At 40.1% G+C, this 288,358-nt stretch overlaps 2 protein-coding genes across 2 annotated transcripts; one reads left to right on the top strand and one right to left on the bottom strand.

Annotated features, from left to right (window-relative positions):
* Window positions 1-41,415: 41,415 nt before the first annotated feature.
* Window positions 41,416-42,531, top strand: BHLHE22 (basic helix-loop-helix family member e22; the record flags this gene model as incomplete). The annotated part of the gene is made up of 1 exon (XM_079796372.1): window positions 41,416-42,531. One exon carries the CDS (start codon window positions 41,416-41,418, stop codon window positions 42,529-42,531), a length of 1,116 nt encoding a protein of 371 aa, XP_079652498.1.
* A 14,401-nt stretch (window positions 42,532-56,932) lies between these two features.
* CYP7B1 (cytochrome P450 family 7 subfamily B member 1) lies at window positions 56,933-217,276 on the bottom strand. The gene is made up of 6 exons (XM_079795993.1): window positions 216,950-217,276; window positions 83,736-83,872; window positions 75,102-75,689; window positions 74,421-74,627; window positions 62,856-63,031; window positions 56,933-57,255 (listed from the first exon to the last, which is right to left on the bottom strand). The coding sequence occupies exons 1-6, from the start codon at window positions 217,060-217,062 to the stop codon at window positions 56,959-56,961; spliced, it is 1,518 nt and encodes a 505-aa protein (XP_079652119.1). The 5' UTR covers window positions 217,063-217,276; the 3' UTR covers window positions 56,933-56,958.
* Between the last annotated feature and the right edge of the window lie 71,082 nt (window positions 217,277-288,358).

Genomic DNA, 288,358 nt, shown 5'->3' on the forward strand with positions numbered 1-288,358 from the left:
AAATGCTTTCATAGATAATAGAGTGAAGGAATAACATCACCTTTGACTGGCTTAGGAGATATCTTCTATTTCTAATTTTTTAACACTTAAGGGAAATGTATTTTAAGAGACACAAAGAAAAGGGACTTGGCTTAGTTCATACAGAGCCTAGATTTTACTAAACTCTCTCAATTTGTGCTCCACTTTTGAATGCTAAGACACTTAATGATTCTGACACTAATTGTGAATAGGGCAGGAAGTAAAATTTAGACACATAATAGAATAGAATAGAATAGAATCTATATATACAAAAGCCTAAGCGACTATTACAAACGGTCGACTGAATGACCAGTCACTATGACGCACACTGACCACCAGGGGGCAGCTGCTCAATGCAGGAGCTGCCCCCTGGTGTTCAGTGCACTCCCACAGCCAACCTCCCGTGGCTGGCCAACCTCCCATGGTCCTTCCCCACCAGGGAGGTTGGCTGGCCAGCCCAATCAGACTGGGCAAGACTGCCCCAATTGGCCCTGATCACCAGCCAGGCCAAGAGACCCCACCCGTGCACGAATTCATACACCGGGCCTCTAGTCTATATATATAAAAGCCTAAGCGACTGTTACGAATGGTCAACCGAATGACTGGTCGCTATGACGCGCACTAACCACCAGGGGGCAGCTGCTCAATGCAGGAGCTGCCCTCTGGTGTTTAGTGCACTCCCACAACAACCTCCCATGGCTTGCCAACCTTCCGTGGTCCCTCCTCTCTCACCCCCCTCCCCCAGGGAAGTTGGCTGGCCAGCCCAATCATACTGGGCAAGATGGCCCCAATTGGCCCTGATCGCCAGCCAGGCCAAGGGACCCCACCCGTGCACGAATTTATACACTGGGCCTCTAGTACAATATAATGCAATACAATACAATACAATACAAATCAACATCCTAAGAACACTGAGAAGATACACAGAATTAAATTCTTCCATGTTGCCCTGCTGCTTAACCAGGCACATGATAATGTTCCTTGATTCTTGTACTTGTTTCCATTCTGAACAAGAGTTTTGAAAACTCCATGGAGAATTGTGGTTCTACTTTGTGAATTTTGAGTATCTGTTCTAACTCTGCCTCACAGTTCACTAATTGTTGGTCTCTTATTTTAGGTGACACTGACCAGATACATTGCTGAATTTAACTTCTGCTCAGTTCACTTGGTTTCTGTTTTTGTTTTGTTTTGCCTGCAAAATACTTAAAGAATTTGTAACACGTAATAATAAATGGATAAATGAGTCACTTAGAAAGACTGCATTGCTAAAAACATTTATACAGATATAAGGAAAAATGAAATATAAACTTACATTATTTAATAAAATAAAAATAAGTGTAGGTCCTTTTTTACATCTTTAAGGATGGAGAAATAGATATATGATATTCATAAAATATTATCAATCAGCCATAGCACCTTAATTTAAACAGAATTTTAGAGGTCATATAGTCCAATCCCTTGCCAAATGCAAAAATATATTCTCTATAATCTCTCTGAAAATAAAATTTCAATAAATAGCAACTAACTCATTACCCCATAGTCAATGAATGCCATTTTCAGGATGTTATAATTATTTTAAAACATTCCTTTAAAACAAGAATCTACCGTATTTTTCCATGTATAAGACGCCCCCATGTATAAGATGCCCCCCACTTTCCAACCCAAAATTAAGAAATCAATATTTTAAACATAAAACAGAACACATTTTTATTTAGTAATTACCGCTGGCAATGTTTACATACCAGCCCTATGATATTATGCAGCATATCACTTTATTCAGCCTCTGTTGCATCACTGCTCTCTTCTTCATCACTATTAGTTCCAGACATATCAATTTCTTCAACTTCTATTGTATCACTGCTGTCTTCTGAGTCACTGTCTATATATATGAGATCATCTTCATAAACTGGTGGCATTTTCTGGGCTAACTTTGTTCGTATTCTCATGGCCAACCCTTCTCTCCTCATGAAATTGAAGCACCATTTTGCTTTTCCTGTAAAATCAACGATGTTCATTTCACTTGCAAACATTCTTGCCTGACACTGAATATGCCACCCTGGCTCTGCTCCATAATCCAAGTCTTAAACCTAAGGTCCAAGTTTGCCCATTTTGCTGGTTTTCCTCTTTAAGGCCTTCTTCTTTTTTGGCATCTTAAGGAGTTGTTCTTCCTGTTTTCTCCATTGTCTGATCATACACTCAGGAGGAGGAGGTCCAAATTGTCTCTCTGCAGCTCTATTTCCATGTTCTTTTGCATAGCTGATTACATTCAGTTTGAATTTTGCAGAGTAAGACAATCTCTTACTGGTATTTATCTTTTTATTTTTTGACATCTTTATGGGCTCAGAATGCTCCGGTCCCTGTTGCATCTGTGCACTCTCCACCTCCACTTACAGCATCAGCTGACATCAGTAACAATAAGGCTCGTGATTGGAGGAAGCCTGTTTGACAAGGTATGGACAGCTATGCACCCACAGGGCTCCCTCTTCGGCTGACTTCCATGTATAAGACATCCCTCTATTTTCAGTCTAACAATTTTAGAAAAAAAAAAATAGCATCTTATTCGTGGAAAAATATGGTATTTCCATCTAACTTCTAGCTAGGTTCTTTCCCCTGGAATAAACAAGAATGGTAACTCCTCAGGTATCTAAGACATTGCTGTCGTTTTATCTCCTCTCCTAGACAGTTTAGGATTATAATTGCTCTCCTAACTTCCTTTGGTTTGTCAACAGCTCCCTACGTTCATCTAGTTGTACATGGGACCTGGTGAGTGAGGTGGTGAACTTCCTAGTCAAAATCAGCAAACACCATGTCTATGACATTCCCCAGGACTACCCATCCAGTAGCTTTATTAGCAGACATAAATGGTAATAATTTGGCATCTCTTATTCTTAATACTTTAGTGATGACTTCTTCTGATCACTGTTTCTTTTGCAAAAAAATGCAAAACTCACCTGTTTAGGAATTCAGTTGTATTATTTTGCTGGTGATAGAATGCAACTTCATTACGATACAGTAGAAATAATATGTTTTTCCACTTTATTTAAAATTAAGAAAAATAATTTTCTCATTGCCCGTTTTCTAGCAATTTTCCATGATTTGCTTTTAAGATTATTCATAATTTTATCAGGATCGCCTTTTCAAACCTTCATAATTTCTGTGTGCCCTCAGCTTTCTCATCAATAAATGAAGCTAAGTAAGAATCACCCCCCAGAGTCGGAGGAAAGATGAAAGGAAACTGTGTATACAGCTCCTAGTTCCATGTCAAGGGCATGAAAGTGACTCAGCAAACCGTCCCTTCTCTGTGACCTGGACACCATTTCTGCAACTTCAGACAAAGTAGGAGGTGTCCTCAAACTCCCCTTCTGATAGGTACTCAGATCTGCCTGGAGACTGTGTTGTCATCTGCAGGAGGCCTGTAATAACTCGCAGCACTGGAGATACCACATCACTCATTAATAAAAGTGTCAGGTGCGCGTTAAAATTCCTGTTGCAGTGAAAACAGCTAGTGACAGCATTTGTAGAAGAGAATGATTGAAGGAATCAACTGGCCGTGGCACAGCCATATTAACATGCTACTTCTCTAGAAAAGTCCATCAGGAAATGGCCTGGTCAAGGCGGGCGGGGCTTCTTTCTTTCCTTCCACCTCATCACTCCCCTTACAAAGTAAACACAACCGAAGTGATTCAGGTGTGGCTTTTGTATTCTTTATGCTCAGACTTATGTTGCTGCCTGACCTGAAAGACAATTTGATCTAACTAAGTTATAGATCATTAAGCTGAAGGGAAAAAAAAAGTTTGCCTGTTACTGCTGTGTTACCATCTTGCCCCATCTTGTCTCATTAGCAGGAACTGATTGAGCATGAAGGTGTTCCCTGGCTGTCAGTAGATAAAGTAGGTGCTCTTGGCTTTCATCTGTTCTGAATTCTCCTTGTCTCATTATCTCCCCAAGGTCAGATTCTCTGACACAGCGGCTGCTTGCTTAGCACTCCATCCTGGCAATTACTGGCCAGGCAACCTTCACCGGAATAAGATTTCTAGTCTGTGGCATCAAGGCAGGCATGGGTGCCAGAATCTCTGTGCCTGGTCCAAGCCCGCCCTTCTTCCCTCAACACCCCTTCTCCAGCACTATGGTATCGAAGATCCATGTGGTTGGTTCAGGGTTGCATCCTCTCACCTCTAAGGTGCCATCCCATTGTGATGTTCTAATTAAGCTGCAGTCTCATTCCAATCAAAGAGTGATGGCCAGTCTTATTTTATATTGGGACAAGTTGTTACATCACAGACTTCACACGTTGGGCCCCATCCTTCAACTTCCTTGCTCTTCTTCAGGGAAAGACAGAATCGCAAAGCTATGAAAACTTGGTTCTTAAAGGCATCATCTTTTCTCCAACGATAATTCCTGCTGGATTACCTGCTCTTTTGAGAGGTTGATAAGAGCATGTGAGCAAGGAATGTTCCAGGCTCAAGCCCCAGAGGTTCCAGCCAAAGCAGTCTGTGAAGGTGAATTTGGTCACAGTGGCTTTGCCTAAATTATGTGTCTTCTTGCCCAAAGTTGGCAAAGTCCTTTTGGGTATCATTTTACTTTGTAAAGAATCCATGAAGGTAAAACAAGGAAAGAGATCTCTAATCTGATGAATTTAAGGGGAGGTATGGTTAACCATTTTCTTTTGAAAATTTGGAGAAGAATCTTGTCCATTTGGATTGCATGAAGAGGCACACACCTGCTGGGCAGCATTTTGCTCAAAGAATCAGGTTTTTCTCAGATTAGATGCAAATCCACTGGAAGTATCTGCATCCTTTACCAGATTGAAAAGACCGTGTACAAATGCACATCCATCTTTGTGGAATGGGAGTAACCAAGTCACCCGGGAGGCTTCCAGATAGCCAGGCAGCAGGGCAACCAGGTGCGAGCCTTTGCCGGCCGAGCAATCTGCCACTGGGAAAAATCCAGCCATCTGCCCTCTTTCTAACACAGACCCTTATTTCCCAGACTTAACATGTGCAAACAGAATGATCCTTGGCCCAAGAATGGATACCATTATACTTACTGCACTCTCTAAACTCACAAATTTCAGGCCACTCAGCTCAAAACGTAGCTGTATCCTACAATGGCATCTATTTTATACTCATCACAAAAATATCCAAAACAAGGAAATTTGAAATATTTTCCTGCTTCTTGCCCAGAAGTTATATTTCTCCACAAACTTTGGGCCAGAAAAACAACTCCCAAGAACTTTCACATGGTAAGCCCAATGAATGATCCCAACAGCTTGGTTATCTACACAGGAGTGGTGTGGGTCAGAGCCTTGTGGATTTCTAAAATTCTGCAAAGTTATGAAGACTCGGTTTTATTTCCTGGCCAGTGTCTTTTGGGTCTTCAACATTTAAGCCTGTAAAAATGCTCAAGGCTATTTGAGCCACTATCCAACAAGCCCAGCAATGTAACTTTAGGACTGAACTCTATAATAGCTACTCTCTTCCCTCAAATCAAAATTTTGTTTATTGAAATTATGCATTCTTTTCTGCATGGCTCCTATGGTCTTTGGCTTCTTAGGGAAATATGTGGGAAATGTGTAAAGTATAAGACAAGCTTCCATGCCTCTATATCTGGAAGGGACAGACTTCAGATACGGGTGGCATCATTCTTTGTACTAAGAAAGGACTATGTTCCTCTGACCAATATAAAATCTAAATGGGTTGGTTCTAGAAGGGTGGAGAATCTGGGATCCCCTCTTTTCTGGCACTATCTCCAAAGATGACTAGATTCCCAGGAGTCCAGTTTTGTCCATCAAGATACATGGCAATAATTATAGCTAATATTTAATGAATATTTCATTCTACCCCAGGCATTGTGCTAAGTACTTAAAAATACTTAATCCTCCACATAACCCAATGGGGTAGGTGCTCTTATTATTTCCATTTTTCAGATTAAATAACTGAGGTTTTGTAACTCATAACACATCACACAAATAGTAGGTGTGGAAGCCCAGTTTTAAGATGGTGCCTGGTATAAGGAGCAGGTTTAGAAAGACGGAAGCCTGGCAAGGTACCTACAGAATTCTATCAGGCCTCCAGCGCTGGAAGTTGCTAAGATAAGAGTGGAAATCTTTTCAAAGCTCACTATTGTAACACTCTATTTCTTCACATTGTTTGCGCCTTGATTTCCTTTTTTTTTTTCTCTTTGAAAATTTTATCTGTCTTAAATCAGTTAAAAGAAACCAAGGAAGGAATTTATTACAAATACTTTAGGGCCAAGGGGTTATAGAAATAAAGAGGTTTGTATAAATGTTACCATACTGACAACCCCATGGAAGGAAAAACTGGGGAGACTGGACTTCCTTATGATTCATTTTATAGGTTTCATCTTCTTCCAGAGAGATTCTTTTTCTAAAAAAAAATATTTTCTGTGTTTTAACAAAAAATCAAAGGCTGGGATATTGTTTGTTTGTTTTAACCAAACTGGAAAAGAAAACACAATGGAGACATACATACCACAGACTTCCTGCTGCTGTGGCTCCCACAGTTTCTCTTGGCCCTTTAAGGGGTGAGGCACCATCTCATGATCTTGGAAACGGGAGCCCAAAGATAATCTATTACCATAAAACATCACTCTGCAGTCTGATCATATCACTTGACAGTATCACTTTAGTTAATGTTGAGTTAGTGTTTCTATTATAAACCCAATTTACTGAAGGGGGCTGGGGGAGAAGACAAGAAGGAGAGAGGGGCTCATATGTCAACCATGTAAAATGACATGAGGCTGAAAGCAGGTTGCCAATGAGGATAGGACCTTTAAACCATGACAGCTAAGAGAGAAAGAATTCATTTATGCTCCATACATATATAGAGTAGCACACACATCATCCAAACAATTAGTACAACACAGAGTTTGCCTGTCCTGCTGGTGGGAGGTATGTGCACAGCCCTACATATGTGCATTAACTTCCAGATTTCCAAAAATATGTCACAACTTTTCCAAGCTCCTAATGAACATTCCTCAGTTTTCCATTTTAATCTTTTTGGTTAGCCTATTTGCCCCAATTGTTATGTGCCATCTCAGGCAGGCACAGTGTTAAACAATTGCCGCTGATCATTTTGACAAATGCCCTTGGGGAAAAGGCTATCTGTGCTGAGTGAGCTAGGATTAGAAGCTGTTCTTTTTCAAAGTTAGCACAGACCTGGGGAGGGAGAATGGGAACAGGGCAGCTTAAATTTCACAAAATTCACTGTTCTTGTTGATTTCAGCCATTTTTCTTTAATAAAACTCCCCAGATAGCTCCAAGCTCTTTGTTAATAAGCAGATTTCTGAAAAAGTTGATTTTGACTATTTTTGCCAGTGTTGTCATTGCTTTGGTAGAGAAGAAAATTTTTGGATTACTGCCTCATTTTTATTGAAGTCCCCTCACCATCCCCCAATACAATGCACATTCATTTTATTCCTCTGTCTGAGCAAAATTTTTGTTCAGTTTTGAAACCCTAAGTTTTCTTTGGCATATCATTCAGTACATATTACTAATAATATTTCCTTTTATGCCTATGCATAAATGCAGTTTTTCACAAATAGTCACAAAAGGAAGGATTCACAAAATCACCTAATCATTATGCACATACACAAATGCAAACCCCCTATACAATTCCTACTGTGCCCCCAGTGTTTACTAATTTCTCTTCCTACGTGCTTATCAGCTGGTTTTCCTGAATTATTCAGGAGAGAAACAAATAGGGGATAGAATTTTGTAGAAGCAGCAATTTCTGCAAGGATAATGACCCTACTATCTCGTGCCTCCACTCTTCAACCTTCATCAGAAACGATGACCTTCAATAGCTGACGAGAAACTGGAAATGCAGTAAGGCCCTCTTTACATCAACACCCCACCTCCCTTTAGTGAGAAATAGAACACAAAAATCTAGGACTTGAGGATACCAAGAGTAGCTTCTGACTTAGTTTATGTATTTTCAGGTCATCCAATTCTTGACCTGCCCAATGTTGATTTTTCAAATTCTAGACTTCACTGAAAACCCAGGAAAACTTCCCTTGCACAAAGTAGAGATTGCACTGCTAACAGGCCAATTTTAGTTGTGTGCATTACTAACAAGGAAAAGTGTTAAACCTTGAAATATGCAAGTGAAGAAAAAGTAATATCCATTTACATCAAACCTACCTTTCAAGTATTATTCCTCTTGAAACAGCATGATGTTATTCTACAAGGATTGGGAAGCTTTGATGCAGTGATCTCTGTTTGTAAAATGGGGCACATTTGGAGTTTTCCTTTTGAGCAATAACTCTAGAGGGCCTTGCATCAGAGCTTAAAAAACACACCAGTGAAGATCTCTGGCACTGGAAGCAGCCTGCCAGAAGCTAAGTCGTATTCATTTTAAACACAATAATAACTTCGTGGACCAGACAGTATTCATGCAACTGAAAACAACATATGGTATTCAACAAAATGAAAGGTAGAAAAGTCCAGCTCTAAAGATTATTTTTAAGAAGGAGGCATAAAAATTAAATTCAACATTCCCTTTCCTAATATAAAAACAATAACAACAACAACACATGTTTATCTGCCTTTTTTATTCTAAGAAATTCATGAGGGGGCCCTAGCCGGTTTGACTCAATGGATCGAGTGTTGGCCTGCAGACTGAAGGGTCCCAGGTTCGATTCCAGTCAAGGGCCCATACCGGGGCTGCAGGCTCGATCCCCCAGTAGGAGGCATGCAGGAGGCAGCTGATCAATGATTCTCTCTCATCAGTAATGTTTCTATCTTTTTCTCCCTCTCCCTTCCTCTCTGAAACAATAAAAATATATTTTTAAAAAGAGGTTTTAAAAAAGAAATTCATGAGGGGAAAGTTTATCTACTGGCCCTTCTCCCCCACCTCACTCCCCAAAATAGTGCTGAGATCATACCTTAAACCACAAACAAAAAAGAAAAGTAGAATATTTAAGGGCTGTTAGGAGTTATAAGAATCCAACTCATTACATACAAGTTTACTCTCACCAACCCATATCTGTCATTTGAAGTTTTGTATCTCCAATTTCTCTAGCCTGTCAGAGGATTCATCTTAAATTTTTGAGAAATCAGGTTTTAATGTATTTCTCATTTGTGTCCTACCCAATCCCATACAGAGTTGTGGAAGTCAGCACACAGTTTTTCTGTAAGAGTAAACATCTCTTTCTTCCTTCTGAAATTCTACAGAGTTTTTCAGTATAAACCATTTACATTTATGATGTAAAATGGACCTGTGAAATGTAGTCATGGAAACCATGACAGTAGGAAGAGAAAAAAGAGATTTGGGAATTTAGTGAGTGTTTTTGATTTTTCAAATACAATAGCTCCCTTAGAAAAATCAGTTGTGCCATATGGTGAACTGTGTGAGGTAATTTTCTAAGCCTGCAAATAGGATTCTGCAAAATGTGATCAACTGCTAAGTCATTGCACTCCAAGTGAGCCCCAATTCCACTCCTGCTCACTAGTCCCAGGGGTAGTGGATGCCAACACTTCACATACTGCAGGCAAACAAACAACACTTAGCATTTCATTTCAGGAAACCTCAAATAAAGATGCATGGGGCAGAAGTTCACTAAAATCACTCAACTTTAAAAGTAGAGAAAAATGTTGGTTTCAGAAGGCCACAGACATCTTTGAAAACTCATTGCCGTTCATCTTTCTGAAACCTAAACTGGCCTGGGATTCAGTTCTTGCCCTCTTACCACCGCTCACAATCAATAACATTGTCATTATCCTCTTCTGAAAAATGAGCATTTTCTGTCATTAAATGAAGCCATATTTTTCTACAAAGAAAATAATGATAAAATCTCAGCGGCATAACAAGAATTAATTACCGTCTCACACATCTGCACGTTGGCTAAGGCAGTTCTGCTTTAGACTGTAGTTCTGTAGGTTAGAGACAGCTCTGCTCCATGTATCTAACACTGGAGTCCAGGCCAGAGGGCCAGCAGCTACTGGTTATGTGCTACTCCATAGCAATAGCCAAAGTGCAAGAGAATAAGTCCAACCATGCAAACACATTTTAAAAAAATATTTGTTTTAGTCAATTCCTATATCATTTTTTATTTAGAGAGAGGGAAAGGGAAAGAAACATCAATGTGAGAGTGAAACATCCATCCATTGCCTCCCTCATGTGCCCAACCGGGATCAAATCCACAACCTGGGTATGTGCCCTGATGGGTAATCTGTTTATATGTCTTAAAAAAGGACGTTAAATTCTGAGCTAATTTGGCCTTTATAATTATCACATCTTTGCTTTGATTGTTTAAAAAAAAAATACTTTATTTTCCAAACTTGAGATTTCTGGGCTCTCGACAGACCCTTTCAATCATCCTTGCAAACCAACCAATTGTGTTTACTGAATTTATCTTTTCCTTATAGCATTTTATTAAGTGTGATGAGTAGCTATCAGCTCATGCTTTTGAACTTAAACAAATGCTACAAGTTTATTAAGTACATATTTTCTGTCTCCTGAGTTACTACAACCAACAGTATCATCAAATATTTTGTATGTTATAACACAGGTCATCATTTTTTCAACCTCCTTTACCTTTCTCATTACTCACTATGTGGTCCCAAAGCCAAAGTCAAGCCAAATATTTAAGTTTTTATATAACATCACCTCATTTCCTTTCCAATTTACGTATCATTCGGTTATTGCTACAACAATGCTACATAACAAACCATCCCAGCCATAACCATTTATTCTCATATTTATGCATTTTCATGCTGACTGCTGTTCAGATGACTCAGGATGAGTTTAGCTGTGGTAGCACTATGTCAGCCTGTAGCTTGACTGAGCTTGACCCACATGGCAATATATATCTCCTGCAAAGGCTGGTTTTGAGAGACAATGTTCCATGGACCACTCACATTTCTATACATATTTTAATCAGAGGCACCTTTATTGTAGATTATCTTTTCAAGGATATGTAGCAAACAGCCGTAGAAAATAAAACTAGGGCCTCCCTCCAGAATAAAAGGCAGATGTGCTGATTGCCCATTATAAAAGATTGGGGTTCCCTAAGCTCAGGGTTTCTGTCCTGTCATGCAGCTTACTGAGTGCAGGTGTCATATGGCCCTCTTCATACCACTCTGTGGGACTGGGACTTGGGGAATCAACACAAAAAAAAAAAATTCTGATCCTATAGCTACTGTTATTTGTCTCTGTCACAGGGGTCTCATGTTTCTTGCCAGTATCCATGAAATTGTGACAGAAGAATTTATTAGCTTGCAAATAGAGAAAAATATCAGACCTCTTTATAGTTCTTGACCATCAAAAGCAAAGCAAGTCACATAGCCACGCCCACCATTAATGGGGAGAGAAAGTTTGACTTGTTTGCTGAATAATAACCTAATGTATTATATCTGTCACTGTACCACCTATTTATCATTTCTTCTCATTTAGAACTTGGATTTTATTTGGAAAATAATAAAATATATAAGTGCTAATTCTTGGCATAATTGATAAACAAGTAAAAATTTCAATAATTTAAGCTTCTATAGTATTTATCCTTTTCTCTCTCTTATGGACACATAAGTTCTCCTTACCTATTCTGAAGATTTTCTTATTACTTTCCCAAAGACTTTTCTCATATCTTTAATACCAGGCTGAAGTTTTTAATATAGGCAGTATTTATAAAAGTCTTTAAGAACTCTAGAAATGGCATTTAGGATTGGAGTTGAGTGAAAAAAAGCCAGTGAGGCTTCCCGGGCTTCTCTAAAACCAAACCAGGGAGGTGGCAAATGTCATTCCTGCTAACACAGCTGCCACCATTTGGACTCTACTCCAGCAACAGTTATTACACTAAAGACAACATGGTGAAGGATGAATTCAGTTTCTTTTGTAGAATATGTTGTGATCTTATTTACTCAAACTATGATTGTTAAGTCAACAGCTTTTGTAACAAATTAAGACTATTTCCTTGAGGTCATATAATGACAGTGAATTCATAGGATACTAGAAGGAAACTCACCCTCATGGACAAGCTGTACTAGACAGGCACTTCCTACTAGGTTTTAGTATTACATGACAAAAGGCTTGCAAACATGTGACAGATTAGATTCTGGAGTTAAAGTTAGGTGACTATTTCTAATCACCTGGCAAGGTCATTGAAACTTTAAGAATTCAAGCATTATGAAAAATAAATTTCTTGCAAAATTAGGAGTAAAATAAAAATTTTCAGACCAGTGTTTTATCTCCTATATTTCCAATCTATGTGTTGATCACACACATCTATATGTAAGAAGTATAAAAAAACAAAACACACAAATCAAATCCTCAGCTCTTGCATAATGTTTGGTTTTTAAATTGTGTGTAGTTATTAATATAATCTCAATATTTGCCTTACATTCTCACTGAAGAGGTATCATATTGAAAGCCAACTACTGTAAGAGAGAATGGACTGTTTTAGACACTGTGGATACCAGAATACATCCAACACCTGCTTACCTGATATGTTTGCTTAATGTAACTCTTATTCTTATCTGAGGTTCTCAGATACCAATAGCTTCAGTTTATTCAAAGGCATCATCCCAAACTGAACAAAAAAATACAAAGTAATACAAAGTCATCTGGTTTTGCACTCGCCTTTACAAGTGTCATAGACAGAAATAAAGACTGGTGAAAGCATGGTAGGTGGGCTGAGGGGTAATTGGGCTACTGTAACTGGAACCCAATGTCCTACATTGGGGAGAAAAATCAGAGAGGTAAATAAGAGCTAAACTGTGGAATTCTTTGAATGCTAGCTTGGCAAGTTTAGACTAACCTGTTTTAAAGCAGAAAAATGACATGATGTACACTTTAGGAAGACCTTTCTGGGGCAGAGTCAGGGGTGGCTGGGAGAAGCCATGACAGTTAGACAATAGTCACTGAGTCCCTGGGAAGAGGTTACCAAAAGCCTGAATGGGTGGGTATTAGTGGAAGGGGCATTACTGAGGTTGACTTGACTAAACTTTATGACTAATTTTATAATTTCATAAATTTTAAATAAAATTATAAAAATTCTTAGAGGCAATGAAACATCATAATAAGCCTTTGATTTTTTAACAAAATATGAAAACTATGCCCTAACAAGTTTGGCTCAGTGGATATTATTCCATGGAATATCAGAATCTTGTCAATCTGACGTGCCATTTAAACATTTCCAGACTACAACCATTCCTGCACATTTACGAAGTAAAAGAATTAATAAAATATAATTACTAGTCAAGATGAGAGCCTTCTTGACAGTAGTCCAGTACTGACCACCCAATGTCCACTTCCCCCCAGAATGGCAGTGGACAGACAATGCCACCCTTTTGTCAACTCAGATCCCATCTTGACCAATCCTTAGAAGGCCTATCTATACACGGCCACTCCTGAGAGATTTTCCTGTCTTCCCACTCCCAATAGGAGACCTGCCTTAACTATGAAATGCACAGAGATTATTTCCTTGCCATAGTTATCCAATAATAAAAATAACCATAGCAAAACTAATATTACCTACCATATATTGAGCATTTATTATATAAGTGATAAGTATATATCACTTCACATGCAATATCTCATGTAATCCTTACAATTTCTCTTTTAAACATCAGGTCTTATTATTGCCCCCAAAACCTCCTGTAAAGTTTCCCAACTCGCTGTCAAGTATGTTAAGTAATCTGTCCAAGAACAGAGTCCTTTCTAAAGGACTGAAAGTTACCAGTCCTTTAGAAAAATGTTATGCTAATAAAAGGAAGTTTGGGTGCCATTAGCAACTAGTTACTGGCAAAATAGTAATAATTAAAATAATAGCATAATTTGTGAAAGTGGACAGCCTGGGCAGAAAGAGAAGTTATCCTTGGTGGAGGAGGCACCTCGTTAAAGGCAAGTGCAGGGACTAGATTGGTAGAATTGCTCATTTGTTTATACGACAACAAAGAATAACTAAGGATTCACCTTCTCTTCACTTGTCACACTGTGCAGTGGTTTCATATTGCCTGAGGCAGGTCCTTGGTTGTGGTTTGTGTTAGTAACGGAAGAGCCATTTCCATGGTTCCCTTATGGTTTCTAAAGACAATTATATATGTTTTTAAAGCTTGGCTGATTTTATTCATGGAATCCACCCAATAGTTAATACATTACAGGTGGCCTTCTTTTTCATGTATCAACATCTCACAGTTATGAAGTGTTGCATTCTGGAGTAGAAAGGTCTTTTTAAGATGATATACATCTATGACAAGCCTGTTCAGAATACCCAGCTGCAGGCTGCTGTTGCTAATGGGAACCAGGTATCCTCATGGTTCCTTGCTGGCCACGACCTCACGAAGGTCCCCCAGGCCAGCACAGATGTAGAATGGCAAATGGTCTCACCTCAGGTGCCATGGTCAGTGGATGGTAGAGACAAATGCACTGATGGAGAGGGACTTGTAAGTGAATTCCCAGTAAATGTGGTTTGTTCTTTTGTATTTTTTAGGACAGAATGATTAACTCCCCTTAGGCACTACCTTCCCAAGAAAGGTATCCACAGAAGGTATAATATGTGAGCTGGATTTTTTTAAGGAAAAATGAGAATAATTAACCAGCTGGAAAGTTGGTTAAGGCCTAGGAGATGCAAACACATAGTTTCGGATGTTTTCAGCCTACACCTGATGAGTCGGGAAGTTTACATGTATTTTTATGTGAGATCGTACTATTTTCTACAATGTTATATCAGGGTCATATTTCAAAATCTTGAAAATACCATATTTTCTTATATAGAAGAGTCCCAATTAATTTAAGCATTCATTTTTGTTGGACAGTTATGTATTTTTGCCAACTTTTCTGAATTATAAACAAGGTTCCAAAGAATATCATTGTGTATAAATTTCCATCTGATTTTCTGATAAGTTATGTAGTATCTATTCCCAGAAGTATAAATACTCAGCAAAGGGGGATGGAAATACAGGTACTTCTGGATGTATTCTGACAAATTGCTTTTCAAAAGGTTGAATCATCTGACTTTCCAGCCAGTTATGTAACAGCGCTGGTTTCACTAAACCATTTCCACTTTGAGGTATCAATTTTGTCAAAACTTGCTCATGTAATTGAGGGTTGTTTTTTTGTTTGTTTGTTTGTTTGTTTGTTTAAAAAGCATCATTGTTTGAATTTGTATGTCTTTGAGCGTTTTCTTCCCAATGTAAAACAGTCATTTGTTCATGGTGTGTAGTCACACCCCTTCTCAATTTCTATATTGCTTCCATCTACAGAATCTAGGGAGCAGGAAGCAGTACTGCCCAACATTTTGACCTAGTCAAAAGGTATGGGGAGAAGGAGTAGATGGGAGGGAAATTAATCCCCCAAATTCTGTCTGGTGTTATGATAACTAAAAGTTGCTGAGTCTGTTGCTTGGCACATCCCTGGTATGGAAGCAGAAGAATGAGAAAAGGAAAATTGATGTTGCTCTGCATTTAATGTAACACTCTGCATTGCCCCAAAACCTCCTGTAAAGTTTCCCAACTCACTGTCAAGTATGTTAAGTAATCTGTCCAAGAACACAGAGTCAGAAATGGCAGAGGTACATCTATCTGAAAGTTACCAGTCCTTTAGAAAAATGTTATGCTAATAAAAGGAAGTTTGGGTGCCATTAGCAACTGGTTACTGGCAAAATAGTAATAATTAAAATTAATAGTAATAATTAAAATAATAGCATAATTTGTGAAAGTGGACAGCCTGGGCAGAAAGAGAAGAAAATAAGGAAGTCTCCTCTTCCTTATTTTCTGAAAAGTACTGTCTCCCAAAACTGAAGAATACATGTTTTTCAATTGTACTTAGAACGTTACAAAACCAGACAATTACAGGCCAATATCCTTGATGAACACAGATGCAAAAATTCCCAGCAAAATATTAGGGAACTGCACTTACAGAACATTAAAAGGAATATATACCAGACCAGGTTGTTTCCTACAGGTGAGTACATTGGGAAGAGGGCCAGTGGCAACGTGGAGATGCATGTTCTAGTGCCCACTGGTCTTGCTGGTTGTGAAAAGTCAATGTCCTTTGTGTCTCCAGCCATGTTCAGAATGAGTGTCTATGCTGAATTCCCCTGCTAGGCCTGGCCCCACAGTTCTGGGATGACACCGCTGGGCATCCATGACTGATAGATGCTTTCTCAGCAGACTTTGCTCTTGTGCTCTCTATGTGCTAAGATGAACCAGTATTTTTTCATCTCATTCCTGTCGTCAGTGTTCCTCAATTATCACTGGTGCTTCATTTCTCTTCATGTGATGGGAGGTCTGAGAGCTGGAGACCACCCTTGTGCTGGCTTCATTCATGCTGTGATTTCTCACCTCCTGAAAACTATTCTATTTGGGTGTCTTTCCAGCAGCTGGCTTCCTCCTGCTCTTTTTATTTCTGTTGTTTGCTTTACAAATTAAGAGAGAAAAAGTCTCTCCCTGTTTTTTATTTCTGTCATGGGGCTGGGGGCTGGGAGGAAGCTAGTTTTCAAAAATACCTTTTTAGATGCCCAGAAATTAGGAACTCTAAGGGAACTGTTGAATTTGCTTTTAAGATTAAGTACACCAGAGATTGTACCTGCTGGGTTTCTGGGCTGTAAATAAATACTTAATGAGTGGTTATTTCACCAGGATTTTGCATACAGGCTCATTAGCTTCTGTGGAATTCTATGTGAGACTCAGTTTTGAAATGACGGGTGAAGAAAGACTATGAACCCTGTTTACTAAGCAAATGGTATAGACTCCCAAGGCCATCCACCATCTGCCAGCCAAGTGTCTAAATTGCTACAGCTCAAATCCCACTCCAGTAAACAACATTAACCAAAAGGTTCACTTTGCCGAATCATTTTCAAGTCCTGAAAAGTGGCCCACGCTGACATTCAGTGTGGCATAGGGGGGAAACATCATTTTTAGAGAACGGATGACCTGAGTTTCAATAATTTGCAGAAAAGTGTGAGGACTACAAATAATAAAATCATAGATTCTGCTTATTGGGAATTTGCTCCTTCCTGGCCCTGGGCTGAGCACTTCACCAATATCATCTTGTTGACTTCTCAACACGATTTTTGAAGTAAATATAACATAGCCTAGTTTGGCAGAAGTTGAGTATTTGAGAACTTCAATGACTTAGCTAAACTTACACAGATGGGAAATGCTAGAACCAGGATTCAAACCCTGTCCTCCCTAAAACCCCAAACTATGTTCTGAACCAGTGGTCTCTCCCAAGCCAAGACTGGACAACTGTCCTTCCGTAGCTGTGCACATATCCCCTGAGGAGCTTGTAAACACCAGAAACTCTTGGCTTCACCCTGAGTGATTCCGAGGGTGTCAGATGTGAGCCACGGATTCTGACAGGGACCACAATATAGCCTCTACTCTGTAATGACCCCTGGATTCTGGATTAGTATGAGAAGATTACAGAAATATTCTTTAGATTGTAGCTGCAGAAGAAAGACAGACCACTGGGATTGGAGTTAAAGACATAGGTTTTCATCATTTGAGTAAGCTGCTTGATAATATTCCTCAATCATCATACCCGTCTCCTAGTATCTTCTAGGATTGTAATGAAGATCAGAAAAGATAATGTGGCAGGGAGAACACTGAAAACGGTGGAATGCTATATACACACTTTTTATACATTTATTACTATTGTATTCTATTTCCTGTTCCCTGGGTAGAGCAAACTTTAGTGCTCTATCCAGAAAAAATTTGGATCCTATGTTTACTATTTTTTGTCCAAACTTCACCCTTCCATCTAAACCCACTGCCTTTGTTCCTAACAACCAGCACCTGTGGCCCTTCTGAGACAACCGAGGCTGTTTTGTCCTCAGAGGTTTACTTGTGCAGAGCGAGGGCCTGGCTGGCTTAGGCAGGGACAACTCTTGGGCATAATCTACTCTGCAGGATTAAGATTGTAGGATTCAACCAGAGATGGCACCCTTGCATAGTTTTCCCCCCTTTTCTAACCCACCTTCTCACTTCCCTACCGGTATCTCCTGGGAGCTCTTCCTCAGTAAAGCTACTTGCACAGGAATCTTCCACTTACGATGGGCCCCTGGAGAAGCTAATTTCCAGGGTTTTGCCTCAAAGTCTGCGGGCAGTGCTCTTCTACGTAGGGCCGATCAATATGGATCCTTTCATTGCTTCCCCTCTGTTTTTCCTTCTCCCCAAGCCCAGAGTCCCTTTCTAGTTTGAGGTTGTGATAAAGTTATAGACTCTCAACCTGCTCAAGGTTATTTTTCCTGCCGTTTAATTGATGAAAAGAGCCTAGGGCTAGGCCAATGGGGAAGTTGGTAATTGACCATCTCTTCAGCTTAAGTGGGAGGAAGGGGAAAATAGGAAAAAATTATGGGAGTGATAGTGATCAGTGTTTCCAAATTATTATTATACCTCACTACTCAGTATCACAGTTGCTTTTTCATTTTTATTCATTGTTAGTTTGCTTTTTACTCATTGGCTCTCACTGGCTGACATTTTGGAAATGAAAAGTCCCAAAAGCTACTTCTGACCCCTTTTTCTTTTGTCTGCTCCTATTCTCTTTTCAGTCGCAAGTTAAGAGGCCCTAGCAATATGGCTTATGCCATCTGATGCCTCTGACTCTCTTATCCTGCACTGGACAGAATTGGCAGGGTGTGAGGAAAGTCAAGACTGAAATTCCTAAATAAAATCTCTGAACACTGGGAAGATTAATCTTTTGAGGAACCAAGTATTTTTCACAACATGGCTATTTCAGTGTGGCTCATTTATTCGAGCAACAATAGGAAATTCTTGCTAAAAAATAAACACAAACCTGAACTCTTAGAGTCAGTGTATCCTTCTGCCTGGATAGTGAACATCTGTAGACCCCCAAATATCTGTAAGAAACTATTTTAGGAGAAGTATTGACACATTGATCCTAAACTGAATGTTACCAGCTGCTTCATATCATATATTTAGAAGGAATCTGTTTGTGTTGTTCTACAGTTCTGAGGAATAAAACCTGAATGGTTTCATCATCTTTCAAATATCAAAGTATCTTTATCTTGACAAATGTCCAAGATTTCAAACCCAAGTGCCTACAGGGAGACAACACAGTTATAGATCACAAAGGAAGTCACATTATTTTTCCACATCAGAACTCTCAGAAATAATTGGGGATTTAAAAAACATGATTGCAGAACTCAGGTGTGTAGAGTTTATTTCTGACAATAAAACACTTTGGGGCTTGTAACACTGAATTTTAAGATCTTTATATCTTTTTTAAAAAACCCTCTGCATGTTAATATTATCCCTTTAAGGTCCCTTCCACTTATTGTTATCATTTTTTCCTCCAAAGGAGGGATTGGGGAGTAAGGGAGGTGGGTACCAGACAAATGATGTGCCTGAAACCAGAAAATGGGGGAGAGGGGTCAACTGTGTTCATTCAAAATGGGCAGAGTATTCTGGTCCATTCTCACTGGGGTACACAGCACATATTCCTTAAGGTCAAGCAAGTACAGAATCTCAAGCATGAATAATTAATAAGGATGTTCAAGATGTCAGAACTCACATTCCCTGGATTTGCTAAGATACAGATAAATTGAAATGTGACAAAAACAAATTGTGTTTAATAACCCTTAAAGACGCGACCCCTGAAGCGTTCTGCATGGCTCTGGGTGCCCCTACTCCAACTTCTTCTATCTTAATTTATAGTTGACAAAGACTAGCAAGAAAAAAATGCTTGAACTTGAGTGATAAAATCAGTTACAAAACCACTGACTTTATCACACATTTATGAGCTTTCCTAGCACTTTTTTTGTAATAACGTTCTAATCTCTCTATTTAGGGAAGACACATAAAGTATCATTTAGTTTCAGCTGAGAAAGCATCTTCCAGAGTCAGCTCTGGGCCCCGCGTCATGGAATGAATCATCCTTCTGCACCTTCCCTGATTAAGTGAAAGAAATGGGTGGGTGGTCGAACCTCGCCTCACTGGTAGAGCAGGAAAAGAAAATACCCTCTGTGACCGCAAAAGCAGAACTTCCCAAGACTGGACACCGAGAACCTGGGGCGATATCATGAAGCCAGGGAGAAATTATATGGCTGCAAGATTCTGTCTTCCTCCAACTTTTTATTTATCATTTTCCCTTGGGGGATCTTCAAACTTCTCATTAATCATTGGCAAATATGACGCATTGAACTTTTTCAGATTGTCCAAATATTTTCTTATTTTTTTCCAAGCACAGGTGAGACTAGTTGGAAAACAACTGTGTCTCCCAACTAAAGGAGAGAAAACATCTACCTCCCTCCCCCAGAAAGGCAAGCATCACCAAAGCTCCAAGCAGCACCCGAGCTTAAGTCAGCCCCGGTGTTTCTAAACTCCTTAAATCTACCGAGTTAAACTGTGTATTCAATGCGTGCCTTTCCTGGTGCTGTGTGTGTGTGAAAATAGCACTAATGACACAACTCTTCTTCAGAGCCTTGACGCAGCATCCAAAACATAAAGCAATAATCCTTCTTAAACTCTCAAATAGTAATTTAGGTTGATGTTAAGAAAATTACGGGACTAAAAGTGGGGGTAGGAAGGCCATGTAATTAAGGGAAAGGGGGGGAAATACATGTTACAAATTGCCAACCACTGAGTACGAACGTTAAAAATAACGTTTTCTCGCAGTGCCCTGGGCGGTCCCGGCTCTGCCTCCTGCTTCAGCAGTGTTCGGCCGGAACAGACCCAGGGCCGCCCCTTCTTCCAGCCTCCGGCCACGCTCCTGCGTCTCATCCAGTCACCACCTCAGGGCCACCTCTGAGACCAGCCAACACGCCATTCTTTTCTACCTTACCTCCTTATTGCTGAACAACCACGAGCTCCCAAATTCGTCAGCATTATCCCACCGAGGTGGAGGGTGCTGTCAACCGCCTGGCCAGCCTGCATCTGCGGGCTCCCACACCTACCTCTCTCTGCGCTTCCATTTCCTCCCCGAAGATGTGGCTCCCGAGGGCGTGAGCCGCTTCTTCCGCGAGTTGGAAGCACGAGGGCTCCGAGCGTCTCTTAAAGATGCGAAGCCAGCGCTGCAGCTGCAGTCTCTCCAGGACGTGCTGAGGCCTCCCCAAGGTGACTGGGCAAAACTCAGGGGGCCATAGAAGCGGCCATGGCCTTGGAGAGGAACCCGAACCAGGCCCTTGTGGACCTGCCTGTCCTGGGTTCTACCTGCGCCGACCCTCAGCTCTGTGACTTCCTGGAGAACCACTTCCGGGGTGAGGAGGTGAAACTCATCAAGAAGATGGGCTACACCTGACTCACCTCCGCCGGCTGGCCGGCCCCCAGGCTGGGCTGGGCGAGTATCTCCTGGAAAGGCTCACCCTCAGCACGACTAGGAGCCTTTGGAGCCCTGCGGCCTTTGAGGGACCCCTTTGCACCCACTGGTGTCTGGCTTTTACCTGAGCCTCTCCCCGAAACTACTAGCCATTTTTTTAACCACCCTGAAGCTCTCTCCCATGCTTTGGACCAAATGAAACAATCAAGCTTTTTGCAGAAAAAAAATATAAATAAATAAATGAATAACTTTTTCTGACAAAGCTGGAACTTCCGATCATGGAGGAAACAATGTATTATTCACTAAATGGTATTGGAACACATTACCAATCATTTGTACGACAAATTACAGTAGCTCATATATTATACAGCATCAAAATAAGTTCCACTTAGATGACAGATTTAAATATAAAAATTAAATCATAAAATATTAACAGAAAGTAGCAGTGATGATTTACATAATTGTGGTGTGGAGGCCTTTTTGAGAATTGTGCCCAAAGCAAAAACCACTCAAAGAAGATACTATTAAATTTGATAACATAAAAACTAGAACTTGTGTATATCAAAGATCCACTATGGAAAAAAAAAATGAGACAATACAAAAAAAGTCAGTAAAAAATATTTGCAAAAGTCTCTCACAAATAAATTTTAAAAATGAAAACAATAGTAGAAAAAATTAAAAATGAAATGAAAAAGCACTTTACAAAAGATGAAATCAACCAGTCTATAAGCATATGGAAAAGTGTACAAAGCACTAGTAATCAAAGAAATGCACATTAAAACAATAATGAGATAGGTTTCATCCATCAAGTCATCAAAAGTGTTTTAAAGCTAAAATTCTAGGGATTGGGCAAGTGTTCAGGAAAATGGTCCTTCTGAGAAGCACAAATTAATATACTCTTCTGGAAGTCAGTTGAAAATACCTAAAATTGTTCTTGCCCCTTTTCTCAAGGATCTCACTCTGGAAGTCTTCCTTGTATAGTAAGCATAAGTAGCAATTTAATAATATATATCTGAGAATCACGGAGCAGACTGGCTCAGTCAAATCCATTTCTACTCCCTTGTAGAATATTTCTGCCGGTAAATATAGATCTACATAATCAATTCTGATGACTTCATAATATTGCATTGTGTGGTTGTAAGATAACTTATGCAGCCATTTCCATGCTGATTGACATCCAGGACATTTCTTATTTAAATAAGATTTCTTAGTTAAAAAGTGCTTCAGAGAATGTCCTACTCAATACAGCTTTGTACACTTCTCAGATTGCTTAGTATCAGTTCCCAGATGTAAGAATGATTGAGTCAAAGTGTGCCCATTTAAAATATAAATACGTAGATTTAAAAACTTGTAGCAATCTATTCCCATCAGTAACACACTGGTGCCATTTTCACAACCCTTGTATCAGAGCATGTTAACAATCTCTTTAAACATTCTCTCTTATAGATTTTTTTAAATGTATTTCATTGCTTTATTTGGTAATCCTTATTTTACATGCATAACATGAATTTGCCTAATTTTCTATTCCCATTTTTTCTAATTTTTTATTCTTTTAATTTTAAAAAAAGTTTTGTTATAATGAAATATTAACTTTGCATACTAGTATGTGCTGCAAATAGTTTCTCCAAATATAGTTATTTTTGCCGAAACCGGTTTGGCTCAGTGGATAGAGCGTTGGCCTGCAGACTCAAGGGTCCCAGGTTCGATTCCGGTCAAGGGCATGTACCTTGGTTGCGGGCACAACCCCAGTAGGGGGTGTGCAAGAGGCAGCTGATCGATGTTTCTAACTCTCTATCCCTCTCTCTTCCTCTCTGTAAAAAATCAATAAAATATATTTAAAAAAAATAAATAAATCCAAATATAGTTATTTTTTATCTTGTTTACGTTAACGTTTTAGTACCAAGTTTTTAAATCTCTAAATGGCTACGCCTTTAAACATTTCCTTTATGGTTTCTATACTTGGTGTCCGTTTCAGGAAGTCCTTCCCGCTCAGCACAACCAGGTAGGTCTCACTGGCCTCCGGCAGGGCTCCCATAGCGGCACCCTGGAAGTTTGGCGAATCAGAAGTTCGGTGGACTTCCGATAACGTCTGATTTCACCAAGTGCCGAAGTACCAGGCCTGTAACAGTGAGGTCTGCTTGCCCATCCAGATGAGGGTGCGCTCTTTCCAGTGGCTTTGGTAGCCAGTTGCTTTACCACCAGATTTGTCAGCAGTCTGCTCTGAAGGTACCATGGTATAGCAACCTCTTTACTTACGCCCCCCCCTCACCCCCCACCCCCCCACACACACCTCTTTTTAATAGTGTGAATGAGATGGGTGATGTCAGACATAATACCTCAAACTACATAATTGGGATACTGTGAAAATTAAAGACTTAACCTTTGTAAGGTGAAATCCTTTGTAAGGTATTTACCGTGATTTCTGATGCATTGTAGGACCTCAAGAAAGTATTGCTAGTATTTTTGTCATTATAAACTTCCACTGGTCTTAGACCCGTGGTCGGAAAACTGCGGCTCGCGAGCCACATGCGGCTCTTTGGCCCCTTGAGTGTGGCTCTTCCACAAAATACCACGGCCTGGGCGAGTCTATTTTGAAGAAGTGGCATTAGAAGAAGTTTACGTTTAAAACATTTGGCTCTCAAAAGAAATTTCAATCGTTGTACTGTTGATATTTGGCTCTGTTGACTAATGAGTTTGCCGACCACTGTCTTAGACCAAGGGGAAGGAGTTTAGCACAGATGCACCTATGAAGCAAAGTCTGTCCTTTTGTCTTTCACTGAGATGGGCTACTTCTCCAAAGAAAAGCATATAATTAATTTACCTCCCAGAAATGTAGTGACAATTTACTAATTAATACTATAAAGTGCTTTGGAAACATCAAGTGAAATAAAATGCTAAATATTGTATGACAGCTCTCCTTTGAATAACATCTTCAATACACAGTCATGTAACCTGACTTAATTAAACAATACAAAGGTAAATAATAAAGAGCAAAGGAAGAGGTAAATTAAGAGGCATAATCCAGGGAGCAGGGAATGTTTTCAGATGAGATTTAAAAATAGGGTGAGTCAATGAGGCAGAGAGACACTGAAAAGCTGTTTTACTTGAGAGAAGACAGAGACAGGTCTCTTCTTAGACAATCTGCTACATTCCCTGGGACTTCATTAGGACACTAAATGCATCAGCATCTCAAATAACAGTGAATGTTAATAGGGATCATTGGTGAGACACAGAAGGGCACTTAGTTACCATTTGGGAGAGTAAATGCAATCATTACCCAGAACTGTCAAAGTCAGATAAAAGTTGAAAATGTAGTAAATTGTGTCTGGCTAACAATGAAGATCTGTGCGTCTCTTCTAGACTTGAGAGTTGCTCCTGGGAAGCCCTTGTTCAACCAAGAACTCCATTTCCGGGCCACCTGGCATCTAAGGGAAGCCACGTGGCTATTCTGGCTGCTGGAGGGTTATTAGAAGTGATGCGTGTCCCTTCCAGACTGAGGCGGATCATTGGTAGTTGTGCTCTTGCCATAATCGTTTCCCTTCCCACGGCACCTTTGATACCTCCATGTTGAAGTTAGTGGCATCCAAACACGGAAGGAGCCTGCAATCCCAGAGTCCCTCCCTGGAGGGAAGCAACCCAGGAGAGTTGCCCACAACAAACACCCACCTGGGGCCAAGCATGGATGAGAAATAAAACTGTTAAACCAATGATACTTTAGAATTGTTTGTTACCATTCCTAGACACTTTTTACTGTTCCTAGTAATATATTCTTACTTCTAAAGTTTAATTTTTGACCAAAACACATATTTATTAGAATAATCTGTTGTCACAGGCTATGCAAAGGATAGAGCGAATGGGGCAGGGGAAAAACAAACGCTCTTGCTGGAAGAATACAGATGCAATGTGGGAAGTGAGAGATCACAGCAAATTGGTCAGTATGGCCGAAATGAAGAGTTGGGCAATGGTCTACTCTTAAATCCAGCACAGAGGTCAATTAGACAAGAAACATTCCTTCGAAGTGGTTGGATTTCAGAAACCAAATGTCATAAAAGCCTTTAGTGAAAGCAGTTTTCCTTGAGTGTTGGTTGAGTTAGTCAGACTAGAGTGGATGAGGACGAGTAAAACTGAGTAGAGAAAATAAATTTAAAATGCTTCTTCCAGAAACTTGCCATTAAAGGGAAGGAAAATGTACAAAGGTAGCTAGAGGAAGCTGCAAGAATGAGGGAAAGACTTTTGTGTTTTTTTTCTATAGGATTGGAGTGACTGATAGATATTCCTGGAAATGCTGCAGCAGAAAGGGATGATAGGAGAGACAGGAGAGCTCCTGAGAAAATGGGGGAGTGTGGTATAAAATCTACGTGGATAGACTTGCTTTGGATGAAAGGAAAATCACCTCTCTCTCTAACAAACAAGGGGCAAGCACAGGTGCAGATTGGAGGAGGGGTGGCTGCCTGCTCTCACTATGGGGGTTGTAAAGAATTTAAGGGATGTGGACAATAATGTTTCAGTCAATCATAAAAAAAGAAATGGGAATTATGTCAAGACAATGTACAATGAAAATATATAATACCAAGGAAAGAGGAAGACTGGCCCTAGCTGGTTTTGCTCAGTGGATAGAACATCAGCCTGTGGACCAAAGGGTTCCAGGTTCAATTATCTTCTAGGGCACGTACCTTGGTTGCAGGCTCCTCCCCGTCCTGGGCCCTGGTTGGGGCTTGTGCAAGAGGCAACCAATCAATGTGTTTCTCTCACATTGATGTTTTTCTTCTGTCTTTCCCCCTCCCTTCTACTCTTCCTAAAAATCAATGGAAAAATATCCTCAGGTGAGTATTGACAAAAAAAAAAAAAAAAAAGAAGAAGCATAAGACTGCAAAGATACAGATATAGAGATAGATTCACATAAAAGAGTACAGATGTTAAATATAGTAAAAACAATGCATAGAAGGAAAAGACAGTCTTTTTACAGATACTGCAATATAGTTGATAGTTATCCTGCAAATATTCTGAGTTAAATGAGGAAGAAGTAAACTAATTATTATCAAGGGTGTACCAAGTAATGGACAGACTAGTTTGACAAATATTTTCTCATTCATTCCACATCACAACAGCAGTGGTATTATTTTCATTTTTTTCTAATGAGTTAGATGGAATTCAGGTCACAGCTATCGAGTAACAGAGCTGCCATTTAAACTCCTGTCGTGTGACTTAAAAACTCACCATCCCTTTACACTTCCAAACTGCTATTGCTTTAGGCAATGAAAGAGCATTCACTTTGGAGACAAATAAACCAGAATTGAAATATATTGTTTCCACATCTCAGTTCCTATATTGTCAACTTTTTGAGAACAAGGTTTATGTCTTTTTCACCTTTGTATTACTTACGCATAACACAGTGCTTAAGTATATTAAAAGTGTCCAATAAGTGCCCTGGCCAGGTGGCTCGGTTGGTTGGAACATCGTCCCATACACCAGAAAAGTTGCAGGTTTAATTCCCAGTCAGGGCACATACTTAGGTTGCAGGTTCGATCCCTCATCATGATACTTATAAGAGGCAACTGATTAATGTTTCTCTCTCCTTTCTTCTCTCTAAAATCAATAAAAATATATTCTCAGGTGAGGATTAAAAAAAAAAAAGGTGTCCAATAAGTGATTGTAGTACTAAATTTCATTTCCTATGTCTATGTCCATATTCACAGCAGGATAAAATAAAAATATTACAAAGGAAGACAAATGAAAGTGAAAAATGTTTTTTAAAAAACTTATAATGAGATAACCAAGAAACAACTAAGATGGAAAAGTAATCTATGGTGTAGATTGCATAAAATAATACATGTAATTGCCAGGGTTATTTGAGTGATTTGCACATGTTGATGACAGCGGACCTATGTCACTGTCAATAGACAAGGATAGCACATTCCTGCTGTATGCCAGACCCTAATATTTTTAAGTGGGTATACTCAAAAAGTCTAACAGCGTGCTGTCAATTAAGTATTATCAAATATTACAAAAGTGCTTTCTGTGTTCCAAAACCTACATCGAATTTTAAAATTACATTTCTATGTTCACACAGCAAATAATTATTTTTTTATTAAGTTGATTTTAACCCTTTTTCGGATTCCATTTGAAGAAGCCCAAAGAGCCCTCATTTTAAAGACCAGATTTTAATTTACACAATTTTAACAACATGGAGTTAAGAGTTTGGAAGCAAAATAATGCATATTCTAACAAAAGTTCACAGTTTTAGGTATCAAAGGAAATCATAATATGCATAACGCACAATAAGCAACATTTGCAAACTATATGTATGAAGCGTGGGTACATCTGGCATAATATTTAATTTGAATATTATATTTGTGTTATGCACTCAGCATGTCAAATAGCACCACTCATTTCAGTCCCCTAAATTAACAACATATTTAAATGCTTCACTTCAAGTCTATAAAATATCAGATTTTATTTTTATTTTTAAAAATTAATTTTATAAATGATACATGATTTTTAAGTGAAATTCAAGCCAAAATACAAGGAAATAATGATTTTAGATCCAACAAGCCAGAAGTTTTCCTTACTAACCATAAGTGAACATCAGCCTAGACATCTCTAGGCATAAAATCAGATAAATAATAAATACGTAGAAAGAAGTATAAGTGACTATAAAATAGGGATTGTTTTTATTCATTTTTAAAATTATTTAATGATATTTTCACTTAACAAAACAAAATGAAATGTAAAACATTCTAATTTTGGATAATTTTTTAAACCAAATTGATAAAAGTGTTAATATTTCCTCTAGATTCTTTTGCTCTCCAGAAGATATGGAGGTTTGAGTAGAGGTGAAATACCCTGGGATGAGGTTGGGGGGGTTCTTGACACACACAATCCAGTAGTCACTCACTCACTCAGAGGTTCTAACAGACCCTTGGGAGGAGTAAATATGATAAGTAATGCTTCTCAAGCCCCTCAAGTTGATAGTACTCGTTTTACAGGTAGTAAAATACTATATCCTTCCTAAAGTTCATAATAGAAATGCAGGAAAATGCTAGGGTTAGCTAGCTATGCCTTTATTTTCTTATTTCCCAGGAACATCATGCTTGAATGGGTTTCCGAAGAGGACCATCTTCCTATTTGACCTGCTGCTCTGGAAGGTGAAGGGGCAAGTAATGGAGTAACATGCCTTCCTGTATATAGCTCATAGACTATGGCTGCAGCACTTTTTTTCTCTTTGAGATATAAAATAAACTGTGTAATTATTCACGTCCACAAATTAAAGTCACAATGAAAAGAAGATGAAACCTGAATATGAGGAACATAAAATATCAAATATGCGTTTACAGATGTGTTAAAAACAAAGAATCAGTGAAGGAGAGGAAGCTATGAAGATGTTCACTAGCCACCCTTAAAAATCTTCAATAATTACAAGGATGTGAAGTGTTGAAATTATGTTATGCATTTGAGCAAGTGGAAAATCCATAAAATCCATTTTTATATTATAAAATATTTTAAGAAGTATCTGTTTGTCTATCTAATGGCCCATTTGGCAATAAGTACCTTTGTAATCGCCAAATAAATTTACAAGCCCAGCAGATTATCATTACTTTCCATCTCTTTTCTAAAATAAACTCTCTATATGCAATTATAAGGGCAATGGAGTGTGTATAGACTTAAGAAGAATGGAAGGTTGTGAAGTGAGGGGGTATCCTTCCTTGAAGTAAATAAGGAGGTAAAATTTGCTACTTTCAGTCCCTGGTAAAAAAAATTCTTTTCTATTTTATGATATCTAGAAGAATGGTTGCTGCTGCTGAAATTATATTTAATTAATTAGATACTGATCTATGTACCTGAACCATGTCTACAAATTCATTTATGTACCACTAGGTGGCAGTAGTGCTATCTAGGGCAGCATTGACTAACACCTCTTTATAGCTTCTGGAGCTTCCCAACTATTACATGTCTCATTTAGAAAATTTTTGTTGTTGTTACAATACAACTGAGTTAACAAATAAGAATTAATTAGATATCTGTTTCCAAGAGAAATACTAGAATCCGGATTTAAAGAAAGATGGCCTCCAACATTGTTGAATATTACTGTATGGCTCTGCATCCCATTGAGTTGAGTTGTACTGCACAAACTGAACCAAGTTAGATAGATGCTGGAATGTTTAAATGGGTTTTGTCACCACTTACCTTAATTTAGGTTACAAAATTACTCTGACATGCTTCACAGAGACAGGAGCTTTCCTCATTCTGCTCCTTCAGGTGGGTTTTAAACTGGCTGCTTACTCTTATCAAGATGAAAATTACATTTTACCCTGCTAATGAGCTTTGAAGCATAGTTTCTCCTTGCAGGACTATTATTCCTCAAAAATAGACTGAAGAAATTATTGCTGGGTCCCTCTGCTTTTTCTTTTACCGCTTGCAAGCCTAGGCATGGTTCAAAACTGTCAACCCTGTTAAGAGTCACACTCAGGAAGAATCAGTACTTTCTTACTTATATCGTCATCTGTAAACCTCTCTCATATATTCCTCTTTTGAAGCTTCTTTTAATATGGGAGGACTTTTCCCCCACACGTTCACTTAAGGTATCTTATTAAGTTGGCAGTGTTCAGGATCTCCTCAGCTCTCACTAAAAAGAAGCTTTGCTGTCTTGTCTTTCATTGTCCTTCAATATATTTTAGAGTTGACAGATGAGACTGATATTAAAGCTTCTATAGACAACAATCATGTCCTCCTTCATACCTTAATCAGCATCAGGATCTATAAAAACAAAGAAACAAGAAAACAGATTCCCTCTTAACCGTAGTCTGAGATTGTTTTCAACATGTCTATTTCAGTGCCATAATATATTTTTAAAATTTAAAAAAAGTCCACGCATTTAAAAGAAAACCAGCTGTAACATTAGCATTAGTAATTAGAAAATATGGGGAGCTTGATGGTACAAAAAAAAAAAAACACACACACACACAAAAAACACAAAAAAACAGTGAAGAGCTGCTCTGACCAAACTCATATGCAAATTGCTTTTTAAAAATGGTAGCATGTATCAACAAAAATGACATTTCTGGGTCGTGGCACATCAAACTACCCACAAAAGAAGGATGACTTAATTGCTTTGACCACAAGTCAGAAGAGCTCAGTTGGCAAATATAAAAATATATTGGTGCTATTTGCATTTGCATTTGAGTAACCGGTGATTTCATTTTAATGCCCAAGTCTAGGTAACAAAGAAACCCACAGGTAGTGAAACACAGCTTGCAAAGCAATGGATACAATCCCTGACCAGGGTGTCTAAGGGTGCAGAGGACACATTGATCTTGTCAGCTACATCCGTGGGCATAGGAAATACCGTTGTCAGCTCAGCACCTTCAAATTCAGATCACAATATTTGAGAGTTTATGTCTTTATAGGTTAAGCAGTTAAGCATTTACAGAGATTTGCTGCCTGTACCATCACCTTTAAATGACCTCCTAAAAATCTTTTAATAATTAATTATTATTCTAAATTATTCTAAATATCTAATGTTACTGTTAATAGCTTAACTTGCTTCTCATAATTTCACCTAACAATTTATTTTCAATAAATAGTCACAGCAGAGTGAGGCTTGCTATATTTTAGAGTTTACTATGTAGCAGCCCAAATAAAGTAAAAATATACAGAAGAGGAAAAAAATATGACACAAAGAATAGGACATGTCTGTAGGCCTTGTATTAAATGTGATTCCAAAGCAAGTAATGATAAAATGTAGACTATAGACTCTCCATTTCTTCTAACCCATTATCTTTAAGATGATGTTACTTTCATATTTTCTAAACTTTGTCATCTAAACAGCAAACTTAATTCAGGAAAAATAAAAGCCTGCCATTGCTGATTACCATAGCCTGGATCATAGACATTTAAATCAAAAGTCACTTGAGTTGGAAAAGGTTTAAGTTTTTTCAATAAATTATTTTTTATAATGACTATAAAAGTTATATAGTACATAGAGGCTAGCTGGAGCTAGATACTTTACTGTACCTGAATTGTGGGGAATACTTTCTGAGACATAAAGCTGACAATCAGACATCCAAGTGTGACCGGGAAATAGCAGCGCCCTGAAAGATTAAAGTGTGAATTTAGTAACCTCAAAGGCAAAAGCCATTGTCCTTTCACTCCTGGACCAGGAGACAGAATGGGCAAATGACAATACAAACACATGTAAGGAGATCAGAAAGATAAAATCATACTCCAAAATCACTTGTCAAAGCTGAAAGTGAGAATTTTCACCCCACAAAAATCTTTATTTCTTCTGCTATTTAAAAAGTAGTTCTATGAGCATAGTAAAACATAAGCATGAAATGGCTTAATTTACAAAATTAAACTGAAAATTATTCATTATTGAAACTCAATAAAGTCACTAACATTGCAATATAATCATCAAGTATTTTAAATGGTATGAGTTTCCTTCAAAAATAGAATTACTAAAAGTTCAAATATCTGTGATTAAGCAAAAATATATATTGTGCATGAATATCATCATTATTTTTAAATGCATTCTTGATCCAAACAACATGAAAGAATATGGTTTGAGGTCATGAAATCTGAGGAGCAAATAATGGAGAGCAAAAGAACCTAGAGGAAATATTAATACTTTTATTCATGCAATCTTTTATTCTTGACTTTTTAATTGTAAAATAAAAATGCTATACACATAATAAACAGTAAATATCTATCTGTCACCTATAATATCTTCACTTTTATATAACTCTGCATATTGTTAACTTTTTAAAATGTGGACTATTTTAAAAATTTGTTTTAATTTCTATTTTCTTTTTCTTTTTAATTTTTCCAACACCATTTATGCCTTCTTCCACCTCCATTCTCTGAATATCGTTGTATGTCATTTTTTTGACACTTATATTTCCTTTGTTAATTGCCAGATTAAATTATTTTCCTATTGGATAGCTTCTTGTTGTTTTGCAGAAGCTCTTTGCATAGTTGATGTATTTATTTTCTTCTCCTAACCTATCATTAGTCTTTTAACATTGCTTATGGTCTCTTCCTTTGCAGAACAGGAATTTTAATTTTTTATGTAGTTAAATATGTCAACCTTATCCTGTGTGAGTCCTTCGATTTTTGCCCTGTTTAGGAAAACCTCTCCACCTCAGTCTCTAACATACCATCACTATAAATATAGTAATGCTATCATTGTGTTAGTTTAAGTGTATTTCTAAATCCACATAGAATTGATTTAACTCTGATTCTAATTAAATAATAAAATATAAGTAGAAATACTCTTCAAATACTTACAGAATAATGAAACCTGTGGGTGATAAATAGCTGAGGTTTAAGAAGAAAAAAAAAGTTTCGACAAACCTGATTATCTTTTTTGATTAAAAAAAAAAATGCCACAACTAAATGAATTGGTCAGTGAAGACAAGATGTGTAATACAGTTAGAACTTTGACATATGTTGGCTCTATAAACTTTCATTTAAAAATTTAATTCAAATTGGCTTTAAGGTGAAACTATCCATCAACTGAATTGACATAAATTGGACCATAAACAACAGAAAGAGTAATAATATTGATGTAACCAGCTATAGGAAGGAAGAAAACAGCATCGAACAAAGATCACTGACAGATCCAGATTCACAAAGCTTTTACATAAACAATCTAGAAGGAAGAAAAATATCATAATCATCAATTTAACAAATGTCACTGAACTGAAAAGTGCACCCCACACATTCAGAAGCGTTATAATACAAGAATTCTTCTGAAGGATGGAAACACAGTGGGATATCCAAATCAGAATTGACTTTGAGCCAAATCACAGCCATTCTGCTATCCGTATCCCAGTTAATCCATTCAAATCACACTGTGTAACTGGCTAGAGGCAAATCCATTCCGTTTGAGATAGCAGAGGGAGACTTCGCACTCCACAATTTGGCAGTCCTGGCATTCAGGGGAAGGGAGAGGCAAAGAAGGGTATGGGTGCTGACGGCTGGGGACATACAAAGTTCCGCAGTGACGGCCCCCACTCCCTGTGACATTCGAACATGGCCCAAGCAGCCAATTGCTGGCCCAATCTACCCGCACTTGAAAGTTATGACAGAGAAAGCAAATAAAATACAAACCAACAATGCTCATTAAAAGTGACTACACTGGTTTAGATGAAACAGTCACAGAAGCATAATAAAGTGTTAACATTAAATCCACATACCATTTTAGTGTTTGCAAAATGCTCCCACACAGTCTCCCTTGATTAATACCCTGAGGCAGTAAGAGAAGCCATGATTAATAGGTCCATTTTCCTCCTGGAGCTAAGTAGGATCAAGAAAATTGCCAAAGATTACACAGCTCCTCTGCTGAGAACCAGTGATTCCTACAACACCGGTTCATACCTTTAAAAGCAATTTGCAAAGAAGAGCAATCAGGTTTGGACATCTGTAAAAATCATAATTCATTTTAAAAGAAAAGCAAATAAATACACTAAATGTATTCTTTGTCCTCAAATCTGTGTACCTACTTTTCCTCGGCCTTCCTTCCATCCTTGTATTTCCCCAGGACCCTTGTTCTCAAAACAGTGGGAATATGGGAAGCAACTCCAGGGAGTAAGAGTACAGAGTGGGGCAAAAGTCGGTTTACACTCATGAGTACATGAAACAGTTTATTCTTGTGGTGTTATTTCTTAAGTATTGTATTATTTTCCATAAGAACAACTGTAAACTTACTTTTGCCTCATCTGTATTTAAGCATGTGGATTATAAAACAATCTTCTGGGAAAATCTCAACTTCTTATTCATGAAACAATGGGATTTTTTGTTTGTTTGTTTGTTTGTTTGTTTGTTTTCAGAAATACCTAAAGCCTAGGAGGTTCCCAAATCATGTTTGGGATTAACTTTTAAAGTCATGCCACGTGGTGATATCCATTTTCCACATGGGTATTACACTACAATAGACAGACAGCCTTGGGCTGTGACAACTGTATGCAAATGATGGCCCCCTCGGGTAGTCTGAATAAAATACTTCATTAGAGGAATATTATTATTATGTTAAGGAACTCTTCTCATGATGCCTTGTAGCTGTTGATTTCCTTTTTATAATACTTCCTTAACAACACGTAAATATAGCACCAATGTGAACAACTCAATCAGTATAGTTTTCAGCCAGATACAGTAATAAAATACAAGTTGAATGTTTCTCAAACATAAATTAAATATGATTATGTCCAACAATACTGCCTTGCTAGAATAGATCAAATGACCTCATCAAAATTGCTTGAGAAGGTGTCAAGCTTAGCCATGTTAAATTTCAAAATTTAACTGTGAAAAACTCTCTAGCTAACCATCTGTTGATCTAATTCCTCCTAAATATAATCAAATTTCTTTCAAACAGAACTCTTGCATTGACAGAGTAAATGAGTCCAAATATTTGGTTTAATAGATCTTCACTTTAATTAATCAAATAAAATTAATCTTTCAACTGAAGTGAAGTTTACATTTGTCTGTTTGATCTACAATGTTTTTGAAGGATTTCACAATATTTTGTACACTACAAAAAGCATAGCTACTTTTATTTCCATTTCAAACAGCTGGCCTGAGTATATAATCATAGATGAAAAATGTCCTTAATTGGGATGTCATCTCTAAATTTTACTGGATTTCAGTCCTATTTATAAAAGAGAGCAAAGTTTGCAAAAATGCTCATATTACAGAAACATTTTAATTCCAAAAAGTGTTAGGTAGTCATGATTCTAATATGTGCATTAAGTTTTTGGGAAATGATTTAGCTTCAGGTGGTATTTAAGGCTCAGAAAGCCTAAGGAAGACATGAGACTCAAAGACTATGAGATGAGAGACTGTTAATTAAGTGGAGGGCTGTTGATAAAAATGGGGCAGACTATTTACTAATGTTGACTAGTAAAATTCTATGAGGAACTAGCAGAATTTATGTTTCAACACACCATCATTTCACATTAGTCTCCTTTCTACCATATGTGGTAAGCATCATCCACAAAAAGTAAATAAAGAGAACTGCTTTTACTGAAAATACCCTTGAAAGAGAAATCTGTTGGTGATTAAAGAAAGTATCTGAATAGTAATTCAGCACTTGGTTTTCACTAGCTAAATTAATTCCTGAGCACACCGAGGTATTTATAAAGCTACAGTATCTTTTGCATAAAATGACTGGTTCAAATCCTGTTTTAGAAATTAACCTGTAGTTTAATTTCTTCTATCAAGTTAGGAATTTATGATAAATTAAAGAATCATATTTATCGTTAATCCCTAGAGTAATAACTATATTTGACTCTATAGAAACTATGTGTGTAGATATAACATACAAACTCCTATTTATAAATATTAGCTTCCATGATTGTGTCTGACAGCTTGTAATGAATTTTCAGCTCGTGTTTTGTAATGGTAACTGATTTATCACAAATAGTTTTTTAGGAGTGAGATAGAGTATTTTTGAATGCTTCATATTCAGCATTTCAGTATTGTTGTCATCCACCTCCACATTCTCCTCATTGCCAGGAGGTGGTGCTGTGGGTTTTAAATCGCAGAGCTGAAAATCCCAAAGCAGATCAAAGCCCTTTTCAGTGTGTTTCTCCCTTCATTCGTGGAAACCAGGCAAGCCCTAAAAATGTTCAACAATTTTTCCTCGGGGAAAAAAAAATCTAATGTTTTCCAACACCCGGTAAAGATAAGATTTGAAGGAGGAAACATGTATAACAGAAATAAGTACATCAGACCCTAGTGAGTGCAACTGAATGCAGAACATTCCAGTTAATTCTTCCAAACTCTGTTCACTAGCTTTCCTCTATCCCCATCCGCACATCCTGCATTGTTCTCCGGGGTCTCAGCAATGCAGGGCAGGGGACACGTTTTTCCACTTGCCTTAAAGGTCTCCACCACGTGAGAGACCCCGCGGGCCTCAGGGAAGCCCTTCGCTGGGGGACCTGCCCGCGAGCTTGCGTGGGGCGCACCTTCGCGCTGAAAAGGCTGCTTCTTGGGGTGCTGAGAGTCTCTCCTCAATCTGTTCAATCTGAAGCTAACTTGTCGCCAAACACTCGTGAGGATCAGCCTCTTCTATTTCAAGTAGATAAGGATAAAAGAAAAAAATCTTTCCGGAAAAAAAAAAAAAAACTTTTTATCAACAGGTTTTCTCTTTTCCACGGTCGAAGTCCTTGGAATTGCCAAGCACTTCAAAGCCCTGGTAAAGCTGGGGCCTTCGGAGCCGGGTCAGTTCCGTCGTCCCAGCTTCTTGGGCCTGCACCCTCGCAGCCCTCCTCCTCATTGGCCCCGCCGGTCCCCAAGACTCACGTGCACCCCTAGTATCTCTCCGCTGTGAGCTTGGTAGGACCTGGCGACGTGGGGGAGGAAATACGACAAAACGACCCCAAAAGGCTCGGGCTGGCATTTCTCCGCCACCGAGTTGACCCTGCCTTCCCAGACCCGGAGGGGGCGCAGGATGCTAAACCTCAGCTGTGCGGGCTTCCAGCTGACACAGGTGCCACCAGACAACGCGGACTGGGCGGGGGGAGGGGGGGAGGCAAATGCAAGTTCAAGGCCAGCAGGCCTCCTGTCGCGGCTGCAGGGCCGTCTAGAGTGCCCGGACCTGGGCCTGGAGAGCGGCGGGGCGCACCCTGGGTCTAGGCGGCCGGGGGAGCGGGGGCGCGGGGACTGCACCCCCGGGCGGTCCCCGGAGGAAGTCCCACCGGGGCCTCCGCGGTTCCAGCCGGACACGATCTTCCGGACCGGACTTCTCGGCCCCGGGAAGCGCCTCCCGGAGGGGGGTCCCACCGCTCTCGGGGAATTTGCTTCTCCAGAGCAGCTCCCAAGCGAAAGTTCATGTCATTTGTGCTAAACTTTGCTTTTACTTTTTAGAATGTTCTCAAATAGATTGAATCTCTCTCTCTCTCTCTCTCTCTCTCTCTCTCTCTCTCTCTCTCTCACACACACACACACACACACACACACGGACAATCCTACCTTTCAGAAAACACACAGACACCCAAATCCAAGTGTTCGGGGGTTCTCCCAACTTTTTAATCTAGATGAGCAATAAACTGTTTATCGGGGCTGTAGACATAACAAAGAGGCACCCAGGCTTTGCTCTTCCAAAGCAGATTAGATTGTGTTCCGTTCTGATTTGATTTAGGTCCCTATTTCAAATTTCAAGCGACGATGGATAAAGATGATCACTAAGAAATTTAAGTAGGACCTAAAAAAATTAGTTTGGTCTGAAGCTCCACGCTCTATAATAACTCCAGTGCGGTGCTGCTTGCTGAATGTTTTAGAATCCTTCCCCACGCCTTCGGTAGGTATGTTCCTTCCCGCGGTAGCTAAAACGGTGTTCATCTTGGTACAACCTGCTCTGGCGACTGGAAGTTTGGTCCCCAACCCTCGGCCCAGGATGCTCCCTGCGCCAGCGGGCCTCGCTGCGCCAAGCAACCCAGACCAGCACCGAGAGCGCTGTGCTGGGTGTTGCTGGACCGTCCCCTCCACGCCCTCCTCCCCCTCTGCACCCCCCACTCCTCTTCTCCCCCCCCCCCCCCCCTACACACACACTCCCAATCCCGCCAGTCGAGTGGACTGAGCTTCCCTCGCCGTGCTGCGGGCAAAGCAGACAGCCCGGCCTTTCCTGTGCCCCAACTGCTTAGGTGACTCGCAGTGACCTCTGACCAAGCACCACCAGAGAGAGGACTTCGCTTCCAATGCTTCATCCTCTGGGGTCACCAGTGAGTCGGGGGTTTTCCCCGCGGGCTCATTCCCCCCCTTTCTGGCCCACTCCTTCCTGCCGGGGAACCAGAATGTGTTTATTTGGGCTTTTCCTATGCTACTTCTCCAGCTTGCTAGTTCCCTCAGGAGCCGAGGCCCTGTCCCCCCCCCCCCCCCCCCTTTTTCTGGCAGAACCAAGTTCAAGTGCACCGAGTTCCCGAGCTCCTGCGGGCAGAGGGCACTAAATCAGCAGCGGACCCCATCCCTCCGCTGGCCCGAAACCAGGTGGCGGGATCCCACTCCGGTGAGGAGGGACAGCGAGCCTAGGCCGTGACTTAGGGCTGGCGACGATTAAACCAGGCAACGAGACACCGAGACACCGGGCAGATGTGTTTTCCTTGCCCCGTAAGATAAATGCGGTGCTAAGTGCCCGGCCACTTCCCAGAAGCCATCAGCACAAGTTTACGAGTGCGTCAACCTCGAAGACCATTCCCCCGACGGCGGTTACCAGGCCCACAGTTAGAGCTTCTATAAACTCTTGGGCAGTTCCCCAGAGCGAAATGCCCACTGTCTACTAAGCAGCCACCTCCTCCGGGAAGACCTGGGGGATTCTCTTGAGACTCTAAGGAAAGAGGTTTTGGGGCCCCTACCGAGTGAAATAAAGTTGCGCAAAAGTTTGTTCCAGATTTTTGGACGGCCACAAGTGGGGGCGGGGTGGAAGGATGGCGTGGAAGTGGGGGCGGGGAAGGGCTAGGACGCGCTTAGTTATCTGACAGCAGCGAAGGATCAGGACCCTGCGAGGGTCCCAGCTCTAAGCCAGGTCAGGAGGCGTCTTGGCTGCTTTCTGGGGTCACCCTTGCTGGGCTTCCCGGCCCTGCAGGACCCAGCTGCGCCCCAGCTCCCACCTGGCTTGGGAGTGGCAGATCCTTCGCCCTTCCAGTGCCCACCGGCTGGCCGGCAGGGGTCCAGGCGGCCCGCGGGAAGTGCCAGCCCGCTGGGAAGGCGGTCTCGCTGAAGAACCGAACCAGGCGTCCGGGACACGTCTCCACTCCTCCCAGGGCCACGGCGCACTCGACTTACCCACATGGTTATAGAGAACCTTTGTTTACAATCCCAGGAAAAGAAAGCTGCTAATTGAAAAAAACACAGTAACAGGAGCGTGCCTTGAACTTCCTAAAGGGAGAGGTTAACAGCTGCGAGCGCCCGGGAAGGGAAGGAGGGAGGGGAGCGGCGGGGGGGGGGGGGGGGGCTTTTGGGTCCCCAGCGAGACCCGTGGGCTGGCTCAAGCCTTCCAGAACCGCCGGCCTCGGTCCCAGGCGGGAAAGCCTCCCGCAGCCCGCGTGCTCTTTGTCAGTCTTTGGGTTCCAGTAAATTCTGTGGCGCGAAGGTAACGGAGGACCGGGGAGTATTCCGGTCCCGGAGAGACTGCATCTCGGGCAATTAGTTTGGAAAGACACCGCTGGGCCCCTATTCAGCCTTTCCAGGTGACCGTGCGGGCGCGTCTGCGTCGGCCTCGCCCTGCCTGGATGAAACCGGGCGCCCAACTGTTCCAAACATTGCCATTCAGACACAGGTTCTGCGGCGAGCCTCATTTGTGAATCTATTACAGAGATTAATAGATTATTTCTCCTTTTTCAACTAATTCTCTGTTGGGAAATTTAACCATATGGTAAGGAGAGAATTAGAATTTCATCACATTAGAGCAAAATGTAATGAAAAGAGTCCAACACCTGGGGCCAACTCAGAAAGCCACAATTAAAAGGTTTTTAATGAAACCGGAGAAACCAAAAATCTCACAGGCTTCGGCAATTCTGCCACATAAGCAAGATTTATTGGAGGTGTTGGGGAATATTGTTTTTACTTGTGTCATAAGGATGAACACCAGCCGCTAAGTGCCGTGTGCTCCCAGACACGCAACTGGGGAGCGAGAGGACGGCGTGTACCACTCCCCCCCCGCCCCCCCGGAACGGAGCCCTGTTCCCAGACCTCCCTTTATCAGCCCTCGAGAACCGCCAAGCAGGTCCAGAAGTCCCCACGGGGCTTCCTAGCCCTGGCGGTGACGTCTCCGGGCCAAAAAAAAAAAAAAAATGCAAATATGCACAAATGCCCCACTTGGGGTGGGAGAGGATTCGACTCCCCGTGAAGTCGGTTATTCCGAAACCACGGGATTTTAAATCTGGAGGAAACTTTGAGAAATTAGTTCCTTCCTGTTTAGGAAATCGTGTGCTTCAGTCACCGTCACTGCAGCCGTTACTTGGAAATCGGGCAAAGACACCCCCCTCCCCTTTTAATCGAATTTGCTCTTCATTTCTCTTTTTCTTTTTCTTCCCTGGTTGGAAATGGGCGGGGGTGGGGGGTGGGTGGAAATAAGTCCGTGTTTAAGGGGGACGACTGCTTTGCTCTCTTACTAGTTGAGAATCTAGGGCGAATTTGGGGCAAGTCCGCCCCCCAACCCCCAAAGTCCCATCTCCAAATCCAGACCAGTGCCATCCTAGGAACCTGGGTGGAGTAGGATTCTAGCCCGGAAGGGTAATTTAGCACAAGATGAGACAGCAGTGGCGAGGGAAGGGCAGTGGGGGGTGGGGGTGGGGGCGGGGGCGGGGGTGGGGGGTGGTGGCTTTCGACGGGACTCCCAGGCTTCGCTGCCGATCTACAATTTGCTGAAGGAGCGGAGAACATCCTCGGCTCTAAGTAGGGCTTTTAGTGTGCTCATTGATGAGTGAAAGTCGCCACACATGTCAAGCTAAAGGCAGTTGTTGGGTTACTAACAGGACCCAGCGCCTTGCAAACATATGCGCTAAGTTGTGTATACAGATGGCAGGCAGAATAACGGAGCAGGCGCCTTTTATAAAGCTCTAGCTGCTGCCTGTCTTCAGACCTGGGAAATGAAACTATTCAGACTCGCGGCCAGATAGCGCCTGCGATTGTTTGTTACCGTTTTAATCCTATTAATTAAAACGTTAACCTGATTGGGTAGAAAGCGCTGTCCCAACAGGCGAGTCTTCCTCATAATAACCTACTCAGAGATAATGATGTAAAAGACTCCCCCGTCTGTGGCGGCGGCTGGCTGATGGGTCCGGAAATCTCTTGAAGGTGAATCCAAGCAAGATAAACGGTGCGGAGAGGAGGCGCGGGGCTGGGCTCAGAGCGGCGGCGGCGGCGGCGGCGGCTCCACTCCCTCCGCGCCCACCCTCCCACCATGCGGGGCCGCGGCCCATGGTGAGCCCCAGCAGCCAGCACCATCGGCTGGAGACGAAGAAGAAGAAGAAGAGGAGGAGGCGGCGAGCGCGGGGGAAGGCGAAAAAGAAAAAGAAGGGGAGAGGGCTGCCAGCAGCACCGGGACCAACGAGCACATCAGCCCCGGAGCCCGGCTCGGGCGCATCTTCCGCGCCGCCTGACTCCCGAGCGGAGGCGGCGGCGGCGGCGGCCGGCGCGGCGGGCCGGGGCTGCGTGCCGGCGCCGGACCATGGACCGCGGGCTGCACCTCGGAGCGGCCGCCGCGGGCGAGGACGACCTCTTCCTGCACAAGAGCCTAACCGCCTCCACGGCCAAGCGCTTGGAGGCATCTTTCCGCTCCACGCCCCCGGGCATGGACCTGTCCCTGGCGCCGCCGCCTCGGGAGCGCCCGGCGTCCTCCTCCTCGTCGCCCCTGGGCTGCTTCGAGCCGGCTGATCCCGAGGGTGCAGGGCTGCTGCTGCCGCCGCCCGGGGGAGGTGGCGGCGGCGCGGGAGGTGGTGGCGGCGGCGGCGGCGGCGGGGGGGTGGGCGTCCCCGGGCTGCTGGTGGGCTCCGCCGGGGTTGGGGGCGACCCTAGACTGAGCAGCCTGCCGGCTGGGGCCGCCCTGTGCCTCAAATACGGCGAGAGCGCGAGCCGGGGCTCGGTGGCCGAGAGCAGCGGTGGCGAGCAGAGCCCCGACGACGACAGCGACGGCCGCTGCGAGCTGATGCTGCGGGCCGGAGGGGTCGACCCGCGGGCCTCCCCGGGCGCGGGAGGCGGCAGCACCAAGGCAGCGGAAGGCTGCTCCAACGCCCACCTCCACGGCGGCGCCAGCGGCCCCCCAGGGGGTCCTGGCGGCGGCAGCGGCGGGGGTAGCAGCGGCGCTGGCGGTGGTGGCAGCAGCAGCAGCAGCAGCAGCAGCAAGAAATCCAAAGAGCAAAAGGCGCTGCGGCTCAACATCAACGCCCGAGAGCGCCGGCGGATGCACGACCTGAACGACGCGCTGGATGAGCTGCGCGCGGTGATCCCCTACGCGCACAGCCCCTCGGTGCGCAAGCTCTCCAAGATCGCCACGCTGCTGCTCGCCAAGAACTACATCCTCATGCAGGCGCAGGCCCTGGAGGAGATGCGGCGCCTCGTCGCCTACCTCAACCAGGGCCAGGCCATCTCGGCCGCCTCGCTACCCAGCTCCGCGGCTGCAGCGGCGGCGGCCGCTGCCCTGCACCCGGCGCTGGGCGCCTACGAGCAAGCTGCCGGCTACCCGTTCAGCGCCGGACTGCCCCCGGCTGCCTCTTGCCCGGAGAAGTGCGCCCTGTTCAACAGCGTCTCCTCCAGCCTCTGCAAACAGTGCACGGAGAAGCCTTAAACACACCCCCCCGAGAAACATCAGACCGACCCAAAAGCTAGAGGAAAGGGAAAAGCTGCCCCCACCCCCTTTATTTTGGTCCTCTGGTAGTTGTGAAACATTTGCAGAGCAAACAAAGCAGAGGCGAGAACTGAGGAGACGTGTCAGAGACAAGCGGGACTTTAGCCTTGACATCCCCAGAATCTCGGTCTTCGGAGTGGGAGGGCGGGAGGAAGGAGGTGGAGTTGAGCTAAAGTATGGATGTCTTTTTTTTTTTTTTTTCCTCAGAAAAGTGGCAACTTTGGTGGCAGCCTAGGACGCCAGGAAGCAGTTTTCCTTTAAGGTTAAAAATAAGTTTGAAAAGTAGTCGCTTGGTTATAAAGTGTGGAGAGTATTAATACTAATCTTACTAATAATTGTGAATTTGGCTAGTGCTGAGGGGGAGAGGAGTCTGGGGTTGGGTGGCTTGTAGGACAGAATATTCATTCAGACAAATCAGAAAGGGCACCTGGAAATAAATTTTGATTCTGAGCCAGGAGAAAAAACATGAAAGGTAGATTTATTTAAGTGTAAAGAAGAACGCGAGAGACACGTTGCTATGAAAGACTTGTATTTTTTATTGTCTCTGAACTATGAAAACGCTCAAAAGTTTTTGGCAAGAGTGATATAAAAAAAACTGTGGCTGAAAGAATTGCATTTAAAAATATTTATGTGCACCTTGTTCCTTTCCACTCTGCAATGATGTATTAACCATTCATGGTATTTATTTGTTATTCTTCAGTGACCCACATCAACAGTATTTATCATGTGTTAAGGTCATGGGTCTTACTTATGTGCAGATTTTTTTTAATGCCTCTAAAATTCTGTTTTATAGATTAACTTATACTGTGTGCCAAGTGTTCAAAAGGTTTATTTGCCAACAAGTATGAAGAGACCTATTGATGTATCTGAGCTGCTTAGGTTTATCAAAGGTCACCTGGATTTTTTCAGTTGCATCATCCCTGTATTTAAATTGAGCTTTAATAAATTGCTTCAGTCCAAAAATTACAGGAAAGGTGTATTCTTAATTGATGAATGAATTGATCTCTTTTTTTGAAAGGGGACTCCTTTGCATTCTTAAAGGGAAAAACATCACAGCAATAGAACCTAGAAGTAAGACCATGCTAAGCAAATATTTTTTTCCAGGCTGTGCTGTGCATTTTTAAAAGCTCTAATTTAATTGCTCTTAATATATATGTACATATATAAGTTATTTTAATTGTGGAGAATTATTTAAGTTAAAAGACTGGTTTGATTTGCCTATGGTGTGAAATCCTTTGTTATTTTTCTAAAAAAAAATAAAATAAAATTTAAAAACAAAGCTAAGGAAGAGCAAGAAGCTATTTACCCAAAGTGAGCTTTCAGTTTTAGTTTGCATGGCTGTTTGCCTGACTTTCTATCCTACAAAAATCAAGAAATCCTTTTTAAAAAAAAATGGAGTCCTGCTATTTTCCACTCCTTGCAGATAATACAAGTTTGTCAGGTTGGATGGCGAGCTGGGAGCTGTGATTATTGGTGGGTTTTGGATGTATAAAGAATGATATATATTCAATAGGTCAATCAGACTATGACAGCTATGTACCACCATTTGTATGTGTATCTATGTCAGAAAGAATCTTTATTAAAATATTTTGATCAAACATTTTATTATGCTGTGCTTTGTGGGAGGAGCAGTCACCTCTCTTCTGTGTTACTTTTGGCTTGAAAGGTAACAAAAAAGAAAGGAGTTTCAGAGAAGTAGAGTTTTGTCAGGGATATACAAATAGGAGTGACTCTAGTTCTCTTGTTTACTAGGTCAAAGGACGATGGCTGGGCCTGGTGGTCATTGGGGAAGAGAGCAGTGGGGTCCATGGTAAGACCCAGGGACGGTGCAGAGTTTGTCTGCTGGCATAACTTTGAAGGCCTTGCTGTCCCTGGAATTCTTTTCCCACTTGGTGGCCTTGTTAACCATCTTAAAATCCATATCAAAGAGGGTGAAGTTTCTTAAAGAGTTCTGATCAAAATGTCCGTTTCCATCTTGCCCAAAAGCCAAGGAAAAGAGATGGATTTGAATTCACGGAGAGTGACTTTTATTGTGGCTGTCCACATTTTTTTCTGACAGAAGAATCAACCAGGTTGAGTTGTAAGTGTAAACAGTGCCCGTAGAGATTTTCAAAGCTTCACGGTGTTGCTTACTAATGAGATATTTAGGGACTCTGTTTGGATAAATTGGGCATTGATTCTATTAAAGATTGTCTGTATAAACTTGGATTTGGGCCTGAATAACACCCTCAAATGTAGAAGGTTTGATGTCTATGGTGGTGGAGGCTATAGGGACGGTGGTGGCAAAGTTACAGTGCTTCTTTTGTAGGCAGTTTGCTAAATGCCTATTTGTCTGCATAGCCTCAGCTCAGAGTGATGTTCCTAAAGGCCATCAAACTTAGTGGGGGGTGAGGGAGGATATGTTCTGCTCCGCTTGCCATCAAAAAGGATTAATCAGAACCTGTAACTTTTCAGAAAACATAACAGCAAAGGGCCTGGAAGCCGAAGCCCTCCCCGTCTGGGAGTGGGGGTAGAGACCAGGGCAGCCCCCAGGCTGGAGGAGACCCATCTCTTAGCATTTACCAGACAAAGCCTGGGTGCATCTAATTATGATTATTAAAACAATTTCCATGACGATGTCTAATATTATGTTAATTTGAAAACAACTGTGTATGAAAACTGTCGACTATAATACCTAAATTCATTTAATGAAACACATCGTTAAGGCAATTAAACCTCCTGGATGTGATTAAGAAACATAATTACGACACTGTTCTGCGCCATAATTGGGTGTCTTTAATCAAGGGGTAAAGTGATCAGCAACACAGCCATTAGTTTGTATTGTTCTGGCCCTGCTGTCCATCATTCTGATTAGGAATTAAACACAGCCACCATCAGTCGATTTTTTTTTTCCTTTTTGCATATTAACATTGTAGGGGACACATTTGCTGCAAGATTTACTGCTTAGCGTTTCTCATTATTAAATAGGCCTCCTTGAAATACTTCCTCTGCAACCTCTGTACTGTCCAACTATTTTTACAAATTGTACAAATAATAATTCTTGAACTTCAGAAGTTCACCCTTTAATAACTCAATCTCCACTTGTAGTCCTTAAATAGACTTGAAATGGATAGGGATGGGGGGAAAAAGAGGATGTTGGGAATAAGTCAAAATGTCAGAGGAATATGTGCAATTATTAAAAGTAGCAGTTTAATAACATTTCTTTTTATTTTGATAATTTCAAACCAATCATTTCTCTTTCCAAATCCAGAAGTTGACCAGCATGTTGTTCTAGGAATAAACGTGAGATTCTAAAAGGAACTGGGAAGGGTTTTTTGGTGATTTACTTAGGTGGCTTTTTCTGCCCTAATCCCAACCTTCCCAAAGTTTCTTCAGCAGCAGCTTTTAGAGAAGGTCACTGAGGGTTGGAGAGAGAATTCTTCCCCCACCGGTTGGGCAAAACCCAGGTGGCTTTTCTTCTGAGGGTTGAATCCTGAATTTGGCCCAATCTGGAAAGTTAGACCACACATTTCTGGCCCCAGAGGTCCTTCCAGTTTGGAGTATCCAGGTGGGAACTTGGTGACTGAGCACGGGGAGGGGGAACTGGGGAAGTGGGGGCGGGAGGAGGAAGCAGGGAGGTCTTGCCTAAGTGCCCTTGGAACAGGGCAGACAGGCTGGCCTGGCCCCTAAGACTGGCTTACTCCAGGGCCAATGTACCTTGGCCGCCCCGAGCCCCTCTGACACACAGGAGCCTTGGGGTGCTTCTCCAGGCACATCACCAGGTGGATCTCGCTGCTGCTCTGGTGTCTTAGGAATTGAGAGTGGGCACATGAGGCCAAACGAGGACCCAGAATCCCACTTGGCCTTTATTCCACCTGTTTCCTTTTCCAATTACTCTCTAATTTCAATTTCCTTCTCTAATTTCTAATTCCCTCTTAGGTTCCACCTCCAGTTTGACACTGGGCACAGACAGAAGCGCGGGGGCTTTTCTCTGATTCCTACAGGACCAGCAAACGATCATCTTTGAAGAACTCCCCCGGTGGCGTGTGTGTGTGTGTGTGTGTGTGTGTGTGTGTGTGTGTGTGTGCGCGCGCGCGCGCGCGCGCGCGCGCGCTCGCGCTCGTGGTGCGCACTCCACCGCGCAGCTGGGCATCCCCTCCAAGACCTTGTATTGAGCTAAATTCTTCTCCCTTCTACCCGACTCATCACCCATCTTTACTGCTAACAGCTCACTGGGGTGGAGGGAGGGCTAGTCTCACCGGCTTCCCTTCTCCAGACCCTCTTGGTCTCAGACGCCTGAACCGAACCTTTCTACGCGCCCCGGACCTTGAGATTGTTCCAGCATGAGTGGCATTGACTTCTCCAATGTAATGACTTATGAAAGATATAATCATGTGTTAAATTGAATCCTCCGTTTAACTGTTAATGGTGTGCTCTGGGCACATTTACGTATTAGATGCTATGGTAACTAATTACCACTAGGAAAAAAAGGATAATACACTTCCCCAGACTTTGAAAAATAATGATGAGAGTTCACTTCCCGGCTCGCAGCGCACTGTGGCGGCCGCAGCATGTGAGTGGAGACCCGAAAGTGTGCTCATGAAAGGCGGGAGGTAATGAATCCTTAGTAAAACTTTTAATGAAATGTGGGTTGGGGGTGGAGGCTTGTCAACTACACAACGGCGCCTCTAAACAAAATTAAATGGCAAAAGATGAACATCAGAAACATAATAAGTTTTCTTTTAATTAAAATGTGGGTCAGACTAAATTATCCACGTGCCAAGCAACTTTACATCAATTAACATTTTTGGTTGTGTGAGCAAAATAAATGAGCCCGTTTCCTGCGCGCTCTGTGTTGGCATTTATAACTCGGAGGCCCCTTGATTGCCAAGCCAATGAGCTGCAGGTTGATTTAAATTTGGCCTTTTTATATCAGACTTTGGGCACCGTAGATGGTAGGGGAACAGGAGGGAAAACGAGGAGACAGTAACTTAGTTTAAGAGTAAAAGCGACTCTCGAGTGAAGAGTCTTTCTCTCCCGCGGGATCTCCGGCTCTTCTGAGCGATTGGTAATGTGTTTACTAGAACCAGGGTTCTGTGCGGATGGCCAGGTGTCTGCATCGCCCCAGGGCCAGTGTTGGTGCTGGGGACCTGGGAGGGCAGGGAGAGGGATGCTATTCTTGCAGATCAGCCAGCCCAAGTTTGCAGACAGAACGACGTCCACCATCAGTGCGCCCACAGCGCTGCTCAGTTCGCGCTGCGCCTCGGGATCGACTCGGGATCCGCACCCGCAAAGCGCCCCTTCTCCCCGAGCTTCCCCTGGACTGGCCTTCCGGGTTCCTCCTGCGGGAGCAAAGCCATCCAACCTCCAAGTTCCTAGGGACAAAAAGCGAATTTAAGGGACTCTGCGTCAAACTCTTTGGAGAGGTGGCACTAGGATCGGGTTGTGTCCTGCACCCCCCGCGGCCTGGTGGGCTCACGTGCAAATGCCAGGCTTGTCAAGATCACCCCGCAGCCGCGCCACAGCCAGGAATAATGCAAAAGCGCCCCAGTTTTATCCCCCAGGGACCTCTTTGCTTTCAGGGAAACTCTTTGCTGGCTTTCTGATTTGGGTTAAATTCTACCACTTCTTCTAGATTACTGGTTTTAACACAATCAGGCGCCTTCTGGACTATTGCAAAATTAGTACCCCTGCGTGACTTTTCTCCCTTCCCTTCCTCTCTGTTCTCTAATTTGGGCAACACAGGAATTCAGATTAGAAAGCGCTGGAAGAGAAATGACTGTGCTGGGAAGGTTAGACTGCAAAGGAAAGGAGGATTTTGCAGGTAACTTCACCGAGCCTCTCCCTCCCCCTCCCCCCACCCCCCATATGATGGACAAACCTATCTTTCAAGTCCCCCAAGTCCCCAGGATGCTTTGATGAGGGATTGGCTTTAATTATGCACACTGTGCTATCATTCTCCTTCCCAGTTTGGGAAAGAGTTAATTCTTTCCCAAAGACCATAGTTGCCCTTGTCTTCTCAACCTGATTCAGAGATGCAATAAAATATGAAGCAAATTTATGATCTGTTTCAAGCATTTTATTGCTGTATTTTTAAATTCATATATGCACATATAAGAACTATGATCTGTGAATAATTTGAAATGCTATAGTAGAATGATACATTTTAGATAAAACATAACCATATCTTTATATAATTGTCTCAGATTAAAATAAAAAAGAAAAATAGATTTCTAATGTGGACCAAACTGAAAAACTAATGACTGCCATAAACTGCTAACCAACCATAAATTAACATCTTCATCAAATGCTAAAATGGTATCAGTGGTTATATAAAGCAATTATTATTTCTCCTTATAAGTTTTAGAATAAAGTTCAGGGATATTTAAAGGATCCATTATTTACAAGTGCTTGGCAATCTTAAAAGATTTCACATTTTATTAGGAGGATGGTTGCAACTCAAATCTGCTAGGTTAATAGAGATGTTTAGAGATGAGAATTTACATTTAAACATTAAAGTACTTCATGGCCTAACCTCATTTTATGTATTTATCCACTCTGGCAATTACTGAAGAACCTGGTATAAGGATTTCTTTGTTAATATATCCTTTATCTACTCTTTGAAAAGAGAAGACAAATAATCACTTATTATGGGAGAGCCTCAGATTATGTACTGTCTCTTTAAGTAAGTACAGCTACATCTGCCAGGTATAGTCTCTGCAGAGGTATGGTCAAAATTCAGGTGCCATACTGAGTCTGTGGCCTCCATCAGAGACTTCCATGAAAAGAAATGAATTTCCTAACCAGGCCTCCACAGAAACATGAAGAGCCATGGAGGAGAAAAGGAAGCAGGGTCAGGGAATAACCCTCCCCCCCCCCTTTTTTTTTTGAGAAGCATCAGACATACATATCTTTAAAGTGTAGATTTCTCAGGAGAGTGAAATTAAGTAAAATCTGGAATTACTCAACAAAGTAAGCTTTTTTTTAACATTTAGGAAAAATTTTAATGAAAACGAAACACTTCATTGACCTATGGAGGATCTGAGTGGCATACAAACTCAAATTATCTCTGCCATTCCACTGATCTGCACAGTATGTTTCCCTAGAGGGTAGTGGTTGTGGATGATCAACCACCAAAGGTCAAAGGTGAACTAAGATCTTCACTGGCAAAGTCCTAGAACCACTCTTTACTTTTTAGTTTACTTTTTGCAAGCATTGTTTAGTATGAGGACTTTCTTCTTTAAAAATAAGTATTATTTTACAGCTTTTCTGTAAGCTAGAATTGGTTCAAAAGAGGACATTTAAAAAAAATGAATACCTAATTTCAAAGCACAAAGGAAACATTACTTTTTGTAAACTTTTAGATTCATAGACAATTCAAAAGTAATTTCAAATACTTTTAAAAATTTCATTTAAAGTATAAAGCAAAGCCTTTACAAAACTTTAAGTATATTGGCCAGTTTTAGAAGTTATGGAATAAAAGTACATTTCATTTAAACATTAAACATACAAAGCATTTATGTGGGTTTTCATGTAATAATTACATATATTTCATATTAACAATAGCTATTTCTTAGAAACAAAAGTAATATGGAGTAAATGTTCTTTTGCAAACAAAAAAAAAATCTCCAACTAATACACACTTTATATTTTTAAGTATTTAAATTTGACTCAGTGATGAATCATTAGATATTAGTACCTTTATTTGTTACTCACATCTCCCTCTAGTTTCTCCTATAAGCACAAAAGGTTGTAAGGGAAATATGCTATCTAAACATTTGCTCTCTGTGTAGTCTGCAATATATCATGCTCTCTTTATAGAAATGAATATAGTTAGAAACTGAGAACATAAACTATGCCTCAAATAATTAACAAACTGTATCAAACTTAAAATTATCCAGCATAACCATGGTGTATTTTCTCTATCCAGCTGTACCTTAAGTAGAATATACACATTACTACTTACATGATCATGGTTAAATCCATAGAGAATTCTGCAAAAATTTTGTTTACTCAATAAATGCTTTTTAGAGTAAAACAAAACAAAGCTAATTATTTCATAGACTCTTCATTTAAGGACATAATTTACCCTGATCATTAAACAATACCGCACTGTCTAATTTAAAGGCACACAAACACTTTCTGCGTCTAAGGCGAATTTCCTTAAAACAATGACTCACAGGAGTGTTTATTGAAAAGCCAGGTATCCCAGTGAAATTCTGTATGGCCAGTAACTGAAGGAGCCACATTTCATTTCCATCAACAGCATTCTGTACGATATGCTTTTATACAGTTTGAATTTTAGCTTTATGAATAAATAGAATACTGCCCAAATATTATTGTTTTATTCATTATTTGTGGTAAAGTGATCTGCAGAAAACAAAGACCATGTCTAATGGAAATCTCTCTCCCTTTTCTTGTTCTTACATATCTCTCCACAGAATAATAACAATTATTAAGAATTGTAGCCCAGCAAGGTCAGCCAGGTTAAAAGAAACTTATTAAAAAGTTTACTACGGCCCTGGCTGGTAGCTCAGTTGGTTATAGCATCATCCCCATACGCCAATGCTACGGGTTCATCTCTAGCCAGGGTGCTTAGGGCACATGCAAAGCAACCAATGAATGCAAAAACAAGTGGAAGAACAAATTGATGTCTCTCTCTCTCTCTCTCTCTTTTTCTCCTTCTTTCTCTAAAATCAATCAATAAAATATTTAAAAATTTAAAAAAAGCTTATTAGTCACTGATATTTCTTGGATCTATGTTTATTTCCCACATAAATAAGCTAAAATATATTGACAAATAATCTGAATATAACAATTAATATTCTTTTAAGGAGAGTATCAGGAAGTAAAATCATATGTATATACTGTATGTATGTGCGGAGGGGATGCAGATGTAGGGCTATTCAGACAGCAAAATTATTTCCCAAATAATTTGTCACTTGTAATCAGGTCTAACATGTTCCTATTAGGGAAATAAGAAGACATGGTCATTCATCTGTGCTTTAAAAATCGATTTATTGAATTCCTGTTGTAAAGCATTTTTTCTTACCTACAATCTTAAGATAATATGCTTTCTCATAAATCCACATATGTACCATTTTAAAATCAAAAGATAGTATTAAACAAATGATTCAGGATAACAGTTTTTTTTTAATATACAGCATTCCTCTGCCTAAAAATATACTTTTAAGCATAAGTATTGCCAAATTATCTCCTATTTAAAATTATGTAGTAGAGCTTTTCATGAATTGAATTTATCTTACTCAAGAAGGTATTATAAATAAACACTTAAGCTAAAAAAGTTCAAACATCAATGATCATTGATTTAGATGAACACTATGAAGTAGAATAAGTAATAATTGCTTTAGAGAAATACTAGAGAGTTTTATGTGATCGCTCATTATAATTTAAAATAATGCTACAGGGAATGTAATCTTGGCTTGCTTACTTTTTCTTAATTGAGAATGCGAATATGAAAACCTAATAATGCAGTTCAAGTAAATAATAGTTTGCAACAATGGCAAATTTAGTAGGCTAAAACAGTGCACATTTTACTGGCATGTAATCCTTATTTTATAATTGTTGACATTATTTTACACTGAGATCAAAACCTAGATAATTTTTAGCTTTAATCTTGGAAAATGGTTTTAATATTCCTCTGTTACATTAGAGGATGCTTATAGGAAAAGGTACCCAAATTATTTTTTATGAGAAAATAAGCAGAAGTAATCATGTAAATTTTGAGTTGGGAAGCTCTGTTGCCTTAGACTTGTGACCCAAAACTTATGATGAAATGGAGAGGATATAATGAAGTCAGTCAGAAAAACCAAAAGAAGGCAGATAAAAGTTCCCATGTGGGTTGCTTATGGCATGCCTTATTTAGTAATAAATAGCTTTTGTCTTAATACTTTCAGAGCATTTAGTTTTTGCTGAGTGCATCATTATTGGTGGTCATTGATATAAATCAACATTATTACTTGTTTCCTTTCATCTGAAACTTAGGGGAGACTTACAAATGAAAATATGGGTTTTTCTAATATGTAAAATATAGTTTGAAAAAATTCTGAGACCTCAATGACTGTGTTTGGCTTTGGTTATTTTTGCCATCCTATCTAATAGAGGTAATATGCTAATTGACCATCACTCCGCCACAAAGATGGCTGCACTCACAGCTGAGGCCAAGTTCCCTTAAGGAGCCTTAATGAGCAATCAGCAGGAACCTGAGGCTATGCCCTCCCCCGTCCCCATGGGGCTTGACAGGGGACCTCAAGCCTTGCCCCCCGCCCTGGAGTCAGGCTGGGGGACCTCAGGCCTCGCCTCTGCTCCAGCGCCAGGCCTGGGGACCTGAGGCCATGCCCCCCGCCCAGCGGGGCTTGATTGGGGACCTCAAGGTGCACTTCCTGTCCTGGTGCTGGGCTAGGTGACCTCAGGCTGCTCCCCCCGCCCCAGTGCCAGGCCGGGGGTCCTCAGGCCGTGCCCCCAACCAGGTGGGGCTTGACAGGGGACCTCCGGCTGCACCCCCCTCCCCTCAGCACCAGGCCAGGGGACCTGAGGCTGCACCCCCTGCCTGGCGGGGCTTGACAGGGGACCTCAAGGTGCACCCCCAGTGCTAGGTTGGGCGAATTCAGGCCGCACCCCCCACCAGCAGGGCTTGATGGGTAACCTGAGGCTGCACCCCCCTGCCAGTGGGGCTTCATGGGGGACCTAAGGCTGTGGCCCCATCCCAGTGCCAGGCCAGGGGACCTGAGACTGTGCCCCCCCCCCCCAGCCTGGCGGGGCTTGACAGGGGACCTCATGCCATGCCCCCCACCCAAAGGGGCTTGACAGGGGATCTCAGGCCATGTCCCCCACCTGACGGGGCTTGATGGGGAACCTCAAGGCACGCCCCCTGCCCCATCTGGGGGACCTCAGGCCACGCCCCCCATCCTGGCACCAGGCCTGGGGAACTGAGGCTACACCCCCTGCCTGGCGGGGCTTGACAAGGGTGGGACTGGCTGGGTCTGGATCTAGCCCAATGGGGGTGGGCGCCCAGTTTTGGGTCTCACGCAATTTTGAGGCGCATGTGGGTGGGCGGGGAATTGACTCTGGGTCCTGCTTTTAATGTGCATGAATTTCGTGCACTGGGTCACTAGTACAATCATAAAAACTGATATGTATGTTTTAATGTGTGTGATTATGTACAGAGTAATTTCTCATTACAAAACATTACCGTGGAATTAATGATGGAAGATTGGTTAGAACTAGTGATAAATCAGAATTTTAGAATAGTTTTAAAAAGATGAATTTATTACTTACAACTACATTTACAATAAATTAGTTGTGAGTACATTGCTTTCCCTAATATATTGTATGTACCTGAGGAAAGGTAATCTAGTGCATCACATAATATCTAGAATAGAGGAAATGCTTGATGAATGTTTGATCAAATAAATGAATAATGCATTAACTAATGACAAAAATTATTTCCTTTTACAAATACATAAAAGTAGTTTTTAAAAGGCACAACATTGTTAAAGTATCTCCTTTACAAGTTTACATTTGTATATTGCATTTCACTTTTCAAAATGTTTACACATCTTACTACTGTGTTTCATCCTCACAATGAACCCTGATGTCGAAAGACCTTGTTATTTTTATTTTGGAAAATAAGGAAATGAAACATTGAGAAGCAAACTGACTTGTTGATCATAACAAACCAGTTATGTCACAGCTTGAATCCATGTCTTTTAAATTATTTCACCACGGCATTTTTTCTATTCACAAATACTATTTAATTACTAGATTTAAGCCTGTCATAGGACTCTCTTGTTTTGGTTCTCCTGTTCATTGATTTTGCATAATATTTTCTCAGCCATTTAATTAATTATTTTTTTTTCATTTAATTTATTCTTATTTTCTATTCTAAATTCCTGCACATACTTCTAATTATAAATTTAGCAGAAATTAAAATGGAATAATTTTCTGCATTTTCTCTGCTGTAACATCACAGAAGTGTACTATTAAGATGACTTTAAGAATCTGAAGGTTTCCACTTCAGGTAATATGGTGGACTAGATGTCCTAGTACAAAAGGAATGGGCCATGCTTTGTGGCAGGCAGGAGATAAAGCCCAGGGCGTGAGTTGTGTGTATGTGCGCACACACTATGGAGGTTGAGGACAGGGTTTGCAGTAGCCCAGGCTGGAAGGTGGCTGGGCATAGCAATGGCAAGAAAAGTAAGGTAGTTTAAGATTGGGCTTTGGCCTCTACTTCAAAGTAACAGAAGTAGAGTTTACCAACCGCTTCCTGGGAAAATAGACCATTAAAACATAATGGATACACATTATGGAATATTGAATTAAGAAGGATCTGGTTTATAGAAAATACATGTGTGTCAATCAAAAACATTCACCCAAGATAATAATAGATGTGCTATAAAAAGATAAACATGAAAACAGTTTAGAATATTTGCCTATGATGGGAAGAGTATGATGGTGGGGGTTAGGGATAAAACAGAATAAGTAAATAAAGCCAGAGGGGGCTTGCTTGGACCAATTATTATTGTGCACCATGAACTAATGGGTATAAGGACTATGATTATTCAATCCTATAAACCTGAGGTTAAAGTAAAAAGAAGGAAGAAACAAACTCAATGGATGTGTTAAAGAACAGATTCAATACACTGTACAGAGGGGAAAAAAAAACCCTAGAAGAGCTAAAGAAATTACCTAGGATGTAAATTAGAACTACAAAATATGGGGAGAAAAGGTCAAACAGCATTGAGTATAGAGTGAGAGAATCTAACAGAGAGCTAGAAAGAGGTAATATTCAAAGAGATAGTGGCTGAGAATATCTCATACTTGATGAAAGACACACATTCTCAGTCTCAAGAATCACAAGCATGATAAATAGAAACTAAAAACACTGAAGACAAAGAGAACATGTTAAAGCTGTCAGAGAGAAAGAGCAGACTTCTACTGAGTAATTAAACTGACTAAAGGCTAACCTCTTGACAACGATGGAAGCCTTAGGAACATGCAATATCTTCAAAGTATTGCGAGGAAATGATTCTCACCTAGATGTGTGCACATAGTAAAATCATGTTTCTAGAATGAGGGCAAAATGAAAACATCTTCAACCAAGCAAAAGTATTGTTTAGACCACAGGACCTTCCCTAAGGAACATTTAGAGCATGTATTTCAGGAAGGAGAAAATAAAAGCTGTAAAATCTATTTGCTTATTAAGTATAGTAAACACTTTATAATGTTATTTAAAAATCAATTTCCGCTTTAAAACAATAGCGCATTTCGGAATATTAAAAGTTATCATTAATGTAGCATGAATTACCTGGGTTTTACTACCTGTTTTGCCTCGTTAGATAGAGCATCATTTATGTCAGATGCCAGACAATCAATTGCTTGGTAATCTGATACTAGAAATCTTTGAATCATGGACACAATGCTGCATTTGGCATATAAAATTATATTTTATTACCTAGTGTTGTAATTCAAAATAAAACAAACAAACTCCAAGTCCAAAAGGTGAGGTGTCAAGAACAAATACTGCTATCTAGTTTCTGTTTATATAAATAGAAGCATTTAGGAAAGACTAAATTGCAATACTGGCATAATCTTACGGTTTATACTAAAGCCAAATGCTACAATCAATCCTGTAATGATTTCAACATTTGTTTCTGCAATAAACAAATACTAATGTCTAGAGCAATTGCTGAATATATAATAGGTTTTGTGTGTTCTTATACATTAAATCTTATCAGATCTAACTTGAACACAAGTGGTCTTATATCAGAATAAATTCTGTCCTATTGAGCTATAGTATACAAGTAATAAAGAACATTTATGGGTGATTAAATATTGAAGTAGAAGTATTTAATCTACTGCACAACTCATGTAATGAAAACATACCCTGGTGATATAGATATTATTGATATTATACCTGAAGGGAATATTTTCATTCAGTCTATCTCCTGGAAATTTAATTTCCTTCTGTGTGACTTTGGAAGTTGTTGGACTGTGTTCATTTCCAGCACAAATTTCCAGTAGTACATAGTGTATTTACATATTAGAGAAGAATTTAGGTGACTTTTAAAAATCCCACAGTGCTAAATCTATTGCCATCTATTTACTATCACAGGTGAAAAATCATAGTATGTAGAAACTTAAAAACACTATTTTTACTTTATTACTATGCTGATTTTGATGTCCATTTTCACACCACCACCCTGTTTTATTTTATGAACAAGTACAAGCTGGACTGATCTCAGATCAAATAAAAGTTAGCACTTTTTAAAACAAAAGAAGCAAAGCAATTACATTTGCAGAAATTAAAAACAAATTGATGAGCTGACGATGTTTAGGTTGGTTTTGATAGATCTCTTTTTTTGCCTTTTAGATTCTTTGAGATTTGACTTTGTACCTAAATAAAACATCAGAATCTGGGTACTGAATACCAATCAAGAAGCGGCCGTAGTCTAGTTGTACAGGTTTATCATCCATTATTTCTAAATCAAAATAAGATAAAAGTACAACTAACAATTGCTTTATTTCATTGATTGCCAAAAATCGGCCTGGGCATTTGCTGGCTCCCATTCCAAATGGCAGTATGTAATGCTTCAGCCTTTTGCCTCCTTTGAAAAAGTTGGTTTTCTTCTTGCCATTTTCTATGAAACGGTCAAATCTATACTCCTGTGAAGAAGAAATGGAGAGTGTTACAATAAAAAAAAATTTACACGAAATAGTTTGAGTTCATGTCCACAAAATTGCCAGCTCCTCCTGCTTGTCTTAAAAGGCTCCTTTTAAGAAAATAAAACTAAGAGCAAATCATGTATGAACTTTCAGAAAAACTCAAATTCTACTAAGAAGTTATTTTTCCCATATAGAGTAAAATCAAAATACCTATATGACTTTCCTTCCCAGCACACATTTCTCTCCTATGCTGAGTTTCCTAAGTAAAGAGGCACTATGTCTATTTTTGTCGTGTAAGGTAGGTCCTGACTCACGAGCACTTGATAAACCAATGTTGGTAGAAGGTCAGGGCTCTGGCACTGACACCATTGTTACTGGAATAATGAATAGGAGCTACTAAGGATCTAGAATATGCTGTTTTTCCTACCCCTTCCCAGTCGGCTACTAGTGGATGAGGACTATGAACTTAGGATTCAATGCTTATGTTTGGATTCAATAGATATAAATTAATGAAATTCACATAAAGCACTAGAGAGGAGCTAAGCCACAAAATCAGTCTTGCTTGTTTTTTGATGTTGTACTGCATTTCTCCTATGACAGTTCTATTAGAATGAACTCTCTTCGGGGTAACTCTAGGATGGCAGGTGTTTCTGATATGTTTTCATAAATAAGTTATATTACTTGTTACAGAAAATGATGGAAATGGTTCATCTCCGGTATTTGGCCCGCCATCTTAATTTACTCTCACTTGAGTTTGCAAGAGGAGACTGAGTGACCTTATTTCGGCCCATGGCGAATTAAACCATTGATTAAATTAACACGTGGCATGCATGAAAATGACCACATTTCTCCTATGCTTGGTGCTCATTAGCATTAGACCTGCTCAGCACACAACTTTTATATGAACTACATGAAATCAAAAGCAAAGAGCCGGTCAGATGGAAAGCATTTCAGGTTATAGAGAAAAACCCTACAATACCTGGGTAGATGCTGAATTCATCACAAATCACCTAACTGTCTCACTCCATGCCAGTATTAATGTCAGCGAAATCATTTCCTTTAAAAGTACGAAGTTTATCCTCATTTATCTAGGATACATATTTTGATAAATAGTCAAGCTTAGAAAACACACTTTGGGTAGCTTCTATTCCCCTCTAACTGGCAAGTTGATGGAATCAAAATGGCAAAATTAATCTGCAGTAGAACACAAGTATATTTTCCCATAAAGCAATTTCTGGGATGTATCCGAATAGAATCTAATCAGTTTGAAATAAAAATCTCGCTTCATCCCTAGGAATAAGGACACTCTTTGTTGACATCTATTTTGTTCCTGGAGATAAGAGTTACTATATGACACTCTTTCCTGGTGACCTTTGTCCATTACTGTGGCCCGGGCCTGCTTGCCCAAGTTAAGTACTGCTGCTTCCTGACCAATCTGAGGAGACCAGCACACTCATTGAGATCTCCTGGCCTTGGCCAAATAGTTTACATTAATTTTGCCATGAAATGATTTGTTAGAAATAGTCTCACTGGAGCCCCAATGTTTAATCCAGAAAACACAAAAGGAAAACTTAGCTTAGGTTATGACTTCACAATATTCTGGTTTCATAAGTAAGCCAGAAACTGTCATGGCTTTCCTGTTCTTCTCTGTGAAATGCAATGTGCAGTCCTCTGAGAGGCCATGGTGATCGACACATAATGGTCCCCTACCCCTGTGACCTTAGCTAGTGTTTACATTCAGTTCCCTCAAATTTCTAGTCCATCAGTAATGTCACTCCTCTAATTTTCCATCATATTCAATTTCCTCATACTAAACATCATAGAAATTCCTATTTAGTTTGATATATTATGAAACAAGAAGGGAAAAGGCCAACTTCTTTTGCTGAGACTATCATCAAGGTCAAAGGGCACATAGGCATAAACATATTTTTGAGTGGAAATTTATTTTCAGTTTGTTTTCCTTCCATTGCCAAGGCATGGAAAACCAGAGCAGAAGGAAATATTAGGAAGAGCTTGTGGCCTGGCCGGCATGGCTCAGTAGTTGAGCGTCGACCTACGAACCAGGAGGTTGTGGTTTGATTCTTGGTCAGGGCACATGCCCGGGACTTGGGCCTGATTCTCTCTCATCATTGATGTTTCTATCTCTCTCTCCCTCCCTCTTAGAAATCAATAAAAATATTTTAAAAGACTTTTTAAAAAGGAAGGGCTTTGGTTTAATGTTGACTTAAACTCTTATAGCCATAATAACTCAGTGCTTCATAATTAAAGGGGGTCAATTAACTGCAATATTATTAAGTGGATAAGAGTAGAGAAATTTTAAGAGAAAAGGTAAGACACTGAAATTTCCCCTTGCTCCTCTAAGGATTGCTGTGGATGACTCCTCAACATCTTCCTTCTGCATAAGATCTGTCGTGTGTGTGTATGTGTGTGTGTTCACTTGTTTCTAGGTTCCAATGATGGTAATCACATCATTCTGGCCTCTGACTGATTTAGGAGAGGGTGTGTGAACCAATCTCATCAGTGCTACAGGAGAAAAGTCTGTGGGGACTTCTCCAGATGTCTTCTGGTGAAAAAAGAAAAACAAAGAAAGAAAGAAAGAAACAAAAATAGTTCATCACCTTTTCTCCTCTGGACCTAGTTATATATGAATACGATGACTGCACCTGCTGTGGCTTTCTTGCCACCAGGCAGACGACAGAGTTAACCCACAGAAAATGGCAGAGCCGAGAAATCCCAGGAGACGGTAGTAGTCACAGTGTCTTATTTATCTCTGTATTTTTTAAGCACCCAACTAGGTGCTATGCACAAAGTAGAAGTTCTGTATTTGTTTCTTGACAAGGAAAGGCATTCAGGAAACAGGAAGATATGTGATTCAGGAAAGCCATGGCCTAATATTCTAGGGTCTCTTAAGCTTGAACATCCTGAAACCATGCCTTGTTGGGTTGGGAGAACCTATGTTCTGCTAAGGCTCTTCCGTGTCTATGTGCTCCAAGAATAACTATACTTATATCTGAAATTCGTCTCCCTCATATTTTTGACCCAACGGCTATTGTCTGTTTTCTATATCGAAGGCCTGGTCTTCCCATTCATGAAGTTTAGTACACAAAAGACAGGCCATGGGGAATGTGGGCCTCTGATGAGCTCCTGGGCCAGGGCTCTTAGTGACAAATGGTCAAGGACAGATTTGCTTTCTTGACTGTCAGTGCATTGTTGTTTTTGGATGGGCATGTGTTATATAAACATCTACAGTGTCTTACTGCGACCCTAAGTTGTTAAGAACAAAATGAATCAATTTATATGCCCACTAGTGGTAAATTCTCAGTAAATGTTTATAGAATGATTACATAGGACCTTGCCAAGTCATAAAAATGGCTCTGAACTATAATTATTAGCATTCCACAACTAATTTCAAGAAAACAATACCATGTCAAAGAATTAGCTAGTTCATTTTAATAACAGTCAGGTACAATTGACTGATGTTAAGTTTAGTAAATAATAGAGTGCTCACCAACTTAAGTTAGAGCTACCCCAGTGATACTAAATCAGTAGTCACAATATTGCAATTTCACTTTTCCACAGGTTTAGTATGAGGCCAACCCTTTCAATTACTATTAAGATTGGTCAATATATTATGTAAAGTTTGGGCACTGCTATTTAGGAATGTGCTTGCAGCATATAAAAATACCAGAGTAGAAATATAAATCAGCACACTTTCAGTATTTAACTTTGATTTAAAAATCCCTAAAATTCTAACTCATGGCCTTTTCTACCACTAGGGCAGGGTTAGGAGTGGAGGATCGGAAGCACTCAAAGAACAGTACCATAAAAACAGTGGTGATTTGGCAAACATTTCTTGAGTATTTACTGGTAACTTTTTTTTTTAATTTTTAAAAATTTATTTTAGAGGGGAAGGGAGAGGGAGAGAGAGACAGAAACATCAATGATGAGAGAGAATCACTGATCGGTGCCTTCTGCAGAGCTCTCACTGGGGATCAAGCCGGGAACCTGGGCATGTACCCTGAACAGGAATCGAACCGTGACCTCCTGGTTCATAGGTTGATGCTTAACTCCTGAGCCACACCAGTCTGGCTGGGCTTTACTGGTGACTTTAATGTTGATTTTACTATTATGACATGAATGGTAAACTTAATAATAACTATTGGAATAATCATATAATGAAAATGATGTTAAATATATTAAAAATTACAGTCCTAGCGGGTTTGGCTCAGTGGATAAGAGCATTGGCCTGAGGACTAAAGAGTCCCAGGTTTGATTCTCGTCAAGGGCACATGCCTGGGTTGCAGGCTCGATCCCCAGTAGGAATCACTCTCATCATTGATGTTTCTATCACTCTCTCCCTCTCCCTTCCTCTCTGAAATCAATAAAAATACATATTAAAAAATTACAGCTGGAAATAAAGCTATTTAAAATTTTAAAATATTTTTCAAATATTAATTATTTATTTGCCCTGTTTATTGACTACTTATTCGTGGGTGAAAATTTTGATGTTAACAAATGTGGAAATAAAGCTTATTGTCTGGGAAATGTTCATTCACTCACTAACACCTTACTTCTGACTTACTATCATCATTCATTTAATGTCCCCTCTGAAACACATAGAAACCATATGTACATTCTCCCTCGCCTAAAATTTTTGCCTAAAACCAGTGCAAATTATTTCATTGTATTTGAAGTTGTCCTCTTCTTATTAGTTTCCAAAATTCAACAATATTTTAATCCAGCTTGGCTGTGTGACATCTCACTTAGAAACTGGGTTTAAAAGAGGTTCAGCCTTTGAACTGCTCCAAAAGAGAACAGAGGTTTCCCTTTAAAAAATGGCATTTCACATACAAAAACCACTGCAGCAACAGCATTACTTCATGATTCGCAGAGGCAGAATATGAGTGCATTCAATTTGCATGCAGGTGGTGAACCTCTGAAGTGGTATTAAGGGATGAGCCAGGGTGGATTAATTTCCAGTCTTTGATATTCATTAACTCCAGCTTTGGGGAAAAAAATACAAGGAGATGACACAATTACCCTCAGAGCTTCATCCGTGAGCAGCAGCTTTACAATCTCAAGTTCATAATGCCATCCTAATTGATCAAGAAGGGGCACGTATCTTTAGTAAGAGGTGAAAACGTATATGGACTTAACTACGACTATGATGGTATTTAACTTTGGGATATCAACCCCATTCTGGAAACACTTAGCAAAATCTAAGTGTCATCATTATTTATTCTCTCAGCCGCCTGTCAATAGCTTGCCCTTTCAACAATTCTCTGGCAAGGAAACCTAATTATGCCCTAAAGGTAATGATGGCCAAGGTACGGTGTCCATTTCATTTGATGAAACTAGCACTGAGTCTCATCACTGTATTCCGATTTATAGGTCACGAAAACTTTGAAAGAGAGATCCTTAGCAAACACTTCAGTAAATAGGAACATTTTCCTATTGGAGGAAAAACAGAAATCATCAAACTCTCTCAGATGCCACCTGGAACATGGGGGTGAAAGGCAGAGACAGAAAGAGCTCAAGAGGAAGAGGAATGTGCTTGCAGCATACAAGAAGTAGCAATGGCCAGCTCGGTGACTATTTACCTCTGGAGCTTCAAAGATTTCAGGGTCGTGATGCATGAGTGGAGGAAATATGGCGACCAGGTCTCCCTTTCGTAAGAGGTAGTCCCCGGTCTCTGAAGGCAGAGTCAAATCCTCTTGAACAAAACGAATGATGGACGAAAATGAGCAGAGTCGTAAAGCCTCGAGAATGGCACTTTCTGAAGAAAAACAAGCAAGCAACAGCTTCTTTTTTTAATCATTATTTTAAAATAGCTATTTATTTATTTATTTATTTATTTATTTATTTATTTATTTATTTCCATCACCATTTATTTTCCCCTATATCCTCCTCCACTTCCACCTACCCCCTTCTCCCTCCCCAATCAGCATACTATTGTGCATGTCCATAAGTAGTTCTTTCTCTCTTTTCTTTCCTTCCTTCCTTCCTTCCTTCCTTCCTTCCTTCCTTCCTTCCTTCCTTCCTTCCTTTTCTTTCTTCTCTCTCTCTCTCTCTCTCTCTCTCTCTCTCTCTCTCTCTCTTTTATTTTTTGCAAGCAACAGCTTCTTAAAATATGACTGCTCCCGTGGAGTGCCTACAATTTACCAGTCAAGTTCACCACCAATAGCTTTGACTGAAAAGGAAACCCTTTCCTAATCAGATCACTGAACACCAGGATGGTGGCCTGGCATGACCAGAGTGAGAAGGGGGTGGGTGAGACAGCTGTGGTCTGTCCTCAACACGGCTTGGGAACATTTCACAGACGGGAGCAACAGTGCTGCGCTTGGGCAGAACGTCAGTAGTTAGGATTTTTGTAGGAAGGAATAGTTTGCAAGAGAGAAATGCTGTGTTGTGGGCATACCCATTGTAAATTTAAACCACGTCTCAGTTAAACAACTGCTGGTGGGTTATTTCACCAACCTTCCGGAAAGCTATGCCTTTAAAGCCAGACTGAGGCATTTAATAACCACTTAGGCAGTTAATAGTAAAGTGACTGTAGTGGTGTTTCCTGAGACAGCTTAACACTTAATTTCTTTTATGCTATCTGTAAATAAAGTGTGAGTCAGCATTTGCTGGAAAAATTTCAAAGGGGAAATACTTTTACAGGATTCAGAAGAAAACCCCAATTTCCCTCACTTCCAGGGCAAATAGCAACCATCATCATAACCTGGAAGATTCCAGAAGCTGAATGTCCTTGCTTTCCCAGTGGCCTTCACCTTTTGCTCCTAGCACGACAGATTTTATGGCTAATTTCCGGCAATTTATCCTGGCAGTTTGAGGAGGAATTCCTTTGGGAATAATATGCATAATTTGCATAAATCATTCTGATAGCATGCATATCAGCATGTAGCTCCCGTCTGGGTCTGAATCTCTGCCTTCATAATCAAAACTGACTATGTTTGCACCAGCGTGAATGGGTCCTAGAATATAAAGCTTGCTTCCTTCTAATCAGAAATGTGAAAAAGAGCTTCAAATTGAGTATTTCCCCCCTTCACATGGTAACAAATGGTTGTGTTTATGGCTTGTAATGTAGAAATGCACACACACACGCGCACACACACACAGCCCAGTCTCCTAGTGTTCAGCGAAGATCTGAAACATGGGTACCTATTATTAGATTATAGAAGCAGACTGGTCAGTGAGGGCTTGTATCAGCCAAAAAATAAAAATAGATGCTCCTTCACTAAGATTTAAATCTATGCATGGCTTGCATAGCGGTATCAAGTAGCTTTGGGTGCCTTCTCCCAGGAGGTTTTTCCTAAGCATGCATTTGTCTAAAGAAATGAGGCTGTGGTCAGCTGTGTGTGGGCAGTGTGGTGATTCGATGTGACGTACAATGAGGCTGCGCATCTTCTCCTGGACTTCCTTCGTTATTATAATCAGGCAGAGTCAAATCGGTTTGTTGGTGATGAGGCCAGAAAAGAACTTTGGTTTTGGAACGTGAACTCTCCTGCAGATAGCCACAAGGCACCTGACACACGATGGATTTTAGCTGGCAGGACACCAGCGACCCAACATTTCTATGGTGAAAATCGAGGGCCGGCTTCCCCTGTGTGGCTGCTGGCTCTGTTGGGTCAACAATAGCACAGCATCCTTTTAGCTTGTGGTGTGAAATGGTAGCTGACATATGTAGCAGCCTGTCCACCCACGAAGTCCAGTAGGGGTGTGGGAAGAAGAAATACAAAAGCAAAATAATGATGCCACGGCTGCTGTGACAGGACAGGCATTTAACAGTCCAAATAACATGGTCACATCTGATTGGCCGACATGCTCAGAGGGGTGGGGTGGGGGGAGCACGGCAGCTTGTGCCCACTGCAGTATCACAAATGACAATTGGGCAAGCATATCTTATGCAGAAGTTAATCACAATAATGGAGCACCAAGTGTGGCTTAGCGGTCAGATCATAAATGACAAATCTGCTTTACCTCCCAGTACCAGTTATGTGTGCAAGACGAGGTTGGCTCTCGCTCTGAGCGATCATGCCGGTAATCATTAGAGGGCAGAAGTAATGAGATGCATTATTTTTAACAATGGAGAGCGGGCCTTTCGTGGCTCTGTGTTGCCACCGACGGGCACAAAAGCCAGCAGCTTTTCCACCAGCCCCCGTAAGAACGCAGGCAGAGCTATATGATGAGAAGAATGACAACTGCACAATAAAAAAAAAAATAAAAAATAAATTGCAGCCTCTACTTGTAGTTGTCATAGTTGAGCAGACACCAGCCAGTGCCACTGACAGACCAGCTGGGCCCTGGGAGGGCGTCCATGCTGCACCAGGAGGTACAGTAAATTATCCGGCACGGTAGAGCAACATCTGTTTCTGCGCTAGCGCCGAACAAACAAGGCAATTTAAAACATACCAAGGGATAACCGAGCAACAATTGAACGTGACCCTCATTCCGCCCCCCTCCTTCTCACGCACGAGGTGCTAAACTTTGTTGTGCAGCAAGCACTCCACGAAAGAGAGGCCAGGTTGGTATTTGATAAGGTGTTGTCAGAGGCATGTTACATAGTTCCAAAACGGAAAGAAAAAGCTTATAGTATTGTTATTCTTAGAATCTTCCTTCCCCCCTACTATCTTTATTTCTTTTATGCCAAAGCTAGCACTCAGTTCTCAATTCGTTCTAGAATTAAAAAAAACACACACACAACTTTCCATATACTTATAAATATTCAGTCTTTAAACCTAATTTGCTATACTTAGTTCACATGCCTTCAAGCATTTGTCTTCCAATTTCCACTGAATAAATGCGTACTAATGAGAACTAGAGCAAGCTGCTGAGGCAAAGCTGGGTGACTTGGGTCTGGCCTGCCACCAGCTTGTGATAGGCGGGCAAATTGAGTTAAAATGAAAAGTCTTGTCAGCTGAAATTCAACATGGTAGCCAAACAGCAAGCTGTCAATCATTCTGGGCAAAACAAGGGGCTGCAGGTAATAAAAGGTCATTGTGATCATTAGTGCACTTGGCTTTCATGTGCGCGTTAATTTTAATTAAACATGATCTCTATCTGCAAATGTTTTATAAAACTTATTGTGCATAATGGATTGTTAATTTACACTAACATTTAGCAGGTAATAGGACCCTCCACTTATTAAATGCATTGTAGAAAAATGGCTATCAAGAATGTAAATATTTGGGGGATAATTTACACCAGGCACTGTAAGATGCCCACAATGGCAATGGTGATTAAGATAAGGCTACCCTCATTTTACGTACTGAGCTTTACTGACCAGTACATACAAGGAAATTCGTTTACCGAAATTCCCACAAGCAGCTTGCAAGTCAGAGCCTGCACGGCCTTCTTCACCTGGCTGGGGAAGGTTTGTTTATCTTTAGGATATAAAAATATTCTGATTCAGTATCCGCTGCAGGCAAAAAGCTGGGGACTGCGTTGCGCTAAGATGCTTTACGTACAATGTCAGTGTGAAGAAAAAGGGCAAATGAAAGAAATGGTGGTAGAAAAAAAGGCATATTCCCTTTCCCTTTTGCCCTCAGATCTCAATTCTAGCTGTAATAATTGACAGATGATTCTCATTTGCAGATTTAAAGTGAGGAAGCAGCGTTGGACCATCAATAATGCATGTTACAATGCAAACACAAATAAGCACATCCAAGTTTCTGCCTCACACTTAAGCCACGTCTGTGTATGTGGAATGAATGCACGGTGACATGGCCAGGCTGTTAATTTGGGTCATCTTAATGATTGGTGCAGACTGTTATACCATCTGATTAGCCATGGTGATCAGTGGATAGCAGCGATGACTGGAGTGAAATGAACAGCCAGGCCCTGCCACAGTCTACTTGGGTGATCTTAGGAAGAAGGTAGGTGAGAAAGGGAGGGGGACGTGGAGGAAGTGTGCTCTAGAGGGAGTGAGGAAATGGAGGGAGGGTCCAGATATGTCAGTGATTTTATTCAACTACCTTCAAGACAGATGAGAAGGTAGATCTGAAATTGTAATAATCAGATCATTCAAAGTGAAAGAACTAATTTTGGGCTCAACAACTGTATATTTTAAGTACAGTTAGAAATAAATCGGAATTGGTAGAAATGAATGCCTACTTTCACTATGCTTTGCAGACATACCCTTTGGTTTACTGCTAAAATATAGACATGTAAAGTCAACATTCATATATTCAGTAAACATTTACCCAGGGCCTACTCAGCAAGGCACTGGGCTGCTGCTGCTGGTGTGAAATGGTAGCTGACATCCATAGAAAAGAGAGAACACAGCGTGTGGATTTGGCCTTCAAGGCTCCTGCAGTTTAGGTAGTTCACCGTTAGAAAGTACATATAAACAGAAATGCTTCCGAAGATCCTAGTGAAGATATTGTACAATTTCTGATTGGCTATCTCCAATGATGGCATTCAGAAAGTCCATTTTATTAACAAAGGTGTTTTTTTTTTTTAAACTGGGCTGAAATTGTCATTTCTTTCATTCCTCCCCTTTAGAAAACCCAAAGGCCAAAAAAATCCCTCTATATAAAAGGCTTATATGCTAAGTGTCTGACTGTTGAACTGGTAGCTGCCTGGTCCCCGTAGGCCAGGTCGAGGGACCCCACCAGTGCATGAATCTATGCACCAGGCCTCTAGTAAAAAATAAAGATCCAAATTCCTCTTCCACATAACAGCCCTTTAAAAATATTTAAGGAGCACTATCATGCCATTTTGAAGTTGTAAGTCAGAGAAGATAATGGCTTTCAGTTTTTTGACATTCTGGATGAATTCAATTAATAAATGTACCACTAAAATGTGGTGAAACTGGGTGTGCTACTTCCATTGGAAAAGTAGAGAGGAACTGCTTTCTCTGCCCTAGATACCATATTTGCATTAATGCTTTTGTTGGAAGCAAATGAACAACATATTTTTGAATATCACCACTGACTTGTTTTAAGCTTCCTGATATCCCAGAGGTTATCAGTGCTGGCTGTCCATTAGAATCACCTGAGATGGTATAATAATAATAATAATAATAATAATAATGCTCCATCCTAGATCAATGCAATCAGAACCACTGCATTCACAAACACTTTACATTTGTGCTTTTAAACCTTGATTGCTTATTAGAATCAAGAACTTGCACCCAGGCCCCTGACATCAGAACTCTGTGGGTGGGACTGGGTTTGAGTATTTTTGAAGCTTCCCAGATGATCCCAATGAGGAATCCAGGCTGAGAACCAGGGCTTTAAACCCTTTTCTGCTCAGCCACACATTTCCTCATCCTATCCTTACGCAGTTGATTTTCAGACCTAAATACAATAATCTGCATTCTCATTAAATTTCCCTTTCAATCCTTTCAACTCCCGCTTCCAGCATTCATTAGATTATCTAACCCTCTTAGCTTTGTGCTGAGCTGGAAATGTGATAAACATCCAAATCAGTATATTTTACTTTTTAACCAATGTTTCCTTATATTATGTATAAAATTTTCTGTGCCGCACCAGCATGGCCAAGGGTGAACCTGAGTGGGGGCGGTGAAGGATTGAGAAAAGACAGACAAGAGAATGAAAGCTGGGTCGTGGTGGGACAGTGTCCTCTCTGATGGAGAGCTAGCGACAGTGCCACGGACTACAAGCCGTGTCTTTATTTTATAGCCAGATGCCACGAGGCAAAGTAAGGGCGTGGTCAAGATGTTTACAACATTCTTGTGGGTTTTGATCCTACTCAATTACATGCACCTGAACTCTATCAAGCCCACATCACTCAGGCACGTGGGGCCACGTGTTCGGACCATAGGTTCAAGCTTACAACTCTAGCTGTTGGCTATAATTGTGCTTGGGAGGGCTTTGCCCTCCAAGCTGGGATTACACGTGGCAATGAGTGGACTGTGCCTTCTCATTAGTCCGAGGTTTGAACCTGTCCAAACACTGTGGCCGCTCTCCACAAATTTCACTACCTTATGTACCCTTTTATGGAAGATGCCTCTCCCCCCAGCTCCAGTTAGAAGTTTCTAATATGAAGCAGAATTGATACTGCTTGTGCATCCCCACTGGAAGAGAGGATTTTGTAAACTTTCCTACTGTTGTCTAAATCATGTACCATTTTAATTTCTCAAATACAATTATTTTATAACATTAAATAAGTTTTTTCAATATAGTACCCAAAATTGTGCCAAATATACCACACTAACATGTTAATAATGAGGGAAACCATGTGTCAGGGATATATGAGAACTCTATTATCTTTGTAACTTTTCTGTAAATCTAAAACTATTCTAAAATGCAAAGTTTATTTTTATTTAAAAAAAAAACTCCATAAAATTCTGATGTGAACCTCTAGCCCCAACTTCACACTCAAACTCAATTATATTTGAGAATTAGTGATACATATCAGACAAAAACTAGGTCTCTGGTACGTCTCTAGAGCATTTTTCCAGGAAGTGACAGTGTTTATAGGTTAGCACTGAAGTTAGGCCTGGCATCAATTTTTGGCTCCTCCACTATCCAGTTGTATGATTTGGGGTGGTGGCTCACTAATCTTTCTGAACCTTGTTACCCAAGAATTAAAGATAACTCTTGAGGATTAAATAAGCTAATTACATAAAGCAGTTAATACAGTGCCTGCTACATAGTAAAATAATGATTAATACCGTCGTTCCTAATGTCTCATCCTGAAATGAAAAATAAAGTTAACTCTATCATCACCTTGCCCACACTTTCAGATCTTGTCCATGTGAATAGCATGGCTGGCTTTGTTGAAGCATGATACAAAGACCTCCTCTTCCTTCTCAGTTCGGACAATGAAAAGGACTCCAGTGATTTCTGTGTCAGACAGGTCTGAGGGGAAAGGCTGGGTGTGGACAGAGAACCCAAGTTAAAGTCCTGCCTCTTTCCTTTACCTCCATGACCTGAGGGAAGTCATTTAGCACCCTGAGAATTTTATCATCTGTATAAATAATGGCAAAATAATAGTTGCCCCAGTCCCCCAAGTATCTTGGTGAAGATCACATGAAACAACGTAAGTCCATTAAGTTGCTTTGAAATATTGAAATCATCAATAGATTTAATATGGACTATGCCTAACAATCACTATTATTTGTTAGTAATCTTTATTTTTTCCAACTAATCGTTTCTTCCTGTCCCCTCCCAACTACTCAGAAAAAAATGGGCTTAGAAATGTCTTATAGAATTTTACTGAAGATCACAGCAAGCTTATAATTCTAGAGTTACTATAATACACAATCTCCTCTTTTAAAAGAGTATTAAAATTTTGCCGAGCCCTAGTTTTACAGCACTTCCTTTTATTCCAATATTCCTCACTTGGACCACATTTGCAGTTTTTCTGATTTTCAAGATATCTCATTAAACAAAATTGGGTGCCTGCAATTCATCTGAGCAGTTCAGGAGTTATAATCCACTTTGCCTTACGTTCTTACTTAAGAGTTCAGTTGCTCTTTTCATGTGTGCTAAGCAGGAGGTGCCCTTCTGTGGGGTAAGGTAGACTTGAATTTGATACCAGCTTGGCTCACAGATACTTGAAAATAAATAAAACAATATAAACACTGTAGGGATGACATCAAGGTTAAATAGCATCTTGGTGATAACAACAGATAATGTTCACTGAACCCATACTTTTTATTAAGTTATTTATATACATTATTTCGGTAAACCTTGAAGAAGTGGGACTCAAGATTATTTGCTATCCATTAATCAAAATGTCAATTTTGAGACTTCCACTCCTTGCATTATCTCTTACTTTTCTCTTAGAGTTTTTCAAACTTTTATTTTATCAGCAACTCTTTCTATTTAGATTTAGGCTCCCCCAAGTAACCCCACTACAGTTACTAAATTATTTTAAATTTACATTTAAATTTAATGGTAGAGATCTTTGCTAAATTTACATAACATTTTAGTGAGATCATAATAAGCAGAATTCCTCTAATAAGTATATAAATATATAAAAATATAAAGTTATATTTTTCTTTAAGAGAAAGGTAGAATGGTTTTAAAGAAATATTTTCAAGAGCATTGGATACAAGCATAAATCCATTACAACCATTGACAACAGACGATTGCTTTGAGCTTGATATTTAAAAACCTAATCTATGTTACACATTTTAACTTTTGCTGACATTAGGTGTATATTGATGTCAGCAGAAATTTGATACGTTTGAGGCCTACAGGATTGGCCAGAAATGTCAGTAAGATATGCACAATAATTTGCATCACCTGTACCCCATTGGGCACTGTCTTCTTGTCCGCTCTAGAGAAATCATTTTTGTTTAGGAACAAGATACCCTTTTCTATGGCATTTTAACTTTCCTTTTCAATCTTGCTGTTTAATAAATGTATGCTGATATGCAATATCTCTGTAAAAATAATCTCCTGTCTCTCTCCTGTACTAATAACAAAATTGTCTTGGTTTAAAAAAACAACAACACACAACAGCATTCATTTCATCCTTGTGATTTTGTTTTTTACAATAAAAATTCACGATATCTCTTTAAAAAGAAATTGTAATACTTTCAACAATAAAACTTTTTAAAAATATATACATTTTATTGATTTTTTACAGAGAGGAAGGGATAGGGTTAGAGATCCAGAAACATCAGTGAGAGAGAGACATCAATCAGCTGCCTCCAACACACTCCCTACTGGGTATGTGCCCACAAACAAAGTACATGCCCTTGACCAGAAATGAACCTAGGACCCTTGAGTCTGCAGGCCGACGCTCTATCCACTGAGCAAAACTAGTTAGGGCAATAAAATTTTTTAAAAAGAGAAATTGTACTTAGAATACATAGAACTCTTTCCTTAAGGAAATAATAATAAGAAGCACATACACTCACACCATGCAGTACATTGCAAATACTTAATTCTATAAATTTTGTCTATTGTACATATAGTTCAAGCTCTTCTAATATACAGAAATACAGTTGAGCTATGACTAGATGCAGAGATTATCTATTGTGTTACTGAGTCATAGAAAAGTTTGCTCTACTCTGCATAAAACAGTCTATCTCATGAAAGTAAAAACACACCCTATTTTCTACAAGATTAAATTCTCATAATGAATGTTACCTGATCTCTGCTGGTAACCGAGGTTGTGGAAAACAGAGGTCCACTTTCCAGATGACGGAAGGCATGCCTTTAATCAGGTGGATCCTCACTCATGTGAGATTGTTATTCATTTGGTGAAGGTCCATGAGCTGTAAATTTGAGTCCTCCAAGGATGAAAAATCTCTAGTGCTAGCTATGGACTTGAATGGACCCAAATTGTAACTCTGGAACCTGCCATTTCTTTTGGTCAAATACATTTAAACTTTCCTCTTTTGATATTATACTTTTAAAATGATCCTTTCTTTCAATAATGAGAAGCTGAATAAAAAGAGTTGATGAATTTCAACTAAATTTTTATGAGTAATAACTATATGAATACAAACACCTATTCCTTGAAGTTTATTTGGTTTACTTTTCATATACATAATCTGATTCATAAAATGCAACTGAATATGTGGGAAATGCAACCTTGACCTTCATAGAACCACAGATCTTCTATTCATAATATACTGTGTATCCATGTGAAGGCAACTGTCCAGAACTGTACACAAATTTTGTGCATTTCTTCCCCATTAATTCTCAAAAGAAAAATAAAATAACATTTGAATTTTAATAATATGGGATTATTTTCTTTCACAAAGAAAATTCACAATAACTTTGATAATATATGCTCCAAACAGTAAACTGTAAGGTGACGTATTTTTCCTAATTGACTGAACAAGCTAGCCAACTGTCAATACAAGGTCAGCTTCTGGCTATTGCCTCTGATGGGCTTTATCCTAACCAGTGGGAACCAACTGTCAGCCAAGACCTGAAGGGCCTTTACATGCACAAGATCCCACCAAAAAATCTGGAACATATTTAGAAGATAAAAAATTGAGGCCAACATGGGTTAAAATACTTGCCTACATTGTCAAATGAGTGAAGCAACAGAGAAATATAAAGACTTACTCCTCCATTTGTCCAGAGGGACTATTATATAGTAAATGATACCATAGGATGAAATATCAATACAGAAGGGACAGAGGATAACTCATCGATATGGAATTTAACTTTGGGAATTAAAGTTCATCACATATGCCCTAACCGGTTTGGCTCAGTGGATAGAGCGTTGGCCTGCGGACTCAAGGGTCCCAGGTTCGATTCCGGTCAAGGGCATGTACCTTGGTTTCAGGCACATCCCCAGTAGGGAGTGTGCAGGAGGCAGCTGATTGATGTTTCTCTCTCATCGATGTTTCTAACTCTCTATCCCTCTCCCTTCCTCTCTGTAATAAATCAATAAAATATATTTTAAAAAATAAAGTTCATCACATAATCACAGTGGTCTTATCAAAACTAGCAAAGTAGAATGCAATCCACTGTCGTCAAAAGTTCACGTCACTGGTACACAGGTATATGTAGAAACAGAAAAACACCTTAGTCACTCCTGACCTCAGATGTATTTAACACAGAGACCATGCATATCTCATGAGTCAGTGAATGTTTTATAAAATATTGACATTTCACATTAAGTAATTTGTAGTTTTTTCTTTTCCTTTGCTCTCTCCCTTCCTTTTTTCTTCTCTTTTTCACCCCCAAGTGTGTTTAAATCATGAACTTTCAGTGGAAATCATTTGTACTACATTTTTGAGAATCATGTACTCCAAGCTATATAAAATATCCTAATTGCTGCATGAAAATATAGACATCATTTTAGGGTAGAATAAATATGTTTTGTACATAAGTTGCATTCCTGAAATACCTTCTTTTTTCAAGCTCCAAATACCTTTCTTGACAAGATAGAGCAGCAGTGTTTGGAAAGCATTAGCATGTCAACAGATGCTCAGAATCAAATGACTTAATAGGCAGAAACTATTTTTTTTTCCAAATAATTGCAAAGCTTTGGTCTAGCCTTTTGCATACCTTGCATAGTTAATTACCTAGGCCTTAATGTTTACATGCAATGAGAGTATCTACAACTATAAACTACATAATTTATAATTGATGTAAATGGGTGTTATTATGTCAATTAGACAGCTGTGTCCTCCACCTCTTGGTAAACAGCTTTGAGTGATAAACTGAGTTAGCAGAGAAGTAACCTTCTTTTCTTCATAACAGATAAAAATAAATTACCTAGGTAGACCAGGCTGTCCAATTGTTCTCTGGTGATGTGGATGGAAAATCCAGACCCTTGCTTTTGACCTGTTGACTGCAGCAAATGGTCAATTTCGTCACGCAGCACTGCCATAGCTTCTGGGTGCCGTAGAAGGTAATAGATCGTCCAGAACATAGTTGGAATAGTGTTTGCCACAGAGGCCCAGAGAAAGCCTAAATGATGTGCTGGGAGAAAATAAGTGAAAAGGAAGATTAATAGCGTTTATTACACTGATTAGATTTGCAGTGTGCTAATTAAAAGATGTTAGGACACAGACCCAGCCAAGGATCAGTGCATGCTAATGAGGACCAATAGGCTTCTGAAGTCTAATTTTCTGCTTAATGAGAATAGTTTAAAATGTAATGTGTGTGGGGGGTGGGGGAGGGGAGATGGGGGAATGAGATAAGAGGAGTAAATGCAGCTTAGCTATACTCTTTCTCATTATCACCATTAAGTATCTTGTTTTACCACCTCAGCAAAAAAAAAAAAAAAAAAAAAAAATCAATTATCACAGAGGGTTGTTTCAGAGTAAAACATTTTATCATTAGCCAATTAGAGCGAGCATAAAATTTTTCAAGGTCGCCATTTTGTCTTTTTATTTCAAAGGTCTATTGTAAATTATTCCATTTTAGACAAGTAATCATTCAGAAGTTTCTTACCTCCTATTTCAAAGTCCTTGAACATATAGTATTTCTCCAGGATATCTTGCCTCATTTGAACAACTTCTGACCATCCTTGTATATTAGCCAAGTTTTCTGATGTCAAGTGTTTTATGAGTTTCTTTTGAATAGACTTGACATTTCCGAGAAGCTCAATGGGTATATCTGATAGTAAATATATGAATTTGGCATCAAATTTAAAAAAATCATCTTTAAGTTCAGTAATAAATTCTTTCTTATCACCAGCAACAGATTTTCCATATATGGTTGCAAATGTGGTCTCAAATATCACTGAGCTGCAGAATGTCAACAGGTATGCCATGTCCCAATTTGTGGTTTTAAATAGTTTGGGTTCAAAAACTTGTTGTAGGTTCTGTGTCATGTTCTCCATGAGCAGGTCCAAAGATTTCCCTTGTAAATGTTTATAGCAGTCATGAAGCTCGTCGTTCAGGTCATCATCGGTCATCAACTTTTGGATGGAAAATACTTTCTTTAATATATTCTTACTAAACATTCGAAAGCTTAATTTCTGATTTTTCATCACTGATTGGTACTGGTAAGGGTCCAGAATAAATGTTATGTACTTTCCTAAAAGAAATGAGAATATGAGCTCATTTGTTAGCAAAGTAAACAATCCCCCACTCCAAAATTTGACAATATTTTAATGAAAATTAGATCTTAGTAACTAACATCTAGGAATGTGCAAAGTTTAATAAAAATCCATTTCATTCAAAGGTCCACTACATGTTTCCTTTTAAAATGGAAGATAATGGGAAAAACTCTAAAAGCTTGAAGTTAAATATTCTGAAGTCTTAACGAATTAATAAAACATAGTATAAGCCCTGGCCAGGTAGCTCAGTTGGTTAGAGCACTGCCCCCATACTATCAAGGTTACAGGTTTGATCCCTTGTCAGGGCACATACAAGAATCAACCAACGAATGCATAGATGGGTGGAACAACAAATTAATATTTCTCTCCTTCTCTCTCTCTCCCCTTCCTTTCTCTCTGTAAAAATCAATTAAAAATGTTTAAGGTAGTGTACTCATCAAATTTTTATTTTAACTAAGTACCCAAATATTTAAATTATCCTTTAAATATACTCAGAATCCCTTGACTTAAACATTTCTCATATTTTCTCTCCAATAACATAAACAAATAACAAAAATATCAAATTGGTAAGATGACATTCTACTATTGATTTTTTTATTTATACTTCATCAAGAGCTTTTTCATAGTTGGTATCATCTTAGCTTTGGCTGGATAAAATAATTTTTAAAAATATATATTTTATTGATTTTTTACAGAGAGCAAGGGAGAGGGAGAGAGAGTTAGAAACATCGATGAGAGACAAACATCAATCAGCTGCCTCCTGCACACCCCCTACTGGGGATGTGCCTTCAACCAAGGTACATACCCTTGACAGGAATCAAACCCGGGACCCTTGAGTCCGCAGGCCGACGCTCTATCCATTGAGCCAAACTGGTCAGGGCTAGATACAATAATTTTAACTCAAATAAATGAAGATGTGGTATGAAGTAGGTACTCATAGATGAATTCCTAATTCAACACTAACAACAAAATCACAAAAGGCCAGTATTTTCATTTGTATAGATGAGAAAATGGTGGCTCACAAAGATTTAGTAAATGTCCAATGTCACATACTGAAACAGAATGTCAAATTAGAATTCATTCATTCATTCATTTATATTTATTCAACTTATATTGAAATCCAGACATTTGGTTGGATCTTGTTCCTCTTGAGGTATAAAAATGTAAAGTAAACATTGTATTATGTGAATGGATAGTGATATAGCAGATGTGTGAGGCAGAAAGTAGAATCTACTTCAGTCTGCTTTCAGAAGTTATTAGAAATGGTTGAGGTGGCAACATTTGGTCTTTTCATACATTAGTGTTGTCCAACCTTACTAATTAAAAGATTTAAGGTTCTGGTCAAATATATAATTTCTTCCTGATTCTGATTCATGAAGCTTGGAGTACCTAATACTGTTTTAAGACTCCTTGTAATTATATGTAATATGCAGATAGTATTAAATAATAGCATTTAATAAGTTTTTTTCTTCCCAAGAACACACTTGAAGTTTAGATGCTCCTATATACTTTGATACCTATTTATTGTCTTCTAGAAAAACAATAAATAATTAGACCTTGAAGAATGGAGGATCATCTACACTTTCCTCTTAAACTTATCATTCTTCTATGTGTGTGCTAGTATGTTTTGTAGCTTTCTGAGATAAATGAATTCTCACTTACTATTTATGGTAACTCCAACAGCATCACAGAACTTAAATTTAATTTGGTAAAGATTTAGGATAAAGTTTTGGATAATTTTCAATCTAATCATGGTAAAAAGCTTGGGGGCAGAGAGGGGGAGAAGAGGGCAATGGAGAAAAAAAGGGACATATGTAATACTTTCAGCAATAAAGATATATATAAAATAATCATTTATATCAATGTTCAATGTATGATCTAGAGTGCATTTTAAAAAAGATAAATGTTTTCTCTTTGTTTTATAATTTTATAGCATCATTCAAGATTTTGATATACATGGAGATACATGCACTATTATTTTTTTCTAAAAATGAATCATATGACTTAAATTTTATTCACTCTATTTCCTCTTGATTTACTTAATAAGGAGGGGCCAATATAAGAATGAGAGCAAGCTAGAAATGACTACTTATTCTTGTCAGTTCCCAAAACTACATCTACAAAATCCACTCAATTGTTTTTCCTGCTGGGGACAGGAAAAAGGACTCAACTGGATTTGGGCATATTTTATTATACCTGCCTTATACCATAGCAGCTTAATTAAATAAAATTGCCAGCATCTGCCTGATGAGTAATTGAAAAAAATCAATTCTCTTATTTTGCAAAAGACATAATTTCAGGCAAAGCTATGTATTTTCACAGGTGGTGATTCATACTTTTCTCCTTTCACTAAATGAAATAAGTTTACTAAATATCTTTAGGGATATTTTAAATTTGTCACTAAAGTTCAGAGAATGTATGAAAGATTCAGTTTGTGATACACATAATTATCAGAGTATATTTTGAATTTTTTCTATAAATTTTCCACAATCATCAAAATCTAAGTAGAAAGACAAAACTCTATTCAGCTATGAGAGCATGAGCTACTGGCTGCTGGCCTACTGAAGTACAGGCTGTATGCCGGGTAGAATTTTTGAGTATAATTCATTACAAACACATAATAATCCTCTCTCCTTTTTCTTTCTCTATCTCTCTTTGGGGGTGAGGAGATGGGGAGAAACTGTAACATTAATTTTAAATAAAATGAATAAAGGCTAAATGTGTAAAAGCATTCTTGGTTAGCACTCGATTATTATTTTTTTAAATAAGCAGTTGTTGCATATAGTCTCTCTGATGTAAAAATCATCACTGATCAGCTTAAAGCAATTTGTAGATAAAATTCTCACTGTTTTCAAGGCTCTTTACATTCTAGGGTCTGTATTTTCTCTTTCTCATTCTTATTTTAATTTTCTTCCATATCAAGGCATTGTGTTTTATCTATCTCTCTGAGTAAGATGTGGATTTCTTTAAAAGTGGATGTTTTGATTTTCTGGATGTTACTCTTCAAGTGGGTTTGGAAGTACTAGTAACCCTGGAGATGTTAGCTAGCTTTCCAACTTATAATCTTCAGTATAAACAATTTAAGCTAAGTTTTCCAAAATTAATATTAATTTAAACCATCTGTCCACCATCTGCTAATGTGAGATGCAAAACCAGAGTTTCTTTGTAATCTTTAATCAGACAGTTAGGAAAACACATATACATTCATAAAATAAATTTAAATTTCTTAACAAAGGGAACCTGAAAAGTTATACGGAAGGCCATGGATTCTTGGAGCAAAATTAACTTTCCCTCTAGTGTAATTTTATGTAAATGAATACCAAGTGTCCACAAGCAAGATGCCTAGTTCACAAAGATCACAAGGTAGAAACAATATCTTTTTCCATGTTTTTCAAAAAGAGAAGAATGGTGTCTAAAATATCAATGTCAAAATGAGGCTCACTTTTACAATATATATCATATACATATGATACATATACACTTATACATATGATATATATATATATATATATATATATATATATATATATATTTGAAATAGGGTAAAAAATTTGAATTTTTCTTTACTGATAATTTCATTATCTTCCCTTTTAGGAGCTGCCTGGGCCTCAAGGTATCAACTCCAGCATTCCCATATAACCTGTGCATGATCCTTTCCTAACTCAACAGTTTTTTCACTTCCTTCAAATTTAGTTCTTTCAGGAAGATGAAACTACATGATGCAAAGTATGTCAGCAAATGCCAAAAAACAAGTAAGGTCACTCACACTAATATCTTATATACACAGGAAGTTTGACATCTGGATCATCATAAATTGAGTTTTGATGTTTTATTTCAGATATTTGGTGCTTTACAGAGACACATCCATGGGAATTCAGGACAATTATTTAACTATTTGAAATAGAAATGCTCAGTCAACAAATCTGACCTTAAAATCTGAATTTTAAAGAAGTTTTCCATAATTACAAGCTTTTAATTTCCATGTTTAGCTTGTTCTTCAATAGATTTTTAAAAAAATCTCAAGTTGAAAATATTAGTTGGAGGAGTGGAATAGAAACCAACTTTTTATTGTATGAGGCTGACCACATTACATACTCCCCCTCTTATTAGAGAGATTTCACTAGCTGTTGACAATGACGTACAGGGCTGCTTCTCGGGGGTGACATCTAGGGAAAATGATTCTGCTGCACCACCACACAAAACCAATTAGAGAATTACTTTCTGCGACAGGCCACAAATTTACGTGGTTTCTCATGAAAAGATGTACCTTTTAATTTCTTTATTAAGATGACATCCATGTCCCTTGAGACTTTTTGGGATGACAATCATTTGCTCATCATACAAGAACATTACTCACTGAAATCACATTATGGGACAACTGTGGAAGACTGCTCCTCATTTCACATTTTCCAAATGAGCTATTTGGCAAACTGATTATTAAAATCATATACATTAATAGGATATCTTGGCAGGAATTTATTCAAACCCTAGTAAGAAGGCAAAGAGAAATAGCAGTACATATTCAACTATGGTTGTCTACTGTTGAGTTAAAAAAACATAACCACGGTCAAATTATTTAGATGGTAGAAATTCAGCAAGCTTCTCAGTATCTAAAACTAAGATACCAAGTGTCGGCAGAAATCGGTTGCTTTGTGAAAAGTGAATACAATTATTCAAATCTGCCACAAGTTTCTGCTTAATTATCTAAGGTTATTTCTGTATAATTCACTTAAAAAAGAAAAGTAAAAATTTCAATGATGTGTTGTATCTACTCATTAGAACATACAGTTGAATTTTTTTTTTTTGAAGTGAAGAATACAGTTTTGTATTATGAAGCCAAAAGCTCACTTAGAGTTAGAAGAACCAGCTATGGCCTTCAATTGTATTCTGGTAAGTATTCCATCAGCTCTGAGGTATTAGAAATTCTCATCAATTATTTATTGTGAATCAATCCATGTTGAGCTCTGGATTAAAAGTTGGCAATGAAGAAGCTAGAGAATAATGACAGGAAATAGACAACTGAAATGGCTATACATTCACAATTTATTAAATGCTATGGGAGAAGTGACATGGGAGTAACTGGAGATTGGGGTAGAAGCATCAACATAACATGGAAAGGGGCAATGGCCAGTGAGGGCTTTGGGGAGGAAGAGATATGTGACTATGGCCTCAGAGGATGAGTCCATGGCAGCCATCTTTTGAGGATGCCTCACAAAGAGAAGAACGGCATTCTGGCGGAACAAACAGCAAAGAGGCACCAAAGGGCATGGTGTATGAAGAGGAAATCTCAAACCACTTGGTGCTTTGCTGGTACATTAAGCACAAGGCAAGCAGTGGCAAGAGATGCGGCTGGAGAGGTAGGTGGACCCCAGACTTTGGGAACCCTTGCAAGGATTATGTTTACATATTATAATTTCTCTTTTTCTAAGATGCATGATTTTTTTTTCCACTTCAATTTTTCTGAAATCAGAGTGCATACAATTACTTTTGGAAGAGACTCGCCAGCTGCCGGGTAAAGGAGGCAGTTGTGATGAAATGGATACTGCCGGCTCGCTTGTGTGAGAACTCAACCATGCTGACAATTTCATCCAGTTGGACCATTTTTCCTCCCAATTACATTGAAATGGTAGCGATGAAGTGAAGTTGCTCTATGTACAAAAGGTTGCTTCTGATACTCAGCTAAGTAATTACAGTAAGAAGAAATGACCTAAATAGAACATACAATATCGGTAATTCTTGAAAAATCTGGATGTTAAAAAGAAAAAGAAAAAAGAAATGAAAAGTAACTAGACAGAGAACATAGGAGAAGCTTAATTAAGCATGGTTATAAGCTAAGGATAAGGACCTAAGAGAGAAAAAAATGAAGACACATGTATGAGAGGAATAAATAATGAAATGCCAGCCCAGAGAAAGCAGGAAGTAAGGGTCACGAAGACAAGGGCCTGGACTGTCTTGAACATCCTTTGAAACTGGAGAAAAGGTGTTAAGAACAACTGAGAGACATGGTATGTTTAGTAGGCATGTGGAGATCTGAGTGAGGTCATACCTGATGTGTTCCATTCCCTTAGGAAGGAGAGTGAACTGTGTACCAGAGCCCAGTGAGAGACAGGGAGCTGGAACACACCTGCCTTCTCACTAGCACACCCAGCCCGAAGTCAGAGGGCAAAGGAGTGTGGAGAATTTAGACTGTAGAGCTCAGCCTTCTGGAGCATGGACAGGACAGACAGAAGTCCGCAGACGGAATAGCTAGCCCAGGTGATAAGCTGATGTGGAAGACTGTGCAAAGATGGCCACAATAAATTCCTGCTAACTCTCTACATGTGCTCTTTTGCAATGTGACTGCCACTCAGCCGAGGGAGCGGTGGAGTCTAATTCCCTACCTATGAGTCTGGGCTGACCTGTGACTTGATCTGACTGATGGAATGTGGTGGAAGTGAGGTTTTGCAACATCAAGAGGCCTTGCAACATTTCCTCGTACCCTCTTGAGACACTAGCTGACATGTAGTAAGGATGTCTGCTTGAGGATGAAACAGCATGTGGACAAAGAGGTCCAGGCAGGCACGTAAATAAAGCCAGCATGGACCACCTAGCCCCAATCAAGCAGCCACGACTCAAGCCACACAAGTGACTCCAGCAAGGTTGCTGTACGGCATTAAATCTGCGGGGAGTTTGTTATGCAGCAATAGATAGCGATGCATCTGTTCTGCAGGGGCCTTGAAGGAGGATTAACTAAGAATATTCTAGCTTCTCTTCTTAGCCCTATGAGGTTGGGGTATGTAGTGACCTTGATGTGTTTTTTGGTCTCTTGTTTTGTAAATACTTTATTAAAGTAGAAGGATAATGAACCTTCTCAAGTTAAAAATACATTCTAGATCAGTGGTTGCTAGGGGGTCAGGGAGGGGAAGAGGAATGAATAAGTGAAATATGGGGAAATTTCAGGGCAGTGAAAACTATTCTGTGTGATACTGTAATGGCGGATACATGACATTATGCATTTGTCAAAACTCAAAGGACTTGTACATCACAAAGAGTGAACCCTAATGTAAACCAGGGATGTTTTTTTTTAAAAAAATATTTTTATTGATTTTTTACAGAGAGGAAGAGAGAGGGATAGAGAGCCAGAAACATCGATGAGAGAGAAACATCGATCAGCTGCCTCCTGCACACCCCCTACAGGGGATGTGCCTGCAACCAAGGTACATGCCCTTGACCGGAATCGAACCTGAGACCTTTCAGTCCGCAGGCCGACGCTCTATCCACTGAGCCAAACCGGTTTCGGCTAAACCAGGGATGTTAATAATGTATCAACACTGGCTCATCAGCTATAAGAAATGCTGATATAAAATGTTAATAATATTGGGATGGGGTTGGGGGCGGGCTACAAAGGGTCAATGGGGGAAAAAGGGGACATATATAATACTTGCAACAATAAAGATTTTTTTAAAAGAAAAAGTTTGATATCTTAAAAAATAAAGTGGAATTATATTGTAAAAAATATGTTAATAATAGGGGAAACTATGATGGGGGGAAACAAGGGATATGAAAACTCTCAGTACTATCTGATCAATTTCCTGTAAACCTAAAACTGGTCTACAAAATAAAGTCCATTAATATATTGTAGCTTTTTAAAAAATATATTTTTATTGTTGATAATATTACAGATATTTCTCAATCCCCCCATTTTCCCCCCCTCCCAGCCCCTACCCACCCACCCAGGCCTTCACTACCCTATTGCCTGTATCCATAGGCTATGCACATACATTGTAGCTTTTTAAAAACAATACTTAAAACCAGGCCAAACCAAACTATAATGACAGGTGATGGCAGGCAAGTGGGGTTCCCTAGGTACCCTCAGGAGTGTTCTATAATTTGTTTTTTAATGTGAGGATTACTATACTCAAGAACATAGTTTCCTTTTGTATTAGCTCTACAAATAAAACAATACTGTACATAATTTGCCTAGAGAAAAATATAAGGACATTAAAGAACAAGGGAGAATTTATGATATATGAAGTGCTGTTTACCTCCAAGGAGAAGAGTGAACGTGTCACCATGTTGATTTTGAAGAGTTCTCATGAAACCGATGGGATCTTTTTGTAATTTCAGGGCCAATCCAAAGTAAGGAAGCCAGCCTTTTAGCAATGGAGGCTCACCAGGTCTCCTGTAAGAAAAAAAAAAGGAAGTTAAATTAAATCCTTCTTATTTTAATACATGTGTGTTATCAATGCAGTCTAGAAGTGGACTGAATGAGTTGGACAGCTTCTTCCCATTTTTTTAATTTAATGATTCCTATATAATCATAGAAATATACTTATTGAGGCTCTAGTTTGTGTGGCTCTAGGGCAGACTGTTCAATTCCAAGCTTTTCGTAAGCAACTTTTTCAAGAAATTGTGTGTGTAAGGCCCAAATGGCTGGCCGAAACAGGTACATATAGTCCACATCTTGTTCCATGAGCTCTTGCTGAGCCTGCGCGGTAGATGTCAGGTATTTTAGTAATCAAAGTAAAGCTCTTTATTATTAGATCTCGATTACACTGGAATTAGGTAATTACAAAAGGTGAAATTAATAATCTCAAATGTTTTATGCTGTGAAGAACAATAAAAGCCTGAACATCACTCCCACAAAGTATATTCTGTTATATTCTTTTATGAACATTTTTATTTAAACGACAGTGAATGGAAATATTTAAATTTTATAAGAGAACTTTTTAAAACATTAAGTATGTTCAATGAAACATTGAAATACTTGACTTACAATTCTAGCAAAACTGGAATTCAAAATTTCTTCCTAGTCATTTATTTGGGGAACTCAATCTGATTTAAAGTAAAAATAAAAATATTCAAAGCCATTTTATCCTAAAAGAGATTAAAATAGATATTCAAGAAAACATGGGTGATTCTCTGCTCCATCTGTGAAGTGACATACTACATGAAGTGCAACCCATTTTGATTAATCACAAGATATTACTAGCTCAGATCTAATCAAAGATCAAGATTATGATCATATGCAACATGGACTTTTATGTCACTAGATTAACCCTATCAGAACCTCTTATCTTCCCACAATCCAAGATAGTAGAATTAAACTTAAAAAAACAAACATCAGGTCTTTTGGGGGGAAACTATACTAAAAAATAAAAAAATTAAAAAAAATCCAGAGTGTGATAGAAATCAAGGAACTAGGTTTTCTGTTTTTAGAAGACAATTTACCTCTACAAAAATGTACAAAATGTATGCTGCTATTTAAGTACACATACTTAGAAATAGGAAGATAGGAAACATTGCATAGAAATGAATCTTATTCTTCACCCCTTTCCTCATTGTTTTCTGGAATGCAACCTCTAGCAATGGAGACTTGTTTTTTTTGAGACATATAAAAATGTACCAAGAAAATATAATAGCAGCTACTTTTATATCCTAAGATTTATCAAGAAGAACTTGCACATATGATTGTAGAGCAGGATCCCCAAGCTGGCAACTGCCACGGCATACAGGCTGTCAATAATGACCCTTTCAAAATTAGCAGGTGAACTGGTTCACAAAATTTCCTTTCACTATATTAACTCTCTCCCTTGGCCTACTTTTACTCTGTCTTGTTTAATATTGTGGGAATGTTGCATTGGGACAAATATTTTCGAAGGCTTTTTGTCATATCCTAATGTAATGCAACTAATTTCATCCTCTATGTTCTTTTGTTCAGTCAAAAGCTATATTCTGCATGGGGTTCCCACTGGGGGAAAGGATGGAGCTCAGAGATCCAGAGGGTTAGTAATTTAATGTCCAGGGTCAGGGAAACACATTAGGAGGCCATTTTATTGCTACAAAGATGAGAGGGTCATCATTCCTTACAGCTGTGTTTATTTTGGCAGCAATAGCTTAAAACTATTAAACACCATGTCACAACTTTGCATATTTTCTGGAAAAAATATAGTGCCTGTTCAACTTATGACCCATTGAAGACAGATAACAGAAATCTGTCTTCATCAGTATATTCATAAAAAAAATATTTAGGGGAGAAAGCTATCACCGTAACGATCCAGAAAGTCCCACTTGCACCTGGCACACTACAAATACCGCGATTTATCTCTCCCATGCTCTGAGACTTTGAAAATGAAATACCCACTGCCCACTACAGAGTTGAGGGGAGAGGATACCTAATGCTTTTTGGGAAATATCAAGTTCTGAAGCTTGAAATGGGTAGATCCGGAAGCAATGATGGGTAACAAAAACAACAAACAAAAAACAAATGACATGGTCCATACCCCCTCTTAATCCCACCCAAACAATATATACTCTCTCATATATCCTCTTTACTCTTTAAGAGACTATGAGGACACACCTCAGAAAGTATACAAATGACAGCTTACAAAGGTTCTCAATTATTAAACCCAAGTTCTGTGCAGAAACCATTGCATCACTGCTCGCAATTTCTTCCATACAAGTTGTGGGGCCCATCTTGAAGTTTAATTGAAGTGTCAAATATGGTCTAGATTTATATAGAAGCAAATAGTGGAGAATAATCTAAGAACATAAAATGTGTACATAAATTAGAATAAACATCTAAGACTTTATTTTTTTTTTTTTTGGTTAAAAAGAAGCATCTAAAACTGAAAAGAGTGAATCAACACAGAATAGTTGGTCTCTAATAACATTTGAAGTTTGTTGTTTGTCTTTATGCTACCTGTTTGGTTAAATACATATGTAAAAAAATTGGCTAGTGACCTATCGTACATTGTTCCCATTTAAAGCCCAGCACTTTCCACAGCAATCTATACTCTGTACTTGTAAACATAATTCCTTCTTTTCCATTTTTTTTTTCTGTGAGCATTCTAGACTAGGAGTCCAGGTTATTTCAACAACCTCCTAAGTAAGTGGTAAGCAACCTTTACACCTGTACAACAGTTCAGAAAAAATAGAAGTATGTGCTGATGAAGAGTTTCTCAAAGATGTAATCTATTTGTATCAGGAACCTAATGTCTGTGATAGTGGTTAGTAAGTTTTAAAATAATATTCCTGATTAGTGAAGATTTGTGTGGGTGTCAAGATTTCAGAAACTACACAGCTGATGTGAATGGCAATATTTGGTTATAATAGTGACCTTCTGAATAAAGTTGTTGAGCAAGGGACTTTGGATGTTGGTCTGCTTCCCTTTTCCTTGAATTACTTTGGAAGCCACTTATTTGGAAAATGGAATCTGCCTCACAGTGCTTCTTAGAACTGTGTTCTTGAAATATTCTCTATTTCTCCACCCTTCCTTGGCTCCAATGTGAGCATGAGGATACCTAAAAGGTTCCCACAACTCTTGACAACTGAGAATTAACATGCTCTTCAGGACACTGGGAAGAGGGGACATCTTTGCCAGGCTATGGGTGAAAGATCCTGGAAGAGGAGGAGCGGGTGGAGGGCCTGGTACACTGGGCTGCCAGCACCCTCAGTGAGATCCCAGTTGGGGCCAAGGAAGCAGAGAACCACATGCATTACTTCGCTGGGAAGCCAGAAGGGAGTTTCAGCCAACTGGGGGCACTGCAGTCATGGATGCAAAGGTGGAGGACCCCGTGGAAAGCCAGGAGGCACTCTGGGACAACGAAGACACCTAACCTGAGCATCTGCACCACAGGATTCACCAGATCAACAGAAAGGAAGGGGAAGGGAGAATCCTAAATCTCATTTAATATCTATGAAAAAAAGAGACCAGGTTTTAAACTAGAAGTGACTGAGCAACTTTTCACTGAAAATATTCAGTGTTTTCTGCCATCAGCAGCTATAGGGGCTCATGAGAAAGTTGAATTTAGTTATAGAGAAAGAAAGTCCCATTTCTGCACATCTGACTCTTACTGGGAAATTTTAAGTCCAGTTCGCTAGCTATGTAGACCTTCAGTTTCATCTGAAAATGGGAATCATACTCTATACCTTAAGAGGTTTACCGTTCGGGCTAGATTATTTGAAAGTAGCTGGTACACAGAACAGGATTAGTTTTCCCGGTTATTCATACATTATAGGCAATTGCACCTCAGTGGTTTTGCCCGCACATTCTCTGCCTGAATTGGTTTCATTGGTCAACCCTCCCTGCACATCTCTACCTTTGATAGAGTTGCTCAGATGACAGGGAAGCACCTCTCCATCCTTTGAATTACTGGCTAAGTGAAGGTAAGTGCCCAGATACATAGGGATGCAATAACTTTTCTGAAGATACTAGTAAACATAAAGGCTTACACGGAGCCACTTCGAATCCAAGGACCCTGGTGGACTGAGCTGATGGTTTCCATGGGCTCCATCAGTGAGGAGGGGTGGGGAGAAGCGATGACATGAGTAAAGATTGTCTTCCCTGGGTCCTTACCACAGACAGAGACAGCAGGGGGTGCTGTGTGACACAGAGTCCATCCATATTTACTTTTCAGAGCAACTTGGTCACAATATTCTTTTAAATGAATAAGTGGTTAAGTAACCACAGACCCATACCATATTTTTAGGCTCCTTAAAAATTATGTGAATATAAATGCAAAGAGAAATGCCTAGTATATTTTACCATATAATGGATGTTACTTCTGGGGGGTGAGATGCTGGTATCTTCTAATTTGCCCGGCATGAAGATGGCGCCTTTGCAGAGTGCTTTTCATTTATTTTGTAGAATGTACTTCAATTTGGGCTGTTTGATGGTTTCTCGTGATTAGATTGAGGTTGTAACATTTTGGGAAACAATCCCACAGAAGTGATATGCCCTTTTAGTGCATTGTTGTTTTTGAAATTTCAAGAAAATGCTATTTTTAGTGCTAAAATGAAAGCCACGTACAGAAGGCACTGTCTTCTAAAAAGTAGAGGATGGCAAAAAATACACTCTACAAATGAATCAAAGGCTGGTTCTAAAAATGAGCGCAACAGTCTCAAGGCAGTGAGTGGAGAAACCGCCTGGGATTTACCATACGGACAAGCAGACCCACCCCACCCACACCGTGAAAATGAAGAGCAGACGCTGGGGATCTGACGGTATTACTGTACACGTACGGACACAAGGTGTCACCAGGATGCCCCATTCCTCCCATCGGGGTCTAGGGGGCATGCTAATGAGGCAGGCAGAGTTGGTTTCTGTGACTTCCATGGGAGGGAGGAGAGGGGTGCTCTTCACACAGGGGGTGCAGCTGCCAGACTGTGACACTGATGCCCCTGATCTCTTCAAGGCTCCACTTGAAGGAAGAAGCCTTGTAGCACAGGGTGCACGGTCTCCACTCCCTCACAAAACCCCGGGGCATCTCATGTGTACGGTTAGGGAACAGGTTAATTGTCTCCCCCCCCCCCTTGTATATGATAAGCCATATATTCTTTAGGACTCTCAATTCACATGTTGAACATAAATGATCTGCTTAATATTTGTTTACTGCAAGAATCAGACTTACTGTAATCTCTTTTCAGGATGAATGTTAATCCAACTCTGTCTAGAAAAATTACGTAATTCATTATCATAAGTAATCTCTCTTGTACCCTGCACTCAACCTTCATTATTCGCCCCCAGTCCTGTAACCTTGCAAATCCACTGGTGCGGTGTGATTGGTACGTGGTGTTCACAGCCTCTGCCTCACAAGAATAAACAAACAAACAAACAAACAAAATCCCTGGATGAAAATGCCACTTTCCAGTCTCTCGATGTTTTCACTCTGTTCTTTGGCAACTTTTGTACCACTCTAGAATGATCTGTTAACCCTGCGGGTCATAAATAAGGCCTTTAGTCTTGAAATGTTTTGGTTTTATCAGGATGGCAACTGGCTTAAAACTTGATTTAATTTCCCAGGAGCCAAGATATGCACTGTTCAAGCACTTTCGATCAAAGCATTAAACGTAATGGCAATGTAAAAGCAAACAATACTGAATGGTCACAAATTTTCTATTATTGGCATGGAATTAGAGCAAACCCCATATGAACATGACTAAATATATCCTCACACCCTAGAACACAACTCTGCAAGCCATATTGCAGTTCAATCTTTAGCCGTCAGTTCATCTCTGCAATTGTGTGATCCAAACAAAGCTTTGTCTGTAGAATGTGCCTTGTAAACTCAATTCCATTAGCCGATTTATACTAATGCCTTGATCAAGTGAGTGATTTGTAAATGCTTCTGTGGATAAGAAGCCAAACCACATCCATGTTACTCAGAGAAATCTATGATTGAGCTTTCTTTCTTTCATTTTTTGTGTTTGTTGTTGTTGGTTTTTTTTACTGAGAGATGCCTACATTGGCACATGGAAATAATGTCAAAGCATATTTTTAAAAAGCTATCATTTAACATTTAATTGAGTCTCCAGCAGACTTCACAAACAATGACTACACTACTGGAGCACATTTCTTTATGAACTTGACCCTGGGTTAATAGTGCATAGTTCAAATCCTTATCCATTCTCACAAACTTTATGGCAAAGCCTTCTGATTAGTTTTGCCACCAGGCTGTGCCAACTACCACTGGCTTGACGATTTTGGCCAATTAATTTAACCTATCTGTGCCCTGGGTTCCTCATCTGTAAAATAGATATACTAGTGCACTTTCCTCGTGTGAGAATTAATCAGATGCCTGCAAAGAACTGAAGGCAATGACTTGCACACAGTAAGCACTCAGAATGTTAGCTGCTATTCTGCTTAGTACTATTATACTCTCCATATGGTCACGTAAAATACACATTCAATAATGGTTCTCTTCTGACCTCTTTTTCCTGAAAGTTTTCATTAGAGCACCAATTTTTAAGATATGTTTTCATTTGATTTCATATTTCCTTTATTTCCCTATTTTAGACTTTAGGGCTACCAGCTGTGATCTGCTGGTCAAGAAATGGGGCACCAGCATTACCTTCTTACTTTGAAAGAAACTAAATTTTTCAGGCCTTGTATTCTCTGAACACACTGCAAGCTACAAAACTGACTCAGAGAGCACTGGGTCTTAGGAGAAGGCCAGTCAAGAGAGTTTAAACGGCCCAGACAATTCTAAAAGAGAGAAATTAACTGATAATTGAAAGTTATTTCAACTCCTTAATTAAAATAGAAAACCATGCAACTGAATTTGTAATTTCTGAAATGATCAGTTGCTAATTTATTTTACCGTCAGGATTTGATTGGACTCCATGGAAGAGATATCAATTCCATTAACTCATCATTTCTTACATTGGATTAAATCATTTGATTTTGAATGTTTAATCAAAGATCAGAACTCACAGAATTGTGGAAACCAAATTATAGCAGAGAACTAGCCCGGAAAGCCTTGGAAATGACAATGTAGAGACCAATGCCAACAACATATAAATGCATAGTCAACTTACCAAATGCCATTTCATCAACCTGAGCCAATAAAAAAGACAGTTCCAAATTTTAAAGGACAGCACTAAAATAAGCAAACACAGCTTACCAGAACCATAGGAAAAGAATTAAAGGGTACTTGGTTTGCTGAGGTGGGAAGCTAAGTAGCCTGAAGACTGTATGTCACATTTGTTTCATAATATAATCATTCATAATCATATTTTAATTGGGGTAAACTATTAACATAGCATAAGTAATAGTATCTGTACACTGGTAACACAGTTCATGGCACTGAGAAAGGCAATGTTTTGACCTTGTTATGAATTAAAAGGCTTTTAAGAAAGGAAAAATACCATTCTTTCCCAAATATTGGTTTCTAACTTTAGCTGGTGATTTTAAGTCACTGCATAAAAGGAGTGATTTCAGGAAGTCCATCATCACTAATATTAGAATATGGGATGTAGAAGAAAGAGCACCATACAGAAATCACTAAGGTTTGTGAGGTCTAAAATTCTATACCAGATCACCTTTCACATATTTTATTTTATTTTTAAAATATATTTTTATTGATTTCAGAGAGGAAGGGAGAGGGGGAGAGAGCTAGAAACATCAATCAGAGAGAATCATTGATTGGCTATCTCCTGCACAACCCCTATTTGGCATCAAGCCTGCAACCCGGGCATTATGCCCTGACTGGGAACCAAACCATGACCTCCTGGTCCATAGGTCAATTCTCAACAATGAGCCATGCCGGCCAGGCACCTTTTACATATTTTATTTATTTTTTTTTCCAATTTTTTTTATTAAGGTATTATATGTGTACATATCTTGCCATTGCCCCCCCCCCCACCCCACTCCCATATATGCCCTCACCCCCCAGAGTTTTGCGTCCATTGGTTATGCTTATATGCATGCATACAAGTCCTTTGATTGATCTCTTATCTCCCCCATCTCTCCCTAACCTTCCCCCTGTAATTTGACAGTCTGTTTGATGCTTTACTGTCTCTGTATCTATCTTTTTGTTCAATTTTATAATGTTCTTTATTATCCATAAATGAGTGAGATCATGTGGTATTTTTCTTTCATTGACTGACTTATTTCACTTAACATAATGTTCTCCAATTCCATCCAGGTTGCTGCAAATGAAGAGAATTCCTTCTTTTTTTATGGCAGCATAGTATTCCATTGTGTAGATGTACCACAGTTTTCTGATCCAGTCATCTGCTGACGGGCACCTAGGCTGTTTCCAAATCTTAGCTATGGTGAATTGTGCTGCTATGAACATAGGGGTGCATATATCCTTTCTGATTGGTGTTTCTAGTTTCTTCGGATATATTCCCAGGAGTGGGATTACTGGGTCAAATGGGAGTTCCATTTTCAGTTTTTTGAGGAAACTCCATACTGTTCTCCACAGTGGCTGCACCAATCTGCATTCCCACCAGCAGTGCACGAGGGTTCCTTTTTCTCCGCATCCTCGCCAACACTTGTCGTTTGTTGATTTGTTGATGATAGCCATTCTGACAGGTGTAAGATGGTACCGCATTGTTGTTTTGATTTGCATCTCTCGGATAATTAGTGACGTTGAGCATGTTTTCATGTGTCTCTTGGCCTTCCTTCTGTCTTCTTTTGAAAAGATTCTATTTAGGTCTGTTGCCCATTTTTTTATTGGATCATTTATCTTCCTTTTATTAAGTTGCATAAGCTGCCTGTAGATGTTGGAGATTAAACCTTTATCAGTGATGCCATTTGCAAATATGTTCTCCCATGTAGTGGGCCTTCTTGTTGTTTTGTTGATGGTTTCTTTTGCTGTGAAAAAGCTTTTTATTTTTATGTAGTCCCATTTGTTAATTTTCTCTTTAGCTTCCACTGCCCTAGGAGCAGTGTCAGTGAAGAATTTCTTTTGGCATATGTCTGAGATTTTGCTGCCTGTGGATTGCTCTAGTATTTTTATGGTTTCCCATCTTATGTTTAAGTCCTGTATCCATTTTGAGTTTATTTTTGTGTATGGCGTAAGTTGGTGATCAAGCTTCATTTTTTTGCATGTATCTGTCCAATTTTCCCAACACCATTTATTGAAGAGACTGTCTTTATTCCATTGTATGTTCATGCCTCCTTTGTCAAATATTAATTGAGCATAGTGGTTTGGGTCGATATCTGGATTCTCTATTCTGTTCCATTGATCTATATGTCTGTTCTTGTGCCAGTACCAGGCTGTTTTGAGAACAGTGGCTTTGTAATACAGCTTGAAATCTGGTATTGAGATCCCTCCTACTTTATTCTTCTTTCTCAGGATTGCTGTGGCTATTCGGGGTCTTTTTTTATTCCAGATGAATTTTTGGAGAGTTCTTTCAAGGTCTGTGAAATATGCCGTTGGTATTTTAATGGGGAGTGCATTGAATCTATAGATTGCTTTGGGTAGTATGGACATTTTAATGATGTTGATTCTACCAATCCATGAACATGGTATGTTCTTCCATCTGTTTACGTCTTCCTCTATCTCTTTTTTCAGTGTCCTGTAGTTTTCCGTGTATAGGTCTTTTACCTCCTTAGTTAAGTTTATTCCTAGGTATCTTAATTTTTTTGGCGCGATGGTAAATGGGATTGCCTTTTTAGTCTCTCTGTCTGTAAGTTCACTATTGGTGTATAGAAAGGCCATAGATTTCTTGGCGTTAATTTTGTATCCTGCTACATTGCCGAATTCATTTATTAAATCTATTAGTTTTTTGACGGAGTCTTTCGGATTTTTTATGTACAATATCATGTCGTCTGCAAATAAAGACAGCTTTACTTGTTCTTTTCCAATTTGGATGCCTTTTATTTCTTCTTCTTGTCTAATTGCAATGGCTAATACTTCCAGTACTATGTCAAACAGGAGTGGTGAGAGTGGGCATCCCTGTCTTGTTCCTGTTCTTAGGGGAAATGTTTTTAGTTTTTGTCCATTGAGTATGATGTTTGCTGTGGGTTTATCATATATAGCTTTTATTATGTTGAGGTATGAGCCATCTATTCCCACCTTGTTGAGAGTTTTTATCAAGAAAGGGTGTTGGATTTTGTCAAATGCTTTTTCTGCATCAATTGATATGACTATGTGATTTTTATCTTTCAATTTGTTTATGTGATGTATCACGTTTATTGATTTGCGGATATTGTACCATCCTTGCATTCCTGGGATAAATCCTACTTGGTCATGGTGTATGATCTTTCTGATGTACTGCTGGAGTCGATTTGCTAGAATTTTGTTGAGGATTTTGGCATCTATGTTCATGAGGGATATTGGTCTGTAATTCTCTTTCATTGTGTTGTCTTTATCTGGTTTTGGTATTAGGGTGATGCTGGCTTCATAGAAGGAGCTTGGAAGTGTTCCTTCCACTTGAATTTTTTGGAATAGTCTGAGGAGGATAGGTTTTAGTTCTTCCTTGAATGTTTGGTAAAACTCTCCTGTGAAGCCATCAGGCCCCGGGCTTTTGTTTGCCGGAAGCTTTTTGATGACTGCTTCAATTTCGTCCATAGTTATTGGCCTATTGAGCTGTTTAGATTCTTCTTGATTGATTTTTGGAAGGTTATATTTTTCTAGGAATATGTCCATTTCCTCCAGGTTGTCCAGTTTGTTGGAATAGAGTTGTTCGTAGTATTTTGTAACAATCCTTTGTATCTCAGCAGGGTCTGTTGTTATTTCACCTCTTTCATTTCTGATTTTGTTTATTTGGGTCCTCTCTCTTTGCTTCTTGGTGAGCCTGGCTAGAGGTCCATCAATCTTGTTTATCCTTTCAAAGAACCAGCTCTTGGTTTTGTTGATCTTATGTATTGTTTCTTTGGTCTCTATGTCATTTATCTCTGCTCTGATCTTTGTTATTTCCTTCCTTCTGGTTACACTGGGCTTTTCTTGCTGCGCTTTTTCTAGCTCTTTGAGTTGTAGTGTTAAGTAATTTATTACCATTGTTTCTTGTTTTTTGCAATAGGCTTGTAGAGCTATGAACTTCCCTCTCAAGACTGCTTTCGCTGTGTCCCATAGATTTTGGATTGTTGTGTTTTCATTGTCATTTGTTGCCATGATGTTTTTTATTTCTTCCTTGATCTCTCTGGTGACCCAGTCCTTGTTTAATAGCATGCTGTTTAGTCTCCATGTGTTTGATTTCTTTGGATTGTATTTATTGTAGTTGATTTCCAGTTTTATGCCACTGTGATCTGAGAAGATGCTTGATATAATTTCTATCTTCTTGAATTTGAAGAGATTTTGCCTGTGACCCAGCATATGGTCTATCTTTGAAAATGACCCATGTGCACTTGAGAAGAATGTATATTCTGTGGCTTTGGGGTGAAATGTTCTGAAGATGTCAATTAATTCCATCTGGTCTAGTGAGTCATTTAAGATTGCTGTTTCTTTGCTGATTTTTTGTTTAGAGGATTTGTCCAGTGGTGATAGTGGGGTATTAAAGTCTCCTACTATGATTGTATTGCTATTAATCTCTCCCTTGATATCCTCCAGGAGTTTTTTTATGTATTTGGGTGCTCCTATATTGGGAGCGTATATGTTTAACAGAATTATTTCTTCTTGTTGGATTTCTCCCTTTAGTATTATGAAGTGGCCTTCCTTATCTCTTGTTATGGCATTTACTTTGAGGTCTATTTTGTCAGATATAAGTATTGCTACCCCTGCTTTTTTTTCATTTCCATTTGCCTGAAAGATATTTTTCCATCCCTTCACTTTCAATCTGTGTGAGTCTCTTGTTCTGAGGTGGGTCTCTTGTAGACAGCATATACATGGGTCGTGTTTTTTTATCCATTCAGCTACTCGATGTCTTTTGATTGGAGCATTTAGTCCGTTTACATTTAAAGTTATTACTGAAAGGTATTTGTTTGCAGTCATATCTATTTTTGTGTCTGTATTCCTTCTTACCTGTTTATTTCTTCTTTTTACAGTATTCCCTTTAGCAATTCTTGCATTGCTGGTTTGGTGGTGATAAACTCCCTGAGGTTTTTTTTGTCTGCAAAGCTCCTGATTTCCCCTTCAATTTTGATTGATAGTCTTGCTGGATATAGTATTCTTGGATTCAGTCCTTTGCTTTGCAACACTTTGTATACCTCCTTCCATTCACTTCTAGCTTGTTGTGTTTCTGATGAGTAATCATTTGACAATCTGATGGGTGTTCCTTTGTAGGTAACTCTCTGTCTCTCTCTTGCCGCCTTTAGGATTCTCTCTTTATCATTTATATTTGCCATTGAAATTATGACATGTCTTGGTGTGGGTCTTTTGGGGTTGATCCTGCTTGGGATTCTCTTTACTTGCGTAACTTTTATCTTTCCCATATCCGGGAAGTTTTCTGTCATTATTTCTTCAAATAGATTTTCTAAACCCTGCTGCTCTTCTTGTCCTTCTGGCAGCCCTATTATACGCATGTTACTTCGTTTCATGTTGTCCCGAAGCTCCCTTAGGCTTTCCTCCTGCTTTTTAATTTTTTTCTCCAATTGCTGTTCAGCTTGAGCTTGTTTCTGTACCTGATCTTCTAACTCACTAATTCGGTCCTCTGCTTCTTGTAGTCTACTGTTGAAACTTTCCATGGTGTTTTTGATTGTAGCTATATCACTCTTCATTTCTTCCTGATTCTTGCATAAGTTGTTGATTTTCTCATCCATCCGTTGTATAAATTCCACGACCATTACTCTGAACTCCTTTTCGGTCATGTTGCAAGCTTCAGTTTCACTAATTTCCTTTCTTGGCGACTCCACATTTTCTTTCCTCTGTGAGATATTTCGTTTCCCCATTCTGGCTATTACCAGAAAGCTCAAGTTTCCGTTTGTGTGGACCTGGGCCGTGTGCTGTGGGGACTTCGCTCCACCCGAGTTTCACTGGAGTGCTCTGACACTAGGACGTGTGGCTGCCTTTGGTTGGTGGGAACCAGACTTGCCCAGGGTCAGTGTCCCCAGTGTTCTGTGTGGTCTCGTGTGCACACTTGGAATCAGGGGCCCTGTCTGCACCACACTGTTGGTATGCGCCGAAAATGAGATCCTTAGGATGTGCCAGGAGTCAGAGTTTCCCTGTGTCTGCACCAAGACTCGAGTGTCAAAGTCTCTGTTGCCTTGTGAGGTTTCTCGTTGAGAATCAGGGTCCCTGTGTGTGCATGCACCAACAATTGGGGTCGCTGGCTCTTAGTGTGAATGCGCTGTGAGTCAGGGATCCCCGGCAGCTGTGTCCGGCGTGCCAAATTCCCTGAAGTGGAGCTGCGTCCTGTGTGTGCTCTCTCTACTGAGCCAAACCGGCTAGAGCGCACATTCTTAAAATCCTGAAGGTGAGCTGATTCTGTGGTGCACTCTCCCAAAGTCCCGGAAGGGGGGCGGAGTCCGTCCTGCGCGCCAACTTCCCTGAAGGGAAGCCCTTCTGTGCATGCCCTAAGATTCCCAGAAGGGGGAGCTGTGACCCGCAAGCCAAATTCCCCGAAGGGGAGCCCTCTGTGCGCACTGACAGATTTCCCCGACCGGACCGGGAGCTGCTTCTGTCCCGTGCTGCGCCAAATTCCCTAGTGGGGAGCGGGTCCCTGCGCAAAGCTCGGCAGCTTGGGCGAGGGGCGGGTCTATCAGTTACTGCGCTCTCGGCGCGCCTGTGAGCGCTCAGCAGCTTGGGGGAGGGGCGGGTCTATCAGTTACTATGGCGCTCGCGCGCCTGCTGGGAGTGGGGTAGGCTCTTTGACTCACGGAATTCTGCTGAGAAGTCTGGATTCTTGTTTGTTGGTCTGAAGCTGTGATAGCAGTTCTCTGTGCCCAGTGGCTGCAGGGTCCTGGTTTGTGTCAGAAGCCAGGATCCGTGTCTCAGGCAGCTCTGTTTCCCAAGATGGCGTGGTCTCCGCGTCCGCACCAGCCGCTGAGAAGTGTCCGCTTTGTGCGCGGGGCTGCGCCGTCTAGGACTGCCCGGTTAGGGAGCCCCTTGGAAGACGTGCAGAATCTAACTGACCCTAGCTCACACACACACACACACCACACACGTCTACACTCTCCTCTATGGGTTCCTCACTCGCACTCTCTCCCTACCTTCCAGCCGGTCGCCATCTTTTTTTTCTTAAATATAATTCTTATGGTGTGTTAAATATAATTTTTATACTACTCCATCGTACAAGCACCCCCCCCCCCCCACTTGATTTGTGAAATCAGTTTTTAGTGTTTACAGCATAATCATTACTTAGGTCATGCTCAGTGGCTTTGCTTTTGTGTTTGCCTTGTTTTTTTGTGTATCCACCACTAATTCTTATCAAGCTCTTTCAGTACTAAAAATCTCTCTAAATGCAGTCAGACATATGGTCCTGTACTTTTCATATAGCTCTTTTCCTCTTTCCCATCCAATTTTCCTTTGTTCCATTTAATAAGAGACTTTCTCGATTTTATCCCTTTCACAGATTACTTTATTTCTGCCCTTAGATTTCTAATTTCCAAGAGTTCTTCTGTGCCGTCTGATTATAATTTACACAAATGGCAGTCCATTCTTGTTTTATGAAGGCGATTTCTTCTCTACAAGGGTTAAGCATAGTTCTTTGGGGTTGTTTTTCCTGTCTCTGAATTACCTGTTTTCCCCAAGTCTCCTGTTCCCCCTTGTTTCTTTGTTATGGTTTCTCTCTCTCATAATGGAAGCTTTCTTTCCGCAATGTCGCATGATCCTTAGCTTCCCTTCCCACTTGAAAATGTGTGTGTGTCCATGGGGCTGGTGGACTTCACCACATTGTGATTGGAAGTCACTTTAATGACTTAACAGAACTTAAGCATTAGGTTTAAACTTAGGTGTTATTGGCAATTTCCACACCATTACTATATATTGAAGAAATAAATATTTATTTTCATATTTTCGAAATAAAAATCTCATCTTTAATGACTTGCTAGAAAAATCCATATGACTTCTGCAGGGTCCTAAACTTGAAAGAGTTTTGGGAGATTCATTATGTGTCTCCTAAATAAGGAAACAGAATCAGAGAAGTAAAATAACCTGCCCAAAGTCACATGGCCACAAAGCAGCAAAACAAGATCAGGAACCAGGTCTGACTGCCAATCCAATGACTTGATTTCTGCAACACACTATCCAACGAAAGTCAGGCATGTGTCAGGGTTAAGGGAGTCCTGACTTCCTGAAATCAAATTTTCTCTTTCCTGGTAGCTTTTGCACTTGCAATGAGCCCAGAGGTGATAATCCTATAAAGTAAATAAACATAAGATGTTATCTCCCACAGGGCAACTTCTGTTTGTGGCTAAATGAGCCAAGATGAAGAAACACTTCAAATAAAAGACTCAGCTGGAATAACACAGCAAAGAGGCTGCTTAGCTTGAAAGGGAGTCTGGCACATAGCCACTGTGATTCATAAACTATAATGCAATAAACTTGTATGAACAAAAATCTAATTTCCATATTCAACACTGGTTACCTGAATGAGCCATATGAGAGCTAATTTTTGGAAACAACATTAAATCTCTGGAAACAAAATGAGCCACTTGATACCAGCCAGAGTGTGGTAGCTAAAGGGTTTCAAATTCAACAACCCATGAATCCCTTTCCCCATCTCCAGATTCTAAGAGGTACCTCTAGAAACTTCGGAAATGGAATCTTAGTCTAGTGCAATGTTTGCTTTTTTAATCACTCCTGGTTGATGGGAGTATAATACAGGGTCCCAAGTTTGGCATCTGAAGCAAAAGAAAAGATGAGGACATCTGAGACTCAGAATATTTTAGTCTTCAATATCACCAACTCAGACAGATGCGTTATTTGTCGCAAAGTGACAGTAAAGTGCAATAAAAAATTTATGGCACCAAAGTTCTTAGAGGCTAGAACCAGTAGTATTTACCTCCAAAGGCTCAGACAAACTTATCTTACCAAAACCTCAGTAAAGCCCTGAAAACAAGGAATATGAGGATACATTTTTAAGGAGATAACTTAAGAGCTGTGGTAAATTGTAGTAATGTTCAAAAAGTCACCCTGGACAGTTTGGCTCAATGAATAGAGTGTCAGCCTGTGGACTGAAGGATCCCAGGTTCAATTCCGGTCAAGGGCACATTCCCAGGGTTGTGGGCTCCATCCCCAGTAGGGGGTGTGCAGGAGGCAGCCGATCAATGATTCTCTCTCATCATTGATGTCTCTATCTCTCTCTCCCTCTCCCTCTCCCTTCCTCTCTGAAATCAATAAACATATATTTTTTAAAAATCCACCGTTCCTCTCTAGGAGCATTATTCATGGACAGTGACTGAGGCCAGGCTGAGGCATGTGACCTCCTTTAGCCAATGAACCGTGAGCAGCGGTGGCACATGCCACTTCCTAGCAGAAGCTTTATGAGCCATCACGTGGCTCCACTGTTCTTTTCCTATTTCCACACATCAAGAAGTTCCCCACATGGAAAATTCTCTGTAAATCTGGAAACTAATGAAGCTGCGGCTCATTTTTGCATTTTGCAGCTGGCAGATGGAAATATTTTCCCCCAGGCCACTTGGCTGCACTGCTTGACCCACAAGGTCCAGATTTAAGCTACTGCCACAGACTAAAATGGTGTGGCTGGAAGGTCATCTGGGGGAAGCGGGTGAACATGTTTTAGACTCTTAATGTAAAAGGAATGTTGCAATGCTTCCTGAGAACCCAGGATGGCAATCTCGGTGGTTTAAGAGCACAGGAGCTGGAGTCTATCTGGGGTTGATTCCTGGTTTCCACCTGCTCCCTGTATTCTCTTCAGGCGTCTTAGATCTCTGTGTCCTGGCTCCGTTTCCTGCAAAGTATGCCTGGTAATTCCTCCTCCCTCAAGGGATGGTTGTGAGGATCCAATGATGTATACAGCATATTTAGGAACATTCAAGTTCAAGAGAAAGGCTCTATTAAGTGACAGCTGTTAGTGTGCATCACATAAAATCTAACCTGAAAATTAATAGATGAGGACAATTGAGATACAGATGTGCTGATGACTTGCAAGCATCCTAAAATGACAAAGACCCAAAATATAAATCTGGGCCTCTTGACTCTTAGCCAAGATTTTTTCCAAATTACTGATATTTCTCAACTTTGGTTTTTCAAAGACAGATTGGCACATTGGCACATTTTTAAGACATATCTATGAAACACTGCTCAGACTATTTTCTTAGTTTCTTTCTTTAAATTGACTCATTTACTTTAGATAAATAAATCACCACCATTCAGAAAAAAGAGAGAAAACACAAAACATTGTTATTAAATTCCAGCTAGACATTCTAGTGTGCTGGGAGCTCCAAGCCCAAGGCCTGTTCTTGGTTTAAACGGAAGATTATTAGGGAGTGGAGTCTCAGTCCTTGACTTAAAAAGGTTTAAAGCAAACTGCAAAGGGTTAACTTCCTCACAAGATGATTCAATGTCGATGCCACACTCATCATGGCCTCCTGACCAGGGTAAGCCCATCTGCTCATCATGGCACTCTGGGAAAAGCTGTCTACATACACTGGGCTGCCTCTGAAGAAAGGCCCCGAGGAGCCACCGTCAGAGAAGCAGAGGGAAGGGAAGGCTGGGCTTGCCAAGACACCAGTGAAGTTTCTCACTCACCTCCAGATCGAAACGCACTAGGTAGGAAGGAGTGCTCTAGATGAGATCACAAGGTCAAAGATAAAACCATTTTAACAAACAAGAACTAATTGAAGACACCAGGGCCTCAGGGGGAAGCCCAATGGCACAAGCCTTTCATATAGTATTCACAATTTTTGTTTTTGAAATTTGTATTTACGTTCGGAAGTATTCCTGCTCAGCGTTGTCAGCTTTATGATAAGGGTATCTCACAACTGCACTGTGATTGGGGAAGTAATTAAATTGAAAGCCACCATCCACTCATTAAACTTTAATTTTAAAACTCTCAAAACTGAAGGCAAAGCACAGACAGCAACAACGCAGACCAGTGGCACAGGAGTTGTCTGCGTCAGTCACAGCCCTGGGCCCAGAGCCGGGCTTCCTGCGTCGGTGCCCCTTGCTGTTACGGTTTTTGATTACACAGGTTTGGCGTTTTATAAAAAGCAGCGTGAGGAACAAAGACAAAGACCGATCCAGGTGAGAGCCCTTTGATCAAGCTTCAATAACAGAAGGAAGCAGATAAAGCAGGTATCTGAATAATTTCAGGCAAAACAGTCAGGGTATTTTCCCATCACCTTATTAGCTTTGCCTTTTTGGTAAGTGAGGCCTAGAACTAAAATTGGTTTTCTAGAAAGAGGGCTACAGGTTTCAGCAATTTCCAGTATAAACTGGTGTGACCAACTAGTATCCATTTTTCCATGGTGTATGTGTGTGGGGGTGGGGGGGTGGGGGGAGAAAGCTGAAACACTGGAGTGTATAAAGCCTGAGGCTCTCTCCCTAATCTCTAGGAGGGGACGGGCTTTCTCTCGGGTATTCTCCTGCCTTTTGTTCATATCTCTATTAAACCTGACATGCAGCATAAAAATCTGTGCAATGTGGCGAATGTTTGCACTACTCCATGACCGTCTTGTTGGAAATGACCATATCTTTTTCTTCCTTAAATGTCCAGTACTCACCAAATTCCTTTCATTAGTAGGACTCAAAAATGTATGTTAACCAAAGAGATACTTACCTGGCTAGATTAGGTTTTTAAAATCTATATTCATTGTAGAGACATTGTAAAATGGATGTAATCAAAAAGTCACCTATAATTCAACCACCCCAAAGTAATATTATTAACATCTTAATGTAAGTACTAAGGACTGTTTTTTGTTTTGTTTTGTTTTGTTTTTTACTAATAAATACAAGCAGTCCTTGTTTTGCACAATGGTGTAGGACCATAAAACTGTGCAAGATGAAACTGTGAAAAATGAGCTTAATCAATAAGGAAAAATATGATTATTCTGTAATCTTTAAAAGTTTTGGTCAAAACATTAAAATCTCTCTTGATGTTGCTTATACATGTATAGGGGGATAAAAACATAAACTGATATTTATTTAGTATATTGTAATTTAAAACATTAGAAACACTGAGAATAACATTTTTAAAATATAAAAACTTATTGAGAATAGTTTGAACAGTGGTTGCCTTCTTCCTTCTGTCATGTAACTCACTACATGGGAGTGAACAGCTTTCCTATGCCTTGGTGAACCGTCACATTCATTTTTTTAAGTTTAGATCAGCTTCCAACATTTTATCCTTTGCGCTTTCCATGTTGTGAAATATCTGCGAGCTCCTTTAATGTGAAGTAAGTTATTTGGATGGTCCAGTCTCCTGGGAGGTCATCCTTTTCATCACAACCACGGTCCTCATTTATGTTCAGTTCCCTTCACTCAACCCCTCCTCTGCTGGACATTTCCAGTCTCTAGCATGGTGGCCGGCTCAACATTCCCAGGGTCAGCTATTCCTTCTATAACTCCTTGCATTAGATCCAAATCTCACTTCCAGCTTCATCACTTTTGGTTTCCTTGCAGATCTTTCTTGGTCAATTCCCTCTCTCAAGTATCCAATTTTTCATATGGGTTTATCACTAGGAGACAAGGATGCTACACAATGACACCCTTGCGTGTACTGAGTAACAGATGTGTAGTGACCCATCACAGACACGCTTTGAAAGAAATATGGCTGGCCAGTGAACACGATATGCATCTGTTATTTGCATAGTGGTTTGTGGATTAAAGAGCTAATAGTGAAACTTGTACTTTATTTTTCACAGTAACATACTGTATCAACTAAAATTTGAACTGTGTTGTTTGGGAACTGCTGTTATTTAACTAAATTGTGGGAACTGAACATTTGTGCATGTTGAAACTATGCAAAGTGCCTGAAATGAAAACCTATTATATATATTCACATCTATGCATAGATGTGTTTTAATAGTGTGCTATTATGTGTCTTTCATAATTTTCTTTTCTCATGTTATAGTATTTCATAAGTATCTTTCTATACCAGTAAATATACACTGAGTGGTCAGATTATTATGATCTCTGAATGCATAATAATCTGGCCACTCAGTGTATATCCAATATAAGAAAAGGCTAATATGCAAATTGTCCCCTCAACAAGGAGTTTGACCACCAGGCAGGCCGGCCAACCGCCCATGTCCCCTCCCCCTGGCCAGGCTGGCCGGACCCCACCCATGCATGAATTCATGCACCGGGCCTCTAATATATATATATGTATATATATATATATATATGTATGTATATGTATATGTATACATACACACACACACACACACACACACACACACTGAGTGGCCAGATTATTATGCGTTCAGAGATCATAATAATCTGGCCACTCAGTGTATACAATAGCATCTTCTAAAATGCACTGCATGTATTCCACTGAATGAATATAAACAGGGTGGTTGTACTGATTCAAATGACATAATATCTATATAGGGGTGGGCAAAAGTAGGCTTATAGTACTCACAACTGTAACCTACTTTTTTCCACCCCTGTATTGCTTTTAGAAGTGAGTGTACCACATAGCAAGGATTGAATAATTATTAATTATTATTATTTGTGAGCACAATTTAGTTGGTTTCCTGTTGAAGAGAGCTTAGATAGTTCCTAATTTTTAGCACAACATTATGATGAATATTTTGGTACATGGATCACTGTATGCATGAAATGGTTGTTTTAGAAGTTTAGCACAGTCTCAGCTATTCATACACAGCTATTCATACAAGGTTCTTAGATCACGACTCTTCCCAAGAGAATACAGAAGCAACAGCTAGTCTGTGGTAGAGAGGAAAGGTGGAAGATGGAACTCTGAATTTCTGAGTTGAGATACTTGTGGGTGGGACAGCCTGGTAGAGTTATTAGACAGAGAACAATAAATATACACCTTGAGTTTGTAAGAGATGCAGATGTTTGGTGGGAAGTACATGCATACATAGGTGGAAAGTAAAGTCCTGGAGTGTGAGATCCACCAGGGAGAGTCAAAGGGAAGACACTAAAGGACAGACCCTAGTCAAAACTCAATATTTAAAAATGATAAGCATTGAAGATAATAGTAACAATAAAAACTTCATTGAGCCCTTACTATGAGCCAGATAGACTGTCAAGCACTTTTTATCTCTATTAATGCCCAAATAACCATCTATCTAAGGAAAGTGTTATTATTATTATTATTATTATTATAGCCTTTTTGTAGATTAGAAAGTTAAAGCTTACAAAAGTTAATTAACTAGCCTGTGGCCATTACTAAATTAAAACATGATGCAGGCAGGATTTCCACACATAACATTGTTTCCAGGATCTTAGCCTTTTGTGTTCATTATTATTGTTGTGTAATAAATTACCCCAAACTGAGAGGCTTAAAACAATAAACATTGATTATCTCATAATATCTGTGTGTCAAGAAGCTGGGCAAGGGTCAGGGTGCCTCTGACTCAGTATTGGTTAGGGTGTGGTCTCATTTGAAGGTTCAGTGGGGCAGGGCTGTCGCAGGCCTCAGTGGCTAGCCACATGGGCCTCTCAACAGGGCAGCCTCAGGACACGGGAGCTGGCTTCATCAGAGTCAGTGATCCAAGATGAAAGCCATTGTCTTTTTTCATAACTGAATTTTGAAAGTGACATCCCATTATTTCTGCTTATTCTATTTGTTAGAAGCAAATCACTAAGTCCAGCCCACATTTAAGGAGAAGGAAAAATACAAGGGTATAACTATAAGGAGTCAAGGGTCACCTTAGAGGAGCAGCTTAGAGAATGCCTATCACACCATCCCTCATGTATCAGATTAGGCTACTACAAGGTCTCAGGAACCAAGGGGTTGTTGGTACTTACACATTATTGAGCAATACTTTATAATCTAGGCTTATCATTTCAGTTCTTTGTTCTGCTATGAGGAGAGAGTTTAACCTGAAAAATGTAATGAGAAACTCAGAAATGCATATTTTGTAAAATGCATATTTTACAAAAATCATTGAAATTTTCAGAAAATTGAGCAGAAACTCAACAGAGGCCTGCAAATAATGAAAGATGATGTATGATGACTTGTAGCTCTTCAATGTAAATGAGAGTAAAATACAGCGGCCTTAAACGGCACATGTAGGATTTCTCATAAGCATAAAGGATAAAGCCTTGGTGGGAATTGCTGTTAAGTACAAGAATAGGAGGTCACCAAAAATTGCACACATTCTTATAATTCTGAACGGGGCGGGGAGTGGGGGGGGGGCGCTTCCTGAACATGAGGGTTGTGATAAGTTTCTCCTGGATTCTGTTAACATTTGGATGAAGGCCGCCAAATCTTCTGTGTCTGGCCACTTTAAGTGTTCTTGAAAGTTAGTTTCTGCCAGCAAAAGAACTCCAATACGAGTTATTGCCATTTGTTTGCGAGGGAGCCAGCTTTAGTTATGTGTCCTTTTCTTTTGGAGAACCAGAGATGATTTCCACTGTGTTTCTATGAGAGTGGAGCTGGAGCTGTTGATCCTCGTTCTATCCAGATGGTTCGCATTGCCTCGGCTAATGTTTGTTAAACTGTTTAATGATGTTAATAATCCCCTTAATATATTTAAATTTGTGTGCAGGCTAAAGAGGGGAAGATCTGGTGCAGACTGGAAGTCACAGCTCCTGCTGGACTTCTGTGGATTTGTTAAATCCAGCTGTGGTCTCCAGTACTTGTTCCAATTTTGACGAACTCCAAGTAAGCTCTTCCTTTAAGCTTGACACTCCATTGTGATGGTTCGCTCACAGGGACATCAGGGAATGTGGACCTGACTCTTTAGGAAATGTATGCCTTTATAATAAAATGCATATTTTACAAAAATCTTTTCACCACAGTGTTTATTCTGTAGAGGACAAAACATGTGATAATGGAAAGAATGTCAACAGCAAGAGATTCTTCTACATTCAAGAATCCCAGGCCTGTCTATTTTCATTCGTAAATAGCTCGAGCCCATCCTACAAGACCTGGTTTTCCCTTGCTTCCCAATCAGACCCTAATGAAGGCTTCCCAGCTGGCTTGTCTCTTTAATGTCAACCTCACTTCTATAAAGAGAATAAAAATACCTAACATACATTGATAGGTTACTATTGGCATAGGCACAGTGCCAAATGCTGGTATAATCTCATTTAATCTTCATAATAAAATGAGGAGATAGTTCTATTACTGTCTCCATTTTACAGATGAGTAAAGTAAGATTTAGCAAACTTGCCCAAATCAAATCAATTCTATTCTTCCCATCCAACCAGAATGTGAATGCCAATCATCTCACTTCACCAATTAAATCCAGACTGGCTCCTTGGAACAATCAAAATGAAGCACAAATTCCTCTGCAGGGCATTTAAAATTATATGATCACAGTCAAATACTAAGTACTTTCTAGGTGTCCAGAATTTCACCCACATGGTTAGAAATCCTTACCCCAACCCTACGAGATAAGTGTGCTTTTCATTGTGGTGGATGAAGAAATGAGATCTGGAAGGGGATTGCCAGGGTCACATCGCTATTGTTCGTCGGTAGCAATGGGGTTCAAACCAGGTCTGTTTGACCCAATCCTGGACTCCCCCCTCACACACTGCCCTTCTCATCACCTAGTCTCTACCAACCTCTAAGACTTCCTCTTCTCCTTTTCCTCCCCTTCATCCACTCCTACACTCAGGTAATTCTGAAATATAGTCTCCCCATAACCCAGATATTTTCTGTCCTTATTCACCTTATTCATCTGGATACATTTAAGACTCAGCTTAATCAATCCTCTTCTCATGAACCTTTTTTTTTTATCTTCCTCCCTCCAATCTCTCACTATTAAAAGATGATATCTACTTTATTTTCAACGACACTTTGTAAATGATTGTGAGGAGGCTGCTGCCTTATTTTATTACAAATGTTTATTTATAATAGACAGTGATGAGCAATCATATATTGATTCATTTTGGTCAACTAATTATTCCTGAATGCCTACTGATGTGTCTTATATTTATCTCTGTTTTCCCAGCTCTTAGCACCGTGCTTGACATGTAAATACTTTTTTTAAAATGGCTGTATAAATAAATGACTAAATGGAGGCTTCACAGAGGAACGTGCAGGAGCTGAATGAATAGCAGTCCTTTCTGGTTCAGACTATAAGCTCCTGAAGTATGGCTTCCCATGATTCACTTGCCTTCTCCTTTCGTGGTGGACAGGGCCTCCTTGCTTTAAACTATTTTAAAAGATGCATTAAATGGCCAAGGAACCCTTCTAACTCCTGAAAGTTGCAAAGGCAAAGGCAACTTTGCTCGGTAGTTCCAACAGTGCCACTTCAAGTCCTGGGCTCTCCTCTCGCCTACCCTGTATCTAAACCATCAACCAGTATGTAAACTACAGCATGCAGGCATGTCTAGTAGACCGACTGGGGAAGGGACTGGGATGGCTGCTCTGGCCATCATTTCTCTGCTAAGTTTCAGTGACTGCATCACCACAACGACATGAGGTTGAGTTCAGCTTCACCCCTAGATCCTGAGGACCAAGAATATCATTACTGTCCATTCTAATCTGACAGGGCCATGCTTCTCTCTTGCTTGTCCGCTGACACCCACCCTTTCCCCCTCAGCTGCCCAATATTCCTTGGCTCTCAGCAATACTGTCCCTGTCACTGCTCTACCTGGTCAGACCCACTCTGCCCCCACAGAGTGGAAATACAGATTGCCACTGGGAAGTGTCAGGATTCTCCCAGGCCTTGGAGGGGAGAGATTACTTGTACCGTTTCTTGTGTCTGTGTCTCGGCTCACACACACTGTGCATGACTGAGGTCAGCTGTGGGGTGTGAGTATGCATGAGTGTGTGTGTGTTGGGTGGTTCTGAGGCAGTATTTGAGATCTGACCTATTTGAAATTTGAATAATCAGCCAACAAGATTCACTATTTTTCAGGCCATACCATGTATATTTACACACACACACACACACACACACACACACACACACACACTACTATTGCTTCTGGCTCAATAATAATAATAATACCTATTATTTATGGAATCCATTTATGTTAGACACTGTGCTAAATGCTTTGAATGGACTATCTCCTTTAATCTTTACAATCACCTTCTGAAGCAGGTTTTATCATGACCCTCTTTCATACAGAGAGAAACCAAGATTTGGGGGAGGTAAGAAGTGTGCCTCCCACTGCACAGCAGGGTGGCAGGATTTGAGTGGGGCTGGGCCTCCCCCCACTTGAGTGAGAAGATGGGTTCTGGTTGCAGGCCGGAGGCTACACAAAAGCCACGCCCAGAATTGTTACTCCATTAAGCCGATGCCCTTTCACCCACGTTTCATTGACTTTCACTTGATGTGCATAGAACTAAGGGGTGCATGTGCAAACGTTTGAGAGACCTGTGAGGAAGACATGGCGGGGAGCTGAGCCATAATCGTCATGAGGGAGTCCCCTCTGTTGCATCTGTCCTTTATCTGTCTGTCCTGAAAGCACTGAAGCATGAGAAACATAGAGACAGAATATAGAGTGGAAATACTGACAGAACAATGGCCTAATTAGTTTGTCCAAAGGAACCCCAGCCAAGAGCAATTTGGCTTGGTTATGCATGGAATTAAAATTTGTCCCTGCCAATCACATTGGCATCATTATAAAATAGGAACCCAGACCACGGCTGGCCAGTGAATTGGACCTTGGCAATTTATATAAGATTAACTGAAAGACTACTGTATTATAGGTATGGGGTCAGGCTCTATGTACAATATCTAGATGAAAAGCTATGATTTTTGCTCTGCCCTCAGAGTTCATTACCAAAAAGAGGGGCCATAAAATCAGGTGGTTAAGGGAGCTAGAGATTAGGTTATTGGAGTAGCAAATACTTTTGAGCTTTGGAGATTAGGGTCATGTTCTTAGGAGGTGATCTGGAAAGGCTTCAAGGAAGAGGAGACATTTTACATCAAAAGGCAGAAAGGTTGGGGGAAGGCAGTCTAAAAAAGAGAATGTCAATATTTAACAAACTATACCAACTAGAGTAGGCAAACTGAGTTTGGGCATATTGTATTAACTTAGACAAACTGCTTCACTTTTAGAACAGCTTAAAAAATTAATACAATCTCTTCAAAAATTTTAAATGACTGCCTAGTCCTAAAATATTGGTTCTCACTGACACACAGAAGTGAACTCAGTTCACGAATTTTATAAACATGTGAGTCCCACTCACATGCCAGGCAGTGTCCTTGTCATCATGGATAGAGATGAGGCAAGTCCCCTTATAGAGTTTGCAGCCTACTGAGGGAAAAGAAATTAAATGGCTCAGATAAATTAGAAATATATAATTATGACTTGAGGGGAAAGGAAGGATCAGGGTCCCGTGAAAGGGAGTATTGGGAACAGACACAATTAAATTGGTGGCAGGGAGGGGTTATGGAGGAAGGCTCAGAGTAAGAGACATTTGGGGCCAGATCTGCGGGGTGAGCAGGGTCAGGCTGAGGAAGAGTGTCCAGGCGAGGTGAACCAGGGTGCTGGGAGCATGGGGTGGAGAAGAGACGGGAGGAGTGGCAGGACGAAGCACTCTGAGGGTGAGGATGGACTGTATGAGAGGAACCTGGAGAGATGGAGAAGGTCCAAGTCTCAAGGGCACTTGCAGGCTCTTTTCTGCCAGCAACTGTAGCTCTGTTCTCAAGAATAAGTAGTGTTGGAGGTAGGACTAAGGGAACTCAAGGCAATGAAAGACGGGGGCAAAGAACTCAGATGCTGGAGTCAGCCAGACCTGGCATAAATCTCAGGTTCACCTAGGAGACGCTCCAACCCAGCCTCCCTAAAACCCACTTTAGTCATCTGTAAAATGGGCCTAGCCTCTACTTCTGTAGTGGGTGTTAGGATTACAAGAGATAATGTATTTGAAGAACAGTGCCTAGAATATACTATAGTAATCAATTTAAAAATAAGTTATGATTATTACCAAGCAACATCTTGGTTATCAAAAATCCTTTCCACATCTTTTTTTAGAGATGAAATCAAAAGTAACATGTATTAGATTAAAAGCAAAATGAGTCAGTATATAACTAAGAGAGATACATAATTAAAGGGTCTCATTTTAGGGCATCAGTTTTTTATTAAAAAGAAATAAGCTTGTATAAATATAATCATACATCCATCCAAACACACATGCACACACATAACAATTTTCTCTTTTAAAAGACTGTTTTAGGTTTGCATCATTAAATTTAACTGGGCTCAGGCTAAACAAATATATTTTACACTGTCGGGAAAACCTACTTTCTCATGTTACCACAAATGCATTTTAGAAAGGAACTAACCCAAAGGTTTGTCTTCCAGAGGAAATGCCAATGGAAGGAGGGAACTCTGAAATTACCTCCTAGGAGAGTGTGTTTGCATTCTGAGAATGGTTTTGCTGATGATGCTAACTCAAACCTGACAATTGAAGGAGAATGAGGAGAACTAATGAGAACACTGAATTAAATAGAAAAATAGTCTAGTATCTAAATATTTGTTGGGATTTCCCCCCTTCAACAGTATTGCTGGTGACTGTTATTTACCATCATGCTGAGTTGGTTTGCTTTAGCCATTATCTGCCTTAAAAAAAACTACGCACACTGTCAAATTGCAAACACTGTTGGCTATTTAAAATAAAAGTTGTGTTGCACGCCTGGCGTTGCTCAGTTGTCAAGCACTGACCTATGAACCAGGAAGTCACGGTTTGATTCCTAGTCAGGGCACATGCCTGGGTTGTGGGCTCCATCCCCAGTGTGGGGCGTGCAGGAGGCAGCTGATCAATGATTCTTTCTCATCATTGATGTTTCTATCTCTCTCTCCCTCTCCCTTCCTCTCTGAAATCAATAAAAATACTGTATATTAAAAAATAAAATAAAAGTTGTGTTAAGGTGGTATTACTATTTAATCTGTAAAATTCAGGTGAAAAGGTATCTACCCCAGAATGTCAGTTTGTTCTATTTCTAATGTCCTTTCTAACCCTACGGGGGGGTGCTTCCACTCTGATTCCTTTATGACCATCTAGTTTCTCACTCAAACAACTTCAGTTATCAGATATTACAGAAAGAAACCAGGGTTCTCACGTGAGCAGGGCCTATCCACCAAAGTAATGTTTCTGGTTGAGTTTCAAAATATTTTTCTTAATTAAAAATATAGCTATTTTTTTCCCTCAAAGGGAAAAAACACTTTGGATGACAGGGGGAAATGGAAGGGGGAAAAACCCAAAACCTTTTACCATGTACTAAATTATGCTAATAGAATTACAGACTTGAAAGAAACAAACTAAAAAGGCTTTTGAAGTGAGGGTTTCCTAATAACTAAGTAATTTGAAATTGGGCCGAATTACACATCCATAGGGGCCACCATATTAACTTCCTAGCAGTAAAAAGGTGTGTGTTTCCTCCGAGCATGTTGACCCAGGAGAACTAGGCCAGGAGCTGGTGAAGCCTAATTCTCTCCTATTTTGAACACAAGCACAGAAGACCCTAAACCATTCTCCTAATGTTCCCAGGAAACAACTTAAATGTTTTAGGACTTGGTGACAATGGTGACCTTTAAAATATCTTGAGCTCTTGCTCAGCTGGTGTGGCTCAGTTGTTGAGTGTCGCTCTATGAACCAAGAGGTCACAGTTCAATTTTCTCTCAGGGCATATGCCAAGGTTTCCAGCTTGATCCCCAGTAGGAGGCGTGCAGAAGGCAGTCGGCCAATGGTTTTCTCTCATTATTGATGTTTCTATCTGTCCCTTCCTCTCTCTGAAATCAATAAAAATATATTTAAAAAAATAAAAATCATGAGTTCTTAAAGAAGACAAGAAAGACAATTCTCCTCTGATCATTTTGTATTAAGCACACCATAATGATTCATTTGTCTAGTCACCCAATTACAAGGGATGAGACTCACAGCTAATTGGGTATCAGGTGGGTGCCTTGCCATTAGGGAATGATATTAGGTCGTTATGTTTCTTATCTATATTTACAAAATATCTGTGATGGAAAAAATAACTCTCTTTTGGTCCCATGGAGTAGGATGGGGGAAATGTATATCTAGACCATTTTTTTTAACATTCTAAAAAAATAGCTTATTAGGATCTTCATTAGCAGCTATAAATACTAGACTTAGCATCACATAGTAGGCATTTTCTACTATTTTTGTAAAGGCATTTAACTGTGCTAAATAAGGAAAGAATATAATGATGTCATCCTCTGTTGAACTATTCATATCAAATTCTCCATACAACTCTGAACTCAAACTCGACAGAAAACTGCTCAATTTCCCAAAGATTCTTAGAGTATAGGAATAGTTTCAAAGGGTAATTACTTTTTTCCCCAAGTAAGATCAGCCTTCCTGTCACCAGCAGTGTTTGAGATGTTTGGGGCTTTACCTTTGATGACTACATGACATGCCAAGTTCTATGGGTCTACAGATTCATCACTCTCCAAATTTATAGGGATGTATGCAGTGTGATTTGATAAATTGTTTTGTTTTGCCTTTCATCACTCACACGTTATTGAAAGGACGCTCCCTGTATATCTTAGGCATCATCTATCAAAAATAAGGCTTTGGGGAGAACAAATAAAATGCAGTAAAAACTTGTTGAACTGATATCTATATAATATGAATGTGTCATCTCTGAATATGAAGGACCACTATATGAGGCTCATATTTTATTTTTTTTAGCAAGTTTACATATCTGTTTTTCAGTGGCTTCAACTGCACTTTGGTTCAAATGTTTGCAATGCTTCCCAAGCGTCTTTGGGAGAAAGAGTGCTATAAATTAGAGTGATTATTAATCTTACTAAATCTATCCCTTTTTTACTGTCATTTGCTTAGGAGATCTGTGCTTCCTTATGATGGATTGGTTTGGCAACTTACTTGACATCCTAGTACACGAAATAAGAAGTTGGAGCTTGATACTCAGTTTTGCTTTGCTTCCTTTTTAAAGGAAAAAGAAGTCTCTATTAAATTGACACACAAAAAAACAGTTAAAAAGAGAATACTATGGCTTTATAATTGCTAGACCTGGCAATTAAAATCAAGGTGGAAATGATAATTATTGCATTTATTCATTAAAATTCTATGAGAATGACAAGTTTCCTCTAATTAATAAAATGTTCTCTCTCCAAGGCCACTAATGACTATGAATGCATGAAAACATGTTTGAATCCCAGAAGCAAATTGCTTTACAGATTATAGGGCCTAAATTTCTCATCAGAGACATAAGACATAACAGTCAATAGTTCTGTTAAGCAGATTCCATGGTTAAAATGTTCACCACTTTTTAGACCTTAAGTGATATTGAGCATAACAGATAATGGGAATTTTATCTTGCCAATGTTTAGTGCTCAAATCAGAGAAAATAAATAAAAACTATAAAGGAAGCCTTCAAATATGAAACATTTTGATATGAAACATTTCAAAGACATCATTTTCAGGGCTGTTGATAGCATGGGGCAAATGGGAATTCTCATACACAATTAGGTCTTAGAAAGAATTAAGTATGTCTTATTGACCCAAAGATTTCTAAGGCCTATGGTTGAGTGAAAGAAGTAATAGAAAAAAAATTCTACGCTTCCCATGCTACAATTTATGTAAATGCTTCCTCCCCGCATGTATATATAAAATAAATGCAAAAACAAACATCTAGGAGGCTTCAAACCAAACTCCCTACCAAACATCAAACAGAGATTGGGGGAGTGAAAAGAGGGTGTGAGGAGAAGGGGCTTTTCACATTTTTACTCTAGATACTCCTATTTCAGTTAAATATTTTATAGCAAGATATACCCTCACATTTCTTAGGTAGTCACTATTTTAAAGAAATCACAGCATTACCTTGTGCACAATTGTTCATAGAATTTCAGAGCAGGCAAATGCATCCTTCCATTTCATTGAATTTATGGTTCGTAAACTATATTCTGAAGCCTTAAGAACTTTCTAGAGTCCCTTTGGGGGAAGGAATGAAGACTGCCGCTGGTGGCCTTCAGACACTATCACACACACAGACAGACATACCACCCTGCCATCTCTGGTCTCCAGCTTTGCCTTTCTCTGTTTCACAAATTAGAATTAAATGTAAGATTTTGTGTGAGCAGTGTTTCAGGACTTAGAAATATTTCAGGGCTATTCCACCTCCATTTTGAATTTGTCCCACAATGACCAAGTGATTTGCCCAAGGCCACACCCTAGTGGCAGAGCCCAGACAGTACGTCTCTCTCCCTCCCCGGTGCCCTGTACCACGTGGCCTCTTCATAACCTGGGGGTACCTCACTTCATATGCATGTCACATGCCCCCTTCCTTGGGAATCAGAAGTAGCCAGCAAGTAGATGCAAAGTGATGAGCACACCTCAGTCTACACTAGGTTTCCAATTCATTTCTACTTCAATATATATTCATCCTTCAATACTATATCCCGGTGAAATCATTTGAAGTCTCCTGGTTTCCTTTAAGAAGGATAATTTTTGTAGAAAATAACCTGAATAAGTATGCAAAATAAGAAAAAGGTCAGTTTCCACTATTTTCCTCAAGATAAAAAGATTGCCAACCTAATTAATAAAGTACAGTTATTAGAGTCAGTGAATATATAACAGTAAAGTCACTAAAGCTATTTTGAGTACAAAACAGCTTAAATGAGTCACCTCCCCATCCAATTAAGAGCTGACCTACAGGATCCAACAGGATGATAGCTCAAAGGGGGCAGGAGGGCCAATCATTCTGCAGGAACCAAGCTGCAGAGGGCAAAGGGAAAGCATCTCACTGGGCTGTTAGGTATTGTCACACAATGAAAAATGGCAATGAAGCAGAGGGAAAGGGGGGTGGGAGGAGGCAGAAGAGGGTAACAAGGGAATAAATGGTGATGGAAGGAGACACCACTTGGGGTGGTGAACACACAATACAATATGGAGGTGATGTATTATAGAACTGTACCCCTGAAACCTATATAATTTTATTAACCAATGTCACCCCAACAAATTCAATTAAAAAAGAATATGGAAGTTAAAGATACAATAGAAACTCTGAGCCAACAGTCAGGAAATTGTCTGAATTATGCTCTTTCCATTATTCTAGCATTATTGTATGTATGTATGCTCATATTGCCCATAATTTTTAATAGTATTTTAAGAAGAAATTATAAGTTATCTCTGAGCCTCCTGGCGACCTTCCTTCATTGTGTCTCTTTACTTCCTTGTGTTTATATCTTGAAAAAAATGCGTCTTGAATTTTTAAGCAGAATGTGACTCTTCATTCGTAAAATAAAAACATATTTGAAAAGTCAAAAAAAGAATGGCAATAAAATGACAACCTGACATAGACAACCAGACTCCCACTAACAACAATCTTTCCTTCTCAGAATTCCTCGTCTGTTGTTTTTTAAATTATGTTAGTATCACTTATTTTAGCTTTGAATTATACATTGCTCAGTGCTGTGGCTTAATTATTAACTTGTGTGAGATATATCTTTCCATCCAGATCATAAGCATAGGAGGGGAAGGTTGTATCTTAAAGGGTATCTGTTAGGCCTACACAATGAATTAATTAGTAGGTAGCCAATAGGTATGACTACCCACCATGTGCCAAGTGCTGTTCTAACGGCTAGAGATACAGAGGTGTGTCAACTTGGCTAGGCCATAGTACCAAGTCACTTGATCAAACAACAGTAATCTAGGTGTTGCTGTGAAGGTATTTTGTGAATGAGGTGAACATCTACAAACAATTGACTTTAAAAGAAATTACCATCAATAATGAGGTTGGCCTTGTCTAATCAGTTGAAGGCCTTGAAAGCAAAACTGAATTTTCCTTGAGAAAGTAGAAATTCTGCCTCCAGATTATAGTATCAATTCCTGTCTAAAATTCACCAGCCTGCCTTCCTTCCCTATGGATTATACTAGTAGACTTGATAGCTCCTACAATCCTGTAAGCCAATTAAAAAAGATTACACACATACATCTAATATACATTTCACTTCACATATGTGTCACATATCATATATACATATCTTATATATGTGTTCTGTTTCTTTAGAGAACCTGGGTTAATACAAGCATTGAACAAGATTCAAGGTTCTGTTATTATGAAACTTAAATTCTTCTAGGGTAAACTAATCACTAATCAAAAGAAATATAGCGAATGACAGGCTGCGTAGAAAATAAAGCAAGACAAATATGATTGCAAGTAGCTAGAGAGCTACATTTAAGCTGAGTGGTCTGGGAAGGCTTCTTTGAAGTGGTGGCATTTAAGCTGAAACAGGAGTTGATAGTCTTATTACTTTTGTGTTTATTCCATAGAGCCTGTTTAAAGTGATTTACATAGTATGCACTCAATTATTTTGAATAAATAATGAGCAGATTAATAGCATGATTTTATAGAAGATTGACCATTCTAATTTTAGGCAACTAAGAAACAAGCCGAGTTTTAGACCTTAATGAGAAGAAACTCTTTTCTCCAAGCTGCAATTACATCAACTTGGAGCTGGAAGCTCTTGTTTCTGACTTGATTAATGAACGGAGGTGACTGATTAAGTTGTTCTGGGTATGCAATTCCTTTTACCTGCACTAATTTGAAAACAATATAGATAAAACACAGTCAGTAGATAAGGTACAAAGCAGAACAAATACCACTTTCTGACCCCAAACTGCCTCTTCTTGCCTTCTTCTCCTCCTCCTTTCCTTCAAAGCACATAAACACTCGCCCACCATGTGCCCCCTACACACACACACATACATACACACACCATTGAATAATAAAGAGTAAACACAATTGGCCAGATTTTATGGGTTATTTATCAGGGAGAAAAGATCCTGTATTTTTTTCTCTTCTTTTCTTTTTTCTCTTCTCTCTTCTCTTCTCTTCTCTCTTTTCTTCTTTCCTTCTTATGAATTATATCTGGCCACTTATGTTTACTTTCTTTATTATTCAATGGTGTGTGTGTGTGTGTGTGTGTGTGTGTGTGTGTGTGTGTGTGAGAGAGAGAGAGAGAGAGAGAGAGAGAGAGAGAGAGTATGTACGTGTGTGTAGGGGGCATAGGGGGCACATGGACGGGGGGGGGAGTTGAAATTCTTTCAAACCTAACCCAAGAGATAACCTTAGCATCCAAGAGCTGTACCTCAAACCACTGAGGGGAAATCTGACAACCATTTCAGATTGTGCAGTGAGACCCAGATCTGCCTCTGAAGGAATGCAGACTTGAAGTTTATATTTCTTAGCACAGATAAGCTGACTTCTGAATGTGAGTATATGAGATACATGCTGTGGCTAAAGACTAAATGTATGCAAAAGCTAGGACCATCATCAGCTAGTTTGTTTTTACTAGGGTTTCTTGGATTACTGGATTTCAAGTGATATGTAAGAACTGGTGTTTAACATTGCTTAAAAATATTCATTCTGGCCAGTTGGGTTTCATGGGGGTCAAAGATGAACAGAATAGTCATGTTCAAGACTAAAGGAGAGAATGAAAAAAGCAAAAGAGGTCCAATGGCAAAATTACAACATCCATTTCAGAAGCTGTACACAAGAAAGACAGACTCAGTGTCTCTAGTTACATCCCATGAGGTGTTGTCCCTGCCCTCCACCAACTCAAATGTAGGAGCCTAGACAAACTACATCTTGTGTGAAGCCATCCAGAACAGGATACTTGGAACGGTGGAGAATAATATGCTGGCTTCTTTAAAGGTTCAAAAAGTTTCCAGTAAAGGAATTATGTCTTAAATTAACTTAAAGCGGTGGTTACTCCTATTGGGAGGAATTAACTGAGTGAGTTAGGACTGTGCTGTTGGTCCCTTTGCAGTTGTCACTCTGAGACCTCTTTCCTCCCTGTCTTGAGTTGTGATTTGAAAAGTGTGATTAGAAGCCGATGCTTCTGAACAGAGAAGGTACTTCTGGAGCATTTTCAAGCAGGCTCTCATCGGCAGTAGAGGTTGACCAGAGCAGGGAGTGTGTGAGGGGATAGAGGTGGTGCTAAAGACTTCATTAACGCCTATGCTCTGAGAAGCAGACGGAATATTTTGCCCAACAGGCCTGAGCAGGATTTTCCCAGTAGCGGGGCCTGGTTTTGGGGTAGGTCCATAGGTGACAGACTTGAACAGCTTCTTGTCAGCAAAGAAATAGGAGAAGAGAAAGGCCATGATCAGTTCAACAGAAACAACACTTGTACAGAGTCAAGGATCATAGATTTTTAGATTAAAATTGTCCACAGAAATTAGTTTCTCGGCTTTATTAGATCAATGATAAACTTGAAGCTCAGCGAGAAACACATTTCACCTGAAGAAATGCCTCCTTTCTTCTGCCAGGAGCAGGTACTTACTTCTGTTCTCTAGGTGGAGGCAACCCACATCTATCAATAGGTTCTTGACAGGACACCATCTTTGCAGAACTTGCCCTAGAGCCTAGTTTTCAATAATATTATAGCAAAAGACCACTTATAAATAAAATTCTGGTTTGGTTTTGTTTTGATTTGTTTTGCACTTTATGTGTCAGCTTGTGGTGGTCCCTCCTAGCCACAGTGATTCAAGATATGCACATTAATAATAATAATATTAATAACAACAACGCCAATGGTATGGATTTACATGCAATAGTTAAAGATACTAGGCGTTTCCCTGTGAACCCAATACTTCTGATGGTCCACTATGGTCACAGCATTCTATGCAGCACAGCACAGCCCTTTCCTGCCACACACACACACACACACACACACACACACACACACACACACAGCTTAAGCTACCTACCTTGACCTCCCATTTGCTCTAGTCTCTCGGAGTGTCTCCATCTTTCGTGGGCCCTGGTGTCCCAGACAACTTTCATGGGGCTGTGCTCTATTCTGACATTCCATCTCTCCTGTTTTTAGATAAATCAGCTTGGAAAACACTGTTCTGCATAATGTTTACTCAATTTTTCTAATCCCAACCCTTGACCAAATGCCTCCTGGCCTTCAACTCTGTGCAGGAAGTGAAATGCCCTTGCTATGTATCCTTGTCTGAACTTGATTTCAGACGGCCTCCCGCCTCTTCCATCCTCTCCGGGTTCCTTCCCATTGATAACTTTCCACTGTATATGAGATAATATGTGAGTGAGCAATGACCTATGGCCAGAATGTAGGCGTGCACCCTGTGCTCCCTTGCCCCGGTCTTGGTCCCCGTCTATCTACTATTAGCACTACAGTCACTTCCTAGGAGTGAGTGTTAACAACACCTGTTTGAATTTCTGCAATTCTTGCCATTGTAAGTCGGGTGTGGAAGCCAAAGCAGAAAGCATCACTCAAACAAACCAGTGCTCTGAACAGAATTATGACCTGCAGGTAATCCATGATTCTATTAATGGTTTGTTCTTTCCTGCTCTGGCTGAGATATTAGCCACCGTTGTGTCTTTAACCATAAAAAACGGGCAGATGAGGTGACAGTGGAAACAGGTCCTTGATTAAAAATCAATGCCCTGCAAACCTGCAAATTAGATAATCAGAGTAGACGGGGCAGTTTCTCACAAACACACCAAGGCCATAGACCACACAGAAAACAAACAGCACAGGTCTAAAGGATTTGAGATAAGGAATGTTTGGGAAAAGTACACAAATATGCTTTAAAAAGATAATGGTAGCTGATATCCATCTCAAGTCTTAAAAACAGCAAAAAATATCTGATCCCAAGAACACCAGGCAGCCCACGTGAGCCCCGTTTGGTCCTCCCCTCCGGAACTAAGCAAAGTTTCACTATCTTGTTGCCAGAGCCAAGAAGTGAATGATCGACACTAATGGGATTTTTAATCTTCAACCTAATTAATTTGTTAAAATTGAGGCTTACTAGGGAGAATCAGCACAAAGGAATTAATTAAAGCAAAGGAATTTTTGCTGGATTGAACAGCTGACTGCTGACTATAGCTCAGATACGCACAGAGACAGATATTTTACATTCATTTTCACTTTTCTCCTGTGTGCTTTGCTATTTCCATTTGCAAAAGAGCCTCAGTTGCCAAAGCTGAGACTGCCCACCTCTGCCATCGGCCTGGGCAACACTGTACTGCTATTCAGGAGATTTCCTTGTCTGTCACACTATATACCCTTGACCTTGTTGGACCTGGTTTGTCTGGCATATGGCAAGTGTTTGATACATGTTTGCTGAAAGAATGAACGTGTGAATGAGTAAATAATTTTAACTTTAAAAATTGGTGGCAATAAGCGATGGCATTTAATGTTTCAGCTTACTTTCCTCGCCTGTGGTTATTCCATGAAAAGAGGCAAAGATAAAATAAAAGGGGCATTTTCATCTTTACAGAAACTAAGCAAACTGATGTTTACAACCTTATGTAGCATGCAGACCTAACTCTGAGCAGACTCACTATCAATTCCAGGTACACCTGAGGTGCTATTAATGAAAAATAAAGCAATACCTTTGTTTTGGATCAGAGAGAATTGAAATATTTTTTATGAGTCAGCTTTGTACAACTTAATATATAGCTATACACAACTATTCAACTATATATACAGCTGTCTACAAGTATTCAACTACATGTATATCTATGTACAACTAGGCAATTATACAATATGTTCAGGAAAGCAATATTTGTAAATTTTATCACAAGTTTCCCTGACTTAATATCATTACATAATGATCATAACTTAAAGGTTTTTTATGGTTGGTTTGTTTTTTATAGCTGGAGGTCTTAACCATGAATACTAACTAGTAGATAATATTCTGCACAATAACAGTTTCAATCGACTGAGTTTCATAGGATGCTTGTCTGTATTCTTTTTGATTCCTTTAAACTTGGCAGTTTAGGCTACTTTATCTTCAAACTTTAGGACAAATCATATCTCTAAGTAAATAAATAAGAGCGGTAATTCCCAAAGTCACTATAGGGTTTGTTCTTGCACTGACTTTCATTCTTCAACCAACTTTTTAAAAAGTATCTACAGCACATCGCCAACAACAGTGCCAGACACTGGACATATGTGTAATGAACAAAACACAGTCTTCCCTCTGAGAGGTCTGTAGCTGATAGGGGAAGTAATAAAAACCATATTATTGTACAACGTAGCAGTTGCTATGAGGAGGTGTCTTTTGGCAGCGGGAGAGGAGACAGCAGGGACCCTCTTGGGGTAAGGAGGGGGGTGGAGGAGGCATCACAGGACAATGGCACCTTGGAGAGTAAGCAGAATTTCAGCAGATGGAGTAGAAGACTGAAGAGAAGGAATCAGCACGAACCAAGCATGGGGGTAGAACTGGTTGTGGGTGGATAGAGAACACGGATAGGGCGGAGAAGACAGTCTGATGTCTGGAAACCAGCTAAAAAGATCTAGACCAGACTGGAAGGGGAAAGGCAGTAAGTCATTGAAAGGTTTCTGATTAAGGACAGGATTTTAAATCCCTATGGCACCACTGAGAAAAAGAGGCAAGAGAGAGGAAAGGTTGGAAAATTCTGGGAGAGCCCCCGGAGCCCCCTGCAGGGTGGCTTCAGTGAACCAGCACAGGGGAGCTGGGCAGTGCAAGCAGCTGCTCTCATTGTCCTTTGCCTCGGCAGCTGGCATTTCCCAGGGCTCTCAGCTGATTAAAGCAACGCAGCATCTCCCCTCTACCCGTAGACCTACTGGGAGAAATCTACACAAACATACCAATTGACTTAACAATTGGCAACTCCTTAATTGCAGACCACCAAAGCCAAGGAAATAGATTGTGTCATGATGAAGGTGGGCCAGGGTCAGAATGTGGACAAAGGCAAAGGGGTGGAGAGCTGACTGGTAACATGAGATAGGAAGACCAGTGTCAATGAAGGCAAGGACGGGCGGGTAAGCATGGCAGGTTTAGGCCGCCGACAAGTTACAAAGCCCAGGATGTCAATTAAATCATGGAGTTGCACCAGGATAGAGAAATAACTGAGACCTATACTCTGGGAGCATATAGGTCAGACAGACTGAGATCAGGGTCTAGATGGGGTCTGGGTAAGGAGCACCGAACACTCGTAAGGTCTGTCTGAGAAAACCCTGCTTTTATATTCACATGTGGAGGCAGGTGGTCAAGTGCGGTGGCAGCACAAGGGCAGGATGGTGGGAGGGGCACAGGCACTAAGGTTGCACTCTCTGCAGAGAATTGAAAGATAATGACAAACCTACGGGAAGTTGGTCTGCTCTTTCTTATTACCATGAGCCAACAATTCTAAACAATGCTCATGATCAAATACTCATCCTAAACAAATTTTTGTTGATCTAAATTCTAAGCAGTTGTTGGGCTTACGAGAATTAGCTAATTTTTGTTACATTTCCTTCATGAACGTGGTATTCTGCATGAAAGAAAAATTAGGAGAACCACCAGTTAACCAGCTGTCCCTTCTGACACACCCAGACTCAGTAACACCCAGCTATTTCAAGAGTAAGTTCTAAATTGTTCGAAAGGAGTACATTAACTTTGAATGTAACTCCTAACCAAGGCATTCTACATAGTCCTTTGCTTAAATAATAAATTCTAAATCAATATGATAGCCCAGTGCTTGTATGGTGAAGAAAGAGAGTCTGTGTCACAATTCATTTGATGTAACACCTTAGGGTTTTTATTTGTGCTTTGCAGGTTAAACAATGAATCAACGCAAACTGCAAGGTATAGTATTTTCATTTGATAAATGCAAATTTCAGTTCATACATGAAGTATTTTCTGATTTTGAACAGGATCTATTAAATTGAAATTTATTTTTTATTAACGTAACCAACTAAAATACTAAGAAAATACTTATTACAGATTGTTACATAATTTATCATTAAATGGCATTGTCATAGATAGAAAGGAGTATTAAAAATCCCCTCTGGGAATATGTTTGTATATTTTCAGAAAACAACTCCGTGATCATGTGGATTCCTGCAACAGAGAGGAATTGACAGGAGTGCTCCAGCCATGAAGACAGAAGAGAAACAGTCCAGAGATGGAAGACGCTGACGATGCCTTGCCATACTAGCAGTCAGCAGATGCGCATCACTGCAGATTGCCCAGGACCAAACCAGAGAGGGTCGGACCTGCATTACCACCATTTGTCCACCATCCAGAACTGAAATATCATTGCTGACATGTACACATAAGGAACTGTTTGACATAGAAATTGGGACTCAAAAGAACTGTTGGCCCAGAAAGAAACTCACTATAGACTGATTCATTTGCCTCTCAGCATAACCATTATTGCTTGTCTCATTTTCGGTTCCTATAAGTGTATTCCTAGTATCACATGAGCTCACTCATCTAGGGGAAATGATGAACAACATAGACTGAAGAACAAGAACAGCATCGATCAGACTGTCAGACCTCAGAGGGAAGGTAGGGGAGGGTGGGGATAAGGGAGAAAGATCAACCAAAGGACTTGTGTGCTTGCATATGAGCCTAACCAGTGATTACGGACAACAGGGGGGTGGGAGCATGCATGTGGAGGGGTTTGGGATGGGAATGGGGGAGGGGGTTTGAGGACAAATATGTGATACCTTAATCAATAAAGTAATTAAAAAAACAATTTATTGGTACCTATTCTGTGGTGGCACTATTTTAAGCATCGGGAATAAAATAACTGAACAAGCAGTGCTCATACCATGGGTAAAGTGCTTCCTGATCACTGAGTTACATGATCTAACATCTTGTGTGGGACACACCCACGTGCACCTGCCTACACTGGCTAAGCAACCTTGCCAACCACTCAGGAAATAGGGACTAAATGGAACTCTCCTTTGAGTCGCACTGAGTGACCTGGGTTTTACACAGTGTGAAGCCATCCAATGTAAAACCTTCAGAGAACCTCTTCTGAGATTTATGATGGGTCTGAAATTGAGTCCTACTAATTATAAGGGACAGTCACATTGGGCTTGGACTCAGAGCTTGTACTCTCTCATTAAATTTACCACCTGGCAGGTAGTAGACCCTCAATAAATATTTATTAAATGAATTAATCATATAATATCCATAATGGCTCACTTGCGATATATTAATAATATATAAAATTCTCCGTAATATAGTCTCTATTGCAACTTGATTTCTCTTACACTCTTCACTCAGTCTTAAATGGTCGTTCACGCCTGTTTTCTTTGACTAGTTCACTGCATTAAAACACTGCTTTCTCCACACAGGCTTGCAAGTTAAATATGCTAGCAGAAATTCCTATTAATTCCATTCCAAGTATTTGCACAGAACTGATCCACCATAGCCGTCTGCTAATGATGCATCTGTCATTTTATTGACACCCCTAAACAGCTTTATTCTCTTTTCTAATTAAGAGACAAAACTGGTATTGTCAGCTGATGAACCGACATTTGGGGGCTTTTGTTCTAATGTAAAAGGCGGCACATTATGATGCTAGAACAAAAACTCAGGAATGTTAACAGAAAAGCCCACCAGACAAAATATATTTACATGTAAGATTTGAATGAAGCTTGTGATAAGCCTAATACGCATACAATATTTTGAGTTATAGGGGGAAAAAATGTACACTCACGGCAAAATACATTTAAAAATGGGGTGCTTCCTTCCTCCCTCACTGGCCACTGAAATTCAGAACAAAGCAGCCTCCTGGGCTCACAGGACAATCACAAACCCTAAGAAAAAAATTAAACCTTTTTAAAGCTGACCAAAATGATATGCTGGAATATGCTGTCATAGACACAACAGTAACACTGAAATAATAGCTAAATAAGAACTAAAAGTTCTTACAGAAAAATGATAGAAATGAGGTAAACAGCACATTTTTAAGGGCTTTTTCTTAAATTAAAAAAACAAACACAAAACAATGATTTCCTGATGATCATATTAGCAAATTGCCAGAAAAATGACAATTCCGTACAAGTACAGGACTAACAGCTCACCAGAATGTTCTCAAGCAACTGAGGAGGACAAGCTGTAAAGGCTCTATCACCATCACATTAAAAGTCTAATCTGAAATCATAGCATGTCAGAAAATTAAGGATTCATCAAAATATTCCCAAAGGTTATGCGCTGAAAGGAATGCATAAGAAGGAAACACACTCCTTGATTTCTTTACACAGAAATGTACTGTAGAATCTACGTTTTGAACTTAACTATAAAATATGGCCTGTCAGATGAGCTCATGGTTAAAAGCAGCTAGCACACATTTCGGCACACAGGAAGTGTTTGATAATGTTAGCTGTTCTTGTTATCATTATTATTGGGATGTCAGAATCAGCTCACTGCCTTTCATGGCGCCTTCCCCCAAGGTTTAAAGGAACCCTAGAAGGATTTCTTGTGGCTAAGCCAGATACTTCCGGCTAATTCTGTCTCTACCTTCCTTCCTGGATATTTTTTTTGCTCTGATTTGGCACTCTAGTTCCAAGCTCTGATCTACCTAAATTCTCCCACTCGGTCAAAATGCTTAGGACTGAAGGTTTGAATTGTATGTCTTGCTTTTATTGTTCATTTCACCCCAACTCTGTCTTTCAGGTCACTCTCAATCTCAGGAACTATGGGCAAAATCTCCCCCATAGTCCAGGGCTATGCTCAAATTCCAGCTTGTGGAGAAGCAGAGTTCAGGTATACTACAAGTGAATATCATTTCATTAAGTCTGCTCTCTGCCTGACCAAGGTTGAGAGCCCACCAGCATCCTAGCTACTATAAGCCCCTAAAACAGTCAGATCTTAATCTCCTGCTTAAAGACACTTCTAGGGTTCTTGTGGTCACTAGACTAGCAGCACTTACTTAGCATCAATTCTTTATCCCAAGAAAAGTCAGAACAGAAGAAGGTACCTTATCCCGATTAAAAAACAAACTCCTTCTGTAACAACAAAGCCAACTTCTTAGTTACAAATAAGATGCTGTCTCATTTGCTGGGATGCAGTAGACACCCATGGCATCCAATAACCACCATCCTCATGGGAGCTGCCATGTGCAATATGATCCAGGTTTCAGTTGATTGGTCCAGGGTGGGTATCTCAGCTATGCTGAGCCAAGCTGAGCTTTTTGGACAAGCTAAGAGGTGGGGCTCATGTGGTGATATTCAGAGGAAAGCAAAACAGTGTCAACAGTCAGTATGTGGTCGCACAGCTGCTGCTGGGGATGACTGTTCTCTCCATAGAGAAATAAAGAGGAAAGTGAAGAGGTACAGAATATACGGTGATAACCATGTCTGTATGCAAACATAACTGATGTTTCAGGAGGGATCCTATCCATATGTTATGAGTCCTGGATAGGCCTTTCATATCCCAAGAAATCAGAACTATTATATTATCAGAACTTGGGGAAGCTGCTTTTGTTAAAGACTAAAGTGATATATACCCAAAGTCATTATATATACACATGTGTGTATGTCTATCTATTTATCTATCATCTATATGTCTGTTTATCTATCTATCTATCTATCTATCTATCTATCTATCTATCTGAGTCAGAAAGAGAGAGAGAAGCAAAGAGATTGTGATGTCAGTTTCTGAAAAGGAAGAGAACATAATGGCAATTGGACAAGGAACACTTTGTAAAGTATATGATTGTTAACAACTATGCTGTGCACCGGAAACTTATACAAAAAATTATTGAATGTAAACTATAACTGAAAAATAAAATTTAAAAAAGAATGCATATGGTTGCATTTCTAAAACAGTCCTTATATGTATTGAGTTTTTAGGGGCAGGAAAGTTTAGAGTTGATGGTTCATAGACCTGTGAAACATTCATAACCTTTTTTGTTGAACTTCAACTTAAGATAGTAAAACTAGAATGTCTACTTCTCTTCATGCATTCATGCATTCATTCATTAACAGCCTGCGTGAAGGATAAAGGGCTGACCAAACACAGTCTCTGCTTTGGACAGAGATTCCTGACTTATGGAAGTCGACAGATAGAGGTTTCTTCTATCATTGCTACTTCACTGACCAGTGACTAGGGTTCACTAACAGGAAACAATGAGGAAGCCCTTTGTAAAAGGAAGAGATTGTGAGGCTATAAATACATGCCCAACTGAAGCAAACATTTGTTAGTTTGACTGCCTTACGTGATTCCCGAAGCCCCCAAGCTAAGCAGGCGTCCTTTCCTGGGATGTGTGCTATGTAGATAGGTGGAAACAACCTTACAAATATTTTCTTGCTTTTGAAAATATTTTTTGTTGCTCTAACTTAAATATGATTCTTTAAAATAAAACATTTGAGGCAAAAAGGCTCAACTCCGTGAATGCTAGCAGAGATGGCTCAGTTCTTTTTAATAGAAATTGTTGTGTTTTTCAACTTTTTTCTTGCTTTCTAATTTCTACTTCTATTTAACTTTTATTTTATTTTCAAGGCAACAGAAAACCTAACCCCGACCCCCCGCCCCCCGCCAAGTAGAGTAGATGTTATCCCCCATTAAAAAGCAAATAAAAAAACAACTCTTTCCCCTTCAAACATATCTTTATTCAGACCTTCATTTTCCTCTCCAATGTTGTACATGCCTATTTCAGTCTGTCTAGCCAGTTGAGCCTTCCTTTTGAATAAACTCTTATTTTCCTCAGATGTTCCTTTGGGCTAATCCCACTGATAAGCGGGTCTTTTCTCTTGTCTTCTCATCAGAGAAAAAAGTGACAATCTCTGCCTGACCCAGGTCTGTGAATAGAGGAGGAAATTACCAAATTTTTTACTTTATTTAAATTAAAAACATGAAATCAAACCTGTGTCCTGCAGCACTGGGGCATTGTTTTATTGAAAACATCGAAGTTTCTATGATTGATAAGAATTCACAATAAACCAATGCACGGGCCTGCTGAGAATTAAAAACACAGAAAATAAAGGTGTTGACAGTTGTCAGTGACACAAATTTCCACTGCTTTAGCCAGAAATATGGTTCTAATAAAGCACATTGTATGGCAATAAAAAGACACAGATGATCCTGACTATTACATGCTTTCACTTTTCCGGAGCTTTTAAGATTGAAATTAAAATTTGAAGCAATATTTAATAATGCTGTTACATCTGGAGTAAGATTTTCTCAAGCATCCTCCACTCCCATTTTCCACAGTGTGATCATGCCATTTTAAACTCTGCACTATGCAGTCAATGCCACGCAGGTCCACTCTATCTGTACCTGCCGCCAAGCCCACACTACCTCCTTTGTGACACAGATGTCACCCAACATCCACCCCACACACAAAATCTCCCCCTTTTTAGTGGAAATTATTTCAATTGTTGGGAGAATTGTTTGAATTAAACTGCCTTCATTTTGTCTCCTGATTAATTCAGAAATGCATAATAATACCAAACAAAATTACTCCTAGATGCTTCGCTAAAGAAGATACGCAAATGATCAATAAGCACAGGCAGAGATGTTCAGTATCATTGGACATTAGAGAAATGCAAATCAAAAGTATGATGAGATATCGTTTTATGGAAAACTGTCTGGCTGATCCTCAAAAAGTTAAACACAACGTTATCATATGACCCAATAATTCCACTCCTAAGTATACTCAAGAGAAATAACATACCTCCATGCAAAAACATACACATAAATGTTCATATCAGCATTATTCACTTTAGTCAAAAAGTGAAAGTAATCCAAATGTTCAACTGATGAATGGATAGACCAATGTGGTATATCCACACAATGGCATATTAGTCACCGATAAACAGGAATGTTTTTAAGGTCCACCCATGGAGTAGCATGTATACATGCTACTCCATGGGTGGACCTTAAAAACATTATGCTAAGTAAAAGAAGCTGGACACAAAAGGTCATATATTGTATGATTCAATTCATACAAAATATCTAGAATAGGCAGGGTCATAAGTTCATAAAGATAGAAAGTACATTAGTGATTACCTAGAAATGAGGGGAGGGAGAATTGGGGATGACTGATAACAGAGTATCTTTTGGGGACAAATGAAAATGTTCCAGAATTAGATAGTGCTGTTGGTTGTACACCCTTCTGAATATACTAAAATCTGATGAATTGTACACCTTTAAAAGGTGAATTTTATGGTATGTGAATTACATCACAATTAAAAAAAAATTCAACCTACCCCATTCTATAGCATCTAAAAGTATGTGGCATATAACAGATGCTCCAGAAATGTAAATTTTTCTTTAAAAATGTACTCCTTGGATAATTCAAAGTTTCTTCAAGTATTTCTCAAGTGTGTGTTACTCTGCATAGCTGGGAAAACAGCTCCACCTGCTTTCAGCATTGTGAAAGGAGTAATAACTGATGAAAGCCTCACTCGTTCATGGGAGGTCTTTTACAATAATTTCACTAGATCTACCTAAGGTTGTCCGCAAGATTCTCCAGCGTGAGGTATCTGCTGACTGAAGCTGGGAGCGCAGGGAAGGGAGACAGGGCCCGCTGGTTCAATGGACATAACCCGCTGCAGGTCACATCCCCCTTCCCGGCCATCTCATCTATATCACAACAGGGACAAGTACATTTAGTCCCAGATAACTATACTCAGCCATCGTCCCTTCTGCTGTCCGCGCTTGTAGTCAGAATAAAACTCATATCCTGACTCGGGGAGAGCCATGGTGATAATATAGATGTCTGCACATGACATCCCACATTCAAGCTGGATCACTGTGCCTGGGACAGGTCGGCAGCCACTCCTGCAAGAACGCTGTGCCCTTCTATAGCTCCCACCGCTCCCAGCAGAGCCTGAGAGACTTGGGTGCCTGCAGGGACTACAATGAACATGTGGAAAGCATTTAAAACGAGCTTCCTGTGAAGTGCTTCCATTTTCCAGGCCCCTCTTCAGTCTTTCTTCCCTCCCTTCCTTTCCTTCTGAAAATTCACTTACTTATTCTGTAATGAACACTTATTTTATAGACTATATGCCAGACCTAATGCTAGGTGTCGCGGATACACTGAATGAAATTCCACACCTATGAGGAATTTACACTTTGTTTAAAATGCACCACTCCCAGTGAGCTTTCCTGGATCTAACTTTTGCTGAAGTGCAGGTTTCTGGAGTTCTGGTTTTCTAGGCACTGGGTGCTAAAAAGCTGTTCATTTAAAAATAAATTCTGAGATATTGGTAATTTAGTTAAAAAGCCTTTCATTTCTCTCCTAGTGTTAACTTGGTGTATAAAAATAGCTATATACAATTTTTTACCTTTAAAAAATATTCTTATTTGTTTCCAAATATGTTGCATCTCTTTGAGATAAATTCTCTAAAATACATATGAACATCAAGCTTTAAAATATAAGTTGCCCTGGTTGGGTGGCTCAGTTGGTTGGAGCATAGTCCCATACACCAAAAAGTTGTGGGTTCGATTCTCTCTCACACTGATGTTTCTCTCTCACTCTTTAATATATATATCCTTGGGATTATCTATGTGTGTGTGTGTGTGTGTGTGTGTGTGTGTGTGTGTATGTATATCTGCATATCTATATATGTATCTATGTATATATATGTATAAATACATGTAATATATATATATATATATATATATATATATATATATATAGAGAGAGAGAGAGAGAGAGAGAGAGAGAGTCCTACCAAAGCACAATACTTAAGAAATAATGAAGTAAATACTTATATACACTCAAAATACTCATAACTGAATTCAATCTTATTTTTAGAACTTCTTTAAAGAGGAGGGGAAATTAATAATTGAATGCCCTGACAATGCACCCACACACATAGCTCTGCTTTATTGACAGGAATCATGAGGACCTAGCTTATACACTAACACAAATAGACAGATATATTATTATCCCCCAAATCATGAAAAGCATAATACATTCCTTCCTCTCTACTATTATTTATTAATTACATCAGTCCATGTTGAAATATTGTCTCTACTGATTATACCCAACCCCTAATTGAGTAATGTCTAGCAGAATTATTTGGTTCTGAGTTTCAACTGGCATCTCCACTCTTGGAAAATGCCTCAAGTTAATTGCAGTTATGTTCTTACTATCTTAAAATATATATTTCCTTCATAAATAAGGAGAAATAGATCTTGGTGTGATACTCTTTTTTTCTAATTCTAAAAAAGAGTCCCAACACTAAATATTCTTTAAAATAAAACCAACTATTCAACACCATCATATTTCCCATGTTTAGGATAAAATGTACTATTCAAAAAGTAATGAACACTAATCACCAATCAGAAAACACCAACGAGAAGGAATACATGCACCCCTATGTTCATAGTGGCATTGATTACAATAGCCAAGATCTGGAAACAGCCAAAGTGCCCATCAATACATGAGTGGGTAAAAAGCTGTGGTACATTTACACAATAGAATACTATGCAGCTATAAAAATGAAGGAACTGTTACCCTTTTTTGACAGCATGGATGGACCTGGAGATTATTATGCTAATCAAAATAAGACAGTCAGAGAAAGACAAATACCATATGATCTCACTTATATGCAGAATATAATGAACAAAATAAGCTAATGAACAAAATAGAACCGGAGACATGGATTCATAGAACAGACTGACAGATATCAGAGAGGAGGTGGGTGGGACAGACAGAATGAAACAAGGTTAAGAAAATAGCCAAAGAGCATATATGCATAGCCCATAGACACAGACAACAAGTGGTGAGGGCCAGAGGGATAGGAGGGGGTGGGGGGGATCTGGATGGAGGAGGGCAAAGGCGGGGGGAATGGGGACATCTGTAATAGTGTCAACAATTTTTAAAAAGTAGTGAACAAGTCCGGATGTTATGCATTTGAGGAGTTACAGAGCTATTATTTGCAGCCTACTTTCAAGTCAAGAAACCATAAGGCCCTTTTTCTGCTTAGAAAATTATGGTTAAACACAGGGCACATAACACACACAATCACCAATAAAAACCCTATGTTCTATTATTTCCCATATTTAAAGAAATAACATGCATTTTCAATAATACATATACTGAAGAACTGTGGTTGAAGAAATATTTGAGACTTGTTCTACTGAAAATGAACATATTAAAAAATCGGACCCTGAAGAGATTGTTTTTCAAGGAAGGCTGTGTTTCTCCATTAGCTGGAACCACTTATCCTATTCACTCCACTGTGGGATGTGGATACAAATATCCCCAGGCATTCACTTTCTGCCAGGACATTCTTGGGGTTTAAACATGCACATAAGCAATTAGTTTTATGCCTTCCAGTAAGAAATGGAACTAAATACTCACACTATGAAGGGATTACACATGTGTCACTGTGCACAAAATTCACCACTCCACCCTCGACCCCCCTCCTGGTTTATTGAACAATTCAGTGCTTTGGGATGGGGCAGATAGCTCCAGGAGTAAATGTTGTTGAGGGGTAGGGGTGGAGGCATTTCAGCAACGAGAGTGAGAAAAGTCATATAAATAGTTAAGTATTAATTAAACATTCCACATCAATATCCATAGCTTCTAAATTGACATCAACATTTGTCAAAGTTGTATTCTTTACCAAAAAGTATAAGTGTCCCAATTTATCAACACTCATTCAACCCTCAAAATAGGTCATAGAGTTTGGGGAAGTAAACTTGTCTTAGTGCCTATAGCAGAAAATGACGTATAAGCTCTTCCAAAAGCTCTGACATAAAAACAGAGGAAGCCAAATGGATATCCACTTGTCCTATTTTGACCACTGTCAAAGGATACAGACTGCCAGAAAAGCAGGGTTCCCACTGCCACATGCACCCAACATATGTATAAACAGGCACCAATATAAATTATGTTTATATTGGTGCCTGGTTGTGATGGCAACTGAAGTGGGGAATGCTGGTAATAACAGTTGGGATGTGGATGGCCTCCTAAGTCCTTTTCAAGTCTACATGCAATAGGCTTGTTTCTGCTCACCAGGGATTCCCAAGTGCCTGAGACATAGTAGGTGCAGAAAGGAAAACATTAAACAAAACAGTAATGGTACAAAATTGCCTTCCACTTCAATGCACCCTGAGAAACGAACAAGTCTTCCTCTAGCACCAGCAGACTTGGGATCATCAAAGCCTTAAGACTGGAGAGGCCCTTACTGCTTCCCAGTCTATGCTGCTCCACCTACAGAAGAGGCAAGTGACCATTGCATTAAGGGGCAGGGCCAAAGCAAGCCTCATGCCTCATAACTTTTAGGTCATGTGCCTTCTCCACCAACTCCTCAATACTGACCACACTTATCACAGAATTGCTGTACTTTATGACATACCTAGAATGTGTTTACATTGGAAGGTACAGAGTACAAATATCTAGGGTCTGTCTCAAATAATGGAATCCCTCAGCATTAATCTAGTGTCCTCTGTGGGCAAAACATTATTAGAAAAGAAACTCACAGATGAAGTAAAGAGGAAGGATAATGGAAAAGAATACACAATTCACTGACAATAGGTGCCTGCTTAAAATAGCCACCCCAAGACTCTCAACCTTCCATTGCTTCTGATTCTATTCTCATGAAGCAGCCTCTAGAAGACCAGTGTGATCTCCAGTTACCTGGATGTCTGCAAAGGGATGTCCTGGTTAGGATATACAAGTATTTCTGTCTCTCAAAGAGTCCATCCCAATTATCCTATACTAGAGGCCCAGTGCACAAAATTTGTGCACAGGGCGGGGGAGCCTCAGCCCAGCCTGCACCCTATCCAATCCAGGATCCCTCTCACAATCCGGGACCACTGGCTCCTAACTGCTCACCTGCCTACCTGCCTGATCACCCCTAACTGCCCCCCCTGCTGGCCTGGTCACCCCCAACTACCCCCCTGCCAGCCTAGTCGACTCCAACTGCCCACCCCCACTGGCCCGGTTGCCCCTAACTGCCCCCTGCCCGCCAGCCTGGTCTCCTCTTACTGCCCCCCCCCCCCCCCCCGCTGGCCTGGTCGTCCCTCACTGCCCCTTCTGCAGGCCTGGTTGCCCATGCAGCCTGCTGCTCAGTCATTTGGTCGCCCCTCACTAACCCCCTGCCGGCCTGGTCACCCCACACAGCCTGCTGCTCAGTCATTTGGTCACCCCTCACTAATGCCCCTGCTGGCCTAGTCGCCCCACGCAGCCTGTTCGGTCGTCCTTTTGGTTGGAATGGTCGCTTAGGCTTATATATATATAGATAATAAAAGCCCAGCAGCCAAACAGCTGAACAACCAGAACGACCTCTCGTCCAGTCGCTATGATGTGCACTGACCGCCAGGGGGCAGATGATCAATGTAGGAGCTGCCCCCTGGTGATCAGTGCGCTCCCACAGTGGGAGCACCACTCGGCTGACTGGGATGAGCAGCGCTCCCACAGTGGGCCTATCCCCGCAGGCCATGCCCCCCACCAGTGCATGAATCCCGTACACCGGGCCTCTGGTAAATTAGTAAGTGGGCATTCTCATTTAACCAAGTCTCTTGTGAGACTGTAAGTGAGCATCAGCCCACAGGAGGATAATCTGTATTCACAGATAAAGTCAGATGTTTGTACTAAAGAATGGAGTTGATCAGAACCAGAACCAGGCCCTGGAACAGAGGGGTAGAGCCAGGGCCACACTCTGGCTTGCCAGACATTTCCCTCAACACCGCTAGCTCAGCCTTCTCAAAGAGCGACAGAAATAAGCCAGAGACATTTCAAAGAATGTCTTAGTGGAGTGAAAGGAGAGAGCAGAAGCTGGGTCACAGCTATTTTTGCCTGGTGTAAGGGCAAAAATAAAGTCAAGCTGGTTTTCTGCAACTTCTCTATCACACTGTATACACCTTCAAAGACAGCAGAAGAAGGAATAAAGTGTCCTGAAGCTATTCCCACACCCTGTATAATTAGCTGTATTTTTCACAAGAGCAAGAGACCCAGATTTTTTTTTTCTTCATTGTTTCTGTGTACCAGGCACCAAGAACTGGACTGGTGGTTTCATGATGTGTGCTCAATAAATATTTGGATGGGTGGATGTGTGAATGAATGAGTGAATGAGGTTCCACAATTCTTCTAACCTGTTCCACAATTCTTCTAACCTGTTCTCAAGCACAAGTGACTCTTCCAGAGACTAATATAGACTTTTATAGTTTATTGGGGTGACAGATACTTTTCCATTTCCATAACTTCCTATTTAGACTCAAGTTGTTTAGACCTGTCTCTCCAGGGATTGAAGAGGCTGATCAGGACAGCCTTGAGACCTCTTCTTTGCTCCGAGGGTAATGACCTTGTGCAGTCATGCAATCACTGTTCTCCACATTATGACCGTTCATGGAGCATAACCAGGAGGATCAAGTATTGTCATGCAGAAATCCGAGGTCAGAGGCCTGACTGTGGCTACAGGGAGACAGCTGAGTGTCAAGGGCTTGGGCATGTATGTGCACGTGTGTGTGTGTGTGTCTGTGTGTGTGTGTGTGTGTGTGTGTGTGTGTGGCGGGGTGGGGGTGGGGGACACTGAGCATTTGAAGGCAGGACTCCCTTTTATCCAGACCTGCAAGCTCAGCACCACAGCAATGCTTAGCATCAATGGGCAAGTAAGGCTAAACCTTAGAAACATTATTTAAAAGATTCCTCTTTAAAAACAAGAATAAAAACCTTATACACTTAAAGTTATGGGTAGACTGGGGCTGGAGTGAGAAAAGACCGTAACATATACATTGGGTGGGTTAACAATGAATTTAGAATGTATATTTCAAGAGAGTTCAGGAAGATAAATGTTTGATTAAGAAAAATAAAGAATAATGCCACACACACACATATATACATTTACATAGTTACACATGCAAGTGTCTATAATAGGGGTGGGGAAACTTTTTTTCTGCCAAGGGCCATTTGGATATTTATAACATCATTCTCCAGCCATACAAAAATTATCAACTTAAAAATTAGCCTGATTTCAACAATAAAGATTTTTTAAAAAATTAGCCTGCTATATTTGGTCAAACACTTAATTAACTCACTCCTACAGCCTTGGTAGGGCCAGACCAAATGACTTTGTGGGCTTTATACGGCCCACAGACCAGCCATTCGTTCCCCACCCCTGTTTATAACATGCCTGATGGTTTTCAAAGCCCACTGTCTAATTGACCTTGTGCTCCTTGAGAAAGAGAAAGGGGGTAGTCTTCCCATTTTAAGAAGAGAAAACTGAGGTCTAAAGTGATTTGCTGAAGGCCAGATGGCTAGTTAAATATGACAAGATGATGACTAGGTCTCTTGATTCACAGACCAGTATGTTTGTTTAGTTAATCTATCCTCAATGTGTATTGAGGCTTGGGAGACAAAATTACCATCAGCTCCATTTCAAAAGGGCAACTAAAAAGAAAGAAAAAAGTAAGGCAGTGTGTTCAGTCGATTATTTTACTGAGCTCTCCAGATTCTTTAACTATTGAATATTTCATGAACATGGAGCCCCACTTTAATTGCTTCATTCCTGCCCCAAACTCCTAAGACAAAAATAATTTAATTTGGAACCTTTTGTAGTATGAGGTGATTAGAAAATATCATCTTCAACAAACATTAATTATATGCTCAGGGTCAAACATTTGGAACCTTATTTTCATTAAACTGGCACTATCATCAACTCTGCTTTTTATTTTTTTAATTCAGCTCTCTTTATATTTATCCCTACCCTGTACTCAGCTCAGAAGCAGAACCTTCCAACTCCTCCCTTGGTGCAGATAAAGGAGAATAAGGAGTTCTGATATAGTTGCTGCTCCGCATGTATTAGTCTGAAAAGCAATGCCACCTATTCTCTGGTTGGGTCGTTAGGAAGGTATGGAACTTTGATGAAAACTGAGGATGCCACGAGGCCACAGCAACACCAATGCACCTGCGGACTGGGTCCATGCCGGACCACAAAGAAGCCCGGAAAATGAAAGGAAGTGTTCAGAGACTCTTCCAGTAATTTCACAGAGAAGTATTATGTTGCTGAATATAATATTTAAAAACGAGGTAGTATTTCAAATGCTTTTTATTTCACTTTTCTCATCATTTATTTTTATTGTATTTTGCACAAGTATTGATCCACAACAAATTGGAAAAGGAATAAAAGGACTGGTCCATTGCCACAGATAGTCTGAGACGTACTCTGCTAGGCAACTCCACCACGCCTTCTGAGTCAGGTGTTATTTGGGAGGGATATAACGATTTTCTAGAATATCAAAGATAATCTCAATGAGAGGACAAAAGGTAAATATAAATACATATCTGTTTGGTGCAGCCACTAAAGACAGGGAAAGCAGTATGGAGTTTCCTTTAAAAAGTTAAAAATGGATCTGTCTTATGGCCCAGTGATTCCACTTCTGGGGATTTATGTGAAGAAATCCAGAACACTAATTTGAAAGAGAATATGTACCTCATTGCAGCATTATTTACAATAGGCAAGATATGAAAGCAACCCAAGTGCCCATCAATAGACAAGTGGATAAAAAAGCTGTGGTACATATATACAACGGAAAATTACTTGGCCATAAAAACGATGAAATCTTACCACTTGTTACAGCATGGATGAACCAAGAGGGTATTATGCTAAGTGAAATAAGTTAGTCAGAGAAAGACAAATACAATATGGTTTCACTTATATGTGGAATCTAAAGAACAAAATAAATGAACAAACAAAACTGAAACAAACTCATAGGCACAGAGGTTGCCAGAGGGGAGGGGTGTTGGGGGACTGGGTGAAAGAAGTGAAGGGATTGAGAAGCACAAGTTGATAGTTACAAAATAGCCATGGGGAAGTAAGAAAAGCATAGGAAATATAGTCAATAATATTGCAATAACTATGCATGGTGCCAGTTGTGTACTGGAAATATCAAGGGGAACACTATGTAACGTATATGGTAGTCTAACCACTAAACTATACACTTGAAACCAATACAAAATAAAATTGATAAAAAAATAATTAAAAATATATAAATACATGGTGAGGGCAAAAGTAGGTTTAAAGCTCTGAGTATGTGAAACTATTTATTCTTGTATTATTATTTATTAATTACTAGAGGCCCAGTGTATGATTGAAATCGCGCGAGGAGGCGCCCCGCCTCCCGCCATGCAAGGAGGCACCCCACGGGGCGCCGGGCCGAGAGGTGCTCCATGCACCTCCTGGTGACGGGTTGCTCCGGGCCGCCACAGGAGTCAGGCTGGACTGGTGCCGCAGGCGGCCAGGACCCGCGCCCGACTTCTGTCCCAGGCCCTCCCTGCCTCCCCTGCCTGTGCCCACTCCGGCTTGGGCAGGCCCCCCTGTCTCTGTCTCCATCTCCGCTCCAAGCCTCACCTGCATGTGCAACCTCCTCCTGTCCGGTCATGACCCATTACAGCGTCCTGGCCTAATTTGCATATTAACTCTTTTTATATATACACTGAGTGGCCAGATTATTATGATCTCTGAATGCATAATAATCGGGCCACTCAGTATAAATAAATATATATATATATTAGAGGCCTGGTGCATGAATTCGTGCATGGGTGGGTCAAGCCAGCCTGGCCAGGGGGAGGGGACATGGATGGTTGGCCGGCCTGCCTGCTGGTGGAACTCCTGGTCAAGGGGACAATTTGCATATTAACCTTTTATTATATAGGATATACACTGAGTGGCCAGATTATTATGTGTTCAGAGATCATAATAATCTGGCCACTCAGTGTATAGACTGTGTTATTTTCCATATGAACAACTATAAACCTCCTTTTGCCCCTCCCTGTATGTATCTGTAGTGACCACGTACATTTCAATTATCCATTGTGTTGTGGTCCTCCGGCTAACTTTTGCACACCTGGGTAATGAGAAGCAAACAATGCAGAAATGGGTGAAGTCAGATGTCAATCATGTGTAAGGTAAGATATTTAAGCCAAACCCAAGATGCCCTATTGACAACAGGACCTTTTAAACTTGAACTCTATCAGTAATGCTGCCGAGTAAAGCCAGCCACGCGGAGAAAGGAATGGCTGTGCTGCCTGCCCTCTGCTTTTTGGGAGGTGGGGTGGGATGAGCAGGTGGTTTCAGTTCAGCTCCTCATTTGTAAACTGGTTCTGCGAACACAGACACGCAAAGCCACTTGTTCGGCGGTCTCAGAAGAGGGGCTAAGGACTGACCGGACATGAGACACAATTACCCTCTCACCCTAGAAGGAGGTCCCTGCAGGTTAGGGGTGATGTATATCAGTAGGTCAGGATGAAAACAGCCAGCGCAGCTGCTGCCTATGTGGGGAGGACCGGAGGGAGCAAGAGAAGATTTTCATTTTCAGATCACTTCTTTCACCAGTGCTGAAATTAACTTAAGAAAATCAGTGATCAGGTTATCACTAATATATTTTCTTGAACCCCTCGTGTTCTTTTAGATTGTTAAGTCTCTGTCATTTTGGAGGAAGCATTTTAAGTTATCTTTTGAAAGTTGTACTTAAAAAAAAAAAAAGAACAAAATAAAATATGATGGATAAATCCTTTTTGTTTGGGGTTGGGGGGATAATAGAACTAATAAAATTAAGTTTGATTACCATGATAGTTTGTAGGCATGTAATTTCACGGGCAGACAATGGATGTGTTATCAACACTCCAACAGTCTATTTCCTATTCTAGGTTTCTCAGGCATTTGTGACAATGCAGACTCCCTCTAGTGGCCAAAATAATATATGTAAATCCACAGGTTTGTTAACAAAAAAAGGTTATGTTTGTGATCCATCTATTTTTAAAAGAAAAATTTTTTTATATGTTTTCCTTTTGTGAGTACTTCAAATAAGGTAACTATATATACACCAAAAATATGCAAATCCTTTCAGTGTATATAGTAAATGTTATATTTAGTAATAATTCTTGTAATTGATTAGACACTACTACAGCATCCTGAATGTGTAACAGTAAACGTTCAGAACAAAGAATTGTTACCAAATTTCTTAATAGAACCCTGATAATTCTTTACCAACACTAGCGCTTAACATTTGGGTGACGGGATTTCCACAGACAGGTATCACCAGTCATTAAAGAGAATCCTTAGGATCTGAAGCTTGCCACAAAGGCTTTATCGAACATAACAGATGAGTATCCTTTAAAGTGAAATGATCAATTCCTAAAATATGAGAACTAAAAGTTCTGGTTAAAAGAGATAATATATGTGTAAATTCTATAAACTGCCAAATAAAGCGAAACATCTGATAAGATGATTATCTTTTTGCCATCGAATCCTGAGACCCTGTTTTACAGATAAAATATAAAAACCTGGGAACCAGAGAACTCCAATGACTCACTCCTGGTCACTGAACCGGTTAGCAGAGGAGGGACCTGAAATCGGCTACCCTGACTCGGGCCTTTTGAACTCCACGTGACTGGGAGAAATAGTCTTGTCATGTTCCTCCCTAAGTTTGCACCTTAGCACTGAATTGTGACTATGAAGTATTTAGACTAATTCCCCCATGAAAAAGTTCCACCATCTCATTCCTTTAAAGATCTCAATTTTTTTTTTACATTTTATCGATTATTAAAACACTTTCAGAGGCATTCATAAACTGACAGAACACGCTCCTAAAGGAGCCCTTTTATGGAATGAAAATGAGACATTAATGATAACAATAATATATGCAGATTCCGGCCCTCATGCTCTCTCCTCATTAGTACAAACTTACACGAGTTAAACTTTGTCTTCTCAATCTCTAGGATTTTGTGAAAAACAAATGATGCCAAACCAGTAAATGTGCTTTGAAATTGGGGTAAATGCTTTAAAAACAAATTCTTGTTTTACTTAGACAAAGTAAAACCCCAGATTTTATGTATTGCTTTGGTTTCCTGAAAGATGAAGGGAAATAGCCATTTTTTTTTTGGAGACTGAATGAAAATAGAGGAAAATCACAAATTCTCTCCACAAATGCATATTGAGTGGCAGTGATGCATGATGGATAGTGCATTATAGCTTCCTCCTGAGAATGTGGCATTTGATTTGGACTGGAATTAAAATCTTATTATAATCATCGCTGTGATCTATCATAATTATATTCACATACAGATATAGTAATGGGTTGCCAGTTCTCAGGAAGGGCCAAACACACGTATATCATTGAGATTTTCCATGACATGAAAATTTCTAAGCCCCCACCCCCTCCTTATCAATCCAGGGACGTCTCTGTCTTGTGCACTTCTGCATGCCCAGCACTTAGGATAACGCCAGGTGCAGAGTAGGCATTCAATGCATGTTTGCTGAATGTGAACTAAAAACTGGAGACATCAGAGAAGGACCTGAGCTAAAGGTGATGGGGATGCTTTAGTGAGTGCTTTGTGCAGGAGATCTACAGCGTATATAAACAGCATGCTACCTCACCACCTACTGCCGGGGGCAGACACTCTGTTGGGCTTCAGTTTTCAGGTGGGAGAACATCGACTCCATTCCCCAATACTTATCCAGAGGTTAGGCAGCATCCCCAAACTGTCCCCTATATTCCAAGTTGGTGGATGAAAAAAACGCATGAGATCTGAACCACTGATAGAAATGTCAGAAAAGCGGGCAGTAGGAACCAACAGTGATTCTTCCGAGTTCATACAAAACAAACATGCACAAAACCTTTATTTTTCACTATTCACTCTTTGCACTATTCACCCTTTATTCTTTAAAGACTGACCAAGAGAGACAAGACAGGGCTCCCTTAGATTAGCTGTCTTCACACGTTAGACTTATTGATTGTGACAATATTTTTGGAAATCAGGAGTAGAACCACTTCACTCTATGTTCCTATGTCAAACAACATGCCCAGCTTAATAAAAAAAAAAATCAAAGCAGCAGAAAATATACAAAACCCCACCAGTTTTCCAATGTCCCCTGCTTTTGAATGTGTGGGTTGTTTGTTTTTTAATCCTAACACATGATGGGTGATAGAAGCTTCTTTTTACTGTCAGAGAGATCAAAGAGAGGTTGAGAAAGAATCTATAAGCAGATGCTGCCCAGTGACAATCCTGAAAGAAGCCAACAGTGGGGCCAGATGTTGGGGTGACCTTTGGTCTGCAGAGCACACCGGCATGGTGTTGATTTAGATGGCTGTTGGCAGAAGCTGTAGACCCAGCAGCAGGGGGAAAACGCTAAACTACGGGATCCTTTCCTACTCTTTCCCATGGCTGCAAAACCTGAGACCACTGGTCAGCAGTGCTGACGGCTGTCAAAGAAGGTGAAGTCACCACACAAGCCTGCCAGTAGGTATCACATCAAAACGGAGTCAGCTGCGTGAGCGAGAACATCTCCGGGCTGTGCCATTTTGCATCCCACTAAACTTTCAACAGCTGTTTCTTGAGTGAATACAGACACAAAATAATTATATAAAAAGAACAGCGTATTCAATATGCGGGACGATGTTTACATTCCTTCCACAGCCATCAGTAGAGGATATAACTGAGAAAGACTCTGGCATGTCTGAAAAGTTAATGCCCTGTCAACAAGCCTAATTAGTGCCCAGTGAAAGTTCTACATTGAACCCTGAATCCACAACACGGAAGGAAGAGGAAGTATTTTTTAATCAAGCAGAATTACTCAAATCGGTACTGCAGACACAAAAAGAATTCGTAATGACATGTCACGGTTTGAAAGACTCCTATCACATTATGCAATAGTGCCATCATTCATTCACTCAATAGGAATTTTAAAACTTCTTTCCTAGTGACCCAAATGTTCTTATTATTGTAAACACTCATAAATAAGGCAGGATATCTCTAATCTTCCATTCTGACAGAATTTTAAGTCTTTGCCACCATACAGTGCTGAAACACGGACCGTAAACAGCGGCTTGCTTTATTATATTAGATACGATTGAAGACCACACGGTTCTTCTGACGCTTTTAGACATTTTGTCACTTTACCTGGAGAAATATCCACGGCTTATTCTGCATTGCTGCTGATGTCCAGCACTTGTCAAAACCTCTCTCTGTCAAGGCCGTCACCAAGAGTTGCAAAATGACAGATCAGGCTGTCTGAGTCGATGGAGCCCCAGGAAAAATGGAACAGATAGAAAATTCATGACTCTAAACTACATCAAAGTGACTTCTGTCACCATCATGTCAAAAGAACTGTTCATTTTAAGAGGTTTTTTAAAATTATATAAATACCTTTTTGAATATGAGCTAAGTGTAATTAAACATTTTTTGGTGTACAGTATGATGATCCAAATGTTCCAAACATATACTTTAGATCATGCAGGAATAAGGAAAATTCTAATAGTAGACACTGTATTACAGCTAAAACCAATGACATTCAAGAGAGATGTATGGAGATACTATCGGCTTAAAATAGGACAAACCATCTGGCTATAGAGGAACAAAAGTATATTTTTTGCCAATTTTCTGGACCCACCAAATTTCTACAACTAGATTAAATTTTATTCTTCTACAATCAGTTTTGATCCTTTATTTATTTATTTATTTATTTATTTATTTATTTATTTATTTATTTATTTTGCTTAGAGTGACAATTATAAAACACTTAATTCAGTATTATTTTCCTAAACAAGGTTCCTAAGATATCTGGTATTACTTTAATAAAACAAAAATCATTGGAAAAGCCTCATAATACATACTTCCCTTAAATTATTGCTTTCAGAGAAAAGTAAAAGAATAAAGTACTGCATACGCAGAACCACTCCATAATCACATTCAGAGAGCCATTCACCGGGTGAAATATGAGTTGCATAAATCTGGAAATGACCCCTCTCCCATTTTAATTCCCAACACCTTTCAGGAAGGATGGCTGGCACCTGGTGCTAGAACCCAGGCAACTTGATTCCCACTGCTCATATGTCACTGAAATAAACAGGATAAGTGACCTTGTGATGTAAAGGTCATAGACTGGGCAATGTGTGTATATACAGAGCAGACAAGAGGGAAAATACATATAATTCTCCACACATACTCATGCACACATGTACAGGGACACATGTATACACACATGTGGACACACACTCACAGGCACACATGCATGAACAGGCTCACATACACCTGAACCAGGAATCCAATGTGTAATTCCACACTCACTGTAACTACCCAGGATTCTGTTGATCATTTACACTACTTCATTTAGCTATGATCTAGCAATTTTTACAGCAGTCCCTTCTAAAAGCTGCCCTTACAGAGACCATCTACAATCTCCATAACAGCAGCTACTGAACTCGATGCACTCATCGAGTTGTGAAAAAATCCATTCTCTGTGACCAGAAAGGCTTGCTTACCTCCAGAGTGACAAAAGATCTCAAACATAATGACCACTTCCAGTTTTGAGAGTAGAAGCCTGCTTCAAACCAGTGCCATGGCATTGTGCCTAAACGTGTCTGGGAAGTACCATCCATTAAGGCAAAATTAGAACAAGATCTCCATTTCTCATTATAGGAAGAACTCAATATATCTTGTGGCCTACTCACAAAAAGATGTTTATTACCTGTAAGTGTACAGAGGTGTGGGCTCCACAGCAGCCGTGATTGGTAATAAGCTTATTTTTCTCATTTACATTGATAGCAAGCATTAGTGAAGATATATGCATTTCATTTCATGGTTCAGAAAGAACAAAGTATATGTATATGTGATAGCAGTGGGTGGTTAATGAAATGGTCTGACAAACATAAGCTAATACATAATCATACCAGAATGTGAACTGGCACACCTGTTCCTGCTTCACAGACTGGCGATTCTTAAGGAAAAGTTACCATTCTCGGGCACGGGAGCCACCACTATTTAGACATCAACATCCAAGGAAATTTTCACCACCTTTTTGTTGTTGCTGCAACCACTAAAGGCTGGCTATTTTAATGATAGCGAATCTCTTTTGCTCATGTCCTAAGAGTAATGAAAACATCACACATGCATGAAGCTCCAGTAATTATTTTAAACTGCCTTCTGTTGTCCCCCTGAGGAACACGGTGGTATTTGTTTGATGCAGTTTAATTAGTGTCAGGGTAATTAATGCTATGCTATCTACATGAGATCAAAACCCTTTCTTTGTAGCACTCGGGTAACTAAGAACTAAGAAGAGGAAGCGTTTGGAAAACGTCGAGGCACGGTGTTAACTGGGTGCACGAGTGAGTCGAATCGCTCATCACCTCTCCCTCCACGCCTCACCCAAACGGCAATTCCAGTCCCTCCCAGGACGAGATCAAACCTGTAACGCGTTGGAACCGCACTGACAGGCATACGACCCAGTGGCTGCTATGGAATTAAATTCTTTCTTTATGGATATAATCAAATTAACTAAAACTTTCATGGTCACCAGGCACCTTTTGCCAGAGTTTAATCCCTTAGTAATGAAAATAGTAAACTTTTGCACTGATGGGGAGCTACAGTCCCTTGTAAACAGGGTGGTGATTTTACCACGTGCTGATATACTTTTCCAAATAAAAGAATCATAGGTTTAATGAATGAATGTGATTCTGCTTAAAGGCTTGAATAAAATCTGCGTTTAATAGTAAGTACAGATATTCTCTCTATTTGATAATAATGTTAACACAGGAAAAAGAGAGAAAGGCAGGGAAGAGAAGTTAAGTACACAAAAATTCCAGACACACACATAACGTGCACTACCATAAATCCTTTTTAACTGTTTCTTTGGTAATAAGCAACGGAAGTATAAATCTCCCAACACACAAACTCAAGCTGATCACAGGCTTAAGGAAATAGCTCCAGTTATCTTGACTGGAAAAATTATGACATCCTAGAGGTGATTCCAGTTTCTAATAAAGCACTGTGGCTAACAAACAAAAATAAAAGGATCAACCATTTTCTTTATTTTACAGCAGATGAAATTACGGGCCTCACAGGATAGACACAATGGCGCTGAATTTATTTTTACTCTCAAGCATGCCCCATGCAATGTTCATTTTGGAACAAGACCGGTGCTTTAACACAACAATGATAACCAGCATTAGACGGATGACACTTTTTTTTATGGGAAGGGGAGGCTTAATGGTACATATCTAAAAAAGAAATAAACATGACTGGTTTAAAGTCAACCCAAATGGATTTAGCTCGTTATGTAAGTATGGAAACAGCAAGCGTGAGAATAACCTCTGCACTGCACAAGAAACGAACAAAGAAAAATACTTCTAGGGGGTCCAAATAAGTCTATAGTACTTATGAAATTGTGTCCGTGCCCATCAGTGGCTGAAATTTAGGTTAACGTTATTAAATGAAATGTCCCTAGCCCGGGCTGGCGGGGTGGCAGCAGCTAAGAGGGTCTGTGCTGAATACATCTTCTTGAGGTCATTCATTACTGAATACCTAGCGGGATCAGCTGACTAGCAAAATATGTTCTTTCACATCCTTAGTTCTGCTTCCTGCAACTTAGTTGTTTATCAATTAAAGTGATAAATACAAGAGGCTCCGATAACACCAGAAACGCATTATGCAGTAAAGTAACCTCTGGGAACCCTGCAATAAGAACGGCGTGCAAAGTTCAACAACTGTGAAGGAACTATTAAAGAGGACACACAAACAAGTGACCTTGACTGACAAACGCACTTCATTCCAGCAATAAACAGCGGTGGTGCTGATAACTGTTCATTGGCGCAGAGAGTAATTACCTATCTGTCAGCGTTGCTGGTGTGTGCGAAATAGTATAAATGAAACATACATAATGTACGGCAATAATATCGGGCATGCAGAACCTAATGCATTATCATCATTCTCAGGACCCAGGTTTATGTGGCTGCCACCACTGAGTAAATGCCTTCTAGCCATGATAATTTCATTCTAATCTCTGTTCCATATTATAATTTTCATAGCTAAAAGATACTGAGGAGCAATACGTTTCAATCAAGGGCTAAATAGAACACAACCTGTAACTGGGTATTTTATACACCTATATATATTTTTTTCTTTCAAAAAATTTAGTCAATTTATGAAGAGACTGGAATAAGCTGTAAATTTATGGGTGACAAACCCTGTCCGCACCAATGTCACCGTGTTGGAGACGGGCTGTAAGGGGCTGAGGAAAGGGTTGGGAGCTTTGTCTCCCCTTGCTTTCAACAATACGAAAGTCTGTCTTTTTAAATGTGTCTACTCTGTTCCAAAATATAAGGTAAGGACGCATTTTTTTTGGACAAAGTAAAAAATAATCCCTATTTGATAGGAGAAAAGCAACCATATAGTTTCTAAGACAAATTATCTTGATTTGCATGAATTGCTTAATTAGGTAGCCGAAGCACAGAATAATCCCCCGCATCATGATACTCCACTGTTATAAAACTCTTCGACTCTTGCATGCTTATTTTTTTTCCCTTTAATGCAAATGCAATTTGGTGACACCTCTCAATTGTATTTAAGACCACACAAAAGAAAATCTAAGTAGCAGCTAGGCCATCAGGAAAAACCCCCGTCTCAAGGATGAAGCATAAAGAACCCCCATGGTTCATAGGGAGAACAAGAGAAAGCAGCATATCCCAAACCACATAATAAAAACAGCTGCTTGGCCCTAGCCGGTTTGGCTCAGTGTATAGAGCGTTGGCCTGTGGACTCAAGGGTCCCGGGTTCAATTCCAGTCCAAGGTACATGTGAGCTTGGTCCCCCTGTAGGGGGCATGCAAGGAGGCAGCCAATCAATGATTCCCTCTCATCATTGATGTTTCTCTCTCTTCTTCTCCCTTCCTCTCTGAAATCAATAAAAACATATTTTTAAAAAAACAAACAGCTGCTTGTCTACGAGCTCTATCACTCAGAAAGGAGAAGAATATATGAATATTGAGAAAGCACACTGCCACGTATGATTGTTTTAATGTTGTCCTCTTGTGTTTACAGCAAAAATGCGTATTTGGGAAACGTTAGAGTAGACTGAACTAACAATGAATGCAATAATCCACCTTGTTAAAGAAGCATTTTAATGGATGGTCAAATACCCCGTTTCAAATTACAGGAGTGACATTATCTATGGAAAGACCTCATCTTCTTTCTTTAACTTTTTGTTTGCTGGCTTCTCCAAGCGGTTTTCTAACACTACTATTGTAAGTAATAAATGAAGTCCTAATAGGAGATGAGGCAAACCAGAGAAATAGCTCAAGTTTTTCTTGTGTTACTCTTTGGTTTTCTGAACTTTTCTTTTTATATTCCTAGTCAGGGGAGAAAGCAATAAAAAAGATAACTCATACTAAGTTGTTAGGGATACAACATATTAACTCTCAGAGAAGCTCTACTATTTTAAAGAAAAGGCAAGGCTGAGGTAATCCTAAACATGAAGACTTTTTTTAAAAACGTATATTTCAGCTCCTCAGATCATGACATTGAGTAGCTTGTCCATTCTACTCATGCATCACGCCACTGGATTTTATGGCTAGTTCAATACAGAAAAGATTTTTACCCAATTTTGAGTCATTTAATCAGACCTGGTATTTCAGGATACCCTATCAAAAGGCATATCTGTTGGTTGAATAATGTCTGTGAGTTCCACGGATAGATCTTAATAATCACAGCAAGCTCCCCTTTGGATACATATTACACTCCTTACCAGAGTAACTTAAGTCTTTCTTGATATATACCACACACACACTAGAGGCCAGGTGCATGAAATGCGTGCACGGGGTGGGGGGGTGTCCCTCAGCCCAGCCTGCACCCTCTCCAATCTGGGACCCCTCGAGGGATGTCCGACTGCCCGTTTAGGCCCGATTCTACCTGGTAGGATCGGGCCTAAACGGGCAGTCGGACATCCCTCTCACAATCCAGGACTGCTGGCTCCCAACTGCTCGCCTGCCTGCCTTCCTGATTGCCCCTAACTGCTTCTGCCTGCCAGCCTGATCACCCCCTAACCACTCCCCTGCCAGCCTGATTGATGCCTAACTGCTCCCCTGCCAGCCTGTTTGCCCCTAACTGCCCTCCCCTGCAGGCCTGGTCCCTCCCAACTGTTCTCCCCTGCAGGCCTGGGTCTCCCACAACTGCCTTCCCTTGCAGGCCTGGATCCCCCACAACTGCTCTCCCCTGCAGGCCTGGTCACCCCTAACTACCCTCCTCTGCAGGCCTGGTCACCCCCAACTGCTCTCCCCTGCAGGCCTGGTCCTCCCCAACTACCCTCCCTTGCAGGCCTGGGTCCCCCCCAAATTGTCCTTCCCTGCAGGCCCAGTCACCCCCAACTTCCCTCCTCTGCCAGCCTGGTCACCCCTAACTGCCCTCCCCTGCAGGCTTGATTGCCCCCAACTTCCCTCCCTTGCAGCTCTGGTCCCTCCCAACTGCCCTCCCCTGCTGGCCTGATCGCCCACAACTGCCCTCCCTTGCAGGCCTGGTCGCCCACAACTGCCCTCCCCTGCTGGCCTTCTTGTGGCAGCCATCTTGTGTCCACATGGGGGCAGGATCTTTGACCACATAGGGGTAGTCATCTTGTGTGTTGGAGTGGCAGTCAATTTGCATATTACTCTTTTATTAGATAGGATATATATGTGTGTGTGTGTGTGTGTGTGTGTGTGTGTGTGTGTGTTTTACATGTAGGCTTAAGAATATAGTATATATCAGAACATAGAACATTTTTAGGGAAAGGTATTTTCTATTTCATTAATTCTAAGAATAGCGCATTTTTCACATCTTACACCTCTTTGGAATAGCTTCTTACACTCTCTGCCATCCAGGTGGCAGCTGTTGGTACCGTGGGTAAGATCAAGAGAATTCAGCATTAAAGCATCTTAGACTTGACTCATGACTCTTGCATTCAATGAGAGGCAACATTTCATGCTATTCTGGCTTTGAGGCACATCCATTCACATTTATCTTAAAATGGTCTTAATTACAATCACACCTTAACAAACTATCCAGTCAAATAATATATTTATGTGGATATAGATTACATCTGTGTGACACAAAAACATCTAGTTAATTTATTAAATCAGAAATAGCTGATTTAACGGGGGGGAGGGGGGGTCAACTAAACTTAGCTGGTCCTACTGACTATGGAAGGACCACATGGACCTTGCATTGGATGTATTCAGACATGTATCTCTGTGGTCTGCTCAGCAATTTAGCTCAATCACATTTACTGGTGACTCTCAACCTAGGAATGGGGCAGAGATCCCAGGGAGCCTTTCACTCATCTCCAGCTCCAGCAAACGGACAAGTGACCACCTCCCTCCAGCTGAGAAGCACTGTCCTAGGGACCAAGTGTGTGCGATGGGTTGTGTCTTGTCACTCTGGTGTGTTAGGGTGGTAAAAATACTGAGAACCCGGGGAGAGTGTAGTGTACATAAATCAAAACAATGTGGGGGGGTGTGTGGGGCGGGGGAGGAATCACCTTTCTATAATTTTCTCAAATAGCCCCAAGGACATTTATCAACCAACATGATTAGAATTCAAGTTGTTTATTGTCTCCTTATGCACCAGAAAATTGCTAATGCATTTCACAGGCATTATTCTCAATACCTAACACCTAACTTTTTTTCAATGAATATGTGTTGAATAAATGAATGAATCAATGAGTGAATGAATGATATTCTCCAAAACAGATTAATTATTTTATAAAAATATATGTCCTAATTTGATGCTGCAAAGCTCACACACACACACACACACACACACACACACACACACACTTAAAATGTTAAGCACAAAGTACTCTATCATGTTCTCTGGTGTTATACAATTTTGGGGGGTAATAGAATTATTTAGGATTGATGGTTTTGCACAGTTAAAGCACACTTTTAAATCAGAAATTAACTTTTAATATATGGCTTGGTGATGATGATAATACTGAGATATGTAAAGTGTAGTTGCCTTCTTATAGGCAATATACTTGATTAATTTTGAACAATTTAACAGTGAAAGATTAATTAAGAATTTCATCCAGTACAGGCCATCTTTCTTCCCCAATTACATTCCTTTAGAGCCACTATAACTGTTTTAATAATTGTACTGAAAATGCTAGAAAGTATCAAGTTAATACAGTGATTCAGCAAGAACAATAAATTTCAAGAATAGGTTACTTTGCTATTTGGAGCATTTAACACCATGGTGTGAATATATATGTGTGTCTTCTGAACTCCAACAGGTTATTGTAACCCAGAAAGTCTAAAGTCAGCCTTAAATTTAGTTATATAAAACTACTTTTATGTTAAATATCTACTTGAAGATACTTTTCTAGAAAAAGAAAACAGAACTAAGAACTCCTCTATTTAAATTCTAATAGATTACATGCATATAACATTTCTCTCTGAAAATATATTTAGTAGGATTGTCTTTGAAAAAAGGCATATACCCTCTTTAGCTGTAAACTTAACCCTAACTCAAAGAAATTTTAGAGTGCAAATGAGTAAAACATGCTAATAATGAGTATAAGGGGAAAATATCTTAATTTAGGAACTCTTTTATACTCAAGCTAGGAAGATAGTTATTCTCCAAACAATCATTATTCCCATATACTAACTGAAAAATTGTTAGGTATGTAACTTCTCATTTTCCTAACTTTGGTTATTAAGATCCTCATTCTAATGGAATAGAAATCATTGTCAAAAGTTTAGCAATTATGAAAGCTTCCTTCACTTGTTTGGTTTCTGATAAGCAAGGTGCAGCGAGAAATCTTGGTTGCCTCAGGACAATAGAAATTAGTTCTTGTCATAAATAACAGCTCTACTATTATTGTCAATAGGATCAAATTGGTTCCATTTCATCCCCTATTAAAATATTAAAATAACCCCATAAACAAAGATGTTGCTTGACAGAGAGGCCGTCCAGCATCACTGCCATGAGCAGGCTTACAAGGAAGACCTGGGTTGCACCTGTCTCAGCCATTCACTTTGCACATGTGTCTTACCTCTTTGAATCACAATAATAGTAATGTTCCATTGGCACCTAGTAAGCCCTCTAGAAATAAGAGCAAAGGTTATAATAAGAAAAAGTATTTTCTTAAAAGAAGGTTATTTAGATCACTATCAAAAACCGAATTGAGCAATCCATCTACTTAATGCCATCTAGTAGCTCACAAAATCAGAATGTATTAGAAACCCTGACTGATTCAGTTTTAAACAATAACACATTAGTATGCCAAACAAGCCTTCAAGAGAGAAAATGAAAGTCTGAGAACCCTACTAAGAGGATACTTTCAGCCTTAATGGAGTGCATTTCCATTTAGTTTTGAGGATTCCTGAGACCAACAAAATGAATATCCAAGCCAACATTATTCCCAAATTCCAGAGCCTATTATCTATTTCAATATGTTTGTCTGCATCAAAGCCGCACTCTCCCAATAACTGACTAGTCAGTCAGCTTTCTGATATCATCCCCAGGTAAAAGTTCTTTTCTACGTAAAAATGTAAACTGAGTTGTGTTTATTTGGTACTAAAGAGTAACCTCTTCCTCTCTTTTGAGTGAACAGAGATCTCACAAACTCAATCAGACCGTAGCTGTTTAAAACTCAATAAACTCTACTGCAAAGGTAACTTGCAATCGGAAGTTAATCTCTGGGAATGAAATTCAATTGTCATTTTAAATGAAAAGTCCCCCAGTCACTAAGATGGCAGGGCTCTATTGGATAGTCAGTTATTTCCAAGTTGTACTAGTAAAAAAAAAACATTTCAGGATAACATTAACATTTGTTAACTCAATTTATTTTATTGGATTCTAACTTGTTTTCCTAAAGACTTAAAATCCAGAGTCCAAAGTAAAATTGTAGTCTGACCAATCATAAACTCTGGACTTCTGAAGAAGGGTTGTTGGTCAATGTACATAGGAAATGAGATGAGGCCATCTTATATAACTCACTACAAAAATATATCTAAAAAGAGAGAGAGATACATGAGTGTTTGGTGGGCAGTGAGGGGAGGGATCACTTTGTGAAATACAGATAACATATGTTTTCATTTATATCCATTTCTTATATGTTTATATAAATGTATATACTATATTCGTATAAAAGATGTAAGAGATCTGCTATGACTTCTTGAACAGCAGAACCACCATGCACCAGTGCTCTATCTTTAAATACTTCATAGATGAGTGCAAGTGATGTCACAGCTGCACAGTCAACCTACTGGTGTCTCTTCAGGCCAGTGGCCCTAATGCTCTGGGGCCAGTCAATGCAGGGTGGCCAGTCACCATAACTCTCTAGAAAGGGGCACATGGTGGCACTAAAAGAGGGTGAGGGGTGAACTTGTCATCTGTCACTCTCGGAAAGGAGCCTTGCCTTAGAGAAGGAGGCCAAGGTCTGCAGAAAAGGATCCCCATGTACACCTCCACTGACCGTTCTAACCTTGTTTCCGACTCAACATGTAGTCAGTTCTTTGGAAAGCTAGCTAAGTGGGACATTTGCCATTCGGTAAGGCAAAGATACTAAGAAGGCACTATTGTGAGGGTTACTTTAAATTCCAAATATTCTTATAATATGCCTTCCTTCCAGAAAATAATGTAGAATTTGATTTGAATCTTCCAAACAAGGCTTGCTCAGAAAACCATCTACTCAGTCATCAAATCAACAATGCTAATTGCAATTTACAATGTGCAATGTAGCATGCGCTAATAGTCTTATTATAGCCCTTTCAATAATGCAGGTTTAAAATTATTTTTGTCTTGGTGGCTATGTCTCATTTTCATGAATACTTAAAAATAATTTTACGGCCATCCTCACTTTTCTCTTCTGTACTATTATGATCCCACACCTCACAGGATTCTTTTGAGGATGAAAAGAGATTAAGTAAAGGACTTCACAGGGCACGGGCAGATGTTGACAAGTCAGGAAATCATAAGGAGCAGCAGCAGCAGTAGCATTTGTAGTAGTTGCTCCTGGTCTGACTTCCCTTTTGCAATTAAGAATCTTCTTGAAATTCATATCCTAAAACTCTAAAAAAAAAAAGGAAATCCAACTTATATCTACAAAAATAGCACTCTCACAGACAAAAATACATCAGCAATCCTTTTAAACACTTCTCTGGAACTAGCTTTTTTCAGAAGCACTTATAATCTGGAGCTCGGAACAGGAAATAAGCTGGCCTGCCCAAGGGCAATTTTTCTGCCATTAATTCAATGCTAGGATCATCATGCCACTCTAAGAGCAGGAAGATAAATACAGAGTCATAATTTTGTAATATGGTATGTATTACCACCGCTTGATTGTGCCTTTTGAATTTGCATTTTGAAAGGGCTTTGTTTTGTTCATTGTTGTAGCTCCAGCTGTGAACCGGCACATTACAGCTAATCAAGATATATTTGTTGAATAAATGCCTGAATGTTTATAAAAATAGATATCTTTCCTCCTCATGACATATATTTACCATAATAAAAAATTTTAAAACATTGTGAAGTCAAGAGAGAAAAGAAAATTCAGTGTAAGAGAGGACACTTTGCTTGACCGTCCATTATATATGTGAAAGTATGCACCAGCCGATTCTACAGTCCTTTGCATATAATGCTATCAGTGCATATCACTGACTGAAAATATTTTATGTCTATATTGATCTTGTAACTATTAGCTCCTTGAGGATTTTTACTCATCTTTACTCTATTATATCAGAGAAATTCCGTAAAATATTAGTTGGATGAATAGAGTTGATTAGTGAATTAATTAATAAGTTGTACCAGCAAATAAAAATTGTCAGTGAATTGTGTGAGACTTGTCAAATGATATGTTTGAGGACCCAACCTTATGAAGTTTAAAAGCTAGTTTCAAATTAATCACACTGATACCAAGAAGCTTAACTGGATGCCAGAACAAAGTCCAACACTATTAATAAAGAAATATAAAATTCAGTACCCCAAAATAAAATCATCAATGTCCAGCATGCAATAAAAGCTATCAAGCATGCAAAGAAGCAGGAAAATATATGAAAAAAAATCAATTAAAAAGGCCCCCAAAATGAAGGAGAAAGCATTAGCAGACAAGAGTGTTAAAATGGTAAATATAAACATGCTTCATTTTTTCAAGAAAACATGAATTTTAAAAAATGGGAGATATACAAAACAGAAATTTTAGAGATAGAAAATAAAATATCAAATAAAACTATGCTGGATGAGACCAACAGCAGATTGGATTAGATACTGTACAAGAAAAGATCAGTCAGCTTGGAGAAATAGCAATAGAAACTATCCAAAAGGAAGTAAAAACAGATAAAAGATTTAAAGAGAAACTAAAGAGTTGTAATGATCTGTGGGACAATATAATGCAGTAATTAGAATTCCAGAAGGAGAGAAGAGAGAAGGGAAGGCAAAAATATTTTCAAGGAATAATGGCCCAAATTTTTCCAAATCTTATCAAAATTATAAAGTCACAGATCCCTTCCTTTTATATTATGCTATCACTATCATTATTATAATATATAGAAATTGCTTATTAGCTATATAAAAATTCAACAACACAATTCAATAATTGCAAGCACTTATATAAGCAGATAAGGACAATGACTCCCAGAAATATTAGGCAGTGTGCTCAATGTATCTGAACTCTTACGTGAATCCAGTTCTCAAACCCAGGAGATCTGACAAGCCCCTAACCTGGCCTGTGTGCCATCTGTGCCAAGGACAGACGTTAACATACTAAAACTTAAGTTAGAGGTGCACATTTTTATGCTAAACATTATTTTAAAAACAATTCAGTTCAATTGTGGTTCTTCACATAATATCAATTTACTCCTTATCGCCCAGGATCCAGAATTATGTCAATTAAGTATGTGCAAATTCATAAACAAAGTGGCAAAAAGACCAAGAACATATTAGCATTCAAATCAGTGTGACCTGCCATTTAGCCACTGACTAAATCAACAGTAAACAACTGTGTGTATCTGGAAGAATGAGCACCTGGGATTTTCTGAAGCCACATTTAAAAAGAAAACCAAGCACATCCAAATACCGGAGTTGTCAATAACTAGACTCCTTGTAGCCAGAATCAGAGGGTTCTTGCTGACACATGTAACCTCTGCTTGTCCTTTGTCACATATGTGCTTCTCCTGCAAACTGTCAGTGACTTGTCAGAACTGATCAGGAAGTCTAAGGCCATTCCTCAGTGACAGACAGATCTGGACGCGAGAGCGTCCCATTTCTGGTTTTGTGTCACATACCGTATGAAAACTGATGTCCTCGTCACTCTACTCTCAGGATAAATAGCTGCATACAATAATAATGAGATTTTTAAATGCTACAAAAATCACAGGATAAATTCAACATTCAATCATATTTAAAACAAATATGTAATCTAATGGTGCAGAAAAAGGTTGTCTTATAGAAAGATGTAGAATCTTTTCTTCCTATCCTACCTAATAATAGACAAATATGCAAATTGGCCATACCTCCGACACACCCACAAGCCACGCCCACAAGCCACACCCACCATCCAATCAGAGCGAGTATGCAAATTAACCCAAACCAAAATGGCTACAGCCACAGAGAGCAAGGTTTCCTAGGTAACAGAGGAAGCCAAGCTTTCCGCCTGCCCTTGCCAGGCCTAAGCCTCCACTCAAGCTACAAAGTTTCAATTATAGCAGGTAAACAAATTCAAACAGAAATGGCAGCAGAATGGAGCTTGAGAGAGCCGGCCAGGGTTGCTCCCAGCAACAGGGGAAGCAAAGCTTTCTGCACACCCTGGCCAGGCCCACCCGCTTAAGGCTACAAAGTTTCAATTATAACCCAAACAGAAATGGCTGCCAGCCGCGGAGGGAGCCCCAGGCTTGGCTCCGCTCCAGGCTACAAAGTTTCAATTGTAGAAGGAAAATAAATTCCAGATACCAGGGCCTCCGCTTAGGTTGCCAGGGGGCGTGGCCGGCCTGCAAACCACCACAGGCCCCTCGCTCAGGCCGCCCCACGCCCCAAGGGAACCCCACCCTGATCAGGGACACCCTTCAGGGCAAACCAGCTGGCCCCCACCCCTGTACCAGGCCTCTATCCTATCTAATAAAAGAGTAATATGCAGATTGATCATCACTGCAACACACAATATAGCTGCCCCCATGTGGTCAAAGATCCTGCCCCCATGTGGACACAAGATGGCCACCACAAGATGGCCAGCAGGAGAGGGCAGTTGGGAGACACCCGGCCTGCAAGGGAGGGCAGTTGAGAAGGACCAGGCCTGCAAGGGAGGGCAGTTGAGAGGGACCAGGCCTGCAAGGGAGGGCAGTTGGAGGTGATCAACCCTGCAGGAGAGGGCAGTTAGGAGTGACCAGGCCGGCAGAGGAGGGAAGTTGGGGGCAAACAGGCTGGCAGCGGAGTGGTTAGGGGGTTATCAGGCTGGCAGGCAGAAGCGGTTAGGGGAAATCAGGAAGGCAGGCAGGCAAGCAGTTGGGAGCCAGCAATCCTGGATTGTGATAGAAATATCCGACTGCCCGTTTAGGACAACCCCCCTCTAGTGTATGAATAAAGCTGTCCATGGTCCTTGTTTGGGAACTCAAATCATTTAAAAAAAATCAAATCTAGTGTTGCTCAGTGGTTGAGCATTAACCCATGAACAAAGAGGTCCTGGTTTGATTCTGGGTCAGGGCACAATGCCCGGGTTTTGGGCTCGATCTCCAGTAGGGGGTGTGAAGGAGACTCTCCAATAGGGGATGTGAAGGAGGCAGCCAATTGATGTTTCTATCTCTATCCCTCTCCCTTCCTTTCTCTCTAAAACCAATAAAAACATTTTTTTTAAAAAAAAAATCAAATTTAGGAAGGAGGGAATAGGGGACTTCAGTAAAAGACCTGAGACCCTGATGGCTCCCAAGGCCTCCAACCAAGGAATTACAGGCTAGAATTCTGGAAGCATCTCTGTTTCTTTCCAACGTGTCTACCTTGAGATTTGGTAGAAATTAGAATTTATATTATTCTTTCAAGGAAAAAACAATGGGCATATCATAATTAAATTGTTCTTTCTGAAAGAAAAAAAATCTGAAAAAATTTTGCTATTTCTTAAAACGTCTGACACCACTGAAATATACTGAGACTATGAAATAACTGTAAATTATTGTATTAGGAAGAGATGGGATCACTAACTGTGAACATGGTTATAAACTATAGACTGTATTCTTCAAAGGGGAAAAGGGACATAAAAGGATACCCATTGGATAATTTACATAAATTATCAAACAACATTTATGCTGCCCTTTCCTCATTAGGCTTCCTAACCCACCTTCTTTCATTTCCCCATTCTCTCATTATTATTCTTGTTAGTCACTCTTCTACAAAATATATAGATTTTACTACAAAATATATAGAAGAGAAGAGAATATCTCCTTCTGCCACAAGTCTAGGATCCTGCTTCTATTTTTCCAGAATGCAGCCATTAGTTCATCTCTAGGTCTGAAGTTAGCTGATGGTGGTTTTTTGGCGTGTGCGTGTGTGCGTGTGTGTGTGTGTGTGTGTGTGTGTGTGTGTGTAGCTTCTGGGGTAGAGTGAGGCATGTGAGGTTCCTTGTAGGATGGCAGATGCAGGGTGTGGTATAAAGGCAGACATCTGTATCCCTGACTCAAAAATATCAGAGATAGATTTTCCTCAGGGTAACTGCAAAGGTGAATAGGAGATAGACTTCCCTCAAAGGTCTAACTTGCATTCCAGTGTCAAGACAGTGATGGCGGGGTTACTCCTTCAAGGCCATCAAGGTCCCATCTATTGTGCTACAATAATCGTGATTTAAATACTCATGAGATGCAGTGGTTTCTAAAGTACTAAGTTAGTGCTGTGTAATTTTGAGGTCACTGAGGCATATCTTTAAAGAACTTAAACTTGTGGCAAATGGTTACGGTAGGTTTTAAGACAACTATGAATATACAACTGACCATATCCATCACTCAAAAATTAGATTAAATGGGATTTTAGAAGAATACAAATTTGTAGAGAGCACATGAATGTTACTTGGATGGGCAACCAACATTTCTGACACTTGAGATGGTTCTGTGACTACCTTTGTCCAAAAAATATCCCCCTTCCCTCACATCTTCAAATATCATCTACTTAACATATACTATATTGTTCATTCTAAAATTGACCTTAACACCCCACAAAATAAAGCCCAAACTATCTCGCTTTAAACCACAATTGTGATGAATCTATAGGCAGCAGATACACAAACTGTTGGTTGTCTGTTAAGATATTAACTGTATTGATTTCTTAAAAGACGTCTAGAATTTTAAAAGCCAGACTGAGCTGATTAGCTAGGACAGATTGTTGCTTGTCTAAGTGACTTAGTTTGTGTGACAGAGCTACAAGCTGCCTTTGGGTTCACAAGTCCTTCAAAACCAAAGATCCATGCTAATGGAACCCTTTTCAGCATAAAGCACCCAACAATCAGAGTTAACGTTTTATTTATTGGCTTTGACCATCTACTTCTGTTATCAACCATAAGGGCCCATACACTTCATCAACCCCTAACAATAGCCGCAAGCTTGGACAATCTGTCTTGCGTCTTTATTGGGTAAGACTTCAATGGAACAGCCTGGATTAAAGAGCAGCCCACGCATAAAATGGAAACTCATTAAAATAAACTTTCTCAAAGGGGGAAACTTCAGTTCCAATTGAACTGAACTGTTTTTATTTCAAAGATGAAAGACCTATTACCCAGTCATACATTCATGTGCTCTTGGCCTAAGAGCTTTTTATTTGATGACTTTAACTTTGAGTCCCTTCCCATGTCTTTTTGGAAGAAACATAATAGGAATTCATCCCTTATTGAGCCTGATTGGAACATAGTATCTGTGAACCTCTTAATAATACTTCAGACCTTTATGGTTTAATTTGCAATGGTGTCCTTTTTGTCTGCCTTACTGGCCTTTAATCCAAGGCACAATACACCCACTTTACATGTATTTGCAGAAAAGCATTGAATACCTAAGGATTTTTTAATGTGCTCATTAGAAATAGTGATTTTTAAAAACACACAGGTATGGTCATTTAGGCAACAGAATGCAAAGATGAATGAATAAAAGGATGATGTCAAAGATGGTTGTTGCCAATTGTTTACATGAAAACTGCCTTAGAGCTTTGAGCCTGAAAACTTCACCTTGAACTTATCATGAGCTCTTTTCAGTGAAAACAACAACACAAAATGAAAAAGTCAAGAGACTGAGAAAAATCTCTGTTATGTTAAAATATAAGCCATCCTATAAAAGAGTAATATAACTGGTAGTAGCTGAAGCAAATAATAATATTCTCAAAGCTTTAATTTTATATGAATGACCATTAAGTGAAATGAACCACAATCATGGTTACTTACATACACAGAATATTCAGAGAAAATGTTAATGTTCGAAGCAATGCAAAAACATCCACACAGTGGTTGTACACACATGCTATCAAAAGGAAATTAAGCTCTTTAAAACCGGTTTCATGTCATTAAATAATTTTAACTCAGACTTCTTTGTCTGAGGCCAAAATGTACGTCATGTGCATATTTTAAAAGACATACTAGTTAAAAAAATATAGATCTCTTATGATAAAAATATCCCTTTAAATTATGTAATTATAAAAATATATGTGGATATGATTTAAATTTTAGCATAATTAAGAACTAGCATAACGGTCTCTGTGTAATGGAAGTGTTATAATTTTTCAGCAAAAATTTTTAACAGAGTTTGCTAAAAGCCTCTCCATTATACTCTTAATTTAATCTATGTGTAAGTTACTCTCAAATAGATTTTTCTTTATGCAAAAATTTATTAAAATTTAAATATCTAAATAAAACCCTTTTCTTTAAAAAAATCTATTCTTTAAAATAAAACAGCCTAACATATTACAAAGTCACATGTAATCACAAATGACAAACTATAGGAAAATACTTGATGCTTACTTATGTTAAAAACAAGGCAAGAGGCCCCAAATGGAGTCACTTGTGCTAAGCCCCATATCACTAAACCAAGACCTAATACCTAATTTAATTACAGTTTCAGCCACGACAATCTGACATTACCAGATCAGCACTAGTGAGGTAATGGGCCTGAGAGACCCCTGCTGTCCCCAAAAGAAAGGTGCCCTCGCCACCATCAGCTGTTTCCTAGTATAACTTCCTTCTGCCTGTAGAAGTCTTTCATTTTGTACAACTCTTTGGAGGTCCTTTCTATTTGCTAGATGGGATGCTGCTGGGTTCATAAATCCCTGAATAAAGCTTCCAAGATCTTCAAAATTTACTCAGTTTAATTTTGTTTCTCAATGCTTAGTTCTTTATCTATAAAGTCAATCTCAACTTTCCTGCATATTTTTGTTTTGTGGTTGTTTTTGTTTTTAATAGGAAATGTATTAAAACTTCAACATTAATTTTAAAATTTTTTTTATTTATTTCAGAGAGGAAGGGAGAGGGAGAGAGAGATAAGACACATCATTGATTGGCTGCCTTCTGCACACCCCCTACTGGCAATCAAGCCCACAACCCGGGCATGTGCCCTTGACAGGAATCGAAGCTGAGACCCTTCAGTCTGCAGGCCGAGGCTCTACCCACTGAGCCAAACCAGCTAGGGTCAGAACTTGAACATTAATTTTAACTAACAAACAACAAAACAAAACCCACTGCCAGTAAAATTACAAACAACCCTGTCATTCACCCAGTTACACAACTAGCTCAAGTACAAGATAAACATTTGTGCTGGCTGTTAAAAAATTACTCTAAGTGAATCCTGTGCTCTGCTCAGCCAAAATCACAGTGTTTCTTCACTTCTTTTTTTTAATACCTTAATTTCTATATTTTATTTTACATATTTTTTGGTTTTACGACATCCAATATGATACTTGAGCTTTATTATTTTTTGGACTTTTCTGTATGTTTGAAATATTTCATAATAAAATATGCTCTGCTCTCCCTCCCATCATCTGCCTCTCGCACTTACTAAATGTTCTTTGTTTGTTGTTGCTCCAGTCTCTGCTCCTCTTTTCCTGTGCACACTGAGGTCATCAGCTTCTCTCTCTCCATCATGACTTGGCTCACTTTCCTTTGGCCTTTGGGCACAGTCTGTCCTTGGGCTCTGGACCACTCCAACTGGGGAATAAACTTTGTTTCTGCTCTTGCCATGGATATCCTTCCAGATATGGAGCCACTTAAATTTTTATTATAGATAGAATTTTCTGTTTTTGGAAGCAGAAATACGGTTAACAACTTAAGTTAAAAATCTAAATCAGAAGTATATATTTTCCTTGAAACACATAATATTAAATCCTTCTAAACACACGTGTAGAATTTTGGGCCAACTGACTTTCCTTCCAGACACTAAGTTTTTATTTGGGAATTTTTCCATGATTTAAGTATTAGCCTATGGCAACCTAAAGAGATGTTTTCATGAACTCAAAAAAGACACTTAAAAGATTTTTTTTTTGCTTTTACTGATAATGTGTGTCAACTAATCTGATAGGTTAAATACAATGTTTCCTCATGTAAAGAGTTGTTCAAACTTGGATGTGCATTTATTAGATAAAAATTTATGCAGCTTTGCCCAATAAAATCCTTTAACTTTGCATAATAATAATAATAATAATAATAAGCAACAAGGTCTCAGGGAAAATTCATATAGTTCTGCCTCATTTTAAGCAAAATCAGCATGTAAATGAGGGGTGAAGGATGACTAAAAGACTCATGTTTATAATGCACAGCCATAGAAATATGAATTATTCCACCAAGAAACTTTGTTCATAAAAAATTTGATTATTGTTAATTAGAAACTGTGCTTACCTAAAAAGATAACTTATGAAACTTGCATTTAATATAAACCACTTCTATTCTTTATATAACATAATGAGGCATTCATTCTTCCTTATTATCAGAAGGATGAGTATAAAAGTTTAGAAACTATGATTAATTTCTTGTTTAATGAAATTGGCCAAAGCTTCCCACAGCTTTAAGAAGACCACTCTGGAAATTCTGTTTTCTGAATGTGAAGTTCTTTTTTTCATCTTCAGCAGCATAGCTAGTGTATGAGAACAATGGAAAACTGCACGTGGGAGCTATGGCCTCTCTAGGCCACCTATGAAAATGGGTGGCAAGAGCAGCCAAAACCTGTCCAGGATATGTTGCTAGACCTTATACGACCCCTCAGAGAAGTTCACAAAACATACCCAGTGTTGAAAATACGGCTGCAAACATTAACCACAAAAATCACTTTAATTCAAACAAATTTTGCTTTCACTTAAATAAATCATATAAATGCAAAATAACTTTCAATAAAGTATTAGATGAGAAATAGCTTTTAAAATTTGCACATAACAATGTTATCTACTAAAGAAAATCTAATATGATTAAAGTGCTTTGCTTTTGCATTGAAATTGTTATGTGTCAAAAAATGAGATGGGATAGTAGCTTTTCCCTTCCGTTTACATGTGCTAACAGTTTCTGGGGATTGTTCGAGATTTTCATTTTATGATGTCACCTTCTGGTGCTCTCCTAGGAAAACTGGGAAACTATATAGTAGCAAATTTAAGAATAGCAAACAGATGACTGAAAGGATGTATGGAGTATTTGGGGGGAGGGGGGAGGTAAAAATGTTCCCCCTTCTTTTTCTTTTTGCCTTAATCCTCTCATTTGGTTTAGAAACATAAGGCCCTGTTCACTTCATTTAAGCCTCACAATGACTGGAAGCCCGATCAATCTGTCTTGTGTCTTCTTAGGGTAAAACTGCAATTGAGCGGAAGCAACAGATGAACAAAGCCCACATTCAAATCTGTAGCTCATTAAAATAATGTTAAAATAAGAGTAAAATCTCAATTGTAAGTGAATTGTAGCTGGCTTCCCCCCCCCCTTGCTAAATACAATTTGATTAATAAAATCATTAGCCCTGAATCAGTGGTCTTTAAAGTAAATTTAAATAAATGTCTCATTCTTTTTAAAAATTGGGACATTTTGAAAAACATTTTGGAAATAGGTATTCAGCGAAGCACCAAATGAGATAACATCATAGCAGTCATCCCACTAAGACATGAGTCTCAGAGATGCTACACAGTCTAGGGAGGAACCATCCATGCAGCAGTTCTGGCTCTGAAGTCCTCTGACTCTGTACGGTTACATCATAGGGAGAGTTTCTATACATAATGTCATGTGGATTTGCCATGTCACAATGTGTATCCAAATGCCCACTAAGTAAAATGTATAGTAACCCAGAATTCAGTAAGGGGCATTTACAAGTACACATACTATCTCTGGCAATTTGTTTTCAATTTGATCCTGTGGATTCCTATCTGTACCTAATCCAGGTCAGGTTTGTGAGGGTCAAATTTTAGTTGGGAACACATTATATCCATTCTTAAGTATGTCTGATGGGTTTTTAATAAAAAGGATAATCACGGCTGAGGCAATCTGAAAATATCTATTAAAATAGAAAGGCACATGCTCTTCAATCTCAAATCTTCACATTGAGGAAATATATCCCATAGAAATACAAGCACCAATATTAAATCAGATGTAATTACAATATTTAGTATAAAATGTTCTCTTGCGGCAAAACAAACATAAACCAAAACTATGGACCATCCATACTATGGAATATTACAAATTAAGCATGTAATCTTATATAATAAAAGCCTAATATGCTAAGTGTCCAGTCATCCAGTTGGCCATTCAACTAATCAAAGTGTAATATTCTAATAATATGCTAAGGCTGATCAACCACTCGCTATGATGTGCACTGACCACCAGGAGGCAGACAGTCAACTGGTCGACCAGTCACTATGATGTGCGCTGACCACCAGGGGGCAGACGCTCCAACCGGTAGGTTAGCTTGCTGCTGGGGTCCAGCTGATAGGGACTGAGCGAGACAGGCTGGACATGCCCTGAAGCCCTCCCACGGTCCCTCCCCAGCTGGCCAACCTCCTGTGTCCCTCCCCAGCCCCGATCATGCACTTGTAGGGTCCCTTGGCCTGGCCTGCACCCTCTTACAATCCGGGCTGAGGGACCCCGCCTCCCCCCCATGTGCAAGAATTTTGTGCACTGGGCCTCTAGTATTTATATAACCAGATTACAACAATAATGCTACTTTCATAAATAAATAAGAGATAGCTGAGAAGCAAGTCTAGGTGGAAACTTTTCAGGTCATGATTAGCTTTGCAGGTCAATTCCTCATTTTTCCATATGCTTGCTTTTTAATTTTTGGGAAATCACTGAATTTCTCTAAGCTTCCATTTCCACACCTGTGTAAAGTGAATTAATAACAAATTGGGCATTAAATGAAATCATGTATTGAAAGCAACTAGAATGGGAAATGATCACAGGAGGCCCTCAATGCATTGTGATTTGGAAATCCTTCACCACACTCACTCTAGGGTTTAGGGAGCTGGCTTCCTTGCTGACAGGGGTATTTGAGTTCAGGCTGAAGTAGCCACTAGAAGGTTCTCAGATATTCACAAAACTGAGTTCTGAGCCTCCCACCAGACCAGAGAAAGGAAAACAGGGGGACAGGAAGTGGAACAGAGATGAAGAGTAACTATTCCTTAGTTATCTACTTGGTGAAGAGAATAGGAACTATGATGACAGACCCTGCCTATATAATAAAAGGCTAATATGCAAATAGACCGAACGGCAGAACAACTGAACAACCGAACAACCAGTTGCTATGACGTGCGCTGACCATCAGGGGACGCATGCGGAACATGGCAGGCGTTGGCCACGGCAGGATGGTGAAGCAGGTGAGCAGGGGTGCCAGACGAAGGCGGGGCACTGGTCATTGTCATTGGGGCGAGCCTCTGGTGGTTAGTGAAAATTCATTGCTCTCGCGCACTGCAGTCCTGTCCGGCGCTCCCACCTGCTGCCAGTGCTGGAGCCACTGCTCGCACCCACTGCCGGCACCCAGCACCGGCCCTGATCACCCCTAAGGGATTCTCCACCTCCCCCTGCTCCTGAAGGGTAATCAGAGCAGCAGCTGCCGCTTGCACCTGCTGACCGCTCCGGCTCCGCTCGCACCCGCTGCTGGCACCGGCCCTAATCGCTCCGCACCGTCAGTGGGTATGAGCAGGGCTGGTGCCGTCAGCACGTGGGAGCAGAGTCAGTGGGAGCGGGGCTGCCAGCAGACAGGGGGCTGGGTAGAGGCATGGAGGATGGGCCGAGACCACCCCTGTGCCCACCGCAGCTTTGTAGCCCACACTTCCTTTCAAGGTGCGTGAATTCATGCACTGGGCCCCTAGTTAGTTCATAATAGTGAGAGAGAAGAAAGTTTCTAAATGTTCAAACTCTGGGGCCTGATGATCCACCTGGTGTCTCTTCTTCAGTGTGTCCCGACCTGGCTCACAGGCCCACCAAAGGCCCAGTCTTCCTTCAGCAGCAGGCACTCACCAGGTCGACCCATGGCCGCCAGGGCTGTCCTGGTGGGCGTGGGGTCAGAGATTTCTGAGTAATCACAAAGGAAGCAGACGGTGTGCTTCATGGATATCTGGTTCCCTTGTGAGGATCTGACTGACATTTTTTAATTAAACTGGCCCACTGGGGTTTAATTAATGCGGTGTCTTCTTGAAGTGAAACCAAAAAAATATATATATCCCTTTCGTGGAACAAGTATGGAGAATAAAAACCTTCTTTTAGCCCTATGACCTTTAAAAGAAGAACAACAAAAAGAAAAACAACCAACAAAAATACTCTCCAGTTTTTCTCATATTCTCTAACCTTTTCAGTTTTTAATTAGCAAAATTGTTGAAGATTTAAAATGAACCACAGGCTATCCCCATACTGCATGCATCTGAGAAACCAGAGGCTGAATAGGTACCTCGGAGATCAGAAAGGCTTCCATTTGAATGCAATTTCATAGAACTCAGCTTAGAAAATGTGTATTGACTAATCATCCTAAAATAACAGTTTCATCAAATACTTTGAATCCTTCTGGGAAACTCACAGTGTAAAAAAAGGAAATAACCAAAACAACTTCCTGTTTTGGAAAGAGCACTGAACTTTAATCTGAGAAACTATAGAGATTTGAAATATCCTTATTGAATTTTTATATACATTTTTCATATTACTCTTTTTAAAAATGTATTTTTATTGATTTCAGAGAAGATGGGAGATGGAGAGAGAGATAAAAACATCATGATGAGAGAGAATCGTTGATCAGCTGCCCTCTACTGGGGATCGAGCCCCCAACCCCAGCATGTGCCCTTGACCAGAATCGAACCCGGTACCCTTCAGTCTGCAGGTCGATGCTCTGTCCACTGTGCCAAATCAGCTAGGGTTCATATTACTCTTAAGTAACTTAAGATATCTGCACAGCAGACAATGTTGAAACCCCTCACCCCCAATTCCTTTATACCATTCCTGGACGCACACCATGCCCTGAAATTGTAATCTGGTAACCTCCATGGCCAGGCCCGCAGCTCTTCAGAGGATGACTCCCAGCCCACTGGGGCCGCTCTGCTGCAGGTACAGAAAGTGGGAAGGGCCTGAGGGTCTATGACCTTCCCACACACCCTGTGGCTGTCAACCGGTCATGCAATGAGGGAGTATAAACCTTCAACACATATAAATGTAAATGCCGAAGTTCTTTGCAGGATTAGGTTGAAGCCCATCCTCTGGGACAGTGGTCGGCAAACTCATTAGTCAACAGAGCCAAATACCAACAGTACGACGACTGAAATTTCTTTTGAGAGCCAAAATTTTTCAACTTAAACTTCTTCTAACGCCACTTCTTCAAAATAGACTCGCCCAGGCCGTGGTATTTTGTGGAAGAGCCACACTCCAGGGGCCAAAGAGCCGCATGTGGCTCGCGAGCCGCAGTTTGCCGACCACGGCTCTGGGAGATTCTGCCTGAAATCGCCCCCCACTTCCTCGCCTTCCTCCCTTCCCTGTCTTGCTTTCCTGATTCCCCTAAAGGTTCCCCTGTGAGGTCCTGCACAGAGTTTCACTTCCAAGGACCCTGCTCTAAGAAAATATGATATTATAAATTCGCTTATAATTTATTTTACTTAATTTGAGCCTAAATTGTCATACCTACGATTTAAACACTATGTGTAATACAGCATTTCTCTTTGCTGATTACATTTCCCAATGACATAATTCTGAGCATTCACTGTCTCCTTGTTATTGTTCTGCACAAATTATTTTCTGTTCACTTGAGATCTTTTAATCTATATGTAACCAATGAACCAATTTCATAATAATTCTCATGAATCAGGTTTTCACACTATATATGCATTGACCATCCTAGCAAATGACGCAGAGGACCTCAATCCTTCAAAAGAATTATTACCAGGAAGATTCCAACATCAAAGTGACCACCTCTGTATCACTACTTCATTCTTCTGAACTGACAAGGACTATAGGGAACAGCTGACCAAGTTGACAGTCTTTTGGCAAAGATTATACTAATATACTTGCTAACAGAGTCCAGGAAAATCAGTCCAGAAAGACTAAGAAGAACAATCTAAAGTCCTTTTAGACTGAAAGGCTTAAAACCTATACTCAAGGTTCACAGCCAGGGCAATATACTTTGCCAACTCTAAGGCAGAGTTCCAAAGATACCTTCCATTTCCGAACATAGGAAATTTAGCACAAAGGTAATGTTTTAATCACACCTGCATTTCCAACCTTTGAAGAAGCATGTTAATTTGAAGTGTATCTGAATATTTAACCAAAGAATGGAGCAAGAACATTTAAATTATCCTCTTTCATTATCATCATTATCTCTTCATCCTTTCATTTGCCACCACAATGGAGAAGTTATGCTTGCCACTCATGTGGACAATAGGGTCATAAGTCTTGGGTTTAGCATGCAGTACCTGCTGTGGTACATATTCTTCTGTTAATGAGCATGCATAACTCTTTATCCTCAAGGAACTGTCTCTGCACATAAAAGGATACATAACTTTTATAACGCCAGGAAGAAGTAAATACAGCTCATTGAGTTTTCTATGGGAGGATTTGGAAAGGATAATTATCATGAATTGCCAGTATCTTCAGGCAGTGGGCTGGTGCCTTCTCTAAACGAGGGACGTGTTTAAGTTTTTATATCGTACACCCAAGTTAGCAAGCATGTTCTAACTAAATCTATATATACAAAAGCCTGAGCGACAGGCCGACTGGCAGATCATTCCACCGTCTGACCGGTAGCTATGACACGCACTGACCACCAGGGGGTAGACGCTCAATGCAGGAGCTGCTGAACTGCGGTGACTTGGCAGCTGCAATTCTCGGGTGACGGTCCTGGAACCAGAGAGGAGGGAGCCCGATTCCGGGGTGCATCACCCGAGAACTGCCCTTTCGCAATCTGGGACACCTCGGGGGATGTCAGAGAGCTGGTTTCAGCCAGATCCTCGCAGGCCAGGCCGAGGGACCCCACCGGTGCATGAATCCATGCACCAGGCCTCTAGTATAATATAAAAGCAACGTTTATTCCCTTGTTGCTTTCAGTGGCCAGAGGACAAGTCTCAGGCCACTGGAGCCTCTTGGTCCCATGCAGACAGCAGGAAGTGCTTGGGTCTTACAATGATCCTTACCCACACTGTGCTGGCCCCTTGCCTCAGCTGGAAAAAAGTCTAAGATGTAATTTACATCAACAACATTAATGAAAAACTTAATAAAAGACTTTTCTTCTGTATATATTCAAAATGTGTTATTATATTTGTTGAGAAGAAGAAAAGCATTATGTTCTTAAGTAGATATGAAGTGCTCTGCAAAGAAGCTGACACGTGTCAAATAGTCAGTAAATATTAGATGCTATTATTATAATTATTACTATAATTAAGAAAGTCTCCAGGGAATTATCACATGGCTCTAAAAAATCCAGAAAACAATTGAAATTCAATTTCAAAGTGTTTAGGGAATGTTTGCTATTTCCTAAGAGATGAAATGTCACAAAAGGAATTCTAGCTCAATAACAACTGAGACAAGGAAAGAAAGCTTCACAACTAGATCAAAGACAAGGAGAAAGATAATAGTAATTTAAAGATATATGCTCAGGTTATTTGGTATACGAAAGCAAAGTAAAAAATCTTAACCCAAGACTTCTTGTGCTAAGTACCTCATTACTTGACCAGAATACTTATACACCCCCACCCCGCCCACTCACACACACATATATAGGCAGTCCTCACTATTCACAGTGGTGCAGAACCACAAAAGTAATTATAAAAGCTGACACTGTGCAAAATGATCTTAATAACCTATAGGATAAACAGTCTGATCAGACATAGCAAGCATAAAAACCAGATTCCAATATAACACTAACTATGGAATTCTAAGACAGGGAATTTATAATAACTGTGATGACTCTATTCATGGCTCTGATGGAAAAAGTACACAACATGGAAGAACAGATCCATAAAGTAGACAGACAGGTGAAAACTCTAAGAATCAAAAGTAAATACTAGAAATTAAAAAAACAAACAGTGTAACAGAAACAAAGAATGCTTTTGATGGGCTCACCTATAGACCAGACAGAGCAAAGGAAAGAGTCAGTGAGCTTAAACATAGTTCAATGGAACTTACCAAACTGAAATAAAGCAAAAGAAAAGAATGAAAAAACGAGGCCAATGCATCAAAAAACTGTGAAATAATTTCAAAATATGTAACATACGTATAATTGGAATACCAGAGGAAAAGAGGGAACAAAACAGAGAAATATTTGATGTAAAAATGATGAAGAATTTTCACAACAATTAAATGATAAACACCAAACTACATAAGCAGGAACCTCAAAGAGCATCAAGCAGTTATCCTGAGAATCTACAACTAGGCATATCATATTAAAACTACAGGAATCAGAGATAGTTTTTGTGTTTAATCTAGGGTCTAATCTTAGAAAGGCAAAATCAAGAGTTGTTAGGGGAAATTTGGTCACTTGATTAAGAGGGGATCATAACTGCCTGGGAAGAATGGTGTTAACACAGCTACTTATTTATCAAAGTGGCAAAATGTTATTTTTAAATAAATAGAAAATTTTACTCTCCTACTTTCTAATATTATATTCCTTACTGTAATCATGGACCAGAGACAGTTGATACTGTCAGCTCGCAGATGGTTTCTGCTTTCTTCTTATGTGAGCCCTAAGACTCTGCTATAAACTACAGGCTGAAAATTGTGCCATTAACAAAGCACAGCCTCAGAAATGTGATGGAAAGTACCAGATACTTCTTAACTATTGACATTTCAATTATTAGAATATGGGTTCAAGCTTCCGAGCTGACATCGCCTGGATGACTGGCACAATGTACTGGGTCAAATTGCTGGAACTCTGTTTTGAGTCCAGAAGCAGATCATTTTAAGAAAAGCCAACTGCTGACCCATGATCAAGGAGATAAAAAGTCCATAGGAATGGATGAGGGAGATCCAACTTCGGCTACTTGTTTTGCAATATTGTCGATATTCCTTTTAATGTTCTATTTGCTGGTGTGTGCAAGGGGTAGCCTTCCTCATTCCCTTGATCTATCTCCAACCTTTAATAGGCATGTTTTTTCCCAACTTAAAGTAAGCGTTCTTTACATGTTTAAAAATAAAAGCAAGTCTATAAGGTTTCTGAATGTGTTTCTTTTTGTCAAGTATGAAGATATCATGTGATGACATGGCGGAAGAGGGTGAAAGAAAATGCATCATTATGTCCATAGTTTGTTTTTGTTTTTCCCATAAATAGTGCCCCTCCCCAAGTATATATGAGCAAATATCAAGTTGATTGTTTTATTGACTTCAACTTCTAGCCATTCCCTGAATCATATAGTTCAGTCCAATAAAAAAGAAAAAAAAAAAACCCACAGGGTAAATGATATGACCTTTGAAGAATAATACATGTCCCATTTTATAAGCTTGGAGCAGTCAGTTGCTTCTTTATATATAAGGAAGTTGAACTTCCCTATGAGCACATATACAATATTTTATCTGTAACACCTTTTTCCTATAAACTTAAACTCTTTCAGTTAGCATCTCCTGGAGAAATTTAATTTGTTTTGTTGACTTACATATTAGAGAATTGATACAGGTGGATTTTTTCCAATAAATTCAAAGTGAGATAGTCAATATGTAATATTAACCTCTATTAATAAAATTCTTAGGTAATAGACCATTTTTTTGTTAACTAATGGGTGTTAAAATTTTAGAGAGTTTTTATAGTTCTACATTTATTGCCGCATTTCTTTCTAAATGGCATTGATAGACTTCTTGCCTTACTTGAGGAAGAGGGCAGCATGGTGGTTAAGAAAAAGGCTTTGGAGACTCACAGACCTGGGTTCAAAATCAAGTTTTCCAGTATTCAGTTGTAGGCCCATGGCAAATCTGAACCTTTTTAAGCCTCTATCTTCTTCCTTACCTGTACTAAAATACAAACACCCTACCTGCAGGTTTGGTTTCTTCTGAAGTCTCTCTCCTTAGGTTTCAGATAGCCACCTCTCACCATGTCCTCACTGGTCTTTCCTCTGTGCATATTCATCCCTTTGTATGCCCAAATTCCTTTTCATATGAGGTCAAGCACACAGGTTGGATTGGGGTCCACCCATATGACCTCATCGAACCTTAATTACCTCTTCAAAGGCTCTATCTCCAAATAAAATCACATTCAGAGATGCTGGGTGTTAGAGCTTCAACATATGAATTTTGGGGGGACACAATTCAGCCCATAACACATACTAATATATTTTTTATGTTATTGGTTTAGAATAGTAAATTGTTTCCATATTAAAAAATTGAACAACCCCATGGACACATAGAAAAAGCCAATAATAAGTAACTATTATTAAGTACAATGTTGTGAACATTGTCATTATTAGTGGCCTGGTGCACGAATTCATTCACATTGAAAGAAAATTAATTAGAAGAAATATTTTAATATCACGATTCGCCTTTTCTCTATAATAGAAGTGTCAACCAAATTCATGATCAACAATGACAGATGGAAACACACATGTGTGATTGGCACCAGTAAGAGCTTTATACGTATGTATCTTGCATGCACAAGTCAACTTAGCCTTTTATAGATATAGAATAAACTTGCTTAATTAAACCTGCTTTCTGATGTAGCTAAACTTTTTCCAGCCCAGTGAAGCTCCTCAACTTCTCTTTCAGGTAATTGTCAGCAACACAGCAGTAAATATCAACACGAAGCAGATTATTATAGTAGATCACGCAGGGAGAACAAAGAGTAAATTGTTTAACTATAGCAGTGTTTGACTATATTCTGCGCAGTGAGAAAACCTGAAGTCATTTTCAAGGTCCACCATTTCCTACTTCTTTTCAGTTGGGTCAAGTTTCTAAGCTTTCTAAGTCTCCGTTTTCTGGCTAATGAAAAGAAAATAGGATTCCACTGAGTCTCCTATCTACCTACTCCAGGACTTCTGTGAGGACCAAATGAGATGAAGCATGGGAAAATGCTTCACAGACCTTTGGTTACAGTGTAAAGTGTTTCCACCTGGCTATAAAGCAAGTCATTTTCCTGGGCTGAAGAAACTGCAAGGAGGCTAGTCGCTAGGGAGAGGAAGCCGGGCATTGCTACGTGACGTCATTACCCAGATGGTTGGACACTTAGCATATTAGCCTTTTATATACATAGATTCTCTGGTGGCTGACATGTCATTATGGCACTTCAGGTCATCACTCAGACTATCACTTCCCACAACTATAGGTATTTCTACAGATAGGCATGGGGAATTTGGCCAAATATTTACTTATACTGGGAATAAAATATGGAAATTGCTTTTGGAATAAAACCTGTATATTGGGTTTTTCCCCCCTTTTTTATTGTAATTGGTCTCATTCTCCTAAAAGCAGAAGGAAAATCAACTAAGTGTTAGAATAATGAAGTATTGTCTATGTCTCTTAATTGTATACATAAAACATTTAAGAATTTGAACCAATGAAGTTTATTTTCAGGTATTTCATAGCTATTCCATCCATATATACAATTCAAGTAAAAATCAGATTTAATTAAAAATAGATGTTAGTATTTTTCTTTCACATAATATAGGCCTGCCAACCTAGTGATGAATTGAATTTGCCATGATTGAATGTTTCATAGGCTCTACCCCATGTCAAACTCACAGTGACACCAAAACAACTGAATAAATTCAGGAGAAATAGAATAGGTTACTAATTAAAGTGCTGCTCAGAAAGGATTATTTAAGCAATGAAATTTGTGGATAGCTTAGATATTTTCTTTTATTTTCATACTAGAGGCCCAGTGCATGAAGTTAGTGCATGGGTAGGGTCCCTAGCGGCTGCCAGCTGCCAGCCAGGGCCTCCCTTCCCCCAGCTGCCTGCTGCTGCCACTGGAAGAGGTGGAGCAAGCTGGGGGGAGGGGCCATGGCAGTTGGCCAGCCCCGCCCCCTGGACAAACTCCTGGTTAAGGGGTCAATTTGCATATTAGGCTTTTATTATATAGGATTCAAGTCTTATCATGGTCCCTATATTTGAACAATGAAGGTTGGTTGGCATATTGGGTATTGAGCCTTCTTTTAACCATAACCCACAAACTTATGAATTGTCTTAACTTTATCCTGTTATTTCTGGTTTTAACTGCAATATAATGCAAAATTGCATCCACAACCACATAGCTGTTTGAGAGAATTGTCACTGCTCTATAGAGAACAACAGAGAAATTTTGAAAGTTGATAAACTATAGATGTGTATCTTCTTTAACAAGTAACCAGATTTAACCACATTTTTATTAGGACTTTATAGTACAATGACAATAAGTTTAGGTGTAGTAATGTCACGACTAAAACAAAGTGTATGCATGTGTTATAACTGCCTGATGATACAAATAATTATTAAATATAAACACATATGCTTTTGTCGATTTGTTGGAGAGATTCGTTAATTGCTTAATGAAAGATGTCTTTCAGATACTAATTCCTTCATTTAGTTCAACAGATTAAATTTTATATGAGAAGATATTAGCATGCATGCAATGAAGTGACAAGGACAACCAAAAAGCTTAAATGTTAATGGGTAAAAGATAGCATTTAGGTTATATTAAAAACTAAACAGTATAATTTTCATTTTGTGTGCTTTCATTTGCTCTCTTTCCTTAGACAAGAATGTCTGTTTTAATATTCATGCAAATATTGCAATATCAAGATTGTTTCTACATTTTCTGAGTTGTAAATAAATTATGAAACTTTAAACACTGTATGAAAAAAATTCCACATAAGGCAAGATTGTGCATTTTCTAATTTGCAGAACTAGTCAGGACTTGACATTTTCAACCAAAGCAAATCACTTTTGCACTATATAGTTTTAAGTCATTATCTAATTTTATGGAGATTCTGCGTTTCTAGTTGGCAGAGGCTTTAGTATAAAAAGAGCTTCACCACCATAGAGTTAACGTTGACAATTTTTTTTTTGCAAGAGAAAATTACCACTAATGCCAACAGACTTGTCTTCATTCCCTCCAGTCCCCTTAAACTGCAGCTCAATCTGGTATAATCTTTTTTCCGCCCCCAGTAGGGTGCAGAGAGCCCTCTAGCTTCCACGCCTGTTTCCTACTGAGGTACATATTGGCCAGCATACAGCTGCTCAGAACAACTATTTGCATCTACAATGGGGTCATCCCACCACGTTCTTTTCAGATCAATATGATTGGTACAAACAATAGTTTGATTTTGATTACTCTATAGTACGCTTGGGTAGAGCCTCTGAATGCAAGTGAATTGCTTAGAAACAATGGGCTGGTTCATCATCCAAAGCGTCCCTTTTCAAACAGCTGCCTCCGCCACACTCACCCTGACAACGTCCAGAAAAACAGATGGTTTCAGCATTCATGGCCAGTTTAGTGAAAGCCCCTGAGTCAACCATTCAACGCATATTTTTAATCTACTTGATAGTAAGGAGTATTTCTCTCCACTGAACTTTTCAAATATATTTAAATTCTCTTCCTAAATCTAAGTTGACTTAAAAAGAAAAAAGGAGGTATTTAGAAAGTGAGAATAAAATCCCTTTTTTTTTAAGTCAGTCTAGCTAAGGTCTTTTGTTAAAACTTCAGTGTACACCCTCATGTATGTTATGTGTTGTAATCCTGCAACACAAAAGATCCCCCAGTGTTGATTTCCCTAGCTTCTGTTGTCTATTTAAAGGCAGGCCTTTAAGGTTACTTTAGAAGCATGCATATTCTTCCCTGATTTTGTTTTACCACAGAAAAAATCAGTTCTGAGAATTATATAGGGAATCACACAAGAGACACTGTTCTTCTTGTGTGTTATCATCACTCATTTATAGAATATATTAAAATATATTTTGTATTCAGTTGGTTGTAATGGCTCTGAAGGCTCAAGTATTGATCCTAAATGCATTTTTATTTTGGTGCTTTAAAAGAAACAATAACTAAATTTTATGTGCGAGCTAATATTGCTATACTATTTTACTTTTGCATTTTTACAGTAAGCATCAAGAGAAAAAAAATGTGTACCCATGAACCAGGAGAAATATTTCAATTTCAAAAACAAATTATTAGAAACAGAAGAGTAAACAACTTAAAATTTTTTTTCATTATGTAAAATATAAAATTTTGGAAAAGATACCCAACCCAATACTACATATTTTCTCAATTCCAGTTGTTTATAGCATTATTCTCTAAGGACACAAAAGAGATTAAAAGGACATTTTGACATACTCTTGTTATCAACTGCCTTTTGAGGAATGTTTATACCCCAATCTAAATTTACAAATCTATAATCTTGTATATACTCTCATTTTAGGAAAGACATTTTCCCTAAAATTTGAGTACAAAAAAATTTACAAAAATGATTCCATTGTTATCATTGACTTTATTAGAAATTAGCAGAAAGTATTCATTTATTAAACTAATTTTACTGATCTGTAAAAAGGACAATAATAATGTTATCTTTATCACTGAGTTATTAACTGGATGAAATCGGTGCTTATAAAAGCACCTAACACAGTACCTGGCTTATGATTATTATCATTGTCACCATTATCATCATTATCATTACTAGAGAAATATAAAGAAAATATACAGCAGAAAAAAACTAAATAAGTCACTCAATGGGCAAAGCTAAACATTTGAAAGGGAGAAAATTAAGGCCCGGGCCTGGCCCGTGACCCTCTGCACTTGGCTCCTCACCACTTCAGGACCTGTGCTTGCCCCTTCTCACCAAACTCCTCTTCTGGGGACTCCGAGATGCTTCTAAGGCCTCACAAGTACAGACAATGTTGAGGTGGTTCTCACCTCCACCTTCTTGACTCCTTGATGTTGCCTAGTAAACATCTGCACTCCCTGAACCCACAAGTCACCCACCCATTCAGCAGCCTTTGCCCAGGACCAAAGCGTCTGCTAAGGGGCTATGACACTAGTGAGCACTGAGATGGGAGGTAGAGTTTTTCCACTTAGTGTGCATATGGCCTCACATGCCTCCCACCTGTAAGTACAAACCAACAGAAACTTCCCTTTCCTCTGAGTCACATTTCAGTTATTGCCCAATACTATATGTCTGCTTCCCTTTCCTTCTAAGAATGGTCTATGCTCGCTGCCCTCCTTCCTCACCTCCATTCCCACCCTGGGCTTCTGCACCAAATGCTCCGCTAAAACTATAATAATGATCCGGTTGACTGGCAAGGATCCCCTAATTGCCCAATCCAGTGAACACTTCTCAGTCCCGAGGATATTGTACTTTGCTGCAGAATCAGGGCACAAGAGGGATTAAGAGGAGATTTGACATATTCTTATAAACTGTCTTTTGTGGAATGTACTTAACCCTAATCTGCTGACCACCATTCATTTAACCCGTTCATTCACCTGCCCTGTGCTGGGTTCTGGGGATACAAAGAAGCATTTATTGAATTGTCTGCTTCTGGACAACCCTCCCACATTCTCGCCTAGCTTTGCTCCCATCTTTTCAATCACTCTCGCAGATTTACCTTCCTTACCACTTAGTAAACTGTCAGTGTCCCTCAGAGTTCTGTTGTCTATGTCTGTTCTTGGTCTACTAATCTTCATTATCTATCAGTTCATTTAACAAAACCCTCACTAAGCACCTCCTATATCTAAATTTTATCCATGCCTATGACTTCAGTTAAATACAAACTCCAAAATGACATCCTACATTCATTTTAAAAATACCATTAAGCACTTACTCTGTGTCAGGCATAGGGCTAGGCTCATTCATTGATTGCTGACTAAACTAGTCTTCAGTTTAGTGTAGTCTAGGACAGTGGTCGGCAAAGTCATTAGTCAACAGAGCCAAATATCAACAGTACAACGATTGAAATTTCTTTTGAGAGCCAAGTTTTTTAAACTTAAACTTCTTCTAACGCCACTTCTTCAAAATAGACTCACCCAGGCCGTGGTATTTTGTGGAAGAGCCACACTCAAGGGGCCAAAGAGCCGCATGTGGCTCGCGAGCCGCAGTTTGCCGACCATGGGTCTAGGAGAAAGATAACTACACAGGCAATTATAATGATGCACAGAGATGTGCATAGAGTAGGTTAACCTAATTTGCACTGAGGGTTTAGACTTAAAAATATATGGCCCTAGCCAGTTTGGCTCAGTGAACAGAGCGTCCACCTTTGGATTGAAGGGTCCCAGGTTTGATTCCGGTCAAGGGCACATGCCCAGGTTGCAGTCTCGATCCCCAGTAGGGGGCGTGCAGGAGGCAGCCAATCAATGATTCTCTCTCATTATTGATGTTTCTCTCTCCCTCTCCCTTCCTCTCTGAAATCAATAAAAATATATTTTTTAAAAAGTAGAACAAGGAGAGAGACATCATCCAATTTCTGTTTTAGAAAGATCACTTTGACTATAATGAATTCAAAGAGGGCAGGGAGATGAGTTAGGAGGTGCTATAGTAATCCAGGTAAACAAAGAGGGAAAACTGGATTAAGGTAGAGGCAGTGGGAACAACAACAAAAAAACTAGATAGACTTCAGAGAAATTCATTGAATAGATTTGTAATGCTTATTGATTAAAGTTGGATATGTAAGACACTCCAGGAAACAGGAGCGGAAACATGGGATCATGTATGTTCATGTGGCTGTGTTTCTATGGCTCAAAAGAATATCACCTGTTATAGATTGTACAATGGCAATTCCTAATTGCCTGAGTATGAGTCTGTCTCCTGCACCAGACGTGGTTTTCAGTGTTTTTCTACATCCATACTATCCATATATCCAATCAAGTTCCATCATAGTATTTCCTATTTGAACAGTGTGCGCGGAATGTGGAGGAGAAGAGGGAGGAAGTTCACAATCTCTAGGGCAGTGGTTCTCAACCTTTCTAATGCCGCGGCCCTTTAATACAGCTCCTCATGTTGTGGTGACCCCCCAACCATAAAATTATTTTCGTTGCTACTTCATAACTGTAATTTTGCTACTGTTATGAATCGTAATGTAAATATCTGTGTTTTCCAATGGTCTTAGGCGACCCTGCTAGCGGTTCTCAACCTGTGGGTCGTGACCATGGGAAAACACAAATATTTACATTACGATTCATAACAGTAGCAAAATTACAGTTATGAAGTAGCAACGAAAATAATTTTATGGTTGGGGGTCACCACAACATGAGGAACTGTATTAAAGGGTCGTGGCATTAGAAAGGTTGAGAACCACTGCTCTAGGGCAATATACAGTAGGATAATTGAAAATCCTCTCTACACAGGAAGTTTCCTGACAGCAGAAGATGTATCTGTTAAAACACTGTTTAACTAAGACATAGCGCGATATTTAGAACAAACCTGGGTATTCAGTGTTCCTTGAATAAATGAGTCTAGATGAATAAAGAATGTGAAAATGCTCCTTTTCGCCATGCAGTCAGTCGGTAGGAATACTCCAGAAAAAGAGAAAAGAGCCAGCTCTCCCCTCAGTCTGACCTTCTGAATTTTCCTTTTATTGCTCTTGTATTTGGGGGCTGGGGTGGGCAGACAGGAAAGACAATATGGGAATGAAAATAAGAGCAATGTTTCAGGGCCAGAGAGTCCTGGAGTTTCAGGGCCAAAGGACCCTCCACCTTTATCTCACTTGCTCTCACTCAACAGATGAGGGAACTGAGATCTAAAAATGTGAAGTGACTTTCTCAGTCAGGCATGGCAGCACAACATGATCTAGATCTAATGGTCTTCTTCTCTCCAAAACTTGACAATCAAAAGTTTTCACAAGGTTTAAAACATCTAGATGTTGCAAACAATCCAAACGTAGGGGCATGTTTGAAGTCAAAGGCAAAAATGTAAGCACCTTTGCTTCCTAGGGGAAAAAATAAGTGGGGGAAAAATATATTGATTTCATCTGATGATTTGGCTTTATTTGTACATTTCCCAACTTGTTCCAAGTACATCAGTAGCCTTAAGCAACTTTTAGTATATGAGACATTGTGCTTCATCCATCTGAAAACAAGTGAGTCTCCAAATCTCGAGTGTGGTGCTGTGAGGGGGAACAAAGCTGGTCTGGAGCATGATCAAAGGGAAATGTGAAGAACTATCCCAAGGAGGGACAATTGTTTGATAACTTAATACTGAGTTGGACTTGCTTCCCCCACTGCCCTGGGTTTGCATGCTCTTCCCAGAGCCAACCCTAATTCCTGTCTTTAGTTCCCTTCCTGGCCCACCAATTTCTCTGGGACAAACATTATTTATATACTAGAAGCCCAGTGCATGATTAAATCACGCACGTGTAGGGTCCCCTACACGCTTTCGCTTTCAATCACGGGGGAGCTGGGTGCCTGTCCGCTGGTGCATCAGGCCTTTCAGAAGCCTCCGGCGTGGGGGAGGCTTCTGAAAGGCCTGGTGCCGGAACAGACAGGCACCCAGCTCCCCCGCTTTTGATGGTCCCCGGCGGGACGTGAGCTCGCTGCCCCAGAGGCCCCTTCTGTGCCGCAGCACAGCCATGGCGCAGATGCTGAGCTTGCGCTGGCACTGGCGACGCAAGCTCAGCGTCCCGCTGGCCCAATCGGCCACCCCGAGTCCCGCCCCCCTGCGCCTCCTGGCCAATCATGGGCATAGCGAAGGTACGGTCAATTTGCATATTTGTCTATTATTAGGAAGGATCATGGTGCCTGGCCTCTCTCTAAGCACCACGACTGCCGTTTAAACATCTCTGATGAGACTTGTGCACCTGAACAGGTGCCTCATGCCTCTTGCCTCTCCCTTTCTGACATAGCAGGATATCATCCTTAGGCCAATGCCAGATCTTGTTTAATATCACATCCCATTGACTTCCCACTGGAGAAACTTGTCCCTCTCCGGTTCCATCCCTGTTGGGACTCTGTAATCCTGGCCCCTTAGAACATTTATAAAATAGAGATGAGGAAAAGGAGAAAATAAATGTGACCTGTCATCTTATCTCTCAAAAGTAACCACTGTTGGTATTTTGATACATCTTCACATGGATATATATAGAATTTTACTTTAAAATGACATCATATAGCACCAAAAACCAGCTCTTTTACCTGATAATATGGTATAAACATTTTTTCATGTCAATAAATACCCCTATACAACATATTTTAATGAATGAATATCATTCCCTTATAGGGATATACGATAATCTATGTTACCTACTCTGCTACTGGTTCTTATTTAGAGCATTTATTTTTCATGGATTATAGTAAATGTTGTCATATATAGTATGTACATATAGAGATAAATAGTCATATATTAATAAATCTTCAAGCATCTCTATTATTATTTCCTGAGAATAAATTAGCAGAATTGAAATTGTCTAATCAACTGACATGCACATTTGAGGGCTTTCAATGCATATGGGAAAATTGCTCTCCAGAAAAACTGAAGCAGTATATGAGAGTGTTCATTGCCACCCAAATCCTTTTCTGAATACCCTTTCTTTTTTGCTCACAAACTAGGCCATCCTAACTACTTACCACTAACTACTTAGGACCAGATTTTAAGTGATACCTGCCTTCCCAGCCTGTGAACCTGGGCAAGTCTCTTAACCTCTCTGATAGTATGTCGAAGAACATGACACCACATGGGCACAGTAAATTCACAATAAAAGTATTTCTTCCTTCCACGTGTGACATACCAGCCAATATGTAAATTGTTTTCACCATTCTGTTTTGTTATTTATCTTTTCAGGCATATGTCCATTCTAAAAAACACACACACAAAAAAAAAAACATCATCATGATCTGCTTTCCAGGGATGTATTGTTATGAAAAGCCAGGCCGCCTATAGGATTCGAAAGCAATATCACTCACTGCCAGCAGATGCCACTACCTGATCCATGATGTATAAGCAGAAAAAAAGTCTTTAAATCTAAGATTCCAGGACCTGTAAGCAAACCAGTGCGCTAGCTAGATCATAGACAGTACCCAGCTGAGGTTACAGCAAAACTATGGGAACAAAGTTTACTTATAAAGCAGAGCTATATACTTTGCCATATATTTTCATAATTAAATACAATGTCAATTTTCTATTAAACTAAATTTTGTGTGTGCATGTATGTGTGTGTGTGTGTGTGTGTGTGTGTGTGTGTGTGTATACACACACTCTAAAGTTCCCTCAAGGGGTTTATATTAATTATGAGCTGTTCTCCAATGTATCTCTGCTACCCACAGAGTTCTAATGACTTAAAAATATGCTGGTAATGAGGAAAGACATATGGGATATTATGTAGAGTTGAGGTAGGTGGTAAGAGATACAGAATGGGACTCAAGGTGAGAATATTTTTCCCTATGTTCTCTGTGTGAAATTATACACTACTATAGTATTTGAAAGAAAACTGAAACACCTTATGTCTTTTTCTATATGTACGTACACATATATTATATATATGCTTGAACCTTGTCCATATATATAGGATGGGGCAAAAACAGGTTTGCAGTTGTTTGTATGGAAAACAATATAATCTATACTAGTAAAAGGGTAATATGCTAATTAGACCAGGAGACCTTCTGGACGTCCTTCCGGACAAAGCCATGGTGGCGGGGCCAAAGCAGAGGCAGTTAGGGGCAATCAGGCCAGCAGGGGGGAGCAGTTGGGGGTGAGCAGGCTGGCTGGGGGGCCAGTTGGGGGGCAAGCAGGCCGGCAGGGGGGGCCAGTTGGGGTGAGCAGGCTGGCGGGGGCCCGTTGGGGGTGAGCAGGACAGCATGGGGGGCAGTTGGGGACGATCAGGCTGGCCCGGGGGGCAGTTGGGGGCAAGCAGGCCAGCAGGAAGAGTGGTTAGGGGCAATCAGGCAGGCAGGCAGGCAGGTGAGTGGTTAGGAGCCAGCGGTCCTGGATTGCGAGAGGAATGTCCCACAGGGATCAGGCCTAAACCAGCAGTCGGACATCCCCTGAGGAGTCTCAGATTGGAGATGGTGCAGGCCAGGCTGAGGGGCACCACCCATGCACGAATTTTGTGCACCAGGCCACTAGTAATTAGTAAATAGTAATACAAGAATGAACTCTGTTTTATGTACTCACAACTGTAAACCTACTTTTGTCCCACCCTACATATACATATGTATAATTTTTCTTGCAATATATGAAGAAAGTAAAATCTGAGAAACTTGTACACTTGAATGGTACCCATCAATGTCTTCTTACAAATACTTCGGTTTAGGTTTTCTAGTCAGGAATTATAAAAGCTTTGGTAAATTCACTCTGCATAAACTCCTTCTATTACACATAAAGGGATGAGATGAAATTTGAGAGGACCTACAGATAGCACACACGATTAACAACCTGGATTAACAATCTGGAAAAGTTAACAGCGTGTACAAAAAGCAGAGGTCAAATATAAATTACTAAGGTCTTCCAGTGTTTGAAATGTTATTTTTCATGGAAGATTCAAAGAGAAGACTTCTGTTTAGAATGTACCAGAATTCAATGGTTCTCTTTAAACAGTTAACACTCTTTTAAAATTAAGATGATGAACTCAGATTTGAATAGACTGACAGGAGTTTCTCATAAAAAAGATTACACTAATTTTGCAAAACAAAAGCAATGCCAAATGCCCACTCTCAAGGGCTGTTTTTTATTTTAATTTGCTGAGCCTACAAAATAATTGTTTTGTTGAACTCTGAAGCACTATGCTAATATTTAGCATTGCATCAGCTCCCATTGCTCTGCAAACAATCCTTGCTCTTCATATTAAGTATGCATGCATACAATTTCTTTGGACCCAAACACGTATCTTTGTTACAACAAAGCAACCCATTCCCAGAAAAGAATGAATCAGACCTTTCATACCGACACCCTGAGGGGATGAATATGGGGCAGGTCAACTGAGGAGGCCCAGTAATGGCCAAACAGAGAGGATTTCTGCTCTCCTGAAGCTTATAGTATAGGAATTGTAAACAGAAAAGAATAAGTACACAAGTGCATGAGCCAGCAAGTTTCAGACTGTGAAGAGTCTAGAAAGCAAGTGAAAAGGATTTAGTTGACAGAGCGAGAAGATAGCGTTAGGGTGGTGAGGAAAGTCTTTTCTGAGAAGTTGACATTTGAGCCGCACTTGCATGACAAGCTTGAGCACGTCATCGAAATGTGCACCCAGTCAAAAGTGCAAGGGTGCAAAGGTGAGCCAGCTTGGCATAGCTGAGGAACAAAGAGGCCAGTGTGGCTGGTGCCCATGCACAGGGCAGCAGAGGATGGGAGGAGGCCTCTGTAAGGGCTCAGTCACCCCAACTAGGAAGTACTCTCCCTTCTGAGAAAAGTGGGAAGCTGGGGAGTGACACGCATGATCTGATTAAGTTATAGAAAGCCCGTCCCAAAAATGTAGGATCTCATGCAAATCAGTTGAATATTTTTAGTATTGGAATATTTGTGCAAACTTGATGCAGTACATTGACCAATTTCATTTTTAAGATCTGCACGAGGTCTCAGTGTTTGGGAGTATCCTCACACTGGGGTTGTGACTGATTGCCCTGATAGTAATTTGAAGTGCTTCAAAAGATAACCTGATATATTTAATTTAAACCAATGTCTAAATGCTTGCCATAATCTAACAGACAGGGACAAGGCAGACGGGGATGGGAAGGACCAGAAGTTAGCCCAGCAAAGGTGAGAGGGGGAAGGCAGGATTCAGTAGACAAGCAGGCAAGCAGAAGTGAGCCCTGGAATCGGGGCAAGCGTTTAGCAAGGCAAGAAGGCATAGTAAGAAGTGTGTGTCTGTTAGGGCTGGCGGGAGAGACGTGAAGACATAAGGGTCTCTTATGCATCAGTCCCCTGACCTTTGTTCAGTTAATACAAAGGAGTGTCATGATCAGACTGGAGAAGGAATGAGAACTTTGAAGGAATATGTAAAAAAAAAGGAGGCAGAGATCTGAGAACAGACCTTGGGCGAGGCCTATATTTATGTAGAAATTTTCAGGATAAAATTGGAGTCACTGAAGACTGGTGAGAGCAGCACATGAAACCCAGAGATAAAGTTTTAAGGAGACTGAGACGTGGGAAAACCCTTTGGCTTTCATGATTCCAAGTTCCACTGGCAACTTTATTATAGTGGGGAGGCCAGAGAGGCAATAACTCACCAAATCCCACAACGAGTTCAAGGCAGAGCTGTGATGTGGGTTCAGGGTGACATTGTCCTCATAGCCGGCCGTGTGTGCGGGTGTGTGCACACTTGTGGGTGCGTGTGCTGTGTCTGTGTGCATGTGCCATGTCTGTGTGTGCAAGTGCCCTGTGTATGTTTAACACAAAAGAGAGTTTTTTTTTCTGGAGTAGGGACAAACTGGCTAGTCCTTAAAGATGCTATGTAGGTGCTTCACATGACTGGAGACAGAACATCCTATTTCTTTCATTTCATTTGTAACATCACTTCACTTTTCCTCAGTTTCCCTTTTATCCTCTCCCATAGTCCTATTCATCTTCCTACTGTCTGGCTTCTTTTCCTCTTAACGAAGGGATGGCGAATATTTTTTGTAAAGAGATGGAGAGTAAAAATTTTAAGCTTTGTGGGCAAAGAGGCAAAATCAATTACACAGGTATTTACATAAGAAGGGACACAATTTTCACGTTTCTCATTGATGAAATGTAAAATACAACAACAACAACAACAACAACAACAATAATAATAATAATAATAGAGTACAATTTTTGAAATAATCTAAGCCTACTTAGGAAAGAAATGGAATTCTTTTTTTGGGGGGTTACTATTTCACGCAATTGAATTTCGAAGTTAGTGTTCTCTATCGTCACATCAGTTACAAATATTCACCCCAGCTTCAAACCACTCCCAGCTTGCACACCACACAAAGGCACAGGGTTTGGGCTGGACTTGGCCCACAGGCTGTAGCTTCAGACTCTGCTCTACACTCTCACGTCATTCCCCCACCCTGTGTGCTTTGTACCTGGTGGGTTTGCAGCCGCAACCAGAGAAAGACTGGCTTCCCAGCAGTGACTGTGGTCACTTCATCTCCAATTCTTCACTCATTTTCCTCTTTTTCCCCTTCTGTCCCTTCCCTCTGAGCCAAACAGACAATTTGGGTTTTACGTTCAATGGGATGATTTTAGAACCTTGGAAGAGCCCTATCTTTCAAAATTGAAACTGGCTGGTAGATGAAATTCCTTTAATTTCACAATTAGGTATAAATTTCAATTTGTAAATATACTTGGGGGAGAGAACACACTGACTTGAGATCCTTTACACTCAATGCCCTCACCAATTTTTACTCAGAGTTTGTTTTGGAAGCAGAATTTACAGGTGCTGGGATAGGATGAAGGACTATCAAGGTGGAAGAAAGGCATGCTGAAGGGGGCCTGCGAGCTGTCAGCTGGAAAACAGGTCAGGGTTCACTGCACACTGACTACTGGAGAAAAAAATGTTGAGACCAGGCCCCCACCCGCTGGCTTCTGGAAACCTGCTCAGTGTAGCCTTGGCCTCATAAAAGTGAGCTTGGAAGGCACCTTCGAGATCATAAAACCCACAGCCTTATTTCCTAAATGAGAAAACTGGCATTCAGAGAGGCTGATGCTAATTTTCTTTATAATGTGATTTGCTGTTTCATTTTATGTTTCTGAGTACTAGAGAAGATGTGGCCTTCTAGCCCTTCTAGGGGGAAAAGGGTACAGTTTCTAGGGACTTTCAACAACCTCAGATGGTGCTTACCCAGCTGAAAGATTCACAGGCTCAGAGATGCACTGGGGATTTCCAGCACTTTTCGTGAGAACAGCCAGTCTCCAGTTGACTCAAGTGGAGGATGCTGATGGGCCTGAGACCCACATGTAAGCCATTTTGTAGAGTCCCAGGGTGAGAGCTCAAACACTGGTCAAACCAGAGCCAACCCTCCCTGCTTTTTCCCATTAGACAACCGCAGAGTGAAATGATGATGGGCTTAGGAAGCAGCTGGAGGTGTGCATGAATTGCAGCTCAACTGCTTGGCAGGACTTGTCTTAGGCAATTCAGTTCGGCTCCTAGAGTGATTTGCTCTGTGCAAGGCAAGGGGATAAAACCTCCTGAATAGTGTGGTTCAAGACTGAATGAGATCCTGGGTTCATGGAGTCTAGCAAATAATAGATGCTCAACTTGACCGGCTGGCATGGCTCAGTGGTTGAGCATCAACTTAAGAACCAGGAGGTCACAGTTCGATTCCAGGTCAGGGCACATGCCTGGGTTTCAGGCTCCATCCCCAGTGTGGGGGCGCGTAGGAGGCAGCCGATCAATGATTCTCTCTCATCATTGATGTTTCTATTTCTCTCTCCCTTCTTCTCTGAAATCAATAAAAATGTATTTTAAAAAAGATACTCAACTAAGTAGGATCATTAGTGCTCAACATATTTGCTCTCTTATAAACAAGGCAGATATTTATAATCCCAACTTACCATTAGAAAAATAATGGAGAGAAGGAAAGTTCAGGAAGTACCAAGACTAGATGTCATTAGCAACTTCCTAGAATAAGTATAGCCTTCACAAGGATCATGGCGTTTCCCCAGGCCATGACTACCTAGAATAACAGGTTTGTGGAGGTGACAGATATTAAAAAGAGTTTACTTTGAAGACGAGAAATAAATGGCTGGGTGCTGCCTCTCTCCCCTTACTCCTGTGACAAAAGTCACCCCAAAATGTGATATTCTTTCCCAGGGAGTCCAGACACAGCTTCAGACTCCTTTTCCACACTGCTGCAGCCAGCCTCCATCAGCTCACTGAAGCTGATGCTTGAGATAAAATTCATTTGCTACCCTGGGTCCAACAGACTGCCGATTCAAATCTCAGTTCTGCCACTTACTAGGTCTGCAGCCTTGAAACAATTTCACTAATTTTTATGAACCTCATTTATCTCATCTATAAAATGGCATAATCATTCCTTTTTGCATTGTTATTAAAAATATTTAATAGTACTGAAATATTTTTATGTATTTAATATTTAATAACACAGTTACTAAAGTACCTAAGAAGATATTGGACACACAGTCGATATTCAATACGTGTAATTCTGTTCTCCTTTTATTTTGAAGTGCAATGAGCAGGCATAGTTACACAGTTACTCACTGTGTAAACTTGGCAAGTAAACCCCTATCTTCATTTTGTACCTCTGTAAAAAGGATATAATAATCACACCTCATTATAGCGAGAATCAAATAAAAAAATGAATAGACCACATTACTGTTTGCAGTAATTATATTAAGGTTATTAAGTACTAACATTACATTAGTAATAATTACGTACATTATTTCAAATAAAAAATCCTAAGGCCTAGCGAGTGTATTAAGCATGTCTTCTTATTTTATATTTTTGATACTTTGACATCTTGAGGCCTTGTGGACACTGGAGGGATCCCTCCTTCCCAGGGTTAGCCAATTCCTAGAGCTAATAAATGACTCACCTAAAAGCATACCTTTCATAAGCAAACCAACCGACTCAGAGATTCCATCTTAACCACCTCCTTTATATTGGGGTCTCACCATCTGGGGGACTAGCCCCCTGCCCTAATTACCACAAAGCCAGGTACCAGACAACCAGGGACAGCTCAAAGGCCCCAGAGCCTGCTAAAGTCATTCAAACTCGCCAAACCTCAGCCTGCTTACCCTACCTTGGCTTTCCTTCCTGCAGAAACCATAATAAGGGTCCTTCCCCTAGTTTTTTCCTTGCTCTGTCTCCTGACCAACCTGATGCTACCCTGTGTGTCCCTCTGTGGTGTGGTATTATTCACCATAACCTGAAAAATAATAAAGCCTACATTTTAAAACAATGAGGCTAAGAGATCCATGACGCCTGCCCAATTAAAGGCAGAGCCCTGTTCTTCCTATCACACTCTGCTGCCTCCCATCTAGGCTATCAGACCATCCTGATCACCATCTACAGGAAAACAAGCCCAAGGCAGGGTCTGCTGCCAAACAAATGCTAACCAAGGAGTTGACCAAGCACCACGGGGATCTGCTGCACTATGGGAAGATGAAGGAGGACGAGGATAAATTACTGTTAGGGTGGCCTTCTCAGCCTGGTCCGCTCCAAACCCAAGATAGAAGGAGGAACTGGCTGGGGCCTTGGCTACAGAAATCTCGAACTGTTTTATCTCACCAGAATCACAGTTTTGTTCTCAAACGTCGCACACCAGTTACATCAGAGTAGAAACATTACTGCCGATGATACACAGGATGCAATATGAGAGGTCATCAGTCTGCTAATTTCTGAGTTTCTATGTCCGCCTTCTAAACCAAAATCAAGGCCCTGAACAATCCAGCCATTACTTCTCTTATTTTTAATGGATGAGTTTGATGCTGTTTATGATTATTTACATCTCTAAATATCTATACTTCTTATACTTTTTTACAAAAACACATCCCACTGGGTTTCCTCTATCAACTGCCAAAGAAATGTACCAGAAAAATCAAAGGAACAAAGAGTAAGCATATGCCAAATTATAAAAAGCAGCCAACAAAAAAGCTGACAGGTAAATGATTTATAAAAAAAAATATGTAAAATAGTCAAACTATGAGTATGGGATGTTAAACTTGTGTAAAAATAAAAATTCAGACCTAGTATAAGTCTTTAAGGTCATGAAATATAAAAATCTTTAGTGTATGACACTGAAGCTCCGAGTGGTTAAATAATTTGCATTAAGATGAAGCAGCTAGTGAGAAAGTTATTGATTCTTGAAAGTCTAGAGATTTGAACCCACTCTATCACAGCTACATGATATCATGAGCAACATGGATTATTCTGGTAAAATAAAGAAAATTTCCAACAAGAGTTTATAATTTTATTTCAGTTGTTTAAGCCCAAGATGGGAACCAATATTTCAGAGACCATCTTATATGATACTTTTAAAATCTGAAAATGTAAAAATGAGATTTCTGAAACCTTAATTCATAATTAAAACTGTCTTACGATGAACATTTGTTGTCTCAAAGGGATTGACAATATTAAAAGCGATGTATATGTAAGCACAAATTTGTCACGGGGGTAGAAAAGACTTGAAATGATCAAACTAGAAAAGAATATAATCAGCTTCTCGGACTGGTAGACACATTCTTTAGGTAGAAAATATACCTGCCCTCTACTTACCACCTAAAATCCTACCTAGTGACATGTGGTTTACAACAGAATGCACATAAACCAGAATATATTTAGGAGCTGGTCTATTTCTAGCCACACAAGTTTTGTTTCCTAAATAAGACTTCGGATTACCATTTTGGTTTGTTCCCCAAAATTTCAGCACTCCATATGGTTGAAGATGCAGTCCCTCCCGTCTTCTTAACAAGACCTCGTGTGAACTGTGTACAGTATTGTCTTCTAGCCATTCACTCCTATGCATATTCCATGGTGAGGAGGAATGGAGGGCTATCGAGGGAGGCAGGAACTGGGAAAGATAGGCATTTTCTAAAGTTGAGATTCTGAATTGCTTTCCAAATTTTCAAATGTGAAAATTTCTTTAGTTTGCAAAAACTGTTATAAATGATAGCACTGAACATACACATTCAGCTTATGGAGAGTCACCAATATGGTAGTTCTCCTAACTACAGCTTAAAAATCTACTGTAATAGATTTTAATGCATCAGTAAGAATGTTAAATTAGTAATTTTATCTTATCTAAAAGAATTATTCGTAAAGCTACATAAGTCTGAACAGGTTCCCTGGGGATGTATTAAAAAGATTTTTGAGAATAAACCTACCTGTTCATGAGTCATCATGTTGATTTTCTTTTCTGACTCCTCTTCAGATACAGGTATAATGGTCAATTTTACTTATATAACCCAAACAACTACCCCTTCCTCAAATTTCTAGAATGTTTGTAATACTGATAAGTTGCACTCAAGGAAAATGTGACAATGAATTATGAATACTTGGGTGTAATTTGTTGAGAAGGTAATGCAAAAAGGTAAGAAAATAGGTTACTTCACTGTTTTCATCATGCATTTGAAACCTTGGTTAATGATAAAATGACTGTTTGCTATAGCACAAATCTACACAGTATTAAAAGCATATATTTTAGTAGTTCATATCATTTTTGAGAGAAAACTATTATTGATGGTCATTATTCACATAAAAGTTCAAATCCTTCCAATGAGCTTTCATGTAACTACTGTATGCATTAATCTTATAAACCAAAATTAACCAAAAGCTCCATATTATTCTTTTTTCCAAAACATCTTCCATCTGTATTTTATTATTCATTGTCATAGTCATTAGAAGATAATAAATGCTTTTTAAGATATTTCTTATAGTAATAAATAGATAGGTATATATTTAGATAGGCATAAATAATACACAAAAATCTAAAATACAGGAGGTGAGCTAAGAGGCATTATTTATATTTCAAGGAGCAATTATTTTGTAATTTTCTGATGCATTTCTAGTATTTCATTTATTTTTAAAAACTAATTTACTCATATTTTTCTGTGTCAATTTTCCAAGTGAGACTACTTTATAAAGTCACATTTAACTTAGTGATTGACCTACAATCAACTTGAATTGTTTATATATAATGAGAGAGTGAAAACTGGAGAGACAATTGACTGAGAGTCTTTTGTATACCTGACACTGTACTATGCACTCAACATCACTATCTTATTTACTCCTCAAGTCAAAACTATGTGGTATGTCTTATTACTCCCAGTTTACTCAGGAGAAAACTAAGGCCCAGAGAAGGTAAGTAATTTATCTAAGATTTTATAGTTGGTAGGTGGCTATGCTTGGATTCAAAGATGTGTTTGACATAGGCCTAGCCATATGCCTAACTTGACCATTCAAAAAACCAAACCAAATTAAAGCAAATCTCCCAATAAAAGAATCATCTACCTTTGAGTGGTTCTAATTCCTGATATATTTTCCAAAACAGAATGCAAACTATATGAGATTAGTGGCACAGGATTATTAGCTACACATCCGTTTTGTTTTGTTTGTATAGATCACCCATTGTACATCTCTGCAGAAATATTGGTGTATTAAAATTTAAAATATTGTTTTTAATGTTCATGACCATTATATGCTATTAAAAACATTCTTATGAGTTAAATTATCATTAAGTTATCACAATTATTAGTAGCACACAATTAAACAAAATAAGTTAGATGATTATATACTTTATAAATTATTATTAAACCTAAAAAAATAAAATTTATTGGCATCCAATCCCTAATGAAATGCATGGGAGGGGGTGGAACAGTGCCTTGATTAAAGAAGTCTTGACAAACACATAAAAATTTTGAATCTTCACTTTGTTCCCCCACCCAAGAGATTTTTATGCCTTAAGATAATCGTAAGATTCAACAAGAGTTGGAAAATTATAAAAAGAGGAGGCAAGATAGGCTCCTTGGCAGCCCAGCATGATGCCAAGGAATCTATCAATTTAGGTTGAAAGTTTATAAAGTGTATGAAAGTTAAGAGCCCAGAAACTACCTTCACGCTATCCCCTGCATGTCCTCCAAGGAATGTGCAAACCCCACTTTGTATTACTTTCTCTAGAGATTTTTGCCCCCTCCTAAGTCTCCATTCCCCATTACATTTTAATTGTTCAACCTTTTACACAAACATTAAGTATTAATACTAGAATATGACCATCCATTATACCTCACAGCACTGTCAACTGATGGTATGCAGTTCAATGTCTACAATTCCTATATTTCCAGTCCTTTCTTTTGCTCCTGCAAGGCAAATTGATCTTCTCCCTTCATCCATCAAATATAATCCTCACTTCTCTCACTCTATGTCTTAGCCCAGTCCTCCACCTTCATTCCATCATTCCAGCCAAGCACACAAGAGAAAGTCTCTTCTCCCTTGGATATTGAGAGCCAGTTCAACCTGCAAACGTTGGGTCAATTATCACTTCTTGCCTGAAGTCTTCCCAGAACAACAAAGAAACTTGCTCTATCCTCCTTTCTGAAGTCCAGCAAGAACCAGTGTTCTTACCATTCTTCTTCACCTCATGTTTATCATTTAGTATCCTCAATGACATAGTTTTGTGAACAGGCACCTTCACTTCCCACAATGCATCCCTAACCGCCATCTTGGAAAGCAGATTGTCATCAATCCCATTCATGTTTTCTATCTGGCACCATGCAATATTCCAATGAACCATAGTTGAGATCAATAGCGTGTTATAAAACAGAAAATAATGCAACTTTATATCAAAAATAATTGTGAAAAAATAAAAACTATAGCTTAAGTCATAGATTTTCGGGGCTGGAAACAGATTTTAGAGTTCCGTTCACTACACAGGCTATGTGTGGAGAAGGCAGAATGTCATACTAATAAAGTTATGGTAGTGTGAGAGGGACAAGATAGTTGACATCCTCCTCATTTTACAGATGGTGACCCCTTAAGGCACAGAGAGGGTGAGAAACTTGCCCTGAATTTCAGAGCTGGGATAGGGCGAGGATGGAACTTGAGCACAGCTCTGTTGATACCCAGACCAAAGCCCTTTCTAGTATATTCTATTGCCCTCCTATAAATGCCTATTATAAAGGGCATACTTTACACACCAGTTATTTAAGAAGCCTTAATTTGCAATAAAGTGTTAGACTACCATAAAGAATAAAACTACTGAACCATAAATCTAAAACCAATATACTCCTCACAATACACATTACACAAACAAAAACACAAATAAAAACCCACAGTGAGTTCCTGGAAAGAGGCAGCCATGCTTCCGTTTGCACAGTGCCGGGCACACCAGTCACCCACAGTCCATTGCTGGCCTCTGACTTCATGCCCGGCTGGTCTCTAGAGCTGTGAAAACTATCCACAGTAAATCTGAACACCTTTCCTTCCCCCATAAATCTCCCAGTGACATGCAGAGATAATCCAAAAATTAACTGATCAATGAATTCAAAGATTAATCTGCAGCATCTAAATAATTTGAAGCTGTCACTAAAGACCGTAGTTGAGAGCGTCTAGAATTATCATTCTCAACCCAGGCTGACCATCTGATTATCCTGGGGAGTTTTTAAAACAGCTTCCTCCATCCTCACCAACTGAATCAGAATCTCAGGGGTGAAATCTGAGCATCATTTTTTAAAAAAATTGATACACTTCAGTTCTGTGAGAATTAAGAACTACTTCTTTGGGGAGAGTGAAAGTTTTGTCATATTATTCCCTTTATTTTTCTTTATATTTTCTTCCCAAATTGGCAGGACTTTATAAAATTCAAATGACAGAAACCCAACCTACTTGGGCTCAAAGGGAAATTTGCTCAGATAACTAACATCACGAATGACACTGGCCCCAGGAGTGACAGGAGCTAGGGGCTTCATGCCCTCAGAGCATTCACCTTTTGAGACCCTCTCCCATTTGATGTACTTTCTTCCTGTTTCCCTGCTTGAATTCCATGGCCAGTCATCATATTCACTCCCAGCTTACCCTTCAACTACCTTGAACCTCTCACACTACAGGGAGCTCATGGGCAAAACCATAGCTCCATCAGTGACACTGCCTTGTCCACACATAGCCTGGGCAGTGAACACGCCTGGAGAAAAAGACACAATTCTACTAACAGGTCTCACTTTAAATGAATGACCCCCCAGTGATCCTGAATTCTGTCAGTAATCATGCCACATTTCCCTACTCCATTCACTCTCCCATGGGTCCAGACAACTAATTCACACCTTCCCTTTGCTTTGTTCTTCAAACTCCAAATACCTATCTCATCCCCCATATTCACTCTCACCAGATGACTTTCTCCCTACTTCCTCTTCAGATTACTTCAGTTCCTTCCAGGAAACTGAAATAATCTGCAGAGCTGTCACAGATCAGCATCGCAGCCACCCACCAACCAGCATCGCACACCCATACTCTGCCTTCCTACCTTATTCTCTGGCACACGAGATCCCACCTGTGATCGTTCATTTCATGTTTTAACTTGGCTGGGCCAAATGAAACATTATTCTGGATGTTTCTGTGAGGGTTTTTGAATGAGATTAACACTTAAATTAGTGGACTTCCCTCCATAATGCTGGTCAGCTTTATCTAATCAGTTAAAGGCCTGAATAGAACACAAAGGCTGACATCCTCCTAGCAAAAAAGAATTGTGCAGACCATGGCCCTTGGACCTGAATTTCAACATTGGCTTTTTCATGGGTCTTCAGCCTGATGTGGCCCATTCTGCAAATCTTGGATTTTGGACATGCCAGTCTCCTTAACCACATGAGCCAATTCTCTATAATACACACACACACACACACACACACACACACACACACACACCCCTCTATTGATTCTGTTTCTCTAAAGACCATCTCTCTCATTAATGCTAGGAATTGTCTCTGGAAATTCCCACCTCTCTTGTCTATATTATTTTTCTATAGGATCTTTTCCATTTATATTCAAACATGCTGTCACTATATATATAGTGAATATATATATATATATATATATATATATATATATGTATATATATATATATAAAACTGTCCTTAATCACATGCCCCCCTATTTTAAGCCTCCTCTATACCGTTTTTCAGCTCTACCACTCCAAAGAAACTTCTTTTGTTGAGATCAGCAATGATCTCTACCTTGCTAAACTCAACAGATTTCTTGGTCCTCATCTTACTTGACTGACCAGCGGCATTTGACAGAGTTCATCGGTCTCTCTTCCTTGGCACGCTTTCTTCACTTGGACACCCCACTCTCAAGGTCGTCCTCTACCTCACTGATAGCCCCTTATCAGTCCTCTTTTGCCTAAGTTCTGAATGTGGGAGTGCCCAAGCCTCAGTTCTTGGTCCTCTGCTTTCTCATATCTACATTACCCCTTCAATCTCAGCTACTCTATTGCCTTAATTTTCTGTCTCTATGCCAAGGACCCAAAAACCCTCTCCTCAAATTGATATTTAAATATCTGACTTTCCACGGGACATGTCCATTTAGCTGAGTAATTAATTAGAAATCTGAAATGTAACACAACTAAAACTGAGCCATTGAGCTTCCCTCCCAAACACACTCATTCACAGTTATCTACATCAGCTCTTAGCAATTCAGAAAATCCTGTCAGCTCTACCTTCAAAACATATTCAGATTCTAAGTACTCACCACCCCCTGTCTAACCTGAGCCACTATCACTTCTTAACCTCCTACAGGTGTCTGGTTTCCAACCTGCTCAGTACCTTGCAGCCAGAGTAATCATTTAAAAATGTGAATCAGATGACCTGACCCCACTGTGCCCGATTTTCCAATGTCTACCATTTCCCTAAAAATAAAAGCCAAAGCCGTGCAATGGTCTTCAAAGCCTCTCACAATCCGGCCACTTGCCACTCCTCTGACCTGATTTTCAACAACGTTACGCATCACTCACTCCACTCCCACAACACTGGCCTGCATACCGTCCCCTGGAGACATTAGGCATGCTTCCACTTTCCTGCCCTTGCACTGGTTGTTCCTTCTCACTTTCTTCAATTCTGTCAAATGTTACCTCCTTGATGAGGATTAACCCATGTAAAATTACAGCCAGTTCCACTTACAGATCCCTCTTATTCTGCTCTATTTTTCTGCAGCACTCACTCCTAACATGATATAGAATTTACCTATTTATTGTGTTATTTAATGTCTGAATCCAATGTGAGCTCCTTACGCGCAGATTATTTTTGTATGATTTGTTCACTGGTATTTTCCAAGCATCTAAAACAATGCCTGGCATACATTTGACACTCAGAAATGTTGAAATAAGCCAGTCAGAGAAAGACAAGTACCATATGATTTCACTTACATGTGGAATCCAATGAACAAAATAAACTAACAAACAAAATAGAAACAGACTCATAAATACAAAGAAGAGATTTATAGTTGTCAGAGAGGGGGTAGGGAGAGTTATGAGGCTGGGTGAAAAGGGTAAAGGGATTAAGAAAAATAAAATAAAATAAAGCCTCATAGACACAGACAACAGTATGATGATTACCAGAGGGACAGGGAGTTGGGGAAGTAGAAGAGGTTATTGGGGAGATAAATGGTGATAAAAGGAGATTTAACTTGGAATGGTGAACATGCAATACGATACACAGATGAGGTATTATAGAATTGTACCCATGAAAGCTATATAATTTTATCAACTAACTAGTGGCCTGGTGCACAAAATTCATGCACATTAAAAGGGAATTAATTAGAGGAAATATTTTAATACTGCTAGTTGCCCTTTCTCTATAATAGAAGTGTCAGAAATGAAAGAAATTTAGTAAAGTGTATGAAAATCTCCCTCCAGTCAGAGTCTGGGATGCACCGTGGGACCCAGAGTCAAGTCCCCGCCCACTCACGCGTGCTTCGAAATGGTGCGAGACCCAGACCCGGCTGCCCCCACCCCCGTCTAGCCCCACAGGGTGGTGAATGCAGCCTCAAGTTCTCCATCAAGCCCTGCCGGGCAGGGGGTGCAGCCTCAGGTCCCCCAGCCTGGCGCCAGGCGGAGGACATGACCTCAGGTCCCCCGGTGCAGCCTCAGGTCCCCCGGTCCCAGTGCAAGGGTGCGAGGGTGTGAGGACTATTTGCATATTAGCTCTTTATTAATTAAGATGTCACCCCAATAAATTCAATAAAAATAAGTTAAAAGATTATATATATATATATATATATATATATATGTGTGTGTGTGTGTGTGTGTGTGTGTGTGTGTGTGTGTATATATATATATATATATATATATATATATATATATATATATGCCTAATATGCAAATTGTCCCCACGGGAGTTCAATCGGGAGACCAATTGTTCGTTATGACGTGCGCTGACCACCGGGGATGGCACAGAATGAAGGAAGGCCCCAGCCGGCAGCCAGAAGGCCCCAAATGGCCCTGATCACCGGCCAGGCCTAAGGACCTACCCGTGCATGAATTTTGTGCACTGAGCCTCTAGTAAAAGTATCAAGTCATATTTGTTGAATAAATAAATGAGGGTGCTCTTTAGCTATCTTCTCTCTTTTTGTTTTTTCTTCTGCTAGACAGCTAAACTTTCTCTCAAGATGTTGATCTGCTTCCCTCAAGATGAGGCAAATGGCTGCTAGCCATTTCCAGGTTCGTATCTTTACAACTCTAGGGCCATAAATGAATGGGGTCTTCCATGTCAACTGTAGTTTAAAAAAAAAATTCAAGTGAGAGAATCGTAGGTGCCATGCCTACCCTTAAGCCAACTACGTTGGCCCAAAGGACACATCTTGTGAAAGGATGGTAGATAACATTTACATGTAACATGGGATGTCGGGGAATGTGTGACATCTGGGAGAATTGTCTTGAGCTGGCACCTACCTCAATTTATTTCTACTAACCTACCCATCATTCTGTCCCTTCTCCTGATAAAAATCATCTATATGACAAAAGCCTAAGTGAACGTTACGGTTGAACGACCGGAACGACTGCTCGCTATGATGTGTACTAACCGCCAGGGGCAGATGCTCAATGCAGGAGTTGCCCCCTGGTGGTCCGTGTGCTCCCACAGTGGGAGAGGCTGCATAGCCAAAAGCCGGGCTCATGGTTGGCAAGCACAGCGGTGGTGGTGGGAGCCTCTCCCACCTCCACAGCAGCGCTAAGGAGCAGTGAGCAGAGCGGTAAGGAACAAGCCGGCAGGCAGTAAGGAGCAAGGGATACCAGATTGTGAGGGGGGATCCGGCCTAAGCCGGCAGGCGGACATCCCCCAAAGGGGTCTGGGACTGTGAGAGGGCGCAGGCCGGGCTGAGGGACACCCTCCACCCCGTGCACAAATTTCATGCACCAGGCTTCTAGTTAAGTTATAAACTGAAGAAAAAATAGTGTTAACATATATAATTGCCAAAGACAATAGTACAACAGGGTATCCCATAGACACTGCCCATTCATTATGTCCAACAAAGTGGTCTCATCCTCTGGCCCCAAACCTAATCTTTCTAAACAGTTTCTATCTTGTTGAATATGGCCCAGTTATAGTCACTCAGACTAAAAGCCTAAGAGTCATCTTTATACCTTTCCCCTTTCCTCCATCCATATGCAACCCAATACCAAGTCCAGTAGTTCCTACAACTAAGACTTTCTCAATTCTAGCACTCCTATCAACAGTTGTTTGGGGGTTTGTTGTTGTTGTTGTTTTCTGTTTGTTTGGTTAGTTGGTTAAGGGGCTTATCTCTATCCTGACTACCTATCACACTATGTAATGAAATTGCTGGATTCATCATGTATCGCTATAAATTCTGGGTTGAGAATAGAAACCAACTTTCATCTCTGTACATGCAGCAGCCAAAAAGCATGAATATAATAGACAACCAAAACACACATTTGTTGAATTGGACTGAAAAGAACACGTGAAAGGGAAGACTAATGGATCTGAGAGACAGGGGTTTCTTTTGCCTTGGTGATTGTTGGGTAATTTATGTAAATAGTAACAGTTGACATGAGTGGCCTCAATTTCTCCCAGTGCAGGTCACAGACTGAAGGGATCATTTAACTTGACCTATCAGAACTGTGAAAGACACTAAGTGTGTAAACACTGACAAATATGAGCATTAAGCAATCTTGAATTAATATAGCAGAAAAGTGTGAACATTTGAAGATTGGGACATATTTACATGTCTTCCTAATACAGCTATGTTCCCCTTGAAGGTAGGAATGGTACCTTATTTCAGGGTTTTCAATATTGCAGGAATTTGATAACTATTTACTAAATAGTGCATACCTACTTTTCTTAAAGGGGATAAGCAATAAAGCATTTTCAAAACTCATCCATCTGCCTCCAAAACTACTTCTATCCTCAGAGGTAAAATAAATTGTGGAAAATCTTACCTCAAATAAGTAGCAGAGCTAGTATTCAAACTCCTTCTCTCTCTGGTTCTAGAGCCCTAGTTCTTCACCATTCTGCTATGTTGCCACCTGAAGTATTCTGAACAGAGGTAAACATGGATGGTCACCCTCTGCTATACTGCTTTTTATACCAAGAGCTCCACCTGATTTGTGTTTTGAAATGGTCTTGTTGCCTCTGATCTGAGTTCTGGAGGCATGCTTAGATTTCCAAATGTCCTTACTCAATCCCATTCAAACAACTCTTTTCTCTAATTCCCAGAAACAGTGTTATTCTCAGTCTTCAGGAATGAGCTGTTTCTCATCGCCCCAGACTCTCTATGGGATTCAGGATCTTGTGATCCTTTTATGTTGGATCATGAAACTACTCATGTAGCTGAAAAGTGGTCCAACAGGAATTTCCAACAACTGGCTTAGCTCTCTGAATCATGGGGAGCCGTGACTCATATTCTTTATAGTCAACTGTGTGTCAGGTTTCCCAGCATTTTATGAACCAATAATGACTACAAAGAAAATTGTCCACAGGCTTTATTTTCCACAATGTGATGAGCACTGATTTTATTTAAGGCCAGCTCTTTTTAAAATTATTAATGTTTTACTGATTGACTACCTATAATGCATCAGACTTTTTTTTTCTAGGTGCTGAGGATATAGAGATTAATAAAAAGCAGACTCTGATTCTCATACTGGTTCCTGACATAATGGCATGGAGCAATGTCTACTGGCTGGTAATTATAATACGTGGTGATGTGAATTCTGAGGTGCTAGGGCAGAAGATGGTGAATTCTGTCCGGGAAAGAGCTAGAAAAACTCCAGTCAGGTGGAGTTTTTACACTGGGTCTAAAAAGGTTGAAAGAAAAATATTTCAATGGAATAATCATCATAATAAAAGACTTGGCCCTGTTTGAAGACACATACCTTCTGGATAGTAGAAATATAAATATTTTGGTGGTGTTAATTTGAGAATGGCAAAGGTGATTATCTAGTCTGACTTTCTTATTTATGAGAAAAATGAGTCTCAGAGAGAGTTAGTGAGAAACGATATCGTGCCATTTCTCTGTGGGAATCAGTTCCATCATTGCCTTCTTCACAAATATCATGACCCTGGCTGTTTTCCTTTAATAAGAATAAGTCCTCTAAGTTATTTCCTTGACCTGGTTGTAACTGCAGCATTCCAATGGAAACTTGGAAGCAGCAGTTGGAAAAAGAGAGCACTCACTGCTATGGACTCCTCCTTTCTTGATCTTAAGGCTTCAGAGACCCTGGGAAAGCATGCTCTCAAAATTCTAGCCATTTTCCAAAGTCATCCTGTGACAGACAGAAGCAATGTCCTTGATTGTTGCTTCCTTCTTTTTCCTTTTATAAATAATCATGGGTTCTATGGAAGGGGTGAATTTGAAAATACATCTATGTATATCATAAATAGTTATAAAGCTGTCACTGTTCAAAATAATTTACAAATGAAGAATGATCCACTTTAAGTTTATCCTAAATTTGTGACACAGGTCATGAGATGTCCTACAACTTTGAGTCAACTTAAAATACTAAAAGGCCCTTTTACCCTATCATATGAGCAGTGCTTGAGACTCTTAATTTATGTGTTCCTTTTTATAACAGAGTAACAATTTTTAAAGTCCCAAAGCAGACACAAGTCCAGCCTTTGGTTCTGTTTGGCCAGAACTTCTTCTCAAACATGACTCTTTTAAGAGGACAAATGCGGAGTTTCAAAGAGGGTTTGGGTTACCTTAGTCCCACTAAAGATGATTAAGGAAACTGATATGAATCAATCACTTGGGCTCCTATAAAGGAAAGACTAGCCCTTTAAAAATATCACAGTTGCCTATAAAGTGGAATGCAATTTGCATGTATCTTCCAGTGTGGTGCAATTAAGAACATTTTTACCTACTTACCCAATTTTATTAACTTTGCATTTGAGACTGAAATAATTGCTGTATGGTAGATCTCCAGTGAACAAAGGGCAGGGGGGAGCACACAAACCAATAAAATATGTAGATGCTTCTGGACGAAGACTTTTGCTTGAACAGTTTTGAGATCTATGTTAGTCTCAAGGTAGGAAATCAGTTGCAAAATAGCAGTATTCAAGCAGAAAACATCAAATGAGGAAGGACATTGCTAAAATGCAGTCTAGTCTAGCAAGACTATTCTATTTTAGATCTATCCTGTAAAAAACAAGCTCAGGTAGGGTCATTTTGTTAAACAAAAAATTAGGGTTAAATACAAAAGAAGAATAATCATTAGTGAAGAGATGAAAAACTAAGATTGCATATTTGTCAAGTTACTTGAGTACTATTTACAGAACTATTACCCAGAAATTTCATGACAATAGCACTTACTCTGTTTTATGTATTAACTAGAGGCCTGGTGCACAAATTCATGCATGGGTGGGGTCCGGCCGGCCCTCCCCAATTGGGGCTTATGGGGCTGGGCCAGCCGGGGGGAGGGGACACGGGAGGTTGGCCAGCAGCCCCGCCCCCAACTGGGGTGTTGAGAGCTGATCGGGGTTGGGGCCGGCTGGGGGGAGGGGCCTCAGGCGGTTGTTGGGCCGGCCCCGCCCCCTGCTCAAACTCCCAGTCAAATTCCCGGTTCAGGGGACAATTTGCATATTAGGCTTTTATTATATAGGAGGATTTCTCTCTCTAGTAAAAAATACTCAGTCCTGCCCTAGCCGGTTTGGCTCAATGGATAGAGCAGTGATGGCGAACCTATGACACGTGTGTCAGCACTGACACGGGTAGCCATTTCTAATGACACGTGATGAAACATTTGCTGCTCCTGAGGATGAAACATTTGCGAAATAATGTTTTTTCCTCAAAGTGACACCCTACCCGAGTTATGCTCAGTTTTTTGGAGAAGTTTGACACACCAAGCTCAAAAGGTTGCCCATCACTGGGATAGAGCGTCGGCCTGTGGACTGGAAGGTTCCAGGTTTGATTCTGGTCAAGGGCACATGCCCAGGTTGCAGGCTCAATCCCCAGTAGGGGGTGTGCAGGAGGCAGCTGACACATGATTCTCTCTCATCATCATTGATGTTTCTCTCTCTCTCTCTCTCTCTCTCTCTCTCTCTCTCTCTCTCTCTCCCTTCCTCTCTGAAATCAATAAAAAAATATAAAAAAATTCTCAGTCCTTAGAAAATTAACTACTGAGCCCCGCCCCCCCTCAAATTTGGTAGACTTAGTTAGTTTAAAACAATACCCATGTGACACAAATGACCCCAGTTCTACTTGAGACCTACAATGAGTAAAATCTGAGCAGCACACGTAAGGCATATTGTAGACCACCCAAAGACTCTTTATTCTTAGGGAATAAACAGCCCTGACTCACATTGTCATTGTGGCTTTATCCCATGGTCCCTAGGAACGCTGTGGAATTTGATTTTCTATTCCTTTCTCTTTTTTGGTTGATAGCCCACCCACAGAATAATTAGAAAAACTGTGTAGTGGCCATGTTATCTACAACCAAGAAACTCCACCCACCTGCAGTAGAGTAGGCTTCATTTCTAAGGCCTCCCAGTATGGTAACTCTGCAGAGTAAATAAGATGGGAAAGTTTTATGTATAAATATGGAGATTTTCCATGTAGAAAGAAAACACTGACTTGGATCAATTCCTTTACTTTAGAAAAAGAAAATGTTCAAGGATGGTACTTTTGGATTCCTTCTCTTAAAAAAGTAAAAGCCACTTTGATTTCAAAATATGTCCTGTTTTTACAATCAGGGTATTCTGCCATGGACTACTGTCCATAAATGCATCACAGTCACAAAGGCTGTGGCCAAAAGTCTTTACCCTTCTGTAGTTGACTGGTGATTTCATATGTTCTAGGAGTATTTTTATCTTTTGGCATGATGCTCTATACCATATGGTACAACACACTGACAAGCAAAAAGGGTAGAACTAGTTTGAAATCTATACACATATATACACACATATATTTACACATTTATATATTCACACACACATACACTGCATGTATAGTGAAAGAACTTGCATGTATGCCTGCGAAGAAATAAGAGCCAAGTTACACATTCTACACACAGTACTGAGAGTCTCTGTCCATGTGAAAAAGGTCATTCAAAATCCACAGCAAGATTAAGAGCCCACTGTAGGTCTGAATGCATTCAAGAGACATATCAGGAACCACTGTGCTTTGCTACATCAAGTGATCTTTGAACCGTCTGTAGCATTTTCTCACACAATATTTAATGCTGGTTTTCTATGTGCAACAGGAACTGCAGTGATGGCGTGACAGCTTGTATAATACATTTAGGAAGAAACGTTCAAAGGAGAAACACACTAAACTGTCTTTAATGGATTCCTAGAGGGTGGCAATATTCTTCCCCTCTGATTCCAGGTTGCTTCAACATGGTTTTCCTTTGGAAAACAGTGATTTTTAAATCAAACTTTACACGTTTCCAGAAAGACTACGGTGTGACTCTCGGCCTGCTCACTAGTCTTTGTATCAAAAGGCAGAGTCCCCTGGGGAGAAAAAAAAAACATAAAGGAAAAGCTCCCTAACAATGGTTTATTAAATTTGATACTAAAAGTACAGGCAACAAAAGCAAAAATAAACTAGTGAGGTTACATCAAACTAAAAAACTTCTGCACGACAAAGAAAACTATCAACAAAATGAAAAGGCAATCTATGAAATGGGAGAAAATATCTACAAACTGTATAGGTGATAAAGCATTAATACCCAAAATCTATAGGGAACTCCTACAACTCATCAGTAAAAAAAAAACCCAAATAACCCAATTTAAAAAATGGGCAGAAGAAGTGAATACACAATTTTCCAAAAAAGACATAAAACGGCCAACAGGTATATGAAAAGCTTTGCAATGTAATGAATCATCAGGGAAATGCAAAAACAAACAAACAAAAAAAACACAACAAGATATCACCTCTCATCTGTCAGGATGGGTATTATAAAAAAATAAAATAAGTGTTGGTGAGGATGTGGAGAAAATGGAATGCTTGAGCACTATTGGTGGGAATGTAAGTTGGTACAGTCACTATGGAAAACATTATGGAAGTTCCTCAAAAAATTAAAAATAGAACTACCATATGATCCAGCAACTCCACTTCTGGGTATAAAACCAAAAAAATTTGAAATCAGGATCCCAAAGAGTTATCTGCACGCTCCTGTTCGTTAAAGCATTATTCACAATAGCTAAGACATGTGGAAGCAACTTAAATGTCCATCAATGTAGAAATGGATTTTTAAAAAGTGTTATGTATATTCAATGGAATATTATTCAACTTTAAAAAAGAAATCTCACTATTTGCGACAATATGGATGAACCTGGAAAACAATATGCTGAGTAAACTATGCCAGACACAGGAGGTCAAATAGTACATGATACCACTTACACGAAAAATCTAACTAAAATAATCAAACTCAGAAAAAAATATAAAATAGTGGTTAACAGAGGCTAGGGGGAAGGTGAAACAGGGAGATATTCATCAAAGGCTACAAAGTTTCAATTATAGAAGATAAATAAATCCCAGATACCTGCTGTACAGCATAGTACCTATAGTAATACTGTATTGTATATTTAAAAAATTGGCTAAGAAGGTTGATATTATGTTAAGTATTCGTCATCATCATTATCATGAATAAAGAAAATGGGAGGAAACTTTTGCAGGTGATAGATGTAGTTGGGGTATAGATTTTGGTGATGGTTTCACTGATGTATACTTATCTCCAGACTCATCAAATTGTATATATTAAATATGTATGTCAAAAAAGGAGGCTATTTTCCATTGCTTCTGAATAAAATGGGTCCACAATAACCTCAAATCCTCTGCTGAGCCATTAAGTGAGTGGATGCAGAAGCCAGTAAATGGGATCGAGAAAAAGAGGTATTTTCTCACATTGTTCATTAAATATGATTTTCATACAACCTAGTGTCAGAGGAAGATGGCAGGCTATTCATGCCTGCTTTTTTCAGACAATGTATCCTTTTAAAGTCCAAATGCATATAGTCATAACTTGGTTCAATTTCTACTAGAAATGCTTAAAAGTTGTATTAGATCTTAAGACTTTTATTTTTAGTAACGAGTAAGTGCAAATGTCAGAACATTATTGTGAGAAAACTGAAAAAGAATAATAAAAAAAAGAGAAAAAACAGTATTAGATGTTTGGACTTGAAGTTAAACACTACATTTGAACCCTAACTGCATTATATTCTAGTTTTATGATTTTTGAGAACATTATTTAAATAAGACTTTTTACCTCTATAAAATTAGGAAAGTTGTTATGAAGGAGGATTCAATAAATTCCATGTAATCCTATCTAATAAAAGAGTAATATGCAAATTGACCATCACACCAAGACACACGATGGCCATCCCCATGTGGTCAAAGATGGCTGCCCCCATGTGCACACAAGATGGCCGCCACAAGATGGACTGCAGGGGAGGGCAGTTGTGGGAAGTTGGGGATGATCAGGCCAGCAGAGGAGGGTACTTGGGGGTGACCAGGCCAGCAGAGGAGGGTAGTTGGGGGAGACCAGGCCAGCAAGGGAGGGCAGTTGGGAGGGATACAGGCCTGCAGGGGAAGGCAGTTGCGAGGGACCCAGGCCTGCAGGGGAGGGCAGTTGCGGGGGGACCAGGCCTGAAGGGGAGGGAAGTTGTGGGCAATCAGGCAAGCAGGGAGGGCAGGTAGGGGTGACCGGGCCGGCAGAGGAGGGCAGTTGGGGGAGACCAGGTCAGCAATGGAGGGCAGTTGGGGGGAACCTGGCCTGCAGGGGAGGACAGTTGGGGGGGACCAGGCCTGCAGGGGAGGGCAGTTGGGGAGGGACCAGGCCTGCAGGGGAGGGCAGTTGGGGAGGGACCAGGCCTGCAGGGGAGGGCAGTTGGGGAGGGACCAGGCCTGCAGGGGAGGGCAGTTGAGGGAGATAAGGCCTGCAGGGGAGGACAGCTCGGGGGGACCCAGCCTGCAGGGGAGGACAGTTCGGGGGGACCAGGCCAGCAGGGGAGGGCAGTTGGGAGCCAGCAGTCCTGGATTGTGAGAGGGATGTCCGCCCGCCCGTTTAGGATCGGGCCTAAACGGGCGGTCGGACATCCCTCAAGGGGTCCCAGATTGGAGAGGGTGCAGGCTGGGCTGAGGGACACTACGTTGAATTTCGTGCACTGGGCCTCTAGTAGTAATATAAAGTACTTGCCTCTATGTCTAGTAGGCACATTGGAAGTGCTCAGAAATGTTGGCTGTCATTATAACAAGTCAAAAGCAATTCTATGCTAGTATTGACTCAATACACAAAAAATACATAAAAGAGTCCAGAATGTTGGAGTAGCTAAACCTAAAGTGGTAACTGTCCATCTTCCAAAGATGTTAATCCCTCCACATCCTGCCCCAAAAGGACAGCACCGCTGAAGCACTATATCAGGACACTAAATTCTCACTGGATATGACTGAACAACAAGCCACTTGTCTTCCTGGGATAAAGTGGTTTGGGTGTTCATAGTTCTAAAATAAAGCAATGCTTTCACCAGGGAAACTCTGATTTTCAAACAGAAAACGTGATCTCTTTAATATTTATGAGAAATCATCCTACCATTATTTGTTGAAAGTGTGTAAAGATCAAAATGTGTGTGATCCTATGTGATTAACGCAAACCAGGCTGAGCCCTTGCACAAAGGAGCTCTGACCTGTTAAATAAAGCGGCGTCCACCTACACCAGGGAGGGGAATCATGAGCACAGTTACACAAACCCAGGGTCTAGACCTGAAAGTTAACAATACATATTTTTAAACTCTGAATTTTCAGAAGCAGGAATTTTAGGAATTGACTGCACTCCAACTGCTATGTTTTTCAGCGAGGTGTACACTAAAGAATAATTGTTGCACCAATATGTTCTCCATTTTAAATATTCATGATAGGTAAGCACTTCCTTATAAAATTTTTACTTTTTAATTAAAACAGCAGAAAACTTGATTTGGGTGACATTTGATTTATCCTTTTTATTTGAAGTTTGAATATTTTGATATCGATATCTACAACTCAACAATATCATATTGGAAGTAGATAACAATTACTGCACCAAGCAGTTAACTCATTCATTCATCCTCCTCTCTTATAACAAATATTCACTGGGACCTACTCAGAGTCTAGTATTGTGCTACGTGCTAAAACTAAAGGAAAGCTCTAAAATTCCCTCTTCATTACTACCAACTATTTAGGATAAAGCTATGAAGAGAAATGACAAAGGATTTAAATCCTGTTATGGTTGCACCTTTATTAAAATTTCTATTAATTTTTGTATTACCCAATTATAGACTTAATTAATGCTTTCTACTTTCCTAGGGAAAAAAAGATCCTATCCCAAATACCCCTGTGTTGAAAAAAAAATGCCAAAGTCATAAAAATGAGCACTGTAGCTATAAAAATGCATGATATAATAGATGTCACCTTCTCTCATTCGGCAAGGTACTTTCTATAATTTTGTCCTTTGCCTTTCACAGAACAGTAACCTGAAGTCGTTTCAGTGAGATTTTACTTTGGATAAAGTACAAAAATATTCTCCTACAAGAAGCTGTTAATCTTTCCTCTCTAGCTGATGGTTCTTTCTGCTCTACTATTTTGGGGGAAATCAGTGAAGTACAGCATCCCATTTCCCTAGATCTCTTCAAATCCTAGAGTCTGGAAAACATTAGAGGGACCATTTTGTAAAGTATATGATTGTCTAACCACTAGGCTGAACACCTGAAACCAAAGTGAAATAATATTGAAAGTAAACTGTAATTGAAAAATAAAAATAAAATAATAGTAATATTTTTTTAAATCCTCAGAGTCATCCTCAGCTCTCGCTCCAACCCATGGGCAGCAGGAAGGAGGAATGCACCGAGACTGGAAAATAAAAAGTTTCCTGACCAAATCACATGTGGATCACAAGGCCTACAGCCTATGCCTTCTTTTCATAAAGATTCATGGAGTTATTAGGTACATCACAACCATTCAAAACTTACTCATAAATTGAGGGATAAGAAAGAGAGACACTGATGCATAGCCCATGATAAACTGTGAAGCTTGGGACCAAAAACTCTTAAATTAGTATATATTGACATAGTGACGAAGGCACTGAGTATTTAGAAATATTTACTCTCCATCCTGCTTGTCATGGGAAATCAGCAAAGTCATCTAAGTCCCAGTCTTTCCCACTCTTTGCCTCTTCTTACAAGAGGCAGTATAGTTTAATACAAGAGAGCATGGAGGAATATTGCTTTCTATGGCCTCTGTAACAAATTACCACAAATGTGTGACTTAACCAATACAAGTTTATTATCTTACTCATGGCCCAGTGCACAAAATTCATGCATGGAAGGGGGTTCCCTCAGCCCAACCTGCACCCTCTCCAATCAGGGACCCCTTGGGAGATGTCTGACTGCCGGTTTAGGCCCGATCCCTGTGGGGTGATCTCGTCCCTAACTGCCCTCCCCTGGCAGCCTGATCTTGCCCCCAAATGCCCTCCCCTGCAGGCCTGATCTCAACCCCAACTGCCCTCCTCTGCCAGTCAATTTGGTTCTGATTGGTCAGTTTCTATGCCAGTCAGTGTTAAAAGCTCCGCCTCCTAGGCAGCCATTGGTTCCTCACACTTCACCCAGATTCGGTTCTGATTGGTCGGTTTCTATGCCAGTCAGTGTCTCTGGGCCTATCAATGGGGCCTGATCAGAAAGGCGGGGCTGCTCAGCAGCCCTGGTGGAGGCCTGGATAGAAATGGAGGCGCGGCTGCTGGCCAGACTGGGAGAGAAAGAGAGAGGCAAGTGCTGATCAAAAGCTGCCACAGAGGCAACGGATCAGCCCCTATTTCTCTCTTCAGGCCTCTCTCTGGCCCTGATTCACAGCCCCCTCAGCAGTCAGTGTAGGGGCACTGCACCTGAAGCAGAAGCAGTCAGCACTGGGTTGCCATAGCAACCCACCACTGACTGCAGGACTGACTTCCAGTTGGTCAAGCCTCTGCCGTTACTGGTCATTATGACCCAGGGTTTTTATATGTTAGGATGGTTCTGTAGGCCAGAAGTCCAAAATGAGCCTCCCTTGGCTAAAATCAAGGTGTTCGCAGGGCTAGGTTCCTTTTTGGAGGCTCTAGAAGGGAATCTATTTTCTTGTCTTTCCAGCTTCAAGAGGCTGCCCATTTTTTGGCTTTTGGACTCTTTAATCCATCCCCAAAGCCTGCAATGGTTGATTGATCCCCTCTCCTGTCCTCTCCCAGTTTTAATTTGTGACTACACTGAGCCCACAAAAATAGTTAAGGATAATATCACATTTTAAGGTTAGCTGATTAGCAACCTTTCTGCCCTCTGCAACTATAATCCTCTTTGCCACGTAACCCAACATAGTCATAGCTTCTTGGTATTAAGTCACAGGTTTGGGCATTATGGTGTGAACAACTGCAAGATTAAGGGAGCTTTATTCTGCCACAGCTATAATGGACCTGGGATAAAAACTATTCTACTCCCAAGAACTCTGCAACCTGAGGTAAATTAGGCAATCTCTTATTGTGTTAGTCTCTTCTGAAAAAAATAGCTTAATTATAACTATCTCAACAACCACAATAAAGATTAAATGAGATGATATATGCAAAACATCTAAGCACCTGAGCCTGGTATAAAGGAGGGCCCGGTCGTCGTAGATTGTGATAAGGAAAACATTCTGAGATATCCTTAATTAAATTACAGCAGCCCAGAGGATGGAAGGAAGAGGAAGGAGTTAATCAGTTAACACCTACAGGGCAAAACCAACAAAAGACTGCTCACACTCCTGAGTATATGATGAAACTTTAAAATATATTTTATTGATTTTTTACAGAGAGGAAGAGAGAGGGATAGAGAGTCAGAAACATCGATCAGCTGCCTCTTGCACACCCCCCACTGGGGATGTGCCCGCAACCAAGGTACATGCCCTTGACCGGAATCGAACCTGGGACCCTTGAGTCCGCAGGCCGATGCTCTATCCACTGAGCCAAACCGGTTTCGGCATATATGATGAAACTTTAAATTAACTTCCTGGTGGTTACTCCGCTTCTTGCTTTCCCGTGAGCTTTCTAGACCAGGGGTCCTCAAACTTTTTAAACAGGGGGCCAGTTCACTGTCCCTCAGACCATTGGAGGGCCGGACTATAGTTTTAAAAAAACTATGAACAAATTCCTATGCACACTGCACATATCTTATTTTGAAGTAAAAAAAAACAAAACGGCAAAAACACCTGCATGTGGCCCGCGGGCCGTAGTTTGAGGACACCTGTTGTTGCCTACAACTAATCCAAAGAGCAAACACATCTTCCTTCTGGATTGTGCCCCTATCCTAGAACTGTGCTCACTTCACCTTATTCTGCCCGCCTTATCTGTAGCCAATGCAAATTCTTTCAAAACAACTTTCATCGTTCTTCCCCAAACTTGACCTGTGATAGAGCGCCATCAACTCCAGGATGGTGGGCATGCTGTCCTCTCCACCTACCCATGCTGCTGGTGGTTTAGACTTCACACCCCTGAACCTGCTCCTTGATGGTCCAAGAAACCCTGCCTTTTATTTATTCTCTCAGTATCCCCAGGCTCTATCAACTCCCGTCCACCAGGGACCCCAGAGCTGAGCATCATACATAGAATATGAGAGAAACAACTCTTCACATTCATAAAGAAGGCTGCAATATAAATGTTTGTGTTTTACAAATTGAAATCTTACGTAGTAATTCCTAGGTGAACCCTATTTCAAAGCTGCATCCTGCAGCATTTGTTCCTATAGCCACCGGTCTTCTGGCACTTAGAGTCTGAACTACATAATTAACCATGAATATTACTGTAGAGATTATATTCTGTTTCTCCAAGTCTGCAATAAACCCTGTTTTTTAAAAAGGCTTTCAGCTGTGGACATTAAGTATTTCTGTCTTATAATTCTGATCTTCTCTTATCTTCCTCTCAAAAGTCAACATCATCGTGGGGGGAGCTGGATTTTGGATCTGGGTCCATTTTGGCTTCTAGCCATGCTTGTTGTCTTACACTACACTGCCTTCTACAAGAAGGTTTTATTGTTGGGGAACACTGAGCCACCGATGGCTTTACATACACTAATGGCCCTGTATTACTAAGGTAAACACTCCAAGATTTTTATTCTGATGGAGGTAAGAGATTTAGGCTGATCCAGCACAGATTCTGAATTGATTTCTCTTACGCAAATATTTGATAATTGTGAAGGGAAAACCAGGATTTATCAGCCGAATATGATTACAGCATTGACCAATCCTCAATGCTGATGATATTAGCAGTTCTGACCATCTCATGAAGCATTAAAATGGTCATTTTAAATGACCCACAAAATAAACAGCCAAGTGTTTGTTTTTCAGAGCTCACATGTTCCCAGAACAACACAACAGGAATGTTCTGGATGTTCAAGAACTTTTTTTTTCTTTTTTCAAGTTACAAAATAACACATTGAAGCAAGTCTGAAATCTGTCTCAAATGGTAACAAGACCAACCCAAACTCTGCAGCTTAATCAGGAGAAGTATGCAGTAACTGCTTAGTCCTTCAATCAAGAGCAGCAGGTGTGCCTTGGTTGAAGAATCTCCCTATCACCTCCTATTGTTCACCTGTTAAATTCAGCATACCCTTCAGCAGAAAATGACTTGGCTTTCAGCTGCCCACATCCTTTTTCCTAATGGCGGTATGAGAAAAGAGGACAAAAGGAAAAAGATCCTCTAATGATGGCATCCTAGCTCTTCTCATTCTCTAGGCAGCAGTAACAATGTGAGGGACCTTCAGCACGGGGTCATGTCTGAAAGTACTTAAGTAATTACAAAGAGAAAATAATCGATTTAAGTGATACGGTGATGTCAACAAATCAACGTTTCAAAACAACTCGTTATCAACATAACCTTGACATCTTACAATTTTTAAAAAAATCACTGAATTTTTACTTTAAAATTTATCTTAACAGCATTTAAATCTTATTTCTTACCTATTACAGCATTTTGGGGTGTGGAGTTAGATATGTTGGGGGAACAAGATGAAAGAGGAAAGGAAACCAGCAACTAGGAGAAAAAGGGTCTCTGGGAAGTGCCAAAGAAACCTGATCATGCAACTGCCTTCTTTCTTTTTTCTTTATTGTTGAAAGTATTACTGATGTGCTCTTTTTTCCCCCCTATTGACCCCCTTCACCCGGCACCCACCATTCCCAGGACCAACTGTCTCCTAAGTGACTTCACACTTTACAAAATGTCTTCCCATTTCTCATGCACTTTGCTTCTCACACGTCTGCTTTGTGAGACAGCTGTTATTGTCATCTTCCTTAACTAGATAGTCAAACCGGTCAGTGGTCACAGAGTTCCTGGACCCTTTGAATCTCCTGCTGAGGAAGGGGTTCTCTCTGAGGTAGCCTGGAAAATGTCATTTGGTGAGACATCCTCTTCAGGGCTCAATCTTTGAGGTCTTTTTCTAGTGAAAGACTTTGTTCATCTAGCACAAGTTCAGTTGTGTTCTCAAAATCTAGAGTTTTCTCTTACAGCCTCCAGAAGGGTCTGAGGCCTGCTGACACCCTGACATTAGCCTGGTAGGACTCTGATAGCCACTAAACGTGTGGCTATTTGTTACAGCAGCAATAGGAAACTCATACACATTTTGGTACCTGGAAGTGCCAAATACCTTAAAGTGTAGAAGTGGCTTGGGAATTCGGCAATGAGCAGATGCCGGGAGAATTCTGAGGAGGACAATAGAAAAACCCTAGATTGCCTTGAACAGATGGTAAGTACAAATATGAATATTAACAACTCCCCTAGTGAGGACTCAGAAGTGACAAGTATGGTAAAGAACAGATATATCATCTTAAAGATACCTACATTGTCATAAATAGACTGTAAGTAGAAATATTAACATCAAAGGCACTTCTGATAAGGGCCCAGATGAAATGAGGAGCATGTTATTGGAAACTGGAAAAAAAGAAATCCCTGTCATACAATTGCAGAAAGCTTACCTGTGTTGTGCCCTGAAGTTATGTGGAAAGCAACATTTGTAAACAGTGTGAACTGGGATATTCAGTTTCATTGTTTGAGACCTTCATGACTTTTGTGGCTGTTGGGATGGGGTGAATATATTTTGCATGTAAGATGAACATAACAAATCTTTGGAGGTTGGTAGACATACTGTAGCAGGAAGAATATCCCTTAAAGATGTCTATGTCTTAATCCCCAAACCTGTGAATATGTTACCTTATGTAGCAAAAAGAATTTTGAAGATATGACTAAATTAAGGACCCAGAGATGGAAAGATTATCCTAGATTATATGGATTGGTTCAATGTAATCACATGGGTCCTTATAAGAAAGAGGCAGGAGTGTCAGCATATGAAAAAGAGATTTAAATTCTGGTGGCCTCTAGAAACTGGAGAAGGCAAGAGCCACCAAAAGAAATGTAGTCCTATCAAGATAACCAGAAAGGTATCTGCACACTAAAACAAAATCCAGCACTCTTCAGGGGAGGATAATGAAGTCCAGAACCTAGAAAGATAGTGCTTGTAACCAATAGAATGGCCCCATTAAATATGAGTGAGGATGTGCAACAACTAGAACTCACATATAGCACTGATGGAAATGTAAGGAATAGTACAATTACTTTGGAAAAGTGGCAACTTTCCAAAGTGGCTGTGGGCATAAAAGTCTTTACCCTATTTCCCCAAAACGACTGAGAAGTAACCTAGATCACACAGACATATATACATATATACATATATACATATACTAGAGGCCCAGTGCATGAATTCGTGCACTCGGGGGTCCCTCAGCCTGGCCTGCGCCCTCTCGCAATCCGGAAGCCCTTGGGGGATGTCCGACTGATGTCTTAGGTCCGCTCCCTGCTGGCGTCAGTCGGACATCCTTAGCGCTGCTCTCCAGCCGTGAGCCCGGCTTCTGGCTGAGCAGCGCTTCCCCTGTAGGAGCACACTGACCACCAGGGGGCAGCTCCTGTGTTGAGTGTCTGCCCCCTGGTGGTCAGTGCACATCATAGCGACCAGTCGTTCTGCTGTTCAGTTGATTTGCATATTAGCCTTTTATTATATAGGACTAGAGGCCCAGTGCATGATTAAATCATGCACGTGTAGGGTCCCCTAGGCCTAACCTGCCATCCAGGCCATATCCACTGCCCCACAAAGCCTAGCACGCTCCGCGGACACTGCTGGCAGCCTGCTCCCTGCTTTTGATGGCAGGGGGTCCGCTGGTGCCGGAGCGGACACACAGCTCCCTGCTTTCGATCACGGGGGAGCTGGGTGTCTGTCCGCTGGTGCACCAGGCCTTTCAAAAGCCTCCCCGGCAGAGGCTTTTGGCCTGGTGCCAGAGCGGACAGACACCCAGCTTCCCCGCTTTCGCTTTCGATCGCAGGGGAGCTGGGTGTCTGTCCACTGGTGCTGGAGCGGACACCCAGCTCCCCACTTTTGACGGTCAGTGGTGGGATGTGGGCTCGCTGCCCCAGGGGCCCCTTCTGTGCCACAGCACAGCCATGGTGCAGACGCTGAGCTCGCGCCGCCGCTGGTGACCCGAGCTCAGCGTCCCGCTGGCCCAATCGGCCACCCCGGCCACCCCAAGTCCCACCCCCCCCCGTGCCTCCTGGCCAATTGTGGGCATAGCGAAGGTACAGTCAATTTGCATATTACTCTATTATTAGGTAGGATATATAGTTGTACATATACAGATACAAATAAGTGTGTGTGTATCTATACTTACATACACATACACATAATGTGTGTGAATGTGGGTGTGTATGATATCTAAATCACAAGAGTAGTTATTACTATCCTGTAAAACATGCCTGCTTGTTTTCCAAAAGCCATGAAGAACCTGGTAGAAAAGGAAAATAACCCGGTAAAAAGGGAAAGTAGGATGATTTCAAAAATGAATACTTTTACTTTGAACTTCTGATCTACTTCCACATTTCCTATCACATAAAGAAGCGACCCACTTCTGGGGTTTGTTTTGTTCTAACAAAAATAATAGAGCAAATGCATAAAACTCACACTGCAAACTCATTTAGTACTCACAAAAATCCCAGGAGGTACTAGTATTTTTTTCCCCCAGATGAGGTACAGTGAGGTAAACTGAGGCACAGAGAGGCACCCGGAGTTATCACTCTTCATACCATGCACTTTTCTAAAACATGCCACTTTCCACAGAATGAAATGTAAGAAAACCCCCCTTCCTAAATGATCTATGGATTCTAGGCCCAAAGCATCAACAGGCTGTAACAAGGCACCGGAATGTGTCTGGGAGCCATGCGTGACGCATCCTGTGTCACACAAGCCCAGGGCTCCTTACAACCTGCACGCACAGCACATCCAGTTCGGTCCCGACGCTTTCCTAGGTATGCGTACGTGCAGGAGAGAGACATAAAAGGCCTTTGTCATTACCCAGGATCCCCCAAGACGTCGGTGCCCCCCATAAGTGTTGACTATCTGCCCCCTAAACCGCGGAGGAGACTGTCTGGGCCACCGGAGTGGCGCGCAGTCCCCGGGGCCCAGGGCGCATGCGTGGCCCGGGCCGCGGGGCCGCGCGGGGAGGTCGCGGGGCGCCTACCTGGTGCGCCGGCCGCGCAGGCACAGGACCAGGAGCAGCAGGGCCGCGGCCAGGGCCAGGCCCGCGGGGCTGAGGAGCGGCTGCAGCCAGGGCTCCAGCGGGAAGCGGCCCATGCCCGCCGTCACGTCCTCCGCCGTCCGGTTCGCGCGGCCGCGGCGGGTGAGCTGCTTACTCTCTCCGAGCGGCGCGGCGGCGGCTCTGCAGCCCGCGCGGTTGCTGGGCTGCGCCCCCTCGGTCCGGCCCGAGCGGCTGCCTGCCTGCCTGCCTGCCTGCCCTCGGCGCTGCCCGGAATGTCACGGCGGGGCCCCCGGAGCCTGGGTCCTGAAGTTCCCGACTCCCCTCCCCCGCGCAACCCCCACCCACGCGCACCGCCCTGCTCCCAGACCGTCTCCTGGAAAACGGGGCGGGAAGAGGAGCCAAGCGGGGGAAGGGGTTGGGATTTCCCGTGAGTCTGCCTCAGAAGGCGCGGGGGAAGGGGGGGGGGGGGTGTTCCGAGTTGGGAGTGAGTGTGGCGTGGGTACTTGCCCCTGAAGAGGGTGGGACTGTGCCCGCCACGCTCTGGCCCCACTTAGGGTGTCACTTAGGGCCCCAGCGCCAGGCAGGCGGGCGGCAGAGACCTGCAGAGCGCGCTGCCCCGCGCCGGCCTCCTCACCCGGCACATCCTATCTGTTTACCTTGAGAGCCTACTGTGTGCTCAGAGCCCGGGGATAAGGTGACCAGAATACACACAGAAGCCCCCGAGGGTGCACACAGTCCAGGAAGGGAGAAGACAGAAGCAACCAGCCTCCTGCAGAACAGCCCTAAGGGCCAGAACAGAAGTGGTGCCAACCCCACAGGTTGTACTCAGAAAGAATAAGGGAGACACTTTTAAAATAAGGGAGAAACTTTTCCTGCCGTTTCACACACGTTTATTCACTCTCCGCACCAAGCTTGTGATGTAATTTTTTAGCGTCGTTTTAGAGAACATATAAGGAGACTTAGGTGAAGTGATTTACCCCGGTTCGTTGATAAATAAAAAATAATAATAACCATTCTAACCAAGGCTATTCCAGACAACCATGTGTGTATTTTTTTCTTCCTTTTTGCAACATTTTATTTCAAGGGTTCTCTAAACTGTTATCACTTCAGAAATGGCCTCCGTACCTTTGACCTTTCCAGCCATCCTCTCTCTTGCCACCTCCCTACAACACAGACCTATTCTGCTTTGACCGTACAAAATGCTTAATGGCTGCCTTTGTGATAAAGTCATAAATCCTCACTGCAATGAGAAGCCCTCCACAGTTTTTCTTTGTGGTACAACCCCCATGGCTAGTACAGTTCCATATATGCTAAAGCCTGAGCCAATATGTCCTTCACAGTCAGCCCTTTCACGACTTACTATATTCATCCTGCCGGAAAACCTTTCCTCTCTTCTCTGAATACTAAAATTCTAGCTCCCTCTCAAGGCCCAGCTCAAATCCCCTTTCCTTCTAGAAGTGACCCCTAACTCTTCTTTGGTAATTGATCTCTTTCTCCTCCATACTTTTAACACTGTCTCTACTTTTCACCCCATCAAATTGTCCCGCTACTAGTATATCTGAGTTGTCTTCAGTCTGTCTTTCCTGCGGTAGCAGATGGGAGCCATCTCTTAGACAACCATGTCTGCACCCACTCTCTATCCCCAACCCCCTCATCCCATATCCTCAAAGAACATAGTTGGAAGGACTCTGCCTCTGCCTGGCTCTTAGTCTGCGCTCCAGAACGGAATTACTGCTGTGTAGCTGTCCTTGGCCTGAAAGCTGTGAAGGGCTGAGCCAGCACTGGAACCCTAATGTTTATAAGTATCTTCGTCTCTGACTTATTCCAGGGTCCTTCTAAAGCCTCTCCTTCCTCCTGTTGTGGATTCAGTTTTCCAGGAAATATGATAAAGTACAGGGAGCCAATAGCTACTTTGTCTCCTCCAAAAGAAAGCAAGTTGGTTTCCATCACTGCTTGGCCAGCAGGGCTCATTCGCAGGATGTTGTGCCTGCTGTGCATTTCTGTAACCACGGCTGCAAGTCCCTCTTGCTGATTTTCACAAGAAGCCTCAACTTTCATGATTTTATTTTCCATTTGATCACCTGGAAGACTTTTCTGTTTGAAAATATAGGTAAAAATATCAAGCATTAACCAATTTTTGGGACATTTACTAAGTGCTAAACATTTTGTTTTTTATTAAGCAGTAACAGCAAACCCCTGCAGTTAAACACACTGTCCCCTGGAAGTGGAACGGAGAAGATTTGGTTAACAACTGTGTCATATCCCTATGGCATCTGCATAGTACCTTACTTAGAAGATTATGGTATAGGCTTAATACTTTCTGAATATGTTTTTCTTGTGTTTTTCATTTCTATTCAAAGGAGCCTTCATTCTGTGAACTGACCTGGTTGAAATAAAATCTGAAGACATCTTTTATTCCTATTTTGCATCATTATATTCAATCCAGTTCAATTTATTTTACCTCATCCACATGCCTTGATCCACATCACTTCTCTGATGGAGATGACCCATTGACCCTCCATATCTACTTTCTCCTTCCTCCTCAGGAATAGCTCTCAATTTTTAGCTAAGAATGCAGCTGTCCATTATAAACACTGCTTTCCCAGCCTTCCTTGTAGTTAGATGTGACCATGTGACTAAATTCTAACCAGTAGGCCAAGTGTAAGTGATTACTCCAGGAAAGTACCCTTAACAGGAATGGACAGGCCCTTTGCCGCCTTTCCGTTTTCCTGCTGGTTGGATTGTGGACTATATGCCTGAAACTCAAGTGGCCCTGTTAGTACATATAAGTATGTCCCAAATACTGCCTTTAGTATTACTTTTGTTTACATGGAAGTCAAAATTAACTGGGGGTTCTTTCATTTTATTTGCTAAATCTGGCAACTCTAGCTTAATTCCAACACAAGGCTTCATAAGGCATACAGACAAAGCAACTATAAAATTCTACCTGCCCAACTGTCCACTTCAGAAACCAGCCACAAATTGTTCCTTCAACATCACGCTCCAGTGTTACTGTCTCGTGTACCTAACTAGTCCAGGGCCAACAGGCAGACCTAAGAAAGTCATGGGTTAGCCCTTAGACTCCGAGGTATCCAAATGTGGACATGGATCAGGACAGAGAGCAACTGGCCTTTCTTCAGGCAATACTGACTTTGAGACATATGGAGATAGAGAAATATAAGAAAGAAAAAAAACAGAATTGAAAGCTGAGGGAATAAAGGTAGAGGATGATACACCGGAGTCTCTACAGTGTGAGCTGTGAAATCCAGATGATGGGTCATACTTCACCAGCTCAGGTGACCCTCACCTACCAGCTGGTTGGAGCTGTCAGCCTCTGTCTCTGTTCTCTGTCTGATCAATGATTAGAGCTTGAATTCTGGCCCTGCAATGCCCTCTGGTATTTGTTCTTTTTGTTGCTTTCTTCTTAGGGTCTTCCTCAGCATCAACAATGTCTTTGACAAAAATTAGGGAGAGAAAAGAAGACAGGTCTTTAAAAGGAAAGTGTCCTGTCAACAACTCTCTCAAGAAATACTTTCTTCTTGGCATCCTATGGCTATACTATGGCTATACTTGGCACTCCTATGGCTATCCTGATAGTACTCTTAATTCTCTGATTGTTTCTTAATCCCTTTGACCAGTTCTTCCTCTGCTTGATCAGTAAATGTCAAAGGGTTTGATCCTAGGTGTTTGATCCCAGGCATATTTTAATTATTGACATTTTATTTAAAAACTGAATGTTCTTTTCAACTTATCTATGCAATACAATATAAATACTATAGTGACTTAATGCCCACAATCATCAATTTTTTAAAAACCCATGAATAAGCTGTTCTTTAAATTTTACATTTTATATTTTCTCCTTGAACTCATATTTCCATTCCATTTCTCTCACAGACTTTTATTCTAACATAATATATTTTTATGCTTGAAGATATTTTATTGATAACATTTTATCTTTCTGCTATAAAGATATGTATATAAACTGAAATTTATTTTTTATATTCTTTATGACCAGATGACCTAAGTGTTATTTTTTCCTTCATCTGGATTAAGTTATCATTACCATTATTACTGGTACATTATTGATCAAAGAAACTTAAATATATTACAGAAGTTGATAAAAAGTAACATTTAATTAGAAATGCACATTTAAATATGTATATGAATGGCTATGCAAACGTAACTCTCTTCTCTGACAATGAGAAACTTGGATCCCATCACCCTCAATATATTTACTTATTTGGTCCATCCCATCTATATGTGGACCCTCCCTTCACCACCACCAGCATTGCCCATTCCCACAACCTCCTCTCACCTATCAGCTCTGACACCTGACACATGGCCATCGGGCAGATGCCTCCTTCACCCAGGGCTTGGCTTGCATTTCTACTTCCCCTCTTTGTGTTATTTTGCTGTGCCTCAGCTACTGACTTTTGGACTAAATTATTCTGAAAGGAAATGAGATAGGGAGGGGAAAGAAAGCATGTGTTTTTACAAATCTTAACTCTTTTAATTCTGAGATGGATGGATGGATAGATAGGTAGGTAGGTAGGTAGGTAGATAGATAGATAGATAGATAGATAGATAGATAGATAGATAGATAGATAGATGATAGATAGGAAGGACACAGTCTATGAGTTTCTCACCTAGATGAAATAACCCACAATGCCCTCTAGTATTTGCTCTGACAATTTCTTTGACATAAATTAGGGAGGGAAAATAAGATATCTCTTTAAAAGAAAATTGTCACTATTTTAAGCTAACTCTACAAATATATCTGATTTCAAAATATTCCAACACAGACAAAATACCCCTATTTCTAATGAACTACTTTATCTAAAACAGAAAAATGATGAGAAAGTGAAAGACTAAAGCCTTATCAAAAGTTTATGGTAACTTGGTTAAAGAAGCTTTCAGACACTTTTTGATAAAAGTTGGGGTGGGTGAAACATAATCTTTTCTTTTGTAATATGAGGGAACTTTTCACTGTGAGAAGTGAAAATGAGAAAGATACATTAATTCCTTGACCACAGGCAGATCAGTTTTAGCAAAAAGTAAAAGTTGAGGATATGAAAAATGGATTTTCTTAAAATTTTCACTTCCTACAAAGTTTTTCGAAAACCTTCATGGATCCTTAGAAGCACTCGCACCAAATTTGCTAATTATTGGCCTATGTGCTTGTCTTAGCAATATGGTACTAATAACACAATACCACAGACCAGGGGTCCTCAAACTTTTTAAACAGGGGGCCAGTTCACTGGCCCTCAGACTGTTGGAGGGCCGAACTATAGTTTAAAAAAAAAACTATGAACAAATTCCTAGGAACACTGCACATATCTTATTTTGAAGTAAAAAAACAAAATGGCAAAAACACCCGCATGTGGCCTGCGGGCCATAGTTTGAGGACACCTGCCACAGACTGAGCGGCTTATAAATAATAGAAATCCATATCTCACAGTTCTCAAGGCTAAAAGTTTGAGATCAGGGTGCCAGCATGGTCAGATTCTGGGAAGAGCCCTCTTTTGACTTGCAGACTGCCGAATTCTTGTTATATCCTCACATGGTGGAAAGAGTATCTCTGGCATCTTCTTAGAAGAGCACTAATCTCATGACCGAATTACCTCCCAAAGACCCCACCTTCAAATACCATCGTATTGGAGATTAGATTTCAACACATGAATTGGGGCAGGGGGATCCAAAGATTATTTATAATGGTGTTCAAGAAAAATGAAATTGCCAATAAATTTTAGTAAATTGAAGGCTGTGAAAAAATATAATTGATACAGATAAGCCAATAATGTGCACAAGTAAGAATAAAAAGATGTTAAAATGTCATTAATTAGTGAGAATGAGTAGGCATTGGGCATAAATTACACTTGACTTCTATAAAATAGAACATATAATGGAAACTACAAAAATTTCTGTAAAAATATTTGCCTCTTAAAACACAACTTTTCATATTAATATTCAACTCATCTCTGTCATATTATTTTAGATGTTTAGTGAAAATTACCTCAACTATTTAGACTTAAGATGTAAATTACTCTATACATCTTAAAGGCAGGAAGTATTTTTAGGAGTTGGGATATACTTATTTACTCATGTTTCATAATTTGGCAAATAGTTGAATGCCTACAAAAACTCAGTGTAGAGACAAACATGGGGATGTAACAGTGAGTGAAATTAGATGGAGATACTGTCTATAATCCTTTTATTGAAAGCAAAGGAACCATAACTTAAGCAAGAAAATGGAATCCACTTTCAGAATTATAGATGAGCTTGCCAAAGTGAAAGACAGAATCTAGGGTATCTATGCCTTTCAGCTTCAGGAACCTGAGAACCTAGTTTTTGAAATGAAATGACTTTAATAGATCATCCAGCCACAAGTGCCTTCTTTACCTATGGATATTTGTTCTAATTTAAATCCCTGAGGGCATGAATATGGTTGATGTTGCTTGAGTCCTTTTTCCATCTCTGGGAATAGTTGTGTGACTGTCATTGGTAGTTCCACCATAATCACAAAGAATGAAGTTCCTTAAAGGTTAAAAAGGAGGGAATGTAGGGTTTCTACTGGAAGGTAGAGAGAAAGCATATTTGGGGTAGAAATGTCCACTGCAGTTTTCAACCAAGAACCAAAATCTGTATCGGGTTCATATTCTTATATAAAAGCCAGTTTATTAGTTTAAATTTTAAAATTGCTTCAGTTCCTCACCCCTCCCCTCCCCTTCTCCCTCTTCTGGTCTTTTCTTATGCAGTTTCTCTTTTTTTCTTTTATATCCATCCATATTGTTCAGCCTTTCTTAAGAGGACCCTTAATCATCCTTATGTAACTTTTTTTTAAAAGTCAATGTTGCAATGTTTTTATAATTTTAATTAAAATAGTGCAATGTTTTTTAATTAAAACAAATCTATAATAACTTATAGCTTTAAAAATGTTTTCATACATACAAACATTTGTTATACAATGCACACATGAATGCTATTCTCTTTGTGAAGCACATTACATAGAGAAGTAGCTCAATCACCAACCAGTGCCTGCAATTTGTAGCATCTACACTGTGGCCTAGTAACATCTAAGGTGAAGGAAATGCTTCATAGGAACTGTGAAGGTTTAAAAAAGGAAGGGTGGCCCAAGGAAACAATTGGATCCAGCATATAAAACAGTTTTCCTTTAAATGCACCCTCTGCATTAAATATAATACTTTTTATCTTGATGCCATTTTCAAAATTCTGTAGTTTTTTTGTTTGTTGTCCTATTAATTACCATTTTAATAAATCAGTAGGCTCATTAATGAAACCTTTGCACTGATCCTTTATTTTCAATATTTATCAATAACACATTTCAAACATAACTGATACTACATTTTTTGGTTCGAGGTTCATATTTAAAATCATTGTTTGTTTTCTCTGTCCATGAGATCTTAATATGCACAGCATGTCTCTCCTGAGTAGCGGCCAAATTTCCCTCAGGCTGGACTTTTAACTACCGGTGGCAGCCCGTCTGGACCTGCAGTCACATGGGCATTTGGGCATGCTTCAGTTTCAGCTGCTCTAGAAGACGCCTGTCCTTGGTGGTCAGCTGTCCCTCACATTGTGCATCCGTCTCAGGTCTCCTTGACAGAACATGCCTCTCCTGAGTGTCCACAAGTAGCCATCCTTTCCACATGGCCTTTGGGCTCACTTTGAATTCTCATTTTTGTTTTCAGGCTTTTGATGATGTGGAACTAAGATTTGCTAATTTTTGAGCTTGCCTTTTATCTGATACAATTTCTCATGCCCGTGGCCAAAAGAATATTTAAATTAATCATGTTAGAAAATTCATGAACATTTGGAGTCCTCTTTATTTAAAACAAATCTTTTTTTTTCCAAAATACAAACAATATAACTAATTGAAATCTTTAAAATGTTCCCTCAAACCCTGTATGTAATTTGTGTGATCATATGTAGTATATAATTTATATTTTAAATCAGACCACTCCAAACATACTCTCAAAATTTCATAAAAATCTATCTTTTTTTTATAGGATATGGTTCAAAAGAGTTAAAAAGACAGAACCTTGATTTATAGAAACTAACATCTTACTGATGACACACAACAGACAGTTTCCAAGTTCTTGCTGAACCCCCTGAGTTCTATATGCACTGAAACAGATAGGGTATTACTGGGTATTTCTTTGGTAAAGCCAACCTCTCTCCCCAACTTTCTATTACCCAATATTCACAGAGGATCTCAGGGTAGCTAAAAGGCTTAGAGCATAACTGTTAATATGGTTATGGTAACAAAGGAATTCTTGGAAGTTATTCTGCTTTAAGGGCAATGCTTGATTACTATGAAAAATGAGGTGTACCAAGAAAATTGCTTGAATTTCCTGGATTTTGTCTAAATTTGTTTGTTGAGATCTCATAAAAACAATAATTCTTAAAGGATGTTTTGCTCTTTTCCCTCATTTTGGTGAAATCCTGCACTAATGTCAAATTTTTAAAAAACTCAATTCTGCCAACATCCTGGTTTTAGCTCAATGAGATAATAATAAGGTAATAAATTTGCATTCTTTTTAGTCACTGAACTTGTGTCAGTTTGTTAAAGCAACAATAGAAAACTGATAAAGGTTTATGTCATTTTCACGGTCACTTTTCTTCTCCTATTTTGATCCCAGGTTCTGTTTACTGTAGATTCAAATTCCTTAGACCCAGATTCCTCTGTGAATGCTCCCCATACTACCCTATGGGATCCTCCATGGTCTTATGCACAAGTAAGTACCTTTTCCTCTTCTCCCTCCTACACATAATCGGTCCTCATCTCCCCCCTAAGATGATGCTTTATAACCCTTCTTACCAAAGCACCTCTAACACAGAAGAACATTTACTTTGCATGTGATCTGCTGCTGGCCTTGAACCTGCCAGTTGAAACAATGATAGTTTTTTCAATCTTTAACTTAAAAACCAAGAAAAAGTTTAATGCCATTAACATAAAAATGTTTTAAATACCTTAGCTCAAGTGATTTTCTGCCTCCACCTGCCTTTATGAGGAAAACGGATGCCCCTTGAAGGTGTGTCTTGTTCATCTTGGGTCTCCCTTTCCTCCTGGCACAACATCTGAATTTCTTTGGGGATACTCATACTTAAAAAGCCAGGTTTTAACTACAACCTGGATCTCCTTGGGGGCATTACTTTTATTAATCAGGAGACTGCATGAGAGTCACTGTTCTGTCATTGCCTCCATTCATGAATCTAGGCAGGTCCTGAAATGGTCACTAGGTCTAGACAGGACAGGAAGGCATTTGATCCAGAAGAAGGGATGTTGGGAGATTAGAACCATTGTGAAGAAGGGCAGGCTTGCCCTGGCCTGCGTGGCCCAGCAGTTAGAATGTTGGCCAACACACCAAAGGTCATGGGTTTGATTCCTGGTCAAGGGCATGTACCTGGGTTGTGGGTTCGCTCTCCAGCCCCACTTGGGGTGCATGAGAGAAGCAACCAATCTATATGTCTATCTGACATCGATGTTTCTCTCTCTCTCTCTCTCTCTCTCTCTCTCTCTCTCTCTCTCTCTCTCTCCCCGCCTCCCTCCCTTCATCCCTTTCTCTCTCTCTAAAAATCAATGGAAAAAGTATCCACATTGAGGATTAACAAAAAAAAAAAGGGAGGTGGGGGCAGACTCATCAGAAACTAGGGTCTGGGAGGTGGTGGGCAAAGGAGTAGACGGGGGCGTTGAAAAATTTGAGCTCTCCAAGGTTAGGTAGTGTGAGTGCTGTTTGGTCACAGGTGTGGCCAATGCATAGGGAAATTTATGTGGAGGAATAAGTTTACTAGAGAGCTGATGTTTGAGGCTGCTGTGAAGAAGGATCAGTGGGAACAGTTAGCCCATATATTGAAGGACAATTAAGTTTGATTTTAGCCAATTTGTGACAGACTCTTTCTCAACCTCTGTCAGTTGCATGAAATCATTTCAATGACTCTAAGTCCCTATTATGTATTGTAGTTTTGCCCCAAGGTATTTTCCTTTTAATTTCTCAACTTTGCCTATCCTATAAAATGCAAATTGTCCCCTCGACCAGGAGTTGGACTGGAGTTCAACCAGGAGGCACTCGCCAGCAGGCCAACCACCCGCAGCCCCTCCCCCTGGCCAGTCCCGCCCTCTATCCTCTCCTCCCATCCCTATCAGGGGTGGGGCCAGCCAAGTCAGATCTCCTCGATAGGAGCAGGCCAGCCAGACCCCACCCATGCACGAATTCAAGCACCGGGCCTCTAGTCTTCATATGATAAGGAAGTTACAAGAATAAAACAGGAAATCCAACCCTTTGAAAGTAGATCAATACCAAAAAAAACTCATCTCCATTTGGTACTCAAACATTTGGAAACAAATACACCCAGCTTATTGAAAAGTGGTAAGGTAATGAGGTGCAAACAGTAAATGGTTTAATTTTTCTCCAATCACTGTGTTCAACAGTGCTGTTGTGAAACTCTTTCAGGTCTTTTAATGACATCTGCCACAAACTTTATAGTCATGTCACTTTAAGGCCTAAAAATTCCAAACCAGTGTAATCCAATTTAAACCTCTGGTCTTATATGCAATTTTATGCACCTCCCCCTTCTCCTTTCTCCAGGGTCCAGCAGGCTTCCACGGAGGGACGTGATTGGGGAGGGGCAAGGCCTGCCCCTGGGATACCTCTTCTTTACTCCTCCTGCACCCCACTCCCACCTACAGCTCTTTACTTCTCCCTAGCGTTGATTCAGGAAAAGGGTGGGACTGGTGGAAAGCACACATGTATCCTGTGACTCTACATGGTATTGCACTCTTCATTCAGCCAGGGATGGCACAGAGGGGCCATCAGTATAATTTGTGTGGAAAATGTCTCATCCTCCTGTGAGGCTCTTGTGTGTGTCTCTCCAAGGAGTAGGGGGGGGGGGGGGACGAGGGGGGAGAGTGCTGGACAAGGTCTCCTTGCTGCCCAGCTCCTGGGCAGAAAATGTTTTCTGGGAGGACCTCTGTCCTCTCAGCCCCCTTCCCTACTGGTTCAGTGATAGATTTTCCTCCTGTAGGTCTTTCTCCCTCTTAGATCAGATGGAAGACTTATAAGATGGACCTAGTATGGCATCTGAGCTGTGCCAATTTGACAAACAAGAAAGTCAGACACCTTTGTCGAAACAAGGTGTGTTAGTGCAAGCTGTTTTGTTTTGCCCATTTTCCAGATCTCTCTCTTTCTATGTCCCTACCCTTGTAAAGAAGCACAATGGCTGATCAGTTGGGGAATGAGCTCTGAGTCTTCTCTCTGCAAGTTTCCCAAATCTCCATGATTGATTTTCTCGGCACCCTATTTAGGGCAGAGGGCACACTCTCCTCCTCTCTCCCACAATAAAGGGGATGGAAACAAAAGCAGCTGTCCTGCTGGACACTTCCTTCCTGTCCCACTGGCCTTCAGCTTACAAGGACGGGGGAGAGAGGGTTCTGGGGTGATAGGTGTAACAAGGCCAGTTTGGTCACCCCAAGCAAGGCTGGGAAGAGAGCACCCTGGTCCCACAATTCTTTGATACTGGATTGTTGGCATCTTTGTCCTCAGCTTTTGTTCCCAATGTTTAATATCAGGGTCATAGAAAACGGTTCTTCAAATGTCCTGATACAGGAATACAGGAAAATATACATTCATGGATACAATAATTGTCACAGGTTGGGCTCTCTAGAAGCAGATGCTGAGATGCAGTTTGGGGTGCAAGATGTTTTTTAGATATCAACACCTAACAAGGAAGGGGGAAAAAGCAGATTGGGCAGAAGAAGAAATCCAACTGCCGTATTACACCGATAAAGTCATGGTCAACCTATTTGGAACTCTTAATTACAGATAACCATCAGAGTGTCCCTAGTTGGGTCAAATTGTCCAGGCCTTTATATGACTACCTCACATAGTCACCGAGTGTGGACAACTAGGGGGAGAGGGGTACTCCTGGGAGAGGCCCTCTCTGCAGCTGAGGCAGATTTTGGAGGAGCTGAGACCTGCAACATGGGTCGTTGACAGCACTCCCTGCAGTTTGTATCTGCCACAAAAAGCAACTAAGACTCTCTCCTTCCCTGCCCAAATTTTGCTGCTATGTGTATAAAGGACCATAATGCAAAAATCTTTACTATGAAAAAATTACTAGAATAACTGTGATGCCTTCTCTAACTATTTGTGGAAAAGTAAATTTATAAGTTAAGCATGGTAAGAAATTAAGAAGGAAAGAACATGGTCAGTGTGACTGGGGAGAAGGTTGCCCCCAAACCTAAAATGGCAAAGTAAAATAGTCACAGTATATGCTTTGTAAAATGCACAGTTACTCAAATGTAAATAAACATCCCATAGCACACTCTTACGACTTCTGGAAACAATCAGTCTTTCAGAGCGTGACCAGCAATCATGAAAGTGATGAAACTCATCTTCACACAAGTCTTCCAGTGGTGGTCACTGGGGAATCATAAAATGAGCATCTCTTTAAGTAGGCCGTCTCATCCTAATCAGTTGGAATGTAGATCCCTGCCAAGTGAGACTGAGGAGGAAGGTAAAAGGCTGTTTGTTTATAGCATGTTGATGATCATGCAGAAGGATTTATGTGGCTTGTGCAAGAACAGCAACTGACTTTCATGGATTTCTCCCTTGGGTTTTCCCCAGTCCCCCCAAACTGGATGATCAGTAGAGGAAGACTTTTTAGAACAAAAATATTTCAGTCCTTTTCAATGTGATTTCTGAATCACAATCATTCTATGTAGATTTGACTAAATGTCCTGCTATGACATGCCGTTATATACTGTATATTTGAACTGCTCATAGAATCACTTGGTGTTTAAACCCATTTTGTACATGCATGGATAAAATGAAATGCGTATGAGAACTCTCTGATGATTCTTATTTTTATATTTGTCTTCTGAGCATCTTCAAGTAACTTTTTTCACCACAAAGCTGAAAAGTGGTCAGTTCTTGTAAATACTATTACTTTCAGGGAATGGGGAAGGGGAAGGTGGTGTGTGATGATGCATATGTATGCGTCACATACCACAGGGCATGAGGGATGCATTAGATTTTGACAGCTTAATGAAAATAAATTAAAGAAAATAGACAAGAAAAAGAAAAATGGCCAGTTTACTGAGCTCATAAAAGTAATGTCACATAACTTCTCAGCAAAACGAGCGAACAGAAATGTAACATTCCAAGGCCTCATTAAAAAATGAGTTGCATCTGACAGATGTGTAGTTGTGCTCATTTTTAATCTCAGCCATATGGAGGCAGAAATCCTACTAAAACAGTGCCTATGCAAGCAGTTAAGCCTATGGAAATGCATCAGAAATAATGGGTCCCATTCCAAGTTAAGAGGTAAAATGGGCAACTACATTGTCCCTGTAAGTTTGAGTGAGATGCCCAGTAAAGAGTGGGCAGTAGGGGATACCTGTGTAGATCTCAGCAGATCATTAATTAGGACTCCTTGTGCTTTTCCACTTAGTTTCAATGAAAGTTGTGTTACTGTGCCTTGATGTTGCAGTAACTTACTAAAACTTTCATTTTAAAAAGAAGAACATAACCCCAATCAAAATTATGAATGATGAATCTTCTGATTGGGTACATTATGTCAAGAGAACCCCCCCCCCCCCACACACACACACACACACAACCTCTCACCAAACAAGTATCAGAGCATATTGAGCAGCGGAAGAATCCTAAGAGCTTCCAAATATCATACAGGTCTGCTTCTCAGGTCCCATCCAAACCCATGGAGGTCAAGATTTATAAGAGCACTGATACCATTATTTCCAATAGCTTTTATATTTTTACTACCTTATAAGTAACTAGTTTGATCACATGTTTTGAACATTAAACTGCTATAAAACAGTTGTTTTTTTCTCCCCAAATTTTTGGAGTATAAATAAAATAGATTAGGCAGACTAATCTTCCCAAGACCATAGGTTACCTCTAATGAAGGAGTAGCAAAATTATTTTCTTTCAATCTTCTCTTTTGGTAAAACAATTTTTTTTAAATAAACAAATAAAGCTGAATTTCTAGACACCTTCTAGATCTAAAAGGATAGTTTTCCATAGAACTGTCCTCTACTCTATAATAAAAATGATACCTACATGTTGAAACTCCTAGAACCTTAGGTTGAGGTAAGATAAATATAACATAGGGGTGGCTGCTGATAGGACACCTTGCAAGATGGCACGTTGTTAGTGGGGTCAGTGGGCCTGGTTTTGTAAGTGGAGAAAGTTGATTTTATGCATATCAGACTAGATTACACTGTCTAGAGTAGATTCACACTGAAATCTGTGACAGAGATGGATATGTGAATCAAAATGCCATTGTGTTCATTTTTCTTCTCAAGTAAGAAGTGCTTTAACTCTATATTGAGGATATCTATAGTGAATCAGATGTGTGATCTGGTTAGGAAAGAGAAAAAGGCATTAGGAAATGGGTGTTTTGAAGAGAGATAGCTCTTAGACCAGAAAAATATATCTCACAGACTTTTCCTGTATCAAAGCAAAGTCCAAATTTCTAATCAATGGAACACTCCTTCTAAAAACAGGGTCTTTCCCCCTTACTCAGGCTATGTGAAGATTGCTAAATGTATGCTCCTTATTCTCATACTCTATTCTTATTTAGAGACCATTGTGGCAGACTGCATTTGCAAAGATAGCTACAACAATCTCTGGATATTATGTGCTGTCCTTGACAGTCCTCCACTGAGCGGTGGAGCCTATGGTGTGTATCCCTTTCAAATCTGGACGAGCTCTGTGACTACTCCAGTCAATGGAATATCACAGAAGTGGCGTTGAGCTACTTCTGGATGTAGCCCTTCATCGGGCTTGCTGTTACTTCTTCCTGATTCTTGAAACACTGGCTTTCAGGATGTTCCTCTCAGAACCTAGCTACCCTAGTTAAGTGCTCCAGGGGCAGTCTCAGCTGATCGCCCAGCCAAGAGCCAGCATCATCTGCCAGTGCTGCGCGTGAGCCATCTTGAATGTCCAGCCCATGTTAGATAACTGTAACCCCATGTGTTAGCTGACCACAAGTGCATGACAGACCTTAATCAAGAGCTGTCCAGCTGAGGACAGTCAAAACACAGAACTATGGGAAATAATAATAAATTGTTGCTTTAAGCCACTAAGTTTTGTGATGATAAATTATGCAGCAATAGATTGTAGAAACAATCATCTACCATTCCCCGGTCTATCTTTTTCTTCAAGTAGACTAGGATATTAAATGATCTTTTTATTCTTTTGTATTCAGTTATTCACTAATTACTTTCATAAGCCCTCTTCATTCATTCATACAATAAGTATGTATTGCTAGTATATATCAGGTCCTGTGATAGATCCTGGAGATATACTGAAGCAAAAAAATTCCTTTCCTTCATAGAGCTTATATCTTATCTAAGATAGGGAGAAAGACAGTAATCAAAATAAGTGAGTTATAAGGACTAAGAGTTAAAATAAAAATAAGGAAGGAGAACATGAAATGTTGAAGGATAAGTAGAGTTGTGGAAATTTTACATAGGATGGGCAGGAAAGGCTTTCCTCAGGAAATGAGTTAATAATACCTGCAGGAGGTGTGGGAGCTGACCTAGTGAACAACTGAGGGACAGTGGAATGTGCCTGGTGGGAAAGAGGACAATGCCAATAGGTCAAAGGTGAAAGTAATAAGAGATAAAGTCAAGAGGGATAATGTTGGGCCTTTGTCTCATTGTAAAAACTTTGAATTTCATTCTGAATAAGATATGAATCACTGAAGAGTTTTACACAGAGCAGTGACATAATGAGACATTTAACAGAATTATTCTGAGTATTGTGTTAAAAATAGACAGCAAAAGGGTGTAAGCAGGGAGACCAATGAGGAAACTATTGCAGTCATCCAGGTCAGAAATAATGGTGTCTTGAGTTAGGGTGGTATTTGATGAGATTGGAATCTAGGATTTGATTTTACCCTACTTATAAGGTAATATATTAAACTGTAACTTTCATAGATTCTGGCAAAAGACAGGAGACTCGGGTCAGAAACAAAGGACTTTATTACTCATGGCATAGCAAGCGGCATGAGCTTCATGTTTGTGTTAGCTCCCCTTGTCCTGCCAAGTCCCTTGGAGGCAATATGGATGGGCCCAGATGAGTACTACATAATTGGTGGGCATGTGCTGCAGCTGAGGAACACTGAGCTCAGGAAATCTATCTCTTTTATAGCAGTAGGCAGTAAGCAAAGCTGCTCCTTGTCCTGGAGGCTGACATTGCCCCATCCCTTCAGGGTGCTCACTACAAGCACAATACTAAGAGCTGTCCTGAGTGAGGACTGGTCAGGGCCTTACATTCTTGGCATACTTGGTTAGAATGGATGGTGATCTCAGGTGTGTTGCCTGGCAGGTTGAAGTGAGAAGTAGTCAAATTCTGGACATATTTTTAAGATAAAGTCAATAAGATTTTCTGGGGATTTGATTTGTGAGATTTTTTCCCCCCTAAATGATCAACCTTTTATCAGCTTATCTTGTTTCAGAACAATTTGATCTGTAGGTATTGGGGAGTACTTTATATTCACTTCCAGTATACCAAATTTACCTCACCCTACCCATATCTAAACTTCAAAATAACATATCCAGGTAAAGATCCTCAGATTAAAAAACAAATTAAAATCTGAATATTTAACTATCTCAAAGTTGTCAACTAATAAGATAATGCACTAGGTAATATAGTTTTTAAAAAGTGAAGAAGTTATAATTTAATTTTTCTAACTAAAGAAAACATTATTTTCTCATTACAAATTCTATTACTTATATCATCAGCTTCTAGACGATATCCACTTTTAAACTGTACTTTGCATTTGTGCAAATTTCCAGTTATACCCATCTTTAACTTTACCAGAGATTGGAACATTTAAATTTACAGGATAATACTTGCATTATCAGGAAACATCTTTATCAAAAATGCAAATGAATAAGCTTATTACATAATGCACCTTCCTTGTTTTTAATAACAAGGGAAATTAAAATAATATTCAAGTCATTGCAAGCAATATTTCAGCAAACCAAGGTTTGTTTGAAATTCTTAGATTAGTTTCTCAATCTGTGCAAGTTTTTTAATTCTCCAGATTACAATTATACATAATCAATAAAGAAGAATAAACACTCAAACAGCTACAGTATGGTCAGTAGAAAGCCTAATTAAATGCTCCACTGAAACAGGTGGTACTGTTGTTCTCAATACTGACTAGTCACTAGAGTCACTCAATGCTTGGAATACAGCACAAATAATGCCAATGCCCAGGCCCCACTCATAGAAAAGATTTTTATTCAATTGGATTTGAATGGGTTCAGGCATTAATATTTAAAAAAACAACAACAACCCAACTCCATGAGTGAATGTGATGTTCAACCAGGATTGAGAACCACAGCTCTGAATTCCAAAATACCACTCCCAAATGTAATGGTTGCTGCCCATGTACTATGTTATTAGAAATATTGGAAATAAACTGTTTCTCATAGGGAGGCAATTCTCAAATACCCCAAGTCTTTTCTTCTTAGTCTTTTTCTACATAGACCTTTAATAGTTAGTTCTTTCGGCATGGCTTAAAACTTCCAAATAAAAAAACTCCTGTCTATGCAAATTGTAGCATCTTCCAAATGTTAATAATGAGACCCAGACTCCATCTAGCTGGGGATCATTCTACCTCTTCTAGTTCCGTTGAAATTGCCTCCAACATCTCAATACCCTGGTGTATAGGAATCCAAAGCCATCCTCAAGATTTCTGCAAATTCTCAGATACATTCATTCTCCTAATCTCTTCCATTTCTGGGCTCTTGTAGCTTTTGGCTGAACCATGTGGATTATGGCCAGAAATTCATTCTTTCTTTCAGTGCTCACAACTGCTAAGCAATCCCTTGCATGGTATTCCTGAGTTTTATTACATGTTACCAACCATTTTCTCAACAAAGGGGGAGAATAGTAAGTGTCACTCTGCGAGGAACTGCTAATTATCCTTCAAGGTTCATTCTCCTTTCCTTCCTTTTAGTAACTTACCACTCCCTTCATCTAAAGAATGTCTTTGCTTGGAAAGACATCCCTATTCCTAAATGAAATCCCGATGACAGTGTTGTAATAATATAAACTACATTAAAATAAATTTGAACAATAATTTATATATAAATACATTCCCCTCAAAAATACCGAGTAATTATTTTCTTTAAAAATACTTTGCTAAAATCTTGTTTTTCTATCTAAAAATATCAGAATTTGAAAATTAAGTGGCAAAACACCTGAAAGTCTTTGCAGTAGAGTGTGTGGGTGTGTGTGTGGGTGTGCATGTGTGCCTGCAGACACTGGCATGGGGAAATAGAGTGGAAAAAGATTGGGATTAACTCTAACCTTTTCAAGGTATATTTTGTGTTTTCTTTTATGGTACAATTAGAGGCTCGGTGCATGAAATTTGTGCACGGGAGGGGGGGTGTCCCTCAGCCCAGCCTGCACCCTCTCCAATCTGGGACCACTCGAAGGATGTCCGACTGCCAGTTTAGGCCTAATCCCAATAGGATCGGGCCTAAACAGGCAGTCGGACATCCCTCTCACAATCCAGGACTGCTGGCTCCCAACTGCTTGCCTGTCTGCCTTCCTGATTGCCCCTAACCGCTTCTGCCTGCCAGCCTGATCACCCCCTAACCACTCCCCTGCCAGCCTGATTGATGACTAACTACTTCCCTGCCAGCCTGATTGCCCCTCACTGCCCTCCCCTGCAGGCATGGTCACCCCTAACTGCCCTCCCCTGAAGGCCTAGTCACCCCTAACTGCCCTTCCCATATAGGACTGGTACCCACCAACTGCCCTCCCCTGCAGGCCTGGTCCCCACCAATGGCTCTCCCCTGCAAGCCTGAGTCCCCCCCAACTGCCCTTCCCTGCAGGCCCAGTTGCCCCGAACTTCCCTCCTCTGCCAGCCTGGTCACCCCTAACTGCCCTACCCTGCAGGCTTGATCGCCCCCAACTGCCCTCCCTTGCAGGCCTGGTCCCTCCCAACTGCCCTCCCCTGCTGGCCATCTTGTGGCGGCCATCTTGTGTCCACATGGGGGCAGCCATCTTTGATCACTTGGGGGTAGCCAGCTTGTGTGTTGGAGTGACGGTCAATTTGCATATTACTCTTTTATTAGATAGGATAGATAGGATAGAGGCCTGGTACATGGGTGGGGGCCAGCTGGTTTGCCCTGAAGGGTGTCCCAGATCAGGGTGGGGGTTCCCTTGGGGCATGGGGTGGCCTGGGCGAGGGGCCTGTGGTGGTTTGCAGGCCGGCCACGTCCCCCAGTGACCCAAGCGGAGGCCCTGGTATCTGGGATTTCTTTATCTTCTATAATTGAAACTTTGTAGCCTTGAGCGAAGGCCAGGGCTGCGGGAACTTGGCTTCCTCCATGGCTGGGGGCAACTCAAGCCTCATAGCTGCCGCCATTTTTGTTGGGATTTATTTATCTTCTATAATTGAAACTTTGTAGCCTTAAGCAGAGGCCAAGGCAGGCCAGGGCAGGCGGAAAGCTTGGCTTCCTCCATCGCCAGGGAAACCCAAGCCTCCTGCTCTCTCCGTGGTGGCAGCCATCTTGGTTGGGTTAATTTGCATACTCGTTCCTGATTGGCTGGTGGGCGTGGCTTGTGGTTGTAGGGGAGGTATGGTCAATTTGCATATTACTCTTTTATTAGATAGGATATGAGTAAATGATAAGGTATGGGTGACTAGCTATTAATTTTTGCCAGAGGCTTTTTTCCCAGAGACTCTTTGTGATCCACTTGTATCTCCGGTCAGCCAAGTTCTGTGTCAGGCAGCACGTAGCAGGCCCCTGACTTAACTTTGTTTGACTTCAGTTGATTTGTATAGTTCTCACGCCCCACTCCTATATTAGATGCACTTCCAGGCCCATCACCTGCATCCTTCTTTCTGTAGAAATGATCTGCAGGCAATCTCTCTTAAGATCAGGAACAGATAAAGGATGTACACTCTTGCTACTTCTACTGAAGATTGTATTGGAGACTCTTTCCCAGCTTCTAGAGGCTGCCCACACTCCGTGGCAATCAGTACTCTTCCCCCAAGCACCTTTGTGTCTCTGTGGCCGTTCTTCCATAGTCGTGTCTTCCTCTACTTTGGAGTTTTATATTTTGTTATTTCAAGGTAAACAAATGCTGATATAGCCAGTCTTGCCACTTATATAGGATTAACTACTACGTCCTGGCAAAGTTACAGATATCTTTGGTCTCAGCATTTTCTTTTTCCACATTTGCATAGGTTCTTTTAAAATTTAAATTTGATGACTAAGCTTCTAGCTAGTGAATGATGGTAGAATTGAGTGGTCTGGTAAATAAGAGATTCTGTTTTACCTGAAAAAGCTCATTTATGCCATAAACTATGAATGATTGTTAAAGAATGAAAGCATACAAAACTGCATGTCTGTGATAATGGTAGCATCTTTTTTAGCTCTACATTCTGTTAGCAAGAAAATAGAGGCTTTCTCCCCCTTTCCTTCAGCTAGAGCCATGACGTTTTCTAAACAACAGTTAGGCTGGTTGGTGGTAAGGGAAAGGGGAGATTGAGGGTGTTAGGGCTAAGCTGGCTGTAGTGATGGTATTAGCACGTATTTTGAGTGCAGACTAGAAACCAAACCCCTTGGGTTCAAATCTCAGTTCTGCCACTTTATATTTGTATGATCGTGGGCAACTTGCTTAACCTATTTGTGTCTATTCTTTATCTGCAAAATGAGGATAATGATAATTCCCACCTCACAAGGGTAGTATAAAGATTAACATAACACATGTAATATACTTAGCATATCTCATGTCATTAGTTAGCTATTATCATTAAGACATTTCACTGACCAGGGTTGATACAACTGAAATTTCAGTTTATGTGGGCAGAGTCTGATACATCCCATCCCATCACCTCTGCAACTAATAATACCAATTAACAAAAGTGACACATTTTATTATCCAAGCAATGAAATGCAATCCTATTTGTCATAGGAAATTCCCTCTTACCAATATATTCTATGGAAATTCACCTACTTTAACTGAGAGTGAAAATCCTGAAGAAGACATCTGTTTTGTCTTACATGATACATATGTCTTTCATAGTCACAACAATAGCATGTACTTTTTTGTTTCCTAGCCATAAGTAAAACATAGTGAAACAGTCACATTTTGCTGTGCATTCAACATCTTGTATCATCAGAAGAAACAAGAAAAAAAGATGATTGTACTGTCAGAGTTAATAATTCAAGAACATTAATCCACATCTATGGTATATCATGCATAATTGGCCCATGTGAATTTTTCTCTCTTGTGCCACTAAGTGAATTTTACAATTAGTATTTTTTTAAACCTAGCCAGGTGCATGGTTCTCACTTATCTCTGATGCTGCTTTGTAGAAACTGCTTTTGAGTACTAAAAAGTTTAGCTGCACCATCAGTGAACCAGTATTAAACATCATCTTGATGGCAAATGACCCATGACCCCAAAATAATACCCTCACAGGTGGGAGAGTTCCAATGACATTGGGACATGAACTGTCAGAAGGGACACATAGCAGTTTCAGCATTTGAGGGAAGGCGTGTTATGATGTCAAACATAATGACAGGAAAAGGGGCAATCTCTAACCAGCTGTCGTGGTGGAAGGCGACCACAGCCCTCTAAACCCCACTGCACGCGGGAATAAGAGATAACAATGTTTGAAATGGAATACGCTTTCAGACTTACAGCTACCCTTTAGTTTAAAGCCCATTGTAACTTTCAGCTTCTGCTTGCCGCATTTCATGTTGCACCAAGTAATTTTCTTTATTTTGCAGGATAGCATCAACTTCTACTGAACTGTCACATTTTCCTATGCATTAAGCATCTGGTATCAATAGACCAAGCAACACAGAAAGCAGGATTATGCTGTCAGACTTAATAATTCAGAAATATTAACCAGCTCTCATAATTATCAGTAGTTCTTCATGTGTAATTGGCCCTCGATGTACATTCTGTACTTCTATATAACTCTCTGCATACCAGTATAAGATAATAGCGCCTAATCTTTCATGTAACTAACAGAGTTAATTTGGTTAAATGAAATCGATTCATCAATAATAGTAGTTCCTTGCCACAAAAAAAAAAACTAGTTAACCACATACACATGCTCAAACACATGTGTACACACCCTACCTGACAGCTATTTTAAAGCAGCACAACATCCTTATTGCATACAGTAACAGATGAGAAATGCTATTTAGCCTTAAGCAAACTTGAGAAAGGAGGAAAGTAAACCATGTCCCACTTGCCTGTGAAGCTAATGTCTAGGGCTTGGTTCACTGCAAGCTTCAGTTTGAGACCATTTGCTTCCCTATTTAATTAAAACATATTTGTCATCTGCAGTGAGTCCTTACCTGTAATACTGCAGGACTGTTTGAGATCTGCCTTTTACTCGGGCTTAAAAAGCTTTAATGCGATTTTGACATGGCATTACCAGGGGAGGACCGGTGAGTAGAATCCTGGGCTAAAGCAGTAGCTCTGGTCAGGAGTCTTTGTTCTCATGGCATCCTTATTTGAGCATTTCAAATGGAAGGACAGTCTAGTATGTTGGTCCTAGACAAGCTTCTTCTTAAATATTTCACTAATTGATATTAACATTCTACCTGCTTCTGCAGTTTCCTGGTGTCTTCCCTTGCTCTCAGCTGCCATTTCTTATGATTGTTATTGTATCCGAGAGTGACTGTTTTTCTCTATTTTGTGCTATTTATGTGAAGAGGATTTTAAAACAATACACAGAAACGTGCTAAAGGCAAATGCTACATAGGCATAAATATGCTCAGAGTGAGGAAGGGAGGTTTCACACATCAGCAACGTGAATGAACTCTGATGTGCCTTCTTCTGTTTGATATGCCCCTGAGAGGTTCGAAGAAGGTTGGTTGCTTTCTGTTTGTTACCTATGTTTCAGATGAGTAAAGCTTGCTAATGTTTGAACTATGTATAGGGGAGATGGAATCTTTCTATCAAGAAAGACTTCATGTGTTGAAGGAAGGATCCAATGAGTGCATTATGTGGGAGGGACCGTTTCAGGGATACCTCTGAAGGACTTCTAGGTCCACCTGTCATTCACAAAGGCACACTTAGAGGGAACTATTATGACAAATGTTATTTTTTCCCCTGATTTCTTAATAGTTGGTTGCATAAGCCAGCCCTTTTAATCTCCATAATAAAGTTCCGAGTGGAAAAAAAAAAAAAAAGGGAAGTTCTTAGTATGCAGGATGTATGGCTTCAGAGGTAAGAATGAGGAAGTAGAAGATATTTACGAACATGGTTATTTATTTTGGCAAATCTACCTCCTAAAAAGAAGTAGAATAATGCTTCCCGGACTGAGTTATTTGACCTTTCTGAGACTCAATTTCCTCATTTTAAAATTAGAATAATGGCACTCAACTACCAGACATTTTCTGAGGATTAAGTTTATTATAAAGCACTGAGCATGATACATAATAAATGCTTTATAAATGTTGTTATGGACGGCCATTTTTCTAGAATCCATTAAACATTAGTGCCAAAATAAGATGTTAACTTTTTTTTTTAAATTTCTTTATTGATTAAGGTATCACATATTTGTCCTCATCCCCCCATTCCCATCCCACACCCCTCCCCACGGATGCCCCAACCCCCTGTTGAACTTAACCATTGGTTAGGCTCATATGCATGCACACAAGTCCTTTGGTTGATCTCTCCCCCCTCCCCCCACCCTCCCCTATCCTCCCTCTGAGGCCCGATAGTCCAATCGATGCCTCCTTGTTTCTGGTTCTGTTCTTGTTCATCAGTCTATGTTGTTCATCATTTCCCCTAGATGAGCGAGATCATGTGTCACTAGAGATATACCTATATGAACTGAATGTGAGATGAGCAATAATAGTTATGCTGACAGGCAAATGAATCAGTCTATAGTGAGTTTCTTTCTGGACCAACAGTTCTTTTGAGACCCAATATCAATGTCCACCAGTTCCTTATGTGTACATGTCGGCACTGACCCCTCAGCTCTGGATGGTGGACAAATGGTGGTAATGCAGGTTCGATTCCCTCTGGTTGGGTCTCGGCCGGACCCAGGGGCACGTGGCCTCACCTGGACCCAGGGGCGAGTGGCCTCACCTGGACCCGGGATCTAGCTTCACCCGGCCCCAGGGGCGCGTGGCCTCACCTGGACCCAGGGGCGCGTGGCCTCTTCCAGACCCAGGGTCGCGTGGCCTCACCCGGACCCAGGGGCGCGTGGCCTCACCTGGACCCGGGATCTAGCTTCACCCGGCCCCAGGGGCCCACGGCCTCACCCGGACCCGGGACCCAGCCTCACCCGGATCCAGGGGCACACGGCCTCGCCCAGACCCAGGATTCAGCTTCACCCGGACCCAGGGGTGCATGGCCTTACCTGGACCCAGGGGCACGTGGCCTCACCCGGGCCCGGGACCCAGCCTCACCCGGATCCAGGGGCACACGGCCTCACCCAGACCCGGGATCTAGCTTCCCCCCGGACCCAGGAGCGTGTGGCCTCACCCGGACCCAGGGGCGCAAGATGTTAACTTTTAATATTAACATGCTGTGACTAAATTAAATGATTAAATATCACTGTCTAATATGAAATACTATCAATATTGAATTCAAAATATTCATTTCCCTTTTTAAAAAGGGCTAAGTTTTCTGTTTTATGGAAACCCATTTGATTACAACTTAGAGTAAATGTAATATTTCCCAAAAATGTAATCAATCGGGAAACACTTTAATACTTGATTTAGAAGTCAAAAACTTCAGAAATGCATGTTGTAAAATAAAATCTTAAGATTTTAGATGTAACTCCTGGTGTATAAGTTGCTACAGAATTCCTAAAATGAGAAAATAAGTCTGAATAATTTATTTTTAAAGTATAATTTTTTCTGTGTATGTTTTTTTTTTTTTCTCTTTAGTTTAAAAGAAGTATATTGAGTTCTTCCTATATGCTAAGCACTGTGCTAGGGACAGAGAATACAAATACAAAACAAGACATAGCCCCTCACCTCCAGTTGACAGACATAATAGCACCTACTCATAAAAAGAATCTAAATGCAATGATAGAAGAGGCACCAGTCTTACTGGAAATCCCTAGGGAATGCATACATGCTCCAAAGAGTGGTTCTGGAGGTCACCTGACCCAGCCAGTGGTCTAGCTCTAGAACACTGCTCCACAGCCCTGCTGGCCTTCTCTTCCTCCCCTTAAGTCACTTTATCCTATGCGAGGAAACAGATTACAGTTAATTCACCTCAGCCTGGATAAGAACAAAGCTTACTTAACTAGATGTACCGAAGACTGGGAAACACCAAACAGGTATTACAGTGAAAAAAAAAAAAAAAACACGCAAACCACACCTAAAAGATAGGACTCTAGGAAATTAGAGGCTTGGCTTTTCTATTAGGGTAGCCTACTGGTAGCTTTTCTCCTTAATGTTGAGTGCCACCCTGTCTCTAAGCTCTGGGGTCACTGCGGAGAGGAGTTCCCTTGAGCACAGCTTTCCTATCCAAGGCCCGTTCTCTAAAGACAGGGAGAATAGAATGTTTTCTTACTTTATATTTGCATAACCAAAAGGCCAATTAATTTTTTAGGACAAAAGAACACTCTGTTCTCAAAGGGAGTTTATGCCATGCTTTAATTAATGTGTCTATGCGCAGGTCTATATAATTTATGGGAGGAAGTGGCTGGGAGCGTGGGCTTAAATCTTGGCTTTGCCTCTTCTTACCTAAATGGCTGTGGGCAGATGACATAATTTCTCTGAGCTTTCCTTTTTTCTTCCGTAATATGGGGTTAGTAACATCTATCTTTGGTTGTAAGGATTAAGTAAACTAATGGACATAGAAAGAATGTCATAGTGATGGTTCAATAAATAGCAAGCATGATAGCAATGCTCTTTAAACTGAACATACGCTCATAAGAAGCAGATTTTAGTTTGAACATGAATCAAGCTTGAACATGAACTCTGATTCTAGAGGTAGGGAAAGGGTATTTCAATAATTTATTCGTTTCTTCAGCAAATTTGCACCTTATTTTGTATCATTTCTCTAAATACAAATGCATGCTAAATGGAGAAAAATTAGAAAACATCAAAACACAAAGGCTTCTTAATGAATATCACTTTTACTTTTGCCCCACCGAGATAATCACTGAGAACATTTTGGTGATGCTTTTTTCTCTTTCTCTTTGTCTCTGTGTATCTCTGTTGCTGTCTCTGATAATCAACCAGGTTGCCAGCAGAAAACAGATGGCACACTCACATTGGGACACTGTGAGGAGAGTTTCATCAAGAGACTGTTTACAAAGATGTGGGCTGGTTGTAGTGAAACTGGAAGAGACAGTGGAAACAGCAGGGAGCCTGATTTTATCTAGAAGCCTAATGAGGTAATGGGAGGAAGAGGTCCTGGGACCTGGAGGTAGAGAAACTCCAGGTGTGAAAACAGCCGCCTGGCCTTTTGGCAGAGAGATACATCAGGCCCAGACTGGCTTTGCAGAGAAGGAGCTGGGGGAATAAACTCTTGTGCCTCCCTAGCCTCCTCCCTACTGTCAATCACCAGTCAGTGCTCCTTCTGGACCAACTCAGCTAGAGACCAGGGAGCAAGAGACCAGGCTATCATGCCTATTACACCTGGGACTCCTTGAGGGACTCAGAACCAAAGGGTGACTTTAAAATGTATTGCAAGAATAGGATGCTTTTGAGAGTGAGAAAGAGTGAATTACTCATAATGCCAATAAACCCAGGACAATAGCATAAACTGGGACTGTCCCAGGCAAACAAAGCTCTATCACCACGCTGTGGAGTAAAGTTGAGAGTAAGTCTGGAGGGAAACTCACTCTTTCTCTCTCTCTCTCTCTCTCTCTCTCTCTCTCTCTCTCTCTCTCTCTCTCTCTCCCCCCTCTCTCCTCTATTATGAATTATTTTCTATAGAATGCATGTTTTCTAAAACATAATTTTGTTGCATAATTCTCTATATTATGGCTGTATCAAAATAGGATGTTTAAGCAGCTTCTGATTATTCCATTAAAATGCTGTGATGAACATCATTGAACATAAATCATTTAACAACTATTACTTGAGCAACTAACCTATGCTACCCACTGAAGATACAAAGATGAGTACATATAGTTCTTGCAACTTAGTCTAGTGATGGAGATAACTTCCAACAGCTGCATCACCAGAGAGAGCATGGAACTTGATACACTAACCAAAGCTGCCATCCTCTCTCTGAGAGATAAAGAGGAAGAACAGGGTCATGATACCAGGCCACAGCCATGGTCTTTGCCTCTACTAGCATTTGTTGCCCTCCCTGGGCTCCCATGTGACTCTGGATTCTATTCCATGGCAGTCACTCTTCCTGCTCATCGATCCTTCATTCCATTCAGCAGTTACCTGGCTATAGTGGGGAGTGAGGGTGTCTTCCTTTTATCCAGTTCCCTTCCCTCAAGAGTGAACTGAGTGACAGGCTGGGCTACCCTCGTCCCTTCTGGCCCATGCTACGAGCAGAGATATGTATTTCCAGCATATTGTTTGGAATTAGAGAATCAGGACAAAATCGTGTTTGAGAAAGCATTGTTGATTGAAGTTAGATAGTCAAGGAGTCTAGGGGTGAATTACAGAGTGGTAGACCAGGATATAGAGAGCCGACTGGAAAAATTAGAGAAAGAGCATGTAGTAAAAGGTGAGTTGCATCATTGTCTTGGCAAGTATGAGAGGTATTGGTTCAGGGCTTATTGTCAGGCTGTTTGTGTATGGCGTGGGCTGAGTTCAACTTGAAGAGCCCTATCTAGCTCTATATATCCAAGTATGACCTCTCCCATGAGCCACCCATGAAAACTGTTGTCAGATTGGCTTTTATTTCTTATCTCCCTTTCTGACCTCATTGCAACATTTCTCACCTTTGTTCACTCATTGAGTCCCTCTGATTTTCCTCTATCCTGCTGCCTTTTCCCACCCCACAGTCTGGGTATCTGCTCTGCCTTCTGCCTGAAATGTGCCTTCTCCAGATCTTTGCATAGTTGGCTCCTTCCAACTCCAATCTCATTCCTTAGAGAGGTCTTTTCCTAAATTCTGTTAAAGAGAAAATCACAAGCCCAAAATGGCATTACTTATGCTAAAGCCTGTGACAACAAACCTAGATTTAATACTTGACCTAATTGCTATCTCAACCTTTCTTAGAAATATAATCTTAATCAACCAATCTGGAATTTTCTGGTCAATACTAATGAGATAATCTGTCATGTGGGCCCTCTCCATCCCCTTTCCCCATAGAAAGAAGAGTCAATCTGTCTGATAAAAACCCTTGCAGTTCCTTCCCCCCAAAAGAAAATATCCTGGCCTAAAAAATAACCCTTCCTGTTCTTTTGTTAATGCCCGCCCCCCTTTTCTATAAAATCCTTCCATTTTTTTACTACCCCTGGGAGCACCCTTCAAGTTGCTAGATGGGATGCTGCCCAATTCATGAATCACTTAATAAAGTCAATTAGATCTTTAAATTTACTTGGTTGAGTTGTGTTCTTTAACAATCCCAAGTCAGTTTAGCCTCCCCTTGACACTATCCCAGTACCTTGTGTCATTTTCCAGTAGAACCTGTCATCTACTGAAATTACCTTGCTTCTCTGGTGACCTGTTTACCAAGCATATACCCTGATGTGTGTCTCAGCCCCACAGGCACACCTGTCTTGCTCTAGCCTCTCTCTCATACATGGTAGAACATCTGGGGGCGGAGATCATGTTCAATGTCCATCTCTGGATAGATGGAAGAGATGAGGGAAAATAGGCTCTATCACCACACTGTGGAGTAAGGTTGAGAGTAAATCTGGAGGGAAAATAAGTCACTTTCTCTCTCTCTCATTCCTCTATTATGAATTGTTTTCTATAGAATTCATGTTTTCTAAACATAATTGTTATTGCATAATTCTCTATATTATGGTTGCATCAAGCCTAGTGGGTTTGTCACTGAGGCCCTTGCTCAGAGAGCTAGGTACTTTGTTTCCACTCTTAGCAATATGTAGGTCTTCTAGTGAAGGATTCATCAACTAGATAAGCTTGTCTTTTAATGATAGAAGCACAACAAAAATTTTCTTTGAAGGCTTTAATTCATGCCCATGGAAAATCTAGTAAGTCGAAAACTGCCCTCTTTTCTTCGGGATATTGATTTATTATCTTTCTGTAGATAAAATAATGACACTACTAGTAATTCAGGAATGAGAATGACTACTCCCAGACACATTATTTGCTTTGGAACTGCTTCTTCAGTTAATTTAATATGAGGATAATTTCAAATGTCAACTTTCTAACTTATGAGAACATTGTTAATTTTAAATATTTAGATGTTTCTATTTTATTTTTCCAGTAATTCCTATTCCATAGCAAGTGGATCAAGACAAGAAGCCAAAAGAAAGATGATTTTAAAGTATCCTGGGCTGGTTTCACATGGCTGGTTAAGTTTTCTTGGTACAAAAATGCATAATGTGAAATGTTCATTTGAAAGCAGAAGTCACTCCGAGCCCATGTCATAATCTTAGTCACTTGCCCATTTATTTAACAATTCTATACAGATGTTCATACTTACAGATAGACAAATATTGGACAACATTTATCTGTGGATGAAAAAGGGGAGCACATACTAAACCAGACAAACTCAAGAGACTGACAGTAACCACATAGGTTGATCTGAACATAAACATTCCTAACTAAAAGTGAGTCATGACAGGTAGGCCAATAGCTTCCGTGACAAAGCCAATCTTCACCTTACTGTGAGCCTATCAATTGTCTTTTTGTATCTAAGATAACAAACCTTGGGAATGTCAGAGTAATCTTTTCCAGACCCCTCGGGGCACAATCTCCACCCAAAAGCAAGAAACCACAGAACCCCTCATTGTTATTTTGTTCATTGTTATTTTGTCCCCCTCCCACTATCTCTATGTGCCATAAATGCTAATTACTAACTATCCTATACCCACCAATGTAAAATGTGTCTCTCCATTTTCCTTTTTATCCAATCCCAGAGATTTCCTCCCCATTTTGCTTTCTCCCACCTTCTTATCCTACCACTAATGGATTCCATGTAACCCTCCTTAGGCCTCCTGCTTTGATTGTAATGTATAAAATCAGCTACAAAACTGCCGTTCTTTGGAACATTTTCTCAATCTGCTGAGATTTTGCTTCCCAGCAATTGTCATCAGTGTTTGGCTCAAACAAACTCATAAAAATTCTCTACAGGTTTGGACATTTGTTACATTGACATATCTAATTAGCAGATATAAAAATTAGAGAATTTTAATAAAAATAACTCTTAGAGCAATTTTACAGCATCATGAAATGAAATGGACTTTCTCCCCTTGTCCCCTTGTCTTCTTTCAGCTAGACATTGGATGTCTAGAGACCAATGATGGTGTGCTTTCCTTAATTCTTGGTAACTAATTGAATCTCAAAAAAATGTAATACAATATATAAATATGGGATGGGTACTTTTCAGTGGGCTCACTTATAGGTAAGGACATCTGTTTTGGAAGGAAAGGTGAATCTGATGCTTTGATAAAGGGAGCTGGGGTGTTCTAGTGCACGCCCACTCCATCTCACCATGGTCTCTGTACCATCCTCTAATGCCTCTGCACATCTGGATGGTGGTGGGAGAAGAGTGATGGCATATCTCGGGCTCTTTTTTATCTTTCCCCTTTATATACCTTTTTCTTTTTTAAAGAACCTTGCAGATGTAACTGTAAAATCTTTATTATAATGAGAGAACCGAGAGCTTGGGAGAACCCACCTGGAAAATCCTCTTATTTTTAATATCTTTCCTGCTTTCTTTATAGAAAGCTCATCAGGCTTATAGGTTAGGGAGAACTTAAATGAAAGTAATAGAGAACTAAAAATGGGAGAAATAGAGCAGCAACAAATTACAATAAAAATACCAATTGAGAAGGAAAATGGGAGTAAAAAATCTAGTAGTAGTGTGCATTTCTCTGTTGAGAAATATTAGTTGATTTGGAAGAACCTGTGATCTACCTTTAAAAATAACTCCATGGTGACATTTGCTTATCTTAGGTGCTTGGAACTTTTTGCCTTGGGAATCACAGGACAGACTATTTGTTTTTAATAACAAGGGATGAATGAGAAGACCCATAGAGAAGTTACTGGTATTCATAATCTATAGAATAGGAAAAGCTGGGATTTCCTGGCACTTTTTTTTTTCTTAGCTGTAGAACAGCAAAAGTTCTTTTCTCATGCATTTGAACTGTAGGAAATCTGAATTACTATCTCCTAGCTAATTTTAGGTAAATATTTAAGAAGAATTTAAAGAAGATACAACTTAAACCTTGGTCTGCTAGATTTATGACATTTGAAAAGGCTTTAATTCATTCATTTATTTCTTACCTAACATAATTGTAGAAAGCACTGATTTTGGTGCCAGTATGTCTGGGTATGAAACTTTGCTTTATCACTTCTGAGCTTATGCCATGAAGAAGTTACACCACTTTTCTGAAGCACTTCTCATCTGTAAAAGAGAAATAATAAAGTCTACCTCAAAGGTTGCTGTGAATTTAATTAGCTATATGAGGCTTAGAAAAAATGGCTACAATTAGTAAGCACTTAATACATGCTAGATGATAAAATCAGTTTTATTATTACTAGTTGCTATTTGTTAAAAAAAAATTTTTTTTGTCTTACCCTCAGCCAGAAGGTAAAAATAAAGCATGAATATGATGATATCCCTCATCTGTCCCCTACCCTCAGGGAGTTCAGTATGGACCAGAGGTTCTTTAATAGGATTCCATAGATGGGTGTCAGGGAGTCCAAAAATTCTATATAGAAATTTGGAGGAGAAAAAAATATTCTCTAATTCTGTGCAAAAATTTGGATTAGATTTTTTTCCTAAGGAAAGGATTTCCGGTTTTACCTGATTATCATGGGGCCAGTGATTGAAAACAAAGGAAGGACCATTGGTCTATAAAGATGACTTTGTTACAGATTAGAGGGGCTTGGACCAAAATGGACACAGCAGCTGATGGGTGTTGAGGTGTCATAGAAAATTGAGGTTTCTTTAGAGCCCAAGTACTATTTTATCACACAATTCTTTTATTTCTTTCCCTTTCTTCAGCAAATCCCCAGCATATTTTTAACAGGTATACACACACACACATACCTCTATCTATGCCAATGAAAAAAGGAATTGATACTAAAAATTTCAGCAAAAGTACTTTCACTTTCATAAGAAAGGGTTTTTCTGGATCTTCTATAGAACATCACTTAACGCCTTCCCTGCCCTGTGCATGATCTGCTGGTGTGTTGTTGCAATCCCAGCAGGCGGTGAGTTCCCAAAAGTCAAGAATGGACTAGCAATGTCCTTTAGCCCCATTATTTGGTACAGTAAGTGGTAAATAAAAGTTTTGGTTCTTAACTGAACTTTTAAAACTCCCCAGGGATTTTAAACAAAATTTACTTTTAAAATACAATACAAAGGTAGAGGTAACTAAACACCTTCCTATACCCCTGAACTGGGGATTGGAATGATTGGAGGACTTCTGTGAAGTGCTCAGGTATGGAAGAAAACCAGCTCCTCCCCACTGGGTGTGGGTGTTAGGTATCATCTATCAGAGCTATGGCTGAGAGACATTTGCTTTGCAGCTGAGCACACACTAGAAATCACAGGCAGAACTATCTGGTCTAAAACAACTGGGAGCAAATGTTCTCTTTGGTCCAGCCTAATGTAAAGACTACAATATGGTATTTGGAAGTTCCCTCAAGCTGGAGAACTGGTGTCTTCATTCTCACTTCCTTGATTCAGCCCACTGCTATTTCTTGCCTTGGTTAGGCCTGGGGCTCCAAATTGGTCACCCTCTCCAACCCCAGTGACCTGCTGTCTCTACATTCTCCCCCACTACATTCTCCCTCTCACCAAACTACCTTTAGTTCCCTTGATCTCTTTGTCCTTGGGCCTGTGGGCATGCTGTTCTCTCTTCCTCAAAACCTTTTCATCCCACTCTTTCTTCTCCATCTTACAGCCCTTCCCTGTAAATGTTCTTTCACTTGACTAAGGAGTCATCATTGAGTTCTTGCTTCTCCAGGAAGCTATCCCCTGAGCATTCCCTCACCCCACGTCCAAGCGTGGTGCCCCTCGTAGGTATTGCCATGGCACCATGAGCCATCATCACCACAGCCCTTTTATCCACATTTTCTAAATATTTGCTCACCAAATGACAGACTAGTGAGGCAAGGAATTGTGGGTCTTTCTGATCAATATAGCCCAAATCTAGTAAGTTCTCAATAATTAGCCCATGAGTGAATAAATGAATGGGGAAACAGGTGACTGTGTCATCAAGGTTAAAGAATGTGTTTTCTATAATTATTTTTAGTAGCATTTGTGCTCATGGATCAAACCTCACATAGCTCCTAAGGACATGTCTTTTTACAGATAATTTTCAAATGGGGACTGAGAAGAAAAACTTTGAACTTGACATAAATGCTGTCAAAAGAGTTTATAACCCATTTTCTACAGTTAACAATAAAAGAAAGATGAGCTCAAAGTGTTCTTTAAATAGGGTAATACTATATTTCAGTTATACCAGTTGTCCTAGAATAATTCTTAGTTATATCCCCTTTTCTTTTAAAAAGTTTTTAATTTATTTTTACAATAAATTATATAGTCATTCTATGTCTAAATATTTGAGAATAAAGAGAAGAGGAAGAAGAATTACAGACACATACAGAAGTTTTATTTTTGAAAATATAATATACAAAGAAAGCCAGTGGCACATCCTAATCCTAGTTTGTCAATGATAAAACTTAAATTTGCTCAGAGCTTTGCACAATCATCATTAATGATAAAAGGGAAGGAAGTGATTTTGCTAGAGCTTCTTAAGAAGTTACTCTCAGTCCTTAGAAGTAACTAAAAGATAAATATTTATGGGGAAGTAAGATTACTTTCAATTAACAGCTAAAGTATAATGTTTCCCAGAGTTCTTTTCAAAAGCCTAGAAATTGAGTTTTATTATTTTAGATTGTCTTTTGTTTTTCATCCTCTCTTGGTTGCAGCTAATTGTTAATTTAAAAAATAAATTGATACAACACAAATGACTATATAGTAACTAAGTGATTTCTTTGAGAGTATCTTGCTGGTTCACATATTAAAACACAATTCTGAGAACCACATTCCCTCCCTGAAACTGTCTGACCTCAGTAAACAGTAGAAATGCAGGAGGATTAATTTAAGTTAAGAACTAAGAACATCAACTTTTTGGAAACATAAAAGATTTAATTTTTATAAGGTCTATTAACCTTTTGCCATGTGTTTATTTCTTGTATCTTTAATTTGAAATGTATTCCATTTGATGAGCTCATCTGTCTCTATAACATGGCTAAAAAGTACTATAAATTGGAGTTTGTTTTCATAGAAGAAGTTAATTACGCAATAGACACCTCAAGTTGAGTAAAATTACCCCAAGTGGAATAAAAGATTGTTTTATCTTGCTTTAGTTACACCCTAGTCATGAAATTACCATTCAGATATTTTGACATATGAGGCCATGAATGCGTGTGGGCCCTCCTGTTGTAATTGGGTCTTGCTATTGGCCCATTCGAGGGTGGGATCAACCCTCAGGCTGGCTGACTGTTAGGCTCAACTCCAACCATGGCTTGCAAGGTCCTATACAGGTTCTGAGAAAACAAAACATTGTAGAAGAAGGAGGAGGAGGAGGAGGAGGAGGAGGAGGAGGAGGAGGAGGAGGAGGAGAAGGAGGAGGAGAGGAAGATCAAAAGGAAAAAATAAATAAGAAGAAAATAAAAATTGGGGAAAAATAAGGAAAGAATAGAATAAAAAAAGAAAAAAGAAAATAAGTAGAAAAGAAAACATTAAATAGAAAAGAAAAAAGAAAGCAAAGGATAAAAAAAGAAAAAAGTGGAGTTGGCCTCAGCAGACATATTGCCTGTTGTGATCGTCCTTTGGATATGCTGTTTGTGAAGCTTGTTGGATCCTGCTCTGATGTTGTCTGAACCTGGCAACTTGGTGTGTTGGTCCTGGGCTTCTTGGGAGTGACTCTGGTGTAAGCCAATGTCAGATGCTATCTATGCCTGGCCCTCAGCAACTAGTTTGAAGCTACAACAATCCAGTTTGTGGCTACCTCTGCTGGGCTTGGCTTCACATGGGAAGGACCAAGCTACACTCCAAGGCTGGCTTTTACCAGCACCAGGCCCAAGGGTGGGTCAACAAACATCCCAAGGCGTCCTGGGATCCACCTCTGCCTGTCTCTACCTGCTGGCTGCCTGCTAGGCTTAGTTACTGAAAAGGCTCAGTCACTGAAAGAGCCTCTGACAGAATTGGGAGATGGAGCTAATGGATCCCCCATGAGGGGGAGGTGTCGTTCAGGCTTCTGGGAAGATGGTGGGTGTGATCCCTCGCCCCAGAGTCACACATTTGTATCTGTGACTTCCAGATTTTTCCCTGAAGTTGCCAGGGTGGAGCCCCTAGTAGTCAGGTGGGTGGGACCTCTGGAGCCTAGAGGTTGGGTCTGTCCAAAACCAGGAGATCTTTCAGATCTCCCCACGAGGAGAAAGTGCCAGTCAGGTTTATGCCAAAGTTGGGGGAATGGCCCAGCCCCAAAACCAGTCACTGACACCCCCTGAGTTTGCTCAGACTTCTACCCCCTAGTCTATGCTGTTGACTCCTCAGCAGGGCTTAAGATCCACAGGGTGCGGTGATCAGGATTCCAGAGAGTGGAATAAATGCTTTTCCCCAGGCTGATCCTACTCAGAGGGGATTGCTCCACCCAAGAAATATGGCTGCAGTGGTATTGGAAGATGCCTCAGTACCAGGATCCTGGCAACTATTCCTCCACATTTCTCCCCCAAGCAACAAGCCCTGACTTAGTTTTTAAAACAGGCAATTCTCTAAAGATGAAGGTAACCAAAGTTAAGTATTGGAATAGCCTGTTCATGCTAATAACCTATTTATTTCTTCCTTTTAATTGGGTGATTAATCCAGAGGTGGATTTATAATCTTATATGCAAGTTCACAGATGAAAACTCTGAATAACCTAATAATTAGTTGTGGTAATTATTCATCAGGTTTCTAACTTGGTTGTTCTAGGGTCTCTATAGAAACTCAGTCCCCAATAGACATATTTCTTACTGTCTTGGAAAATGAAATTAGGAGACTTAAGATGTTCCCCAACTGAGGTCCACATAAGGCCTTCTTGACGCGCTGGCTTCATAATTAAAGTTTTGATTCAGAAAAAAATCTCTTAGAATTTGTCATACCATCAAAGAAACCTTAAAAAAAAAACAAATGCTTCTGCCCATAGAGAAAATACACAGACTTCTCTGAGTAATCATTATTGTAGAATCACAGCACCTGAAATGGGCCTTTGGGAGAAATAGGACCAATGTCTTCATTTTTTAAACTAAGAAAATTAGAATTTCAATGTTCTTTAGTATTACTATTTTTCACTTAACATTGTGTTCTTTTTTTAATTTCTTTATTGATTAAGGTATTACATATGTGTCCTCATCCCTCCATTAACCCCCCAACTCCCTCCCCCCACGCCCTCACCCCCGTGGTGTTCGTGTCCATTGGTTAGGCTTATATTCATGCATACAAGTCCTTTGGTTGATCTCTCCTCCTTTCCCCCACCCTCTCCTATCTTCCCTCTGAGGTTTGGCAGTCTGATTGATGCTTCTCTGTCTCTGGATCTGTCCCTGTTCATCAGTTTATGTTGTTCATTATATTCCACAAATGAGTGAGACCATGTGGTATTTATCTTTCTCTGACTGGCTTATTTCACTTAGCATAATGCTCTCCAGTTCCATCCATGCTGTTGCAAATGGTAAGAACTTCTTCCTTTTTACTGCAGCGTAGTATTCCATTGTGTAGATGTACCACTAATTATCCAAGAGATGCAAATCAAAACAACAATGCAGTGTCATCTCACACCTGTCAGAATGGCTATCATCAATAAATCAACAAACGACAAGTGCTGGCGAGGATGCAGAGAAAAAGGAACCCTCGTGCACTGCTGGTGGGAATGCAGACTGGTGCAGCCACTGTGGAGAACAGTATGGAGTTTCCTCAAAAAAACTGAAAATGGAACTCCCATTTGACCCAGTGATCCCACTTCTAGGAATATATCCCAAGACTAGAAACACCAATCAGAAAGGATATATGCACCCCTATGTTCATAGCAGCACAATTTATCATAGCTACGATTTGGAAACAGCCTAAGTGCCCATCAGCAGATGAGTGGATTAAAAACTGTGGTAGTATTATTTTTAAAATATTCATTACACGAAAAAATTCTAAGACAACATATTAGGCTATCATAGTCACTAATATGCTCTGTTTGCAAAATCATCTGATGGCACTACTTTCAACATCAGGGTCTATCACTAAATACATTTCGACTGTTTTGCAAACAAACTTTCTTCCAATTAATAATTAAACAGAGGAACAGCTTGTGGTATATGCTTGAAACTAATTTTACTATATATTGTTGGAAATGACAAGCCCACATGAAGATGTGACTGAAGCTGGGTAACATTTAAATATTCCCTTTTTCCTCTGTTACCTTGACTAGAGTAAAGTTAGTTCCCAAGGTAAAAACTAAGTGGTCTGCCGGCATATGGTATAGCCTCCATTTGAGCGCTAAAAGCTGGATACTGTTTTTGTGAAACAGATGTTGTTGAGTGCAGCAATGCACAACTGACTCTAGCTAACAGCTGGGAATCCTTCGTGACCCATATAGCGAGAAATAAACATGGTCCTATGCTTGGCAAAAGTGGAAGAAAGCAAATTTCCATTTGTTAAGAGCTTATCAAAATGAAGAATAAATGTTTCTAGCCATAAACTGATTTTATTCACCAGAGTAATCTTTCCAGCAGCTTATGTGATGGCCTCATAATATCACAGGCACCCTTTGCCAGATGAAGGCTGCAGTTGCACTGACATACAGTACAGATGGAAAATAAACATCTGCCTCAATCAAGAGAGAAGACCAAGGACAAGGTTGACGAATATTATCTGGCATGACTATCTTTGCAGGGAAGCATATAAATGCTACAGGATCAAAACCACTGGCATCGTCTGGTGGTGTCCTTATGTGGTTACTGACCATGAAGAGAGATGATTAGTATGCACTCTCCAAGGAGGAGTGGTGCAGATGCTCAGGGTGATACGCTTCCAACTCTGTAGGATCTGCCTTGCTGTAGCCACACCATGTGAGTCGCAGAGCGATTCCATTTTATTTTTTTTTTTCATGGTTCGGCTGCATTTATTGTCTGCAAAGTTTCCCTTCCTGTTGTTGAGTGCCACACACCAGGGGAGGAGGGGAAAAGAAGAGCTGATTTGGAAAAGATAAAAGCATCTTTTTTTATAGGCCTAGCTAAAATGTCAACACAGCCGCGTAATCCAAATTCAAATCAAATGCTTTTCTTCAGATAAGGACTAAACCCCAACATTTTGATTGTGTAACACTATGTTTTATTACATGGTCCAACTTCACCTTTGCCAGAATCCAAGTGGGGTAACATATGTTCTGTGAGAAAGACACACACACACACACACACACACACACACACACACACAGGAAATACACACATATCCTACAGTCCTAGCACCGAGTTCCTTTTGTCCTCATTGCGACCAAATGATTCATGTGGCACAAATAATATGACAGATGTAGTTTTAAAATTTCAGTTTTACTGCGAGTGTCTTTTTGACTGAAACTTCTTTCATTTTCTGGTATCTCTTGTGACCATATGGAGTTTAGATGGCAGTGAATTCCCTTTTACTAACGCAAATCCTTTTCTGCACCTGGGCACAATTTTGGATAAGGAGGTGAAGAAAAGAAAAAAAAGTGTCAGGCTTAAAATATAGGATTATATGATGAGTAAGGCGTACTTTTACCTTTTTGTGAAATGACACCTTTAGTACTATAGTTTAATTACAGTTTTATTTTTTAAAGTGACATTGTGGAGAATTATGGATATGGGTTTTTGGTTATTTCTTTCCTTGAATAATAAAAAGAAACTTGCTTAGAGTCTGATAATCTAGTTAAAGCAATTATGATCTTAATTCTTTTTACTTCAGATTCTAGAATGAGTTGAAATCTCGGACTTCATTACTAATAACAGCAAATATTTAATGTTTACTATGTATCAGTGAAGTGCTATACTTAGCTCTTTATATGTAGTAACACATTTAATCCTTACAAAAATCCCGAGTTAGACATTTACTGTTACTTCTATTTTATAGAAGAGTAAATTGAGGCACAGAGTGGTTAAGTAATTTCTCTAAGGTCACAGAGCTCATAGTAGTAGAACCAGCATTTGAACAGAAATCTCTGGCTCAAGAATTCATACTCTTGACCATGTTGCAACTGGTAGTCTAATAAGTTAAAGCTGTAAAGTACAGATATTTGACTGTAGCAATTATCAAGGTGTGTTGACTTCATTAATGTAAACTATTTGGTTCTGTTCTTTCTTTCTTAACCTGCAAAGGGGATCATGTTATTCTGCAGCTTAAAAGCAAAATATTCTATAGTGTGTATATATATTATACAGTATATATAGTACAGATATACCACACATAATATATCTACACATATGATATATATGCATACATCATAATTTATTTAACCATTCTAATTTTTTAATCATTAATTTGATTTTTTCCTAATCCAAACAATAAGGTAATAGACATGTTTATACTTCTATCTCCATGTGTTACTAATGAATGTCTGTATCAAAGATTTTCAGAAGTGCGGGTGTCTTTTTGACTGAAACTTCTTTCATTTTCTGGTATCTCTTGTGGCCATATGGAGTTTAGATGGCAGTGAATTCCCTTTTACTAACTCAAATCCTTATCTCAAGGTGTGTGTGTATTTTTTTATTAGGTGAATTTTAAAAATTCTAGGTACCAAAAATATTGGCCTATAGGTTTACACTTATTTATAATGCTCTCTATAGTTACCTTTTTTCACTTTTATTGAGTTGTAATTTATATACACTAAAATTCACTTGTTGAAATGTACTAAGATAGGCTATTCACTTGTTAAAAGTTCTATGAGCTTTGATGCATGCACATCGTTGTACAGTCACCACCACAGTCAAGATATAGAACTGTCCCACCAACCCAAAACTTCCTTCATGAACGGAGGCCAACCCTCTTCTCCAGAGATCTTTCCCTATAGTTTGCCATTCCCATAATACCACATAAATGAAGTCAAGCAGTAGGTAGCTTTGGGATTTAGCATGAAGCGTTTGAAATTCATTCATCTTGTTGCTTATAGCAGTCATTCATTCCTTTCTATTGCTCAGTGATATGCAATTGTATGGTTGTACCACGGTTTACCTATTCACCAGCCGTGGGGCATTTGGTTGTCCTCAGATTTAGTGCTTATGAATAAAGCTACTATGTTTGCCTAAAGGTTTCTGCATGAGCTTAAGTGTTCATTTATCTTGGGAAAATACACAGGATTAGAAAGTCTTAATCATATGGTATTGAGTTTAACTTTATGAGAAAATGTCAAATTGTATTCCAAAATGTCTTTACCATTTTGCTTTCCCGACAGCAATTAGAGTTCTTGGTGCTCTGTATTCTCATCATTCCTTGGTATTGTCACTTGTTGCTTTTTAAAATTTCAATCATTCTAGTAGCTGTATAGTGGTATCCCATGATTTTAGTGTGCATTTTCCTAACAACTAATGATGTTAAACATATTTTTGTCATTTTGTATCTTTTCTTTGGTAATATATTTATTCAGATCTTTTGTCATTTTAAAAATTGAATTGTTTTCTTATTTTTGGTGTTTGAGTGTTTCAATATATTCTGGACACCAGTCCTTACCAGATAATGATTTCTAAATATATATTATTTTTATCTGTGACTTATCTTTTCATTCTTTCAAAGAATTTAAATATTTAATTTTGATGTAATCAAATATGTCATTTTTTTGGTTTCGGATTGTGATTTTAGTGATTTATCTAAGCAATATTTGGTGCATCATGCAGAAGGTGGAAACTGAAGACAAATTTTGTTTTTATCATAGTTTTTCATAAGACTCACCCTGAAGATTAATATTTCTATTGAAGTTTTCTTGTAATAGGGTGAAGATGTGTTATGCAAAATATTTAGAAATATTACTTTGAGATAAGTTTTAGTGGTAAGGTTTAATCTTTCAAAATCCCAATCCATCACTTAAATGAATGGCAATTAATTTAGAAGCCCCAATCCCATTGGGGGATGAGGAATGTTACTTCGACTTTTGCAAACAAAAAAATGGCACTGAAATTATCAAGGGCAAAACAAGATGATTTATACGAATTTGTTTGTAATCGCTTCTTATTGAACTGACATACTGGGTTGAGCCTATAAACCATTCTCTGACATATTCTCTCTAGCCCCATCTAGCTTCTCTCTTTCAAACTAAGCCTCAAAAGAGCAGTGTGGATGTATTCCTTTACTTCCCATTTTCCTTTGACTTCTATCATTTATTAAAATATGTTGTGGGATTTTTTATTATTATTATTTTTTGCCTCCACCCCTCTACTGAAACTGCCCTAACCAAGGAAGGACCTTCCAACTGGTAAATCTAATAAACACAGAGCCCTCCCCAGCAGACCTTCCAGCCAGCCAGGTGTTGGTGGACAGGGAGCACTCTCTAGAGTCCTGGTAGAGCCTCCATCTTGGGCAGGTATATGCCTTGGCAGGGCAGGGCGTGTGGGGGGGGTGTGGGGGGGTACTGATCCTGCCTCTCCTCCAGTGAAGGTTCTCTAATGATTTGGGTTCAGGATATTTCCCTGCTTTTTCCCCAGGAGTAGAGGTGCTTTGTTTTATGTTCCCTTTTTCTAGCTTTCATGGGTCTTCACATATGTCCTGAAGTGACATGGGTTGTTTCCCTCGCTGACTTGAAGCCTTTTTTTTTTTTTTTTTCCCCTATAGAAGAGAAAGAATAGAAGGATCAGGGCAACTTTGAGCCTTTTCCACAGCAGCTTCTGTTTCCTTCCTCTAGACCTGCACATGCGAGGCTTTTTCAGGTTTCTTGCTCTGTTGCCAATCTTTCAAGCACTTGGTGAGCTCCATGGGGAAGAGCCCACCAATGAGTTGATCTTGTCCCTGTGTCCGTGGCTCCCATGGGCCCCATACTTCCGGGCTAGCGTCACTGAACTGAAGAGAGTCCTCCCATGTGATGTGCAGCAGAGCCAAACACTGAATACTGAGTTTTGCAGTGAAAAAAATTAGAGCAGTTTATTGGCAGGGCACCAAGCCAGGAGAAGGGGAAACTATTGCCTAAAACCCAAACTCCCCAGTGGTTTTTAATCAAGGAGATTGAGGGTTGGGAGTTAGGGTTTGAGGGTGAAGTTGATTGGTTAGTTCCTGTACAAGCTTCAGCGGTTTTCTCTAGTCTGATTAATTCAGTTCCTGACATCATCTTGTCTGGTGCCTTCGTCACTGTGGTGATCTAACCATCCCGGAAAACCAAGATTCTGCAAATTATCTCGTGATCGTGTATCAGGGATGTTCTCTTCAAAACAAATCTTGTGACCTTTGTTATTGTATAAGCTATCATTGGTTTATACTAAACTAGCTGCATTTTTCTAACATCTCAGGCAAAGTGTACTTTTAAATATTTCTCCTGGATCTTGACTTAGAGGCAGGCCTTCGGGACATGACTAACATGCTTTTTAAATCTTTGATTATAAGTTACATCGTAATAAAAGCAATTGAAACATCTAGTTAAAGCCTATACCTATATCTCTAGACTCTATGGCCTAAAACCTAAACATGTGTACTGTTAACTGTTGGTCCTGGGGCATAGTTAAGTTGGTTGGAGTGAGTTTGTTTCTTTTCAGGCTTGTTTTAAAAGCTTTTATGGGGCATATTCAGAGCCCCACAACTGAAGCAATATCCCTCTAAACACTATTCAATATTGATTCTTATATTTGGAAGCCTTCGCACTCTGGCTGATTGGGACACAGATTCTTCCCAACCCCTTGTTAACACCAGACCTTTTTGTACTTATTCCCTTTCTTCTGAATACTTCCTTTTTCAGCCTCTGCTACTTTTCTCCCCTGTACGTGAAAATCAGTTCTTAGTCAAACATTTAAGAGAAACCCCCTGCAGATCTTTAGAGCTATCTCGATGCAGCTCCTTTCTCTGAAGTCCACCCCTCCCAACATAGCTGAACCATCTTGGCCTTCCTGAAACTTCCAGCTCTCACTCTTCTACTCAGCCAGACCTCTGGGCTTTGATTGGGTCTCTTTTTGCTCTGAGATCTGGAAAGTTTCTGTGGGTAGTTATTTTGGACAACTGTAGGTCTCACTCCACTTGTTTTTTCTCAGGGATCACTGTTTTGGGCTGTCTGTTATAAATTGTCTGAAATTGTTGTTTTATGTATTTTTCTACTTGTGTAGCTATTTAAGATATAAGGGCAAATCCAGTCCCTGTTAGTATATCATGAAAGCACTAGCCATAGTGAAAGTCTCTCAGAGTCTCTTCCATGTTATACTGCAACTAGAACCTTGGTTTAATCCAAACATCTGCCTTCTCTACTTCTACTTCTGACATGCTTGTGGTCTGCTAGAGCAGTGGTCAGCAAACTGCGGCTCGCAAGCCGCTCTGTTGACTAATGAGTTTGCCGACCACTGCGTAAGGCATTACCCTTTCCCAGAAGTTTTGACTTCAGGTTAAAGACATTAGTACATTATTAAAATGCTTTTTAAGTGTTTTTCCCTAAGGCAGTGGTCGGCAAACTCATTAGTCAACAGAGCGGCAAACCGCGGCTCACAAGCCACATGTGGCTCGCGAGCTGCAGTTTGCCGACCACTGTGCTAGAGGAAATCACATAAATGTGAGCAATGGTAGGACATTATATTTTTACTAGAGGCCTGGTACATGAAATTCATGTATGGATAGGGTCCCTAGGCCTGGCTGGAGATCAGGGACGATCAGGTTCCCTGCCTCCCTGCCTCCCTGCCTCCCTGCCTCCTCCTTCCCTCACCACCACCCTTGGGCTGCCACTGTACAGTTCCCCCACCCCCTGCCTACTCCTTCCCTTGCTCCCTCAGCGCCCCGTCACCACTGGTCGCCTACCATGTTCCACGCCACCCCTGGGTGGTCAGCACACATCATAGCAAGTGATCAAACTCCATTCTCCTGGTAAAACTCCCGAGGGGACTACTTTGCATATTAGCCTTTTATATATATAGACTAGAGGCCCAGTGCACGAAATTCATGCATGGGGGGGGAGGGTCCCCTCAGCCCAGCCTGCACCCTCTCCAATCTAGGACCCCTCGGGGGATGTCCGACTGCCGGTTTAGGCCCGATCCCCAGGATCGGGCCTAAACCGGCAGTCGGACATCCCTCTCAAAATCCTAGACCGCTGGCTCCTAACCGCTCACCTGGCTGCCTGCCTGATCGCCCCTAACTGCCCCCCCTGTCAGCCTGATCACCCCTAACCGCCTCTGCCTGCCAGCCTGATTGCCCCTCACTCCCTCCCCCCCCCCCCCCCCCCCGCCGCGGCCTGGTTGCCCCTAATTGCCCCCCTGCTGGCCTGATCACCCCTAACTGCCTCTGCCTGATCACCTCCAACTGCCCTCCCCACCAGCCTGGTCACCCCTCACTGCCCCCCCTGCTGGCCTGATCACCCCTAACTGCTGGCCTGATTACCTCCAACTGCCCTCCCCACCAGCCTGGTCGCCCCTCACTGCCCCCCCTGCCGGCCTGGTTGCCCCATGCAGCCTGCTGCTCGATCGTTTGGTCGCCCCTCACTAACCCCCCTGCCAGCCTGGACACCCCACACAGCCTGTTCGGTCATCCGTTCGGTTGCAATGGTTGCTTAGGCTTTTATATAGATAGATGGTTCTCAATTTCAGCTGCCTTCTGCCTTCTCAGCACCATTTCCTGTTATTGCTATTTCAAATGCTTGCCAACCTCTTCAGGTCCCCAATTCCAACATCTAGAAACATTGTCTAAGCAACCTAACCTTTTTTATATGTTACAGAGGAGGTAAAGGGTATGTTCATGGAAATTACTCAAATCTTCCATCAATATGCCTACAAACACATTCTTTAAAAAATAAATTGGGGGGAGATGTGTTATTTGCCTGTTCAAATCACATACTTCCTCTGTACTTATTATATATTTCCTTCATTCTTTTCTGTTACTTTAATTACAAATAGCTTCTTTTCTGTTATATTTTTCGTTTACTATATTTTTCTTGTTACTGTACCTTTATCATTTTATCTGATAACATAATTATTGCAAAAGATTAAAGTCTATAGAAGAGTAAAATCCATTCTCCACCCATATTAAAAATTAAGACTATTTCAGAAGTCAGCTATTGCTATTGTTTTCTTCTTCTGTGTAGTGGTCTCTTGTAGGACACCCTTAATAGCCTCCTGAATGTGGCTGACAGAGACCACACTGTTGTCCTCTGATTAACACTCCCAGTTCATCAGGGCAGACCTCAGCCAAGTGTTCTCCTTTACTCAGAATCCTCCAGTGACTTCCTCTCTTCTCTTCTGCAGAATAAAAGCCAAAATGCTAAAAATGGCTTAGCCCACCAGTCTCTCATTTCTGATTACTTCCCCTCCTTAATTTCATCTTAGCTTCACTAGCCTCTTTATATTTCTTGCATAAGAAACACATTTAGGGTATCTGGCTCTGTGGTTCTCTCAAGCTGGAATCCTTTTTCCCAGATATTTTCCTCACTTATTTTAGATACCTCCTCAAAATTTATCTTGGTAGGCCTTCAATGACAACGTTGTATAAAACTAGCAATACTCATATCCAGCCCCTATACTCCTGGCAATATTTTACTTTATAGTTCTTAATGTTACCAATATAGGAATAATGTTTATTTGTTTCTCCCTACCAGATTGCAAACTCTGTGAAGGCAAGGATATTTGTATTTTTGGTTCACTGCTGGAGCAAAGACACCTTGAACAGTAACTGCCATGGAGATAGCATTCAAAAAATATTTCTTGAATAACTGCTTTGTCTCCCTCTTCTAACTACATTCCATGGTTTCCCAGAGAACAAACACGTGTGTGGTGAGGCCTCAAGTTGTTTCTCTGGTCAGCTAAAAGCTCTGCTGGAACTATCTTCACAAGGGATTCATGTTTTCAGCCCTGTTCATGAGCCTATATTCCCTATTTCCTCGCAGTAATTTTATTTCAGAAGCCTGCTCTGACATGGGCCTTGAGGAGGCAATGCTGATCCACCTCACTGGGTCTAGGTAACTTGAAATTTCAGGGAGCAGATCTGAATCTTGTATAATTGATGACCTAAGATGCAACCATCTTTGCTATCAGGAAATAATCTTAATTGAATTATAAAAAGCTCCATATTTGCCCAAGACACTTAAGCATCCTCTGCCCCCAAGTAAATCTCTTCAATTAAAAAAACAAAACATATCTGCTACATATATATGTAAATTTTTAATTTATATAAGTGGAATTATAATTTATTTACTATCTACTTTTCTTACTATTTTCCTATGTAAGTACATAGTTGATTTATTCTCTTTAATTATTGCAAAGCTGCCATTTTATTTTTAAACTCTCTACTTGATTTCAATTTATGACTATTTAAACATCACTGAAGGAAATGTTCTTGAACATACACCTTTAAACTGCTATTTCCTGAAAAAAGTATTATAAGTGGAATCTCTTGACCAAAATATGTAAACATTTAACATTTAGTTTTATTGCCAAATTATCTCCAGAAAACAGTGCCAATTTATACTCATACCAATAAGGTAAATTACTTCATTATTTCCCAAATTCTCATCATCACCAGACATTGTTTTTCAATCTTTTTAGATCTTAAGATAAGGTACATTGTTTTTATTTTGCACATTTTTTATTAATAATAAGGCTGAGCATATTTCTTATTTATATTAGCCATTTATATTTCTTTTCTTTTTTAAAAATATTTTTTATTGATTTCAGAGAGGAAGAGAGAGAGAGACAGAGACCGAGAGAGAGAGAGAGAGAGAGAGAGAGAGAGAATCATCAATGATGAGAGAGAATCATTGATTGGTTGCCTCCCACACGCCCTTCACTGGGGATTGAGCCCACAACCCGGGCATGTACCCTGACTGGGAGTCAAACTGTGACCTCCTGGTTCATAGGTTAATGCTCAATCACTGAACCACCCTGGCCAGGCCATTTATATTTCTTGTTCTATGAATTTCCTCTTCATGACTTTTTCTCAGTTTTATGATAAGATGATTTACTTTTTAGTACATGATTAAATTTTGCAATATTTCATGTACAGATGGTCCCCAACTTACCATGTTTCCACTTACGATTTTTTTACTTTACTATGGTGTAAAAGCAATACCCATAAACCTTCAAATTTTGAATTTTGATCTTTTCCCAGGCTAGCAAAATGTGGTACAATATTCTTGTGATGCTGGGCAGCGCCAGAGAACTGCTCTTCCTAACCATCCATGTGATCACGAGGGTAAACAACCAGTACTCTACAGTGCACTGTGTTTTCAGCATTTTTGGATATTGTGTTTTGTGTTTTTGCATTCCATCATGTCTACAAAATGCCCATTTCTGTCTCCTGCTTCTGGTGAGAAGAGGAAGGCAATTACTCATGAAACTCAATATAACTGCCCAAATGTGTGCTAATGTAAGTGTTCTGAGCATGTTTAAGGTGTGCTAGGCTAAGCTATGATGTTCGGTAGGTTAGGTGTATTAAATGCATTTTGACTTAGGATATTTTCAATGTACAATGGGTTTATCGAGACTAACCTCCTCGTAAGTTGAGTAGCATTTGTGAATAGAATCAAACCTGTTATTCAAATCATTTGTATATTTACTTATTTGTTGATTTTTTTGACCTACTGAATTCTGGAAAAGTGTGTTTTTTTTAAAAATACATATTTTTTATTGTTCATAGTATTACAGATATCTCCCATTCTCCACTCCACCCCACCCCCCCACCCCCCCCCCCCACACACACACTTCACCTCTCCTTTCTGCTCCTACCCACTGGAAAAGTGTTTTAATGTGTTCCACTACCAACATGTCTTTGTTTAATTCTCTTTATATTTTTAACACCTTTTGCTGTGTGCATTAAAATGCAATGTCATTGGATATACAAAGGTTAATGACTTTTGTATGTTTTTTAATGAATTTTAATCCCTTGGATGAGTAATTTCTACTTGAACATTTTTGTTCCAAAATGTGATATATCCTGTAGTTTGTCATCAGAAGTCAGAGTTTCTTAAAGTTTTGGCTTAAATAAGTATTTTTCTTTTTTTTCTGTAATTTTCTTTGTTATCATGGAGGGGAGTTCTGTAAAATGTGTTTTCTTCTTTCTTGGATTTCTGTTTTTCATTTTCAACCTCCTACTAACTAGTTCTTTCTAATTATTCTACTAAAGTTAATCTTAACCAGATAACAATAGAAAATAAACAAAAGCAAACCAACAAATAACTCCTCTCTCCAATGTCTTACTTACACTTGAAACTTTCAGTCCTCACTTTATACTTTTTGGTATTTTATAAGTTACACAAAAGATAGTCTTTTATAACCACCAGTTCCTCACACTCACCTTTTTTTCTATACTTCTTTCTAAAATCTAAGCTCCCGCCTCACCTCATTTGGTCAAGCAAATGTCACCAATTGTACCCAAATTATCACACCCAATCCATTCTTGTCAGGTCTTATGTTATGTGGTCTCTTCTACATGTAAAATTATTTCACTGTCTTGTGGAAATACTTTATCCTTTGATTTTTACAACATATTCACTTCCTTTGTCATTTTGTCTCCTCTGTGTGCCCATTACCCACATAAGTTTATCTGTATTTATATCTTCAACTTCTACCCATGTGTGGCTCAACCGGCAATCTATATGTCTAAGGTAAGTTTCTCTTCTGAATTCCAGAACATAGAATGATCAATAGTCTATGTGGACAGACCAAAAGAATCTAAGAAAATCATGCAAAACTAACTCAATTGTCTTCCCTTTGCTTTATTTGCTTTAGATTTCTAAATAATGCCTGAAAGCCTTTGCTTTATCTGTTGAATTCTAGATTGCTTTTCTTCCCCTAGATCAATAATATGCAAATGACAAGCAGTTATGAAGATCCATAGCATGTCAGACTCTTAAGAAGGTCATACCTCTAGGTTAGGATTCATTTCTGGATGTCTTGCCCAGATGATGAATGTGGAAACAAGATAAAAATGGAGAACTAATATTTTGAATAGTAAGTCCTTGCAGGCAAAGACAGAGTGTTATTCACCTTTTGAAACTAGCACAGGACCTGGAGCATATTAAGTAACCAATATGTAATTATTAAATTAACTTGAACTCACTTTTGGTTGAGCTTCACTTGTAGCTTTTGACTTGGTTTTATGGTAGAAAAAAAAGACCAACATTTGTCATGGACAATCATAACGTTAAACCATAGAAAAAATTTTCTATAAAATTTTTATGCCAAATTCAGTGACTGTAGAACAAAATGTTGAAATCTAAAAAAAAAGTCAAAATTTCCATTAATTTATATAATTTTACTTTGTCAAAGAGTCAAATTTATTGGCACATTGAACTTGTAGATATGTTAAGTTTTTTTTTTTTGGCATGCAAAAATATGTCATGTTTTTGACCCTACTGTTTCTGCTTCCTTTTTAAACACTGTGGATTCTTTTATTGAATGCCCTAAAAGGTTCTGCCAGTTTTAAACCCAGGAGGCTGGTACCCCATCTGTTTAACTGGAAACCATCTAATCCAAACAGACACTTCTCTTCTTAGGAGGTATTTCCAATGCTCTGTGAAACCAAAACTTTCCATTCTGTGATGCATATATATCTCTCGATCTGACAATGTGTTGAACACATTGAGGTAAATGCCCAGATGTCCTTGCCACCATGGAGTTTGGCTAAATTCTGGCCAAGCCCCAACAATAGAATTAGAGAAATGAGCAAGTCACCCACAAAGAAAGAGGCTATCTGGGATTCTAATTTGATCCAAATCCACAACACCACTCAGATCTTGCTGTAAAGCTTAAAGCTAAAGGAAATCTTATAAGTTTAAATCAGATACAACTTAGCCTATAATATGAGAATAACCTAGACTTGTCCCAGAACTGTAGGCTCTTAAATATGGTACTCAAGAATGAACCTGCAGAATGATAGAGAGCTGGGTTGATTTTTCAGAATTAGTTACACTGAATATATTCTTCCTTCCTAGGAACTTCTACTTTAGGATTAAGGATATTTAGTTATTTACTAATATTTACACAGATGACCAAAAATTATCTGCTCTTAACAGAGATGAGGACTATTGCATTTATAGTTCTACTTTTTTTTTCCACTTAATAGATTACCTCTGGTGTCTGACATTGCTTCATTATTTTTAGACTAAATATTACATGCCAAAATACACTGTGGCTGAATGCTTGCTACTTGCTTGGTTCCTTTGGAAATCTGCTACAACTAAATACAGTTCCTTGATTTGTGATTTGTTACTAGAGGGAGACGAGAATATGTTTAGTCATTAGTTTCATAAAAATATGACTTTTTATTTTTGCTGTCGAAACATACTTCCTTCCTGTTCATTTTTATTGCTCAGGAGCATTACATTAATCTTCCTCTTTGCTAGAGAATAGCTTGTTTATGTAAATAAATAAGAGCTGCCCTAACCAGTTTGGCTCAGTGGATAAAGCGTCAACCTGTGGACTGAAGGTTCCCAGGTTCGATTCCAGTCAAGGGCATGTACCTTGGTTGCGGGCACATCCCCAGTGGGGAGTGCGCAGGAGGCAGCTGATCGATGTTTATAACTCTCTATCCCTCTCCCCTCCTCTCTGTAAAAATCAATAAAATATATTTAAAAATAAATAAGAGCCAAAAACAATTTTTAACCCTTTCCTCCCTTCTTTATCGTAATACATTTTGTCTCCTCTCTATTCTATATTCTTCATCTTATGAAATTCTATCATTTTTGGTGTCTTAATGCTTATTTCAGCCAATACTTCATTGAGTGCTTTTCCTAAATATTGTCACCTTAAAAATTACTTTTTAAATGCCTTGATTTTTACTTTTCTTTTTCAGGTCTCATTTTCTGTGGCATGTTTATTATTTCTCTACAGTCTTCACTTTTTACACCACTGAATGGTATACATTATATTCTTTAGAGACTAAGTAGGTAAGTTTTTACTTCTAAAAATACTTATTTTAGAATTTGTATTGACATTGGTTAATAAAATTACATGTTTCAGGTGTACAATTCTATAATACATCATCTGTGTATTGTATTGTGTGTTCATAACCCAAAAGTCAAGTCCCCGTTAGTCACCATTTATCCTCCCTTTACCTCATCTACCTTCCACCACCCCCCTTTTCCTCTGCTCATCACCATACTGTTGTCTCTATCTATAAGTTTGGTGGTTTTTTTGGATATGCCAATTATAAAGCTAATTAGATTCTGCTCTGGTGTTTTCTGAAGTTGGCCATAGGGTATGTTGGCTCTGAGGCCTCTTGGGAGGGACTCTGGTGCCAGCCATTGTCAGATACTGCCTATGACTCTATGACTGGCCTGGGCGACCTGTTTGGAGCTACAAAGTAATCCACACTTTGTGGCTGTCCCTGCTGGGCCTGGATGTGCACAGGAAGGACCAAGGTGAGCACCGAGGCCAGCTTTTACCAACATAGGTCTCAGGGGAAGGTCAGCAAAAGCCTTAAAGCACCCAAGGTCTGCCTCCACCTGCCGGCTGCCTGTTAGTTGCAATCAATGAAAGAGCCTCTGGCAGTACTCAAGTTGCGTAAAGTAGGATTTTAGTGAGTCACCAGGCAGGGGCGAGTGGTGTTCAACAGATTGATAGAGGTTTAAACTCAGTGCCAGTGCTGGGTCTGAGGTTACTCAGCAAATGACCCAGGGCATATTGTTTGGCTGCCCTCTGGGTGCCCACAGACCTTTGTGGGGTGGTGGGGCCTCAGGGAGTCATCTGTGTGATGTCAGCTGAGTTCAGCAGTTCCAAAGAGACTGAGATGTGGCCACATGAAGGGAGGGCTCTGCACTACTTGGGCATGCAAGTAAACAATGGCCCCTGTCCTAGAGCCACACAACTCAGTCCGTCCCAGATTCTGCTAGAAGCTGGAGCTCAGCAAGAGCCGCCTGGAGTTGAAGGGTGGGGCTAGTGGATCTCTAATGTAAGGAGGTTCAGGTCAGGCTTGGAGGAAAGTAAAAATGAATGGCCCCTGGCCCAGAGCCATACAACTAAATTCAGTTCCTCAATTGATGATTTGTTACTAGAGGGAGACGAGAATAGTGTTTAGTCGTTACTAGTGCGTGCGGGGGCTACTAGAAGTTGGGAGTGTGGGGCCACTGGGACCTCAAAGGGTGGGGCTAGTGGATCTCTCCTGAGGGTGAGGCACCAGTCAGGTTAATGGGAAAGTGGGGAAATATCCCCCCACCCCAAAGTCATACCACTCAGTCACTGATATCTCCTGAATCTGCCCAGACCTCTACACTCCAGACCTGGCATCGGACTCCCCCTCATGGCTTGATCCCTGTAGGGTGGGGTGATAGGGAGTCCAAAGGGCGGGGCTACAGCATTCCCCCAGGCTGATGCCCTAAAGAGGAGAGTGTTCCACCCAAGAAAGATGGTTTCTGCAGTGTGGGAGAGTCACCAAGAAAAAAGGTCCTGGTAGCTGTCCCTTCTAGCTTTCTCCCCAGAACTACAAACCCAATCTCTTCTCACATGATTCTAGTCTTCTCTGACCTCTCTCTGCCAGAGCCCATCCAGAGGGAGTGGATGCAAACAAGATTTTGTGGGCTAGCACTTTAAGAGGGCTCCGGTGTCTCTATCAGACTATCACCTCTCCTTGGCAGATATTGGAATCCCTGAGGATTTTTACAGCCAAATATTATGTGGGCATCTCTTCCCAGCTCTGGTGCTCTGGTTTTGGGAACCCCTCATGGGTTTGAGACTCCAGATCCTTAGGTGGAACTTTTATAGCTGAGGTCTTCCATTGGAGTAGGACTAGCCCTTTCCATGTATCTGTCCTTCTATCAGTCTCAATGTGGCTTCTATAAATCCTTGGTTATAAGATGTCTGATCAATTGGTCTTCAGTTGGTTATTCAGGTTGATTGTTCTATATTTTAGTTGCAAATTCCAATTTGGTCCTGGGAGGAGGTAAATGTAACATCCACCTACTCTGCGGCCATATTGGCCCCCCTCTGGTAAAAACAAACAAACCAAAAAAGCATTTATTTTAAGAAATTATACTCTTCAGATATGTGGCTTTCCAGCTCTTACATTTCTTTGATTCCATTGTGATCTGAATGTCACATTACTTTAGATTTCTTCCCTTACCATCTGGAATTTGCAAATTTGTAAAAGAGATCAGGAGGATGTGTGAAGACCAAGGTGAAGAGAAGTACCACGTTCACTAAGACATAAGCACTTGAGTATTTCTGAATAGAGGTGTAACAGGTAAAGTAAAATGGAGCAATTTATGTAGACCTGCCCTCCCAAACTCCACGGCTAGAAGGTTACTATCTTATCATATAGGTTCTCTAACATTTGGCTGTGTGCACCATGGATTATGCCTGAAAATCCAAGCTGCTCTTGTTTTTGCCTTTTTGTTTTATCCAACTCTCATGGCACCATCAATTTTTTTAAATATAGCTTTTAACCAACTATGTTAGCTTTATTCAGTGATGAAATTCAATTTTTTAGGTGACAACCTATATAATAAAGGAATTGGAAATAATTAAACATGCATATTCTCTCTCTCTTTCTCTCTCTGACACACACACACACACACACACACACACACACCTACAAAAATCAAGGATTCACCTTTTCCAAGAATGGAGCACCTATATTTGCCCAACATTTTTATGCATTAGGCACAAAATGATAAATATAACCAATGGTAGAGGCATTGTCTGTGTGTCTGTATCCAAATTTTCTTTAAATTTTTTTAAAAAAGTTCAGGATGGTTTATATTCTTTCATCTCATTCATTTATACAGAAAAACTATAAATAAAATGAACAGCATAAAAACAAGAATCTTATCTGGCAAGATAACCCACATTTTTTAGTTTAATAAAACTACTAAAATATAATTGAATACTGAAATTGGGTAAATGAATCTAACATAGTTCTTGGGGCACAGAAAGCAGCCAATAAATATCTATTTTTTTTCTATTATTGTGCTTAACATGAAACCTAAATGTTTTTAAATCCAAAAAGTTTAGATTCTTCATTTGGTTATTCATTACTTAAAAGACTAATCTTTTTTTTTTTCTTTTTGCTAAGGTGTTTAAAAATCCTAGTTATAGGAAAAGGAATTAAGACTTACTAAATTTAATGCCTACTTATTCTACTCAAATAGAATTATGTGGGTGTACAAGTTTTGAAAGTTTTAAAACTGCATAATATGATTTGAAGCAGCTGACATATTGAATAACTCTCTATTTCAGAGTTTTGGATGACATTATAACTCACAAGAAAAGATGCAGAGGTGAATAGTCTAGTTTTGTGAATCCCTAAATCCCACATCTTAAATTACCCCTTCTGCACTTAAAATATTTTCATTATATTAAAAATGGCCTTATATGGCCACTTCAATCTTCTGGACCCTTTTATATGCTTTCATAGAACCCAGTATCATTTTCAGGGCACTTGCCACATTTCTCAATTAAATATTGATATAATTGTTAGATTACTATCTGATTTCCCCATCAGACTACAAACACATGGCAAAGACCAAATCTGTTATGTGACTGTTGATCTCCAAGTTTAATACAATACATGACATCTAATAGGTTTTCTACCAATACTTACTGAATGACTGAACTTTATAGGGCATTTCTCATACCAGGCACTAGTCATCGATGGCTAATGGCTGATTCTAAAAACTAATAATTGCTAGGGCAATTAATAACCAAGTTAAGATTTTCTTTTCTCAAATTCCACTCACTTCAATCAATCATTTAATCATTCATTCAACAACTATTTTTTTTGAGTGGTTATTATGCAGCAGATACTGTTTTAGGAACTGGGAATAGTCAGCAAACAAAAGTCAGATGCCTGTTTTTGAAGAATTTACATTCTGTGGACAGTAAGTTTTGTAGGTTGATGCCTTTAAACACTAAGATGTAGCAAGATCTTATCATAAGATCTAAATATCTTTTAGTCACTTCAGTTTTAATGAGGTTTGTTGCCCAAAATAAGTATTTACATCTTCCTAACTGCTCACACCCAACACCACCACCTGCTTCGGAGGTTTCCTCCTACCCTCACCCTCTCCTCTTCACCCCTTCCAGTTAGACCAGGCCCAAGGAAGAAGCCCCCACACTTTATGAGCCATCTGAGGACTTGTGGTTTGGCAAACAACTCCATGGTACAAAGATTTTTCTGCAGATTTGTTCAGTGCTCTTTCAGACTTGATTTCTGTTTTGTTTACTCTGTGGTACCTTCACTCTGTACCTCAGGCTACTGGCAGGAATAAGCATCACTTAAAAAGTAATTTAGGAAATAAGTATACTTCCCCTAGAGTGCAAATAAAAGGAAAAGTTGTGGTAAATAGCTAATGTAAGCAAAAGGTGCCTTGGGGGAACCCTAAGAGTCACTTCTTTCAAACCAGCAATAACTTCTGGTGCTATTGGTCCTGAGGCAGCAGCCGTCAACATTGTTTAAAAAAGCTCCCTTATGGTGTTCTCATTAATTAACTGCACTGTTTGTTGATTCTAGATTGATTCCGTTTGTTCTCTCGAGAGTGTTTTTGGAAACTCGGTAATGCCTTGATGCGGAATTTCATCTTCAGGCCCTAAATTCCCAGGATGGTGGTTTACTGGGACATATAGAAGATGAAGTAAAAAAGAGAATTTGTTAGATAAAAATGATAATCAAAATATTTTAAATTCAGATGTAATTTTTTGAAGATTTTCCCCTCAGAGAAAAAAAAAAAATTACCTGAAGCAAAGTTTGACTGACAGGCGGGTTTAACAAACACAAGACAAATTGCATGCAAAGCAGATAGGGAAGTAGTTTTTGCTAATTACTTGAGAAAGCATTTTAATTAAGCTGTTTGCCAATTAATGCCTCATTTTTAACATTCCATAAATATTTAAACATGTTTCATAAACTTCCTTTTTTATGGAAACATTTGCAAATGTTATTATGAAGTATCTTTGGGAATCTCAATAAGAAAAAACTCTACAATTTAGAAGATTCTACTAGCCAATTTCATAAGTAAATAAGTAAATTGTTGTCTTTATCTTGGTTGGTATTATACTTTAAAATGCTCTGTCTGCATAAACTTTTCTTCTGTGTTCTACAACAGAGAGTGAATAAATACAGGCTACATATTATTTTGATCTTCCCTAAAAATTGAAAATAACATGAGGCATAGAAGATAGTATGTTTAATTTCAATCTTTTAGACAAAAACAAGAAAATAATTTTGGATGATTTAAAGAAATTCAATAAATATCAATTGTCAATGTTTTTATCATTGTAAACCTAAATCTTACAAAATGCTACCTACCCAACCAAAATAAAACAAAAGACAATATGCACAAGGCAAAATAGGAAGGTTTTCCTGTTACCAAGTAGGGGCTTAAGTTGTAATATAAGCTATTATAAACTTAACCAAATATACCTCAAACATTTGGCTTCTTTCTTTTCCTGCTTACTTTTTCAGTGGGACAATCATGCTTATGCATGTTGCCTACTTTGCATGGTTTTCCTGAAACTAAGGGATGAGAATAGATCACGTTTAGAATTTAGCCAGAGGACTAAGGACATTCACTCCTTCATCAGCACATGGCACCTTTTCATCTAACTGAAACATTGGTCATGTAATAAATCACCAAAAGGGAAGGTCTGACCTACCTGAAAGGCTGGCCGTCAGCACATATGCTGGCCGGCCTGCATAGCAATGTATTAGGCAGAAGCCAGGGAAGGCTCCCACCACACTGGAAATTAGGGGTGAGAAAAAGGGGCTTCCATGTGACCTTCAGAGGCAGTGGGAGTAAGCAGGGCTGGTTAAGGCAGATGAGTGAGGGAGTTATGGGGCACCTACTGGGAAACTTGCATTTGTGTGAGCACTCAGGGACAGGAGCATAACACCGGTGGCCCATGGCCAGGGCCTCCAGCCCACCTGTGCCCCCTCAATAGAGCACTGTCCCACCATGAGGAAAGCAAATTTTTGGTTCATCTCAAATGGGGAAGTTGAACAAGTAATAACAAAAAGACCATGTAGTATAGAAACTCGACTATGCAAATTATAGTAACTTAACTTGGTTCAGTTAGTTCTGTGACCATGTAAGGCTTTCTGTTGCTGTCCAGATGAAATCTAAAAGTGAAGATACATGTGAGTGTGGTCTCATGGAGAAGGTTACCATGCACAGGTCAAGCTTATCACTTGCTGCCCCTTGAGATTTGGGTGGGAATCACATAATGGGAGCCACTAAAGGGGTTATGCGCTTTCTCAGAATTTCTAGTTACTTTCTTGGTGGTGAAGGAGTAGGAGTGTTATGTGGATAGCAACACTCTGTATTCATCTTAAATGAGTTAAATGATGTTTCCTTCTACTTTCAGTTTGCTTAGTGTCTAGATTCTAAAGATTTCTGTCATCCTGGATTTATGGTTTAACTAAAGTTGAATAAGAAATCAAATTTCAAATTGTCTTGAATTTGGAGGGAAATAACAAAGAAAGAAATAAGAAAAGCTCACCCAAAGAGCATTTTTACATTCAAATAGCACATGGGGGAGCCCTAGCTGGTTTGGCTCAGTAGATAGAGCATCGGCCTGCGGATTGAAGAGTTCCAGTTTCGATTCTGTTCTAGGTCACATGCCCAAGTTCTGGGCTCGGTCCCCAGGAGGGGGCATGCAGGAGGCAGACAATCAATGACTCTCAACATTGATGTTTCTCTCTCTCTCCTTTCCTCCCTGAAATCAATAAAAATATATTTTTAAAAAATAGCACATGGGGAGAAATGCTAAAATGATATGGGTCATATTGCTGCTTCTAGCTCTGAGGCAGTAACTGGAACTGGACTTGCCTTCCTACTGTCAAGTATTAAAAACTGGACCAAAATATATGGGACTGTTTTCAGACATTGCACAACAGCCGTGCAGAACTGTGATCCCTGGGAATGGCTGCCCTGGCTTTCTTCCTGGAGGCACTTCCCTGACCAGCTTGTAGGGCAGGGGTGCCAGAGGGCACACTGGCTGAGGCAGAGAGACAGAGGCTGGAGTGAGAGAGGGTTTGGCAGCTGGAATGTGTGCAGCAGAGAACCACAGGGGACAAGGCCACAGAGAAAGCACTCCAGAGATCCACAGGGTCCTGCGTTTGGCTGTTGAACACTAACCTGGGCAAACTGCTGGATGGGCAAATGGGAACAGGGGCTGCAAAGGAACAATTTCCAGATCTCCCAGAGGGCTCAGAGAAGCTGGAGGACAGAACAGCCTGGTGGAGCATCAGGCCTTGCAAAGAGGCATTTAGATGCAGAATAATCTAAAACTCAGGAAAGCAGTGGGCTTCTAAAGTAACCAGATACAGTGAGACAGTTTCATCTTCCTTTGTGACCAATTAGTAGAATCTGAATACTTTGAAATTTCCATTAGGATTGTTTCCTTCTAACTCTGAATTATTTAGACTTGCTTTTGTTTCCAAATGCATGGATTTGGAAGAACATATTTTCATTATTGACTAGAGGCCCTGATTCCTAGTTTTTTAGAATTTTGTGAGATCCTTTAGGGCTCTAATATATGATGAATTTTTGTGATTATTCCAACTCTATGGGGGGGGGGGAGTGTTTTCTCGGATATATGTATCCCTATGTTCATAGCGGCACAATTTACCATAGCTAAGATTTGGAAACAGCCTAAGTGCCCATCAGCAGATGAGTAGATTAAAAAACTGTGGTACATCTACACAATGGAATACTACGCTGTGGTAAAAAAGAAGGAATTCTTACCATTTGCAACAGCGTGGACGGACCTGGAGAGCATTATGCTAAACAAAATAAGCCAGTCAGGGAAAGATAAATATCACATGATCTCACTCATTTATGGAATATAATGAACAACATAAACTGATGAACAAAAACAGATCCAGAGACAGAGGAGCATTGATCAGACCGTCAAACCTCAGAGGGAAGGTAGGTGGTAATGGGGAGAGATCAACCAAAGGACTTGTATGCATGCATATGAGCCTAACCAATGGACACAGATGATGAGGGTGAGGGCATGAGTTGGGGGGTGGGAGGGCAATGGGGCAATAAGGACACATATGAAATACCTTAATCAATAAAGAAAAAAGTGTTTTCTCTATTTTGGAAATACAGAAGTATCTTTAGAATAATCCATTGGATTAGATTTATGAATTAGGCTGTTAAAATATTTATCTTTATTGATTTGGGCTCTGGATATACATTAAAATCTACAAATATGATAGTAGATTTGCTGATTTTTTCTTGTTATTCTGACAACTTTTGCTTTGTATATGAGGTTGCAATGAATGCAGGTTATGATTGTCATATCTTCTTGGTGAAATATTTCTCATCATATCACATTAAGTTCTATTCTGACATCAACCTATCCAATTCCTTTTGTTTAGCATTTGCCTGGTATTATTTTTCTTTCAAACATTCTGAGGAATGAGTGGAGCTAGAAAAAAAAAATGGTGTCTCTTCCCAACCTTACTACTCAATTATTAAAGAACCTGAAGCTTGAGGAAAAAACAATACATATATCTTTGACCTTTAAACTTTCAAACTTTCCTGTAACTCTTTAGTCCTGCATTAGACATTTATATGGATTATCACCAGTAAAATAGGCATTGGTTCCCGGATTCCTGTCAAGTGTAAGACCTCCTCAGAGAAAGAGTCTTCCACTTGACAACCACCTGAAATTCATCATCATAATTATTGATACTAGTTAACTCTGAAATTTGTCTTTGAATTTTTGCTTTTGGTATAGTTGTTCCAGTTTATTCCTTAAGCAGTAATACAACTTTGAAGCTATGTTGCTATTTTGCATTCACCATCACCTGGTCTCTCATTTGTTTTAGCCCTTTGTTATTTTATCCCTTTTTTCTTAAGGCCAATCTTAAGTTTGTCCTGCTTATTGCCGATTTTATTTTATGTAGTGTCTTCTTTACTTTACATTGTAATTTATGTATTTTCCTTTAGTGATATTTTTCCTTAGCTTATGATTATCCTTTTCATTTCATTCCTTTTTCTTTCCTATTTCTTTTCTATGTATGAGTACCCATTTCCTAAAGGCTTTATCTCCTTATAGCCTACTAAGTTTTTAAACAGTTTTGTGATTGTTTTCCCAGATAGCTATAGTAAATTACTTTTGGAATTATTTTCTCCCTCTTAGTCTTTCCATACCCCTTGTTCTACAGTTATTTTCAACCCTTTGCTTTTGGTTTATTATATCTTCTGTGTGTTTAATTTTTCCCTCATACTAGAGATGTGATCTTTACCAGTAAGAAGCTGATTAGCTAGGTTTACAATGGTTTTATTTTCTGCCTGTTTGGGACTTCACTAAAGACAATTCTCAGACCTGCTGTTGGAAAGCACATTCAGATGTCCAGCCTCCAGATCACCCACCTCTCAGGGTTCACCATACCTTCATCTACTATAGCTCTGTTGCACTAAGATGGTATGACCATCTGGCTTTATTTACATTAAGCAGAAAGCGCTCCAACTCTTCTCGGTTATAGTCTCCCAGCATACCAAAGACTCAAACTTCAGTGTGTACCATTACTGGGGTTTCTTTTATTTTTTAATCAGTTTGTGGGTAATATATTTCTTATTTCTTTGGGTTAAGAATAGATCACCTATAATACTTAATTACTGCTTCTTGGTTTTACAGTGATTTTCATATAAAGCAGTGATTTTCAGCCAGTATGCTACACTGGTATACTGCAAGAATTTTTAAGACATGCAATACCTGACTATTTAGTCAGAGGCACTGACCTCTCTTTTCCTTAGGTTAAGATTTTAAAAATGACAGCAGCCAACACAACAACTGTCCAGTGTGCACGAATCAAAATTATATATATTTTTTGTCAGATCGGCAGAAATATATATTTTTTTGGTATACTGCGGGATTTTAGTAATTGATGTGTACAAGAGATGAAAAAGGTTGAAAATAACTGTTTTATAGAAGTTGGCACTCCATTTCTGTTATTAAAAAATGAGTGTTGATTGTGACAGGGGAAAGGAGACAGTTTTCAGGCTGATTCCCAAAGTAGCATTCACTCAGTAGATATATAGCTGTTCACTCTCCAGACTGGACCACACTTTGCATTTCCAAGTCCAAGGGGTGGGGTGGAGGCAAAAACAGGAAGAGTTAGAGAGCTGTCTGCTTAATTTCTGGTAGCCCTATGATGGACTCCTCTTGCATTTTTAATTCATTTTTATCCTATCTAATAAAAGAGTAATATGGAAATTGACCATCACTCCAACACACAAGATGGCTACCCCCATGTGGACATAAGATGGCCGCCACAACATGGCCAGCAGGGGAGGGCAGTTGGGAGGGACCAGGCCTGCAAGGGAGGGCAGTTGTGGGTGATCAGGCCAGCAGGGGAGAGCAGTTTGTAAGGGAGGGCAGTTGGGGGTGATCAAGCCTGCAGGGGAGGGCAGTTAGGGATGACCTGGCTGGCAGAGGAGGGAAGTTGGGGGCGACTTGGGCCTGCAGGGAAGGGCAGTTGGAGGGGACCCAGGCCTGCATGGGAGAACAATTGGGGGGAACCAGGCCTGCAGGGGAGGGCACTTAGGGGTGACCAGGCCTGCAGGGGAGGGCAGTTAGTGGCAAACAGGCTGGCAGGGGAGCAGTTAGTCATCAATCAGGCTGGCAGGGGAGTGGTTAGGGGTGATCAGGCTGGCAGGCAGAAGCGGTTAGGGGCAATCAGGAAGGCAGGAAGGCAAGTGGTTGGGAGCCAGCAGTCCTGGATTCTGAGAGGGATGTCCGACTGCCCGTTTAGGATTGGGCCTAAACGGGCAGTCGGACATCCCTCGAGGGGTCCCAGATTGGAGAGGGTGCAGGCTGGGCTGAAGGAGGGAAACCCCCCACCCCTGTGCACGAATTTTGTGCACCAGGCCTCTAGTATAGAATAATGTTGGAGTCACTCTAGTAGGATCTGAAGCATGAAGCTATTTCCCCAAAAAAGTGGGTACAGAGGTGTGGAAAAGTGATCAGTGCTTCTGAGGGAAATCATTTTAGAATAGTTGAAAAATGTTAGGGGAATCTTGTCTGACAAAAGAACATTTTGGGGAATTGTGTCTTCTTTGAGAGAGCATGTTCTTGGGAGAGGGAGTTCACATTTGCTACTCAAGAGAGTGTTGAGTTGGGGAAGGCAGAGAGGGATAGCATATTTCCTAATTCCTAATATTTTACAAACTTCTCTAGCCAGATGAATGTCTTATGGTCCCCAAAACATGCCGTTTGCTCTGTTCTTCATGTCTTTGCGTAGACTCTGCCTTTGTCTAGTTAGAACACCCTCACTTCTCTCTTTCTTTGCCTGGGTAATTCCTACTTATTACTCAGTTCTCATATTAAATAGCCCCTTCTCAGGAAGACATCGCCAACTCCCTTCCTTTAATGACTGAAATGGATGCCCTTCCACTCTGCTCCTACAGCATCTTAGCATACTGGGTATCCTAGCATTCACTTTCCTCAGTTGTTACTGCTTGTCTATGCTAGGTTGGAGGACACCTTATTTTATTAATCATGATATCCCTACATTAATACAAGTGGCACACAGTAAATGTAGAGGAAATATCCAATAATTTAATGCATGGGAAAATCATGAATGAATGAGCTTTGGGTGGAATGAAGGAGATAAGACAAGGACTGCTGGCTTACTATTTTTTCAATTTTCCATGATCCTCTGTTAAAAATTTTGTATTAGGAGGGTGGGTGAGATGTGTGTGGAGATTACTGGGGGAGAAAGGGAGAATCTGTAATACTTTCAACAATAAAGATAAATTTTAAAAAAAAATTTGTATTACCCAGTCATTTTTATCATATATTTGAGGGGATCGCCCATGTAATTTATTATAATGACTGCTATTCCCTGTGATCTGGGATCTACACCCATGTGATGAAATTTGACAAATAGCTGGAAGGTGCTCACTTAGAAACACCTCTGCACCTGCCATACTATTTGAGATTTCAAATTTTTAGGTATTGCCCCCAAAATTCCCCTCCTGTTTTCTTTAATGTGCAAATACACCTAATTAGGATCCATGATTCTGCTGTCCTGTTTCTCTTGGGCAGTAAAACAGAAAGAACAAACACAGGTTAAACATATCATAGTACCACACCAGCATGGTACTATTATATGTCATCCTTTTTAATCACTAATAATTATGCCATTAATCACAAATGCCCCCTTTTTTTTTTTAAATGGCATTAAGGTTTAGAGAAGCACAAAGTAATCTAGCCAAGGTCATCTAGATAAAAAAGAATTTCAGATTTGAATCCAGGCCTCACCACTGTACTATTGGAATTGTAATGTTGTGACTGTTGACCTTCCATCTACTGAAAAGCTTAACCTAAGGCAGTGGCCCATTAACAATATTTGTTTGTAAGATTTTTACTGATCTGAACTGAAGGATTATTTAAGAGCATGTGTGCTTTTGGTAGGATAGGCCTAACAGGAAGAGCAGATAGGAGGTTTAATAAAGGGAAGCAAAGATTTGTTCTCTGTTAAACCCACCTTTAGGTTCTAAAGAAGCAGAGACTCAAGCTGTGGGAGGCGGGCATGGAGAGAACTATAGCTGGAAAGCAAGGTCATCATGTGGGACCAGGCACTCTCTGTACGCCTTTGTGATATGCTCGTAAGGATTCAAAGGTGAGAGTTGTTGTTTTTTAAAAAGTGATGAGTTTTATACTCCTTTCCCAGCATAGAATTCTGCACAAAGCAGTTTGGAGTTGGGCAAGTCACCAGCATTTCTGAGGCTCAGTTTCCTCACTGACCATGGGGAAGTGGTAGCCCTTCCTCCAGCGCCTACCTCTCAAGTTTGTAAGGGAGAAAAAGGCAATGAACACAGAGAGCATCCCTGTAAAGCAGGTGTGGGAGGCAGAATAATGGCTCCTCAAAGATGTCCCCATCCTAATCCCCAGAACCTGTGACTATGGTACCTTACTCAGCCAAGGGAACTCTGCAGATGTGATTAAGCTAAGGATTCTTGGATGGGGAGATTGTCCAGGTGAGCTCAATGTAATCACAGGTGTCCTATGGGAAAGAGGGAGGCAAGGGTCAGCGTTAGAGAGCAGTGTTGGATTGCTGGCTTTGAGGATGGAAGAAGGGACCACAAGCCAAAGAATGCAGGTGTCCTCTAGAAACTGGAAAAGGCAGGGAGCGAATTCTGCCCTAGAGCCTCCAGAAGGAATGCAATTCTGGTGACACCTCGACTTTGGGCCAGTAAGACTCATTTCATACTCTGACCTGCAGAACTGTACGGTCATAAATTCATAGGGCTGTAAGCCACTACATTTGTGATCAATTTTTACAGCAGGAATAGGAATGAGGATGAGGCTGAGTTAACAGAAAGGCAAAAGTAAGTCATTCAGAGAAACTTTGATATTTGCTGCTTGTTTGTTTTTCGGGAGGGGCTCCAGGAACACGTTAATTTGCATGGCTGCCTTAAAGCCTCTGCCTGCCAGCAGCTAGGCAGCTGCCGGTGATTTCCTTCCGCTATTTATTGGCTGGAAGCTACCAAAAGACTCAATTCAGGCAGTTTCACTGAAAGTGAGTCGCCCACAGCACCGCCTCTGCTTTGGTACACACAGGCCCGTTAGAACTCGCCTCACATAAATTTTCTGTGCTGAGCCAGCAGTAGCCGCCAAATGCCCAACAGCCAATCACAACAAATGATTCCGTGAATTTATGGTCTTTGGAATACATGTGTAAGTGTATAGTCATAGGAACGTGTTTGGAGTTGTTATTAGCCGGAATATGCTTCCGGAGTAAGCTCAGTTACATCTTTCAGCATACATTAGAAATCAGTAATAATATCTGCCTTCTTTAGATTAAAAAAAAAGTTTAAAAACAAAACAAACAAGAAAACTTGATTTTGCAGGTAGTTTTAGCTGGTCAGAGCAGTCTGGCTAGCATGAAGAGGTTGAAAGCACAGATTTCTAAGCTTACTAAGAACTTCAGGTCACTCTTGGATCTGAAGCAGAAGTAGAAATGCTGGCCACACACAGCCTGTGACTCTAGTGGTGAAAAAGGGTGCAATTGAAGAATTAGAGACCGGATGGTTCAAGCATTGCCGATGATACACGCATGATCCTAAGAGCAAGTGCGTTGGATATTTGAGGCATCATTTCCTTACTGCCTTCTTTCTACGGATTTGTGAAAATTCACTGTCGTGAATCATTTCCTCACTGCTTTCTTTCCTCATCAGCTACACTCCCCAGAACTTCCCAAATCAAATGCTAGTGAAAGAGAAGAGACAGAGAGCATCTTCTCAACACTTAGTGAGGAAAAGGAAACCGTCGTCTTTTCAAAAGAAATGTGGAATGACTCGTGGGCTTGGTAATGACTCAAAAGGCACTGGATTTCTATAGAAATCAGCTTTGGCAGTTAACCACTGGCCCTACATTGTTAAGCAGCTTACCGGATTGAACATGATGAACTCCTTAGCCAAGGGAGAAAAAACCCAATCAGTTATTTAGTTCTCTTTACACATGACTGACTATTCCTTCTCAAACTGCAGATAGCATGGTGCAGGGCGACAGTTTTAGGGAAAGAGCTGCTAAGTATTTAATCTACTCTTACTCATAAGAAATGCTACATTGATTTCTGAAAGTGCCACCAAAACTTGGTACAGAATTTTGCATTGAGGATCCTGGAATTCTAAAACCTGGAATTCTTAGACAAAGCAATCAGTAGTTTACTAATGAGACATCATCATATTTCATCTCAGAAATTTTTCAAGGGAGGGGGAATTCAATGTAGTGAATCGACTGAGAAGAATAAATACAGAAATGAACTCCTGGCACATCTTTTGTTCTGAGCCGTTATACACTGTGTTACAATTACCCCTATCGAATCACTTCTGAAAGAATTTCTTGCATAATGGCATTTTAGTCGTCACCGTAATGTCAACAAACAAGGCAGATTAATGCTTCCAGTCCTGAGCTGTCTTGCTCTCTGCTTATTAGAATTGTAGTCAGATCTTCATTAAAATGAATGACATCTGATTCCATAAGGCAGTCACAACAGAGGCACCTTCTTGCTCTGGTGTCACCCTGCAGATGACAATGTAAGCCATTATGAATGACACTCCACAATTCCTTACTTCCTGTCTCAAATTGTAGTTAATCTTTCATCCAAACTGTACACATGTGCAGCTTTAAGTGGCCTATCACAGCGAGTACCCAGTAATGCTGCAAGCACATGGAGACTGACAGAAGGTAAATTGCTTGTCAGGAGGTCTGTATTTCAATTCACAGCATATTCCAAACACGTCGTGGTGAAAGCACGCCACAACAGCTGCTTTCATTGCTAACTATTTTTGATGTAAATGTCAATAAAGCTCCAGGCCCTTTCATATTTTTGGCCAGGAGTGTCCATCTTTCCCTATGCAGGCTGGCAGGTGGAGCTCCATTTATCTGCTCTTAGGAACATGTCCTATAATAATGATGGCCTCTGGAGGCCGTTTAGAGTGATTGAGAGCAGTGATTGGGACAATAGGCTGCTGAATTTCATTGCTGGAGTGGGTTGACAGGTGACTGCTTTTATGCCCTCTCATCTGGTGGGGAAGGAAATAAAACACACACGTTCATCCAGTCCACAGGCAATCACCTCCAAGTTGAAGATCTACACCTATAGTTTATTCCATTCATCGAAAAAAACAATTAAGAGCCACGATTATTAAACAATTTCAAATTCCCCAGCAGATCCGGGGCTTTTAAAGAGACAGCAATGGCATTTATTTTCTGTAAGATTATATGGATAGGAGAATTAAACAAACAATTTTGAATGGGATATGTATGCCTTTGAAGATCTTCCTCCTTCTTGCAAATGTCCCTTTTGGGATACCAGCTGTTCATGCTGTATAACTAACTCTCTCTTTTAACTAATGCTCTGAGGAAGATGACTGAAGCTTGACCTTTAGCAGCTGAAAGCTAGTGGTTATATTAAAAAGCAATTCAAGGATGCTGCTTTTGAACACATTTGCATTCAAATTTGTCAGTATGTTACAGCAGTGAGTCTAGAGTATAACAACATAGAGTAAAACCTCATTCTCTTTTATTCACTATGTTTATTGAGCATCTGCTATAGGCAAGATATTATATTTTATACTAGGGATAGGCATACAAAGTAAAATTAGACAAACACTCATGGAGGTAGCAAGAATAATCTGAAGTGAGAGAAAATTTAGTGTAACTTTATTTCTGGTTTTATAGCCTTCCTTTATGTTTTGTGTGTTATTTATAGTGTGCATAACATATTATTGAAATATTACAGATAAAATTTATAATAAATATTGGGAACATGCTCTTTTTTTTCCTACTGATATGAGAATGTAACTTAAAAGTTTGAGTATAATTGTTCTCAAGAAAGGAGCATATTTCCAAGGCTGGAGCTAGACTGATCTGTTCTCAATCCAGTCTCTACCACTTATTATCCTACTAGCCAAGGGAGGGTTGAATAACTTTTACTTAACTTTTATTAGCTTCAATTTCTTCATATGTTAACTAATACTAGCTAACATGTTGCATGCATCAGACATTTTATTTTTATTTATTTTATTTATTTTTATATTTTTAATTGATTTTAGAGAGGAAGGATGAGGAAGAGAGAGAGAGAGAAACATCAATGATGAGAGAAAATCATTGGCTGCCTCCTGCATGCCCCACACTGGGGATCGAGCCGGCAACCTGGGCATGTGACCTGACTGGGAATCAAACCATGACCTCCTGGTTCATAGGTCGACGCTCAAACACTGAGCCATGCTGGCCAGGCTACATTAGACATTTTATTTGTATTATTTGATTCAATCCTTACAAAAGCTCTTGGAGTTGCGTGTTTTATTATCCCATCTTACTGAGGGGAACATAACCTGCTACCAGGACTGGAACTTGTGAAGACTGCTTATAGAATCTACATTTTAAATTACTACTCTAAATGATCTTTAGTATGGTAAAGATAATATCTCACAGCACTATTGTGTTCCTGACATTTAGTAATGTTGGAATTGAATCACTCACCTATGAGAAGGGTCAAAAAAGCTTTTGAAAATCAGGGAGGGTGGCAACTAATTCTTACCTCTGACATCTGGGTGCGTTTCATAGTGAGGCTTGAAGATGATGTGTAAGAGTTAGGTGTAGGGGAATTGTAAGCCCAGAGAGTGGCAAAGCATGGGTACAGAGGGGGAAGCATGCATGGGCTGCTCAGGGTCAGTGAGCCATCTGTGTCCCTGCAAAGGGGCATGTTGCTTCCTGGTGGGAGTCCACATTGAGATCTGAAGAGAGATCAACACAGGCTTCCATCTCTCCGCAGTTTACCAGCCAGGTGATTTATTTGCTGCTCATTTTCCTTGGGGAGGAAATTATCTCATAGTGTGTGATGAGAATTAATTGGAAAAAAATATTGGAAAGCAATCAAGGAACTCAACAGTGCTATACAAATGTAAGGTGGTATATTTGTGCACTTAATCTCTCTGATCAGTTGTAAACTCCTGAAGGTCACAATCAAGTCAGTCTTAGTGTTACATCCACATGGTGGCCAGTGCAGTGTCCTGTATCTAGTTGGTACTAAGTAAGTATGTGCTGAATGAACCAATGTTACATTAGATAATGCTATGCAGCCTTCTTTCCACATTATGGAAAAAGGCATGTACAGTTTGTATAAGGATATAATTTGAGCTGCAACAAATCATATGCATTATGATTAAATATGAGGTGAGGATTCTAATAGATTTTTCCTTATGCTACTTTTCCCCCAAAGCATGGCTTCCCCCAACAGTGTCATGGGAGTTTTGTGATCCTGTTCCCAAACAGCATCCGAGGGATGCAAAGCATCATGTGACAATGCCCCCCATCCCCGCCCCCCCCCCCCCCCGACCTCAGGGAGCCAACTGTGAGAAGCAATCCCAAAGACCTCATCTGGCTCCTGGCAGACTCCCAGCAGCTACACAAGCAGCTGTGCAGTTGAGGCACCTTCGGAGGTCTGGGTATCTGGGTGCTTTTGGCTTTTTATTTGATAAAAACAGTGTGGTAATGGCTAGAGGAGTTTGGGTGGGGGGAGGCTGAGTGGAGGTGGGTAAAAGGGGGAATGGGGGGACAACTTTAATAGTATCAACAATCAATCAATCAATCAAAAGTCAGTAAATAAATAATTATCAGACTGGTTTAAAATAACAAAATCTAGCTATATACCACTTAGGAGAGAAACAATTCTCAAAAAGGAAAAAGACTATCTGAAAACTAATTAACAGAGAAAGACTTATCAGGTAAATACTAACAAAAAGGAAGAGTAAGGCAGTGTATTGCCTCCTAACAACTAGGCTGTGTATTTTTCATGGCCTTATTTTTACATTTTTATTACTTATGCGTGTATGTATCCAAAATCATGTAGTATTATTTGTGTGTTTAAAATTTTGCATATATGGTAGTATATTATATCATTCTAATTCTTAATTGTTTTTGTCTTCACACTCCATTAATTTTTTTTAGATACAACTATGTTAACACAGGTAGCTCTGGCTGTATATATTTTAACTGCTGTATAGTCTTCCATTTTATAAATACATTATTTAAATTTTTCTTATTCCTCTGCTGATAGGCATTTATATTGTATTCATCCATATGTTTCTGGATTCTCTTTTGTTTATTGATCATTTTATCTATTCATTTACCAATACCAAACTATTTTACTTTCTATAGCTTTATAATATATTTTAATATCTTTCACGTCTGAGGAGTGGGTAGGAGGAGGTAGAAGAGGACATGGGGGGAGGGGATGGAGATGCTTGTCTTGTCCCAATTTCTTCTTTTTATAAAGATACTAGTCCCATTGGATTAAGATCTAACCTAGTGAAATCTCAATCATCTACAAAGACTATTTCCAAAGAAATCACATTCATAAACACTAAAAGTCAGGACGTCAACATCCTTTAGGGGAAAAAATTTCAATTCATAACATCAGTAGATGGTACTCACAACATCTCAGAATTTTTTGAAAGAGTGTTATTTCCCTACTCAGGTATAGAAATTTACAGTACTTTCTGTTTCCTAGTTATGCTGTAGGCATTAGTTGTGGTTGGTCTTATTTATGAAGGATGTGTAGAGAAATCCAAATTTGAGTACCCACTGTTATCTTATGGGAATGGGAAATCTATATTGTAATACCGTATTTTCCGGCGTATAAGACGACTTTTTAACCCAGGAAAATCTTCTATATGCCCAGTCGTCTTATACGCCGGAAAATACGGTATATAACAAGATGAATATAAGATTCTAAACTTCTTTTAAATTTATTTGAATCAGGTAACATTGATTCATTGTATTCAATAAATTAAGAATTTGTTTTCATTTGAATTGTAGGGGCTATGATAAATTATAAAGCATTTATTCAGTAGTCAGATTCAAGTCAACACAGATGACTCAAGTAGCCCAATTAAACACATCCCTAGCTTATAATTGGTTTCTGGCTTTTTCTACATATCAGAAACCCAAGTGTATTATTATTAATTACTCAGTTTTCCTATCCATTCAGATATAACAGTGTAGTCACAGGAGTAAGACATGAGAGATGATTTCACAATGACTGGGGATTTAATAACTTAAAAGTACAATAGCATCACTTCTCACAGTGCTCTTGGTGGTCCCGGATCTATCTCTTACTTCAACAGTGTTTGGAAGGAAAAGACCCAGGGACACCCCTTCTTCTAGCCTCCGACCACTCTCCAGCGACTTATCCAGTCACCACCTTTGGAACCAGCCAACACACCATTTTTTTTTTCTACCTTACCTCCTTATTGCCCAACAAGCACGAGCTCCCAAATTTGTCAGCATTATTCCACCGAGGTGGAGGCTACCATCAACCACCTGGTCAGCCTGCATCTGCGGGCCTCCCACACCTACCTCTCTCTCTGGGCTTCCATTTTGACACCGAAGATGTGGCTCTGGAGGGCGTGGGCACTTCTTCAGCGAGTTGGTCGAGAAGAAGCAAAAAGGTGCTGAGCGTCTCTTAAAAATGCAAAACCAGCGCGGTGGCTGCTGGTCTCAGGACGTGCTGAAGCCTCCCCAAGATGAGTGGGCAAAACTCAGGATGCCATGGAAGTGGCCATAGCCTTGGAGAGGAACCTGAACCAGGCCCTTTTGGAGCTGCGTGCCCTGGGTTCTGCCCACGCACACCCTCCTCTCTCTGA

Source organism: Cnephaeus nilssonii, assembly GCF_951640355.1.
Source record: "Cnephaeus nilssonii genome assembly, chromosome: 18".
In the NCBI taxonomy this organism is placed as follows: Eukaryota; Metazoa; Chordata; class Mammalia; order Chiroptera; family Vespertilionidae; genus Cnephaeus; species Cnephaeus nilssonii.

Excerpts from the sequence above, each read along its gene's own strand:
- CYP7B1 (XM_079795993.1), bottom strand. The coding sequence starts at position 217,062 with ATGGGCCGCTTCCCGCTGGAGCCCTGGCTGCAGCCGCTCCTCAGCCCC. Across the intron at positions 83,873-216,949 it reads CTGCGCGGCCGGCGCACCAG|GAGACCTGGTGAGCCTCCAT; the intron begins GTAGGCGCCCCG and ends TTTTTCTTACAG. Across the intron at positions 57,256-62,855 it reads AAATCTTTGAAGCTCCAGAG|GAGTATAGATTTGACCGTTT; the intron begins GTAAATAGTCAC and ends TCTTCTTCACAG.